Here is a 216,989-nt window from a genome sequence, read left to right on the forward strand (position 1 = left end):
TTAAAACAGCAGCAGATGCTGAAGAGTTCCTGGACTCGCTGGGGTCTTCTGGTTCGGTATAGGCCCAACGTCCTTCTTCTTCCTCTACCAAAAGGATGGAACATGATAGAAGAAGACACCGTGCCCGACGCCTCGGACTTGAGTAGTTCCTGATCTGACGGTTGGCCCCTCGTGTTTGGATCGGTGCTGGAATCAACATCGAGTTGGGACTTGCCGGGACTTGATAGCAATTGAAGTTCTCTTCATTACAGGTTTTTCTGTTTTTGACTTTATGGTATTTTCTTACCGGTATATTACCCTATTGTTATCGGGGACATATATTAATCTTGAATAATTGCGGTTATATTTTATCGGGAAGATGTGTGTGTATCAGTATGTATGTATGGTGTATGTGTACGTGTATATATATATATATATATATATATATATATATATATATATATATATATACACACACACATACATACACATACATGTGTGTGTATCAGTATGTATGTATGGTTCGCCACCATTTTCAATATGTTCTGGGATGGGATTTTGGGACTATGTTTTGTTATTTTCATTCTTGCTGGGGTGGGTGTGGGGGGGAGGAGGGGAGGAAGAGGACCTTGTGGGATCGTATACTGCTTTAGCTCCCTTTGTTATTGCTACTTTTTTTACACTTAGATTACTCATAGGATCTTTTGATTGCTGTTTTTTGATCTGTAAGTTTATTTTCGATACCCATGACTAGTTTGTCGTTGTTATCCTGGAATGTGCGGGGTCTGAACACTATGGAGCACCATTTGTGCCAAAACTATCGGGCCGTTAGTTTATCAATTTGTTTGTCAATTTGTGAATTTGTCAATTTGTTTGTCAATTTGTCAATTGGTCAATTTGTCCAGCAATTAGTCCATAAATTTGTCAATTCATACAGTAATTCATAAACATATTTGTTAATTCATCTAATAATTCATTAATTAATTTGTAAATTCATTAATACGAAAGGCTGTACGGACCTGCAAATTTCCAATCAACGAGACAAACTTCCCAACGACCAGACAAACTTCCAACTGTCAATCTAACACTGTGCAAAAAAAATGCAACCTTTATAGCCAATGGGAGCACACACTAATATTTTAATCAACGAAAATCCAGCCTCACTCAAAACTGCTGCAGCCAATAATATTTAGAAGGGCGTTTCAAAAGATATTCTATTTAACAAGATACTCGCCTCCTCTGATTTTCAATGGAGACTTCTGTCTCACTGCGCGCAAAGCATTGTGGTATATAGAGAGTTAGGCAAAACAATTCTATGGAGAGTCAATGCAGGCGTACAAAATGTTGCTGGTTTGCCATGTTAAAAAAATGCATAAAACGTTTGAAGTAGATTTCACATTTGCCCAAGGCCTTTTGAAGAAAACAGCAACATTAGCAAATTATGACAATACGTAGTTATTATGAAAAATGCTATTTTCTGAGCACAGTCCCGTTCGTTGGCGCATGCGCAGAAACATCGCTCTAAAGAAGCATATTGATTAAATCATTTAACAGTCCGGTAACACCGGTTACTTTAGAAATGCATAACATAAAATATTATCACGACACAGCAATATAGTACAGTAAGCAAACTACCGGCATTTTTTTTTTAACATGGCAAAAACCAGCAACATTTCGTACATCTGCATTAACTCTCTATATACCACAATGCTTTGCGCGGTTGTCTGGTTGTTTGGAAATGTGCAGGTCCATACAGCCCTTTCGTATTAATGAATTCACAAATTAATTAATGAATTATTAGATGAATTTACAAATATGTTTATGAATTACTGTATGAATTGACAAATTTATGGACTAAATCCTGGACAAATTAACAAACAAATTGACAAACAAATTGACAAATTCACGAATTGACAAACAAATTGACAAATAAATTGACAAACTAACGGCCCGATAGTTTTGGCACAAATGGCGCTCCATAGAACACACCTCATAAACGTATGATCTGTCTTGACTTACTGCATAGGAAAAGAGTTGATATTGCCATGTTTCAAGAAATGCATCTCATGCAGAAAGACATTCCTAGACTCGCAAATAGATATTACCATGTCATAGCTTCTTCATCCTCAGATAAAAAAAATAAGGGGGTTTTGATTGTTGGGCGGCGCAATCTGCAATTTACTCTTCTGGATTCGGGAAGTGACGTGGAGGACAGAATAACATATGTGAATACAATTGTTTCGGATAAAAAAATAGCTTTTGTTTCAGTTTATGCACCAGATTCTTTTGGTAAAGGTGTTTTTGATTTATTGACAAAACTAATGCTTGATCTGTCAGAGTTCCGATTGATTACCGGAGGCGATTTCAACGCTGTGTGGGAGCATGCTTTGAACAGGACTGGATTAGCAGAGGGGAGGGATCAGGGTTTAGCATCCACTGCACTACAGAGATTGGCATCTGATATAGGCGTTGTAGATTTATGGCGTGTAATGAACCCCTCAATCAAAGATTTTTCTTTCTTTTCCCCAAGACCTGAGTCATATTCGAGGATTGATTTTATTTTCGTAGCGAGGGATCTTTTTAAAGAAGTTCACAATATAGATTTGCTGCTGGTTTCTCTTTCAGATCACAGCTCACTGGTCTGTACAGCCACTCTTCCGGGCACTCTCACTCGGACCTCCAGATGGCGCTTTAACACCACTTTGCTGCAGAATGAGTCTTTTAGGTCAGAATTTGAAAGCCCAGCTATCAGAATTTTAAAATTTTAATAGAAATTCGGTTGATGATCTGCATGTGTTGTGAGATGCAGTTAAAGGATTTATCAGGAGTAGTACTACGTCATTTGCTTCTAACCTTAGTAAGTTGCTATTTAGTAGAATTAAGGAATTAGAAACCAAGCTGGCATTTCTAGAAAATACTTTACATTCTAATTTATCTGCTAACACTGCATTGGAACAGGATTTCATTAGAAAAGATCTTAATCTTTTACTCAGGCAGCGGGTTGAATTCCTTATTCATAGATCTAGGCAGCACTATTTCAACGACTCAAGACCTAGTCACCTTCTAGCCTTGAGACTCCGGGCTAACGAGCATTTCGCAAACATTGTATCTGTTAAATCTCCAAAGGGAGATATACTTTCAGACCCTGTACAAATAAATTCGGTATTTCGCTCTTTTTATTCCAAACTTTATAGTTCTGATATTACTCATGACAAAGACGAATGCATGCAGTTTCTTAAAAAGCTGCAATTGCCGTACCTTTCACCGGATGAAGCAGCTCTCCTTGGTACTCCAATATCTTTAGTAGAACTTAAAGACGTTGTTCAAGATATGAATAAGGGTAAATCCCCAGGATTCGATGGCATTCCTCCTGAATGTTTTCTGACTTTCTGGTCTCAGGTCTTCTTTTGCTTGATATGATGCATTCTGCAGTTGAGAAGGGCTTTTTCACTAGAGATGTTAATACTGCTATTGTCTCCCTACTATTAAAAAAAGATAAAGATCCCACTGCACGAGTTATCGTCCCCTTTCTTTAATAAATTGTGACGCAAAGATATATGCTAAGGTGCTTGCACACCGACTTCAGGCATAGATGATTCACCATGACTAGACTGGATTTATTTAAACTCGGTTGGCATCTGATAACGTTCGCCGCCTGCTTCATATTATTCATGCTGCAGTGGACATAAAGCCCCCATAAGTGTCATGGGTAGGGTGACAGCAATAACCAGTATACGAAAAGAACTTGAATATAAGTAGCCAACTACGCCACCTTGGGTTTCAGAAGGGCAAGGACCTTTGTGTTCAAGAAATCTTTTATTTATCCCTACACAGGTTCTTTTCGATTCCCGGGGTTCCGCACACACAACAACAGCAACAAGTTTAAAATTAATAAAACAAACTTTATTAATTCTCCACAGGGTTAGGTTCACTTTAAAAATCCACACACAAGGAAGCTCCCACTAAAACAAACAAAATACAAAGTCTAGAAATACTACTTGGAGCTACCCTCACAGCAAGTCCAACAAAGGAGCTAACCTCACAGCAAGTTCAACAAAGGAGACAAAGTGCAATAATAATGCAGTTCATAGTTAGTAATCCAGAATCCTGCAAAGGAATAAAAAAGATCAATGAGTCCAAAAAGGGGGGGGGGGGGGGGGGTTACGCTCCCCCCACCGTCCCTGCCTGAAATCGTCGTCCTCCAGGAGGCGCTACACCCACCTGTACTGTCCTCCAATCCGCCGCCGAATCTAGAGAGGGGAGATCAATCTGGAAAGGTCAAAAGTAGCTTTCAGGAAAGAGGAAATACAGGTAAGCAGGTTCACAATTCCTCCTAAATCCAGCAAAGCTGGTTACTTCCCTTTAGCTAGACTTGCACCCTTGCGTGTCTCCACCTCTTTGTCTCCCCAGCCCGGGTGGAACCCGCGTCGCCGCTGCTCTCTCCTGGACTCTGGAACCGGCAAGTATTGCCGTCGTCAACTGCCCCCAGTGGTGCCTCGGAACAATGCACACGGTAAGTAGCTGCTAGACTCCTCTCAGTTGTACACGTTTAATATATAATCGCACAATGAATGTAATCAGAATACTACCCCCCTTGCTTGTGTCTTTTCAGGTTCCCAGTACCGTATTGCCCCAACCGAGCCTGCTGCGTTCGTCCCGGTAAGTAGTCGACCACCACCACCACACAATACTATGTCACTATCTCTCTCCTTCCTCCTCCCGGGTGGCAGCCCCGTCCCACCGGTCCACAAATCTCGGAGAGCAGCATGAAAAGGGAACACACAAAACAACAAGGAGCCGCACAAAAAAAGAAAATACCGGGGCTACAGCGATATAGCCCGTGGTGCGGCCTCCAAATAGTTTTCACACTTGTATCCAATCAATAAAAATTCTGTTAAAAAAACAACCCTTTTTACATAAAACCATCAGCCTCTTCCTTCTTTGTAAGGTGCAGTATACAGACTAGGAAAGAGGTAATACAGCCAAAAAGAAACCAAAAAAACAATTGCGGCAAAGATAAACAAAACACAGTCCCAATCCAACCACAAAGAAACAAAGTCCCAAAACAAATGGCTGTATTACCTGTGCTCCGATGAAGTCCCAATATCCAAAGATGATGCAAAAGTTACAAAGCTCCCGTTTTTATTTTACACCGCCACTCTTAGATCCTTCTTCTTCCAAATACCATTTACTCAGAGAACCGTCCTTCCATGCCTCCAAGGCTCTCCCTGGTGCTTCCCCTTCCTGGTTCTCTAGCCACCCCTTTTATACAATCCCTTCCCCTTGCTCACCCAATCACTGGTCGTGCAGTATGCTTAAGGCGGGACCTACTCAACAGTGCTAGTGAAAGTGGAATGGGGTAGCACAGATAGAGCAAACAAAATAAAAACAAGGGTTTCAGTGCAGCAGATTCAACAAAACAGTGCACACAGTGAGAAACAAAAATTACAACACACAAACACCGCGGTTCGTCACCTGTGACATGCGCCGTGTTATCTCTGGATGCAGAGAAAGCTTTCAACAGCTTAGAATGGCAATATCTTTGGTCGGTTCTAAATCATATGGGTCTCGGGGAAAACTTCATAGGCATGATTAATGTCTTGTATGCTAATCCCACAGCGATGGTGCTGACAGGCAGTGAGTGTTCTCCCCAATTTAACATCTCCAGGGGAACCCGGCAAGGTTGCCCCCTCTCTCCTCTGCTGTTCGCCCTGTCACTCGAGCCGCTTGCTCAGGCTGTTGCCGGTTGATTATACTCCCATCACCACTAATAATACTCAACATCATATTGAGCTTTATGCAGATGACTTATTACTGTTTGTCGAAAATGTGTCTCAAGCACTTTCTTGCCTATTAACTATTTTTGATAACTTCAGTTTGCTATTGGGATATAAAATCAATTGGGCTAAATCGGCACTATTACCCCTGAATGGTGCAATGAGAAATATAATCTTGCCCTCGAACATATCGGCATACTTGCCAACATTTGGAAACTGTTCAGCTGGACGCTCATATCGGGGGGGGGGTCATACGCATCATACACATGGGAGGGGTCATACGCAAAAAACACTCATTATCATATAATAGACGTATCCCCCCTAACTCAACACCACACGACCATCATGACAGTAAACATAGACATAATGAAGCGTTCTTACCTTTGTATAAGTTAGTAATCAGCAGATGTGTCAGCCACACAAAGAACATAGTGTGTGGTTTTCATTAACTCTACTGTGCAGAATAATTTTTTTTCTATGGATAAATATTGGGACTTTCTTCCTATGCATCGGGACGCGGGACATTTGCTAGGAAATCGGGACTGTCCCGACCATATAAGGACTGTTGGCATGTATGTATCGGTGGTTCAGCACTTTAAATATCTTGGTGTAGAGTTCTACCCCTCCTTACACTCTATTGTAGTAACAAATTTCAATAATATTTTTAAAAAGGTGGAGACAGATTTAGATAGGTGGTCTCAACTTCCTAATTCATTTTAAGCAGGTATCTCTATAGTTAAAATGAATGTGCTCCCACGTATTAATTTTATCAGCTCACCCCCTATAGGATACTGGGATAAATTACACTTTAACTTCCAGATTTACATGGAAGGGTAACCGCCTGCGCATTAAATTCTCCACTTTCTAATGTGCATTTTAGGATTTACAATTTCAGTACAATTTGCCTGGTGTTTCTTTTTTTACCTCCGAGGTCATCATTGCGTGCCTATGGGGTGCCTTGGGGGGCAGTACTGTTAACACACCCACTCCAGAATATGTTACACACGGGGGGTAAAACTAAGGGACTGGTTTCCACAATTTATGTTTTTCTCTAAAGGCTTCTTATAAACCATTAAAAATTAACACAACTTGGAATAGGGATTTATCACCATCAGATACTGAAATTAATTGGGGTACTGCCTGGTCTAATATAGACTTTGCCTCCAGGATCCCTAATCACCAGATGATTCATTATCATTTCCTTCACAGACTATATCTGACCCCTCGTAAATGATTTCGAATGAAACTTGTCCCTACCCCTGTCTGTTTGCTTTGCTCTCAGGGTACCCATGGCACTTTCTTACATATGGTCTGGGAGTGCCCAGATGTAGCCAGTTTCTGGGAACAGGTCTCTACTGCTTTATCCACTATTTTGTCTATAGCTATTTCCTGTTCTCCTGCATTACTTCTGCTGAATGATGACTCATCCATTGACCTATCGTCACAGCAGAGGCGGATCTGGTTGGCAGGCCTTACCAGAACAAAAAAGATGATTGTATTGCGCTGACAGCCACCGCACTCTCTCCCCTATCGCCAATGGATCCTCTCTTACCTTGATGTTGTTCATATGGAGCTCTCCATGGCTCGGATCCATGGCGCCGGGGGGGAGAATGTTCTAGCCTGGAAATCAGCTGCTGATATCATAAAATCTATGTTGGAGGTACTGTGGGTGGGGGGTGGTTAGGGGGGTAGCTGTGGGTGGGTGGAAAATTGGAACTTAGGGTCTGTTTTATTGTAATGTGCTGTTTGTTCCAAAATAAAAATAATAATAAAAAATTGATAAAAAAAAAATAATTCATAAAGTACAGTTATGCTGTATTACCAGCATTTTTTCCTTCCTCCTTTTTTATGACTCCTAAAGGTAATCAAGCTTTTAAAATCCATTTTCTTCTTCTTCTTCTTCTTACCTCTTCTTGACACTGGCTATATTAGCACAGGTCCCTTTGGCTCTGTTTGTATTTTGAATTTGGAATATGCAGCTATTTCAAAGACAATGCAAAGTGGCTGCTGCTTCCTTCATCTGTTGCAGTTCAAACTTACTTCGGTGGTACGAAGTTCAAAATGCAGCAGTTTATTAAATAATGTTAATAAAGGAAATAGGGAACTGTGACGGGGTACTGCCCCGTCTTTATGATCATGGTTGGGACTGGCAGGGAGGGGGTTAAAATTCCTCCCTGCCAGGAAAACATGTGAGAATGTGGCTGGAGCCCTAATTGACTAATTAGCAATTATTGAATAATTGGGCTCCAGCCACAGGGAATAAAAGCCAGGGGAGAGGCCTTGGCTAGGAGGAGAGAGAGTTGAAGGAGAGATCTAGAAACAAGAGTGTGTTTGTATGTGTTGTTTTTCTGTTCCAGTGAAGGCAACGCCCAGCCTGGAAACCTTTTTTTTTGTAAGTTTTGCTTTTTGCTTTGTGTGTATTTTGTGTTTAAAACCGTTTTGTTTGGCCCTTGTGCCTATTTATTTTGTATTTTTGTTTATTAAAAACTTTATTTTTGAACTTTACACTGTCTCTGAGTCTCAAACCTCGGTCCATCCTGTCACATTTGGTGTCAGAAGAGGGAGAGCGCCACCTGGAGGCTCAGAGCAGTATTTTTATTTTTTTTTTCTTGAATTTTGGGAGTTTTTTTTTTTTTGGGGGGGGGAAAATGGGGAAGAGCAGACAGCGGCAAAGGCAGGAGAAGCAGCAGCCGAAGAAATGTAGGCTGCTGCAACAACAGCCACCCCAGCTGGAGGACCCAGCCAGTCTTTTCCCCTGGTGCTCCTGGTGCGGGAAGGAGGATCATCAGTGGAGGTCCTGTCCAGATGGGCTACCAGCTGACTGGTGTGGGTACTGTGAGGTGGATGGCCACAACTGGGCAGGATGTCCCCACAATCGGGACCAGGAGCAGCTGCAAACCCCGTCCTCGGCAGCCACCCCACCACTTCCAACATCACCGCCTTCACCACCATCCCAGGAAATATGGGACTGGTTGATGCACCCTGAGGCAGACCTCTCCCACGACCTCCCCATAGTTGTCAACACGCTGTGGCGTCGAGATGGGGGGAGGTGGGAAAAGTGGGAGGAACAGCATCACCCGGCGTCCTTCGCAGAGCTGGCCCTGATGGTCATTAATTACCTGGCGGTAGATATGGGAGACGCCCCAATCATTCCAATAAAGAAGGTGGAGCTGTCGTCCCGAGAGCCAGAGAGGGGTGAGCCATCGTCCCGAGAGCCAGAGAGGGATGAGCCATCGTCCCGAGAGCCAGAGAGGGGTGAGCCATCGTCCCGAGAGCCAGAGAGGGGTGAGCCGCTGTCCCGAGAGCCAGAAGGGGAGGAGCCGCTGTCCCGAGAGCCAGAAGGGGAGGAGCCGCTGTCCCGAGAGCCAGAAGGGGAGGAGCCGCTGTCCCGAGAGCCAGAAGGGGAGGAGCCGCTGTCCCGAGAGCCAGAGAGGGGTGAGCCGCCGTCCCAAGAGCCAGAAGGGGAGGAGCCGCTGTCCCGAGAGCCAGAAGGGGAGGAGCCGCTGTCCCGAGAGCCAGAAGGGGAGGAGCCGCTGTCCCGAGAGTCAGAGAGGGGTGAGCCGCCGTCCCGAGAGCCAGAAGGGGAGGAGCTGCCGTCCCGAGAGCCAGAAGGGGAGGAGCTGCCGTCCCGAGAGCCAGAAGGGGAGGAGCTGCCGTCCCGAGAGCCAGAAGGGGAGGAGCTGCTGTCCCGAGAGCCAGAGAGGGGTGAGCCGCCGTCCCGAGAGCCAGAAGGGGAGGAGCCGCCATCCCGAGAGCCAGAAGGGGAGGAGCTGCCGTCCCGAGAGCCAGAATGGGGGCCGCTGCCGTCGCCCAGAGAGGGGGAGCCGCTGCCTTCGCCCAGAGAGGGGGAGCCCGAATGTCCACAGCCCGAGAGGGAGGAGCCCGAACGTCCACAGCCCGAGAGGGAGGAGCCCGAACGTCCACAGCCCGAGAGGGAGGAGCCCGAACGTCCACAGCCCGAGAGGGAGGAGCCCGAACGTCCACAGCCCGAGGGGGAGGAGCCCGAGCGGGAGGAGTCGGTGCGTCCACGGCCCGAGAGGGAGGAGTCGGTGCGTCCACGGCCCGAGAGGGAGGAGTCGGTGCGTCCACGGCCCGAGCGGGAGGAGTCGGTGCGTCCACGGCCCGAGAAGGGGAAGCCCACAGGCCTAGGGCTGAAGGGACCTGTAGAGGGAGACGAGCTGCCGTTCCCGCCTCCGCCAGCAGAGGGAGACGAGCTGCCGTTCCCGCCTCCGCCAGCAGAGGGAGACGAGCTGCCGTTCCCGCCTCCGCCAGCAGAGGGAGACGAGCTGCCGTTCCCGCCTCCGCCAGCAGAGGGAGACGAGCCGCCGTTCCCGCCTCCGCCAGCAGAGGGAGCCGGGCCGCCGTTCCCGCCTCCGCCAGCAGAGGGAGCCGGGCCGCCGTTCCCGTCTCCGCCAGCAGAGGGAGCCGGGCCGCCGTTCCCGTCTCCGCCACCAGAGGGAGCCGGGCCGCCGTTCCCGCCTCCGCCACCAGAGGGAGCCGGGCCGCCGTTCCCGTCTCCGCCTTCCGAGGGTCCGCTGCTGCTGCCGTCGCCTCCCGAGGGTCCGCTGCTGCTGCCGTCGCCTCCCGAGGGTCCGCTGCTGCTGCCGTCGCCTCCCGAGGGTCCGCAGCTGCTGCCGTCGCCTGGGGTTGCCAGGGATCCTGCTTCGCATGGGGTCGCTACACTATGGCCGGAGCCCCACGGAGGGGAATTGCTGGCCATGAAGAGGGGGAGGGAGGTCAGGAGACCAGCTCCCCCAGCTGCACTTTCGCAGCAAGATGGTGTGTGGCCGGAGCCCCGGAAGAGGGAGCTGCTGGCCACGAAGAATTGGGTGGTGCCGGACGTCCCACCATGGCCACCCCCATGGACACTGTGCTTCCCCCTCTTCTGGGACTGAGACTGAGGGGGGAGGTGGCCATTTAGGCCATGTTGTGCTTGGCACAAGGGGGGGGATATGTGACGGGGTACTGCCCCGTCTTTATGATCATGGTTGGGACTGGCAGGGAGGGGGTTAAAATTCCTCCCTGCCAGGAAAACATGTGAGAATGTGGCTGGAGCCCTAATTGACTAATTAGCAATTATTGAATAATTGGGCTCCAGCCACAGGGAATAAAAGCCAGGGGAGAGGCCCTGGCTAGGAGGAGAGAGAGTTGAAGGAGAGATCTAGAAACAAGAGTGTGTTTGTATGTGTTGTTTTTCTGTTCCAGTGAAGGCAACGCCCAGCCTGGAAACCTTTTTTTTTGTAAGTTTTGCTTTTTGCTTTGTGTGTATTTTGTGTTTAAAACCATTTTGTTTGGCCCTTGTGCCTATTTATTTTGTATTTTTGTTTATTAAAAACTTTATTTTTGAACTTTACACTGTCTCTGAGTCTCAAACCTCGGTCCATCCTGTCACAGGAACTTATTTTAAATCACTGATTAGCACTTTCAGTGATTGGAGGACACACAAGACAAAAAACAAAAGAATGTTAAAAAGAGTGTGAACAACCTGTGTTCAAAAGACTTACTAAACTGGGTTTACTTTGAACCATCATAGTACTGGCAATTGTTCAGTTTGGATAAATAATGTTTGCCAGTCTAAGGTGGGGTTTCTTCGTACATTAAATACAGACAGTTTTGTCTAGATTATTTGCTTTATTCACTACACATGCAAAGTTTAACAAGAAAATGGCAGAAAGTATACAGACGTGCTCAAATTTGTTGGTACCCCTCCACAAAAAACAAAGAATGCACAATTTTCTCTGAAATAACTTGAAACTGACAAAAGTAATTGGCATTCACCATTGTTTATTCCATATTTAATAGAAATCAGACTTTGCTTTTGATTTTTTATTCAACATAATATTGTAAATAATAAAACAAATGAAAATGGCATGGACAAAAATGATGGGACCGCTAACCTAATATTTTGTTGCACAACCTTTAGAGGCAATCACTGCAATCAAACGTTTTCTGTAGCTCTCAATGAGACTTCTGCACCTGTTAACAGGTAGTTTGGCCCACTCTTCCTGAGCAAACTGCTCCAGCTGTCTCAGGTTTGATGGGTGCCTTCTCCAGACAGCAAGTTTCAACTCTTTCCATAGATGTTCGATAGGATTCAGATCAGGACTCATAGAAGGCCACTTCAGAATAGTCCAATGTTTTGTTCTTATCCATTCTTGGGTGCTTTTAGCTGTGTGTTTTGGGTCATTATCCTGTTGGAGGACCCATGACCTGCGACTGAGACAGAGCTTTCTGACACTGGGCAGTACGTTTCGCTCCAGAATGCCTTGATAGTCTTGAGATTTCATTGTGCCCTGCACAGATTCAAGGCACCCTGTGCCAGGCGCAGCAAAGCAGCCCCAAAACATAACCGAGCCTCCTCCATGTTTCACTGTAGGTATGGTGTTCTTTTCTTTGAAAGCTTCATTTTTTCGTCTGTGAACATAGAGCTGATGTGACTTGCCAAAAAGCTCCAGTTATGACTCATCTGTCCAAAGGACATTCTCCCAGAAGGATTATGGCTTGTCAATATGCAATTTAGCAAATTCCAGTCTGGCTTTTTTATGTTTTTCTGTCAAAAGTGGAGTCCTCCTGGGTCTTCTTCCATGGAGCCCACTTTCACTCAAAAAGCGACGGATGGTGCGATCAGAAACTGACGTACCTTCACCTTGGAGTTCAGCTTGTATCTCTTTGGCAGTTATCCTTGGTTCTTTTTCTACCATTCGCACTATCCTTCTGTTCAATCTGGGGTCGATTTTCCTCTTGCGGCCGTGCCCAGGGAGGTTGGCTACAGTTCCATGGACCTTAAACTTCTTAATAATATTTACAACTGTTGTCACAGGAACATCAAGCTGCTTGGAGATGGTCTTGTAGCCTTTACCTTTACCATGCTTGTCTATTATTTTCTTTCTGATCTCCTCAGACAACTCTCTCCTTTGCTTTCTCTGGTCCATGTTCAGTGTGGTGCACACAATGATACCAAACAGCACAGTGACTACTTTTCTCCATTTAAATAGGCTGAATGACTGATTACAAGATTGGAGACATGTGTGATACTAATTAAAGAAACTAATTAGTTTGAAATATCACTATGATCCAATTATTTATTATCTTTTCTAACGGGTACCAACAAATGTGTCCAGGCCATTTTAGACTATCTTTGTAGAATAAGCAATAATTCATCTCTTTTCACAGCTTCTTTGCTTTATTCTATGACATACCAAAGGCATGCAAGTATACATGATAAAATAGCTTTTAATTTCATCACTTTTCAGGAGGCATGAAGCATTATTCCAATAAGCTTTAAGGGTACCAACAAATTTGAGCACGTCTGTATCTGTATATTGCAAGATTTAAAGGAGTGCTGAGGAAGCTGTTGCTCTGCATGTTTTCAATGTATTGGGAGGAGTTTCCAGCACCACCCATTCATTTTTGGATAAACATGACTGTGAGAAACTGACTTTAATAGGTCCTGAAATACATAAAAAAAAACACACATACAATATACACATACATAAAAAAAAAATACCGGTACATATACATAGAGGATACAGCACATAATGTGTCTCAGTGATAAATCAGATTTTACACCACAAGAAAGGGGAGACCTGATCTAAACTAAAGATTGGCAGAGCCACTCATTTTCCTTATAAAAGTTCCCACAGTAAAAGCATAGCAAAGCATAGGTAAGCACTGTAAAGCACAGAGAGGTCTGGTAAAGTGCATACAATTAACACAAAAATACTAAAGGGAGGAATGTCTGATCGATACCAGCCAACTGTATTATTTTAAAGACTGTGGATGATAGAGCTTGGCAACTGCAGTGCGTGTTTGTTTGTCTGTTTGAAGAGATGTTGCTTATGGTTTAGATTGGATTAGTTTACGATTACTGCTAAAATATTTTCCATGATGTTCAGTTAGATAAGAATAATTAAACATTAAAGCAAGATTGGGGTCTTGACAATGGTAGTTAGGCATGTTTTTTTAATAGTAGTTCAGCAGGTCAGGTTACAATGCACGTAAATGGTGGGTTGCACACCATAGTGACTGGACTCTTTAAGTATTATTGATTTTATATAAAAGTCTCCCCACTAATGTCTTTTGATGCCCTAAATAGCAACACAAAACAATCTATTTTGAAATAGCCCTAAACATACTGTCAGCTCTTCTTCAGTTGCAGCTGTTTCGAAGGAGAAAATTGACCTTAAGGCCTTCCATAACCTTCTCCATCAAGGTTGTCAATGTCAATGTTTTACTGTTTGACAGCACAATTTACCATGTGCTGCTACTCACGCTGTGTCTAAATGTTTTACTACATTGTTTCTGTGCTCTGCATTTAAATGTCACCAACTTCAACTCTATGGCCCTTGACCTATATAAGGGTCATCCTTAGGTCATCACATGGCAATATTATGAATGAGCAAAATGGCAAAGGCCTCTGTAACATCCGCTTTTCCTGAGGCAAAGCAATTTCGAGACTGATCTGTTAACAAACGTCTTTGGATCAACAAAAATGAAGAATTCCCCTTTAGCAATGACAAAGACTGATTACCCAGGATGACCTTGGGTTACCTGACTTTAGCCAGCTATTTGGCTTTCTAAATGCATAGCTTCTTAAGTGCTGAAGCATGTCTAAGCTTCTGCTTGGCTAATATTTGCATTCACCTTGTTCTGAAAGCATCAAGAGAACCCTGCCATATCATTTTCATTTTATCACTCAGGTTCACCTTCTAGTTGACCTGTGTGTGCAGACACCCTGTATGTGTAATTAGTGTGATGTGTTGCTGTGTAAAGAAAGTTTAATTATTTTGTATTTAAGTCTGCCTAATACACATGTGGAATGTGGCTTGGTCTTGATTGCATAATTGTATATAAAGGGACCCAGATCCTTTGTTCAGGAGAGTTAGTTTAGGGGACAGGCTTAGAGCAGCAGGTTGTGCTCGCAGATTAGGCACCGAGATCGCACAGCTTGGGTGCTGTCTGATTTGTATTTGATTTGATGTGATTGTGTTTTGCATTTTACCAGCCTTGGCCACAATGCTACCCTTTCACAACTTTTTTGTGACAAAATAAGTCACACACCAAGTTAAGTGGCCTCCACCTGTGTTAAATTGTAGTGATTCACACGATTTCAGGATAAATAAAGCAGTTCCTGTAGATTCCCTCTGCCGAGTAGTGCATTTCAAAGCAAAGACTCAACCATGAGCACCAAGGCGCTTTCAAAAGAACTCTGGGACAAAGTTGTTGAAAGGCACAGATTAGGGGATGGGTATAAAAAAAAATATCAAAGGCCTTGAATATCCCTTGGAGCACGGTCAAGATGATTATTAAGAAGTGGAAGTTGTATGGCACCACCAAGACCCTGCCTAAATCAGGGAGTCCCTCCAAACTGGATGACCAAGCAAGAAGGAGACTGATCAGAGAGGCTACCAAGATGCCAATGGCAACTTTGCAAGAGGCTTTTATGGCCAAGACTGGTCAAAGTGTGCATGTGACAACAATATGCCAAGCACTCCACACATCTGGCCTGTATGGTAGGGTGGCAAGAAGAAAGCCATTACTCAAGAAAGCCCACCTTGCATCCCATTTGAAGTATGCAAAAAAAACAGGAGATTCTGTAGCCATGTGGCAAAAAAGTTTTGTGGTCTGACGAAACTAAAATTGAACTTTTTGGTCTAAATGCAAAGCGTTATGTTTGGAGCAAACCCAACACAGCGCATCACCCAAAGAACACCATCCCTACTGTGAAGCATGGTGATGGCAGCATCATTAGGGCAGCAGTGTGGAGTAGTGGTTAGGGCTCTGGACTCTTGACCGGAGGGTTGTGGGTTCAATCCCAGGTGGGGGACACTGCTGCTGTACCCTTGAGCAAGGTACTTTGCCTAGATTGCTCCAGTAAAAACCCAACTGTATAAATGGGTAATTGTATGTAAGTCGCCCTGGATAAGGGCGTCTGCTAAGAAATACATAATAATAATAATAATAATAATAATAATAATAATAATAATAATAATAATAATAATAATAATCATGTTATGGGGATCTTTCTCATCGGCAGGGACTGGGGCACTTGTCAGGATAGACGGGAAAATGAATGGAGCAAAGTACGGAGAAGTCCTTGAGGAAAACCTGCTGCCCTCTGCAAGAAAGCTGAAACTAGGACGGAAGTTCACCTTTCAGCATGACAACGACCCAAAGCACACAGCCAAAGCTACACTAAGGAACAAAAAGGTAAATCTCCTTGAGTGGCCCAGTCAGAGCCCCGACCTAAATCCAATCAAAAATTTGTGGCATGACTTGAAGATTGCTGTCCATCAACACTCCCCAAGGAACTTGACAAAGCTTGAACAGTTTTGTAAAGAAGAATGGTCAAATATTGCCAAATCTAGGTGTGCAAAGTTAGTAGAGACCTATCCCAACAGACACAGCTGTAATTGCTGCCAAAGGTACTTCCACCAAGTATTAACTCAGGGGGGTGGAGACTTATCCAATTATGATCTTTCAGTTTTGTATTTTTAATATATATATTTTTTTCTCAATAAAACTTTTTTCCCCTTAACAGTGTGGAGCATGGTGTGTAGATAAGTGGAAAAAAATCCTCATTTAAATGCATGAAACTATGAGGCACTGACACACAAAATGTGAAAAAAGTTCAAGGGGGTGTAGACTTTCTATGGGCACTGTATATATACCTACCAGCTGTCCTTGCATCTTGTTTCATGTTATTGGACACTGCTCGTCACTGATCTTTACTGACCTGCAGCGAATGCCACTCTCAGCTGCCCAGATTGTTAACTCATTAATCTCCACTGGAAACACAATCACGATCACAGGTCCAAAGTGAGCGCTCTCAGTGCTTGTGGTGAAGTACAATATATTACGTGCTATTGGTGAAAAACAAGTGCTGTGGTGATCCGGCTTTGTGCTGGCCCCTGGTAATAGCTCTGGATTTGTGTTTAACCTTCTAGTGCTATTTAACACAACAAACACAGACAGTTACTAAACAGAAAATACCAACAAAACACTCACAAACTCTTTATTTTATTTTGGGGATATCTCCCGGTCCTTCCAGTCTCCTCGTATCTCTGAAACACAAGTGAAGGAAAATATTTACAATTTTCCGGCACCTTTTATGCGATTATGCATGACCCCTTGGTAAACGATTGCCTGCAGCTGCTACCTCGTTTACCTTCCAGGTCAATACGTTCCTGCACCGGAGTCTTGTCTTTTCCAGGCTGATTGACTACCCGACCCAGGGAATGAACTGTCAGGCAAACCTGTCCAAAGCCTTTCCCTTTCGCTACTTAGTGCCCTCACAAGTCGAGAGGGAGATTTACAACCAGAACTCATTATATTTCCGTCACACCATTTAACCAAACCCGTTGCATCAGTTGCCATTTGTTTTCCTTATATGCACAAACATATGGTAAATATCAACTCAATTAGTGAATATTTGTGTGGAACATTTCTTAACATTGTTTGTATACATGTTTGGGGTTGGATCCATACTTAGAAAATGTGTTAAATCAAATCACAACTAGTAATAATCTTGACATTTGATCTCTTAATAGGACTTTTGGAAAGGGAACAACTGGTATACTGTATACTTTTCTGTGTAGGTCACAGCTGTGGCTACACATGTGTATCACCTGCATTGCATGAATTTATAGTTTTCATTAATCTAAGACTACACATCTGGTACTCTGTGACATAAGACATGAGTCGTGGAAGCAAATGCCAGGAAAAAGCATTGGAGGTCAATAAAATGAAAAGTAAAAGTGTGTCAGAATACCATAGGACATTATTATGATCATTATTATTTATTTGGCAGATGCCTTTATCCAAGGCGACTTACAATTGTTACAAGGCAATAAAAGGTTACAATGCAAAACAATATTTATATTCAGAATAGTTTACAGTAAAGGACATGATATAGGTTCCCTGAAAGAAGTGATTCAACACAGACAGATACACACAGGTAAAACATGGAACTGCACTGGTTAACGTCGTATATTAAAGACAATTGTCCTTATTTTAAATCAAGAATATTTAACTATAAAAACTAGTGTGAAACAACTCAGAAAAAACCTTTAACTGTTTCTGTTGAATAGAATATCCAGCATTTTGGTTTGTTATTGGTTAGGTTTGTATTGGGTCAATCACTTGCGAAGCACACAAGGGGTGGTTTAAAAGTGTTAATATGGGGACTGGACATGGGGCATCGATCAAGGGGGTGGGGCAGGAGTTTAGAATAGTATTATTATTATACTGAGGCAGGAATGTAAGATAGAGAAACATATGAGCAGGAAGAAGACCATGGTGTGAGTGTGAAGGGGCTCTCAGATTATACTTTTCCTTCATTTAAATGCCCAGGGTATGAGTCTCCAGGTGGACAGTGACTCCCTCACTGCTATCCTGATTTTATTGTGCACATCTGATCGAGTACCGGAGCCCTATACACAACAAAAGTCTACAAACTAAATTGCACATCATTTTTCTAGTTGTTTACCATAGTGAAATTGTGGCAAAACATTGTAAACATATGGTAACGTGTCTTGAATTACATTACTATAGTTCATAATTTGCCATTCTGAAGTATCATACGTTCCTTCAGTTTGGCTGGGTCTTTTGTTTGTATTTGTATCACACATATGTACATTCCTCAAAGGAATGAACTTGCATTTGTCAGTCTAATTGTCAGTAGTACTATTCATGGGTAGTGGGCACAAATGAAACACAGCCCAAATGTCACAAACCATAATCCACCTTGGCCATCAACAAAGGGAAAATAGTTATCACATTTTAGGCAACAGCATCCACAAATCAATCAACTGCATTATACTAGGAAGTGGAAAATATCAGATAATTTACTGATTCTCGGATCCAAAGAGAAGACGGTCCAAGTAGGGCAATCAGCAAGAGTGCACTCTGGAAGCTGGACCATCAGTCTCATGTGGCCCACATCTGCATGCATTTTCCAAATCACTAAACCTGCTGCCAGAAAGAATCCATCTTAAGCTTTCTAATTTAATAATTTGAGGCGTTTGGCATTGCCTCCAGACATGCGCACTTGCAGTGTTTCCACTTCGTTTAAGGTAATCCATCTTAAAAAAAAACAGTCATATCTTACCAATCTTGGTGATGATGGCGGTTTCAGAGCTTTCTGAGGGACAGCACTGCACTGTGTCACATCTAATGAAAATAAAATGGAACAAAAGATCTTGGGCTGAGAAAGGGGTTTCAATTAAATAAAAAACACAAACAACAAAATGTTTTATTTTCCATAGCTGTCTGGCCTTTCTCTGTTTCCTGAAAGAAATGATGCAAGCTATCTTGCACTGTTAGAACCAGGATCATGTCCATTGCAGGTGGATACATTACTGTCCCACCTCCCCTAACATGTGGCATTGATTATTGATTTGTAGAATATAGAGGGGATACAACAATGGAAGTCAAACATACATTGGGGACATATGGTCATAAATACTAAATTTTTGGGGTAATTAATATATGACATTTCACTTTAGCCGTAAATGAGTGAAAAAGAAAGCCATCATATAAAACTTTTTACCTGGTCTATTGAGTTTTCAGTTAAACAGAGGTTTATGCCAAAAACCATGTAGCTGTCAGAGACATAACCCCCCTGTTACCTTAAACACAAACAACCTTGTGTTTGCTGCAAAAAGCACATCAACACCATTCATATGTGAAATGGAGTTTCCTTGGCTGTGTCACAAAGCAAGACTTGAAGCCAGTTGTCCCAGACCTGTGCCAAAAGTTGAACTGTTTGCTATTAAGTGTTTTGCCATCTGACTTTTGAAAACATTCTTCTGGTTTAGTACACTCTTCGTAATAATAATAATAATAATAATAATAATAATAATAATAATAATAATAATTCCATTACAGGTTCCATTATTGAACTGTTGTTTAATAATTACTCTATTTAATTTCCCCTTTTTTACATAATCATTTGAAATCGTGACATTGTCTGTTTCCAGGATAAACTCAAAACTGTTGTTTGGTATGTTGTACAAGATAAAACTTAAAACACTGTTCGATTCCATAGCAATGTTATTGTTAATGCCACGATAACCCACAACCGAGGTTAGTCATCGCATGACTGGTGTGGTACCGGTACACTGTAAAATGTCAAGATCAGAGTGTGTCCCTTGCTTTAATGCGACCAGATCTTATTATGAATTATTGCTCTTTATACAACAATGTCAAAATATTCCCAATTTATGTTTTCTTAAAAAAGAAATCTTGATTCATTAATGTTTTAATAATGTTGAGAGGGTCTGGCCTTGAAGATACATTGTGGAGAATTGTAATTACTTTATTAAGTGCCCTGCAGTGTACAATATGAACTTACTTGAGGAACAAGGAAAAAGTCCCCATTGTTCTACAGTATAGATAGATGAACTGGTACTGTATCTGCTTACCATGTTTGTTTTGCTTTTGCTTGACGGTGGTTGCTTGTGTGTGTGTGACAGAAAGGGGGGAATGAAACTACCGTATAAACATAGCATATTTCAATCTCTAAGAACCACTGAGCTAGAGCACAACTGATTGCTGCTGTGATAACAGCCATATGCCTTATTGGCCACAGTACTGTGGTAAGAGACACTTTAATTATGTTATTCAGAAAAAAGACATTTGAAATGATCTGTTTATTTAATTATTTAATTGCATTTTAATTGTACAATTTATTGATACAACGTTCAGTAAATATTTTTATTTAACCCCCCCCCTCGATCTAGCACATAGTTCTCAAACTGGGGGGGGGGGGGGGGGGGGCGTTAGAAGGTTCCGGATTTTTTATTTATTACAGCATACATATTAACCAATACCGTATAACTGGTGGACAATTTATTTTGGCTTTATTGGCGGTTTTGATTGGCTTGCCAATAATACTTCCACCAATCAGAGGGTTGCATACAGTGCTTGTAGTGATCCCGCCCTCTGTCAGACTGGTATGCAGAACAGGTTAAAGAAACGCTGGACGAGGGAAAGAATGTGTCAGATGTCAAAGTGGATATGAGAATGGCAGTGATGAAGCCAGTTTGCTTGAAAACATTAAAGGTAGACCAGACATTTCCATCAATGGATTTTAAAAATCTGGAATTGATGTGATCAGAAACCCAGAGGCAGTGTAAACTGCCTGCTAGTGTAGTAGGACTGTTCTTTTTATGTTAAGCATTTTTGTGTTATTTATTTTACAAGGGTTTAATTAATTAAGACTTGTTAGAAAGTCTTTAACAAAATGGTTGATTGTTATTCACTTATTGTCGATAAAATAAATTAACGTTAAAATTAATTAGTTCTGCACCGTATAAAACTGAGCTGATTTTATCAGTGCTTGTTAGTCTATTAACCAGTTTGAAATGATTTCGAAGCAAATTAAAGCATTTTTGTTTCAGCTTTATTGCTAAAGATTTCACACTAGCTAAGTTTTAAAACTGAGAGATAGCAGACATATTTTATTAACATTTATTTGAATGTTTTTAGAATTAAAAGTATAAATGCAAAACTGTGTGGCAAATCCACTGAATTTAATATCAGCCACAATTTCCAGTTTTACGGTATATATTAATTTAAAACATTGAAAGATAAGCCTGTGTATTTTTAAAATATATTTTACACGTGTAAATTAATGATTGGTTTTAGCTAAATGCAGTAGTTGTATAGGAGTAGTTGTTAAAGTATAGTAATTAAAGGGTAACTCTGGTGTCCTGTGCAGCAGCATCTGAGATGAATGGCTATCAATTTGATAACAAACATGATTCAAATAAATTATATCATCACTATTCATTTAGAAAAAGCTAACTTGAGTGTTGTTCTCCTCCACTGACAAGGTGGCAGTATTTGAATGAAAGTTTACTTCTATTGAGGTGAAAGATAAATCTTGATTCCTGCAGTCTTTAGTTTGCAGCTTTTGGAAAAACGTCAGTTTTATTTCAAGTAGTACTTCATTGGATGGAATTTTATTTCTCTTTTTTAAATCAAAGATACATGAAAGATACGCTCAGGTAACCCTAGTCATTTTGTACACAGTTTAAGTGGAAAAATGGCAATGGAGGAAACCTTTTACCGTGCTAAAAAAAAGTCCCTGGCTTCTGTTCCTTGGGGGAAAAACTCATGTGATCCAAAACCTCCATGTGTGGCATTGACCTAATTATATTAACTGCTCATATAAGAACTGGAAAATCCAAAACTGGACACATTTTTCCATCTCAAAAAACAAAAACTGTGTGCTTTTGAATTGGTTTTTAGTGCTCAAGCCTCCTTGTTACAGTCTTGTGCTTATGACATTTTTTCCAGAGCTTCTTATACACCTGTTTCAAAACATGAGACTTGATAACAATAAACAATGTCAAACTATTTTATTTAACATCACCTTGGTAAAGAGCTCATGTGGTAGATATTAGTTGTTGCCTCTTCTAATTGCTGCCTCCTGTAATTGGTGTGTTTTCAAGTCTGTTCATGAAGACATGTGTTGTTTTTCTACTTTTATGAACAAAAAAAAAAACAGTTTGAAGGTTGTGACCTTGCCCTACTGTTATAGCTTACATGTGTGTTTTCTTTGTGGTTTCCCTATGCCTGTCTGAAAACTGTCTCACTGATCTTTATCCTGGCAAAGACAGTGGACAAGAAGCAATTAAAATGTTGAACTCTATGTGCAGCAAGACATAATTGTACAAGCCAGAACCATTATCTCCCAGTGTTGTAGTGACCCCAATCTTTCAGACTGTGTCGCAACAAAAAAGCTGAAAAAACAAACCTGCATTTCATTTGGTTTAGCGTCCCATGATCTTGGGAGTTTTGTAGCTGCAAGATGCTTTTAATATTACATTCTTTTTAGAACTTATTGGAGATGAAATTCAAGTGATTCGCAACATTCTTAGAATGATTTAAGCATAGTATCTAGCTGCGGTCAATTATATTTATGCCATTTGATACATGTCTGTTTGATTATTTGCTTGGGGTATTGCAAATAAAATAAACACCATACCAAAAGTGTTAATGGCAAATGAATTCTCCTTTCAGCCTTTTGCCAGATGTCTTTTCTAAGCTATAAGCCAGAATGTTTTGCATCATTTGTATTAAACTCAATCTTATTAAACTTTTACCAATGAGGTCAATATTAGCTCCACATATTCTACTTGCTAAACCTCCTCCACCTGCTTTGATGCTAACAGTAGGGATGGTTGGTGACGTATTTCCATTGGTACATTAATATCTCCTGCAGGGGATATAGTGGAGACGGTCGTACATACATGGAGGTGTCTCTCTCATCTGTTTGTCACACTTACATTTTAACTTGTACCTTCCACATACTGTAAATCAAGCATTTAAATACTGTACCATGATACTAACACCTCATTTGCTTACCTAATGAAAGCTAAGTCTTAAAAGTTTTTTTTTTATCCAATTTTTAATAAACTATGCATTGCAATTTTCTTATTTTATACTATTCTGTACATACTGTCATTATACATTATGGTCATCCACCTTTTTTTGTCATATTGATAACTGCGATTTTGAATTTACAGATGTGTTGGGGGATGTATGTTTCTGACATCTTGTTCTGTTTTGCCTCCACATTGCTTAGCACTCTTTGAACCACACTTACTGTAAACTTAATCTCCAGTCCATAATACCACCAGGCTGTAAGTACTGATAACAGAACAATTTCCCAGTGAAAAAAAAGATTACAGGGACCGACACTGAAGGTCACTGCAAAGCTACAAAATCTGTGTTTTGCCCTTTTCAGTAAAATAAATCTGTAGTCTAAAGTAAGCTGATCTGATATTGGATAACTTCCTCTGCGTCAATGTATAATATGACAGGAACACAATGACTGCTTTATTGTACTAGACTGGTGTATTTCTAAGCCTAAAGTAACAGCTGACTTTAATGTCATAATATCTCAAAAAGCAAACTGCAATGCAATGACATACTTATTTATATTTCAATGCATACCTTCTTCCAAATTGGTCCAATGAGTTCCTGAAAAGCTTGAACTAATCACTCTGGTAATTTTTTTTTTTTTTTTTTTTGTACTCAGGATAACACCAACTTTCTCTTTCTGTCTAGACAGGCATAAATATCTGTGGATCTCACTGGATAAAAATGTAACTGGCATACCTTCATACATACAGATAAATGAATTTCTGAAATGTGGGGGGCCTCATTTACAACAATATATGGCTTGGTAAACTAGTGTCTTCCAAAACAAAATTGTGAAATCTTTTTTTTTCTTTTCTTGTTTTAATGGGGCAGCAGTGTGGAGTAGTGGTTAGGGCTCTGGACTCTTGACCGGAGGGTTGTGGGTTCAATCCCCAGTGGGGGACACTGCTGTTGTACCCTTGAGCAAGGTACTTTACCTAGATTGCTCCAGTAAAAACCCAGCTGTATAAATGGGTAATTGTATGTAAAAAAAAAAATAATAATGTGATATCTGTATAATGTGAAATAATGTATAATGTGATATCTTGTAACAATTGTAAGTCGCCCTGGATAAGGGCGTCTGCTAAGAAATAAATAATAATAATAATGGAACCATTTTCTGTCAACAGTAAAATGTACTATATGTATTAAAATAGTGTTTTATTTTAATAGAAAACAAAATGTTGTATAACAAAAATCAGGAAATGCAAACAAATAATTAAATAAATATATGCAACAGATATAGTTTTTGAGATTTTTTTTTTTAATGGATCTTGGTTTTTATCAATTTATAATTGTTTTTCAATTAATACTTACCAGATACGTATTTAACAGAAAATAATGTTACCTGATTTTTTATTTATTTTTTTTACTGAAAATTGATGTTACCTGAAACCATTCATTTGTCCTCTTTCAGAGAGTTTCAATTGAAGTGCTCTCAGTAGACAACCATTTGTTCAGGTGTGCAGCTGGACTGGATTAATTATGAAACACAGTGAACCTGGCAAACACCTCCAATACTCCTTTGTTAATGCTGGCTGGCAGTGTCTAAGTACGTTACCTGGGGTTGAATACAAGAAATCAGAGTTCATTATTTTTTTATTTCAGGGTGCAAAGAGGACGTTGGGCTTCATAAATTGAGTACTTTAATATGAACATTTCTTTAGACAAATGTGAGCAACAGCTTACAGCGCATTCCAAATATTTTACCTGTATAGGTGTAGTAGCCATCTTAGTAGGCAGTTAATAAATAGGTAGGTTGTAAAAATATTTAGCACTGCGAAAAATATTCTTACTACTATTAAACTATGAAACCAAGCAAACAAACCAAAATTCTCTTCAAACTGAACTTAACTTTTATTTTCCTGGTGTGAAACAAGCCGAAGAATATCTGTAATTTTTTTATTATTATTATATGCAAATTATTTCTGACCATTTAAAATAATAGAACTCTACGATTAGGCTACATTCTGAATATGGCACTGCTATTCTTAGGGCAGCTTTTTATTGTAACACTTTCTTATATAAGCTTGACAAACGTTCTAACAGATTTTAAGATTCATTCTTTGCTGTGATTTCAACACTTATCGTTCTGATTTGTTACAGAAACTACTTTGTCTTTCTGTTAGAACCAGATGTGAGATATATGTGCTTTTGAAAGTGCTATGGGGCTTACTGCCCCCTACCTGACAGTTCTTAAACTTCTTATACAATCAGTTTGATGAACTTTTAGAAAAGCAAAAACAAAAAAAACATATACAAGCCAGTAATAATTGGACTACAGATTAATTGGACTTCATATTCTGAAAAGTGTCTCTCTATGATAGGACATTCCTATAGTATTTCCAATAGAATTATGCAATTTGGAACACTGATGTACAGAATATTCATGAGACTGTTTTTTACGGTATGCAACAGTATAGATTTTTTCCAGAATCTTTGGCAGTACTTTGGCAGTACAATTGACAATAAAGGTTGTGTTAACGTAAAAAATTAAAAATCAAATTTCTAGGTCTTTTCTCAGTACTTTACTCAAACTCTTTAAAAACTAATAATTGCTTCAATTATTCAAACTCAATCACTTCCTTTGGGCCTTGTTGGTTGTAGGGTGACCAGACATCCAGGCTTAAGCCCAGGACAGACAGGTGCGGTGCGGCACACGTAAGGTATTTTGCCGCTGGCATCGCTGCCATCGCTTTTATATGGGGTTGGACAGATCAGCAGGGGACGATACTGCTAAGACCTCCCCACACTAGAGGCGGTGCGATTTTTTAATTGGCGACAAGACACTTTCGCAGCGACATGACCACACACACCAGAAGTGACACAGAGGCGATGCGTCAGATTTGAAAACTGCCAGATCTATACAACTGTTCAAAATTGCTCTTGACAAAACTATGATCAAGATTTGTCAATATGATGTGGCAATAAATCAAACGCACCAGGCTTATCCAGTTCCTTCAAAATGGACTCCCATATATTATCTTTCAAATCTGTATCTTTATAATTGTGATGCCCTTTGTCATAAAGCTTGAGATATTATTGTTTCCTCCGTCATTTTGGTTACTAGTTCACCCTGCTGGACCATGTGCATTGAAGCTGTTCTCTAATTGCTCAATGTCCTAGTTGACGCGCTAGCTCCAGTGCCATCCTGGTGTCGCTCCTGTGCCACCCTCGCGTCGTCTGTGATATGAAAGATACTTACCAAAAGTATAGGTTCTATTCATTTTGAAGCATTGCTGCACAGTTCCGCTTGCAGCATCTGGTGGGTAGCAGCCGTTAGTCCCATGGTGACGCTCAAATCGAATCCAGTATAGTCGGTGGATTAACCAATCACAGACAAGTGGTAACAACACGTGCTTGGCAGGAAAATCATGAATTAAACTGTTGTCTACGGAGGTGTCCAAGCACCCAGAAGTGTTTGATCCCTCCCATATTTTATACACTATTGACATTGTTATTCTGTACTGCATCAGCCCAGTTTCTTTGAATCTCTGCCCAGCCAGGAAGAATGTCCATAGCCTTTATTTCTGTCTCCTAATATAAACCTGCACATTAATCTTTGATAACACTGGAAGCATTTTCAGTATGTAGTTTTAGCTGATCATATTAGGGGTGTCACCAAAAATACAAATGAAAAAAAAAACAACATGTTTGTACATCCTCTGCAATAAATATTCTAAGAGAGAGTCACATTTTAGTCTACTGATACAGATCAGCTGTACTGCTTTAATCAGTGTAGTTGATTTTATCCTATTTCTTTCAGAGCCTCTTTGATTTTAAAATCAAGGACTTCTTGAACATGACAGGCAGGCTTAATATAATGTACTTATTACCCTGAGAAGGTATTGAGTGCTTCACACATGAACTATATAATGTAGAGTCAAGGTGTTGACATTAAAATCATTTTTTGGCTTGTATCCTTAATGCCCTGGATGCTGGCAGTAACTTTAATCTTACTTGCCAAAGGTTCCAATGCCAGATTTAAAAAAAAGACGCCTGGAGTGGGGCAGCCCTGTCTTATTAGTACCGGAAATAACTGAACCTTTGTGCTTTCAGTACAAAAGGATACTACTCTATTTACCAAAATTAGGACCAAACCATAAATATTTACAGATTCAACCCAGTTAAAAGCAAAATTCCCATCTGTTTTACAAAAATAATCAAATTAGGCAATTTTCTTGTATTATCTGATGTGGGTTTAGATTTCATAGGACCTGCTTGATCACAACAATCCATTATTTTTTAAGTTTATTAATGAAATTGACCTATAGTCCTTGCCCTATTTCGGAATGAAACAGAGAAGGGTTTCCAGCAGTCATAGGGCAGGGAATTTTCAGACCACCGAACGACTTCACTGCATATTTCTCCAGAACAATTCTTTGAGATCTGGTATCCAACACACTTCATACTAGAGAAAAACAGCTGCCTTATAACAAGTTGTGTTGTGACTTTAAAAGTGGCTTTTAAAAGAACTGGTCCTGCTAAGAGTTATTAATATCCCTGATGTAAAAATTAAATAGGAAATGAGAATCAGCTGTCCTTCTGCCTATGCTGTTCCTTTGACTCACAGACCCACATTTGAGCAGAGGGCCCCTTGTAGGTAATTGAGAGTCCCATGGGCAACATTTTGAACTGTCGAACCCAAGCAGTTGGCTAGATTGACGACAAGTCAGAAACTTTGTGGTAAAAACAGTGTTAATTTACATTCTATGCCATCGGGCCAGATCATGGCATTAACACAGCAGCAGGTGGATGGAAAGTACTTGGTGGTCTCTCTGGACATGTCATCCAGGCACTTGAACCCTGCCAGTTGGCTGTTGTCAATTGGATTGACATCCAGGGATTGTGGTGGTCTTGAAAGATGCTTGAAATCTCTGCCAAGCTCCTCAGTCCATTCAAGCAGCATTGTTGGGTGGACATGATCACAAGTGCTGCTTAAGTAAACTACGGCATTAGTTGGGCCTTCCAGTCATCACGAGATCTACCAGGAAAACATGCCCCACCCTTGTAGCATGTGAACAAGCCTTGGCTGATTCCTACTCGTGTCGATGCAGACGTTCACCACATTTTTTGTCTTTATCTTTTTTCTTGCAGAAAACTAACGAGACGCACTTGATTTTGGCTTCAACCTGCTCTTCTAACGAAATTGTATTGTACAGCAGTTTACTACAGAACATTCCAATATTTATTCTAGAATACTGTACTGCCTTCAATTATAGTAACCATAGTAAATACTGACACACTACAGCATATGTAAATTTACAGCATTTTACTCATATTTGAATGCTGTTTATTAACTAGTTGGCCATTCTTTTTGTTTTGGAGTTTGAAGCCAGTCTGGGGATGAAATTTGCTGGGGTGCACTGGAGGCTGAAACAGATAGCACCTAATATACCTATAAGTCATTACCATGAGCATGTGTCTCCGAGCCAGTCCCTTGCATGGCCAATATTTTTTTTTTCAGCTATTAGTACTACTCAAGAACCATATCTGACTGTCTTACCTACCTTGATTTTGTTTTCTGTTACTGCAAGTACTGTAGATATTTCAATGTATACGTTTTGAAAAAAAAGCTGCCTGATTTACTGAAGATTATTGTCTCAAGGTTTAATAAAGCATTTTGTAATTTCAAACACCAATTTGTAATTTCAGTGTAAAGTATATAAAACATTTATACAACGTTTCCTTTTTTTTTTTTTTTTAAATAATGAACTTCATAATGCAATCTAGTTTTATAATACATTTTGGTCCTCCACAATTCCGACATGCAAATCTCTATGGCAATCCTGAAGACTGGGATCATCTTCTGGCAGAGGAGGGGGCTTTTATTCCTGGTCTGTCATTGCTGGATGAGACACCTTTTTACTGAGTGATTGATGATCATAAATTTTTCTAAACAAAAACAATAATGCTTTGAGATATTTGGCTTCACATTTGGTACACTACAGTCAAGTTCAGTTATGGCTATTGTATGGCAGCAAACCATCTGTAAAGCTACTGTTGCTGCCAGTTCAACACCTCATATCCTAAAAAAGAATTCAAGATGAATACTTCTTTCATAAAAGTTTTCAGAGGCATGATATATACTGTAGCATCCTGGAAAAAGTGTTGAGCAACCACTGCTGGTTTGAAGTGCTTCGGGTTGAAACATTTGATACTTATTTTTACCCTACTAAGACCACTTTTTCATTTATGCCTTAGATCTCCTCAAATCTGTGCAACCATTCGTGAAATATATGCAATGATTTTAATGAGTTACTATAACTGTCTTACAATAGTAGTGGTAACCTGAAAATGTTATTTATTTACTAGGAATGATAAACTACTAGGGTGGGACATTTATTGCCATGATTATTATTAACCCCATTTGGATAAAAATATGAAGTTAATGCTATATAGTAATATGGTGCTTGGTGGGAGAAGTGGGATTATATTATTATTTTTAACTCTGAGACACAGAGGCAGGAATTGTGAAAGTGACAGCGTTTGATGGACTGCGAATGGCCCTGTAGGAAAAAAAAAGAGAAACACCCAAGCTGTTTTAATTAAAAATTTTTTCCTACAGTTCTCTTCATTGGTTACGAATAGTTGGAAAGTTAAAGAAAAAATAAAACAAAACAACAGTGAGTAAGATACAGTACAGTCCCCAGTAAAGGCTGTGATCCTTCTAGTGGGGCTTAGTAACCAGCAAAATAACACCCTTGGAGTAGCACAGTGTTCCACTTAACAAGTTCCTTTTAACAAATGTCCTTTTATGGGAAGTCAACAAGAACATAAGTCCTGATATACAGAAGCCAACAGCATGACACTAGTACATTTCAAATGACACTGGCTTGTTTAAGTCTGTTACAATAACTAAAAGCCTCCCACAGAAAGAAGTGGGTGATCTATTAAACAAAACAAAACAAAAAAAAATTCCAAACCTAGCGAATTGCTGTTGTGAGTTGGTGGGGTGTGATGTCATATGTCTCCTCCCCTCTCTTTGTATAGCTTCTTGTTGGACCTGCTCTCTCTATCACTCAACAATCTTACTCAGTGAACTCAAGAGTGCTTAAGAAAGTTGCTACCTTCAAAGCATCAGTCATCCAGCGCAAGAACATGTTGCCAAGGCTGCTCCTTCTCCTCATCGCTGGGATTATTCTAGTGGGTTATGGGACTGCACAGAGACTACCAAGAGGCAAGTGAGAAATAAGTAATACAGGAAAAGTCAAGTTACTTTCAAAAGAGCAGCATAATCTATTATTACACTTTTACATGTGAAGTAGGCAGAAAAGCAGAAGACTAAAATATTGAATATTATTTTATTCAATGTTATTGTTTTGTTTTTTAAATTGCAGCAGTTCATTTTTGGATAAAATTAAACTGATTTCATTCCACGCAGTTTAGCATTTTAAATTAGTGTGCTGTGTGTATATAGTTAATTTGCTGCAACGGTAAGGAATTGCTGTTTTATGTAGTAATTAAAAAACACTTTCTTGGTTTTGGCACATAAAACTTTAGAATTGTTTGTACTGTACAGCCCACCCTGGGTGTCATATAATTAGTATTTTATCAAATTCCACTGGAACAGATTTACCAAAAAGCTAGACTAAAAGTAAATAAATAAATAGAACAGTATTTACATATATATATATATATATATATATATATATATATATATATATATATATATATATATATATATATATATATATATATATGTACACAGTGCTCACCCTTTATAACGCTATAGTGGGGAGCCATAGTTACAAGACCGTGCTATTTGTGTTCCGCCTTATAACAAGCATAAAAGGGCTACTGTAATGGCATTATGGAGCAAATGTGAGCCACAACCCTACTGTGTTATAACCGATTCTGCACTATAACGAGGCACGTTATAACGGGCGAGCACTGTATATACTAATAAAAGGTCTTGATTTGAGTTTACAATGGCTAGTTTTAACAATACAGAAAACAAGACATTTAAACTGAGATCAAAACATTTTATTTGCCAACGAGGCAAGATCGTTATTTTTTTAATGTTTTTTACTCTGCCATAAACCTTTTCTAAAACAAGATTATTATGTTTTAATTAATATTTGGGGGTAAAAAAGAAGAGATTACTAAACATTGAATTATATAATTTTGGAATAAGAAAAAAAAAAAAGCACTTTGAATTGCTAGTAAACATGCATTTTGCACTTCAAATGTGTTTATGTTTCTGTTGTGTAGAGCACGCTGGGATTTGACTCTGCTCAATGTCTTTTCTCGTGCTTAAAGCAGCTGTGCTGATAGCTCATAGAGGGGTGATTTGGGTTCTTTTAAGACTTGCCAGAAAGTCTTCTAAGCATGTAACGCTTTTTCATGGGAATTTCAATTCAATGTTTTATTCAAAACAATGTCTCTCTAGTGTCCATCTTGCTTGCAAAGTGCCAATAAACGGTATCTGCTGCCATTGTTATATAATGATTTTTGGATGCGTATTATAAAATCCAATGGTTTTCATTGAAAGTGCCAGTTGAACACTGCTATCACTATTAAATAACAGATCTGATCATAATGACAAGCGGGGGGTCATGTTGGTTCCTTGTAAAGTACAAACAGCTGTGGTGTTCCAGCTGCAGCTATTGAGAACATCAGTATGATGTTCCAGGATTATTCATTTACTGTCTTTTGAAACTTCATAATGGTAGCACACTAACCAAAACATTTCCAATGGCAATGCAGTGACTCTATGCTCAGCATTTCATTGTGCATCAGTGCAACTTTCTGTGCCATATGACACTTTAGCATGTTTTGCCACATGCACATGCTGTACATATACCATAACATTTTTCCTTGGCAAATTCAGTTTTATATGCATTTGATCCAATAGTTTTTAAAACCTTTCAAACTGGCATGAATGGGCAATTGTGTGCTGTAGCATGACTACCCCCAACCCCTAACCCCTAATAATTCAGTACTACTAGCAATATTAATTAGGTTCCCATTATGAAATTGCCCTAAATTCTGGTCCCTTTATTTTGTTATGTTGTTGAATAACAGTGATTCATGGTCCCCCTTGTAAAATACACTTAATAGGCTATATCTTTAGTTTTTCATATTGAAAAATACGCTTTTAAAAGGCATAGATTAATGTGGTTTCAAAACTAAAATTAGTAGAGTGACATATTGTCTACTTTGGGCAACAAGGTTCTGTATATGCCCAGATCCCACACATGGATCTAATTACTTACCAGCCCCTACAGTGGGGCCAATGCCATAAGTTAGCTGTAAACCTCTGGAATCAAAAGCCTGGTTAATTTATTTTTAAATATTTTTGCAAGCCGTTGCTTGGCATAGGTTTTGCTGACTTAAAATGTATATATTCCAACTCAGCAGTTTGGAAAAGCTAATCCAGTGTTTTATCTTTGTATTATGAATGCAGAGTGGCTGTCAGAATTGGGATTTAGACAGTGAATTGGGTGTGGCGGAAATTTTCAATTGTAAACTTCTCTCCTTTGGGAACCAAGCAAAAAACAAAACATTGGATGAAGTGTAGCTAGAGAAAACAGATTCAAGTCCAATATTTTTTCTCCCTGTTTGCATATGTTTACAATTGAACTGAAATTGGTACACTACTTCATACAAAAATGAGGATATAATTAATATAATAAAAGCATCATACCAATGCTGTACTAAAAGACCAACTTGAAGCCTTTTGCATTGTGTTTTTTCTTGTACAGTTTGGGCATTTACCAATATAACCTCCTTTCAGAAACAGAGATGCTAATGGAAAACTTGGTATTATTTAAAAGGCCCTCAGCGATCATTTAAATTATGCAGCACTCTAGGACTCGAAATATATAGGTTACTTCATAAAATATCAGCTCTAAAATCTCAATATCAAGTAATTTATATAAAAAATGGAAATTAAAAACACATGTTTTTTTTTTTGTTTGTTTTTTTCACCAACTGTAACCTACTTGCCATGGACAACAGCCCAGACATAGAAAGGAACATAGGACAAGCAAATTCAGAGAAATGTACTAGAGTAGAAAATAATTAAATCAGCTCTACCTGCCAGGCATTGTTTTAAGTTTAATAAATGTCTCCTGTCAATTCATATATGCATGGGTTAGATTCCAGTCCTACTTCAAATCAAGAAATATGTATACAGATATCGATGCTGGATGTGTTAAGAACATGACCTACATTTTCTATGTTAGTCTGTGTCTTTCCCTGTGTGTGTAAAATTGTGTGAGTAATAGTTTTCTAACCCTTTGCTACAATTCAAAATGTGTTATAAACCTTATAACAAACACTAAAGGCACAGGTGTACTTAAATGACCAATGTCAGTGTTTTATGTAAAAGGTTCCCAAGGGGAAGTCAGAATACTTAGCGAAGTGACTGTTGGGATACAGGGCAGATTAATGTGCTAGCAACTGGTGAGATCAGCATACCTTCAGCACATAAAATATAGTAAGCCTTTGAAAGGCTAATTTCTATATGCCATACTGTGGGTCCCTTAGGGTAGTGGTTCTCAACCTTTTTTTTCTTTGGAGACCCACCTTTGTATTTTTCAACTGAAGCTGTGACCCACCCAGTAAAAACAAAGCTATAAAGCCATTTTGAGAAAAGTAAAATACTTAATTTTATGTAGATATTATAAATAAATAAATAAACCGAACAGTACATTTTACAAATACTATAAAGTAATTAAATTGTAAGGTTTCTGCAACATGGTGTTATGGGTGAGATGCTAACTCTGAGGTCATCCCCCATATGAAGCTTGTTCCTGTATTTCATTTTGATTGCTGCCTGATGGAAAATCCCCTTTCAACTAAATATGCTGTTGTAAATGTCAACAAACGCTTGATGGCTTTCTGCGCAGCATTGGGATAGTCACATTTAACAAGGATCCAAAATTGCGACAGAGAAACCCCCACAAATTTCCTTTTCAAAGATCCGTCACAAGAAAGTTCTATGAGCTCGTTTTCACAGTCACTAGGAAGGTCAAGACTCTTGATCTCTGTAGTAAAAGGGTGTCAAATCCACTCAATATTTAACGTAAGATCGCCAGGGAAATACTCGTCAAATTGAACTGCAAGAGCAGAGAGGTGGTTTACAACTTCTGTTTTTACCTGACTGAAATCTTGGACTTCATGATCATCAAAAGTTTCAAACATATCATTACGTGCATCTGCAACCAGCTTCCCCCATAGTTTCAGCTTTTTATTTATTTATTTTTTTTATTTGTGATTTTGTTGTTGTGCTCAAAAATGTTACCTCCATGGCCTTACAGTGATACATTTAGTTGACTGAAGATAATTGCCAGGTAATCAAGTTTTGCAAGCCACTCTGTGTCAATAATAGTCTGCTAAATCAGACTTTGTATCCATTAAAAATGAATGCAGCTCTAAACGGAGCTCATACAGACGATGCAGCACTTTACCCCTTGACAGCCAACGAACTTCATGTGCCATCAAAGGTGGACGTGCTTGCTTCCCATTTCCCTGCACAGCACTTCGAAACAGCAAGCATTGAGGGGGGGTGCTTTTATAAAGTTAACACATGTTGTAGCCATCTGTAATACAACATGCAGTTCAGGGCTTAGTTTTTTTGATGCTAGGCGAAAACAATGGTGCCAAGAAGAATCTTTTGCTACTTGCAAAATCCGCTGAACAACCTGACTTTCTGTGGGGCAAGTACGGCAGCACCACTGGTAGCAATTCCCACACAGTTCTTTCATCCCCATGCGTTTCTACATGAAAGTGTTCAAAGCCTTGAAAATCTCCTCAGCTGTTGTTCTGCACTAAACAACAAATCCTCCTGTAAGTCACCAGTAACGTACATGCACAAGCAAAACATCTGTCAACTCGTCTATTTGAATGGCAAAAAACTTGCTCTCGTTCACTAGATTCACAAGTTGCTCTTTAATGTCTTTTGAAATTTCTGTTATCCTCCTGTGTACAGTATCATTCGATAGCGGGATACACTTAAGTTTCCTGGCAGCTGCTTCTCTGAACATTTCGGTACACATATCCAAAACAGCTGGTAATATCAACTCTTCGGCTATCGTGTGGGCTTTCTTACATTTAGTTGTATGCTGCGAAACTAGAAAGGAATCTTTCAAAGAACTTTGAGATACAGTAGAAGTGCAGCTAACCATATTTTTTTGTGTTTGTATCTGCTTCAATTTCCTTTCAAAGTAAGCCAAAGGTTTATCTTCATCACCCGGGTATAGCGTTTGTTGATGCCTCTTGAGTTTTGAAAGTTTCAAACTTTCATTGGCAAGCACACCCAATGACACACTGCAGTTTGGGTTCAGTTTCAGAACCGATATAAGTGAAGCCAAACTGAAGATATGATTTGTCGTATTTACTTTTAGGCCTACCACTTTTTATTTTCTTTTTCGCTATGGCTTCGGTTTCTGCTGGCCCTGTTACTGAATTTGATGCTGATGCAGCTTGGAAATGCATTTCAAAAAACGATCCATTTTTTTAAAATTCACTAATCTAATTAATTGTAATTATTTTTATTTTCTTTTGTTTTAGATACACTTAATTTAACTTTATTTCTTAACTATTCCTTATACCTTTTGCTTTTTACCACTTCAGCTTTCCAGATCCTAGCGCTCCTCGAGTCTTAACAGTTGCAAAAGCACTAATTTTCTTGTACTCAGCATAATTTCCGACTGCCTCGTTCTCAGTGTAAATTAAAATTATATTTGATTGGTGGTGCTCATTATTTTGCAAGCACACTATTCTGATTTACCGGAGTCAAATTACATAAGGTTAAAAAAAAAAAACCTTAACGTTGATGTTGAGACAGGGGAAAATGCTTGAACAGTAATTTTCATTATTTTGGGAAACTGGGCTTTGCGACCCACTTAGAAGCAGTCCGCGACCCACTGGTTGAGAAACAATGCCTTAGGGAAAGAGCCCTAGTATCACAGTACCACGGTAGGCGTGTTATGTGACCTCCCATGTAGTTTTGCTCCAATTGACAAATCTTCACATCAAGCTTCACAGAGACCACCAACTGCAGGTAACCCATGGCATCTTGGTTTCATTTAACTGCAAAACATTTTTTTTATTTGAATGTCAATTTCTTAGGGACCATACAGTGTGACTGCAAAAAAAGATATACAAGCCAAGAATTATCTCACATGATTACATGTTCCGATGTGTCAAAACTCAGACTGTTTGTCTTAAGAAAGCAATAGAAACCCTAAAAGAACGGTCGAAAAAAATCCAAAACAAACTAGAAATCTGGCAAGCAGATCTGTTGCTGTTTTCTTTTGGTCGAGCAGTCTTGGTCAATAGCCACTTTTTGGTAGCAAATCTGAAAAGACAACAAATGACTAGTATAAGAATTTGGGTGGTGACTGAATCAAAATGAAAATTGCAGGAAAGAAAAGCAGGAAACATTTATGGTGATATGCCTATTAAAGAAGTAAACCTTTATTTTTAGATGTCACGTTAGACTAGCTGCAAAAAAGAGGAATACTTACCAGAAAACAATATAATACAGTATTTCCAGAAAACTGTCATACTAGCAGGTAACTAAGCCACATTCATTATTTCATTCCTTGCTAGGTGCATTCTCTCTGGCATAGCTAGACTTCTCTGTGGTGGACAGGGCATGTTGTCTTTGAACTGCTTATAATCCATGTCAAGTGTGGCCACAAATCCTCTCTGTCGTTGCCTACATTGCCAACAAGGACAGAATTTAATTGTTCCAGTTTAATGCATTCTGAACCTTCTAGAAGTACATTTTGACACACAAAGACAAGTCCATTTGTTCTTCAAATTGTCATCTTTGTGTAGTGTTATGTAACAACAGGCTAAACTGCACCATTTTTTAGTGAATTGAAAACCAAACTGTTCATGTAACAACAATTGTAAGGCTCATTTGAGAATCCGACGCTGTGTCTAAACGGTTTGTAGAAGCTTAATGGTGCAAATTATTGAGTTATTAAAAGAATGCTTACCTTGTTCTTTGTGAAACTGAATAGAACATTTAATCTTTTCTTACACAGTGCTTCCTCATCTCCAACAGGTTATAGGAAACGTCTGTTGGGAGCCACAGATTTTTATTTAAAGACTGAGAGCGGACTTTGTTAATTTTGAAAAGTTTGTTGTTTTGGCAAAAGTTGCTTAAATAACAGGCGTTACTAGGGATCTTTATTATTTTTGTACTGTGTGTTGCAGAGATTGATATTATGCTTACTGGCAAGTTACTAAATATTCTGCTCTTGATCTGAAAATCATTGACGTCTGTGATTCGTTGTTAATGTAGAAGACCTGTGTAACATACGCAAAGGTCTGTTCCTCATGCTGTGCTTGGTTTGCTGTTAACCACTGGTGCTCTGTGGTGTTTTTAAAGGGTTTTACAAGCTGTTTAACAATGGTGATGGTTCTAGTCTCGATTTTGCCAGCACGGAGTCCTTCTCCTGTGAATTATAATTGACTGGGGTGATGATTTAATGGACACCCACTAAGAATGAAAACTCCTTCAATTGATCAGACGCTTTATCATGACTGAACTTGTGTCAGTTTCTTTCTTTTTTTTTCTTACAATTTAGGACTTGTATTAATTGTGTTATGCTGGAAATTGCTTCAAATTAAAAAGAAATAGAAATCCTTAAAGTATAAGCTTTCCCTTGATACTTCAGAGGTTCATTGTTTTTTAATGTGGGCTGCAGTGTGGAGTAGTGGTTAGGGCTCTGGACTCTTGACCGGAGAGATTGCTCCAGTAAAAACCCAACTGTACAAATGGGTAATTGTATGTAAAAATAATGTGATATCTTGTAACAATTGTAAGTCTCCCTGGATAAGGGCGTCTACTAAGAAATAAATAATGATAATGTTCTGTTTGGTAGTCACTAATTGATTCTACTGTGGCAAACTCTCAGTCTTTAATACATTGTCCTTCATTGTGGATTTTCTAATGCTATATTGGCTGTTAATCGTTGCCACTGCAAATTATGACAAATACAGTATCAGTTGCAACTTACCTAAACCAGTGCTACTAACTAAATATAAATGCCAGCAATTTCTTTTTTGTATGCAGTAGCTTCCGACTGGGAGAATATATATATTTTTTTATTCATTTAAAAATCGATTGAGCAGGTATAGCACAGTCTGAAACCATTTTTTTAAATGCATATAATCTAGTGCAACGGTTTTCAACCTGTGGTAAGCGTACCAGTGCTGGTACGTGACAGGCTGGTACCTGGTACACACCTGCAGGTGTTCTTTAAGACAAGATGATTCCCTTAATCGTAATGTGTCAATCTGTTTGTACCACTGAATCGAGGAGAAATGAGAAATTATGATGAGAGGTATTTGTTTCAGTTACTTTCAAAGATGGGTAACCAAAGTAATTGTGGTGTTGTTGATTGTGGTGAACTTGACACATAATTAGATAATGCCATCACATTTGCAGTGAGAAAAATGGTTTTAATGGGGTAGGTCTCTGTTTTACAACAACCATTTAAGATTGTACATGGTTACATGGCAAATCTTGTGTTCCCAGCTAGAAACACTGGTACTTGAGATGAAAAGGTTAAAAACTTCTGATCTGGTGGACAAAGTTTTTTTATTAAGTAAATGCCAAAAAGCATCCGTTAATGACAACACAAATATACTTTTAAAAGTAACAAGGGCACATGCACAACAATATTATGTAGGCAACATGTTAATGGTGCGCAGGGTTATGCATACTGTAAATGACTGATGCCAACAACTGTGCTATGGAAACTCAAGGGGGGTCAAACTGTCCCACCTCACATTTCTTTTTGTAATGTAGAGGATGGTTAATCCAAGGCACACTAAATAGCTCACAACATACATACACCATATACTGTACATGGAAATGTCAAACGGCTAGGTCTAAGAGCTATATTTTATGTTCTTTTGCTGAAGGGCATCTGGTTTTAGAGATATTTACCTGTTTTGTGTCTTGAAGTTTCTGCATTATGAATACAATACAATACAATAGTTTTTTTCTATAGCACCTTTCATAACAGAGTTATCACAAAGCGCTGAACATTGAAGAATAAGCCAAATCAAAAAGGTATGTTTTTAACCTACTTTTAAAAATCACAAGCGAGTCAGCCAAGCAAATGCTCTCAGGGAGCGAATTCCAGTCTGGGAGCGATTAGAAAAAAGCTCTTCCACCCTAGAGACAAGGCGGAAAAAAGGAACAGAGTAGAGCTGAGTTAGAGGAACAAAGAGAACGCCCCGGAGTGAACGGCTTCAGCAGCTCACCGATGTAATCAGGGCAGTTATGACCTTTGACCTTTCTGTAATGGATTCGGCTTGGTGGTGGATTCTTTCTGACCTTTCTGAATCCTGTGACATCTCAAAGTATTGCATCAAGCACGTGCCCACTCCAGTACCATAGGCCTTAATAATAGGGTTTCTTAATATTTTAGGAATTAACCCTTTCATGCAGGAAATATTGAAAATAGCTGATAAAATGTAGTTATGGACACATAATAAATATATTTTTCATTGATTTTTTTTCTATTGCTTCATATGGGAAATGGCATCCTCATATGAGGTCATCATGCATTTGCATCTTCCATATGTCCCCATATAAAGACTCGAATAGATTTTTTTTGTATCTGTCCGGATAATTTTCCATGCCCAACTGAGCTGAACTTCAATATTTTGTTTTCAGTGGGCTTGGTTTTTGGTAGTGTTGTAGAGCAGGGGTCCCCAAACTTTTTTTTACCTGAGGCCCACCTGTTCAGCTGCATTAGGCACTGCGGCCCATTATTCGCACTCCTTGGGAAAACATCAAATTAAAAACATTTTATATGTTTAAACCTGTAACATTACAAATAAACCTAATCTAAACTGTCCTTTATTCATTTTAATAAATATTGTGAAAACTGGAAATGACACAGAATTTTTTAAAAAAAATTTAGTAAATAAAATAAATTGCAAAAACTAACAAACGTTTTTATCAAACCTTTAAATTAGGTACCTTTGTATAATTGAAAATTTTAGAAATGCAGTTATTTTTCTTGGTCATCAAACAAGATCAAGTGCATGTCTCTTATTATTCCCATTCATAAATACCTGAACAGGAATCACTTTGTGTAAAACCAGTAGAATGTGCACAAGAACATAACTCTTAAATCCTCATTTCTCAACACTGTAACTAAAACGTCCAGCGCCTCAGGCTTAACTGTGGCGCACAAAAAATAGGAATGCGCACAACACAGAAGGAAACTAAAGCCCTGCATAAGTTACTTTTTTCGCCACTACTCTGTACAACCAAATACAACTTGCAAAATCACATTCATTTGGCTTGCAACATCCGCTCCCCCCCCCCCCCCCCAAAAAAAAAAAAAATCGATCTGCAACGAAATTTGAATCAATCCAAAAACGTTTTTTATTTAATTATTATTTTCCAACAAAACATATTGTAGCGTTATTTTAAGACGACTGTAAACGAGCCAGTAATCAATAAAATAGCAGTATATTCAAAAATGTTAATAAATCAATTACCGGTATGTAACAAGACATCAGTTTGATTATTAACTTGATTTAGTTAACATTTAAACATACATCAAAGTACTCAATATTTTAAATGTTAATAGCTACTTAGTGACAAAAACGTATTGTAGCGATCTGTGTATTGTTTGCGTACTGTATTCCCTCTTGTTTCTACTGTCTGCTGTTAATGCCGCTGTATTGTGTCCCTCTCCCCCCGTCTGTATTACCTGTAATTGCGGGATCGCTCTGTCCCTGTGGCTGTGCGAGCTATCCTGCACGCATGGTGCGCCCTGGTCCCTGTCATTGGCTGTTGATTGAGTGTGCCCATTGGTCCTAGTGTACGGCTGGGGACCAATGGGATAGCTGTTCGCTCTGGCACCCGATTAGCATAAAGGGGCGGGGCTAGGTTATAAAACGGGGCGTTGCACGCTCATGGTCGGTCGAGAGCAAGTGGTTAGAGCAGTGGACTGCGTATGGTGCTGAAAGATCCGAAATAAAGCTTTGAAAATGAAAGCAGCGTGTTGTCTCCTTCTGTTCTGTCTACTGCGCGAAACGCTACAGTATTCATCATAGGCATCAATTTAATTTTTAAATGAATGTTATAAAGTACAAACGTTAGTATGAAAACGTTTCTACAAAAGAAAAAAACCCATTCCAACACCTCAAAACTGAGACCACAGTACAAATGCATTCAGACTCCTGTAGCTGCCTTTTTTGTTCTTTATACTTTGCAAAACGTATTCTTCGGTAGCGGATTTGACATATTGTAATTTTACAAAATACTGGACACACTTTACATCTGCCTGCAGAGCGATCACATGACCTTAACACTGCCCTATTGTCAGAGCTCTCGCTTTAGATCCCACCTACAGGTAGGCATTATGTTAGCTCTGATTTGTGAATTTCTGCTTTGATTGACAGTCCGCCAATACTCCCTTGCTACACTTTATTTTTTCTAGTTACAGCTGCCACCGGCGCCTGCTTTTCGCTATTAATAGAAAAAAATACATAGAATGTCATTGCTCCCGCAGCCCACCCGGGACTGTGTCGCGACCCACAACCCCTTTTGTAGAGAACATCACAGTATTCAGATGTACTGTAGAGCTGTGGCTTTTTCCTCCCTCATCTTGTCTTGACTGTAATAAAAGAGAAATGAGAATCAAGCAAAGAAGTGGTGTTGTTGGTTGTGCAATGCATACATTCTCAAAATCTAAATAATATCTGTCATCTTAATTGCAATTTCCTGGACAACCATTTACCAGTAAATAAAGAAATATGGTTATTCATCATAATAATGTTTTCCCAACTGTACATAATAAGTATGCAATTGGACCGAGAAGTGACACAAAAAACCACATGAGGAAAGTGAGGGAAAAAAAGCCCAAGCATAATTGCTTTCATTAATAAATAATCACCATTTCCTCTTCCTGTCATTTAGTATTCTGCCTTTCAAATAAAAGTGTCCCTGAATGAATTATGTTGATTTAAGGGATTCAAGGTTTCAAAAGATGAATATGTTGTTGGAGGGTTTAGTACACCTACAATAGATAGTCAGTAGGTAGCTGTGTACTGCGTGGTACCTGATACAAAGGACTCAACTGAGATCTGTTTTGATTTTTGTTATTATACAGATATCAGTAATTATGTCTCCTCCACTTGTCAACTCAATTCACTACCCAAGAGGAACACTTTTTCATTCCATTTCATTGCAGAACTTTTTCCTTGAGCAGTCCAGAGTCTGGTTCCAATCAGGTCTTTGTTGTTTAATTGAACCTAGGGGGTGAAGGACCCGGATAGGAGAGCCACAAGTAAAAAGTACACTGATTTACTCTACACTGAACAGACTTGTGAAATGGTTATGATACAGCAAAACCGCATCCAACGGGTGCAGCATCTCATTATTGTGCTTATAATGTGTGCCCATCATATGTATTGTTTTTTTTGTTCGTTTTGTTTTGTGGTTCTGTTGAACTGTGAGGTGTTACAGTAGCTGGCAATTATCCTACCTAATGACCTGACTGGAAGAATATAACATCTAAAGCCACTGAGTTATTGTGGTGTTACTATTTCTATAAAAGTATGAATGGTTTGGTAGCTTTTCTGAAGTTTGTTTTGGTGTACAATACATCTCTAGATATGCTCCACAACAGTTCAATGAATCCTGTAAATGAAAGGGAAAAGGGATTTTGAGCATTTAGAAAGTCAAGCAAGCAGTTACACAACTAGGTGCAATGAGAGATTAAACAGGGACCTTGACTGAAGTATGGGGAATGGTCATATAAGGAATGGCCTGTTACACCAACAGCCAGCACAGCTGTCAGCTTGTTAATCGATTTCTTGTTGGGCTAATTAGCTCCAGCTTTACACTTCCAGATAACTCTATAGAAACTGACCTCTTTTTTGTTGAAGGCCCTCTGTGAATCATTTTCATAAAGCCAGATTTTCCACACTGAAGCCAAATCTTAAGACCTGTGGTTATTTTACTGGCCCGCATAGATGAGTGTGCTATATAAAACATGGACATTTAGTGGCCTGTTCAATGTACCTAAACAGTGGCAGATATAAGTACCACCATCATTCAAAAACATTACATTTTCCTTTCTTCTTTTCAGTCAAAAGACAAAATCTGAAGGTCCGGATCAATGCCACCGGCGACACTATTGTCCTCAAGTTTGTTCGCCCACGCCCTGACATGAAACTTGAAGGCTTCATCCTTGGATATGGAAGCAGCATGTTTTCCAAGCAGTACATTCAACTGCCCGAGAATGGAAAACCCTATGAAACTGAAGTTGGTAAGATACTAGAATTATTCATTTTTAGAGTGGACTGCAAATAGAATGCGTGCTGACTTACTAAAGCTAGTCAACTTTCATTTCTGTTTTGTTTGGCTGTTTGTTTGGGTGTTGTACTGCTTCCAATGTGATCTCACTATGCACCACAAGCAGCACCTATTGGTTTATATTTTTAAGGTTTCCATGAGTATGTCAGCCAAAACATGTGCCTGTCTACCTATGTATTTGTTTATTTATTCATTTGATTAATTTGATATTTTCAAATCTCTCGAAAGCACCCTCTAGTTATTGGTTTCTCATTTTTTAACATTAAAATAAGTATTTTGCCTTTATAAAATAGTACGTATATAACAGAGAAAAATAAACACTTTTGCCCCCTTATAGTTTTTAAGACCCGAGAGACGTCACTGACAGAAGTGGTAGAGAAGTTGAGTGATTGCCCTTCACCACTGCTGGGGATAACCATTGTGTCATTTGAAAAAGGGTTTAATAATGTAAAACAATGTATTCACAATGTTCCACCTGTGTTTCCTTTTACTTTCATTAGGGAATATGGATTAGCACCTACAATCGGTTGGAAAATGTACAACATCCCATAGCCCTTTCCAGTGTCTCTCTCTAATGCCTGCTGCAGGCAGGTGACATCAATTAATTTAACACAAATGATTACACCAGTGGCTGTGAGCACAGCCACACCCACACGTATTTCTCTGGCAGGGGCAGAAATTAACCCTATCCCTGCCAATAACTAACACTTTGCTTCAAGGCTGAGATCCACTCTGCCACAAACCATTGTGGCAGAGTGACAGACTGGACGTATGTAAGCTTAGGCATGAAATGGGCTGCAATGACAATGGGTTGACCACCAGGGGATAGTATCGGGTTACAGAACCTGAACTCCAGGATACATACCGGTACTGAGTGTTAGGATGATTGGTGTAATAATGACTTCATGATTGTTAATTGTTGGGAATTAGCCCCTGTTAAAAGCAGGGGAATCCTTGTAGCCAGGGTGGGGGTAGTGAAAGGTGTACTACAGCAGTGTTTCCAGTGTCTGCTGGTTTTCATTCCAACGCAGCGCTCAGTTGCTTAATTGAACCCTTCATTGAAATAATAAAGTGATTAACTGGACATTTTCCCGTTATTTTCAAGATCTTCATTTGTTGATACGGTTCAATTAAGCAATTGAGCGCTGCATTGGAATGAAAACCAGCAGATACAGTGTGCCGACAGTTACAGGGTTGGGAAACACTGTACTACAGAGGTGGAGAGGAGTTTGGTATGTTTAGAGAACTTGTACTGTGTGGAAATTTGCAACTGTGTGCTGTAAGTACGCATCTAGTGTTAAAACACTGAAATACAAGACAGTCAAACAGCTGAGCTGTACTCTCCGGTAGTTATGGAACATCTTCAAAAGTTTAGTTAGAATCTTCAAAGGAAGATAGACTTTTGTTTTGTTTTGTTTTGTTGTTACTTTTGTTATCGTGACAATAAATACACCTTTATTGCAATTCAGTGTCTCCAACCGTGCTTGTGTGTCTAGCAATCTTGCACCCTCTCTGCCATGCTACCACACCATGTAATTACATTGTAAAAAACTAGGTAATTACAGATGGTTCCCTTTCAAGTATGAAATGTACCATTACCTAATGGGTATTTACCTCCCAAAGACCTCGAAACCTGAATATTATGCGCCAAGCCTGTGGCGCAGTCATGCCCGCCCCAGAGGGTACAAAAGGACTGTATGCACAGATCTCAGCGCCATTTTTCTTTTTAAGACTGAACTGACAGGGGAGTCTGGTATCAGATAAGTGCTTGTTGCTTATGACTGTATAATGTTCGCAAATTATTATGTTTTACATAATTTATTAATTACGTGTATATCATGCACTGTTGTTTGTTACGTCCCACTGCGGCATTGTGCCCTGCGTGAAGCCAGCGTCTTGAGTTGCTCCTTCCCAAGGATCAAGCAACATAGGTCTAAATTAAAAGTCATGTTTTAAGTTAAAAGATGCTTATTTTCTGAACTGTAATTGTGTTATTACTGTTTTCTGTTGAAGACAAGCACGACAGATGCTCTTCCTGCCTGGGGCCAGAGCACGGCAAGTAGGCACTGACTAACCGCAGTTTCTGTGAGTTTTGTGAATCTTTCTGCAGAGCGTTTTGCGTTCCTTACACATGCTCAATGATCTTCCCCATCACCCTCTGGTAGAGAGGTGGCTCCATCCTTACCCCATGGCTCTGTGCCAATGGAGATCGGACGACGCACCTGGGAAAGTAGCCCATGCAGGAAGCTGTCTTAGCGGTCTTTCTCATCGTCCTCTGCCTCTCCTTCTTCTCCCCCAAGAAGAAGTGGCCATTCCAAGCGATCGGCGGACTCAGAGCAGATGTAGAAACTCTGGGCAGCTGTTTCTCACCAAGGAAATGTGCTCGCAGAGTTACTGCGTGAACGTTCAGCGCCGTCTGCCCCTTGCCTGTCCCCTTGGGTCCCAGGGGGCTACGAGCACAGATTGGCAACAGGATGACGTGGTGTTCATCACCGCCTGAGGAGTTTGGGCGAGCAGGAAGTGGGTGAACAGGAGCTGGTGTTCCCGTCAGGGACGTGGAGTCAAACAGCATATCGCCTGTGCACAGCTGGGCAACTATAATAGTATTCTGGTTGCCTATGTGTCCTATTTTCTCAGGTCCCTCTCTGACAGCCACAGGCAGGGCCGGATTAACCCATCCCTAGGCAAACATACACTTCTGGGCCTCTATCTTCTTATATTAATAGCAACAAATATACGATTATATATATGTATATATTAGCTTAACTCACACTCCACCAATTTGCAATTTTTTTTTAAGCTATTATACATGGTTTTGATCAGAAACGGTCAATTATGGTTATTAATTATGACGAAAATTTCACGCACTGCTCTGAACTGAACGACTGAGCGAATCTGCCAGACACAGCTCAGTTGAAGGCGGTGTGCTAAATACATTTCAAAATAAATTCGGAAAAACCTGAAGCCTACGTCAGATCCCATAGCAGAGCTTGATAATCACCTTTCCCGATTTACTGAATAAAAATACAACAGTTCAAATATGGAAAAGAGTACCATGTTGATTGTTATCCAATTAAAAAAAAACAAACATGATGCTTCTATATAGGAGGGTGCTCAAACTGTTGTCCACTAACTGTAGGTCCCCCATAGTCTACAAAAATATATGTTAAATAAACAAACACACTTGCACATTTTCGTTTAGTCACATCAGGGTTGCCAACCTTGTCATTTTTTTTTTTTACGGACATACAGATTTACAGTGGCCTTTTTTTTTTACTGACACTGTATTTTTTTTACTGACACTGTATTTTTTTACTGGCACCATTTAAAAAACAAATAGAAACAATAAATAAAAATACATTATAACTAGTCTAGTTTTGTGTACTTACATTTCTTTAGGTCTTATTTACTTCTTATGGACACATTTGCAGAGAGGATGAAGCTGGTGCTGTTTTTAACAGCAGTCTTGGTAGCCAGAATTCCATTCAGAATGTCTGGAGACAATTGATTTGTTACGTCTGTTTTTACAAGGTTCATCTGGAAAAAAAACTTGTTCTAATTCTGCAGTACTGTGTGACAAAGTCAACATATTAAAGGAAGCGTGGCTCTCTGCTAGGTATATACAAGAGCACAGTTTTGTGCTAGTTTTCATCAGCTGCCAGATCACGTCTAAGATCCATCACGTCAGTCTGTCACTTGTTATTTCATAAATTCCATCTAGGCTATCCAGCATATATCCAATAACAAAAAAACATTGCAAGTTGGACGATGTCTCCAGAGCTCGCTATGCTTTGTTTACTTACTTGGTTGAAGAACACGTAAACTAATTTCAGCACAGTGTTGTTAACTGGTATTCTTCTTTTGATACTTTTCATTGCCATCACATAAGGTGTAGGTGTATGTCATTCGAGATGACTGGCAAAGCCGCAAGCACTACAACATATACTATATTTATTCCGATTCAAAATAACTGACATTTTTTAAAAATGTATTTACGTTTTAGTGTTAAAATGTGACTATTTTTACTGACTGGCCTTAATGGACAGTTGGCAACCTTAAGCCAAAAGCAGTTTAACGTGGCTTGCTTCTTTCTCAATCGCCAATACAGCAAAGGCAGTGAGCTTTCCTTGCTTTACTGTTGATCGGAGGTGTTTTTTGACACGCTTTGTTAAAGAAAATGCTCTTTCTAATACCTCCCTTTGGCGCTTGCATTCTTCTTCTTCCCGTTTCTTGTGTTTATGTTTTGCTGCACATGAAAGAGACATTGTCTGCTGTATTCAAGAAAAATCAGACTTACTGATCGACTGACAGCAGAGTGCAGAGAATAGGTGTCTGTTTAGAGCTCTTTCAGCCCAACAGAGCGCTCATGGTAGTGATGTTCCAGACTTCTGGGCTTGATGGCAGAAGCTTCCCAGACCCTTTTATTGGGTCTCCTGTGCATGCACTCTCTGCAGGTCTTGTTCAACCTCCTATTGACAGTGTCTCGTCACTGTTTAATGGCACTCTCTTGGTGGAAACAACCTGCCCATCTACGCCTTGGTGTACCAGTGGGCAGTGTCACCAGTAGGGAGGTCATCACTACGGACGCATCCGGCCTGGGTTGTGGCCAAAACTCATTATTTATTTGTGGCCAAATCAGAATTATTTTGCAGGAAGTTCAAGGGAGACATGTGCTTGTCCATACAGACAACACAACAGACAGTGGTGGCTTACATCAACCACCAGCGCAGTCCAGTAGGGTTTTTGATGACTTGCAAAATTCCAGAGCAGCGTCCACACATTCCCAGTACAGTTACAAATGGGGCCTGCTTAATTTTTGCAGAAGCCAAGACAAATGTTACGCTCCATACCAATCCTGCCTTTTTGCTGAAGACTATCTCAGCATTTCATGTCAACCAGTCTGTGGAATTGGAGACATTCCATCCACCTCCTTTCCAGTCTGACAGAGAGAGAGAGACAGCTCCATACACTCTGCTTGGTTTGGGCCCTGGTGTACTGTGTTGACAGGATGAAAAGTTGGAGGCAGTCCGAACAATTTTTTGTCTGCTGTGGGGCGAAGTACCATGGTTAAGCCCTGTCTAAGCAGCAGATGTCCAAGTGGATAGCAGACACAGTCAGGACTGCCTATGAGCTGGCCAAATTGCCCCCTCCAGAAAAGCTCACTGCCCATTCCACCAGGATCATGGCAACTTCGTGGGCTTTATTCCAGGGTGCATCTGTAAAAGACATATGCAAGGCAGCGATGTAGGCTACTCCCCATACCTTCACCAGGTTCTACAGATTGAATGTCGTGGATCCTCAAAACCCTGGCTTTGGAACTAGATTGTTAAGGGCAGCTTCCAAGTCGACACTTACAACACAGGCATAGAGAGGAGTTTCTCCCTCAATTTTTTAGCCCTAGCTACTTGTTACTGGTGTTTGTAATGGTAACACACAAGGCAGCCTTCCGGATATTCGGCAAACTTGCGCTTGTGACGGCTTAAGTATACTCACCCATTAGGTAATGGTTACATTTTGTAAGCTCCAGTGTATTTTTTTAAATTACACTTATCCCCCTAGTAGTCTCAATGCAAAAGCAGTAACCATGTATAGTTCTTACTATGCTACGTGGGAAGTCAAAACTGGCAAGTGAAAGCTGCAAGCGTCTTACTACCATTAAAGGTCTGAAAGTATGACAAACGTACCTTCATAGATAGACTTTAGAGTGCTTGGATAATCCTAATAGTACTTCTTGAGTTGCTTGTATAGTGACGGTTAGGGTTATGTCATGTCAACCAACATTGTAAAATGTTTGGATTCTGGAATGGAAAATGACTGGGCCAGGGAACAGGAAATTGAAACGGTATAGTAATGTTGGCAGTAGTAGGTGGAGTCCAAAGCCATCAGTATGTCAGTATGCGTTGTTCCCTGCAAAAGTGGGGATGTAAACATAATTCAACCAAAACCAATGACATAGACAACACATTTAAACAATACTGCGGTGAACCAGGGATCAGCACGCTAAAACACAGCTCTTCAATCTGTTACAGATTTTGATTGCCTTATTCAATAAAATTCCACTTGCTGTGGTAGACCAACATTGGCAAAATAGTACAGTATGTACCACTAATCAACTGCAGTCAAATTTCTTCTAACCATAGAAAATCTGGTGGAAACATTATACACCTTTTGTGGCAATTTAAGAAGAGTGAACCCAGACATATATTGTGAGCTTTTTAGCCTGCTTTAAATTCAATATTTCCTGATTCATGATCAATCTGATTACAGTCATAGAATTTGGATCCAAAAAACACAATTTAGGTTATATATATATATATATATATATATATATATATATATATATATATACAGTATATACATACAGTGCCTTGCAAAAGTATTCAGACCCCTGACCAATTCTCTCATATTACTGAATTACAAATGGTACATTGAAATTTCGTTCTGTTTGATATGTTATTTTAAAACACTGAAACTCAAAATCAGTTATTGTAAGGTGACATTGGTTTTATGTTGGGAAATATTTTTAAGAAAAATAAAAAACTGAAATATCTTGCTTGCGTAAGTATTCAACCCCCGCACATTAATATTTGGTAGATCCACCTTTCGCTGCAATAACAGCTTTAAGTCTTTTGGGGTAAGTATGTACCAGCTTTGCACACAGTGTCGGAGTGATTTTGGTCCATTCTTCTTGGCAGATTTGCTCCAGGTTGTTCAAGTTGGTTGGACGACGCTTGTGGACCGCAATTTGCAAATAGTGCCACAGATTCTCAATGGGATTGAGATCAGGACTTTGACTGGGCCACTGTAGGACATTCACCGTTTTGTTCTTGAGCCACTCCAATGTTGCTTTGGCCTTGTGCTTGGGATGATTGTCCTGCTGAAAGGTAAATTTCCTCCCAAGCTTCAGTTTTTTAGCAAACTGAAGCAGGTTCTCTTGCAGTATTTCCCTGTATTTTGCTCCATCCATTCTTCCTTCAATTTTAACAAGATGCCCAGTTCCTGCTGATGAGAAGCATCCCCACAGCATGATGCTGCCACCACCATACTTCACTGTAGGGATGGTGTGTCTTGAGGCATGGGCAGTTTTAGGTTCGCTTTGAGTTTTGGCCAAAAAGCTCTATCGTGGTCTCATCTGACCACAAAACCTTTTCCCACATCGCAGCTGGGTCACTCTCATGCTTTCTGGTAAACTCCAGATGTGCTTTCAGATGGTACTTTTTGAGTAACGGCTTCTTTCTTGCCACCCTCCCATAAGGCCAGTGTTATGCAGAGCTCTTGATATGGTTGACTGGTGCACCATTACTCCACTCCCAGCCACTGAACTCTGTAGCTCCTTCAAAGTGATTGTTGACCTCTCTGTGGCTTCTCTCACAAGTCTCCTTCTTGTTTGAGCGCTGAGTTTTGAGGGACGGCCTTTTCTTGGCAGTGCCTGGGTGGTGTGATGCAGCTTCCACTTCCTGATTATTGATCCAACTGTGCTCACTGGGATGTCCAAACATTTGGATATTATTTTCTACCCTTTCCCTAATCTATACATTTGTATTACTTTATCTCTAACTTCTGTAGAATGCTCTTTGGTCTTCACTCCCAGCCACTGAACTCTGTAGCTCCTTCAAAGTGATTGTTGACCTCTCTGTGGCTTCTCTCACAAGTCTCCTTCTTGTTTGAGCGCTGAGTTTTGAGGGACGGCCTTTTCTTGGCAGTGCCTGGGTGGTGTGATGCAGCTTCCACTTCCTGATTATTGATCCAACTGTGCTCACTGGGATGTCCAAACATTTGGATATTATTTTGTACCCTTTCCCTAATCTATACATTTGTATTACTTTATCTCTAACTTCTGTAGAATGCTCTTTGGTCTTCATTTTCCTTCAGATTCACAGCCTAACCAATGATCCTTCAACAGTGGGGTTTTTATCCAGAAAATGTTACAGCAACTTTAATGGTTCACAGGTGGAGGCCAATGGTAAGGTAATTGTGTCCTCGTTAGGGCAATTTCTTTCATCGGTGTAAACTGGGCGCTTCCACAGCACAGGGGTTGAATACTTATGCAAGCAAGATATTTCAGTTTTTTATTTTTCTTAAAAATATTTCCCAACATAAAACCAATGTCACCTTACAATAATTGATTTTGAGTTTCAGTGTTTTAAAATAAAATATCAAACAGAACGAAATTTCAATGTACCATTTGTAATTCAGTAATATGAGAGAATATATATACTATCTGTTTACAGTATGTGCTCTTACTCATTTATCATCATTTGTTTACTCATGGATATTTGTAATGTTTGATACTGTTTCAGGGTGGAAATACTTGTGCACCCCAAGTGGTCATTTTTATACCGGCCTCCGGCTTGATCAAAGACTGTCCATTATGCTAGTGACTTTATTAAACATGTGAAATATTCATGAGTGCAGAAACAATAATATTGAATAATGGCACATATCCTGGGGCAATAAAAAGATAGCAACATGTGAATTCAGAGGGTGTAAAGTGTTCCTTTAAAGCAGAACTAAAAGGACTCAAACGGGGCTCCCGAGTGGCGCACCCAGTAAAGGCGCTCCGTGCGGAATGCAGGATGTGCCCTGTAGCCTGGAGATCGCAGGTTCGAATCCAGGCTATGTCACAGCCGACCGTGACCGGGAGTTCCTAGGGGGCGGCGCACAATTGGCTGAGCGCTGCCCGGGTGTGGAGGGCTTAGGTCGGCAGGGGAATCCACGGCTCACCACGCATCAGTGACCCCTGTGGTCGATTGGGCGCCTATGGTTCTGCAGTGGAGCCGCCAGATCTGTGTTGTCCTCCAGCACTATAGGTCTGGTGGCATTGCTATGGATCTGCAGTGCGAAAAATGATGGCTTGGCAGGAGCACGTTTCGGAGGACGCGTGTTCCAGTCGCCGTTTCCCAAGTCGGCGGAGGGAGGTTGCGAGTGGTGAGCCAAGGATACAGATAATAATTGGGCATACTAAATTGGGGAGAAAACTGGGGTAAAAAATTGGCGACGACTAAATTTATATAAAATAAAAAATAATAAAAAATAAAAAATAAAAAAATAAAAAAAAATAAAAGGACTCTGTGACAGGGTACTGCCCCGTCTTTATGATCATGGTTGGGACTGGCAGGGAGGGGGTTAAAATTCCTCCCTGCCAGGAAAACATGTGAGAATGTGGCTGGAGCCCTAATTGACTAATTAGCCATTATTGATTAATTGGGCTCCAGCCACAGGGAATAAAAGCCAGGGGAGAGGCCCTGGCTAGGAGAGAGAGTTGGTAGAGAGTTCTGGAAGGAGAAGAAGAGTGTTTTCTGTTTGTGCTGTGTTTTGATCCAGTGAAGGCAACGCCCAGCCTGGAAACTTTATTTGTAAGTTTCATTTTGTTTGTATTTTGTGTTTTGGACCTTTTTGTTTGGCCCTTGTGCTGATTTATTTTGTGTTTTTGTTTATTAAAAATCTTTATTTTGAACTTTATACTGTCTCTGAGTCTCAAACCTCGGTCAATCCTGTCACATTTGGTGTCAGAAAACGGGATAGCGCCACCTGGAGGCTCAGAGCAGTATTTTTTTTTTTTTCTTGAATTTTGGGAGTTATTTTTTTTGGTAAATGGGGAAGAAGAGCAGACAGCGGCAAAGGCAGGAGATGCAGCAGCCGAAGAAATGTAGGCTGCTGCAACAACAGCCACCCCAGCTGGAGGACCCAGCGAGCCTCTTCCCGTGGTGTTCCTGGTGCGGGAAGGAGGATCATCGGTGGAGGTCCTGTCCAGATGGGCTACCAGCTGACTGGTGTGGGTACTGTGAGGTGGATGGCCACAACTGGGCAGGATGCCCCCACAATCGGGACCAGGAGCAGCTGCAAACCCCGTCCTCGGCAGCCACCCCACCACTTCCTACATCACCGCCTTCACCACCATCCCAGGAAATATGGGACTGGTTGATGCACCCTGAGGCGGACCTCTTCCACGACCTCCCCATAGTTATCAACACGCTGTGGCGTCGAGATGGGGGGAGGTGGGAAAAGTGGGAGGAACAGCATCACCCGGCGTCCTTCGCAGAGCTGGCCCTGATGGTCGTTAATTACCTGGCGGTAGATATGGGAGACGCCCCAATCATTCCAATAAAGAAGGTGGAGCTGTCGTCCCGAGAGCCAGAGAGGGGTGAGCCATCATCCCGAGAGCCAGAGAGGGGTGAGCCATCGTCCCGAGAGCCAGAGAGGGGTGAGCCGTCGTCCCGAGAGCCAGAGAGGGGTGAGCTGTTGTCCCAAGAGCCAGAGAGGGGTGAGCTGTTGTCCCGAGAGCCAGAAGGGACGGAGCCGCTGTCCCGAGAGCCAGAAGGGGAGGAGCCGCTGTCCCGAGAGCCAGAAGGGGAGGAGCCGCTGTCCCGAGAGCCAGAAGGGGAGGAGCCGCTGTCCCGAGAGCCAGAAGGGGAGGAGCCGCTGTCCCCAGAGCCAGAAGGGGAGGAGCCGCTGTCCCGAGAGCCAGGAGGGGAGGAGCCGCTGTCCCGAGAGCCAGAAGGGATGGAGCCGTCATCCCGAGAGCCAGAGAGGGGTGAGCCGCCGTCCCGAGAGCCAGAATGGGGGCCGCTGCCGTCGCCCAGAGAGGGGGAGCCCGAACGTCCACAGCCCGAGAGGGAGGAGCCCGAACGTCCACAGCCCGAGAGGGAGGAGCCCGAACGTCCACAGCCCGAGAGGGAGGAGCCCGAACGTCCACAGCCCGAGAGGGAGGAGCCCGAACGTCCACAGCCCGAGAGGGAGGAGCCCGAACGTCCACAGCCCGAGAGGGAGGAGCCCGAACGTCCACAGCCCGAGAGGGAGGAGCCCGAGCGGGAGGAGTCGGTGCGTCCACGGCCCGAGCGGGAGGAGTCGGTGCGTCCACGGCCCGAGCGGGAGGAGTCGGTGCGTCCACGGCCCGAGCGGGAGGAGTCGGTGCGTCCACGGCCCGAGCGGGAGGAGTCGGTGCGTCCACGGCCCGAGAAGGGGAAGCCCACAGGCCCAGGGCTGAAGGGACCCGCAGGGGAAGAATATAGGCTGTTCCTACCTCCACCGCCAGCAGAGGGGGAACAGTCGGAGCTGTCTATCCCTCCACCGCCAGCAGAGGGGCAACAGTCGGAGCTGTCTATCCCTCCACCGCCAGCAGATGGGGAACAACCGGAGCTGTTTCTCCCTCCACCGCCAGCAGAGGGAGACGAGCTGCTGTTCCCGCCTCCGCCAGCAGAGGGAGACGAGCTGCTGTTCCCGCCTCCGCCAGCAGAGGGAGACGAGCTGCTGTTCCCGCCTCCGCCAGCAGAGGGAGACGAGTTGCCGTTCCCGCCTCCGCCAGCAGAGGGAGACGAGTTGCCGTTCCCGGCTCCGCCAGCAGAGGGAGACGAGCTGCTGTTCCCGCCTCCGCCAGCAGAGGGAGACGAGCTGCTGTTCCCGCCTCCGCCAGCAGAGGGAGACGAGCTGCTGTTCCCGCCTCCGCCACTAGAGGGAGAGGGGCCGCCATTCCCGCCTCCGCCAGCAGAGGGAGACGAGCCGCCGTTCCCGCCTCCGCCAGCAGAGGGAGACGAGCCGCCGTTCCCGCCTCCGCCAGCAGAGGGAGACGAGCCGCCGTTCCCGCCTCCGCCACCAGAGGGAGCCGGGCCGCCGTTCCCGCCTCCGCCACCAGAGGGAGCCGGGCCGCCGTTCCCGCCTCCGCCTCCCGAGGGTCCGCTGCTGCTGCCGTCGCCTCCCGAGGGTCCGCTGCTGCTGCCGTCGCCTCCCGAGGGTCCGCTGCTGCTGCCGTCGCCTCCCGAGGGTCCGCTGCTGCTGCCGTCGCCTCCCGAGGGTCCGCTGCTGCTGCCGTCGCCTCCTGAGGGTCTGCTGCTGCTGGCGTCGCCTGGGGTTGCCAGGGATCCTGCTTCGCCTGGGGTCGCTACACTATGGCTGGAGCCCCACGGAGGGGAGTTGCTGGCCATGAAGAGGGGGAGGGAGGTCAGGAGACCAGCTCCCCCAGCGGCACTTTCGCGGCAAGATAGTGTGTGGCCGGAGCCCCGGAAGAGGGAGCTGCTGGCCACGAAGAATTGGGTGGTGCCGGACGTCCCACCATGGCCACCCCCATGGACACTGTGCTTCCCCCTCTTCCGGGACTGAGACTGAGGGGGGAGGTGGCCATTTAGGCCATGTTGTGCTTGGCACAAGGGGGGGGATATGTGACGGGGTACTGCCCCGTCTTTATGATCATGGTTGGGACTGGCAGGGAGGGGGTTAAAATTCCTCCCTGCCAGGAAAACATGTGAGAATGTGGCTGGAGCCCTAATTGACTAATTAGCCATTATTGATTAATTGGGCTCCAGCCACAGGGAATAAAAGCCAGGGGAGAGGCCCTGGCTAGGAGAGAGAGTTGGTAGAGAGTTCTGGAAGGAGAAGAAGAGTGTTTTCTGTTTGTGCTGTGTTTTGATCCAGTGAAGGCAACGCCCAGCCTGGAAACTTTATTTGTAAGTTTCATTTTGTTTGTATTTTGTGTTTTGGACCTTTTTGTTTGGCCCTTGTGCTGATTTATTTTGTGTTTTTGTTTATTAAAAATCTTTATTTTGAACTTTATACTGTCTCTGAGTCTCAAACCTCGGTCCATCCTGTCACAGACTCAAACTCAAATAACCCAGAGAACATAATGTTTGCATAGCAGCCAAGTGGACAAATGTGCTTGGGTCTAATGAATCATAATTAGACATCTCTGGATCTAAGAGGAAGTTGTTGGTTAGAAGAACAAGTAGAGAGAAGCTCAAGAAGCCATGTCTAGCAGAGCGTCATGGTGGGGGTAGTAGACAGGTATGGGGTAGTATGGAATTGCAAGTCCAACCCTTGAGCAAGAGATCTTATCAGAATAGGCAGGACTCGGAATGCTGCATGCTACAAACATTTTTTTTTTTAGTGTGTCCAATTCTAATTTTGTACTGATTTTCTCCCAATTTGAAATGCCCAATCGATTTTCTCCTTACCGCGGCAATACCCCACATGGCTCAGGAGACCCGAAGATTCAGTGGGCGTCCTCCGATCCCACGACCAAGCTAGCTTCCTCTTTTCACCCAGGAACTGACCTCTGGAGGACAAAGGCCATCCCTGCAGGTGTCCGCCCCGAGCACACTGGCCAGCAGGGTTCGCTGTAGAGCGATGAGGAGAAACAGTCCCTGCTGATTTTACCTGGGCCAATGCGACGCTCCCTACGGAGTCCCCAGCGAAGACTGGCCTACTTCACACAGCCAGGACGCAAACCTGCACTGTATGACTCACCCTGCGCACCCACTACAAACACATTTTAACCAATCATGTTGTGCCACCATCTAGAATTTGGATTGGTAATTTTCTTTTCTGGCTCTGATGTGGTGTCTGTGTAGTATTTAACTTGTTCTAACACTATATTTAAGGCTATTTTCCAGAATATCTCCCAGGCGCATCAATGAAGATATGACTAAATAATAAGACATCTGCATTACCATACAACTGCATGAGTGACAATGAAATTCTCATTAAGATATTATTTATTTGAATCCTTTATATTATTCTGAGCCACTACCCTGACCTTAAAAGAACTGCAGAGGGGGCGACAGTAAAAGGAATTCATAAAAACAAATTGAGTATGGTTTTCTAATCTTCTTTTGTTTAGTTTACAGACTGGGTTACAACATCAGGGGTACAGTCAGGGGATTCCTGCAGGAATTTGAATGTGTTGCAAAATAGTTTCAGCACTTTCTTGTTTCTTTATTGCCAGAGAAACAATGAATTATGTTTGTATGAGGCAAACCTGACTGACATGGAAACTGGAGACCTTTCGCAGATTTTCTCCTGGCCTGGGTTTGTTGTTCTCCCCTGTCATAATGCAGCCAATCAAGTCCCAGTTTACTTCATTAATACTTGTTAAAGCTTGTGGGCCCATAGCAACACACAGGGCTTTATTTCTAAATCTTGTACTAATTACTTTCTTCTGTTGCATTCTCAGATGCCGAACCCAAGTACTTAATAGCTGTGCAGCCAATTCCAGACAATGATGTGAAAAAGCAGTGCACAGGTAAAAAGACATTGCTGTACCATCTAGCATTCCAAAGAGACACTATCCTTATGAAATGATGATCCTCCAAACCTTTATTGATGACTCTAACAGGGCGATGTTACAGATGTGGGTCACTGAATAATAATGGGTCAGACAAAGAGCACTGGGTGTTGACACGCCGCACAGGCACGCAGATTTAATAACAAAGGTGCTGCCAGCAATGGTAGCCCTAGTGTCAGATTTAACAAAGAAAACACAAGAAAACAAAGCTAAAAAATAAAAGTTTGCCACACAAAGCCAGTGCTAGTCTCACTAAAAGAGACGTCCTGATCCAGGAACCTACTACCTTGAAATCCTCCCTTAAACTAACCTATTGCTGTTGCTCCCGAAGTCTTGGCCTCCCAGCGACTCCGGGTCTTTATGACAGTCCTGGCTGGGCAGCGCCTTCAGAGGCACCATCTTGCAGTTGAGGGGTTCCGTAATAGTTATCCTGCAGAGCGGATACAAAGTTATCCTGCGGAGTAAACAAAGCGCCCCTCTGTGTGCAGTCACCTCGAGCTGTGGCGCACCCCCCAGCCAATCCGGACCTCCCTATCCTACATGCTCAATTAGTTGCCTAGCACCGTGTCTCCTGTAACTCGCCCCCGCTGCACACATCCGAGCAAGAACCGGTGACAGGGTCACATTGACCAAAACCAATTTAAGATACATATTATCAACAAAACAACCTTTTTTTTTTGCAGTTTGGTAATGCCCTAATTCAACAAGGGTATCATTGCGATTATACGTCACAGAAAATGCTGCACATATGATTTCCTGGTGATGCTGCCTCTGGGTGGTTACCAGAGATTAACAATCACTTTTTTTAGGTTGCAAGTTTGACACCCATTGACATGTGTGTTAGTATATTCTGACATTGCTCTTTTTTTATGAAGCACTGATTTGAAAATTCTATCAAGCTTAACCTTGCTTTTTGAAATCCCCATTCACACAGGTCAAGTCAACCTCCAAAAGCCACTCCACTTAATCATTGGAAGTGTGACCCCGAGCTCAGTCTTGCTGTCCTGGGGCACATTCCTTAAAACCCCCTTCGAGGGAAACATAATGAACGACTGTCTGGAAGATGGGTAAGAAGCATGTGCAAAACTCCATTTAAGAGTATGGGTTCAGGTACCACACAAATATGCACCAGTTCTTACATTGGCTGTACTATACGGTGGCTGATTCTCCACTACTAAGTGATGCTATACTGTACGTAATGATACAGAAAGCAGAGGACTTTTGTAACCCAGCCAAAAACATAAACAACACACTTTGAAATTCTTACCTCAAAAAGCTATCCAGCAATGAAACTGTATTTTGAAACACAATTTCTATATATAACTAATCATGATACAATCCACAACCAGGAAATGTAGTATTATCAGGGATGAGTAAGACAGTAAATCACATCAATGTTCTTGAAAAAAGGTCCTAATATATTGCATAATTGATGGCTCTTATACCATGAGGTAATTGGTTCCACTTGTGTAGGATTGCAAGTATCAAGTGCTCTGTCAGGATCTCTCAAGCCAAGTCTATTTAAATTTTAAAGAAACTGTAGAGGGGATACAGAGATTTGTTTAACACAACCACCAGGTTGAATTTCCCTAATAGGCCAACGCAGAGAGAGCTGTCCAGGGCAAACAGCATGTTTCTGTTATGATCCTGGTATATCCCTGTGGGCCACACAGTTGTTGTTTTTGATTCCTGCAAATCGACTGACAGGTTTGTGATTTAGAGTGCTGTTCCTTCACAGTTTTGGATAACTGAATGTGGAGAAATGTGCAGATATGTGAAATACAGTAGCTGTTCAAGATTGAAATGGCTCATGGTTAATTTCAGCACTTTGTTTTTGCTGGAGCGACCAGTGGACTGAAAACTTGCAAAAATACTGGTACTGCAGTACCTGCTGCCAGTTTTTTTCATCTATTTTCTTTTTGTTGCAGAGATAGTTAGTGTGACGTATTGACACTGACTAGCGTATGTACAATGCTGTGAGATTGCTCTTCAGCATTTAATGTTCCTCTGAGCCCCATGTAAGAACATAAGAACATAAGAGCGTTTACAAACGAGAGGAGGCCATTCAGCCCATCTTGAACGTTTGGTTGTTAGTAGCTTATTGATCCCAGAATCTCATCAAGCAGCTTCTTGAAGGATCCCAGGGTGTCAGCTTCAACAACATTACTGGGGAGTTGGTTTCAGACCCTCACAATTCTCTGTGTAAAAAAGTGCCTCCTATTTTCTGTTCTGAATGCCCCTTTATCTAATCTCCATTTGTGACCCCTGGTCCTTGTTTCTTTTTTCAGGTCAAAGAAGTCCCCTGGGTTGACATTGTCTATACCTTTTAGGATTTTGAATGTTTGAATCAGATCACCGCGTAGTCTTCTTTGTTCAAGACTGAATAGATTCAATTATTTTAGCCTGTCTGCATACGACATGCCTTTTAAACCCGGGATAATTCTGGTTGCTTTTCTTTGCACTCTTTCTAGAGCAGCAATATCCTTTTTGTAACGAGGTGACCAGAACTGAACACAATATTCTAGGTGAGGTCTTACTAATGCATTGTAGAGTTTTAACATTACTTCCCTTGATTTAAATTCAACACTTCTCACAATATATCCGAGCATCTTGTTAGCCTTTTTTATAGCTTCCCCACATTGTCTAGATGAAGACATTTCTGAGTCAACAGATCACAGCCTGTGGGGTGCTGTGAAATGTACTGTAGATGCCAGCTAGTTGGCTGTTTAGCTCTTGCTGTGTTTGTTTCAGATTCCTTCAATGCAGCCGAAGCGTTGTTAACATGATGGCGTCAGAAATTTTGTTACAGTACTGCACTTTATAACCCGCTCTGCAATACTTATTCATACATTTTGCATATTAATAATGTACAAAGTGTTAATCAAGCATTTATAAAGGACGCTGTGTGGATCAGGAACCCACCAGATGAAATGCTAGCAAAGCCCCTGTCCTGTAGTGGGGGTTGCTGTTTGTGACTCAAGTACAGTAGTATTCAAGTACAGTAGCCAAGTATTTTATGGGATACATCATTATTTACAGTGCCTTGCGAAAGTATTCGGTCCCCTTGAACTTTGCGACCTTTTGCCACATTTCAGGCTTCAAACATAAAGATATGAAACTGTAATTTTTTGTGAAGAATCAACAACAAGTGGGACACAATCATGAAGTGGAACGAAATTTATTGGATATTTCAAACTTTTTTAACAAATAAAAAACTGAAAAATTGGGCGTGCAAAATTATTCAGCCCCTTTACTTTCAGTGCAGCAAACTCTCTCCAGAAGTTCAGTGAGGATCTCTGAATGATCCAATGTTGACCTAAATGACTAATGATGATAAATAGAATCCACCTGTGTGTAATCAAGTCTCCGTATAAATGCACCTGCACTGTGATAGTCTCAGAGGTCCGTTTAAAGCGCAGAGAGCATCATGAAGAACAAGGAACACACCAGGCAGGTCCGAGATACTGTTGTGGAGAAGTTTAAAGCCGGATTTGGATACAAAAAGATTTCCCAAGCTTTAAACATCCCAAGGAGCACTGTGCAAGCGATAATATTGAAATGGAAGGAGTATCAGACCACTGCAAATCTACCAAGACCTGGCCGTCCCTCTAAACTTTCAGCTCATACAAGGAGAAGACTGATCAGAGATGCAGCCAAGAGGCCCATGATCACTCTGGATGAACTGCAGAGATCTACAGCTGAGGTGGGAGACTCTGTCCATAGGACAACAATCAGTCGTATACTGCACAAATCTGGCCTTTATGGAAGAGTGGCAAGAAGAAAGCCATTTCTTAAAGATATCCATAAAAAGTGTCGTTTACAGTTTGCCACAAGCCACCTGGGAGACACACCAAACATGTGGAAGAAGGTGCTCTGGTCAGATGAAACCAAAATCGAACTTTTTGGCAACAATGCAAAACGTTATGTTTGGCGTAAAAGCAACACAGCTCATCACCCTGAACACACCATCCCCACTGTCAAACATGGTGGTGGCAGCATCATGGTTTGGGCCTGCTTTTCTTCAGCAGGGACAGGGAAGATGGTTAAAATTGATGGGAAGATGGATGGAGCCAAATACAGGACCATTCTGGAAGAAAACCTGATGGAGTCTGCAAAAGACCTGAGACTGGGACGGAGATTTGTCTTCCAACAAGACAATGATCCAAAACATAAAGCAAAATCTACAATGGAATGGTTCACAAATAAACATATCCAGGTGTTAGAATGGCCAAGTCAAAGTCCAGACCTGAATCCAATCGAGAATCTGTGGAAAGAACTGAAAACTGCTGTTCACAAATGCTCTCCATCCAACCTCACTGAGCTCGAGCTGTTTTGCAAGGAGGAATGGGCAAAAATTTCAGTCTCTCGATGTGCAAAACTGATAGAGACATACCCCAAGCGACTTACAGCTGTAATCGCAGCAAAAGGTGGCGCTACAAAGTATTAACTTAAGGGGGCTGAATAATTTTGCACGCCCAATTTTTCAGTTATTTATTTGTTAAAAAAGTTTGAAATATCCAATAAATTTCGTTCCACTTCATGATTGTGTCCCACTTGTTGTTGATTCTTCACAAAAAATTACAGTTTCATATCTTTATGTTTGAAGCCTGAAATGTGGCAAAAGGTCGCAAAGTTCAAGGGGGCCGAATACTTTCGCAAGGCACTGTATGTTCCTGACAAATTACCAGTAAACACAAAGGTATTCATTACCCAATACATCTGGAGCAAGCATGATGTCTTGATTAGTCTTACATTAGATAAGCAATTCTTGTCAGATAATATGAGGAACTTGGGTCTGGAAGATAGTTGAGTCAATTCCTGGCATAACATACAGGTAACTGACTAACATTCCTCTTCCTCTTCAGTAAGAGTCCAAAGCACTCAGTAGACCTGCTTGATGGAAATCCAAAGCATAAGCAAGGGGACAAGAACTCAGTCAAATATATGGAAGAAAGTCTAAAACAAAAAACTTCAAATCAATTTGAAATTCAGTAGTGAAGCCTGATCTACGAATTTTTCTTGGCCAAAATATTTCAACACTAGTCAAACAGTTACTACACTAAAGAAAGTTGACATGTTGTTTGTTGGTGTTGCTTTATATTTTATTAAGGTGAACCTGGAGCTGAGATGTATGGGAGGTGAAAGTAACAAAAATTAAATAATGAATGACAATTCATTAAATGTTAAATTTAAGCAAGTATCGAATATTGAATTTTAGAATCAAATAATAAATACTAGCATTAAATATTAAATTCACGTATCAAATGTTAAAGTTTAACATCAAATGTTAAATTTGAACATCAAATAATAAATTCAACATTGAATATTAAATGCAAGTATATTGAATGTTAAATACTACTGTCGAATGTTAAATGCAACAGTCAAATGTTAAAAACTAGCATCAAACATGAAATATAAGCTTTATACATTCAATTTGCCTTTTATCCATTCGGAGTGCACTTTGTCATTCAATGTGGTTTTTATCCATTCGATGCATGCACTTACAAACTGCCAATCAATCTCGCGGCATGGTTTCTTTGTGATGTGTATAATCAGTTATAGTTTGTTTTCATTAAAAACATCTTTGACATGCGCAGCTAAAACACGTTTTAAATAATTAATACTTAATGTATTAACTGCGACCTGCCTGTTTACCTGTAATACCCCCTATATCAATCAGTCTCTTTGTGTGTGATAATGGGGCACAGGTAGACACTGTGGAAGTTTGACATTTCTAGGAGCCCCACTGCCTGAAATGCACAGGGGATGCCAAATAATACAGCCATAGTTGTTAGCTGTCTAATTTGGTATCCCCTGTGTTTCTCACTGTCAATACCAATCTTGTGTGTGTACTGTATGTAAAAGAAATATATAAACAAATACGGTATCTGTAAACAATAACGTTATATGTAATACATTATGCATTTCTAATATCATTTACACGACCCTATTCCAGACATAACAGCAAAAGCCACAGAGCAACAAGATTTGTGAAAACTTTCGTGATCATTTACTTTCAACTTTCAAGTTTTGAAAACCAAAAAATATATAAAAAATAGGCTACTTTGAAATCAACACAATCATTTATAAACAGGTAGGTGGCATAGTTAATACGTTAAGCATTAATTATTTAAAGGTTGTTTTAGCTGCGCATGTCAAAGACGTTTTAAATGAAAACAAACTATAACTGATTATACACATCACAAAGAAATCATGCCGTCCTGTCGAAAAAGTTAGTAAATGATTGCAAAATGTAGCCGATAACTGCTGCGCGTGCACATCACTCATATTTCACCTGACACGAGCAAAAGACGTGCCTGTGGGACGATCTCTTTTTACGCATGCGCAATGCGCCAGGGGATACAGGTTTCTGAGGGGGTACTGAATTGGTTACAACACCTGTTAACTCACGATGTAACTCAGAAATAATGGTATCATCACTGGTAATAGTTTCTAGCATATTTCTCGCTAGAATAGTTTTTTGTCGAGAGTAGTTCTGTAGCTGGGTCACTACGTCGGGCCTAGCAGCTCAGCCATGTGAACCTAATACAATAAAAACCGTTGTAAAAAACACAGCAAGGCTTAATAACGTTATTTAATATGCAACTTATTACACACAAAACAGGTAAAACAACAAGACCCTTTTTAATTTCAACAGACGGCACAAGACAGCTACCGTATTTAAGTTTGAAAATCAAAACCTCTCATTGGCTAAACAGGTTACCAGGTAACAAGGAGGAACTCTGATCTCCCTGATGTGGAAGGGGTGGGAATGGGCAGGGCGGATAGGTTTGCAAGTGCATGCATTGAATGGATAAAAACCACTTCGAATTACAAAGTGCACACCGAATGGATAAAAGGCACATTGAATGGATAAAGCGTACATCGAATGGATAAAAGGCACAATAAAGCTCATATTTAATGTTTGATGCTAGTTTTTAACATTCAATACATTGATTTAATATGTAATGCTAGTATTTATTATTTGATGCTAAAATTAAATATTTGATACTTGCTTAAATTTAACATTTAATGAATTGTCATTCATTATTTAATTTTTGTTACTTTCACCTCCCATATCTAGATGAGGTATGGCTATTTTTTTCCATAAACATACTTATTCCCAATCCCATCACTGCCTTTTTTGTTGGATTTTGATCCAGAAGTTCCCTTGCATGAGGTCATTGACATTTGTTTCACATTTCGCTGTATCTCGAGTGGTCTCTTCATGGTGTCTGACTGAACACCTGTAGTTGGTTTCCATAAATCTAAGGCAGTATGGTAATATTTATTTTCTTTTAAATGTTAAAACAGCAGTCTAATGCAGCCTAGCAGGTGTAACATTTCACTAGTTCTGAGAAATGTGTCTGAGGGGAATGCACAATATGGACAATGCTGAGTTTAATTTTAATATAAACTACCCTCCAACAACTGGTCCAATACTTGATGGACAGTGAAGCAGTGTGTAGCAGTGTTTAGTGTGAAATAGTGATAATGTTTGGAGTCTCTGTTCTTTTATTGGAAAATAAGTACAGTACTGTGCAAAAGTTTTAGGCAGGTGTAAAAAATGCTGTAAAGTAAGAATGCTTTCAAAAATAGACATGTTAATAGTTTATATTTATCAATTAACAAAATGTAAAGTGAGTGAACAGAAGAAAAATCTACATCAAATCAATATTTGGTGTGACCACCCTTTGCCTTCAAAACAGCATCAATTCTTCTAGGTACACTTGCACACAGTTTTTGAAGGAACTCGGCAGGTAGGTTGGCCCAAACATCCTGGAGAACTAACCACAGTTCTTCTGTGGATTTAGGCAGCCTCAGTTGCTTCTCTCTCTTCATGTATTCCCAGACAGACTCGATGATGTTGAGATCAGGGCTCTGTGGGGGCCATACCATCATTTCCAGGACTCCTTGTTCTTCTTTACGCTGAAGATAGTTTTTAATGACTTTCGCTGTATGTTTGGGGTCATTGTCATGCTGCAGAATAAATTTTATTATTATTATTATTATTTGTTTATTTAGCAGACGCCTTTATCCAAGGCGACTTCCAGAGACTAGGGTGTGTGAACTATGCATCAGCTGCAGAGTCACTTACAAATACGGCTCACCCGAAAGACGGAGCACAAGGAGGTTAAGTGACTTGCTCAGGGTCACACAATGAGTCAGTGGCTGAGGTGGGATTTGAACCGGGGACCTCCTGGTTACAAGCCCTTTTCTTTAACCACTGGACCACACTGCCTCCTCACCATTTGGGGCCAATCAGATGCCTCCCTGATGGTATTGCATGATGGATAAGTATCTGCCTGTACTACTCAGCATTGAGGAGACCATTAATTCTGACCAAATCCCCAACTCCATTTGCAGAAAGGCGAACAAACTGCCTTCTGCTACAGCCAAATATTTCAAATTTTGACTAATCAGTCCAGAGCACCTGCTGCCATTTTTCTGCACCCCAGTTCCTGTGTTTTCATGCATAGTTGAGTCGCTTGGCCTTGTTTCCACGTCAGAGGTATGGCTTTTTGGCCGCAAGTCTTCCATGAAGGCCACTTCTGACCAGACTTTTCCGGACAGTAGATGGGTGTACCAGGGTCCCACTGTTTTCTGCCAATTCTGAGCTGATGGCACTGCTGGACATTTTCCGATTGCGAAGGGAAGTAAGCATGATGTGTCTTTCATCTGCTGCAGTAAGTTTCCTTGGCCGACCACTGCGTCTACGGTCCTCAACGTTGCCCGTTTCTTTGTGCTTCTTCAAAAGAGCTTGGACAGTACATCTGGAAACCCCTGTCTGCCTTGTAATTTCTGCCTGGGAGAGACCTTGCTGATGCAGTATAAATACCTTGTGTCTTGTTGCTGTGCTCAGTCTTGCCATGGTGTATGACTTTTGACAGTAAACTGTCTTCAGCAACCTCACCTTGTTAGCTGAGTTTGGCTGTTCCTCACCCAGTTTTATTCCTCCTACACAGCTGTTTCTGTTTCAGTTAATGATTGTGTTTCAACCTACATATTGAATTGATGATCATTAGCACCTGTTTGGTATAATTGTTTAATCATACACCTGACTATATGCCTACAAAATCCCTGACTTTGTGCAAGTGTACCTAGAAGAATTGATGCTGTTTTGAAGGCAAAGGGTGGTCACACCAAATATTGATTTGATTTAGATTTTTCTTCTGTTCACTCACTTTGCATTTAGTTAATTGATAAATATAATCTAGTAACATGTCTATTTTTGAAAGCATTCTTACTTTACAGCATTTTTTCATACCTGCCGAAAACTTTTGCACAGTACTGTATATCTAAGCAAATAAAATACATCTAAATAAACAATCCTGTACAGTTTAAAGATTATTTGCAATTTGCAAGTAAAAAAGCTTTTGATTAGCTGACTGTTGGCTTTTTTTTTTCAATACAGTACACACATCTGTCTCACGGCTGAATTGTGAGACTCACGTTTCACCCTGTCTACACTCTAACGCTCGTAAAACTTTGCCATAACACATGCACGTTAAAAAATGAAACTCAGCCCAGAATGATCAAACTCTGCACAAGAATGGCTTTGCCTACGACACAGCAAAAACAATACATGCAAGAAGACTACACAATCCTACACTATCAATAATGTTAAAATTGTACTGTAGTAAGGTACATTTAAATCAGGTAACAAGTTTATTATCGGCACCTGCACCTGGACTTTGTTCATTACCTGTTAAGTGATACACAGAGTTGAGGCAATTGGTCAATTGTCTATTATTATGTATGACAAAATATGTTACCTACAGTACATGTACATTTCCAGTATCTAGAATACATGCTGTTTTTTGTGAGGTTGCACATTGTTGCTGTGAAATGTTGCTGTTTTTTAAAAATCAATTTAACTATAATTAGTAAAGGACAGGCTTTTTTTATACACTGGCGACGTCACATAATAGCATTCCTATAATCTCAAGCATTACAACTTGAGATCTCTGACAGTTTAACAGGTATAATGCCTAGTGCTGGCTTTATATCTGTGGAAGCCCTTTTTATTGGCAACTCTAGTCCAGAGCTGTAAGGAGCCATGTTACATGATACAACAGAAAGTGACTCATTTGCACACACATTCAGAGGGAATATACTGATTCATTGATTCCATTTTGGGGGGCTATCTGTCTTACTAAACACTTGGATAATTTTTCCTCCAAGGAATAGAAATCTGGCTAGGATCTGTACTTAGATCTCTGGTTCTTGGGTATCCAAATTGTTGAGAGCATGACTCACTGCAACAGATTCTGGAAAACAAAAAAAAGAGGGACGTGGCCTTGAACTAGAGCCTTTGTAAAAACCTGAAAAACACCATAAAAATATCAATGTCCTCTCCATATACATTCTTTATAACTCTCTGCTACTGCTCCCAAAACTGGTCTGCACCTGCAGGTAAGGAATGGAGAATCACACAGCTACATACAACATGTTCTCATGCTCTGAGAGTAATGGTGCACCCTGCCCTATTTATAAAGCTGTCTTGTGCTTGGCACAAGCATGAAACACAGCAAGCTGTGTTCTGCAATGTAATAGGTTTTATTGAGATTAAATACTGACATCAATCAAAGACAAAGCAGTCTTTAGCAAGCTTTTAGGATTTTGTTTCCATCTACAGTACGATGAGCTTAAAATAACGGCATTCTAAAATAACACTTTTACATCCTTTCCATTAAAGCAAATCACAGTTGGCATTTAAATGAGTCTACTGTAGTATGATGCAATGCATCCTGGGATTGGTAGTCATGGGGCAGTGTGGAACAACTAAACTTTAATTAATTAACAAAGGGAATCTATTTGTTTCATATAGACACTACACAGTGCGCTACAGAGAAAAAGAAAGAAACAAGAAATGGAACTACGAGAACTGCCCAATCAGTGACACCGTCATTGATAGGCTGAAGCCCAATACCAAGTATGAATTTGGAGTGAGAGCTTCAAAGGGCAAGCAAGATGGACTGTGGAGCAAACCTATTGTTCACCAGACAAATGCCGGATGTAGGTACCAAAAATGTTTTAAGAAAATGTAATATGCCTTCACTGTTTGTTGGTAACATAGATAATCAATTAAAATAGACATGTTATGTCATATTTACATGCCACAGTATATCAGTAAATATTAATAAAGATATGTTAATGTTTTAATTGGTTGGTAATTAATTTCCTATTCTCCTGCAGTTGGAAAGCACTATCACCATTCATGTGTCATTTGTTTTCTTGCCAAATCTAATTTATTCTTGAATGTTTACATTTTTAACAGCTCCAGACAAAATCAAAGGACAGATCGACAACCCTGGGAACAAGATCATTATAGATCAACTCAGGAAGCCTCAGGTCTGTATATATGACAGCTGCAATACTCAACTCAAAGACGTGCCTTTACAAACCAGACATAATTGTGCATTTCCAATTAAGGTAAACAGCACTATGCGGTTCCCTACTACATTGTGTTAAACTCCAGTCACCCTCAACCTCTCTCCTGTAAAAATAAAGCACATTAGTCCAATAAACCCGAGGTGCATGTTAGGACAGTATAGCATCTGTTTCTCGATTCTCAGAGACATCTCGAAAAACATTGTCCGCTGGAAAAGGGTCAAGAAAAGAGAACAGCTGTGTTATTTACTGCCATTCTCTGGATACTGAAATCTGTGTTTATTCCTCTACACACCAGATGGACACATTACAATTGCACATGCTTTCCTTTGAAAAACTGACAAAAAGGAAAGACTGAATGCTTATGTTGTTGGGTACTAATTGTTCTTTTAGAGGTAATGGTAACAGAATTGTATTTTTACTAGTTTGTAATGGTGTGGTGATAATTAATTCATGCATTTAATAAATTCACCTGACACAATGCAGACGTGCAGGCACAGTCCTCCTTCACGGCTTTACCATGGTAAATTTGGTAAAGCCATGCTTTTCCAATTGACTTTCAAGGCATTTACTATGTTTTACTGTGGTTGAGTTTTCTTCCTTTACTAGTCTTCACAACACTCTGCTATGCTTTTGCAATGGGTTACCACAGTACACTTTTATAAGAAAAGTGCAGCTGCAGACTAGTTTCAGTCAGAGGCCTGACCAACGTTAATGGGTTCTACAAAAACCATACTGAATTTTACTATTACAAAAACAAGTGTTCATGAATCTAACCAACTTTGAATATTGATGCTAATATACTGTATAATGATGTGTTTTATGGAACGTATGCTCACTCATCAGTAAGACTCATTTGAGTTTGGTAAGAAAGACTATCCTGTCATTTCATAGCAGCTTGCAAAGACCATATTGGCAAGATGGTGTGTGGTTTCCTTCAATTAAATATCAATGCGTCTGTGAATAGAAGACCCTATTTTTTAGACTATTATAACAGTAAAAGGAAAATAAGAAAAAAAACATGACCCTTTATTTTTGCATTATTTATTGATAATACATTATAGTCTAACTGTATCGATCTGCTGTGTTTCAATAACCTTTTTCTTCTTTTCAGTTGCCAGACATTACAGGGCTGAACAACAGAAAGACAATTCACCGAACTCGGAATCCCCCTCGGCTTGGTATGGGATTATTATTATTATTAGTTTTTGAAAAAACAAATAAATTCTGTATTTTCAAGTTATGAGGAAAGGCCAAGAACTGACAACACTTATGAGTAAAACTTTCTCTCAATGCATGAGTCATAAAAACATTGGCCAGCCCATTGCTGGGTTTTGCCTGTGGTGTTATGGAAATTGGATTTAATCCTATAAAGAGGGAAAGACCACCTCAACAAGAATATATTGTTACCCCTTCCCTAACGTACATTTCTCTCCTCCCCTCTCAACACTTTTTGTACTGCTGTCTTTCTCTTTCTGGGGCCACTGGGTCCCAATACCAGGCCTTGGTTCACCTCCAACAGCTGTGGCTCACTCTGCCATTTTCTAAGCACAGAGACACTTTTTTTTTAACAACAAAAGAAAACTATTGCGCTTCTTCATTCCCTTTCTGTTGTCTGTAACTGTATTATAAAACAGTCAATCAATTTTCTAATTTTGTGCACAAATGCAATGCAAATGGAGACTATTGATTGACTTATCAATTCGTTTTCCCCTCAATTAGTTTATAACAGGACAATCGACAGAAGGCCTCTTCAGCCTAAATCACCTGGACTTGCATCAAAGATATCTTTTGGTAATTGATTTCTTTTTTTTTTTTGTACTAATGTTTGGCTTCTGTTTTTTTTTCTTTTTTTTTGTAACTCCACAGTGTCCATGCTAATCTATATTACCTCCATGCAGCTGATGCAAGGCTGAATGTTAAGACTAGAACTTCTATAAACAAATTACACCTATATCAAAAATGACTTGCTGCTTTTGGTTATTAAGAGATATCTGTACATGAGTTGGGCAGTGGCTCTGAAATAGACATGCTCCCAATGATTTTATAGACCACTCAAATCGCTGCTTATTACACAAAGCGTACAGCAGAAGAGGAGTTCTGCACCCCATATTTGTCTTCAAATATTCTGTATATAATTCCTCCATGAACCCTCAAGTAGGCTTTACATTTTTTGTAGAATAATCTGCATATAGTCGATAGCTGTGTGATATTAGCCTTTAACCAGGAGAAACTGGTGAATGATAAATTACTGCCTGGAGATTGTACTTCCATATCAGATCCTGGCTCAGTCAAAGAATGGAGTGGAGGCAAGTGACTCTCCTTCTCATAGGAAGTTGCACTGAACAAAAAGGAATTTGTTCAGAACTTAATTTACCTTTAAAAGATAGCTTTTTACTATTCTATAATTATACTTTATTTATACTATACTGTATATACTTTATACGGTCTATAGAATGTTCATTTTATTATTGGAAAATAGCTTAAATTTGTTTTTAATATTGGTGTTTTATTTGAGTCACTATTGCAATTAGCCATACAGTTTCTAAAAATTCTTCCAGATAAATTTAGCTTTAATTTAACCTTTTGTTATTCTAAAAAATAGGCCAGTTTTTTATGCACTAATTAATGTGCCTGTTAAAGTTTCATTTGTGTCAATTAGGGATTACTATTCTAATTTTCAGTAGAATACAGGGTTCTAAACATTTAAAACTGCTGCACAGAAGAATTGAAATAGCAGGCAGTGCTGTGTACTCTGAGCATGTTGCAGTAAATTTCAAGGCACTGCTTCCCTCAGCCATTTTAACCTAAATTATTCTCTACAGTGCCAAGTGAAAAGCACCAGGACACGTCCCAACCTCAAACGTCCAATGTACCCGAGTGGTCACAGGTTACACTTGGTAATGAAGAAGTCTAAATATACTAAATCATAATATATATTTTGTGTGGCTTACATGCAGTTAGCCTACGCTGTGCTATAGGGACTGTGTTGCTTTTTGGCATCCATGTATGGAGACTGAATACATAGCTGTCACAGGCTGCTTGATATACTGCTAGCTGGCATGTTTGAGTCTGTACAGAGTCTGGAGACCTGAAGACGGAAATGGGGATGGTAAGAGGGTTGCTGTCAGGCTGATTTGACTGAACCAGGTAGTGGAAGTGAACCCGGAACTGTTTTTTGCCCACAGCAAGGTTTGTGCATGGTTTATTTTCTCTTGGTGCTGTGAACAGAATCACTTGACATCATGCACTTGAGCCAATCCAAGACATTGCCTGCTCATGCTACAAAGCGCTCATCCCTGCATTTCATTCAATATTATTACTGTACATGTGTGCTTACAAATCCAGCTTTATGTTCGTCCACATAAACATCTTTATATCTGTAGGAGCTGCGTGTGTTAAAACACCGAAAAGAACCACTTGTTGTAGCTTTTGTTTACCTACATGTGTTTATCTAAAACCTACCAACATATCTTGTTTCTCAGTAGTCCTTGAGCTTCTGGGCTTTATTTTTCCATAGTGTTGAGTTACAGTACATTTGTGTCCAGTCATACTGTACAAAATACCAATATACAGTATTTAGATCTAACCAATACACAGCTTCATTATTTTGTGTTTTTGTCTGTCTGAGTGCTGGAACATTTATGCACATGAGGTGTTTTGTTTGCGCTTTGGGCACTTTTTGCAAAGATTTTCATCCAGGCTGCATGATCAATGTACTGTACTGTATATGGTATGTTTGCATATTTGGAGGTCTAAATGTACAGCTTTTGTTTTACAGCTTAAACCAAGATTGTAAAGATATTCAGTGAGAATATCAAGTTGCATTTATCTTCTTGTGAGATTTTTTTTTACTAGAAATGACTGGACCAGATAAGACCATGATCATACATATGATTTTCAAACTTCAATGCTGTGTGGTACACCAAATGTAGAATAGCTAATATACACTACATTGTAGGGATGGCAATAATTGCATAGCAGTTTGAGGGTCTATAGAAGGCAAAGAATGGAGTAGAGGCTAAAGTGACACTTTTTTTTTTCATAACTGAACACACCTCTAATTTAAATAAGCTGTGTATGTACTATATATATGTATATGCGTGCCTTTTATTATTATTATCAAGTTGCATTTACCTTCTTTTATGTTGCATTTATCATCTTTCACTCTTTAGTATTTTTTTTAAGTAACATTTCATGATAGATACCATGTACTGTGGGTCACTCCAGCTGAATTTCTTTCTCATCCAGGCAAAGCGAATAATTTCCAATACACCACACCCTCGTCAGCAGATGCGACTTACTCCTTCCCCCATCAACGACCAGCTGAAACTCTGACTCCCTCAGTCAACCCAATTGCTTTCTCTTCTGTTCACGGTGAAAGAAATCAGGAACCCAAACCAACAAATGCACCTCAAAGACCAAAGATTTTTTTGGGTAATGGAGATGCTTCCTGCTTGGTTTTCTTTAAAGAATTAAAAAAAACATTAATAATGATATTCTCGATAAGTGGTATAGTTTAACTGGATTCATTGACTATGTGTGCTTATTATTTGCTCAGTTTCCTCTGTTTATCTGATGTTCTGTCAACATCTGTCACCAGCAATTGTAATTTGAGCTAATCAAGCAGACTTCAGTATTTATTTGGAAATGTCAAATAGATCCTCCTCCTTTTGTATTACATACTCTGTGAAGGTCTACCAAAATGTCTAGGCTTTGAGGAAGCCTCTTACCTGTACCTGTACTCTGGTAAACTGTAACGAGAACATGTAACATACCAGAATGTCCTCTTTATAGAGTACAAGTAAAATCAATATACTCCTAATCCTCAGACCTTCGTATTTCATGGCTACCTCAGGCATCTAAATCCTTTCCCTTACAGCTAATGGTGATGCACACCAAGGACATGTTATATCCAGGCCATCTAATGCAACCCAGAGACCAAAGACTTACTGGGGTAATGGAGATGTTTGTTGCTTCACTGCATTCTTTGCTTGAAAACATCATTAATCACATTTTTATTGTTCAGGCTTTAGGTCACGCACACCCGGCTCCACCGCTTTGAAGCTTTTTGGATTACAGAGTTGGTCCACAGTTCCTCTTTTGTGTCTTCTCAGCTTTCTGTCCATATTGCTATCATGTGGATTTCATACTGATTTTACAACAGTTGAAACCAATAGTGTAAGTGCCCTTTTGGGTTGTTAGTCTTGCAAGCCCTCTAAGTGGCATAAACAATAGACATTTAAAAATTAAGTACTTGCGGTAGTTTAGAACCTGTTAACTCTTGTTACTGCTCATCTGAGTTCTTAAGAAAATCCAGGATTTATCAAGTACTTCCATGGATGGATTTAACTAGAGACAGAGTTGGAAATTGGCAAAAGCAAAAAAATGTTTCATGTGATAGAATGTTCTGTAGTTTGGCTTCATCATACCTTCTGCTACTAAAGCTACAGCTTCTGTTAATTTTATATTCTGCCTCAGCTTCACGCTACCCTAGTCTTTCATGTGCTCTCAACCATTTGTCTTGTGTGACAAATGTTATTGAAAAGCTGAAGGGCTTGATATCCTTATTGGACTGAACCAAGGTTTTTATTATTATTGTAAGCTTAGTGGTTTAGCACTAAAGATGTTTCTTGACATTTAAAGATATATTGCAGTAGTTTAGACAAACAAAGTCTGTTCTGTACAAAATCTAGGAAGACTACTGTATTTCAGCCATTGTCATTACTGCATTCACAATTTAGTATGAACTTCAAAAGTAGTGTCACCTATAATCATCATTAGTACTCAAGTGAGCTTGACCGAGACAGTATTTCAATTTATAATCTCAGTCATAATTCATGTGAACTTTTGAAAGAGATCTTTAAACCTTTAAAGATATTGCATTTGTAGTGTATGGTTGTACCAGAAATTGTGCTGCAGGTTTTGAGAAAATTGTCAATCACGTTAGATGTAACATTTGAACTGTCATCCTTCTTATACTGTTAAATATTTATTTTTTTACATTTCTTTTTCTTCCTGATCCATGAACTGTATAACTAATGCATCCCTCCCTCCACACCAGACCTACAGCATCCCTCCCTCCACACCAGATCTTCACACCAGACCTTTACTGTATCTCTTGCTTAGAGAAACCCTGGCTACAGTGTACCTCCGACATCTAACTTTTTTCTTTACAGCTAATGGGGATGGACGTATTCTACCAAATGGTGAAAGACGTATTCTACCCAATGGTGAAGGACGTATTCTACCCAATGGTGAAAGACATATTCTACCCAATGGTGAAGGACGTATTCTACCCAATGGTGAAGGACGTATTCTACCCAATGGTGAAGGACGTATTCTACCCAATGGTGAAAGACATATTCTACCCAATGGTGAAGGACGTATTCTACCCAATGGTGAAAGACGTATTCTACCCAATGGTGAAGGACGTGTTCCACCCAATGGTGAAGGACGTATTCTACCCAATGGTGAAGGACGTATTCTACCCAATGGTGAAAGACGTATTCTACCCAATGGTGAAAGACATATTCTACCCAATGGTGAAGGGCGTATTCTACCTAATGGTGAAAGACGTATTCTACCCAATGGTGAAGGACGTATTCTACCAAAACCCTTTAATGCAACCCAGAGACACACACATTACTGGGGTAATGGAGATGTTTCATGCTTCATCATGTACATTGCTTGAAAAGCATTAGCAATCCCATTTTCATTGTTCTCCATGCCTTTCAAGCTTTTCTTGATTAGAGAGCTGATCCTGTGTTCTTCTTTTGATTGTCTTCTTTCTGTTTTTCATTGCTTCATATTGGAATAATGAAAGCCATCAGTGCAAATACATTCCATTCAAAGTCTTGCTGATGTTTATTTGTTTTCATTTTATAGTGTTAGCATTGAAGTTTCACCTAGTAAATAACATTTTTGTTAGTTGGTACTTCTAAAAAGTCGCTGTAGGTAAAGTAGCACCCTAATTAAAATCCCAAGGTAAATCACCAGTTTGCAGAAACCCTGCCTCCCTCAGACATCTAACTTTTTAATTACAGCTAATGGTGACGGACGTATTCCACCCTTTAATCCCAACCAAAGACCAAAGATTTACTGGGGTAAAAAAATATGTTTCTTCCTCCATCACTATCTTTGCCTGACAATATTATTAATGACATTTTTTTTGTTCTGGCTTTAGGTCACGCTCCACAGCTTTCAAGCTTGTTACATTACTGAGCTCGTCCAGTGCTCCTCTTTTTGATCTTCTCTGTTTACTATACTGCTATCATTCATCCGTGCAAGTCCAGTACTATGTATTCCCTGTCAAGTTTGCATCTAGATCTTGCTTTCCATATTGCTTTCATTCTTAGTTATTTCACACTGCAACAACTGAAGCCATCATGTAAGTACAAGTCAAAATAGTAGGACTTTCAAGGTACTTCAATAGATGGCTTCAGTTGTTGGACTGAAAGAATCGGATGTTTTGATAGCATGTTCTGTTGTGTTATCATTTCTGCTTTTAAAAGCATAACCTGGCTATTTTATTATTCTAATTCTGCTTTATACCACAGGTATATTCATGTGCTTCAACAATGTGTCTTGTCATGTAATGCCAGCTGGGGTTTTAAGCCTTGGCTACCTCACACTTTTTAATTTTTTTTACAGCAAATGGAGAAGGCCGTATTCTACCTAAATCCTCTAATACGACCCAAAGAGCAAAGATTCACGGGGGTAAACAAATGTTTCATGTTTACATCACGTTCATTGCTTGAAAACCACTATTAAAAAAAAGATTTTTTTTTTTATTGTTCTGGCTTTAGGTCATGCTCATACACTGTAGCTCCACCACTTTGAGGCTTGTGATGGTCCACTGCTTTTGCATCTGCTCAGTTTTTCATATTGCTGTCATGAACATTTCACAATGGAACTGTTCTAGACCATTAGTGCATGTACTTTATATGTCAATATTATTGTTATGCAAGTTAAAGGTACAAGACAATGCAATGTATATGACACAAGATCAAAACAGCAGGACTTAACAAGCTGTTAGATTGAGAGCTTCAGGATTCATGTTCTCATCCATAGCTATTAAACACTCAATAATGCTACATTTAGAAATACTAAAAGAAAAGAGATAGATTCAGTGACAAATGTTGAAACATTTCTGACTGAATTTATTACGTTTCTTTTAGCATTTCTAGATTCATGTTCTGTTGGAGTTTGGCTTCATCATCCATATTGCTACTGAAACCTTCACCTGTGTTTTGCATTGTGCTTCAGCTTTATACCACAATTCCATGTGCTGCCATCAATGTGCCTTTTGATGTGCACATACAGATGTTGGTTAAAAAGCTTGCTATTGGGATGATACCTGTTTTTCATTGTTTGCATGCAATGGAATTTTTCTTTTTAAATTGCTTAATAACAATATTGTAGACTTTCTTCCCTTTTCCCTTAAGCAAACGACTGAGAACAAAATATGGTTTTGATTTGTATAATTTCTCTGTTTCCAGCAAGGATCATGGATTTAATATCAATTTGACATAACTTCTATTTGCTGTATACTGTAGCTATTAATAGCACAATCGATGGTTAAGGGATTAATATTTGGTATTTTAGAATACTACTGCAGAATGATTGTGTCCAGATTACTGCAGTATTAGTAATAGTAGAATAAGCATTGCAGTACTTTTTTTTAAGGCATTAGAGATCTGTGAATCTTCGACCGAGAAGATATAATAGCCATTAAAGTTAAAGTACTGAATATGCAATTATTTATGTTTCTTCATTTGCAGTCATTCTCTTGAACTTGAACAATATTTTCAATGGATTCAATTCATGCTGTGTACATACTTTATATAAAGTACCAGCATGCTTTCAAACCTGATTTTTTCCCCTATTTTTTAATGATCCATTTTTTTCTGATGTCGGATTGTATGAATACAATGTTGTTCTCGTTTAAGAAGTTGGTCGCTGCTGGACCACTGCAGTAAAGGTTAACCTGTGTTTAAAAACTGGTACTGTGATTCAACTTGGAATAACATGGTCACCAATTTCTTTCTCATCCAGGTAAAGCATACCCCTTTAAAAACACCACATCTTTATCAGCTGCAGTGGTGCCACACACTTCTCCCAGAGCACTGCCAACCAGAAACATGCCTTCTTCAGTCAAACCGGCTGCTTTCCCTTCAGCTAATGGCGAAACACTTCAGGGGCAAGCTCAATCCAGGCCAACTAACACTTCTCAAAGAACAAAGAGTCTCTGGGGTAATGGAGTCGTTTTTTGCTCAAGTTTATTTGTGACTTCCAGCACTTTACAAAGCCCTTTTCATGGTCTGTCACTTTGTTTGTGAACAGAACTTATGTTGCTTGTGTGATTCTTGAAATGCAGATCTAATCTAGATCTAACTGGCTTGTTGCTTTATTACATTTTCCAAATGCAGTAATATCTGGGCAAGGGTGTGATGAGAAGTGTGAGCGGGTAACAAGCCAAGTTTACCCACATGGGCAATGTGGCTTGGACAGCATGGACTGAAGACACTTAGCTGTGTCCCACTTCACTGCTGTAAACATACTGGTCTTTGCTGATTTCAAGTCTGCCAGAACTTTGTCACACAGCTATTCGATGTGCTCACAAAGTTGTTTCTCATGCTTCAGATCACTTGTGATTTAAATGTTTGTGAGTTTTGCAATATCTATTTCACCAGTCAAATGATGCAGTAAATCATTATAAAATAGTATTTAAGTGTGGTAAAAAGCATAGCAAAAATATTGTAAAGCAGAAGCCAGTATGTAAAATCATAGACAAGCATAGTAATGCAAGGTAAATGCATATTATAGGCATGGTGGACAGTACATTTATTGTTTAAAGTTGTTTAGCATGTTCCAGTGTTTGGTGAGTGGTCAGATGTACTGTACATGTACAGTATGTGGTTATATAACATATTTTTAGAAGAAACTCAAAGGAAACATGACACCTTTGTAAAAAGTAATCTAATTAGGTGCCCTGCTAAAAATATGAGGTGTTTGAGCAAACTTGGAAATAACTTGTGACAAGTATGTCAAATATGGCCTTTCAAATTTCAACAACTACAAAGTTCAGTTCAAAGCCAATAAATTACAGTAAACTCTGTGAAGAGTCTTTTATAAACAGAGATCAAAAACATAGTGGGTTCTCTTACCTTATCTCAAGCAGCTTTGTATCCTGATCCCTGAGGTGGCTCTTGTTGACAGATTGAGAAAACCTGGTTTAGAGTGCTTGCAGCCCAGGTGCTATTGGACATTGTTGGTTGATTGCATTCCATTCAGAGTTTTCTGTTTGGGTTTAATGCCTAGTAATTTCAGGGTGCTTCCTTCTTGATAGTGTTGGCTCCATTGCAAATCTTTGCAAGTCCATTTAACATGAACTTTTACCAAAATAATATTGTTTTCTTTTAAAGGTTCCAGTGGTTGAGATCGCTGCTTTCAATTTCTTTTCCATCGAGTACTGTTTTTTACCCTCCCAAATAATCTAACTTGTATTTGGTCCCTTACATAAACTCTAACCATTTCAGTTATTTTTTTTCCACAGCACATGGTGATCACCACAAGGGAATCTCACAGTCAAAATCACACCATGTTCCTCAGTGGCCAAGGATTCAATTGGGTAATGGAGCTGCTTATTACACTCTGTTTCACTCTACCCTCAACTTGCTTTATAATTAACGTCATGTTCCATTTCAGACCCAAGTCACGCTGACCTTAAAGCACTGCTTCTCATTCATTTGTTTTCTGTTTTGTTTGTATTTTAGATGTGTCTGTATGTGTGCTTTGCTGCTTTTAAAGTAAAGTATGTATGTATGTATGTATGTATGTATACTCTATGTATGTGTGTGTATATACTATATGTCTATACAGTATGTACTATATGTGTGTATATATATTATAAAGAAAGAGGAACAAATGCTAAAGTATTCTTAGGTCTGTATCGTATTAGATTGTATTGTAATTAAAAATCCTAGGTTTATTTTAGTATACAATAATATACTGTCAATAACTACAGATTGGTTATCTCTAGCATCTGTAAGACAGTACTATGTAGTTTCTTGGATGTAATTTAGTAGGTTATAGATGTGACGGCTGCTGTGCTTACGACATTCTGGACCATTTTAAAATGCAGCTTTAATGTTACAGCTTTCTGCAAAACTGCAAATCTAAAGCATGGTATGAAAGCCAGCATTCTGTTTTAAGGAGCTGCAAATATAACAATATACTAGGATTGGACAAAAAAAAAAAAAAAGACAGTTGTAGCTCCACCACAGGAAGCCAGGGCGCCGCTGATATAAATTGTAATATAGGGGTATACACTGTGGTGGGTGTATACTTGAGCATTCTTCAATGACTGACACCTCTGTAGTGGTGGAAATATGCAGTGAAGTCTGTTCTCAATCATCCTTTTTGCATATCATGACTGAAATTGTAAAAGGATATATTACCAAACATATTGCAGGGAACATGTTGTATGCACAATTACGTATACACACAGTCATATGAGGGACAGCTACATATTGGTGGTGCGTCAGATCTTTGTCCAACCCTTTCTACGTATGTGCACCACAGGTTTTTATTTTGAGTTGCACAGCACAGGATTAATAGAAAGAAAGAAATATTATTATTTATTTCTTAGCTGATGCCCTTATCCAGGGTGACTTATAATTGTTACAAGATATCACAGTATTTTTACATACAATTATACATTTATACAGTTTTGTTTTTTTTACTGGAGCAATCTAGGTAACGTACGTTGCTCAAGGGTAAAGCAGCAATGTCCCCCACCTGGGATTGAACCCACAACCCTCTGGTCAAGAGTCTAGAGCCCTAACCACTACTCCACCCAATAAAAACACCCGTTGCTCCATAATTGTGTAAGTTGCAGTTTGGGAGTTTTGCAATGAGCTGTAACCTGAATCAGAGATGTAGCTCAAGATGTAAAACAATGGTACCAGTAATCCCGATAATCAGAATGTAAGCTGTGACATTGGCACTAAAGACTAAATAACATTTACTGTATCTCTTCTACCAACGATTATTTATTTTGACCAAAGAGATAAATAGCCAAAACATGAAAGCTACCAGAACTTAAAACTATTAGGATTGAGTGATGCTGTATAGAGATATCATCCATAACTATTAAACAATTAATAGTTCTAAATTTAGAAACACCTATGTTTCCTTTAGTATTTTTAAAACCGTTTGGGGACACCCCTCACCATACAAAAGGATTACTGAATGGATTGGGGTTCTGTGTGCATGGAACACACAATGATGTTGTTGAATGAGGCTGAAATGTCATACGCATCCAGCATGTGATGTGAAAGCCACAACCTACAGTTGGTAAGTTGGCTTTGGTTCATATCGTTCATGCTGATCCTGTTTGTATGTTCAACCGCTGCTCTGCAGACTTGTATGGGTTGTGGTTACTATCATGGTAACTGGAGGATGCTGTAGAGTATGTCATTTCTGTTGTCTTGCATTCTCATATGTACACAACTGTAAATATGGGTTAAAGATCAATTTTCTTAGGTTTACATTTGATTTTCCATCATAAACTGTAGCACAGACATTATAGTGAAAAGATTACATATAATTGCATGTTGTCCAAGGTTAAATACAAAATTAAATGGGGGAGTTAAACAAAAACCTGGATAAACCCTCCATAACCCTTTCACTTTAAATATTAGACACAGTGCTCCTACAGTGATAAGCTGAATGCAGTTTGAACTTGTATATTGGCATCACACACTGCACTGTCTGTGTATGTTGTTTTATTAGGAAACAATGTGCACTGTTCAAAGTGCCATTGAGTTATAAAGGTATATCTGATGCCATTGCATCCCAGCACTGTATGTTCTTTCTTTAATAACTACCTCATCTGTTGGACAGTTATGAGCAGTACAGGGCAGACCAGATGGCAGCCCATCAGATATTTGGTCCTCAACTTCTCTTACAGAAGACCCACTGTAACCAACCTGGAACCTGCCCAGGCTTCATGCATTCACAGCTGGCCCATGACCCTGAAAACAGCAGCAATATCAGACAACTAACCTCATACATATTCAAATACCTAGATTAGTTTAATTGAGAAAGCTAGGACCCATTTTCATCCTGGGGAAATGACTGTGCTACTGGCATGCACAAAGTAAGACTTTGTTGTATTAAGTTCTGAGAACTATTGGAGACATTTAGTTATTCTTTATAAACAAAAGATACAGTGGTGCTTTCTGTAGAAAATACAGCAAGTGGTTGTGTAAGAAGATCATGAGCTTAGATTTAACATTGAGTCGTGTGCCTTGGGAGACGAATATTTCAGATTCACTTTTCTAACTTAAATAAAACTGTCCCACATGCTACTGATGTAATGGGTGGCACCAATTTTCATTGAAACCACTGGCAAAACCACTGGCAAAAGTATTGCCAAGTAGAACCCATGAAATTGTAACCATTCCCTTTTAACAGCAGTGTTTTTCCTACAGCCAATGGAACACAATGGGAAGATAATGGACGCCAAGTCCATGATTATTATGAGTGGCCAGAGACAAAGCTGGGTAATGGTTTCACTATCAATGGCACGGCTATAGAAAAATGCTGTCTTATGCAGAGCTGTCCACAAAGGGCTGGCTGGTCAGTGTGTGTATGGCCACAGCAATGCACCATTATATTAAAGCCTGCATGAGCAGTAGGACGTGTTGTATGCTTTTTGACCACACAACACACTTCTTGAACATGGTGCATACAGAGAATAAGACACATTTAGTAAGTAAATGTTAATATTAAACATTGATTTTAAGTAATATTTAGTATATTAGTTTATATAATATAATATTTACTTCGTTTATTGTGTCTTTTTGATTTTATAAAGGTTAGCTGAGGTGTGAGGAGCATGGGACATACTTGGCCAATAACATTTTACTTTTTATATGTGGGGAAAAAAATTAAGTTTGTTGTAAAGCATACGCTAATGCAATAAATAGAGCAAATATCATAGATGTATTAGTTTATAATAATAATAATAATAATAATAATAATAATAATAATAATAATAATAATAATAATAATAATAATTGGTAATGATTTATGTATATTACAACATTTTTTATAAAATCAGAATAAAACATCAATCAAAGTTACAGAACTGGAAATTCTTGTCACATGAAAGGGTTTTTTAAAGTAAAAAGCCTGGAAAACAGCCTGCGTTGTTTTGCTTTTAGAGTTTTTTAAGACAGAAGCTTAATTTCTGCCTCGTTTCTCGTGGCTATGCACCTGGGCTTTGCAGTTGTATTTTTGCAGCAAGATTCTTCACTACTTAATGAAAGGTAGGCTTTGTGACATGTTTTTCAATGATGGGCTTACAAATACATATGTTTTTGTTGTGTACAGCACATAAGCATGCTTTTGGAGCTATTCCCTTTTCTGTTCAGTGACAGCCACTGCAAGCCTGCATTGCAAGTTTTTTCAGTTTACCAAATAAAAAAATCCATTATTCACCATCACTTTGTAGAAAAATAACACAAACGCTTTCTGCATGTTTGCAATACACATGAATTAGACCTACTGTATAGACATTTCATCCAAAAGTGTTGAATGTGAAAAAATTAAAGTATAACCATAATTACAGCTGATCAAATGCCAGTTGCCAAGAATATCTAATTTACCAAGAGATATGGTAATTACACTTGAATAAACAGGTGAAGTTAAAAACAAAATCAGACTATTAATGATTAATTAGAAAGATGTTCAGTAAGAGTTCATACTGTTCATACTGCTAACAATTCAAATTGGACACTATGTAAGATTCATAACATTTCCATAAAGGCTAAATAGCACTGTATACAACTATAAGTGCATTACACGTCACAATCCCTGATAATCATGAACATCGATATAACATTAACATGAGTATTCATTACATGTTGTTACAAACCAAAAGTACTATACTGTTATAGTGTTGTGAATACTTATATGCATTTTACATTATCATGCGGTATCATGCCCATGCTTATACAGTGTTAGCCTTTATAAAGGTGTTGTGAATATTAAATAGTGTCTAATTTAAAACAAAAAAGCTAAGTGGTAGTTAGTGGTTTCAAACACACTCTAAAAATTATGAGTTTATTAATTACAGTAGTTGATATTATTAGATAAATTCCAGTTACATTATTTTATGACTAAACACTTTTATTGCCTTTTAAAAAAAAGTATCGGCAAACAAATATCCATGGTAAACACATACAGTGTGCATGTTAGGAAGTCATTGGTTGTAATGATTTAGAGGGAAAACAACATTTCACACTGTACTGTACGTTTCCCACTGTACTGTTGTTGAATGCTAGTTTACCATTCCTTGGAACCTTACCAGTGACATGCTTGTAATGTGCTGTGTCTTGTACTAAGATTATCCTCAGATGGAGGTAGATCTGAAATCTTAAGCTGAGGGAACACAGTGCTACTTTGTGGCTTGGAACTTGGTTTCAGGATACTAGGTTTCAGGTCACTGCATGGCACACCAGGGGAGACTTTTTGGTTTGATACAGCAAAGTTGCCTCAAACTAAATATCCCAGCCTCCTGGAACCAGGTTTCAAGCCAAAAAGTGGTTTTGCGTCCCCTCAGCGTAACAGTATTCATATCACAACTCCCCAGTTGTGATCCTTTCAGTATCTGGTTCAGAATCATTACCCTTATTGATGACATTTGTTATCAAACTACAACATCTTGAGTTAGACTGCCACAGTTCACAAAATCTGTAGATGTAGCCTTAGGAGTTGAATAATAATAGATTTGTAAATTACAATAAATTACTTTTTGGTGAGATGGGGTCGTCTGCCACGATATGTAATGGATGTTGATAGATGGGTTCAAGAATTTTAAAATTGAAATTGCCTTTAGTGTTCCAATTTAAATAAATGCTGTACTTTTTTGTGTTTTATCTATTTTTTATTCAAGAGACATAACTTATCTTTTAAATTCTATGAAGAATAACATACAAAAAGTGGTCCAGCTAGTTTAATAGCTGTATGGTATCAAGTACAGTACATTTCTCAGCCACTCCGGAAGGCTTCCTATTGGAAAATTAAATACTTTCAATTTTCAGGTAGACTGTGCCCTACCAGAGACACAAGACAGATGAAAGGCGTATACAATAGAATTTAACACTTTTTTCCCTCACCAGTAACTTTTGCCACCTCCTTTATTGTGTACCCTTTAAGCAACCGGTACTGTAAACCACAGCTGGCTAGTCTGTACCAGTATGAAAATGGATACAATTTGTTTCATTATATCTTGAAGGAAGCACATTGAAACATAAGTACCCTGGAAAATGAATGAAACTCCCTGGACAGCAGTGTCACTTACTGTGCTGTGTAATCATTCATCCATTAATCTACCAAACTTGTTAATCATGTTAGGAAGACCACTTAAAATGAAGTGTCCTCTGTTTTGGTCTTTCAAATAGTACGTAAAGAAAGCTTTTTTCCCCCGGAAACACTCCGAAGTAACCTGGTACACTACCGCAAATAAAACAGACAAACCAAAAAAAAAACGAAGTAATGTGTTTTTTGTTTTTGTTTCTTTGTTTATTTGTTTCGCTAACAGCGTCTCCTCTGCAACGTTCCCCCTCTGACTCCAGCAGAAGGAGGCAGAACACAGTGGTTGGCAAGCCTGGAAACAGCGGTACAATAAACATTATATATTATATTATATTGTATTATTGTATAGTATATTTATTTGTCATGTGAAGCGCTTTGGGATGCCTTGCCATGAAAGGCGATATACAAAATAAATGTGATTGATTGATTATATGCAGTATATTCCCTTTAGAAAACATCCCTTCAGTGGGTTTGCAAAAAAGCCTTCATGAAAGCTTTTTATTTCCTCTGCAACGGGGATGTAGTCTAGGCACCCGTCTGACTGTCACACCTACATGTCCATATGATGGATATTCAGCTATGGGCAAAAGTTTTGCATCACACTATATAATGAAAAATGTTTAATAATGTTACATTGACATATTGAATTACATGCCGCTTTGTAGTTTTCCATATACTTTTGAAATCTAACATGATATACTGTATCACTAGTATGGCTTCTGAGATATCATTGTGTAGTTTCTTTGATTACATGATGTTAAATAAAAGATCAAAATGATGCTCATGTATTATTATTATTATTTTTTATTATGTCTCAATCCTAAAATTCTAGGTGATGCAAAACTTTTGGCCATAGCTGCATATGTTTTTTTTTTTTTTTTTTTTAACTTAGTATTTAGTGTCACTTAATATATAATATAGTGTAAAAAAAAAGATGGAAAAAGGTTATAAGTGCCAAAATCCTATTGTCATTCTCCAGTCAAGTTAACAGATGACCGCCAATTACCAGACAAGTCATCTGTTCTCAGGACGGTTTTGTCTTCAGTAACTGAAAAACCAGCAAAACAAGAAAGGAAACTGATGACAGCAGCGGATATAAGAATAAATGGTGAATAGATTTACTCACAAGTATCCTTTTTTCTTTTTGCACTGACCAATGATAACTAAGTTTCAACATGTTAAAATGTTTACTAAATAACTGTATTTCAGTGATCTGTAAATATGGAGTGCTTTTTTTTTTTTTAGTGCATCTGATAATGACGAATCCCTGAGCATCGTAAAATCTGTTGTGTGTATTGATTGCATGATATAAATTGGAGCTTTCCTGCAGTGGCATGCAGTGTTATTTATTTATTTGTTTTTAGCTTCTGAATCATTATAGGTTTGGTAATGTTTTGTGCTTAAGCCATCACAAGATATTATAAACTGAATTAAAAAAAAAAAAAAAATCTTATTATTATTATCGGATCACAGCAACAAGGATGGAACCTGCAGATAATTCTTCAGTCTTTAACCCAGCTCCTCTGTTGGAAATCGACTCCATGGGAAAGGAACGTTTCATTGGTAAGCTGAAATTAACATCTGCAGTCTGCATTAAACCCTAAAGTATTCGATACAAAAGTCCACGAATTCTGGAAACGCATTTTGTACAGATACTTATTAGCGCTGTATTCACGGGCGATGAGCTATTTTAGTTCTGTTCCTGGTTCTATAACTTGCCCGGTTGCTAATTAGTCTTGCTTGTTCTTGTTTTAGCTCCTCATGTGAAGTACATGATGAAGGAGCCAGACGATCCTTGTTCCATCACAGAGTCTCTCAGACACTTCCCTGAAGAGGAGGAAGCCTTGAATCAAGACATCACAGGCCCACCTAAGCACCCTCCCTCCAACTTGACCGTGGTGACCGTGGAGGGCTGCTCTTCCTTCGTCATCCTGGACTGGCAGAAAGCGGATAATGATTCTGCAACAGGTACTGTACGTGACAGTGTTTACATTTATCACTGGAAAATGGGAGCTGTCATCATCTATAGGCACTATAAATTCTGTAGGCATTATAAATTGAATTGAGACTGTCAGCCCCAGTTAGGACTGCCGGTTGGAAAAAAATTGGTCTCTCCAACTCACTGAAGTTGGATGATGCTACCGAATAAGTGGCCTACAATGTACTGGAAGAACAAAGTCGAGTAGACTGCACGGAGGACCTAGTTGTCATGGAAACATGTGAGGTCCTGTATTTATGAAATAGGGATTTAATGAAAAAAATATTAATAAAGATGTGTAGAAGCTTCAAATGTAGTGCAAATGAAATAAACTAATGAAATGTCCAGAGGGCATCAAATATAAATACAGAAGGCAAACATTGATATTGTCCTCTTGCCTTTTGTGTAGAATATGAAGTAATCTCCAAGTCAACAGGACCTGCAGGAAATGAGGAATCCGTAACGGTTACAAACCAGACCCACACAGCAGTGGAAAACCTGAAAGCAGACTCCAGGTAAACACAACCGAAGGTCAAGGCATGCTTTAGCATGCCCTATGAATGCATGGATGCACATATATAAAAATATATATATATATTCTCGTCCTAAAAAGCAAACTCTAGTTTCCTATAAATACTACTGTACATACTCAAGTATATTATAATATATATATACAGTATGTATATATATATATATATATATATATATATATATATATATATATATATATATATATATATATATATATACACACACACACATATATATATATATATATACATCATCTGAAAATTACACAGCAGGCAATTCCACCCAATTGACCATTGCAAATGTGTAACATTCACATTGATTGAGTTAAGATTTGCTTTGCAGAAATGCTGTATGCTGTAAGAAGCCAAAATAATCCTGTCTAATGTCACTGTATGTTTACTGTGTTTATTTATACATACAGTAATGTTAGGTCGGTGGATGCTGTTATTATCATTCCTTGTCAGGGTGCTTCCACCAATGAGTTTATTGTTCTCTGAAGGACCTTCTTCAATAACAAGTCTGATCTGGCTCTGTGGAGCAGTTAGTTAGCCTAAGCCAAGAATAAAGGGTAATATTACACTGCAACTGCTCTCAGAAGTGCCTTTAATGTCCAACAGTACATCAAAGCCACCTTACAAACTTCCATCATTTCCCTTCTAGAACAAAAAACTATTTATTGTAATTCCCCAAATCTGTCAAAAGTGTCTCCCTTAGTCATTTATGAAATATGTAGTTGCCTTGATTTATAGACACACTGTACGTCTGACATCAGAGTCCATTCAGTACTACTGGAATAAAATAAACCCTGGTAATCTGATTATAAAATAACCCTATCCTGGCCTGCACCATTAATTCCTTTTTTTTTTTTTTTAGAGGGAACTTAGCTATCTCAAGAAATGTGAGTTGCATGCTGGGTTGTGGGTACACTGACACCTTTAACGCTTGCAGTCTTCAGTTAAAGTAATTGATAAGTATGTGTTTTAAGTGCATGTAGTGGATGGGCACCCAGTATCATGCAACCAGTGAGAGCTAACTGTGTAAAGTCCATGAATGAACTGGCATTTCAGCCCACTGAATTCAAATGGAAAGGTAAGGGTTGGATGTGAACCACAAACCATGTTGTTCAAAGACAAACACTTTACCGTTCAACTGATGAGGAAAGGAAAGTGAACCCTTATAAAAAATGACCACATTTTTTTTTTTTTTTTTACAATTCTGTTTATTAATTTTGAGGTTTTCACACGTATACAAAATCAAATATAAAACCATTGCATATACATGGATCTATGCAGCACAATATATATATATATATATATATATATATATATATATATATATATATACAGTGGCTCTCAAAAGTATTCACCCCCCCTTGGACTTTTCCACAACATGGAATCAAAATTGATTTAATTAGGAGTTTTTGCCACTGATCAACACAAAAAAAGTCCATAATGTCAAATAAAATTTACAAATTGTTCTAAATTAATTACAAATACAAAACAGAACATAATTGATTGCATAAGTATTCACCCCCTTGAGTCAATATTTGGTAGAGGCACCTTTGGCAGCAATTACAGCCATGAGTCTATTTGGATAAGTCTCTACCAGCTTTGCACATCTGGACACTGCAATTTTTACCCATTCTTCTTTGCAAAATTGCTCAAGCTCCGTCAAGTTGGATGGGGACCTTTGGCGAACAGCAATTTTCAACTCTTTCCACATATTCTCAATAGGATTGAGGTCCTGGCATTGACTGGTCCACTCCAGGACATTGACCTTTTTGTTTTTAAGCCACTCCAGTGTGGCTTTGGCTGTATGTTTGGGGTCATTGTCCTGCTGGAAGATGAATCTTCTCCCAAGTCCCAGGTCTCTTGCAGACTTCAGCAGGTTTTCCTCCAGGATTTCTCTGTACTTTGCTGCATCCATTTTGCCCTCTATCTTCACAAGCTTTCCAGGCCCTGACGCAGAGAAGCATCCCCATAGCATGATGCTGCCACCACCATGCTTCAAGGTAGGGATGGTGTTCTCAGGATGATGTGCGGTGTTAGGCTTGAGCCAAACATAGCGCTTGGCGTTGAGGCCAAAAAGCTCTATTTTGGTCTCATCAGACCATAGAATCTTCTTCTTGGTCTCAGTCTCCCACATGCCTTCTGGCAAACTAGCTGAGATTTGATGTGAGTTTTTTTCAACAATGGCTTTCTTTTTGCCACTCTCCCATAAAGGCCAGTTTTGTGAAGCACCCGGGCTATTGTTGCCATATGCACAGTGTCTCCCAGCTCAGCCGTGGAAGACTGTGACTCCTTTAGAGTTGCCATAGGCCTCTTGGTGGCCTCCCTTACTAATGCCTTTCTTGCCCGGATACTCAGTTTTTGAGGATGGCCTGTTCTAGACAGATTCACAGTTGTGCCATATTCTCTCCATTTCTTAATAATGGACTTTACTGTGCTCCGGGGGGTATACAATACCTTGGAAATGTTCTTATATCCTACCCTTGATTGGTGCTTTTGAAGAACCTTATTCCGGATTTGTTTTGAATGTTCCTTTGTCTTCATGATGTAGTTTTTGTTAGGAAATGTACTAACCAACTGTGGGATCTCCCAGAGACAGGTGTATTTTACCTGAAATCATGTGAAACACCTTAAGTGCACATAGGTGGACTCCATTCAACTAATTATGTGACTTCTAAAGACAATTGGTTGCACCAGAGCTTATTTAGGTGTGTCATAGCAAAGGGGGTGAATACTTATGCAATCAATTATTTTCTGTTTTATATTTGTAATTAATTTAGAACAACTTTATGGACTTTTTTTGTGTTGATCAGTGGCAAAAACTCCTAATTAAATCCATTATGATTCCATGTTGTAACACAATAAAATGTGGAAAAGTCCAAGGGGGGTAAATACTTTTGAGAGCCACTGTATATAAATTATAACTAAATGAAAGGGAAAAAATAGAGAAAGAGAGAGAAAAGAGAGAAGAGACAGCAGTAGGGACAATAATAGGTGTGTCACGCTTAGCACCCAGAATGCCATGCAGAGAGAGAACAATGACCCCATTATTAATTGCATTATTTAGTGCACTAAATACTAAATGGTTGTAATTATTTCAAGATTTACAACAAAATACAGTAGAAGTCCTGTTTTCACAAATCTCGCCTGGTCTATCAATGCTTTTAAATGTTATAACCACACACACAACTTGTCTGATGAAGATACTTACTTAACACACAGAGACAAGTGGAACCCCTGGAGATGATAAGCTGTAATAATGTAATAATCTTTTGGTGCAATGCTTCATTCATGTTAAGTTATTCAAGGGTAGCACTCCAAGTGGAGTGCAGGTGCGCCCTATAGCCTAGAGGTCGCTGGTTCAAGTCCAGGCTATTCTATTGCCGACCGTTGACTGGAGCTCCCAGGGGGCGGCGCACAATTGACCGAGCGCCACCCGGGGTGGGCTTAGGTCGGCCAGGGTGTCCTCGGCTCACCACGCACCAGCGACCCCTGTAGTCTGGCCGGGTTCCCGTGGGCTTGCCTGTAACCTGCGTTGTCCTCCGACGCTGTAGTTCTGAGGTGGCTGCACGGTGAGTCTGCAGTGTGCTATTGGCACACGCTTCGGAGGACACCATGTGTTCGTCTTCTCCGCTCCCGAGTCAGCGTGGGGGTGGTAGCGGTGAGCTGAACCTAAAAATAATTGGATATGCCAAATTGGGAGAAAATAATAAAATAATTGGCGATTACTACATTTAAAAATGCAGCGTTGTCATAATGGGGGAGGCTGAAGAGCCTAATTGAATCTCCACACTTCGAATAAACAACAGTTTTTTTTCTGATGGCTTATGGAATTCACAGATGTTACCCTCCTTTTGACAATGAAGTAAGTGTAAAGTTACATTTAATTAATCATGTAGGGCTACAACTAAACGTGTGTGTGACACACGCCTTCTCCTTTGCCAAAGGAATCAAAATCCCCTTTTTTTAGTTTTTTTTTTTTTTTTGCAGTTTTCCTATGGAAAGTGAAAAAAAATAAAAAAAATAATAATTGTCAAAAAAATGTAATCCCTTTAATCCCCAGAAGTGAGTTTATTCTCCCGGTGGTATTTGCAGTTTTCAGAGGTCTGATGTCAACAACGCTCGGAGATTGAAGCCTGCTGGGGAGCATCTGCACTCTTGAGTTTTTTATGTGGCTAAATAAGGGGCAGCTTGGCAGAATATTAGAGGCACAATATATACTGGGGCTTCCTATGAACTGATGCTCCTGGCTCAGAGCCGATCACATCACACACGGATTAGCCATTAAGGGAGTGTCCTGTCCCTAATGGAGAAGACAGAAGAAACAGTGTCTTGTCTTGTATGTGAACACATAACGGTATACAGCATTTTCTGGTGCTGCATTAGAGATCAGTTTTTTTTTAATCAGTATTTTCTTGGTAAATCCTTTACAGGGTGTTTACTACTAATATGTATACAATGAGGGCCAAGTTAAAATGAAAACCTCCACGTTGGCTATTAAATCTCAGAGAAGGGCTACTAGAAGCGCTTCACAACAAAATATATTAAGCTCACTTTTATTGTATAGTTAATATATCCACCCTTGAATGTATTTGGGAATTGAGTAAACAATTAACCATTTTTGTATTCAATATTTTTTCATACTTCAGTGCCAGGTACATAATATCAGTAATGCAACCTCTTACATTAAAAGGATTAACAGGGTTATTTTTGGATTCTTTTCAGTTATGAGTTTACAGTACAACCCAAAAATGTACTTGGAGTGGGTCCACCCAGTGAAGTAGTGCCATTTAGCACAGAATCAGGTGAGCTACAGTTTACTAACAGCTTTGAAAAGCAAGTTCTGCAAACTCTATACTCCTAAAACAATACACCCTTTTATAATTGTTTTACTTTAAAGTCCTTTTTTCATCATTCTGAGTGGTTCTTATTGCGATTACTAAAATATTAAGTTTGATGCATTGTGTATACTCTTTATGAATAGCTTGGCTTTCATTTAACAGTCCCAGGCATTTGAAATGGTATTTTAGTCATAGAAAAAACACACTTTGGAAAAACATTTTTTGAATAAGCCTGAAGGTAAAACTTTGCAGATAGGGCCCTGTGAGTCGTACTCTTTCTGCAATAGCTCGCCAGCTCTTTTTAACTAACTAACCTGCTTGATTTTTTTGAGGATGCAACATCGACAATGGATAATTGCAAAGCATACAACATGGTTTATTTAGATTTCCAGAAAGCTTTTGACAAAGTCCTGCATAAAAGATTAATTCTCAAACTGAACGCAGTAGGGATTCAAGGAAATGCATGCACATGGATTAGGGAGTGGTTAACATGTAGAAAACAGAAAGTACTGATTAGAGGAGAAACCTCAAAATGGAGCGAGGTAACCAGTGGTGTACCACAGGGATCAGTATTAGGTCCTCTGCTATTCCTAATCTACATTAATAATTTAGATTCTGGTATAGTAAGCAAACTTGTTAAATTTGCAGACAACACAAAAATAGGAGGAGTGGCAAACACTGTTGCAGTAGCAAAGGTCATTCAAAATGATCTAGAAAGCATTCAGAACTGGGCAGACACATGGCAAATGACATTTAATAGAGAAAAGTGTAAAGTATTGCACGCAGGCATAAAAATGTGCATTATAAATATCATATGGGAGATACTGAAATTGAAGAAGGAATCTATGAAAAAGACCTAGGAGTTTATGTTGACTCGGAAATGTCTTCATCAAGACAATGTGGGGGAAGCTATAAAAAAGGCCAACAAGATGCTCGAATATATTGTGAGAAGTGTTGAATTTAAATCAAGGGAAGTAATGTTAAAACAATACATTAGTAAGACCTCACCTAGAAAATTGTGTTCAGTTCTGGTCACCTCATTACAAAAAGGATATTGCTGCTCTAGAAAGAGTGCAAAGAAGAGCAACCAGAATTATCCCGGTTTTAAAAGGCATGTCGTATGCAGACAGGCTAAAATAATTGAATCTATTCAGTCTTGAACAAAGAAGACTACGCAGTGATCTGATTCAACCATTCAAAATCCTAAAAGGTAATGACAGTGTCGACCCAGGGGACTTCTTTGACCTGAAAAACGAAACAAGGACCAGGGGTCACAAATGGAGATTAGATAAAGGGGCATTCAGAACAGAAAATAGGAGGCACTTTTTACACAGAGAATTGTGAGGGTCTGGAACCAACTCCCCAGTAATGTTATTGAATCTGACACCCTGTGATCCTTCAAGAAGCTGCTTGATGAGATTCTGGGATCAATAAGCTACTAACAACCAAACAAGCAAGATGGGCTGAATGGCTTCCTCTCGTTTGTAAACTTTCTTATGTTCTTATCTGACAACCACAAGTCAAGAGCTGCACCTGAACTCGGATTAACACAGAATGTGTCAAAAATGGAAAAATGAAACCTTGTTTTTGAGTAGTTGCAACAAAAACCCCTCAGAATATTGGAAACAGCACAAATAGGCAAGAGGACAGTAAAATAAACACAGACTGTAGTTTGCAGACATTTACTCACAAACACTTGAATCATTATGACCTTGTGTTTCAGTTTCATGAGACACTTTAAAAAGGTCAATTCTGTTCAGTTTATGTTATATGTGGCCTCCGATTTCGTCCACCATATCAGAAACTAAAGGAACGAGAACTGCAAGGGAATGTAGTCAGAAGCCTTGGCGGCAAAGGGATTGCAGTAGTGCAGAGGGAGAACATATATATATATATATATATATATATATATATATATATATATATCCATATATCAGATCCCAGGCTTGGATCAGAGTGAGGGTTATTATAATGCATGTTAGTTATATAAAAAACATTGTTTGTTTGTTTCATTTTAAAAACAAGAGTAACAGAAAATGTTTTTTTTTTCTGGCTCACAATTTGAGTTTGACAACCCTGTACTAGAAATATTTTAAATAAAACAAAAGAAAATCCTTGAAAAACAACTACAGTCATAGCTAAGCATCAAAACACAATGACTGTTGGAACAGTTACAGAGCCCTGTCAGTATCATATACAGTTTTGATATATCAGTAAGTTTTTGAATTTCTAGATTAATACCATATGAACTGCTTAGCACTGGGTTGTGATTATAAAGACCCAACAACACCATTGGAAGCAGCTGCAATAAAAGCATGTCTTCAGCTGAACAACTTCGTCTTATACTGATCTGTATTATTACTTAGATAAGAGATGTCACATCGTTTGGAATGAAAGAGCCATGTTAATGACCCGAGAGTTCTTAAACAGCCATAAGAAGCAGATCAAACTAACAAAGGAAGAAACTCACTTCAATATTTTTGTTCTCATTAAAGTAATTGCAGTTAACAAAGTAATGTAATAAATCTGAACCATGCACTTCCATTTGCTACGTTGGTCTCAAATGTGCAGTTTTGTAAGAAATACATTTTATAGCACACGTGTATTTTCATTTTAAAACATGGTATCTGGTACTACTTTAGGTTAAAGGAAGCTTTCAGTTTTCTATGCCTAGAGTTACCTGTATGCACTGGCACTTCCTGGGTTATTTCACCTCAGCCATGTCTTCTGGGTCAAAGCTTGTTACTAGCTGAAAGCATGGCAGTCACTGGGGGAAGCAACTGAGTGGTTATTTACAGGAAAGAAGCCAATAAAGTGGTAGGAAAAATGTGACCCTCCATGTGAAATGACCCAGAAAGTACAAGACAGTCTGAGTTAGAATATAACGATGTTTGGATTCCTGTATGTGATGCAGTGTTATTTTGTTATAGTATGTTACAGTAAAAGTCTGAATCTTGGCAAATCTCAAGATTTACTGGTAAATGTCAGCATTTACCAAGTGAACCGGTAAATGTTAGAAATAAACATGATAAAACTTTACTTTTGACATTTACCGATAAATCTCAAGAATAACTAAGTGCCTTTACCAATAGCCTTTGGTAAATCATAAGATTAACCGGTAAATGTCTGAAAAGCAAAATATTTCTTCATTTCTGACATTTACCACCTTACAATGTAAATGTTGACAGTTACCGGCAAAACTTAAGATTTACCCGATTCTGACTTCTTACTGCAACAAATAGACTATTGTCTATTTTATTTTTTTCAGATGCTATAAAAACATGATTCCTAACACAATCTTGATATTAAATTTGCTTTTTCCCCGAAACCTAACTGGATTTGTGATTTAATGTTTTTTGATGTATTTATTTTGTTCCTTTCAGCGGACCCCCGGGTTAGTGAATACATTTCAGGTGAGCCCTCAGTACTTTCTTTATTCAGGGGCCTCCCATCTCAGCATTTTTGTGAGATGAATTCATGGATAGTCTAATAATGTGCCCTGGCAAGAGAGGCAGTCTGCACAGGCTAAACACACCGTGAAATGTTCTTTTTACCTATGATTTCACTTCTTCCACACGGTACTGCTTACCTGATGCAGTGCCAGACAAAATATTGATGTAAAGAGAAGGGGCTGGGGGCTGGGGAAGGAGACTTTTATGGGGTGAAATAAATTGGTACTTGAAAAATGCACATCTTTTATTGCTCACTACTGTGTCTTAGACTGTTGCATGAAACAGCAGTCTAAGAAATCAAACTTCCATCTATGCTTTCCAAACCTCTGACCTATTTTAATGGCGTGAATCAGGATTTTGTCTGGTAACCCTTAACTACAGAAAAGCAGCTATAATTGAAGGAACTTCCTAAATGGTGAGGTGTTGAGTATATACGGTTACAAAAATAGTAAGATAAGAAGTATGTTTTTAGTATTCATTATTGTTTTACATAACATTGGGATCCTTTTATATACATTACCCTGTTGAAACTCTTGGCAAACATACTGTAGCAGTAGACCACAGTGGACTTGTACCAAATATTACACAGTGCTCCTGATACCGGACTGGTGTTGATGTGGTACCAGGGTCCTCCTATGGATAACTGTGCTAATTGCATTGTGATACTACTGATGTCTAAATATGAAAATGTTTCCATTGTGGTATAATTGGCTCATACTATTGTACCTGCCCTTGTGCCACAGTACTATTGTCCCTATGTTCAGAACCATTACATTGACATTGTAGCGACACTCAATTGTCATTGAAGGTCATCAGTTATTTCCTGTTATACGTAATAGTGCATACAACATGTTCAGTGTTTGTTCTGAACATTGGATCTGTTCCAAAACCAGACTGCATGTGGTAATTCAATCTCACAATTGAATCTTTTGAAAAGCCCATGTATGGTTAAGTTTCAAGTTTTTCAAAATGACATGTCATTAAAACAACAGAGGCTGTTTATTCAGAAGTAGAGATGATGAAAACATTGATGACCACAACATATATCAACAGTATGCACTGAATAGTATAGAATAAGAAATAGCAATAATTAGTTTGAAAATTGGGTAAGTGGTGGTTAAGACCTAGATGTCACTAGGTAAACACATGAGGTGTTGGTATCATGGTAAAGTATGGTAAAGTGACTGATTTTGAGTATGTGGAATAACTTACTTTCTAGGGAAAGATGCCATTTGGACAGAGTACCCATTCCAGTCGGACTCTTACTCTGAATGCAATGGGAAGCAGTTTGTTAAGAGGACGTGGTATCGCAAGTTTGTTGGTGTGCAGCTCTGTAACTCGTTAAGATATAAGATTTATCTCAGTGACACTCTTGCAGGTAAGGAGGAAATCATTTGTTACTTCATTGCACCTCAGTTTTAGTTTTTCAGAGGCAGTTGCACCTGTATGTCCTGCACAGGTGTTAAGCAGCAGAGGGTATGGTGTAGTGCCATCTTCTAGGTAGTTACCTTTAAACCCAATTAGATTTAGAAACAGAAAAATAATGATAATAATATAGCTCATCTCAAAGCAGGAACACTGTATTAGAAAATATTCAACATTGGTTACTGAAAAATGAGGGGTTTTTTTTTTCATTAAGCTGTTTGCATGCTTAACATTTACATTTAGCATATCGAGTCATGTGACATACATGATTAAGATAATGTAGGACCCATTCTTACTGTAGTGTTTGTAATGTAAAAGATCCGTAGGGTGTCTGATTTTTTCTGCATTCGGGTTAACCCCGAAAACTCCCTGAATAGGCACATACTGTATATGAATAAACACACGCGCAGTTGTCTGTGATTCAAATACAACAGAGCAGAACTGGCGCCGATAACGGTAAGCTGATTTATCTATTAGAAAAATGTGGCTTCTTAGTGTAATATATATATACTGTATATACAGACGTGCTCAAATTTGTTGGTACCCCTCCACAAAAAACAAAGAATGCACAATTTTCTCTGAAATAACTTGAAACTGACAAAAGTAATTGGCATCCACCATTGTTTATTCCATATTTAATAGAAATCAGACTTTGCTTTTGATTTTTTATTCAACATAATATTGTAAATAAGAAAACAAATGAAAATGGCATGGACAAAAATGATGGGACCGCTAACCTAATATTTAGTTGCACAACCTTTAGAGGCAATCACTGCACTCAAACGTTTTCTGTAGCTCTCAATGAGACTTCTGCACCTGTTAACAGGTAGTTTGGCCCACTCTTCCTGAGCAAACTTCTCCAGCTGTCTCAGGTTTGATGGGTGCCTTCTCCAGACTGCAAGTTTCAGCTCTTTCCATAGATGTTCGATAGGATTCAGATCAGGACTCATAGAAGGCCACTTCAGAATAGTCCAATGTTTTGTTCTTATCCATTCTTGGGTGCTTTTAGCTGTGTGTTTTGGGTCATTATCCTGTTGGAGGACCCATGACCTGCAACTGAGACAGAGCTTTCTGACACTGGGCAGTACGTTTCGCTCCAGAATGCCTTGATAGTCTTGAGATTTCATTGTGCCCTGCACAGATTCAAGGCACCCTGTGCCAGGCGCAGCGAAGCAGGCCCAAAACATAACCGAGCCTCCTCCATGTTTCACTGTAGGTATGGTGTTCTTTTCTTTGAAAGCTTCATTTTTTCGTCTGTGAACATAGAGCTGATGTGACTTGCCAAAAAGCTCCAGTTTTGACTCATCTGTGCAAAGGACATTCTCCTAGAAGGATTGTGGCTTGTCAATATGCATTTTAGCAAATTCTAGTCTGGCTTTTTTATGTTTTTCTTTCAAAAGTGGAGTCCTCCTGGGTCTTCTTCCATGGAGCCCACTTTCGCTCAAAAAGCGATGGATGGTGCAATCAGAAACTGACGTACCTTCACCTTGGAGTTCAGCTTGTATCTCTTTGGCAGTTATCCTTGGTTCTTTTTCTACCATTCGCACTATCCTTCTGTTCAATCTGGGGTCGATTTTCCTCTTGCAGCCGCGCCCAGGGAGGTTGGCTACAGTTCCATGGACCTTAAACTTCTTAATAATATTTGCAACTGTTGTCACAGGAACATCAAGCTGCTTGGAGCTGGTCTTGTAGCCTTTACCTTTACCATGCTTGTCTGTTATTTTCTTTCTGATCTCCTCAGACAACTCTCTCCTTTGCTTTCTCTGGTCCATGTTCAGTGTGGTGCACACAATGATACCAGTTACTACTTTTCTCCATTTAAATAGGCTGAATGACTGATTACAAGATTGGAGACATGTGTGATACTAATTAAAGAAACTAATTAGTTTGAAATATCACTATAATCCAATTATTTATTATCTTTTCTAAGGGGTACCAACAAATGTGTCCAGGCCATTTTAGACTATCTTTGTAGAATAAGCAATAATTCATCTCTTTTCACAGTTTCTTTGCTTTATTCTATGACATACCAAAGGCATGCAAGTATACATGATAAAATAGCTTTTAATTTCATCACTTTTCAGGAGGAATGAAGCATTATTTCAATGAGCTGTAAGGGTACCAACAAATTTGAGCACGTCTGTATATATCATATATTTTTAGATTTTTCAAAATTACAGCACTATAGCTTTAAGGTTTTTGCTTTTTTTGCACACTGTTCTTCCCAGTTGTTTGTTTTATGAGTGTGTGTTTAAGCCAAGAGCATTTAGATGTAACAGTTGATCGTTTCTCTTTGTAAAACAGCATGGAGTAAAGCTGTTTAGTTTTCCCGTATGTTCTGTGTGCAGTACTTGCAACTTCACTACAAAATAAAACTTGATTGGAATGGAGAAATGCCTCCATATACAGTATGTGTGTGTGAGAGAGAGATGTCGTCAAAAATTTGCATACCTAATGTGTGGAAATATACATACGTTGGGGATTTAAACTGTTGAAGACAACTTTGTTGTCAACACTTTGTGCTTAAGCATTTGTTTATTTCTTTCTAAATAAACCCAATTTCTACCCCAATATTTATTATTTCTGATTATATATATAAAAAACGGATTTTTTCATTAAATAATTATACCTGATTTTTAAAAAAAGCATTCACCCGAATTTGAAAAGAAATTTCACCCAAAAATCAGATGCCCTAAAGATCCATCACAACTTCTGCTGCTTTTTCAAATCATCACATTCCTCACCTTTTATCTCCTCAGGAACATTCTACAATATAGGGGACCAGACAGGTCATGGAGAAGACCACTGTCAGTTTGTGGATTCATTTTTAGATGGACGAACTGGACAGCAGTTCCCAAATGACCAGCTGCCACAAAGACAAGGTGAACCTGTGCAGATAATTATAAATCACATATCAGAAATCAATCAATCACAGTGGAGTATTTGCCAGAATTCTAGTACATCTTATCTTGTTTACAGATGCCACCCCTTGCATAGAACACCAAAAAACACATTCGTTAACTTTTGTAAAAAGGGATTATCCTATTATTTTCACTTTCTTAACACTTTTGTTTTTAATAAAAAGTCACACCCGCACACATTATTCAGGGATCGTGGCAGTTGATTCTGGACTGAACCATTTCACGACCAGGGGAAAGGGGGGATAAATGTTGTTGTGTTTTATATAAATAGAAATTAAAGCTATTCCTCAGTACAATCTTCATTTGTACTTCGAAGTCCTCTTGCTCAAACTGCACGAGATGATATCTCTTCTACAATGAGAGACTCACTGCACACCATGTGTTAACATGGAGTGTTCTCTTTCTTTTTCACCACCCTTTTCATCTGGATTTTAGTTTTTAAAAAATGTAAAAAAAATAATCAGTTAGGGTTACGTCATACATTTCTTGCTGTATGTATAAAATAGAAAACAATAATTACCAGTAAATATCTCTCCTGGCTCAAATGGTGCTCCATACACTATTAACAATGTTTTAACACATGTTTCTTATTTTTCATCAGCTCTGATTGGTTCCAGGATACCTAGATAACACTTTATTGTGTACTTTTCTGTATATGCCAGATAAGACTAGTGCCCCAAACATAATAGAAAACCCATATTTTTGGATCAATATTGTCAAAAACTAGTATGGTAAAGCTCCTCTTAAGATATGGTTGCATGCAAATATTTCAGTATCAAACAAGTTGGCATTTGACACATAGTCTGACAAGCTCTCCATGCCTGCTAAGGCAAATCTCCATTGACCAAAATTTGGGTTTTTCCATGCTTTCTGCTCGGCGTGGACACTTTTATTAGCACAGGGTCGTTCCCACTGATGCATCAACACACTAGTATTGGTCTGATACTATTGCTCTTGAATGTGTATTTGTTCATAGCGTTGTAATACAAAATATCAAAATGCCACCACTGTAATGTTGTTATACCATGGGTACATACCATTGTAGTTGTGCTTTTGCTAATAAATGCCAATGACTGCTTTTCCATTCCAGATTGGGTAAGGGTATGTGCATTGATTGTTTAAAATAGTGTGTAAAATGCAGCTAATCAACCTTAGAATGACAAATATAAAACAGGTTGGAAGAGTTTTCATTTTCTACATACCTGTAAATTATGATTTGATTTTTTCCACCCCCCAGGTTACTACAGAGCTATTAGGCAAGAACCAGTCACTTTTGGTGAAATAGGCGGCAAAGCACAGATTAACTACGTCCAATGGTACGAATGTGGAACGACAATACCAGGAAAGTGGTAGAACCAATGGAAGAGCAACTGAAAAGACTGAGGATGCGGGCAGAAGAAAGGGGAGGCATAAGGAAAGATGTCTCATGTATTTTTACAGCATTCCTGACATGTAGACCTTATTATGTATAAAATGTGTACAGGACCTCTCCATCAAGAATTTTATTGAGTATAATTGTAATATGTAATAGTTTAAGTTTGCTAACTGTATTTATCAAATGTGTCAAAGAAACTCAAACAAACAAACAAACAAAAAAAGGATTAATTCACAGAAATAGAAACAAATATTGGGAAGCTGGCTACCTAAACCTATTTTGATTACAATTTGTATATTATTATTTATCAGATAATGTTGTATTAAATGTTACTTCTGGTGGTTTATCAGATTTTAAGGGAATGGTTTAAGTTACAATGCTTTAGAGCAGGGGTCTCCAATCCTGGTCCTGGAGGGCCGGTGTCCCTCCTGGTTTTCTTATTAGAAGTTTAATTGGTCCCTCCAGGACCAGGCTTTGAGACCCCTGCTCTAGACTGCTGCAGAGTGAATGCATCTCAGCTGGACCCAGATATTTGCCCATTTTAATGTGTATTTTAACCCAGTAGTGGTAGTGGATTTCTGCCAATATAACACAAGAGATGGTTCCGGAGTATGAATTCATACAACATAAAAAGCACAATTTTGTTATAATGATTTGTGGTGATATATAGATATGTTTTTATACTATTATATAAGACTAAATATAGGAGTAGTCTTAATATTAACATATGGCTATGTATGTATGTGTATATATATATAATGTAATTTATCACATAGCATTACTTTTCCTACAGACAGTCTTGAGTAGTTCCATCCTTATTCATAACACTGCTGCTTGTTAGAAAGTTTAGGGGTTTTACCTTCCTTATAGATTCAACCCCACTCACCCGCACTGCACATAATTTACGAATCCTTTGTTCTATAAAACTCGTTAGAAGCTCTGTGCCTAATCGCTTTCCTCTGGATAAAGTACAAGTCTACAACGACAGCCTGAGGGGTCTACAATTGCAGTTTTCATAATTTAATGTATTTATATGTATATGGAGCCAGAAAGTAGGAAACATTCAACCTTAGATAAAACTTTCCCCTGAGCCTGTAAACCACCAGTTGCTACATTTTTATGTCCTGCTTTTGTAATCTCTTCCTTAAATCATAGAGCAATTATGGGTGTGGTATTTATATATTCTAGGTTGAGTTTACTGCATATAAGGATAATGTAAGTGAATATATATATATATATATATATATATATATATATATATAGATATATAGATATATATATATATATATACACACACACACACATATTACTTTCTGGGGTTTATGTTTTGTACAGATTTAAAACAAATAAAAAAAATAATTGTGAGTGATTGTAGTCAGTTATTAAACATACATACATTGTACACCATCACAACCTTTCCAACCAATCAGATCACTCTGTTGCCATAGGATATGTTTTTGACACACTACATAATTTCTGTATGAAATGGAACCAATTTAAGATTTAAGAAACATCCCATCACTACGGCAAGCGTGGAGACGAAGGCAGAAGAGAGCAAAGAAAAAAAGCAAAAGTCATTGTAATAGTGTCCGAGAAAAAAAGCAAAAGACATTGTAATAGTGTCCGAGAAAAAAAGCAAAAGACATTGTAATAGTGTCTGAGAAAAAAAGCAAAAGACATTGTAATAGTGTCTGAGAAAAAAAGCAAAAGACATTGTAATAGTGTCTGAGAAAAAAAGCAAAAGACATTGTAATAGTGTCCGAGAAAAAAAGCAAAAGACATTGTAATAGTGTCCGAGAAAAAAAGCAAAAGACATTGTAATAGTGTCTGAGAAAAAAAGCAAAAGACATTGTAATAGTGTCCGAGAAAAAAAGCAAAAGACAGATAACAACACGCTCCAAGGCATTTTTCTATAAAGTAATATATGATTTGTTTGTGAACTCAGAGGTAAGCATTCCACATTCTAAAATAAATATTAGAATACAGATACAAATGATTTCAAGACATTTACAGACATAAATGGGAGAAGACTAATGTTTTTATTAAAGTGGTACATTTGGTATGCACAGTAAAATGTTTTGGATGTTTTGAACAATTTCTCATGTTACTCATGTAAACAATATTGATTACTGAAAGTAATAAACCTTTACAGAAAGGTAAATTGCAGAGAAGATCCAGCTGCCTGAGATGCAGATTTTCACATACTCTAATCTTAGAAAAAATTAAAATATATATAAAAGGGCAATCTTCAAGGGTAATTGTCATCAAAAGTCATCTTTGATAAAGAGTTATCGTCGAAATGTTTGACAAATAATTTAACCTTAGTTTTAGTACTACTATTTGTCAATATGTAAACAGTGGCCATTGTCAGTGCTTTGTTTTGATCCACATTAAGACTATGCTCAGTGGCCATGATCAACTGTTTAACACACGTCACTAGTCCAGCGGTGTACTACTCTGGCCTTCAAGTGCCATTCCAGTCTGAGTTTTTGTTTCAATCAGGTCCAAAATAAGTGAATTAACCCTTAGTGAGTTAAATTAACTACTGCAATTTGGAACATACTTGGAAAAAAAGATCTAAACTGGATCTCAAGGACCAGAACTGTGCACCACTACATGAGTCATTGTGTGACCTATTAATCCATGTAACAAAAAAGTATGCTTTTCAATTGTTCTGTACAGACTAACAATACTGTCAGTTACACAGTATTAACTGTAACTCCCTTAAAGTCCATATCTCACATTGAAAATCATTTTTTGGCTTTGGGGTCGTACTTGGTTTACTTTCACAATGAGCAATAAATTAAATCTCCATGATCAATTTTAAGGCACTGAGGCCAGATTTATAAATGTTTTACGACCATAAAATGGGCGCTGAGGGTTATGAATTCTTGGAAGGGATTTATATAACACGCTCAATGGCATAAACATGCAATTAAGACGTGATTTTCGGGGGCAATATGTCTGTACGCTTTAGCCCTTTATGCATATGTAATTCTGTATATGCAAATGTAATTCTGGGGCATTTTTGAACGAAACCGCTAAAATTGGGAGGGGATTTTGCAAATGAGGTCTATTAAATATTCCGTCTAATTTATTAAAGCTGCCGGTAGCTGTGTGCCTCGTATTTGCGTGATTATTTTAAGAACTCTGAATAGCAGGCGTTAATTTGCCGCAGTCAGACAGTAGACTATATAAAAGGCAAGGTGATGTGGGAGAGTTGTCTGCAGCAAGAAGGAGACGTCGTTTTCAAGAACAAAGAAACATTTAATAACATTTTGCAAAGAGCACATTTTTTAACTCTTCTGATCAAGTCAGCTTGTAAATTACGGTTTATAATACCGGTACCGTATGTACAATTTTCAGTACATTATTTCATACCTTACATAAAAAAAAAAACAACAGAAAGTCTGCAAATAGAGAATACAGAATCCATATAAAAAAGGTTCTTAGAACCACCTAAAAAGGTCTCCCCCACAGTGGCAAAGCAAGGTTCTAACGAGAGCCTTGACTTCTAGAGTGTAGGCATTATTATAAGAACGGTGGAGGAGATTAAGAAAAGATGGAACGATATTCCGAGGTGCACTAAAGAAAAAGTCTCATATACATGTAATACAATGAGGGCTCATCCTCCACTGTTATTTTAGTAATCCCTACTGAATGTATTTTTTGTAATATGGCATTCTGGTATTTAACAATACTGGTTTAGGCAATATTGTTAAATTCGAGTGGAAAGAAAACGGTAAAAATAATTTTTAAAAAAGGACAGAGGGACAGATGACGCAGTTAGTTGGTAGCTAGAGCAAGTACAGTTTTTCGACCATATATATCATACAGATATGCTTTAAAATCATACATAGAGTAAGAAATACAGACAAACACAAGAAATATGAGAGTTGTAATTGCATAAGACTTTAAGAAGATATAAGTTGTAGTTAAGCTGAAGTGGTACATTTGTTTATTAAGAAGCCACCACACATTCCATATTTTATTCATTTGTCCTGGTGATGTATTCCGAGCTTGTAACACATCGTCATGTGTTACAAGTACTGCTTGTACCAAAATCTCCACTTCCATATTGGTAAATTAAAGTTTTCACTTTCGAGCATCCTCATCACCATGGCTAGTACCAGGCGGAGGTATTTGTGTGCCATTCATTTTCTTTTGGAATGTGTAGCCCACACACGCAGGGTTGACCCAAACCCACTATTTATTGTGAGAGGTGTGTAATTCTTCACCGCTAATTACGGTGAGGGGTATTTAAATTGGTTGATTGCTGAATCGCCTGCTTTACCTAGTCTTACAAAATAGGTGGTTATTTTGACGATGAGTACGTCTGTACTGAACAGGCAAATTATGTGGCTTTTTGTGGTCAGTTTTTCCCCTTCATAAATTTGGGTCTGAGACGTATAACTATCAGTAATTCTGGAAAATACAGACAACGCACCTATGATGCACGAAGTTGGTGTGACATCACTAGGGGAACACACACCAGGAACAGAGGAGAGCTATACAAGGCTTCAGACTGTTAAAGCGATCATTAGGAATTTCTCCGACGTTTTGAGTAGTCTGTATTACAGTAAGGACAGCAGGAGTGTGTTGTGTAATGAAAGAAATTGTGGGGAGAAAGAATAAGTGGTTTGAGGCCCGATTCTGAACTGTTTCGAACCTCCAGCAGGAGAAAATAACCACGCTGGCATAGGAATGCGAGCGACACGCCCCCTTGTCTGCAGGTCGGCAGTTCGAGGTATGACACAGGCCCGGTTTTGGGGATGGAACCACATAACAGTCTCCCGTTTGATTGGTCCTTGTCTGTCACAGGAATATGTCATCACATGAGTGGGAAAGCTTGCAGCCATTTTTAACATTGCGTATCTACTCAAGAACTAATCAGATGCTTATTAAATAATTCTCTTGATAATAATTTATTTTCAAATTGGGAATGGTTTATATTTAAAATAAGATGTATGTCAATTGAAATAGGAACTGATAGGAAAAAAAGCTTAATTATGACATTCAAAATGTCTCTGCAGAGTTAGTACAATTGGTGTCAAAATCGAATCTTTCAGACTTGGAAAAAAATATGGCCTTAGAGCTGCAATCCAAACTTGACCAGTATTATATGCAGTTGGTCGAGGGTGCATTTGTCAGATCCAGGGCCAGGTGGATTGAGAAGGGTTAAAAAATGCAAAATATTTTTTTTTAATTTGGAGAAGCGAAACATTCGAAAGAATAACATCACAAGTTTAATGGGTAATGGAAAAATAACTTGTGATTATACAGAGATCTCTGAACATGTCAGTAAATTCTATAGAAAGCTTTATACTTCCAATTTATCTAAAGACAGGTTATTTTTTCAGGGCTTAGAAAATGTAACTCACCCTATTGTGGTTGATTGTGATAAAGTATATTGCAATAAGGAGGTTGGGATGGAGGAAGTCTCTGCAGCAATAAAAAAAAACTTGCATGTGGTAAGTCATCTGGCCCTGATGGCCTTCCAATTGAATTTTATCAGTGTTTTCAGAATGAATTGGTTCCAGTTTTATGTAGATTATGTAACTTAATGGTTAGTAAATATGCATTACCCCCAACTATGAGACAAGACCTGATCTCATTGATACCCAAAGATGGTAAAGATGTACTGGTTTTAGATAATTGGCGACCTATTACACTCTTAAATTTAGATTATAAAATTATCACTTTAATTATGTCAAACAGATTGAAACACACCTTACCCTATTTAATAAATGAAGCTCACTAAGGTTTTGTCTCGGGCAGACATATCATTAATAATATCCGACTGGTTTTTGACATGTTGGATTATGAACATTTGATTTCTTCTGATGCTTATATTTTTTTCTTAGATTTTTATAAGGCTTTTGATTCTGTAGAGCATTATTTGTTATTTAAAACTTTGGAATATTTTCAGTTTGGTAACCAATTCATGAATTATATTAGGATTCTATACAAAGACAACAATAGCTCAGTTGGCCTTTCTAATGGTACGTCAACCAGATCTAATATAATAAGAGGTATCCGACAAGGCTGCCCTCTGTCCCCCTTTCTTTTTTGTTTTGGCTGTGGAGTTTCTAAGTCATGTATGCACAGTTTATCATTAAATGGATTGTGAATTCTTTTAAGAGTAACCCTTAGTACATGAATCAAAGTTAATGTATTTTTAACTCTCCCCAGAAAACATTATATTTTTTATGAAGAAACAGAAATAAAATGTAAAAAAAAGTATTTTTTATTACAATGAAGAAACTACATTGCACTGAAATAGATACATGAAAATTAATTTAAGCAGTCGTTTTCCTTTATTAAAGGCTAATATTAAAACACATTTTTGAGAAGGAACATGGTATTCCAAAAAAAGACATCTCATTTGCTTATGTAATGTCCATCAATATATTGTAGCGTTTCGGGTTCTTTTTGAGACAGAAATGAGACTGCAACCGTGAGTAGATTAAGGCTGTTTATTTTGACAATAATGAAATAATCACAAAATAAAATCATAATGTGAGGGAAAGGGGACTGGGAGTCGAAAGTGAAAATAAATGATTGTAGTAGTTTTTCTTTTACCCTATTGTTCCCAGTCTTCCCCCTCCCCCTCTTTTGCACCAAACCTTCACTCCAATTCCCCTCTATACACATCCACCCGCAACCCCTGCACGCACACACTACCATACAACCCCTGCACGCATACACCCACCATGCGACCCCTGCACGCACACACCACCATGCGACCCCTGCACGCACACACCACCATGCGACCCCCTATGCACACGCCACCATGCAATCCCTCCAAGCATACACCAACGCAGTCATTTTTCTTTATTAAAGGCTAATATTAAAATACATTTTTGAGAAGGAACATGGTATTCCAAAAAAAAGGACATCTCATTTGCTTATGTAATGTCCATCAATATATAGTCAAGTGTAGGGGTTTATCAGACCTTCTGGGTTTAAGAGACCAGTGCCCTTCAACAACTTCAAATAAATCTTATTGTATTGTATTAGTCAACTTTATTTATTCCTGACAGTTTATACTGTAGGCCAGGGGTTTTCAACCTATTTAAAAAAATAATAATAATCTGTATTTCTATGTTTGGTTTGTTGTACCATATATCTTGCAAATAGGTTTACCGTTTCCCATCCACTTCAATAATAAAGCATTGTTTATATTACAGGGCTAAGATGACTTGCATGGTCACGTACAGCTCTTCAGCTTCATTCATGAAATACACACTTATGCTTTCCCCGATTTAGTGAAATTAAATAGGCCTAACCTCCTTGTGAACTGCACGTAATTATTATTATTTCTTGGCAGACGCCCTTACCCAGTAATGTGCACATGAATATTACCTTAAAGATAAAACAGAAAATCGAAAGCTTACCTAAAAAAGCTGGATGAGTGGATTCATTCTTTTGAATTATGCATCAGAAATATTGAGCACGCAATGTGTTTGTACTGGTTTATAGTACTCTGATGTTATTGTTTTCATTAAGTCAGCAATATGAAAGCCGTGCTCATGTTTATTTTCTTTGGGTAGTTTTGGACCACAGAGTTTATCTGATAACGGTATATTGTATAATAATAATAATAATAATAATAATAATAATAATAATAATAATAATATCTGACATCTGAAAAAACAAATGCAGCACGAACAGACAGATTATGCGTAGTGGATAGCCTAGTAGTATACTGTATGTATATATATATATATATATATATATATATATATATATATATATATATATATATATATACAGTGCCTTGCAAAAGTATTCAGACCCCTGACCAATTCTCTTATATTACTGAATTACAAATGGTACATTGAAATTTCGTTCTGTTTGATATTTTATTTTAAAACACTGAAACTGAAAATCAATTATTGTAAGGTGACATTGGTTTATGTTGGGAAATATTTTTAAGAAAAACAAAAAACTGAAATATCTTTCTTGCATAAGTATTCAACCCCCACACATTAATATTGGGTAGAGCCACCTTTCGCTGCAATAACAGCTTTAAGTCTTTTGGGGTAAGTATGTACCAGCTTTGCACACAGTGTCGGAATGATTTTGGTCCATTCTTCTTGGCAGATTTGCTCCAGGTTGTTCAGGTTGGTTGGACGACGCTTGTGGACCGCAATTTGCAAATAGTGCCACAGATTCTCAATGGGATTGAGAGCAGGACTTTGACTGGGCCACTGTAGGACATTCACCGTTTTGTTCTTGAGCCACTCCAATGTTGCTTTGGCCTTGTGCTTGGGATCATTGTCCTGCTGAAAGGTGAATTTTCTCCCAAGCTTCAGTTTTTTAGCGGACTGAAGCAGGTTCTCTTGCAGTATTTCCCTGTATTTTGCTCCATCCATTCTTCCTTCAATTTTAACAAGATGCCCAGTCCCTGCTGATGAGAAGCATCCCCACAGCATGATGCTGCCACCACCATACTTCACTGTAGGGATGGTGTGTCTTGAGGCATGGGCAGTGTTAGGTTTGCGCCACACATAACGCTTTGAGTTTTGGCCAAAAAGCTCTATCGTGGTCTCATCTGACCACAAAACTTTTTCCCACATCGCAGCTGGGTCAATCTCATGCTTTCTTCAAACTCCAGATGTGCTTTCAGATGGTACTTTTTGAGTAACGGCTTCTTTCTTGCCACCCTCCCATACAGGCCAGTGTTATGCAGAGCTCTTGATATGGTTGACTGGTGCACCATTACTCCACTCCCAGCCACTGAACTCTGTAGCTCCTTCAAAGTGATTGTTGGCCTCTCTCACAAGTCTCCTTCTTGTTTGAGCGCTGAGTTTTGAGGAACAGCCTTTTCTTGGCAGTGCCTGGGTGGAGTGATGCAGCTTCCACTTCCTGATTATTGATCCAACTGTGCTCACTGGGATATCCAAACACTTGGATATTATTTTGTACCCTTTCCCTAATCTATGCATTTGTATTACCTTATCTCTAACTTCTGTAGAATGCTCTTTGGTCCTTCAGATTCACAGCCTGACCAATGATCCTTCAACAATGGGGTTTTTATCCAGAAAATGTGACAGCAACTTTAATGGTTCACAGGTGGAGGCCAATGGTAAGGTAATTGTGTCCTTGTTAGGGCAATTTCTTTCATCTTTGTAAACTGGGAGCTTCCACAGCACAGGGGTTGAATACTTATGCAAGCAAGATATTTCAGTTTTTTATTTTTCTTAAAAATATTTCCCAACATAAAACCAATGTCACCTTACAATAATTGTTTTGAGTTTCAGTGTTTTAAAATAAAATATCAAACAGAACAAAATTTCAATGTACCATTTGTAATTCAGTAAAATGAGAGAATTGGTCAGGGGTCTGAATACTTTTGCAAGGCACTATATATATATATATATATATATATATATATATAGATTCTTGACCGGAGGGTTGTGGGTTCAATCCCAGGTTGGAGACACTGCTGCTGTACCCTTGAGCAAGGTACTTTACCTAGATTGCTCCAGTAAAAACCCAACTGTATAAATGGGGAATTGTATGTAAAAATAATGTGATATCTTTTAACAATTGTAAGTCACCCAGGATAAGGGCGTCTGCTAAGAAATAAATAATAATATATTTTAGAACACTATTACAGTGTAGTTTAATAAAATGTAATCAGATTGTAATGTGAAATAGGTGACATATGGACTTTAAATTCAACAAACAAAATCATAAGTCAGTATTAGTGTCTCCACTTTTCATTAACAAATTAACTTGATTTGTGTAATCAGTATTTATAAAAAAAAAAAAAACTCATACCATAATCATTTTGTATGTCTTGTGAGTCGCTTTTACTGGCAATTATATATTTCATTGAAATACTTAAATCTAAAACTTTATTTAGCAACAATTATTCTTGCAGAATAAGCAGAAAGACTTTGAATATTATAACTAACCTAACATACCTTCGGAGGGAGATATACTTTATGGAGCCAGTAACCTATATTATGTTCATGATTTGGCATGAGGAAGGATCCGAAAACAGCCGGGGTTGAAGGAAAATATGTGGGGGAACATAGCTGCCTGTATATTAATTTTATATAAATTATATATATATATATATATATATATATATATATATATATATATATATATATATATATATATATACACACTACCGGTCAAAAGTTTTAGAACACCCCCATTTTTCCAGTTTTTATTGAAATTTAAGCAGTTCAAGTCCAGTGAATAACCTGAAATGGTACAAAGGTAAGCGGTAAACTGCCAGAGGTTAAAAAAAAAGTTTAGGTTACCAAAAACTGAAAAATAATGTACATTTCAGAGTTATACAAAAAGGACTTTTTCAGGTAACAAGTAATGGATTAACAACTTACAGCTGTTCTGCAGCAATGGAAGTGAATTAAGCCCTGAAAGTTGATGCTAACAAATCTGGGTAGTGTCTGGGTGGTATGATGCATCTTTCACTTCTTAATGATGGACTTCACTGTGCTGAGAGGGATAATCAGCGCCTTTGACATTTTCTTGTACCCTTCTCCTGCTCTGTGCCTCTCTACCACTTTATCCCTGACTTGTTTCGAAAGCTCCTTGGTCTTCATGGTTGCTTTGTTGGATCACTATGTGAGATGCAGCTTGAAAGTCTTTATATACCTGAGGGAAATTATCTACAAGTTAAACCACTTTGTGTACACACAGGCTGAAACCATTTCACTAATTTTGTGACCTTTCAAACAAATCATTTGCACCTGAGCTGATTTAGGGCTGCAGTAGCAAAGGGGTTGAATACTTATGCAACTGAGATTAATCTGTTTTTCTCTGTAAATCTTACTTATTTATATTCTATATGCATTTTTTAACTTTATCAATGTGGAGTAGTTTGTGTGGATTCTACATGTAAAATCTAATTTGAAAATGTCGTTGAGTACGCTCAGGTCCCAACAAAATGTGAAAACTTTGCAGGGGCGTGAATACTTCTGCAAACCACTGAATGAATGAATGAATGAATGAATGAATGAATATATATATATATATATATATATATATATATATATATATATATATATATATATATACACACACACACACACACACACACACACACACACACACACAGTACTGTGCAAAAGTTTTAGGCAGGTGTGAAAAAATGCTGTAAAATAAGAATGCTTTCAAAAATAGACATGTTAATAGTTTATATTTATCAATTAACAAAATGCAAAGTGAGTGAACAGAAGAAAAATCTACATCAAATCAATATTTGGTGTGACCACCCTTTGCCTTCAAAACAGCATCAATTCTTCTAGGTACACTTGCACACAGTTTTTGAAGGAACTCGGCAGGTAGGTTGGCCCAAACATCTTGGAGAACTAACCACAGCCTCAGTTGCTTCTCTCTCTTCATGTAATCCCAGACAGACTCGATGATGTTGAGATCAGGGCTCTGTGGGGGCCATACCATCACTTCCAGGACTCCTTGTTCTTCTTTACGCTGTAGTTCTTAATGACTTTCGCTGTATGTTTGGGGTCGTTGTCATGCTGCAGAATAAATTTGGGGCCAATCAGATGCCTCCCTGATGGTATTGCATGATGGATAAGTATCTGCCTGTACTTCTCAGCATTGAGGAGACCATTAATTCTGACCAAATCCCCAACTCCATTTGCAGAAATGCAGCCCCAAACTTGCAAGGAACCTCCACCATGCTTCACTGTTGCCTGCAGACACTCATTCGTGTACCGCTCTCCAGCCCTTCGGCGAACAAACTGCCTTCTGCTACTGCCAAATATTTCAAATTTTCAAATATTTCAAAGGTGCTCTGGACTCATCAGTCCAGAGCACCTGCTGCCATTTTTCTGCACCCCAGTTCCTGTGTTTTCGTGCATAGTTGAGTCGCTTGGCCTTGTTTCCACGTCGGAGGTATGGCTTTTTGGCCGCAAGTCTTCCATGAAGGCCACTTCTGACCAGACTTCTCCGGACAGTAGATGGGTGTACCAGGGTCCCACTGTTTTCTGCCAATTCTGAGCTGATGGCACTGCTGGACATCTTCCGATTGCGAAGGGAAGTAAGCATGATGTGTCTTTCATCTGCTGCAGTAAGTTTCCTTGGCCGACCACTGCGTCTACGGTCCTCAACGTTGCCCGTTTCTTTGTGCTTCTTCAAAAGAGCTTGGACAGTACATCTGGAAACCCCTTTCTGCCTTGAAATTTCTGCCTGGGAGAGACCTTGCTGATGCAGTATAACTACCTTGTGTCTTGTTGCTGTGCTCAGTCTTGCCATGGTGTATGACTTTTGACAGTAAACTGTCTTCAGCAACCTCACCTTGTTAGCTAAGTTTGACTGTTCCTCACCCAGTTTTATTCCTCCTACACAGCTGTTTCTGTTAATGATTGTGTTTCAACCTACATATTGAATTGATGATCATTAGCACCTGTTTGGTATAATTGTTTAATCATACACCTGACTATATGCGTACAAAATCCCTGACTTTGTGCAAGTGTACCTAGAAGAATTGATGCTGTTTTGAAGGCAAAGGGTGGTCACACCAAATATGGATTTGATTTAGATTTTTCTTCTGTTCACTCACTTTGCATTTAGTTAATTGATAAATATAATCTATTAACATGTCTATTTTTGAAAGCATTATTACTTTACAGCACTTTTTCACACCTGCCTAAAACTTTTGCACAGTAGTGTATATACACACAGTACCAGTCCAAAGTTTGAGTACACCCGCTTGAAACCAGGTTTTTCATGATTATCTATGCTTTTACCTGTATAAACTTGTCTATAAACACTTAATATTTCATTATATGATACATGTACTTACATAAGCTGATAATCATAAGTGAATTGCATTCAAAAATTTTATTTTTAAATGAAAATGTAAATCTTGTCAATTTCAATGAAATGGTCACCCAAAGCAAGGGGATTTCAGTCTGAAGCCCAAGTCAGTTAAAAGTCTGAAATGTGTATAACACGGTGTTAGAACACTGGCCTAAGTATAAAAGTGTCTTTGTTAGATGTTCTCCGAGTTAACTAGCATGTTACCTGATTAACCTTTTGTCACCAATTATTGTTAACAGGGGAAGGTCCATGATTACTATAAATATAGGTAGCATAGGCACACCTTTGTCATTCCTGAATGTAAGGGAGAAGAAAATGGCAAAATACGCTCAGTTAAGCAAAGAAAAGAGACAGTCTGTAATTACTTTAAGAAATGAAGGTCAATCTTTAAGACAAATCGCAAGACCTTTGCAAGTGCATGTAACTGCTGTGGCCGAGACCATCAAACGATTTAAAGAAACTGGCACTCATGAGGACCGAACAAGGTCAGGCAGGCCAAGGGTGACCTCAGAACAGAGAACAAGTTCATTCGAGTCACAAGTCTGCGAAACCGGCGATTAACTGCCCCAAGTTCAGCTAAATGCTACTAGAAGTACAGATGTTTCACATCAACTGTTCAGAGGAGATTGCGTGAAGCTGGCCTAACTGGAAGAATTGCTGCAAAGAAACCATTGTTAAGAGTGCAGAATAAGAGGAAGAGACTTGCCTGGGCCAAAAAACACAGAAACTGGATGTTTGAGGAGTGGAAGTCGGTCTTATGGACCGATGAGTCAAAATTTGAGATATTTGGGTCCAACCGCTGAGTATTTGTAAGACGCAGAGAGGGTGAGTGCATGAGTTCTGCATGTGTGGTTCCCACTGTCAAGCATGGAGGAGGCAGTGTCGTGGTCTGGGGTTGCTTTGCTGGTGACAGAGTTGGTGATCTTTACCAAGTCCATGGCAAGCTCAACCAGCATGGCTATCATAGCATACTTCAGAGGCATGCCATTCCATCAGGATTACGGCTAGTTGGGCAGTCCTTCATTCTTCAGCAAGATAATGACCCGAAACTCACCTCTAAGTTGTGCAAGAACTATCTGGCGAAGAAGGAAAGTGAAGGACACATCAATCTAATGACCTGGCCTGCCCAGTCTCCAGACCTCAATCCCACAGAACTTGTATGGGACGAACTGGACAGAAGAGTCAAAGCAAAGCTTCCCACAAGTGCCCTACATCTTTGGGAATTGCTGCAGAAGAGTTGGGAAGACATGTCGGGTGATTTCCTGCTGAAACTTGTTAACCGAATGCCTTGTGTTTGTGAGGCTGTTATTAAGTCAAAGGGTGGCTATTTTGAGGAGTCCAAGATTTAGAGACAATTTTCAAATTTCTTGAACATTGCTTTGATACTCATTATGTTTTGTTTTGTATATTGTAACATGTGTTTTCATTTTTAAGTATTTACAGAAACGTATATGATGTAAAACATTGCCAATTATGAAAAAAACCTAGTTTCCAGCAAGTGTACTCAAACTTTTGACTGGTACTGTGTGTGTGTGTGTGTATATATATATATATATATATATATATATATATATATATATATATATATTATATATACACACACACACACACATATATATACATATATACTTGTTACAGGTTACAATAACAGGAAGTGATGAATGTTAAATGGTACATTTTACAGTGTGGCATTGACAGGTTTATTAATATGCATAGGGCCTATACCCTGGATGCTAGGTATTTATAAAGATTGGTGATTCTCCACAGTTGTATAAAGTATGAAAGCAAAGTTATAGATAATATACCAAGTCAAAGTAAAATGTGTCTGTAGAAAACCTTTGAAAACCAAAATGTGATCTGAATATGGGCTTAGACTTTGTAGCGGTTTTCCCTCACTTACCAATTACATCTTTGGCGGCGAATAACTTTTAACAAAAAGGATGAAAATAAAAACAAGACAAGAGATATGAGGCAAGTGATTATCCAACCTGGGAATCAAGATTTTAGTAAGTGAAGTAAAAATTGTCATGTTTAAAAACAAAACTTAAAACAAAGGGATGGATCTCATTACCTTTATTAGCTTTCCAAGAAAACAATTTTTACAGACACATAAATGTCCCTCCAGCATGGGATCATGAAATCAGCAGTCTGGTATTAGTAAAAACTAAGTCAAAAAAAAAAAAAAAAGAAAAAGAAATCCATGATCTAATCTTCAAGCTAACTAGTTAATATCCATCAGACAAGTCAGGCTACAACTCCCATTATTGATTTTAGCATATATCTAAGTAGTGTTCCAAAAAACTGGTTTTGTATTTACTTATTTATTTATTTTATGATGCCAATACATTTCAAAACAACAACAAAATAAACCCTATTTGGTCTTCCCATTAGCAGAAACAATGTGTACTTTGTATGTTTTTATTTATGTATTTATTTGAATTTGAAAGCAACATTTGCGCCACTTTTTTCAGTTTATCCAAAAAACAATGTATATTGTTGCTTGATTACTGTATCAGGATGGAAAGGATTACTTGAGCAGCTCTATAGGAGGAGGGGTCTTACCGGTAGCCAGGGCCTGGCTGGGTGTAGCCCTGTCCGAATGTGGGGCGATTGCGTGCATAGGGATTTGCGCTGCTGGGTGGGGGGGTCACTGTGCTACCTGGAGGTGGTGTGAAGCCTGGTCGGGGCTGGTAACCTCCGCCTGGCTGGTTGGGGGCCATCCCTGGCTGGGAGGCTGGGGGCATGTTGTAGTTAGCAGGCTGAGAGGCTTGTGTGGTGTAGTTCTGTGGAGGGAAGGAGCCGGCTGGATACTGCTGTGGCGCTTGGGGCTGCCCTGCAAAGCCAGGGGCCGGGGCAGCAGCCTGGGATGTTGGCGGGTTGTAGCCTTGGAACGGCTGCTGCTGCTGGGGCGTCTGCTGAGGGCCTGCCTGCTGAGTGTAACCTGCTGCAAAACATAATGAAAGAAACAACCTGAATGAAATCCATTACCAGAAGACTTACAGTAACCATCACATTAAGAGAGATCATACTAAAGAGCAGGAGTGGAACTCTCCAAGCTAATAGCACTGTCAAACAGACTGCCAATTCAAACAGTGAAACATTTTATTATTGTTTTTTTTTTTTTTTTGTGTGTTTCGGATTTTAAAAATATACATTTAAACTCTTCGTTTATCAAATCAGAACACAAGCGTACAGTACATTTTTGCTCCCAAAATAAAAAACATTAGGTCTGTTCTGGGTTTTACTGACCAGAGTACTGCATTCCATACTGCTGCTGAGGCTGTGGCTGGGCCTGGGGCTGCTGGGGAGCATAGCCACCCTGCTGCTGGTACTGCTGGTACATCTGACCTGTTATATATACAATGAGTTAGTTGTGTCTAGACAAGGCTATTTAATCTTACATGTTTTTTGGAACAATCCTAAAAATCCTAAAATTGAAAATGTTTTATTAGAAGATGCATGCAATATTGGTATTCCTCTTATGCTCTATCATCTTGGCTGTGAGTTTTAGTTTAGTTTGGATAAGGAAATTGGTAACACTGACACATTAAAAAAAAAAAAAATCTATAATGCACCAATAGATATAACAATGCACAAATAAATGTGTTTTATCTTATACATGATACTGTACGAATATACTTTAGGAAACCTTGCAATTACTATATAACAAAAGGAGCTTGACACTAAAAAATGTGTGATTAAAACTATATTGCAATACACTTAAATCTTTTTACTAATTCTAAAAACCTTTCGATAGCCAGAACTAATCAACATCTGCATCCAGATTCTAAGTGCTTTAGTCAAATCGCTCGTGATTTTACTACATCGTAAAAACAGAACTTAGTTTTCATCTTTTCCATTAAAAGTGCCAGTGACCCAATAAAGGGGCCCTCCACTGCATCACAGCCAGGGTTATACTGTATAGTAGGGGGCCAGCCAGCCAGCCATGCCTCCAAAACATTTGGTATGTCGGCATAAAAAATAACACAATCATCATTTATAGTTCTTATAAAAGTTTGTATGGTTTTGACTTTGTTGTTATTATTATTAAATTAATGTGGTAAAAATGTAAAGCTGTACTTACAAAACTCACGGAATCAAGAAATACAAAGTTTCACATATAACAAATCTGGTATTTTATCTAAGGGGAGAGTTCTGCAGGGGAACATGATTCCAGGGCAACTTTTTTATATCCAGAACACAAATCAACTAATAAAACAGTTGAAGCCAAATCATCATCATCATCATCTAAATAATTCTACAAACAGATCCTGAAAGCTGAGGCACTGGGATGTCCAGCCTGTCAAAATATTAAAAAACACACTTAAGATTTCAAGGCTATTTACATTTTTTGAAGTTTCTAAATAGGACTTAATTTACATTTAAGTCACAGACATCCATAGAAGGTAAAAATCCCCAAAGAAAACCCTTTGAAAATGATGTGCGTCTGAGCTATATTTAAAAGCAGATGTCAACTAGTCGAGCAAGTTTTGTAAGCTCCAAATTGAATACAAGTTTTAAATGTGCAAAACTTGTGGTTTTTGATGAGGTTGTTTTTACATTTTGAATAAAAATATTACAAATAATATAAAGTTCAGAAATGACTGATCCCCCTTTATTACACTGCTGTCTAAATCCACAGATTCTCTGGGACACACATGGAGGCCATACTGCTGGAGCTGTGAATTTGTTATTGAAACACGTTTTGTTTATTTTAAAACCAAATGATGCACATTTTCCACTGGAGCAAAAATTATGAAACTTCATCCTTTGCAACCATTGTAACTTATGTGCCACCACAGACATGAAGCAGGATTTCTTTAGCCCTTTGCGGTCCATTTGTTAATCGCGCGTCAGGCACGCCAGGTCTAATTAATTTTCACACGCAAAGTTAATTTTATACGCGCTGTATAAACGTTTTTTTTTTCACAGTCAAACGGGTTTAAATGGCCCTGCATATCAACAAAGCACTCACTAGGCATCTCCAGCCCCGCCCCACCCTTTTGTTTGCTATAGCGTTCAGCTATGTAAGAAATAAATAATAATAATAATAATAGTCGTACATACCGATCGATCATCTCCAGATCACTCGTTTTATCACCAAACTCCTCAATAATGCGATCCAAGTCATTATTTTATTACTATAACATCTGAAAAAAGCTCTGCAAATGTCCATGATAGTCTCAGTGCGCTGACGCACTTAGCCAGCTTGTTTACTATGAACGCCCATTATCTGATACCTGATACCATGTATGACTATTCATGAAATACGCCTTTTTTTTTTTTTTTTTTTTTCCGACTTGTCTCGGCTCCTGTCGCTACCACTCGGCAATTGAATGGTTTTCTCGGCTTTTTCCGGAGAAAAAACGACTAAACACCCATTTATTGCGTTGCTATAATGATGTCGGACCCAGTCCGACAAAGGACCTGTGAGGAATAATTGCAATGTCGGACCCAGTCCGACAATGGACCGCAAAGGGTTAATCCTCTCCCAGCTTCCCATCGTTCCTGCTGTATTCAGCCAGACACCTCCCCTCTCAGCAGCAACAACTGGGAATCCCTGCCACAAAAATCTTCAAAGAAATTATTAGGGATTTCCTCCTGGCCATTACTCATCTATAGGCTTGCTACTATTAGATTTTTATTTTTTTGCCAAAATCAACGATTAATATCGACATTTATTTTTGAAAGAATTTACCGTTTATTTTTTTATCTTTATTTTTCAATTCAAGCAGAGCATGGGTGAAATCGACCTTTATGCTTAACCCCCCCCCCCCAACTTTTTATGCCATTGAGAAATTATTTAGCAAAGCCCCTTAATCATATTCAACATGCAACAAAACCATGGTTAACAACATTCTAATTGAAATAACGTTTGGTCACAGCTGAGCTATACCTACACAAATTAAATTGTCTCAAATAAACCATAGAAAACGCAGCATATAAAGTGTATTGCACAGACTTATAGCATACATTTACAAGTAAAAAATAATATGCACAGAACAAAACATTAGATAGTTGAACGGAACTAACTTGCACTTATTATTCTCCTGCTTAAGCACAGCTGGACTCACTGGAGGCAAGGCAGACTGGCCCGCTTCATCCTGCCGCAGAGATCAGGGTATTGTGCACAATACTCATTAAGTGTTTTCATCTTGCACCCCATTTTCAAATCAAACTAGTAACTGTCACCGTATATACCTATAATAGCAAAAGCTTACCTACACCTTAACCTGCTAATTTCAAAGTAGGCGCTTTGAATGACAGGCGCTGTAGCTGGCAAGAGAGTGCACAGTCGGTCTTTGATGGACAGTCATTTAAACGAATGAGACCATTCTAGCACTGCTTCAGCCAATGAGATCTGTCAGAACAGGATGAAATGGCCGACGGTGAAACTACACTATCCTATTAAGGAACCACTAACTTGACTGACAGCGACCCCTAGCCATTCAGAGCGGAACGGAGACGGGACAGACAGCAAAAACTACACAGACTACAGGTGATTTCTTAAATTATTATTTTTGGTAAGAAAAAAAACACAGCTTTACTGATTAAAATCGAAAAGTAGCAAGCCTACTCATTATTATTTATTTATTTATTAGCAGACGCCGTTATCCAGGGCGACTTACAACTGTTACAAGATATATTTATTTTTTTACTCATCAAATCATGACAGCAAGAGCAACAAGAGAAAAAAGAAACAGCATTGCTGGTGTCCAGGGTTTCCAAAACAAATGTACTAGTTAGGGCAGCAGTGTGGCGTAGTGGTTAGGGCTCTGGACTCTTGACCGGAGGGTTGTGGGTTCAATCCCTGGTAGGGGACACTGCTGCTGTACCCTTGAGCAAGGTACTTTACCTAAAATTGCGCCAGTAAAAACCCAACTGTATAAATGGGTAATTGTATGTAAAAATAATGTGATATCTTGTAACAATTGTAAGTCGCCCTGGATAAGGGCATCTGCTAAGAAATAAATAATAATAATAATAATACTAGTTACACAAATCCTAACCAAAACACAGCAAGACATTTCAGACTGCCTTCTTTTTATTCTTTGCTTTTAACTACTATGTGTTTTCTAAACCAGTGGAAATAAATACATCATGCTAGATGCTGTGCAGCGTGCAGAGGCTTAACATAAAAAAGACAAAACACCATTATATTCCGTTGATAGAATACTTATGCCCAACTTGGGAAATCACGAAAAGCATAGCAAAAACTGTATGAAAAGACGATTGAACTTGACCCAGAGAACTTCAGAGCTGCACAGAGTATACATCCAGTAACTTATGGCAGCCTTCTAGGCAGGTCCAGACGGAATACACGGCTGCGTATTTTTGATGAAAATGCACGGAATTCATTGAAGACTGCGGAAAATATAAAATCTAAAAAATGTAGATTTCATTGGATTCAAATGATGTGTGAAATAAATTATTGCCTAGTGTCACAATGCACAAGTTAAGAAAAAAACCTACTAACCCAGCCATGCACTGCATAGATCTTAAAAAAAGTAATTCATGCAAATTAACTACATCCGGATTCATATTGAGTTTGTTGCTATGGAAGCTGTATTTCCGGTCAGCCATGGAAACGATACGGCTGTGATTTGCTTTAAAATACAGAGACGGTACTAAATAATACAGACAGTAGCCTACTAGTGAATGTTACTGAGTGAACTTGAAATACTAGTACTAGTATAGTATACGGTAATTCATATTGATATTGAATAATTCATACATTTTCAATAACAATTCAGCATAATGAATAATTTTGCCGAGTCGTTATTTTTATTTAAAACACCGAAATGCTGAACTCCTGTAGAAATACAAAACAAAACCGTGATGAAGCCAAAAAAAACACCACGTTTCAACCAAAATCACAGCACGGGATCGTGCTGAACAATTTCCTCTTGATTTTTAAGAGGATGGGGGAATGCTTTTTTGTATATTCTTTCAACACTCCGTTGATTATGTACGGAAGCAGACAGTCTCTGAACACCTACAATCCCAAAGGCACATCAACAGAAAACAAGCAAAAAATAATGCAGGTAAGAATATTCAATATATTATAGTATTACATTTGATTCTGTTTTGCACTGTAGACATGGATAGGAGATCGTGTTTAAGTTTAAGTTTTGTGAACTAACTTATCTAACAGCAAAAACAAAAAAAATCATGAATCAGCTATGTCCATTTTCAAGTGTTCAGATTGCACAAGTACGTTTGGGATACCGGTACTGTCAATATACATTTCTATAGGTCAGGCATAAATTATATGAATCTAGTAGGCACCTACAGTAAGCTGCTGTATGAAAACATTGAATGATGTTTTGAGTTGTCCATTATACTAAATTAAATATTAAGTAAGTTGTTTACATTTAGTTAAACATGCAAAGTGTATTTATTTTTTATTCTACTTGATATTGTTTTTAATGGTTTTAGCTAATATTGTTTTTTTTTTGTGGGAGCTTCAAAAAGTGTGGGGAAACTATTATTATTATTAATGCTCGTGTGTCCCTGGCATATTAAAATAAAGTATTTAGACAGATAGCTATGTATGTATAATATATATTCAAAACCATTTAGTACTGAAGCATATTTTAATACTGTTTGTTTCATGAGACTAACTGTACCTGTATTGGATTTTCTAGGTCAATCAAAAATTCAGACGCTGGCATCGTGTTGGGGAAAAACACCTTCAGCCATAGAAAGAAAGGAATTCACTCTGGACTTTGTAAAAACTCTGGTTGAAGCAGATGTTCCACTAGAAAAAGCACCCAAATTTGCAGAATTCTTGAAAAAACATGCAGAACAAGGGGGCACAGTTCCTGCACCTTCCCATTTACAGACTGACTATCTTCCAGAACTATTTCCACAATAAATTCAGGACATAAAGGATGCTGTTAATGGCAAAGACTTGTATGTAATTCTTGATGAAACTACAGATGCTTGTGGTAGATGTACTCTAGCTATTTTGCTTCAGCCCACTGGTGAGCGCCCTTTGTTAGCAAATTTGGCATTTTTGGACAAAGTAAATTTCATCAGTGTCCCAGGCCTTGATTCGTTGTTTAAGTGAAAATTTTACTGATTTCAGTAAAGTGTGGGTTGTTGTTTCAGATTCGGCAAGATGCATGAAGAAGGCATACAATGATATTTTAAAGGGCCTTTTACCAAATTCACAACATTTACGTGTTTTGCCCACCTTTTAAACCTTGTGTTATAGGTGTTTACAGAAGTGTTTGGTGAATTGAACTCCGTGTTCACTTGTTAAGAAGGTGTTCTGTCAGTCACCACAGCGACACCACCAACTCAAACAGTTCATGGAAGAACACAACATGACACCATTCCTACCTGTGTATGCTGTACAAACACGATGGTGTTCCTGGATCAATGCTGTTGAGTATCTTGCAGATCACAATAGTATTGACTGACTTCATCTGCACTTTAACTAATTCCTCTGCAAGGTGTGTACAGAATATTAAGGATCTTTTAAAAAACAAAAGATCTCCTGAAGGTACAAGCTACCTTTGTAGTAGAACACAGTAAAGACGTTGTCCAGCTTTTAAAGTCTCTGGAAGCAGCAAGTTTCCCAACAGCACATATAATTTTCCAGAAACTAGAAGATTTGAAAATGTTTTTTGAATACTGCCAGTCTGCTAGGGACAGTGATTGGCACCCCCAAACTACTACATTGCTCAGTGATTTGCCAGAATTTGAAAGCCAGCGTTGTGTAGAAGTCTTTCAGTCTGCCGTGACAGAATGTTCTCTAAAGCTACAGAATGTTCTTGTGAAACATCCAAGCCTGCATGTCTTTGATGCTATCCAAATTCTAAACCCAGCTTATGTTCTTGGAGCGAGTAAAGAAATAAGCACATATGTGCCTGCTATACCCATTCTGAAAAATATTTCAGGAGAAGAATGGCACAGATATGTCACCTTAACTACTACTGCTAATACTACTCAAGGTGTCTAGAGCTGAAGACTGATGGACTGCACAAAAGGAGACTTCCAACATTGACACCAATTGCTTTGGTGTATCTGTGGCTTCCTACTACATCAGTCAATGTAGAGCGACTTTTTTCACACTACCACTGTATAATGAGAGAGAATAGAAGAAGTTTTACAGAACAGAATGTGAAAATGATGCTGAGACTGAAATTCAACAGCATTTAATAAGTGTAGTACTATAAAGGGGAAGAGTGGATGATTTTGCGAGGTCTTATTTGTGTACATTTGGTTTGATAAAGTAGTTCAGTTTTTCTTCTCAGCTGTAAAATGTAATTTAAATAATTCAGACTGCTCATTTTTTTTACAGAGCATAATAAACAGCAAAATTACGGTATGTTTAGTGCTCTTTTTATCTATTTAATCAAATGTATTAATTTCCGCAGATTTTAGGTAAAATGGTCCGCAGAATTTGGAAATATTCCCAGCAGATTCCGTCTGGGCCTACTTATAGGTCACATGTCAAAGTGAAGGGCGCTGTTAGAGTCTGATTAAGGAATATCTGAAATGGTTTATGAGGCATTAGTGGTTGAAGTGGTGGCGGGTCTACCATTAGCTCCCTGGATGGATAAATAATAAAAAAAAAATAGAACATGCATTACTGCAAGCAGGTCCGCTCCCTAATACGAGTTAACTACAAAAAGCAACAGATCCTTATACAGAAAGACTAATATGAGCTTATAGACCAATTTCAGCAGTTAACATTGTTCTATCAGATGACAAGTGAGCTGGCGCACCTTCAAGAACCATATTAGAAATAAGAAAATATTTTGCTATTAAATTATCCTGCTGGCCCACATCTCCTTTGCCGCTCAGAAGGTTAAATATGGAACCGCATATTTTTAATGCTCACCTCATGGAAAACGGTAAGGGATCTGTCACCAGTTAATTGCTCAGACCAATAACGGCAAGCCAGACAAAAAATAACATGGCTTGTAATGTTGGAGCAAGCAAGACTGAAATAAAACAAGTGGTGCTATTTCAGCTTTGGGGGAGACATATTTTATATGTGATACTGAAAATCCTATCCGGTAGTACTAAATAGTACTAAAAACAACTGTTCATAATAACATTACAGAAATGCAAACCACCAGCAATACTTTTTATATAATTTGATCTCTTTAATCTCAGCTGTTTATTAAAATAGTTGCTGGGGGGGAAATAAGTATATACCATAAACTTATGTTAGTTGTTACGTTAGTTATTTGCATTGTCGTTTTTTTTTTTTTATCTAGAAAGTCTTAATTTGTAGACCAGCTTGTTAACCTCAATTGAAGGACTTTGTGTCAGTATCTCTTTCACCTGCAAACCAGATGCATGTCAGTGAGCTTTTCCTGAGGAAACATTTAGAAATAAATAAAGAAAGAAAGAACGAAAGAAAGAACGAAAGATGTCTTGATTTCCAAAAGACACATTATTAAATCCGTGCTGGACCAAGATCATACACAACAGAATCATGTATTATTTATTTTTTAGTCTCTTTCCAAAAATCCAACATTTTTAGGTTTTGATTGTTTAAACAGACCAATATCTAATCGTTTTAACAGCAAACTCACATATGAAGTGCTTTTAATTTCTTGCTGTCAATTTATGTTTCATAGTCAGAGGAACAAAAAGGAGATACTAACATTAAAAGAATCTGGAAGCAAACTACAGTTTCTAATCATGGCTCTTTCTAACTTATTAACCAATAGCTTCATCGTTGTCATTTTTGACTGGATCAAACCCCTAGCAATGCAGACTCAGTCTTAAGGCACATGCTCCTAGTAATTTTTCCATTAACTATATAGTATTACCTGGTGTTTCTAATTGGGGAGGAGTGTGTGATTTTATCCCAGGCAGTGTGCTTATTTTGAGTACTTAATTTGTAATTTGTAAATTTGAATCAGGGTGGGTTAACTTGATTAGAGCAGTTTGCATTTGAATTGGTCTCCACACAGCTCCTGCAGTTGTGTGATCCCATCAAAGTGTGTGAAACTATTGTCTCCAGAGCAGTTAGCAGCTAGTTCCCTTGCTAAGTGAAGGGAGTTATTTAAGAGTGGGCATCTGGTAATTAGTTCAGTCTTCAGGGAACCAGGGAGAGAGGCAGATAGATAAGTTCCTGCTTTTTGTAATTGTAACTACTACATTTGGTGACATTGTAAGGTGGTGTTTGAATTGGCTGAGTTTGTGTGTGATTAGTACCAGGTGAGTGGCTAAATTGATTAGCAGTTGATTTTGCTATTTGATTGGTTTCCACACAGTTTAGTTGGTTCTTTTGCCAAGCAGGGGTAACAACATTTATTCAAGCAGCTTATTTTAGCGCCAGCACGAAGCGCCAGCCAACTGAAGAGCCTCAACAAAAGAGCCGGGAGTCTAGCTGTGGGAGTCCAGCGAGGGGAGGCCTGCGCCGAGACGCTTTTGGAATAGATCTGAACCTACCAGCGCTCTGGAAGAAGCCATCTACTAGTCAGGTCTGTATCCTCCACCCCACTGCGCCTTTTGTCTTGCTTGTCCTGCTATGACTGTCTCTCACATCCCTGTTCTGTCCTCCCGTCCTCGTCCTCTGCCCTCCCTCCGCTACTGCTCCTCCAACCCCTCTAACCTCATTTCTCTGCCTCTCCCCCCCTCCCGCACACTCTCTGGTGCACTCTGGAACTGTCACTCTTCTGCTAACAAAGCTGATTTCATCTCTGCCTTTGCCTCCCACCTCTCACTCGATTTCCTTGCTCTCACTGAAACCTGGCTGTCCCCTGATAACACTGTTACTCCTGCTGCCCTGTCCTCTCTCTACGTCCTGTCCCATACCCCGCGTCTCACCGGACGGGGAGGTGGGACGGGTCTTCTCCTCTCTCCCTCCTTACTCTTTTCTGTCCCCTCTGATCTCACCTCCCTCTCTGTCACTACCTTTGAATTTCATGCAGTCCAACTAACCTCTCCCTGTCAACTCCTGCTCATTGTTTTGTACCGCCCCCCTGGGCCTCTCACTCACTTTCTGGATGAACTCGACTATCTACTCTCCTCCCTCCCCTCTCTGTCTACCCCGACTGTCCTGTTGGGTGACTTCAACATCCATCTCTCCAACCCCAGCCACTCTGCTGGATTCCTCCCTCTCCTTCACTCCTTCGACTTCTGTCTCTCTCCGTCCCCTCCTACCCACAAAGCTGGCCGTCAACTGGACCTCACCTTCTCCAGGGCCTGCTGCCCCTCCACCCTCTCTGTCACCCCCCTGGACCTCTCTGATCACTATTTCATCTCTTTTTCTCTGTCTCTCCCCCCTCTCCCTGCTCCTCCTACCCCCACTGTCACCTCTCGCCGTAACCTCCGCTCTCTCTCCCCCTCTGTCCTTGCCTCCACTGCTCTCTCTCACCTCCCTCCTATCGACTCCTTTTCACAACTCTCCGTAGACTCTGCTACCTCCACCCTCTTCTCCTCACTCACCTCCTCCCTCGACTCCCTCTGTCCCCTCACCTCCCGACCCGCTCGCCCCTCCCCTCCCCATCCCTGGCTCTCCTCTGTGCTCCGCTCGGCAAGAATCACACTGCGATCTGCTGAAAAGAAATGGAAGAGAACCAAACTCCCTGCTGCCCTAGACCTTTACCGCACTCTTCTCTCCTCCTTCTCCTCTACTCTCTCCTCTGCTAAATGTGCTTATTTCCAATCTGTAATCCAAGCCTCCACTAACAACCCACGTAAACTATTCTCTACCTTCTCCTCCCTCCTAAACCCTCCCCCCCCTCCTCCTCCCTCCTCTATCTCCCCTGACGACTTTGCCTCCTTCTTCTCTTCTAAAATCTCAGATATCCGCAAACTCTTTAACACCTCTCCCTCCCCCGCACCCCCTCCTGCTCCAACCCCTACACCCACTACATCCCCTACTAACTCGCCCTCCCTCTCCACCTTCTTGCCCCTCTCAGACTCTGACCTCTCCTCCCTGCTCCAGGGTCACAAACCCACCACGTGTGCCTTGGACCCCCTCCCCACTCACCTCTTTCAAGCTGCTGCTCCTGCTCTACTCCCCTTCATCTCCTCCCTCCTCAACACCTCTCTACTTTCTGGCATCTTCCCCTCTGCCTTCAAAAAAGCCTCTATCACTCCCCTCCTCAAAAAACCTACCCTCGACCCCACCTCCCTCCAGAGCTACCGTCCTGTCTCCCTCCTACCCTTCCTCTCCAAAACCCTCGAGCGGACTGTACACCGCCAGCTCTCTGCTTTCCTGTCCAACCACTCTCTGCTTGACCCTCTCCAATCTGGCTTCCGCTCTGCTCACTCCACTGAAACCGCCCTTCTCTCTGTCACCAACTCACTTAAGTGTGCCCGAGCTGCCTCTCTCTCCTCTGTCCTAATTCTCCTCGACCTCTCTGCTGCCTTTGACACTGTTGATCACTCTATTCTACTATCATCTCTTGCTGACCTGGGGATCTCTGGCACTGCTCTGGCCTGGTTCTCCTCCTACCTCTCCAACCGCACTTACCAGGTAACCTGGCGTGGAGCAACCTCCACACCTCACCCTCTCTTGACTGGAGTCCCCCAAGGGTCAGTCTTGGGTCCTCTCCTGTTCTCTCTCTACACCCGCTCCCTGGGCCCCCTCATCGCATCCTATGGTTTCTCATACCATTTCTATGCTGATGATGCTCAGATTTTCCTCTCCTTCCCCACCTCTGACTCCACCATCTCCTCCCGTATCTCTACCTGTCTGTCTGCTATTTCCTCCTGGATGCACTCGCATCACCTCAAACTCAACCTCTCTAAATCTGACCTCCTTTTCTTTCCCTCCTCCTCCCCCTCCTCTGATCTCTCTATCTCTGTTCCTCTGGAATCTACCACACTCTCTCCCTCTTCCTCAGCTAAAAACCTTGGAGTCACCCTGGACCCCTGCCTCTCTTATTCCCAGCACATCTCCACTCTGGCACGCACTTGCAGATTCTTCCTGAGCAACATCCGAAGAATCCGACCCTTCCTCACCAACTATGCTACCCAGCTCCTGGTCCAGGCCCTGGTACTCTCCCGCCTAGACTACTGCAACTCCCTCCTGGCTGGCCTCCCTGCGTCCGCCACCCGTCCGCTCCAGCTCATCCAGAACTCTGCTGCTCGCCTGGTGTTCTCTCTACCTCGCTTCGCCCACGCTACTCCACTACTCCGCTCGCTCCACTGGCTCCCGATCACCGCTCGCATCCAGTTCAAGACTCTTGTACTAGCCTACAGATGCCTTGATCAGACTGCACCCAGCTACCTCCAGACCCTCATCTCTCCCTACACCCCCACTCGACCTCTCCGCTCCGCCTGCACTAGAAGACTGGCTCTACCTCCGCTACGCTCCCCTGCCTCCCGAGCCCGCTCCTTCTCCACCCTTGCTCCGCAGTGGTGGAACGACCTTCCTACAGATGTCAGGACTGCCCAGTCCCTGACCACATTCCGGCGCCTCCTTAAGACTCACCTCTTCAAACAGCACCTGTAGAACTCCTCTGTTGTATCCTGGGACACTATCACCCTTCATTTAAATATGCTTTATTTTGCTCTTATCTGCCCCCTATTTTACTGCATTTAATCCTGTACCTCAGAATATTGTAATCTCCCAAGTGTTTAATCTGTAGTATTTTGTACTTAATCATATCCTGATGTAACTATCACTACTTAATCATATCCTGATGTAACTTTCACTATTATCTGCTGTATTATTGAATTGTGGTTTGTCACACTTGAGAATTATTGTATTTCTTGTTCTTATTGTATGACTTATATTGTAACACTTGAATGTATTTGTATTTGCTTGCGATTGTAAGTCGCCCTGGATAAGGGCGTCTGCTAAGAAATAAATAATAATAATAATAATAATAATAAAACAAGAACTCTGGAATGGTAGATAGATTGACTCTAGTCTCTAAAAACAACTGCCTCACCCTTGTCAGCTAGGGTCTTGTTTCAGTCTTGTTAATACGTTGCAATCACAGCCAACCGATTTACACATTGTTGTGTTTTAAGTGCAGATGCATATACAGTAAAGATAAAAATATGTACATTCACCGGAGAGTTTATTATCCTAATTTTAAATGTATTGCCATGGCTGGGGATCTACAGTATGCCATCTACATACTTGTTCTATAAAAGCAATGGTGTGCCAATGAGCTCTGACATTTAAAAAGCTTGCATCGTCAGTGTCACTTTTGATTAAATCGGTTTCCTACAACTACTGTCAAAATGTATCTGTCACAATAAAAATAAAGGTTTGTCGTTGCTACACGTGTTCCTCTGTGAAACATAATGGTGTATATCATGATGATAATTTGAATGACAAATGATATTGCTATGAAAATACACTTAATTGTTTAAATGGCAGAATAAAGGATGATTTTATCCGTTATACTTGGGGCTACTGATTTGGGGTTTTAACTGATAAAAATCAATAAAAAAACACCCCCGATACAAGAAAAAAGAAATCGTGTATAGCCATTAAACACCGGAAAACACCGGAAACTTCGCAGTGACTTCACCCCTTTCGCTTTAAAAAAGAAAAATAAACTCTTTTTTCCTAGTGCAGCTGGGCAATGTCCCGCCTTCCTGACTTATCTATCATTGATTCGTTCTGAATACTTAAAAACCCACCCCAGCTACTGAGTGGCAGCAAATTCCTACATTTCTATTGGAGACTCTGCTTGTGACATTCAAAACAAGATTACACTTAGGAATGGAGGCTTCTTTGCGGGATTTAAAGCTGTATTACAGTTAAGAGACGGAGGATTTAAAACAGAATATTTTTGAAAAGTAACCAAAAACAATAATTTCACACAGTATATAAAAAGCAAAAGCCCCGAAAAAAAAGTATTTACATAAAACTCAAATAGCTAAAAATAAAGCACCGAAAAAATGAAATTAATAAGAACAGAAGCCCAAGTTCTACTGTTCTCCCAGCATGCAAACTGGTACAACAATTTACAAAATTCAGTAAAATAAATCAAGGAATATCTGTTCAAGATAGCATACAGGCTACATCCAACACGACCCTGGAAGAGTACCCATACAAAACACATCTGTGAACTTAAAATACAAATGTCAGAATATTCACGAAAGAGTACTCTTGCTGTGTTTAATGATCACTTTGGAAAGCCACTTATAAATCTACTACACATTTTAGTTATCTTTCTTACAATATAATGTGTCATATTAGTGTCGTGTTCTTTTACTATACAGTGCTATTAAAAATAGAACAGTGTAAAATTGTAATTTATATACACCCCAAAATTCAAAGCTATTCCATGCTGTACAACCTCCCCCTGCTATTTTTCTTTTTTTTTTTTTTAGACTGAAATCCTACATGTACTCTATATATTAATTGTTTCCAACAATTGTCTCGTTACCTGTGCTACATATACCACCATTAAGTGTTTTCTGAATTTTACAATGTATTACATTTACTGTTTTCTTTTCCTGGCCAATTCTTTTCAAAATAAACCCCAAGTGCTCACATAAGCCAAACACATTAGCTTAAATTTACAAGTTGTTACTGGATTTTCCGGAAACCATAAAATCCTCAAGTGAAGGAAACATACACACAGGGTAGCTGTTGTTTTACAACTGTACTGGAAAAGATTGCACAGCATGAGCAAAGAAAGATATACAGACTTTTTAGCACAATGTGCACGCACGCCAAAACAAGAGTTGTAACAAGCATTTTAGACATCATGTTTTCTGTTCATCCTAAACAGTCCTCCTTATTCAACTTCAACAGTTATACCAAAGACACTTGCTGAAACACTAAGGTTTTGATTCAATTTTCCAATTGAAACGGGTTAAATTCTGCTCAGCTGGCTTAGCTGGTTGTCACCATGTTTTCTCTCATATCACTGCGCCGCTCTGCTTCTGGTGTGAATGGACCATTTTAAAACAGTTTATATTTAATCTAGAAATTCAGCAAGGTCGTACATAACATCACCTTACCCAGCAATCCTTAAACTGCAGATTATGCCTAAATATGGTCTTGAATTATAACTGTGTATTGCACTCACTGTTTAAGATCATGTATGCTGGAGATAATAGAAACAAGATAATGAAATGTGATGAACGTTTGGTATGAATTTTCCTGGCACTTCAATTTCCGGGCTATAACTGTGGGTTCACTGGAATGAACAGATTTTTTTATTTATTTACTTTTTTTTTTTTTTAAGAGAGTCTTCCTTAGAGGCCCAATGCAAAGCTTATTTATTTGTATTCATAAACGTGTACAGAAGAGACTGACGAGACACAGATTATAAAAAAAAAAAAACAACACCACAATCTTATTTAGTGATTTAGTTAGTTTACCAAGGCCCTGTCCGTATTAGCACAACAACATTTGAGAACCAAGCTCAAAACCATGTTACCTGAAATCTAGCCCAACCCGGTTAGAGTGTCCAGATTCGAGTTATGAAACTGGGATAGTTTAACTGGTTGTTGTTGAAACATACTGTATTGTGGGTTAGTGGAAGATGATATCCCAGCAACCCTTTGCAATTTGGAAGGAAACACATGATTTTCTCTGTCGAGGATGCTGTTTTGTCCCTGTTGGCTAGGAATTTAAAGTTTAAATTTCGAAGCCAAGGGTGGCTGCATCAAGAATGCAGTGTCTCCGATGGCTGCACAATGGCTATGTGGTGCGTCTGCTTTAAACACAAATGGTATACATGCAGCATCACACAGCTGCTTCGATCAACCATTTTATACTCAATTTGTTGAGTCTGCCCACAACAAGCACTACTGAACTGAATGCTAAAAGCGACAATCCAACAAGTAACGTTGTTGGTCTCATACAACCTGAAGCAGTATGGGACTGCAACGCAAAGCAGTATGGCATTTTGGAGGATACTATAACCAAGCTCGAACACACTTCACTTCCAGATTACAGGTCAACCAGGTTAACTAACCCGATTTTACCCGACTAAAAAGTCACATAACCCAATATGCCCTGTTAGATTTTGCCTGAGGAGTTTCATTACACTGAAAAAATGACGTTGTCAGCTATAAAGGTTTATGGGAAAGTGCCGAAGGTGGATTTGTAAATTCATACTCCACAGCTCCTACCATATGGATGCTTTCACTAGCTAAAAACACAATCGCTTGTGGCATACACTGCAAGGGGTTTTCAAAGGATGGTCTTTGTTGTTTAGACACTGAGTTTGCCCGCTTGTTCTCTAAACAGTTAAGGGCCACTACATAAAACACTTATTTATTGCAAATACCAAAACAAGACTTAATAAAAAGGCATTCACTTAAAAAAGTTTGTATTAAAGACATTGGATACAGTAAATGTAAATTGTGCTACACAATGTTTTAAACCCTGCCTCAAAATGGCTCTCAGAAATCATGCCTAACTTCCAAGCACTGTACATCTGGTACACTAGAGTGTAACCACTGATCTGTCCCCCCTGCAACACCCTTCACCCAGTGAGGACATCATTTCCATATTATATTACCTTTATGGCAGGCTTTGTTACCTTTCAGACTGACCAAGACACCTTCAGAAGTTCCAACAGCTGCCTTTTATGTCACAACATGCAATAAGCAATCAAATGTCACTATACATTTGCCTTGTCCACTTCAGTTAATACAATATTCTCTCATAAGCAGTTTATAATAATGTACAGTAGCAATGTGTAATATAAGAACAGTAAATGCTAATCTAGAATTGTATTTACATTAAATATTTAACCAGGAACATACACTGGAGCAGATTATGATAAATGTATTCAGGAATGTTGAAAGACCTACAAAATAATGTCAACTTGTGTTAGAGAAAGCAATCATTTAGAAACCCTCCCTTTACAATTTTTCCCGTGTCAAACTTTTGGGCTTTGTTTTTTTAGAAAAGCTGTTTTAAAAAAAAAAAAAAAAAAACACACAACACACCACACGACACGTTGCTTCCATTGATTGTAGGAACACGTGCATGGTAATCCCTAGGCACCATAGGAATTCACAAGAAGCCATATGACGCTTTCCAGCAAAGACTATAATGGAATATGTGGCGATTCCTCAGAATCAGCAGGCAACATCTGGCTTTAAAAAAAAGCATTACATCATTTTCTTTTTGAGTACAAGAACAGTGTAAATCATTTGCATTTGTTTTAAATGTATGCTAGCCCATTACGAACACTACCCTCTCTCACACCCTTTCATGTTGCAATTAAATGTCAAATTTCAGAAGACATGCAACAAGCTCGTACATGTACACCAAGAATAACCCCACTGAGTTACACATTCCCTCAGCAGCAAATGCTTATTTTCAGTGATAGATAATAGATATTTTATTTTTGGCAATTCAGACAATGCACTGGTACAATGATTACATTTATGTTTTTATCAGCTACCACCACTGGCTACTGCTGCTTAAAGCAATGCAAATGCCATAACATTGTATCTTTGTTTAGCATTCTCTGGAAGTTAAGATCTTTTGGATAGAAAACACATTCACATACAACAACCAACAATACATGATAAAAAAATAAATAAAATAAAATAAATGAAAGGACCAAACTGCTGCTTACTCTTACACCAAATGGTACACTGCCACTTGGTGATCCTTTGTTTTTTTCTTTGAATTGCATGGCATTAAAAACGTGTTTTCAGAAAAAAGACCATGCGATTTTATTTTGCATTAGAGTGACTATTTGCAACTTAATTCACTGTTAAAGGTTTTAATATCTGCTGTCATTTGTCTTGCAAGTAATACTCTATAGGAAAAGCCTTCCATTTATTTCCATATTCATTCTAATCAGTGGTGTAGTCAAACAGGAACGGCGTTCTGGTACTTTTTTCAATAGGCAGAACCTTGACTTAAGAGTTAACTTAAGAATCAATTTAAGCAATCTCTTTTCAGTGTGGAAATCAAAATAGCCTTTTTGTACCATACCATTGAAAAGGCATTAGGAACCAGATACCCTACGTGCCACTACTGATGGTACACAAATTGGAGTCTCCGATAACCGGCACATATTTTAAATGTTTGCAGAGTCAAGTCACACACACCTCCTGATTCCTGTACGATTCAGTCAGTCGTCCTTGTGATGCAATGAAGAGAACATTAGGAACTTCTATTACAAACTACAGTACTAAAGTTTAATATGGCTAAAAATGCTGATAAAGTAGCCAAATTGTGTTTTTTAAAGCAGCCAAAAACCACACTTACGTTAAGATTTAATATATACAAAAGCATAAATAAGTGCTACACATTTATTTAAAAAAATAAAATAAAATAAATAAATAAATAAATAAATAAAAACAAACAAACAAACAAACAAACAAACAAACAAACACCACAGTAATGTTATAAACTATGTATTTATCTGCTTTGCTTGTTTCTCACAATTTACAGTACCAGAACCGCTGTTTTTTTTTTAGTCTGATGAGATCAAATGCGGGAGGTCCAGAAAAAAACATTTATTCAGAATGTCGTGTAAAATTAAATTGTCCAGAACTGTCAGTGGATACATTCTGTAACAATAAATTGAAAAACAATTGTAATTATACAGTTCTGAAACTGGTGACGTATAAAAAATTACAGCGATTGTGTGATTCCTAATTTTATTGGATGCAGAGCTCCAGAAAAAAGACAGGGGGAGGACGTGATATACTATACAGGACGTTCTGGTGGTGTATTTTGCGCTGGTGATGACCTCAAATCGAAAGGAACAGAAAAAAACACATGCATGATGAAAATAACCAAACCACCAAAGACAGTATTTACCCACAAGATGCTTCAAAACAAGACAAATTTGGCTGGAAAACCGCTAATCTGGCAGCATTGACTGGGGGAGCAGCCTACAAAAAAAGTTGCATGCGAGACACATGCATTACCTATTAAATGTTACCTCAAGCTCATGAATAACTAAAACAGAAATTTGTATCATTTTTGTTTAAGAAATCTATTTTGTTGGCATTCCAGTACTTTTTTATTTAGGACTACACCACTGATTCTAACTACGCCCATTGGAAAGGGTAACATTAAGGCCCTGTCCACACTATGCTTTTAAACCATATTAGTTGCCTTTAAAATGGCTAAATACGGTTAGCGTCTACACTATGCAGCGTTTAATACTGTACTCAAGAGCACCTCAGGGGGCAGTCTTGAGTCCAGTTCTAAATTAGATCACATCAGATAGTGTGGTTTATCAGAAGTGTGGATGCTGTAATACCGAATCCTCCAACATCCCAAAGTGATTTCTGATATGTTTTGGCGCATGGACATTAAATACAGTACTCAGAAGAGGCGCCTGAAGGAGCTGAAAAATTACTATCAATACTGCTGTGCCATTTTTAGGTTTATGTTGTAAAATGGTTAATCATGCAGCAGTGTGGCCATATTTATGGCATGTTGACGGAGTCTATGCAAAGCTTGCCTATGGCGAGACCATTGCTGCCTTCTCCATCGTGGATACCTTGTGTTTTTAAGAAACAAACCCATAATGTTCATGCTAAGCAGTGCTAGGTCTTCCGTGGGCATGGGTTCCATATTTGCAAGGCTGTAAACAGTGCATGGCAGGATACTATCGTAGTAAGTCCCACAGTACATTGCACTGCTAGGAACTGTAACCAAACTACTGCAATAGTGTTTGTGTGCATTAAGCCCGACTAAATATGAATCGATACTTTAGTATGGACACTTTGAGCGGGACTCGAGATGTGGACAGGGCCTTAGTTGAATAGTGCCTTTTTAGATTGGGTTTTATATTTGTGTTTAAAGTTGTCTCACAGTTACATTTCTTGGTAAATGTAAACCAAGAAAATTTAAATACTTAACTGTAATGAATCACCTCAAAATTAAAACAAACACACTTTAAGGGAATTCAATCCTGAGTGAATACTGCAAAGCCAAGAAAACTTCTAGCCATTATACATTTTCCTTTCTCTCTTTCCAGGGTTTATGACTTGCCAAATTGCTTTTACAGCTCAGGCCAAAGGAAAGATACTCTAAAGAGGAGATGACAGTATTCCAGTGCTCAATATTGCAGTCTGCTAGTGATTTATACTAGACATTCTAAAATAAACGCAAAAATCCAAAAAGCAACTTTAGGGCCAAATTAGTTACCCTGTACTTGCTTGCCTTTATACCAACCTATGCATTTTTACTCACAGCTCTGTGTTAACTATTATGCCATATTTCTGAGATTTATATGTGTTGTATAATAATTTGAAATTGGATTAGCACATATCCAAAGTACAAACTGAGCAGGAACTATTTTTAAAAAGCAATAAATACCAGATGTTCATTAGAACAAATAGTAATATCATTTAAAAAAAGTATGGTTTTTCAATTCAACCAGCAACAATGCCAATAAATAATTAGTTTGAAAGTAAAACAGGACTAATAATGTTATATTTCCTTTTAATCAGACAGCACACTTGTGTGATGCATTGACACAGTAGCATTGATTCCCAGTTGTAAAAATCCATGCAAACTGAATTTAGATTCATATTAGCTAAGCATAGTAATTTAACTAATTTTCCCATCGAGAATAATTATAGAATGGGCAGTTATTTTACATTTTATTTATTGTACCAGTTCTGACTATTGCATGGATTCAGACTAATTTCAACAGTAATTGGTGCCCCTTTATTGTAATCTGAAAATGTTAAATCTCAAGATCTACAATACCAGAATGCCACACTATGGTAGAACATAATTTAAAAGTAACAATTAACATTGCCTGTAAACTGTTGTGCTAAATTAATAAGTTGCATTTTATGAGCTTTACTACAGTAACTCCAATGCGGAAAAGTTGTGTTTGGTCCTTAGATACAATGTATCTATTTTTACTTTAAACTACTACTAAAAAATGGTTTTCATGTTGCTGATTTATGACAAAGTGTTGCATGGCACTCAATAAGAAATAGAAGCAATTTCTTAAGCATTTCAACACTAAAAAATGCTAACTAATCAAAAAGTACAACTAATCAAGTTGTACTAGCTTGTTTAAACTGTACATTGCAAACTAGTTAACTGGGCAAGACTTGGTTCAGGGGCTGTAATATTTTCCAGATTATAGAACCTCCACGACAGCCTTTGTTACCATCCAGACCGACCAAAAAGGGAAGGAGATACTCTCAGAAGTTCCAACAGCTGCCTTTTTACGTCACAACATTCAATAACAATAAAAGGTCACTATGCATTTGGCTCGTCTACTTCAGTTAGAAATACAGATTGTTTAACTACATTAGGGGTTGACTACAATTATTATCAATTACAGCAAACATACACAGCGTGCTCTTTTTCAATACCAACCCCCAAAAGCACACACACAAATGCTGGCCTCAGAAGCAGACCCTAGGTTTCAATATGGAACTACTATATCCTATATTGTACACAAACATGCAAGCATTACAGAATTTGGTTCAAAATTTGATAACAATCTTTCTCTCTCTATGGCTCGCAAGAGGATCATAATCTGTAATTTAATTGGCTCATGGGTTTTCAAAGCTGGACAAACTGTGAAAAAAACAAAAACAATTCCTATATTGAACACTCTCTGTGCATGGAAAGCAGGTACTACTTAGCTCTAAATATTTTTCATAGCATTCCATCTCCTGAGAGAGACACAATATGATTGTACTCTTGTAAGAAACGGAGTAGATTTTCTAATCCCAGAAGTGGTTGAAAAGTACTGTATTTAGCATACTGCATATTTCTATCTTTAAAACTAAACAAAAAAAATGTACATATATTATTTACAGTGCCTTGTAAAGGTATTCAGACCACTGACCAATTCTCTCATATTACTGAATTATAAATGGTACATTGAAATTTCGTTCTGTTTGATATTTTATTTTAAAACACTGAAGCTCAAAATCAATTATTGTAAGGTGACATTGGTTTTATGTTGGGAAATATTTAAGAAAAATAAAAAACTGAAATATCTTGCTTGCACAAGTATTCAACCCGTGCTGTGGAAGCTCCCAGTTTACACCGATGAAAGAAATTGCCCTAATGAGGACACAATTACCTTACCATTGGCCTCCACCTGTGAACCATTAAAGTTGCTGTCACATTTTCTGGATAAAAACCCCACTGCTGAAGGATCATTGGTCAGGTTGTGAATCTGAAGGAAAATTAAGACCAAAGAGCATTCTACAGAAGGTAGAGATAAAGTAACACAAATACATAGATTAGGGAAAGGTACAAAATAATATCCAAGTGTTTGGATATCCCAGTGAGCACAGTTGGATCAATAATCAGGAAGTGGAAGCTGCATCACACCACCCAAGCACTGCCAAGAAAAGGCTGTCCCTCAAAACTCAGCGCTCAAACAAGGAGACTTGTGAGAGAAGCCAGAGAGGCCAACAATCACTTTGAAGGAGTGTCACAAAGACGGCCAGAGTGGGTGGCGTCAGACCAGAAAGGAATACACAGACAGAGACGGTGGTGATGATGAGCCGAGTGCAATGGTGGCACTCAGCGTTTATTAACAAATAAAAGGTTTTAAACGGTACACAAAACAGGACACGGCACTATACGCCAAAGTAAAAAGACAAACAAAACGCACTAAACACAAACGGTGCACGGAGACAAACAAACACGGTGAGTACACACACTTATCTTTACTTTTAATGATTTTAACTCTCCTCTCTCTCTCTCTCTCTCTCTCCCGTTCTCCTCTTCCGAACACCTAAACCACGAGTGACTAAAAATGTGCCCATTTATACTGTTGTGCTGGGATTCAATTACTAATTAATTATTCACTTGAATCCCAGCACGTGAATTAATTCTGTGCAACCCCGTGCTCACATATTACATTTAACCAGCACGTGAAGTGATTTGTGCCCTCCTCGTGCCTAAATACAAATCTACACTTTTTAAATACACGTGAAACACAGAACCGTTTATATCCCGTGTACCAATCTATACACCAACATTACCATACGCACCATACATACAACACATAACACACAAAATACACACAGGGGCGGGCACTTTGCCACAAGGAGCTACAGAGTTCAGTGGCTGGGAGTGGAGTAATGGTGCACCCGTCAACCATATCAGGAGCTCTGCATAACACTGGCCTGTATGGGAGGGTGGCAAGAAAGAAGCCGTTACTCAAAAAGTACCATCTGAAAGCATGTCTGGAGTTTGCCAGAAAGCATAAGAGTGACCCAGCTGCGATGTGGGAAAAGGTTTTGTGGTCAGATGAGACCAAGATAGAGCTTTTTGGCCAAAACTCAAAGCGCTATGTGTGGCGCAAACCTAACACTGCCCATGCCTCAAGACACACCATCCCTACAGTGAAGTATGGTGGTGGCAGCATCATGCTGTGGGGATGCTTCTCATCAGCAGGGACTGGGCATCTTGTTAAAATTGAAGGAAGAATGGATGGAGCAAAATACAGGGAAATACTGCAAGAGAACCTGCTTCAGTCCGCTAAAAAACTGAAGCTTGGAAGGAAATTCACCTTTCAGCAGGACAATGCTCCCAAGCACAAGGCCAAAGCAACATTGGAGTGGCTCAAGAACAAAAAGGTGAATGTCCTACAGTGGCCCAGTCAAAGTCCTGATCTCAATCCCATTGAGAATCTGTGGCACGATTTGAAAATTGCAGTCCACAAGCGTCGTCCAACCAACCTGAACAACCTGGAGCAAATCTGCCAAGAAGAATGGACCAAAATCACTCCGACACTGTGTGCAAAGCTGGTACGTACTTACCCCAAAAGACTTAAAGCTGTTATTGCAGCGAAAGGTGGCTCTACCAAATATTAATGTGTGGGGGTTGAATACTTATGCAAGCAAGATATTTCAGTTTTTTATTTTTCTTAAAAATATTTCCCAACATAAACCAATGTCACCTTACAATAATTGATTTTGAGTTTCAGTGTTTTAAAATAAAATATCAAACAGAACGAAATTTCAATGTACCATTTGTAATTCAGTAATATGAGAAAATTGGTCAGGGGTCTGAATACTTTTGCAAGGCACTATATTTATTAGAATATAACAAATTCTAATACATACAAGCCCATATTTCTGATTACATTCCAAATATGACTTGCATGCAGCACCTTGTGCTTTTGAGAACCGTAGCAGTTACTATATACGTTTTGGTCTTTTTCAATGAAAAATGGCTGTATTTTCATCAATGTCCGAGTACTCTATGGCTTTCATTATTATTGAGGTCTCACATATACAGTTTTGAAAGAACAAAATGTTATTGCAAATATGAATTTTCATTTTAAAACAGGATATCGGATACTATACATACTAGGTTAAAAGAAATCTAGTTACAAGCCATGCTTATAGGCGGTCTTGCACTTCCTGGGTCATTTCCCCTGGAAAGTGATTTCCATTACATGAGAGTAGATGTCAAAACTTCATGCTGATTTGAACTTGGCTCTCACCAAGATAAACACCAACTAAGACATAGCTTCACAGTAAACTAATATGATCCATATGTGTCTCCATCCATTTGCGCTTCCTTCCATACGATGATGTAGTTATCCTTCTGCCTGGTGTTGATGGCTGAAGTGTAATGCTGGCTCCAGGGATCAGCTTATTGCCTCCCTAGCGCATCAGCACACAACCATAGTGCGGTCTCTCCAGCGCATCAGCATGACAACCGTCTGGACTCAGCTAAGTAGAGTACATCTCTGGGGTCTTGAAGTGGGCACCTTCCATCCTCGGTATTTCGTCGACTAGCCCACGACACCTCAAGAGGGCTCGACGGCGATGCTGGCGTCCCAGCATCACCCTCCTCCGTCCCCCACTCAACTCAGCCCAGCTTACTTACGCGTACATCAGCGTTTCTTTCTTTCTATTGTGCTTGAGATCCCCAGCCAGAATCTTTCCATCTCAACCACAGCCAGTTGCTGCTCCTCTCTGCTGCTTCAGATAAGTTCTTCACTGTGCGAAGCAACTCTTGGCCACTGAATCCGACGTCTCTGAGAAACCGGGTTGTAGAGTGTGCCACAAATCCTCGACAACCCACCTCCACTGGATAAACCCGGACTCTCTATCCTTGCTGTTCCGCTTCAGTGGCTAGTTGAGCATACCACAGTTTCTTCCTCTCATACGTCTCATCTACAGCATCCTCCCATGGCACTGTTAACTCTACCAGGTGAACAAGGCGTGCTGATCCAGACCACAAGACAATATCTGGTCGAAGGTTAGTGGTGGCAATCTCAGGTGAAAAAATAAGCCGTTGACCAACATCTGCCAGCATTTTCCAGTCTCTAGCAGCTTCCAGTTGTCCTGGGCGAGAATTTGTTTTAACACCTTTTCTTGGTGGTTGCTCTCCTGGGCGGAGGAATGTTGTCTTTTGTGTGTAATGTTTTGATGGAACAGGTGGCAACTTATTGGTCATGTTACGCTTGTCTTCCAATGCTAAGGCCAAACATCGCAGCACCTGGTCATGGTGCCAAGTAAACCGTCCTTGGCTAAAGAGCCATCTTACATCCTGTCAAAATGTGCCTTAATGTTGCAGGTGATGAACACAAAGGACATGAGGGATCCTCTCCTACCCAGAGGTTTAGGTTCTGTGGTGATGGGAGATCATCATATGTTGACCTGATAAGGAAACTGATCCTGCTCTGTTCCATTGACCATAGGTCTTGCCAGCCAATCTTGCGTTGTTCCATACTCTCCCATCTCATCCATTCTCCCTGCTTGGCCTGGGAAATGGCCTTTATACACCTCATCCTCTCCTCCTGCTTTTGCACCTCGTTGACTACCAGCTTCCTCCGTTGAGCTGGGGCTGCCTTGTGCCATGTAGGAGGAGCTAAACTGAGACCAAGACCCCCTCTTCCATGCTGAACTTGCCCCATGATATCACCAATTCGAAGGGCAGCCTTTGCATCCACGACAGCTTTCTTTGCCGCCCACTTTCTTCCAGTTTTCAACACAGGTGCTACCTCCCTTACGCATTTGTCGCGTGACTCTACTAATGTCATTTCCAGTTGGACCTTGGCGCACTTAAAATCCTCGGTTAGTGCGGTGACAGGCAGCTGCAGTATTCCTTTACCATAAAGTCCCACTCTGATGAGGCAGCGTGGAACTCACAACCATTTCCTGATGTGTGAACTGATTAAAGCTTCCAGCTTCTCTACTGTTGTCAAAGAAACCTCGTACACAGTCAGTGGCCACAGCAACCTCGGCAGTAGACCAAACTGAAAGCACCAGAGTTTTAGTTTGCCTGGTAAAGCGCTGCTGTCTATGCTCTTCAAACCTTCCACTGCTTGTAGTCTAACCTCTCCCACACGAACTGTGTCCTTTAGATCCTCATCGTGCCATCTCCCAAGACTCTTCACTGGCTTCTCAGACACTGTTGGTATTGCCTCACCATTAATGAAGAACGTTTTATCTACTACTTTACCTTTAATTATAGAGATGCTCCTTGATTTAGTGGGCTTAAATTGCATTCGTGCCCATTCAATGTTATTAGTTAATTTGCTCAATAACCGATTAATGCAGGCTACTGTTGTAGTCATGGTTGTCATGTCATCCATGTATGCTCGAATTGGTGGTAGTCACATTCCAGAAGCCAAGCGCTCTCCTCCCACTACCCATTTTGATGCCCTAATGATTACTTCCATTACTGCCATTATTCCAACTTCTAGGCATTGCCATGTAGTGCTGAATTCTGAAGTTGAAAAACTAAATTGCAAATCTCCAAAGTAGGCTTCCACTAAATTTGCTATTGTCATTGGTACACTGAAAAAATCAAATGCTGCCCAAAGAAGTTCATCTGGCACGGAACCATATGCATTAGCCAAATCCAGGAATGTCACGTGGAGCTCCTTCCTCTCCTTTTTAGCCGATTGAATTTGTTGCCAGATCACATTGATGTTCTAAGCATCCTGGGAAACCTGGAATGCCCGCTTTTTGTATTGAAGTGTCAATGAAGCAGTTCTTTAATAGGTAAGTTGACAATCTCTGAGCAATAATGCTGAAGAAAATCTTGCCTTCTATGTTTATTAGAGAAATAGGGCAAAACTGACTGATGCGTGTAAAATTTTTTCTTTAGGTATAAAGACTCCACCTGCTCGGCGCCATGCTCTTGGTACAACCTGTTTTTCCCATGCCACTTTCATCAATTTCCACAGGATTCGAAGAACTCCTGAAGCACTCTTGTACACTCTGTATGGAACTCCATTAGGACCTGGAGATGATGAAGCCCTTGCTTTTTTCACAGCTTGCTCTACTTCTTTCCACTTAGGTGCACAGTCCTCCATTTGGTATTCTGGTGGATTGATAGGTGGGATGTCTGACGGAATTGACATAGGTTCCTGCCTTTTTGAATCTATGTGTTTCCTCCAAATATCTCTCCAGCTCAAACTTCTCACTGGTGAATAAATTCTTTACAAATTTGAATGGGTCTTTATAAAAGTTAGTTCTCGCACGCTCCTCCTTTTTGTAGCGCTTCTGTAAGTGCTCAGCTCTGCGCAATGTTGCAAGCTTATCTTTTATGACCCTTTGTAAGAGATTGAGTCCCTCCTTCTGACTTTGTTCTGCTCTTCTCCATTGCTTCCTCAGCTGTCTCCTTTCTCTAACTAAGCGTTCAATCTCCTGCTGCCTTCTAGACTTTCCAGGAATAGTTTGTACTTTTTCCTTCCTTTTTTCAACTCCAAACCTCTCGCTTCCATATGCATAGATGATGTCCCCAAATTTATCCAGTTTCTTTTCAACTGTTCCACTTAACCTTTCCAATGCAAAGCAGAGATCTGTGTTTACTGTGTCCCATGCAGTTTTCTCACAAGCTCTTGGCCATTTAACTCCAGGCTTGTGCCCGTTGAGGTTCTTTTCTCTCTTATGCTGGTTTGTCTGACCCCACCTCTTCACTGGCTACTATCCAGTCAATAATCAATGAGCTGCTTTCCCGATTGACTGACATGTTTTCAGCGAGTAACATGACTTGCTGAGGGGAAATAACCCAGGAAGTGCAAGTGCAAACTGATAACCAAAGAATAAGGCATAGTAACTGACAGCTGCCTTTAACTCAGTAGTACCAGATATCATATTTTAAAAATGAAATACATGTGCAATAACATGCATACCCTTTACAACTGCACATTTGTGACATGTGGCTAATGTAAGTGCAAAATGGTACATTTATGGAATCATTTTTGTTAACTACAATTACTTTAAAAGTTAAATCACACCGACTTAATTATCTACTGCTGTGTACACTGGAGGATGTTAGAGGTTAAAATCTTTTCCAGGAGTACAGTTCCAGCAAAGTGAAAAATCGGGAAGTTAATACAAAATGATTGTATATCAAAACAGCTAACAGGTAAGACAAAAAATTGCAAAACAATACGAGTGCTCTTGGTTAGTTTGACCATGACAGGTTCAATATTAAAATAATATTGTAAGACTGCTTGAATAGTACTCAATAACTGCTTGAGGGAAATTTTATTTTGGTTTTATGTAATTAACATGTGTAATTAATTAAACATTTGTATTGCGTTTAAAAAAAAGGGTGATCAATGAAGCAAATGGCGGAGAATGTCTGGTCATGAAAAAAACACCTGGGGCACAACTGAGACAGTGGAAAGATGACATAAGGAACTGGACTGGTCAGTGCTCCAATGACACTGCCAAATGGCACAGAGAGACACTCTGGTTAACACAGGATGGCTGAGAACTTTTTAATTCTACCACACACACAACCTGGGCAAGGGACCAGTGCCACGGAAACTATTACCTCATGGACAAAAAGGTCCAAATTCAAAATTATGCAGTATAGTTCAGCTGGCCCTCATGTTGCAGTACCAAACACAACTTCTGTGAGCTCTACCATGATTCCTACTATTGCACTGTAAATTTTGCATGAAGAATGAGTGGCTTCAGGCTTAGCTTACATTTTTAGTGAGTGTGGAAAGGCGCACAATATTCACAAAACATTTTCAGTAGTGCGAATCTTTAGTGGGTAGATGTGCAGACATGCATACATATGGTTACAATACAGTGCCGAATGAAGTCATGGAACCACCATTTGAGAAAATATCAAGTAGCAAGATTAATTTAAAATTAGAAGTACTTGTTTAAAGGATCAGCAGGTAACCTAGGGAGTGACTTAATGGCTAAGTAAGTCACAGTACAAATATCTTATTAGAGACACTGTCCAAAAGACAATACTTTTTAGAGTGTTCCTGGTTATTCATTTCCATGCTGATAATATGGAAATACACCCCCTTGTATGTTAAGAGGTCTCAACTTCATTCTTTTGATTGATAATATTGCAACTGGCCTGTTAACATTTATGACCGTAAATTGCAACTCCTCCGCATCCTCATGCTCCAATGACTACGCCGACTCCTGTCAATTAAGCAGAAATCATTTGTTCCATCCCCTTCTCCTGTGCTCATTAAGTGTCCTTTAGCTTACATTCCCCTGCGGTGCCAAACAGACCACATTGTGTGATTATAGTAGGAACTCAGGTTTCCTGCACTATGCACATGGCTAGAAAGCAAGCACTGAAACAAAGAACTCATTGTTCTTATTCATAGCCAAAAATCTTATAAACAGCCAGGGTTAGAATTTATTATTATTATTTTTTTTAATAAATAACGACAGCAGGTGAATAACATCATTCTTGTCCAAAAAACCCACAGTGAAATCCAGACTCCTGAGACACAGTACATGGTTTGACCCAGATATATTGCATCTAGTAATAATTTGCTGTCTTAGAGAATAGTTTTTTTGTAAAACAAATACACTTAACAATAACAAAATCAGCCCACATTTAGTTTTTAAACACAAAAGCAAAATGTGGTTCATGACTTGGGTTGAAGATATTGATAACGCGTGAGGGTCTAAACCGCATTTTTTCAGTCAATATTTAGACAAAGTTTATTGTTATAGGTTACCTGTATTTTAAAGGTGAACTAAGGTGGAATAGAACTCTGATTCCTTGAATTAAAATTACTAAGCAAACCACACAGATAAAGTACAAGTTTTAAATCAAAATAAAATTAAACATAGCACAGTACAATACAACGTGGTGAATGCACTGTTACATGTAATATGAAAATAAGGAGGAAAAAAAAAAAAAAAGTGTTCACATGTGTAACTCGAATTACACAGATCTGCAACAAACTAATCTGAGAAGGCAGCCCAACGTAGTCTCTAACTTCACAGGACTAACGTATTCCACTTAATGTGAACTTTTTTGTGACCACATGGGTCTAGTTTAGTATGCTGCAATCAGCACTACTTGATCTAGTTTAACTGATGATCCCACTGAGTTACTCAATTTTTGGTATCCTGCAATTGAGATCATCAGTGGTACTAACGTTAATTCAAGCAAGTGGATCACATTCACTTAATCCTACTGTTGGGTCAATCAAGTGGACTCATTTAGGAATGCTCCAACTGACAATAGATTTTTTAAGAAACAAAAAATGCAAAATAGAATTTATGTACAAATAGAATTTATGTACAGGGTGGAATAATCAGAATGATATAATGTCTGTAAAAGAATAAAACTATGAACACTAGCCATATTGTCATTTGTGCTGGAATATATTTATATACATTATTATATCAAGGGTAAATCTCCCCTTGTGGAATACAAGACCTATTAAAATGTTTTTAAAGTACTAGAATGTATAGTAACTCACAGTATGCCATTATAAATTGAAATACAGTACTTTGCCGCTTTTTAAATAAATGTACCTTTGTCCTGGAAAATCAGCTTTGTTAATTCCACTTCTGGTATTTATTAAAACAAAAACTTCATCCAAGGCCCAACATTTTACTCATAACGCTCTTGTGATGAGTGCTTCATGGCCACAGTGATTGCTAGGGAACAGGTGCAATGGCAACATTAGCGTTTTAAAATCCTACAGATAATACTCAGCTCTGGAAACTATAAAATTGTTGAAACCAACATTTCCTTTTGCACTAAATCAACAAGACGGATTTCAGAGCAATGTGTTGAAAACATAGGTATCCTGTTCCTTTGTTTTAACCAGGAATTATAAATGTATTTTTATAACTGCATTGTTCCTCAAATCAAACCTACTATTCAGTGTAGAAATCCCAGAAGTGGGTGAAAGAACTGCAAAAAACAATTAGATTTTGTTTGCCATCAACACATGCTGGGAGAGGCGGGTATGGTTAGTTAACTACTGACTGGAAAGAGAATATACTTTTCTTGGAACTAAGTTCAATTATTAATAGTTTAGATTTTAAACATACAATAGTTCCCTCAGTGATTTCTGTTGCAAATTGCATTTAGTATTACATTTATGTAAAACAATTATGGATGAATTTGTCCTCATCTATGGTACTGTTCCTTAATGAGTTTATGCACATGCAAATTGTATATAGGATAATTAAAACAATATATCTTCTGTTTGTTTATAAAAAAATTGCATGACATAACTTCGTGATGATGACAATCAATCATCTTGGGAAAGCAAAGATATCCTTTTGGGTATCATAATTTTCCCTGGCACACTCATTAAAGAGTTCTGCACAGAGACATTCTTCCAGTGTTGGTTCTGTGACATTATTAAATAAATCAGGAATGTATAGATTGATTAGAGCTTAGAACTAGCATTCACAAGCAGTATTATTGGTATGTGATGCCCTGTACCAAATCAAATCTGGGATCTATTACTGAATGTTAACGACAGTATGCCCATCTTGCTCAAACCCACTTAGACCAATTTAGCAGCTACACGCAATTGCCTCAAGTAAATGTCTCTGCACAATCAAACACAGGAACACAAAATTGAATCATACATATGCGTCCAAAATATTACAAAAAACAAGATAATTTCCAGAAAGACATCTCAAGATTTAATCTCATTTTAAGGGGAATTACGGAAATGCTAAAATGCTATTCCAGATGACCAATGGCTTATGTGCTGAAACATAATATATAAAAAGGGCACCAATGCAGAGTGCTAAAATAAAGTGAATAGACCATTAGGATTTTTAAAAAAAAAATTTTTACACACACTTGACTGGACTGAGATTAAATATTTGATACATAGTGGTATCAACAACCAGGTAAAATATTGTCAAGTAATCTCAAGAATAAGAATATACACTATTCCTAATGGTACATAAATGATGTTAGCCTAAGGAACAATAACATGTAGCCTATCCATTACCTACCGCTCCCAGGAGTCGGGTCACATTTATGGGAAGGATTCAGGATTACATTTAGTAAAGGGCTGAAGACTACTGACCTTCCATCTGTGCTGCTGGGGGCTGCACTCCAGCATAGGGCGGCTGCTGTGGCTGGATCCCAGGCTGGTGGGGAGCGGAAGACGACGAAGCGATGCTGTCAGGTGTGCCAGACCGCTCCTCCGCTGGAGCACTAGGAGGGCCTGGGAAACAATGAAGGCAAGTGTGATTTACAAAGTGCAGACCCTAGTCTGGCATCCTAGAAACCTTAATAATGTTTAATAATATGTCTGGAGCTGAACTGGCAAAGCCTTCCCCGTCTGCAGTGTAGATCACAAAAATGAGCTAAGGTAATAAGACTAGAAATTGTTCCTACATTTGCAAAGTGTTGGACAGTTTGTACTCTATAATAACCAGGACTCCACATTGCCTGATGGTACTACAAAAGGTATTATGCTTTACACATTGGGAAAGATCCCAACTAAGACTGCAGTGGTTTCTGCATCAAGAGGACTGGAAACTCCCTCTGGAAGTTTAGTGTATATACTCGACACACAGTATATACTTGCAATTTATTTCACTCATCATTAGAATGGACTGACAATTGATACATGTTTCATTTTTCTCTCAACTGTCTGTATTCTTGCAAGGTCACATACAGTACAACTCAAGTTGGGCTTTCATTGGCAAAATGAGTTTTTACCTGTATGCTGCTTGAGGTTAAGGCTGAGTCTTTGCACATGCAGAGAAAGTGTTAATTTTCACTTGATCAAAATAAGGTGCACAGATGTTCTGTAAATGTTGAAATTTAAATTAATAAGATGATATTTTTATAGAGCAAACAAAGGTGTGGCACTGGATCATGATTACAGACCCCAGGCAGATCTGCTGGCAATAGTTTTAGCACCCAAGGTAGGCTTTGTTCTTATAGAAAAATGTTTCATGGCAATTTTCAACAAAGGAAACAAGAGAGGGAAAGTGGAGCCACGTGGAATATTTTACCAGTGTTCAGCCCCTGACATATTGTAAGAACATTTTTAAAAAATGTATATCCCCAGATCTACTATACTAGTACTGGCACTCTTTGATAACTTGAGCATAAATAAGAGAGTCACATTTCACAAAATCAAGCAGAGAGTAAAGAATGAAAAGTAGACTTTTACCCGAGACTTGGTCCTCTGTCAGCCCAAACGAGGAAATTACATTTTTGCTAATTTCATCTTGATTTTTCAGGGGGTCAAAAGCAGACATGCTAGCGGCACTAACTGGGACTGGCTGTTTGATGGTGGAGTCAGGAGGCACCGACTTCCCTTCCCTCCCATCTACTGCCTCTGAAATAGAGAAAATATGGACATTTAATGAACATTCAGAGGTTGGAAAACAAAACAAAATAAATGTGCCTTGAATATGTTATGAATGTAAACACACTTAAAATCATTGTACTGGTCAACCCGGGAACGAAACTTCAAAGGTAAACTAAAAAAAACATGAGTGAAAAGGAATTCACAATTTCCATACTTGCAGCATAGGCAGGTGTTATTAAACAACAAATACACCTGTAAAGCAGTGGGGTGCTTTTATAATGAATATTATCCAGCATGCTCCCAGGGGCAGTAATAAGCAGGCATTTTTAACTCTTTAACAGAGATAATTATCCACCAAGACCAAGAAGTCTATTTTCTAGTGGTGTTGCACCTGCAACACCACTAGAATTCTTGAACCTTTTGTTACTGTTGCAGAAAAAATAGATAATGTTTTTTCCAACTTAAAAAACAGATGTCGTATCTATTTGTACAACTACATACACTGGGGCAGTCACTGCAAATAATGTGAACATGAATCTTCATAAAAAATCTGTTTAACATGAGTCTTTGTTTTCAAGCTTTAAAAACAAGCAGATGTTTCCACATTTTAACAGATCTAGAGGTGCTATTGAATTGATCATGCACCAGTTTATATATTCCACATAAACGACCATCTGTGTTTTAAGGTTCGTTGTCAAGAGTAATATACAGTAAATTATACAGAGCAAACAAACAGCAGTAGAGACACATTTTAACTTTTTAAATCTGCAGGTCTGAAAAGATAACTCCACTCAATACACTTTACTGTCGCTGACAAGGTAAAATCTGTTCAATAGGGACTTTACTGAACATTACTTGGAAATTCTGGAGAATGCCGATCTTCCAGTCATGCTGTATTTTTAGCCCAAGATGACAGATTCTTACAGTGATAATGGACCAGGCTCCCCGGGTGAAACATTTGAAGAGAATGATACCATGCTCCTCCATTACTGAACTATTATTATATATTATTATTATTTATTTCTTAGCAGACACCCTTATCCAGGGCAACTTACTATGCACCAAAACTGCAGTTTGGTTCAGGCTGCTCAAACCGTGCAAAATGATTTCATTATAATAAACATACTACAGATGTATTAACTTATATAAATAAAAAAAACAAGATTATTTTATATATATTATGTGTATATATATATATATATATATATATATATATATATATATATATAGAGAGAGAGAGAGAGAGAGAGAGAGAGAGAGAGAGAGAGAGAGAGAGAGAGAGAGAGAGAGAGAGAGAGAGAGAGAGAGAGAGAGAGAGAGAGAGAGAGAGAGAGAGAGAGAGAGAGAGAGAGATATATTATATAGAGATATATATATATATTATATAGATATATATATATATATATATATATATATATATATATATATATATATATTATATAGATATAGATATATATATTTATATATATATATATATATATATATATATATATATATATATATATATATATGCACACACACACACACACACACACACACACAGTGCTGTGAAAGTATTTGCCCCCTGTCTGATTTTCTGCATTTTTGCATATTTTTGACACTGAATGTTATCAGATCTTCAACCAAAACCTAATATTAGATAAAGGGACCCTGTGTGAACAAATAACACAAAAATTTGATACATAATTCATTTATTTATTAAAAAGTTATGCAACACCCAATGCCCCTGTGAGAAAAAGTAAATCGCCCCCTTAGACTCAATAACTGGTTACGCCACCTTTAGCAGCAATAACTGCAACCAAACACTTCCTGTAGTTATTGATTAGTCTCTCACAGCGCCGTGGAGGAATTGCTTCAACTCAGTGACATTTGTGGGTTTTCGATCATGAACTGCTCGTTTCAGGTCCTGCCACAACATCTCAATGGGGTTTAGGTCTGGACTTTGACTAGGCCATTCCAAAACTTTACATTTCTTGTTCTTCAGCCATTCTGATGTAGACTTCCTTGTGTGTTTCGGATCATTGTCTTGCTGCATGACCCAGCTGCACTTCAGCTCATGGACGGATGGCCTGACATTCTCCTGTAGAATTCTCTGACACAGAGCAGAATTCATGGTTCCTTTAACCCTTTGTGGTCCTATGTCGGACCTGGTCCGACATTGCAATTATTCCTATCAGGTCCAATGTCGGACCCTGTCCAACATCATCAAAAAGATGGAAAAAACAGGTTTTTAGTTGTTTTTTCTCTGGAAAAAGCAGAGAAAACCATTCAATGGCTGAGTGGGAGCGACAGGAGCCGAGACAAGCCGGAAAAAAAAAAAAAAAAATTTTAGGGTGTATCTCATGATTAGTCATACTTGCCCCAGGCATCAGATAGGGGCGGTCATAAGGTAACAAGCTGGCTGGTACTGCATCAGAGCTCAGAGAATATCACAGACATTTGCAGAGCTTTTTTGAGATGTTATAGTAATAAAATAATTAACTGCGCGTGTGAAAATAAATTGGACCTGACGCGCACTTAATAAATTGACTGCAAAGGGTCAATGATGGCAAGGCGTCCAGGTCCTGATGCAGCAAAGCATCCCCAAACCATGACACTACCACCACCATGCTTGACCGTTGGTATGAGGTTCTTACTGTGGAATGCAGTGTTTGGTTTTCGCCAGACATAACGGGGCTCAGGTCGGCCAAAAAGTTCCACTTTTGACTCATCTGTATGCACTACTTTGAAGAGGTATGTGAAAAATAAAGCGAACAAGGGGTGGCGCGGGGCTGGAGATGCAGTATTGATTGTCCTGTTGATATGCACTGCCTTTTAAACCTGTTTTACTGTGAAAAAAAAAAAAAAACTTCAACAGCGCATCTAAAATAAACTGCGCGTGTGAAAATAAATTGGACCCGACCTGCCCGAGACGCGCTGAATAAATGGACCGCTAAGGGTTGTCCAATGGGAGAATCAAAGCTCTGCCCCTTGTTATACAGGTGTCCAATCATGAGTGAGCAGAGGCAGGAGATAAACCTGAAGGTATTCTCTGTTTCTGTTGAAGGTCTTGGGAGTTTAACCAATGGGAATGTCAGAGATATGCCCTGGTTTTGCAGCTGTCCAATCATTAGTGAGCAGAGGTGGGACATAAACATGCTAGGGTTATAGACCGTTATTGAGAACTTCAAAGTAATATTTCAAATTACTTTTTACAAATTAAATGTCATCCGACAACGTAGTCGATTTGGTTACAATTTTCAAGAAGAACGTTCTCAGAAAAAAATATTAAAAAGGTATCGATGGCTTACCAACAGCTGTCAATTAAAAAAAAAAAAAAAAACTTTTGAAAGTCTTTTGTACAGTACAGAAAGGTGATATGGAACAGCACTGGCTACAGCAATCGAGGATATCTAACGAAGTCAGCACAAAAACATAAACATTCCCAAAATCACTAGCGAGCCAAAACACTTGATTGATTCTGTTGTTTACCTTGGCAAGAAAGAACTGGCTTTTCAGAAGGCACTATGAAGTCACCAATTCCTCAAACAGAGGTTATTATGTTGAATTACTTTCTCCGATTACTATATCTCTTGTAGATCAGGTTGACCACATCGGATTGGGGTTAATACATTTTTAGAACCCCAAAATCTTTGTGTTTGGGGTGGGGTTGTCTTGCAAATGACCCCATCGCGATGCAGAAAATGCTCTTAATCTGAACCCGATCTGAAGGTCATCCGAAAACACAACCTTACTCAAGCAGGGAGCAGCAACGTCAAAGTATGCGTCAGTCTTCCAATTAAAGCTACAGTACCAAATTAGCTGCACAGTACACAAGAGTACCATCATTTATTCTGTATTCAGAATAAAATAACACATCAAATAGCATATTTAATAACACATCAATAGCATAACAACATAAATATTCTACATTTGTTTAATTGTAACAAATAATAACATTAATAAAATAATCAGAATAGTTCAGAGGCTCCAGATAGCTGCTGCTGCAAGAATACTGACAAGTTCAAAATGAACTGAACATATTACATCTGTCTTGGAAACTTTGCATTGAAAACCTTTCAAATAAAGGGTTATTTTTAAGATTCTTTTGTTGACCTTCAAGGCTGTCCGCCGGAACAGTCCCTAAATATTTAAAAAAATCGGACTTGCTGCATCCCTACATCCCGAGGCACCAGCTGCGCTCTTCAAGCTCAGAGCTGCTGGCTGTTCCCTTGACCAGGTGTGTCACTCTGGGAGGTTGGAGTTTCTCCACTAGTCAGACTACAGAGAGGCTACGTTACAATATATATACCGAGCATAAAAAAAAAAACTTCACTATTATAACACATTAATTTTCGGAAAAAAAAAAGGTATATAAAATGGACAGACAAAATGTTTTTGGTTTCTTTTTACTCACTCAATCATCCATCCTTGACCATGACACGCTTGAGTGACTATGATTGAAGCACATGCACTTAATCACCTAATTATTGAGACAGATGATTGGACATTGGATAACGTGCGATTTCAGCTGTTGAATTGTAATCTTGAATAAAAGCAATAAAGAAAATCACAGGGAAAAAAAACAAATATGCCTCGTCTGTCAAGAGAGCAGCGCCTTCGGGCATCGGCATGTTGGAGGCTGGACTAGGGCAGCGTACTATGGCTCGCCATCTTGGGTGCTCACAGCCAGCAATTTCAAATCTGGCAAGACAGTATAACCAGACACACTCTGTTAATGACAGGCCACGAACTGGGAGACCAAGAGTCACAACACCTGCCCAAGATCGACAGATCATTTTGCAGCATCTTCGTGATGTCAATTGTTAATCAGCACAATAAAAAGTCACTGCACCTGCTCTAAAACTTTGTCATTTTTCGATCATATCTAGTGAATTATATCCAAATATAAGTGATAAGTTTCTTCTGATGCTCAGTATCATTCATTATATATATATATATATATATATATATATATATATATATATTAGGGCTGTCAATTAATCTCAGTTATCTTCTGCGATTAACGCGTAAATGTTTTTAGAGATTAATTATTTTAACGCGCGTTAAATGCATTGCTGTGTCTTGAGCCTTTCAGCACACCGTACTTCAATCCCGGCCGCAACAACATTGTATTGAGTGCGAGTGCAGTTATTGTTTAACTAAAAAGTTAGTCACTGAACCGCTTAATGGAGCAAAGCACTAAAAAGGAATGGGATTTTATTTTTTATTTTTTTTGACGGCTCACTGGACAGAAAGACGCTTACTTCGATACTGTCAAAGTGAGTTCCAGTATCACACACGAGTACATCTAGTCTGCTGCGTGCTGAACACGCCTTCATGTCTCAGAATACACTAGCAGCTCTTCTGCTACAGACAATAACAACAACAAATTAAACCCACCAGTTTCCACAGAAATGCAGGATCGCTGCAAGCCCATATCAAGCTAAGTATGATAATACTTTTTTTTTTGTTTGTTTTTTTTGTTTGAGTTAGGCTGTGTTGCTCCTTTTTTTTTGCGCGTAGTATGTAAAGCCTAACAATTGTTAGTTTGCAATTTTGGGATATGATAGGTTTTTTTTATGTTCTCTTCAGAATTAACAGTTAATTTCCTATAAGTGCTTACTATAGCAGCATATTTATAATTTTATTTAAAAAAATAAATAATTTATTTCAGTTCACAATCACATTTAAAAATAGATATCCTATGTATGATGTTTTCTGATCTCTGTATGCTGCTGATCAAGCTTGAACCGCACATTTTATTGTGTTGGTTGTATTTGTAATTTTCTTTTAATTATTGTCCCTAGTAAATTTTGGTGGTGGTCTCAATGGGTAAATTTCCTGGTTAAATAAATACATAAATAATTGTTATTTACAGTTAAGGATAATAAAAAAAATAGCATCAGTAATAAAACAAATTTAAATTAGATGGATGTAGTTATTGTACAATTTAGATGAACTAAGATTAATTTTTTTGAATCGTGAGATTAAATAGAGATTAATTTTTTTAATCGCTTGACAGCCCTAATTTTTTTTATATATATCTATATATATATATATCTATATCTATATATATATATCTATATCTATATCTATATCTATATCTATATATATATATATATATATATATATATATATAATTAGACACACGCACACACACTTTTTAATCTTTAGAACTTTGTCACATGTTGACATTGACCAGCATACAAGCTGTACTGGAATTTTGACAATCCTTTAACAGTGATTGATTGACTCATACATGATTTATTGTTCAACTCAAAGCTCTGGAAAGAGTAGGTAACATTAATTATCTGTGGTTTTATTTTTTGCAATAAAATCACAAATACTCAGAAATGTCACGGGCATCATATACAGTGTATTTGCCTTGTTTTGTTCAGTCCCTATAGGACTGCAGCTCCCAGACAAATGTAGGCATGCTTCTTTCTTTCTTATTTATCTATTACACCGTTGAGGCACAGACTACTTTATTTTAAATCAACATGACTTCCACAAGCGGCAACATACAGCACAGTACGTTAAGAATTACTCTCTTGTGTACCTGGGAGCTGCACAAAAGATGATAAAGCAACTATTACAATGCTTTGAGTATATTCTTTGTCAGCAAGGGACCATTTAAAACAACAAGGAGACAATCAGAATTTCTTCCAGGATTTGCCTGCATGTGTTTTCGACCCAAGACTGGGTAAAATATTAGCTGGTTCCACCATGCGAGTGCATTCCCTTCAGTGCTGTTAAAACCGTTCACTTTGGGGCTGCATAAAAATCACAGCTGTGAAAATGTTCCATTTCTTTAAAGAAAAAAAAATCTAAAAAAAGTACAAATAAGGAGGTATCTTTTTCTAATGTATTTATTATTCTGAAATCTAGAAACTCCTGCCAGAGCTCTGCAGCTAAGGAACTGATATTTTCTGCAAATGTCATCAACGGCTCGTTTAACCAAATGAAATACCAACCTAAAATTGGCAAACACTTTTTAACCTGCTATGTGCGTGGCCGCACAACACAGTTAAATCAAACAGCTTATCAAGGGAGATTTGATTATCTGTCCTTACTGGAGGAAAACAGCAGTTCTGAAATCTCACTAGGCAGGAGACTTACAGGGTAAAGACAGATGTATGATGACTAGGTTGCAATAAAAGGTTCAAACCAGTTTTATGTACATTATGTGGTCTTGGTATGGCACCCCACATTTAACCACTATGTTTTGAAGACTTTAATCTTAGGGTAACCCTAAATGACAATCAGCTGAATTTCAGATGTGGAACATAATACCCATTCTGATGTATGTGCACCACCATAGCAGTGTGATACAATGTTTTTTAAACAGGCCACTAAACCCAGTATTAAATCATCTTGAAGAAATCTTGAAATACATCCCTGTATTAGCTTATAGTGATTGATTTTTTTATTTATTTGATTTATTTTGGCTTGCATAGGTCTGCAATGACTCTGACAAAAACAGCTTGATGTAACATTACACTCCAGTAAAAAGTGTGTAATCTAAGCCTTAGGACTGAAGGTACCGACCTTTACCATTAGGATTTCTGTGTCCATTAAAATATACTTTCATGAAACAACAGTTTTGTATGTGATAACTGTGCTCGTACGTGATACTAACACAGTGGTGAATGGATTCCCTTTAAAGTTTTTAGCAATTAATAGCATAAAGCACAAGCAGGTAGCATTAACTATAATTAGCCTATTTATAGTTACTTGAAAAAAATACTGAGCATCCCCAGACCACCTGCAAAATGCAATTCTTTCAAGAAAATAACCTTAAATGAAAAAGTTACTTTTCCACTGTAAATTATTAGAAGCTTAGCAAATGCAGTCCTTTCAGAATTCTTCACTTACCGTTCTCTGTAATGCTGGCAGAGAGTCCTGGCTCTACAGGCGGCTCTAAGCTGTCAAGCAGACGGTTCACTTTGTTTCGAAGTTCGATCAGCTCTCGTCGAAGGTACTTCACCTGATTAGACTCCAGTGGCCTTGGCTGTCCATTCACTGTTAGAACACAAGGAAAATATGAACAGCTTGTAAACATATTACAGAAAGAAAAGGCCTTAACACCTTCAAATGCAGTGTTGATAATGATGCTAAACACTACTGTAAGGTTCAATTTCCACTGGTGGGGAAGTTTACACTGCAGCTGCAATGTACCCATACGATACCTTTTTTGTAGGAAAGTAGCTTCCAGTGCTGTTATGCTCTAAATGATTTGAACAATTGAATCAAGGTACCAGGATAACCTCTTCACATAAAGATACAGAAAGATAAACAAACATCAGTTTTCAATTAAAGACAATTGTTGGGATTAATAGGAAGGTGCTTAACCTGGCCAGCAATGACAGAGCACGATCCCAAAGGAAACCTGAAACACTGTAGTTTTCACATGCATATCACTCGTCTGACTCCACTGATTGGTCAAGTGAATAATAAATGTACTGTATAAAATGTCATTCTTTCAGTGATTTCAAATTATTATGACCCCCTCCCACCAAATATGTCTGCAACAATTCTAGAAGTAGTAACATGACCTACATTCAAATCGATACCATGAAGACACTTTTGCTTTAAAATTCTAAAATAAATGCTATAGTTTAGGACAATAAGCAGGTTTAGCAGTTCATGCATCAATCCCATGATTACCGTATTCATTTGAATTTATGATGCACTTTTTAAAACCAGTTCGAGTACAGTGTAGTGATGTGTGTATTTAAAAAAAAATCGCCACACCAGCTAATCAGGACCTCCCAATCAGCTCGGCTCCAAGCAAATCTTTTTGTTTACCACAGCAGCAGCGCAGCTGAATCAGCAACAGGGTCCTCCCTGTGACAAAGTGTTATTAGCTTCCTGAGGAATTCGGAGAGCTTTTACAATTTCAGGTTTCTTGATCTACTCCTCCTACTATATCCTACTGTAAATACAAATTGTTTTAATCCTAAATCTCATATTGTATTCTAGTAGTATGTGCACTTACTGCAAACTATACTGTATTTAAATATTGTTTTTGCACTGTAACCTGTGGTGGAAGAAGAAGTAGAAGTAGAAGAAATAAATAATGTAGGCTCTGTCACACAGCACTATAGATAAATGCAGCTGGACCACCAAAGTCATTTTGTAAGCAATGCCACACAAAGTCATTCGATATCAGCATGTAGTGGCTACTGCTTATCTATAGCAATGTGTTTGAAATATCTGCATGTTTCAAATGAAAAGGACAAATTCAAAAACCAAAAAGGGCAACCAGTGAAAATACTGATGCTGAAAAGGCAATACATTTTTTTTTGGGTCACCTCTACTTTAAAAATGATGTCTAGTAGCACGCCTGCCTCCAGCATAATGACTCGCACTAACCAGTTATACAGTCCATGAACGCCAAATACAAAGGCTTTGTTACACCAGTATTATGTTAATGTCTCATTTAGAACATTTTGATTGTCAGGGGCAGGACTTGAGCAACATGCACTTGCTTTAAGCTGATGTGGGATAACTTCATTCAGCCAACAGCTCCCCCAATTGCAGCTGTAAGATTAGTCAAACTTCCCAAAACAGAATACATTTAATCCATAACAAGCTCACTCCCCACTAGGTCTGGCAAGCGTGCAAGGCACTGAATGTAACACTGCCAGTTTTTTTTTTTTAATGTTTAACTTAAATTTATACATAGGTGCTTGTATGCATTTAAATGAAAAACAATTACATTTTACATTATATTCATTAAAAAAATCTACAGCACATTATTTTTCTGTTCGAGCCCAAGACTATTTAAAACGATTTTATTGGTAGTGTGATGGGCAATCTCTGGTAGCTAACTGGGCTTGGTAGCGAGTACCTTAGCTTTTCTCCAGGGATAAAATCTGTGTCTCTTGGTACAGTGGTACAGTCACTTCTGTAAATTGTGCATTATGAGGAATAAGAGTGTACCAAATACTAAGAAATAAAACAAAACAGAAGGAAACCTGTCAAATTGTGACAACTGCAAAACCCTTAATATTGCATCACCCTTCATTTGGAATCTAAAGATTATTAGGTCAGTGTTAATTGAGGTCCTGGCAGTAAGATTTAAATTAAAATCTAATTCAGCAGTTCAGATGATACAAATCAGATGATATAATGATGCAAATTTCTATTTGCTATGGTAAGAAAAAAGTCTAAACACACGTGACCACATGGATATTTTCAAGGTTCGAGTTTGTTTCATAGCCACTCCATTGCATACATATTTATAAACAGTGGTAACAACCCCCCTTCCCATGTTTTACAAAAACACTATTTATGGTCCAAGGGGCATTAACAAGGTCAGATCTGACATAAAAACAGTGTAGATTATTCTATTAATGCACACATATGGTAATTCCTGGGACTGGTTGATTTAGATAAACAAACACTGATCACTGAGAGCAACGCTACACCTGTCTACCAAATGTTCTTTTGGAAACCAAATGCTTATGAAAACAGTACTCGCACGTTTGGTCATCATCACAACTGTTCCATGAAACTGGGGTGTGGCAGGGTGGTAGCCCTGCACAGGGAATTAAAGTTTTGTTTGCGTTTTGTATTAATAATTGTCACTTCCTACACACAGCTTGGGTGCTCAGCAAGGAAGCACTGACAGACAAATGATTGACAGGGAGTCCCCGATTGCCTGGAGGGGCATATCCTGAGGAGCTCCAGACCATAAAGGGAGGTTGCACTGAACACTTGCTCTCCTCCTCCTAAATCGCCTTCACAGCATGTCTGCTGCGTGCATCCCGGTGTGGCTGAAAGAACCAGCATTCGGCTCAAGAGAGTTATCAGTGACGGCGTCACCTAGCCTGAAACCTGAGAGCGAAATAAAACAAGACTGTGGACAGCAACAAGAATTCAGCGTGTGTGTCACTCGGGGATCATCAGGATTGAGATCGCTGGGTGCGTGAACCAGAACTTGTATTTGTAGCAGGGCGAGTTTATGGGATCAGGTTACTGATCCCCAATAGTATAGCGACGGTGCAGTTCAGACTTAACAGCAGGAGCCTCCTTATAGTGGAGATAGCGCCCGAGCTTGGCCACCTGTTTTTCATAGCGAGCGAGCATAGAATGTTATGTTCAAATGGCGCCTAACCCTGAAAGAAACAGTTGGCAACCATTTTAGTCGCAGTCTGGAGCACTGTTGACTGTGCATTTACTTTGGCATCTAGCTAAATCATTTCAGGGTATGCAACTGCTACTACACCATATGGCAGTATATCAGAACTAGAGCCCTGTGTTTTTCACAAATACAAAATAACAAAATAAAACAAAATGCAACATATAAAACGAAAAATCATTATAAAGCAATGTGGCGGGACGCCCTGCCCCTATGCGCATTTTTGTGTTTTATGTTGTAGGTGGTGTGTTATTGTTTGTGTGTATAAATTGGGCTATGTAACACATGCCAGCAAGTTAGGCACTGCTTTGTTTACGCGAGACATTTCAGAATAACGTGCTTCCCTATTTTCTGTCCCATGAGATTACGACTCGCTCTACAGCGGCATAATGCTTTTTTGACCCAGATGGCTTTCCATAGTGTCTCATCGGGTAGCGACACAGCCATGTGTTGTACAGGGTGTGTAGCAGTCACAGACGAGCAGGGTTGCACCTTGGCTGTGTGATCTTGCCCGTCTTTGGGAACCTCACATTGGCTTTCGTTCCTGTTAGGGAGGCAAAATTGGCAAGAATTGATTCTCCTCATCATGCTTTTCCTGCATGGGCATAGAGACTTTGGATCGGAGGACAGCCACTGACCTTTAGCTCTCTTGACCTGTTGTGGAGAATTGCTGCAGTGAGTAACTAAGTGTAACTGGACATTCTCAGTTAGGGAGAAAAATTGGTCTGATCAAACCTTTCGAGCAGTGATCCTTCACTGAAGCTGCATCTTTCTATGACTAATAAGCTCTATGGGGACACAAAGTTTGCTTAATGTTGCATATAATGTAAATCAACAATTTTGGAACGCAGAGATTGGTAAAGCTGCAGGTTTCAGTGCCAGAAACGCAGCTCACTCACCAGAGGAGATTAAGATTTGTGGCAAGCCTCAATCTCATACCATTTTTATTTAAATTTCACAATTAGCAGATATATACAGGGTTGCTCAGGAAGAGTATGATATTACAAATTTGGCAGGGATGTCCTTTGTTTTTTTCATCCTGAAGTGTGCGCAGGTTCATGAATTCCCAACCACACGAAAGCTGAGCAGACACGATGCACACACGGTCATAAAGACAGCACGTGCTGCTCCCTTTTTAAGACAGGAACTGTGTATAGTGCTTGGGACTCTACTTTTAAAACTTTCTCACTGCCTTTTTCTAATATAAGAAGAAACAGTTACTTGATCATAATTGATAACAGAGCATATATACTTGACAGTGCATGAAATTACATCACCTGCCTTATGGAAAAGGGAGAGATTCTTGTAACAAAGTGAATGTAAAACTGACTGAACTAATCCAAAGCAGATTATTTTCACCCTGTTTAAAATACAAGTTTATACACAATACACATTACAAATTATGGCAGGTGGCTTTTGGTTTTACATTTTAATACAAAATATTTTCTAAATGTAGCTTAATTTAATTATTTAAAAAGTATTCCATGACATGGACAAAGAAGTCCCAGGTTTCCCAGAATCTTTGTAATATGACCAAGTCTACCTGTGTGACCTAAGCAGAGTCTGAAGGATAGACCAATGAAAGCAAGCCTCTTAACAACTTTTTGTTGAACTATCCTGTGAACACACACGTTATTTGAAATTGTACGAATGTCATCTTTGAAAGTAATTCTATATTTTACAGTTTGTCCTGCCAAAACATTTCAGTCTTTAATCTTGTGTGCTACGGACGTAACTGGTACGTTAAAAAAAATCGCTTCCCCAGTGCATTGGAAGTACATGGTACGTCCAATTGAAATACATGGTTAAAAAAAATAATAAAAAAAATGGATTGCCGTTTTTTCACTCTGGGTCGCTCATTGAGGAGTTATTACATAACATTCAGTCGTTGGCTTTAATTTCAAATTTCACCGACAAAATATATTTGATGTGATGCAGTTGTTAAATGTAATTTACAGCCTATTTGAACGCAAGGGGTGGCTATCTTTGGCTTGTACTGCGAAACATCCCGAATGAATTTAAAACAGTCTGTGTGTCTTTCATTTTCTTTTCAATGTGGATTGATTAAAAAAAAATTAGCTGTTTTATCAACCTGTGTTTCATGAAATTAGCAGTAACATCTGCCTAATACTGTATTTTACTAGTTTTGCTTATATGACGGTAGAGGAAGATACTTCCTGCTCCTGGCTGTCATCACATGACACCATTGTAACGTATCAAGTGTGTGGGAGGTCCGGCAGTTATTTTTTTTCCCATTTGTCCCATGGTGTAAACTCAGCGATCACAGGCTTTTTAAAAAAAAAAAAAACACATTTGTAACCATTTGTTTTTGCTATATAGTTACTGTGCATGAAACTTTGTGTATCAGACTTGTGTCTGGTTTAGTTGGTGTTGGAGAGAAACTAGTCTAGTGAGTTTGATCATCTATTTGACATTTTTCTAAGAACATTATTTTTGTGATCCCTCTCTTTATTACTTTATAATTTTTATTTGATCTTCATTTTTCTACCGTTCCCAAAAAAACTTTTTTTTTACTTTTATTCATCATCAGATTTTGTTTCCAGGTCATTTGATTTTTTCCTTTTTTTTCTTGCTTTTGTTTTTGGAAATAACGATTTTGATTAAAATTTATTAAATACAATTATAAATAAATACTGTTCAAATTTTTTTTTCCTTTCCCAACAATTTGAAATGATTTTAAGTTTTCATTTGCTTCATTTGCTAAATATATATATATATATCCTAAGAGTCAGACTCAGAGAGAGATTTTGTGCCGGATGACTCTGGTAGTGAATATGTACCGAGTGGCTCTTCCTCCAATGACAAATCCAGCAGTAGTGAGGAAGAGGAGCCAATGGACATTGAGCTTGAGCCCCTACCAGAACAGGGACTGTAGGTCCTGGACCAAGGGGTGGTGGATTTCAGCCACTCTACGATTGGACCCCCCCTAACAACATCCAGCCTCAAATTCCACCTTTTTCTGGACTGACCCCAGTTGACTTCTTCCAGTTGTTCATCACTGAGGACTTTGAGTATTTGGCTATTCAGACCAATTTGTATGCCCAGCAATACATGGCACAATATGGGGAAAATCTGGGGAATTATTCTAGGGTGCGCAAATCTGTCCCCACTAATCTAATTGAAATGAAAAAGTTCTGGGGTTTATCCCTTCTTATGGGACTGGTGAATAAACCTAGAATTGATTTATAGTGGTCCACTGACCTGTTCACGCTTGCCCAATTTTCCCTGCCACCATGAGCGGGGACAGGTTCCAATTAATTTTTACACGAGAATGACAATTCTAATGCTGTCCTGAGGGACCATCCTGAATTTGACAGACTCTTCAAATTGCGTTCCCTTCTCGATCACCTACAGAATAAATTTGAAGAGACATATTCACCTGGCAAAAACGTATCTGTGGATGAGGCCCTCTTATTCAAGGGGAGGCTCATTTTTAAACAGTATATTCCCATGAAACGTGCCCGTTATGGGATTAAACTGGACAAACTGTGTGAGAGCTCAAATGGGTACACTCATCGGTTCAGAGTGTACACAGGGAAGGACTCTCAGATTGAGCCACCTGGCTGCCCCCCATGGTTGCAGACCACTGAGAATTGTATGGAATATGGTTTTTCCCCTCCTAAATTTGGACTACCATTTGTATGTAGACAACCTCTACACAGGAATCCCTCTGTTTAAGGTTTTGTACACATCCCAAACAATGGCTTGTGGCACAATATGACCAAACCAGAAGGGATTTCCCTGTCAATTGGTATCCAAGAAACAGAGGTGTGGTGAAACCAGTGCTCTGAAGAACTGCTGGCAATGAAATTATATATATATATTATATATATATATATATATATATATATATATATATATATATATATATATATATATATATATATATATATATATATATATAATTTGCCAGGTGTACCTGAAAAACAACAGAGTAATTTGTTGTAAGCCAGGAGAGTCCCAAATTCAAAAAATGCCTGTAGCAGAGAAGGGGTTAAAGTCACAACCATATTAGAAGACATACGCTAACAGTAAATGGGCTAAAATATGTGAACAGAAAGAGACGACAAGTGCCAAAACCTAATCATGTCTACGAGGGGGTAGAGACCTCCCATATTAGTTTTGTACAGAGAACACAACCCACACTTCATAATAGTAAAACTTACAAAATACTATTTGGTCCTGAATCAGCCACTTGCTACAAAGAAACATTTTGTTAATCAACTATCTAGGCTACTCCAATTTTAAAACAACTTTTTCAAATTATTATTGTGTTATTTTTCTTAAGATGGTGCAATTTTAAAATAGTTAATTGATCATCTGGAAGACTTTTCTATTTTCAGTCAAGCAGTGTATGTGAAGACAAAAACAAACAGAATAAACACATGGGCAGTTTATTCTTCCATAGAAACATCTGGCTATTGTAACTCTATGGATGTGATGTGGTCCAAAGCCAAAATCTAATGATTGTGACACTGAGCAGAATCCACCTCATCTGGAATAAATTAATTTGTCCCACAAGCTTCAAATTGCCACAGCAACTATGCTTAAAATGTTTTGTTCTATTGTATACCACAAAAATAGATGGCTTCATATGTTTATAGGAATAGCATGCACTACTGTAAAACAAGATGATTATTTTTTTAAACTTAATTTCACTAATGGCCTTCAAGGTCAATTTTTGCTGCAATAAATGTTTGCGCTTTTTCTTTTAAATGTACGGCACGTATAAATAATATATTTCACGGCACATTAATTTTGTGGCATATCTTGGATTCGAACCAGCGATCTCCATGCTATAGGGTGCATCCTGCACTCCGGGTGGAGTGCCTTTACCAGATGCGCCACTCAGGAGCGTCTCTTAAATCTTGTAAAAATTAGCATCTTTAAAATAACAAATTAAATACAACAAACTTTGATTAACAGAAACCAAGTATTTCAGTAACAGAATCTCAGACTAAAATATTTGAGCAGTTAAAAAAAAAAAAAACCAAACACACACAAAAGAAAGTGATTTCTATTATTTCTAATTGTTCTATTGAAATATATATTAAAGTACAGATTCAGCTTTATAATAAAACAACAAAGTATTACATAATATGGATAAAATGAAAAATAACATGCAAAAACTAATTTCATACTTTGACAAAAGTATTTGGGCACCTTTACATTAGTATTTTCTGTGCCCACCCTTTGCTTCCTTTAACGCTTAGTCATTTTTTGTATTTTGAAACAAGTTCCTGGCATCTTTCCTGTGATTTTTGCCCATTCTTCAACACATACAGCTTTGAGTTCTACAATCAACTTTGGTTTCCTTTTTTCAACAGCAGCCTTCAAGTCAATCCACAACATCTCAATGGGATTAAAGTCTGGGGACTGAGATGGCTAATCCATAACAGAATGCTTAGGGTCATTATCCTGCTGGAATACAAACTTCCGTCCAATAAGTCTTCTAGCGTTGGGTAACAAAACGAGAGTGCAAAATGTCATGATATTTTGCAGTATTCATTGATCCGTCTAGAATACAAAGGTCGCCAGTGCCTGATGAAGAAAAACAAGCCCATACCATCACACAACCTCCACCATGTTGAACACTGGGCATGATGAACTTTTCTTTAAACTCTTCTTCTCTCTTCCTTCCTCCTTGGATTTGTCTGACCATACAATTTGAAAACTCCAAATTGCTTTCTTTTGTATATTGTTTTTAACAAAGGTTTGCATCTTGGTTTTCGCCCATGGACATTCATCTTGTTAAGGTATCGTTGAATTGTTCGCTCGGGAATTTCTTGACCGTCTTTTCTTAATTCTTGAGTCAAATCTTTTGCAGGAATCCAAGGATTTTTCTGGGCTGCTCAAACGATTCTTCCAGATTTTGCAAAAACCTTTCTTGGTCTTGGTGGCAAAGTGGCTGATTGTGTACAGGTGCAGGAGTGATGCAGTGCGCAATGAACAAACAGAGAATTGTAATCCAGTGGGAAACTGATTTTTAATGATTATAATCCTGGCCTGGTGACCAAACAATAACTCCAGGCAATACACAACAATTGTACTGCAGTGGAATAAAATAAACGGGTTACAGTCCCAAATAATAAATACACGTATCTGTCACACAATGTACAAAACATGGTCACCAGTCCTGGGTGTGTACTGTAGTGCTCGTGGTGGATGATACAGTTTATTTCGTGACAGTGGTGGAGTGCTGTTCCGGCTTTGTGCTGGCCCAAGGCGACAGCTCCAGAATCGTGTTAGCTGTTAACCACAAACCAAGCGAAGGAACAGATTGCGATTCTCCGCCCCCTTTTATGCTTTCACACATGACCCCTTGGTAAACGAGTGCAACCGCCTCTCCTATCTGCAGCTGCCACGTCGTTTCCCTTCTGGGTCAATGCGTTCTTGCAACTGAGTCTCGCCTTCATCCAGACTGGCCAACTTCCCGACCTGGGGAAAGAACTCTCAGACCAGCCCGTCCAAAGAACTCTGTTCTCACTGCTTAGCGCCCTCACAGGTCGGGAGGGAGATTTACAACCAAAACTCACTGTATTTCTGTCACAGTCTCCCACACGCTGCTTTTCGGTAAACCGAGTCTTTCTGCAATTTTTCTGGTAGTTTCTTTTTTGTTTAGTTGTATCATTGCCATTTTGAGATCACTGTTGTACTCTTTAGTTTTAACCATTTTGGTTGCTTTTTATCACAATTTTACAATTTATTTTTCAGCACTTGATTATGCATTTAATTATTCTATAATTTATCATCAGGTGTTGTTTTTTAATCATGATAATAATAAACGAGCAGAATGTTATTTTTTTGCACACATTTTGAATGTTGTGCAGATTTAATGCAAGTCAAAATACTCAATCATATATAACTGCACCATTCATGTATCAAGCACGTTTATAATTTACTCTGTAAAACTGCTACATAAATAGCAGCGACATTGGAGGGAAAAAACTGTTTTCCAATACAGATTCTACAGAGTAAAAGGTTTCCCTGTGATGTTTAATGTCGTCATACCCTAATTTGTGTGTTGCAAAGTTTTCGTCTTACTCTCATGAAGTATACTCGCTAGATGATTTTCCATTACATGTTTTTCATACACTCGCTAGTCTACCAAGTAAACACACTAAAACATGTCAGCCCCTATTCCTTTCGTAAAGTAGCTGTGCGATTTGTAAAAGTACCTTAGTTTCTTGCTGTTATGGATCCCCGTATAGAAACCACCATTAAAATGATTCACAGAGACAGTGGCAGCAAAGACTAGCCCTGCTGCAACTGTAATTATAATTGAACCCAGGTCTGATATACACAAGCTGTAATTGACCCATAGGGTCCATTAAATTGGTTTACTGTAAAAGTCGTTTTATAGGTCGCACAGGCGTCAAAGTCGCTCCCCCCTTTTTGAGACTTCAATTTTGTGTTTAAAATACTTTTTTTACAATTTATATTTTTTCCTACATGCGCAACACCGATAAATAAAGAAAGATACACAGGTTTAGTTTTGAAATAACCCTTGTTTGCAACATTTTACTACATTAATTTTACGGTGTTGTTTTTCGTTTTTAGTTAAACTGCTAGAAACTAATCAATTTTTCAAAATTTTAAAAGTAATAATTAATCATGCATAAAATCAAGTTATACATCCCACATCACATCTGTATTAACCTACAGAGTGAACTTGTCATGCCAGTAACAAGTCGAACAAAACCGTTTTCTATACAGTTGTTTGGGCGAATGTTCTTGTGTGCAGAAGTTTTAGCTTTTAAAGTTGTTAAAGTTGGATGGAAAAAGGGCTATTGATAGAAGTAGGTTTAAAATATATTTCTAAAAATGACTTTAAAAAGTCTACAACAGTCAACATCTGCTTGAATATGTATTTTTAAACCAAATTGCCAAGAGATCTCCTTGTGTTCAAACCCAATCAATAAAGCCAAAATAATAGAATGGGGATAAGTTATTCACATTTACTAGATCTGTTTTTAAACTAAAATTAAGCTACCAGAGTTCTACCTTCTGTCCTGGAGTCATTGAATATCCCTCAATAGCCAAGCCAAGTAGTCTTGATATGCTACATTAGTTACTGACTATTGCCTTGATCCTAAATGTTACCAATCAAAGCAATTGGATTAGTGTCCATGTTTCTCTAACAGTGTTTTAATCACAAGTAGTAACAGAAAGTTAAGTGACCTTCCATAATGCAGAATGGCTTTATACTGCCAGCAATGCAGCAATTGCTTTGGGTGCCCTTATAAATTGCAGCAACATCCCTCAAAATGTACGTCTATTCACAGCCATTATGGTCGCAGTGCCCTTTCAGCTTCACTAGAGAGAAGCCTGCATTAGGAAGCATTTGGATCCAAACAATAACATGATTACGTTGCACCAATTCCATACACAACACCCGTGTCAACATTTATGAATGTGCGATGACATCGGTCTGTAAAGGAAAAAAAAAGCTGGCATATCACGTTTTACACTGAAGCGCGAGAGGGAAGATACAATCTAATCGAACACAAATGCCTGGAAGTCCACAGGTGCTGTATTAACACCAGTAGAATATGGTGACCAGAGGTTCATGCAGCAGTTGTGATGGTGACCAAATGTGTGGGAGTAGGCTACATTAGCTTAAAATGAAACGCTGCATTCCAAAAAATTACAAGAACAAAATACAAAGGCATAAACAGAATGCCCTGAAAACTTAGGAAAATGATTATAATGAGGGGCTGAAACGCAGCAAAAGGCCAATTAAACAAAAGAAAAAAAAGGAAGTGAAAAGGCTACTGTATCAAACTGTTGAGTTAACATGAACAGATTATCATTTGTTGTTGCATCTTTAGCAGCGCATCTATCATCGATGTATTCGGTTACAAAGAAGCAGGCACAGTAATTTAAGACGTTACTGTAATGAAACTCGGTAAATGTAGAGCTAGTGTTGTACTAAAGTAGGGTCAGCTGCTGCAGGGAAAACTGAGTTTATTTCTCAAACAGACCATTAAGAACAGTGACAGCAGAGCTCATATTTGGGACTGTAATTAATGTGTATTAAAAAAAAAAAACATTTAGCGAATTAATGAAATTCACTGTGTTGTATTTAACATTGTAAATAACAGAACGAAGTCGCTGAAACATTGAAACAAATGGTTACATGTACAGTAAATAACATAACAGCAGTCTGTTTACATGCTCTCAGGCTGACTACTGCAATGAGCATGCGAATTGCAGTGTGTCATTTCCATACAACTGTACACGATTAAAAGGTGCTGTCTTCAATTCTCTACACAACACTTGCAAAATACCTCAAATATAAAATGCAGAGTCATCAACTGCATAGATTACCTATTCAATAGAATAAGGCAACAAACAACCGAGTACTAACAAAAGTTATTGTTTTAGTATCACTTTAGTGTCTTAACAAATTGTTATATTTTAAGCAGTTGAACATGGTAGCAACCAACTTGCTCTTAAAGTGGCACCCAACAATTGGATTTGGCAACCAATTTTTTTTTTTGGCATTTTCTGAATAAATAAATAAATAGTTATTATTAAAGTTTAACTGTGTTGTTTCTTTCTGTAGCCAATAATTAGCTTTATATATATAAACAAAATTACACAACATCCTACACTTTGACCTTGACTTAAGTTTAGGTGCCCTCTACAAATTTAATGAACTGAAGGCCATTTTGGCCTTGCCCTTTTTGTTGCCAGTTTAGAGCCCTGTAATATATAGATCCATGCAAGTCCACATGACCCTGAGTTGAAGTCCTAAACTGCAGCCACAGAACTGTGTAAAGGCATCAAACCCCTTACGAGCAGCATTTCATTATAATAACTGGTGAGCATTTCTTTTCAATGGGCTCATCCAGTTGATATGCCCCGTAATTACCAGCCAGTTATTACAGGAAACATGCATTTATTAACACCAGCAACAGTGAGTGACCCAAGCATGAGCTGTCAAACTGAAAGGAATTCCAACCGTAACTCACATTGCAATTGCGGTTTTCTCTCCACTGTCTCACATAATGCAAAACCTGTTTGTTTGAAATGCTGTTCAGGTTATCAAAGATGTTACTATTTTAAATACAATTCTTCATGCAGTTCACTCTTGGTCTAACAATTCACTGACATAGACTTGGTAGAATAACCCCCCCCCCCCCCCCCAACAAGCAACGGAGAACCTTGGAACTCTGGCAGGACAAAATCGCTCACCAGAGATTAGAAAAAATACATGCATTACTCTATATATATAGTCAGATCAAGGACCTGTCAATTCCTATTGAAATCAGTTTGTGAGAAATTTAAAAAAGCACTTAAGCTGTGACTTATTAATTACAATTTGTTGACAAATAATGTGCAGTTATATTACTAATCTGTAAAATATTTTCATATTCACATAATACAGTGGATTCTATTTATATCAAGTTCTCTGGGATGACTCAAATAAATAATTATTAAAAAGCACCTAAATGTGAGTATGCTATTTTTTAAAATAATTGTATTGTCACCTCCAAAAAAAAAAAAAAGACTCCTGCAAATGTCACCGATATGCTTGTAAAAGTAGTAATTATACAACTTAATTTAAAAAGGATTAATTGACAACTGGTGGATAGGGGATTCATGACTTCTCTGTTTCAGTGAAGTTGGAGCTCCCTCATGTGGCATATCTGCAGATAAATGTGGACACATCTTTTTCAGACATTCAATAACTTACCAAATAGAGTTAGCTTCAGTATCCTGCTGCACTGAATAGCAAAGGAAAGGTCTGAGCTATCAAAAATTGTAATGAGGTCATCGTCTGAAAAACAAAAACGGAACAAAAAATACATTTGTTTAATCTTAAATATTATTTTTGTATTTATTTTAATCACCTTTAACTTACTAAATAAGTAGCTCCTGGTTTTGCTGGAAATAAATACATTATAAAATTATATCATTTATCATTATAAATTCATTTTGATTTTATACGGCTGGTTCCACAGACCCGGATTAGAGCTAATCTTGGACTACCTAAATTTAGGAAAGAATCCGACTTAAGATTGTCTTTTGTCTTACAAAATGGAATACCTTTGGGACACTGTGATAAAGAGAGAAAGGATCAATGCTGTAAATCTCCCTCCCAACTAGAAAGGGTGCTGTGTAAAGGTGAGGGTATGCTGCCTCCTAGATCTGCCACCTCGATGGTAGGTGGAAACCGGAAGGTGACCATATTAGGAGGGGCGCGTAGCTGCAAGTACTCAGGACGATTCCATTGCAGTCAGCTGCGGGGCAGCCCTCTATTGGAGAAACCATGGCGACACGTTGACTGCAGGGAGGAGTTTGCTGGGTACAAAGGGGAAGCAGCTACGTCAGTACCTACCTTTGCGCCGAGAGAATGAGCCACCAGCCGGAGCTGTTCTCGTTTTTATTTTGTGTTACATTCTGTGTTTGTGTCTTTACAGCGGAGAAGTTGGAGTGAGGCGCTGCAGCCACTGAGCCAGCACAATCCCTGGAGCACTTCCCTCACAGCACGGCACCAATCACTCACCACAATCCCTGGAATATCATAGCACAGTTTTCGTGCACGGAGGATCGTGGATTAGGAGTGTTTTCTTTTGTTATTTTGGTTATTTTGTTTTTGGACTTTATTAATAAATCACAGACATTTTGGGAGAATCTGGTTTGGACATTGTAATTATTGTACCACGTCACTCGCATCCTGTCACAGACACCTCCACCCATCAGAATGACGAGAGACGTGTTCACACAAAAAGCACAACGACAATAATAAGACACAGGAGGTAACTGTAGTAAACATTTGTGCAGTCTAAACTGATGATAATCCCCTGAATTAGTCTTAAGAAAATTAGTTCATCTGTTTTGTACCAATTGCAGTAAATATAGCTCACAGATAAACATCAAGAAAGGGAGTAACCTCACTTTTTAGGAAGCATTAGACTGAAAGTCTGCTCATTAGACTTTTGCTATGGTTAGCAGCAAAAGTACCTGGATTAGCTTAAAGAAAAGACCATTTACATAAAGCGCAAAACCTATTGACTAAATATCTTTCCTGATTGTATCGCTCATTTCATATCTTTAGTAAAAACAAATATCAACCCTGAAAGCAACTGTCTAAATAATATTGAATGACCTTTTGTTGTCACAAACAAATGTATTTTTCATGTATATTGTAGCTATTAAAACATATGCTGCATTAATCCTGGACAGTGTTTCTTGCTACTCTGTGTGCATTAAATATAGTATTTGTTCATTAAAATAAATAAATAAATAAATAAATGAATGAATGAAAAAAAATAATAATAATTAAGTTATTAACTATTTTGTTGTAAATAAAGAGTCTGACTAAAGTGTGATTTAGGACAAATGTAAAGCAGTCACTAATGATTATTTTACCTTACACATCATTCATGATTATGTACCATACATTATTTTTACAATTACCCTAAATACCATAAATCACTTACTTTTTTTGGCCAACTCACATTATGACACCTGTTAACTGTGGAACAAGTTTGAGGCTTAATGTAAAAACTCATATCTGATAAGTGGCATTAAATTATGCCTGACTGACTAGGTCAGTGTTTCTCAACAGAGGCGGTACCGCCCCCCATGGGGCATTCTGAAGCCAAAGGGGGCGTTTACATCCAAGAGGGCAGGAGTGGGGCGTTTTAGCTAAAAAGAAAAAAAAAAAAAAAAAAAATGGGTCGTTGTGTTTTCTTATTTAAAATTAAGGAAACTTATTTCAAAATGTTGATTAACTACTGACACACAATGTGCCAGTGATGGACTCACTGACTTGTGCACTATAAGATCATGTACACAACAAGTCAGAAATGTTTGCTGCTGCGCAACAACGTCACTGCCATTTGTGCTATCCGGTTTGTCACGCAAATGTAATATGGTCCAATCAGAACGAAGCAGCCGATCCATTTATGCCTGTTGCCATGACATGCCTGAATTTCACAGTTTATTCTTATTGTTATCTAGTGATGTGCATTTGAGGAGATTTTTGGAATCGGTTCCGAACAGGGTATTTCGATTCTGGTTCCAAAATTATTTAGAAACACGTCCGTATGTCAATAAGGGCTCAAATTCGCGAGCTGTGGGTCGCCAGGGGCGACCAAAATTGGTCTCAGTGATCAAATATTAATTTGCATTCACCATTGGCAACTGTGGGAGTGGGCAGGTCAGATACAAAATAAGTTAGTTATAGTATTAGTTTCGCGGATATATATATTTTTTTTTTCCCCCCCACATAACATTATTAGCACTATTTTTATTTTATTTTTTTCAAAAAGTTTACCTCAGTATTTCACGTGTTTTTTTCTGAATCCCATGCATGGTTAGACCATGCTCAGGCTTTGGTTCAGTATCCCAGTGGTGCAGTAAACAGCATGTAAGAAAAAATGTTCTTAATTTACATGTATGTACCTTAAAAATGGTCCTGGTTTGTCAACTGTTTATTTTTAACTAGCCTACATGTTAAACAATCAAACTATCTTTTTTTTTTTTTTTTTTAAATACATATTATTTCAGTGGGTGTTCGTTGTGTAGATTTCAGTAGACCCTTACTTACTGCATTTAGTACTACGTCTTAAAATGTATTCGTGAAAGTAATATAATTTGACATCTGGTAGCCAACGTGTTGTTGCTAATCATGCTGTTTGTTCAGCCTTCATTCTGTTCATAAAGTTTATTCAAAGTCTGCTGTTGTATGATGAACTACTGAAATCAAGCTGCTCAATGTCAGCATCCGTTTCTTTTATTTTTACACCTTGTCATTAAAATAATGGCATAGAGTAGCTGCTATTGCCACTGATTGCAAACACTTAGTTTTTTGTTTCATGAAGCATATTGACAGCGTTCATAGGATGTGTACAAAAACAGAGATTTACTTTCAGAAAAAGGTAAAATTACACAAGCGAATCCATACTATATTTATATTTTTCGGGCAGATTGATTTGTAACAGTGATTAAACAAGAATATATTCAGGCTGGCTTTACAGTGGATTAAGGCACGTGTGTTGACCAAGGGGGGTGTCAAACAGGGACGTCACTATATAGTATTTACCTGGTTTTTTTTTTTAAAACCAAAATTTTAAAAGCTAGGAGCCAGATGCCCATAAGGATTTTAGCCAACTTTGAGCCCTGTCAATGTGCAAGCAGAAGTTCCGACAATATTGTGCAATCTCTGAAATCGCCCTGTATAATTAACAAAAAAAGTTAACAAAATAATCAATAATCTCCAATTTGCACAGTAACAGTTTTATTACAACAGCAAAAGTGTGCTTGTATATGAACCTTGTTAATTGCAAAATTCACAAAGCTTACAATTAAAAAAATCTTTAACCACATGGTTTGTGCAAACAGGTCAGTGTATGTTAGGATCCCAAGCCAAAATCTGTAAAATATTTTGCAGACCTTTTTTTTTTTTTTCTAATTGTGAACGTGTCAATTATAGTTATCAAATGTATTTTTGACAGAAATTAATGTTTTAATAATCAGTTTTACTAAAAACATAATAGTACTCACTGCAAACAGATCCCTGATATTTGTATTCAGTTCGTCGGTTCCAAAGCAGGAACCGGGTACCCGATTTCAAAGGAACCGGTTCACATATCTCTATTGCGATCCACAGCATGGCGCAAACAAAGAAGATATGTTGACAATATTCCATAACAGTAAGCATTTTATGCAAGTATCTACATGTTAATTAAACCAGTGACTGGGGTTTTATTATTTTTGTTTTATGAATTATTTCTCTGCAATTCTCAGAACTAGTGGAATTAAATGTAATTAACAATTGATGTTAAACGGCATAGTTAATCGGAAATAATTCTTATTTTTTTATTTTTTGTAGCAAGGGGGCGATGACTTAGCTCAACTGATCCTTAGGGGGCGTTGTTACAAAAAAGGTTGAGAAACACTGAACTAGGTTGATGGTGAGAGCATTTTTCAATAAGGTTCTCATGCTAAATAGCGATTCCAGACAGTACTCGATTACTAACGGTGTTTCCAATTGGCTATAAGCAAGTTAGACATGTGAGCCCCCTACTGTAGGTCCTTACTGAATGAATGATTGATTGAATGATCTGGACGATCATGGGGGACAAACTACCCTACATACAAAATGCAGAATAAACTCTGTACAAAAACTATCAAATAAAAGGAGATGCTGATTAGGAGCTTGTAGCTGGTAAACACACACAAGCTGCTTGTTCTATTAACACAGCAGGCAGGCTGCTACACACAGAGTGTCAGGTTCCCTATTAAAACCAATCCTGTTATTTATACAATCACAACACTTGTATTAACAATAAATAAATAAGCACAGATGCCCGCCTCCTTATGTGCATGGCCCCAGCCCTGCTACACATGGGTTGTAACCTATAATTGACATCTAACTTGCGTGTTACCAACATTCGTCGTACATGCCCAGTTTAATGGATCTGATCAGACACAAATAGGAACAGTAAATTATAAGTAATCCGTGTCAAAACTTTTTGAAACTTGACGTACAATTAACAGGTTTCGCTCTGTATATATTTATGTATTGTTTATTGTGATCAAAAAAATACCTTCATCTTTGTATTTGATGGTGACCTCGTCATTGCTCTGCAGCTTTCCTCTGAAAACCCTCTGCATCATCAGCACCAGCTCATCGTATGTGATGTCCTCATTGTGGATGGGGATGCGGCGAATGTCATCCCCTAACTGAGCCTTAATAATCAGTTTCCCACTCAGGTCCAGCTGCCCATTCATGGTGCTCACAATTTAGGTTGCCTGCACACTTAAGCACAAAAACACACTGAATTGAAAAGAGTTGCACTGAGGATCCTACAGACAGAAACTTCTAAACTATATTTTATAAAATGTAGGACCATGTACTCTACCTGTGTCTAAGCCTTCATTTAGTTTACGATACAAACACTATGACTTACTAAATCCTGTACTGCCTTTAACACAGTAATCCACAAGTCACAGTCCAAAGATTAGAAGTAAGGGATGAGTTGGCACTTGAGCAGCAAACACAAGGCTTCCACTGATAGAGGCAGCATTGTTGAAGAGTAGACTTAAAATAGGAAAAGAGGTCCCCCAAATAGCTTACCTTAGAGGACTGTTCAAGAGTAGGTAGTCTTGTTGGTTAAGTGGGTGGTGTGAAAAGGATGGGGGGGGGGGGGGGGGGGGCTGAATGGGGGAAAGCTCTCCAGAATTTGATCCATTTGAGATGGAATGACCCTATATACCTCAGTTTAGAGACTGGTGTAAGAAACACATACCGTTATTTACTGGACATTTGTTCAGGACGGCAGACACTTGAATGACATACTGTACTTGACAACTGTATGCATGTGACAAAAAAGGGCCTGCAGTTTGATGGAGAGAAGAATGCATGCTCTTCTGTTAGCTATCACAGTGTAGAACAAAGCACACACTGTGTATCTCAGATCAAGAAAGGGGCTCACAAAACATCAACTTGTTGACATGTAAAGATTTTGCATATGGGCAAACAGAGATATGATTATACTTTGGCATCTGTAGCTCTAAATACAGGAAGACACTGACTTTTATTAAACGGTATTAGTATTTAGATGTCCTGCTTTCTATCAATTCTATATTTAAAAAAATGTTTTTTAAAGTATGGCCCTTTATTATTTTCAATTGAAAGTGAACATGTATTACTTAATAATGCAATCATTTCTATTGAGCTATTACTTGACTTCATACATGAGATGGATTATGGAGGAAAGGATTTGATTAAGAAAAAGGCATAATTTACAGTTTTTTAAACAAAATTACATTAATTACATAAACACTGTATCTGTGGACTAATGGATTGTATATGCAATGTACTGGTCCAGGATTTAGTGTGTTATTCTAGAGATGCCAGCTTCCCTCGTTTTTTTTTTTTTTTTTAATTGAGAGTTCGTTATCCAGAGTCAGAATACTTTACATTAAAGATAAATAAAGTCTAAAAAATAAAAAATATGAACAGATTGTATAAGGCAATCCCAACAAATACTATACATTTCTAAATCAGTACTGAGATATGTTTTGTTTGCAACTGGGAAGGTTGTTGTTAGATGAAAGCCAAATGCATAACTTCAATAACCTAAACAGTGCACCCGTCCTTTTTGAAGACCCGTCCTTTCTATTCAAGACGCATTCGTATATTTATTAGGTATTGAACATGTACGGTATAAAATACTTTAATGGTCGCATTTAATGAGTATTGTGATCATTAAACAACACTATGACTGTTATTCAACAAGGCTCTCCCAAACTAAGTCCAAATGAAAAGCTAAGTCCTATTTTGTGTTACTCAAGACAGAGCAACAGGCCCTGCGCGACATTACGTCATCACAGGATGTGTGCATCTGCCAAATAGTCAACCACATAGTAAACGTAGAGGGCAAATGACGCAAGAGGAAAAATTAACTTCCTGCCAAATAGTGTCCTATGCGTTTATTTTGATCACCGGCAACACCAAAACCCTAAAATGTTATTGTGAATGACAACTGTATAGGATACATATTTCTTACATCAAATTAAACACACAACAACAAAAGCCAAAATGTATTTACAATCAATATTATGTACACGTGCATATCGTTAAACAACAACCAAAATGATAAAACAGCAGCGGCACTCTCAATGAAAGAATTACCGGCCTTGTTAATGGTTTTTTTTTTTTTTTTTTTTTTTCCCTAATCTTTCTTTCAAATAAATAAATAAGTCAATACACGTTCACACCTGTGTCTGCGTTCGTAGGTTGTTTCTTTCCTGGATTAGATGATGATGTTTAGGGTCTCAATTTCCAATTTCTCAGTTCTGACCAGGAAATCTCTTCCAGTCAAACTGGACGTGGCAAATAAAAACGCCACGCAGCCGCACTAAACACAAGCTAGCTTCGGGCAGTGGGAGAACTGAGTCGCTAAACTGTGCCACGCCCTATATGCAGACATGAGTAAACGAGTTTCTCAGCATTTGTCACTGTGCATACTTTGCACTGATTTCAATGGATGCTGTGTTTTATTGGCAGATAAAGAGTAAGGTCTGACAGTTTTATTCTATGTAACTGTAATGCAAAGCTGACTGAAGATTTTCAAAGGTGTTTATTTTCACTGTTATTTTGGACATTCCATATGATGTGTCATGAAAGATCCCAAGCAGAGACATGTCTACAAAATCTAGTATTTTGGGTTTGTTATAAAAAAATAAAAAAAAATAAAAAAAATAATGATGGTATAGAAACTGCGAACAAACATGGATTCAAAGCATTTTACAGTTACTGTATTGGATGTGCTGGAACACACACACACACACACATATTATGTCTCAATGGCTACCTGTATGACATCCTGCAACTAATGATCCAAGTGGTGTACAATTAAATTAAGGGGAGCAGTTACAGTAGCTAAGAAGGCATCATAAACATACAAACAACAGCAATAATAATTCTAACAATGAAATACATATATTGCAAGATACTTGCCCCTTGTTTATTTGTTCATTTATTTGTTCAACCAATCCCAAAATATATACATATTTTGAAATGGACACGTTCACATATATTCTGATATTTTAAATTTAAAATGCAATGATTAAGCAATATAACATACAGTAGAACAGCTTCTGCCCTCCTTACAGACAACATGTAAAGCTTTATCAATCAGCAAGTAAGTATGACTGCAGGAGGTTTTTTCAGTTTGTATTATGACCAATGCATGGAAGGTGTGCAGTTTGAAGAGAGAGGGAAAGGAAATACTGTAAGAACATGATGCTGCATTATTATACTGCTGACCAGGGTACAGAAATGAATCTTCAATGGTGCTTCTACTCCATGTCAAGAGATTCCATTCCCTGGTCCCTGCTGGTCTGTACAGTATTATTATAACAAATGGTGGTTTGAACCAGGACTAAACCTGTGTAGAGCAAATTGGACTTTTTACTGAACTTGCTTCTCTGCCAAAGTAAAACACAGGCAAGCAGTTCTGGATATAATTAAAAATGAAAAGAATACCTAACAATAAATCATTGCAATCATTGCATAACAGAAATACAAACTGGAGCATTTACATCAAGTGCAGCCTCAAAGAAATGTATTTTTAAAAATGTCTTAATTCAGAAAACAAATGTTTCAGCTTTCTCTGTTGTGCAGTGTAGTAATTCAGAAAGGAGATGCCACCAATGGAATGAAATGGCCCATGGCCTTGCCCATTGGAACTCGTTAGCCGCTCTTATGCTGGCAAAACTATGATGAATGAAGTATATGAATTAGATGAATGTCTAATGCCAGCGGGCAGGACAAGTGGCACTTGAGGGCTGCCTTCCCCTATAGACAAGGCACACTACAAGGTGGAGGCAGGGGAAGGACGGGGACCAAGCAACCAAACCAGAAAGACCATGGATAAAAAGGGATGTATATATATATATATATATATATATATATATATATATATATATATATATATATATATATATATATATATATATATATGGTTTGATCATTACATATCTGATTAAGGGGTGTATTCTCCTTTCAGAAAAACAATGAAATACATTATTTGGATGTCAAATGGGGATCTAGTGCATTGCACACAGGATGCTGTTCTTAATATACAAACTTCCCTTTCCAAATGGAATGCCGTACATGACATTTATAGCTAATATTGAATGTATATCCATTTTCTGGTATGTTGTGGTTTCATTTCACTCTTCTGATCTCCAAGCAGGAGGAGAAAGACAGAACGCTCTCTAAGGGCCAGATTCCAAAAGCATTAGTGTGTTTGCAAGTGCACTGTAGCCCTGTACACTTATAACCAAAATGATTAAGAACATGTTTCTTAAAAATGAAATGGAATGTTACCAAGAAGGAAAAAACTAGACCATAAAGCTCAAGCGATAGGGGGTTCAGGGAGAGTGTTGACTATAAAAGACATCATCTGCCTTTTAAACTGTTAAAAAAAGTCTCAGGGCAGACAGCTGAATAAAAAGCTATTTTTTAAGATTTAACCACCACACACACCAAACAGTAGCAGTCGAGTGACATGACAATGCGAGGCCCCCGCTGCATGTTTCCAGAGCCTTAGGAAGGCTAAACTGTGGAAGTGAAAGTGAAAGTGGTAGAGGAAAGGCCCTCAAGCTGCTTGTAGCTTTCACTGACGTGATCTTGCCGTTTCCTTTTTATCACAAATGTCTTTGAATGCAGGTGAAGTTCAGGTGGCGAGATTGAGCTAATGATGGTTGTCATCTTCTTTTGGAAGGCTGAATCTCGAGCCGTGAACAAAATGAAAATCTGAAGCCCCTGTTGACAGGAGAAATGAAAAGAAAAAAAAAAGTTTACCAACATTTTGTATTTCAAATATAAAGACACCGTTTTTCAACCATGACTAGTAAATACTCAACAGTGCTGTATTTAGAAACACTAAAAAGAAACAAATTCAATGGCAAATGTTTTGACCAGATTATTATTTTTTTTAATGGCAAAGAGTTTCTTTTAGTATTTCTAAACAACAACAAAAGCAGTTTGTAGAGTTGAGGTTTTGGTACTGTGGTGGGGGGGGGGGGGGGGGGTTCTGAGAAAACACATTGACTAGACTCATGTACATCTGGACGGCATACAGCGACATCCAGGCAAAGGTTCCCAGCAGAAAGTAGTGCAGCAGGGCAGTAACAGCTGTGCAACTGCCCTTGTCAGGCAGAGGGAGCAGGTCTGAGGACAGTAAGATGTTCTCGCTGCTGTTGGATCTCCCGGACACTTCATCGCCATTGGGGTTGCCAATCCCAGTGATAAAGAGAATGTTAACAATCAACATGCACAAGCATATGCTAACCCGTGGCATTGTGGATCTTGCCTTACGAGACTTCCTGAGAAAGAAAGAAATGCATATTCTACTACATAAAGAAATAGCTCTGTTTAACAGCATGATTTAAACTAACGTTTTGATGAGTTCAATATTTCATAACTTGTACAGAACATAAGAACATAATAAAGTTTACAAATGAGTGGAGGCCATTCGGCCCATCTTGCTCGTTTGGTTGTTAGTAGCTTATTGATCCCAGAATCTCATCAAGCAGCTTCTTGAAGGATCCTAGGGTGAGGTCTTACTGATGCATTGTAAAGTTTTAACATTATTTCCCTTAATTTAAATTCAACACTTTTCACAATATATCTGAGCATCTTGTTGGCCTTTTTTATAGCTTCCCCACATTGTCTAGATGAAGATATTTCTGAGTCAACATAAATTGATAAGGACTCAGAACAGAAGTGGCTCTTCTTGTCCTCCCTGTTCTCCTTGTTGCAGAAGAAAATGGAGCACTGTGGATCTGCATAGATTTAGGGACTGAGACGTAGTTCATTTGTTTCCCCATGCTTTTTTAACTGACTGTTTAATTACCGCCACAGGGGTTTATCAAGCCAAGTCTGGATAAAATAAAACAGAAATTTGGGAAGTTAGCACAGCTTAGTGGTCAGGCTGACTTCCCATCTGACAAAAAGAAACTGGCATTTAAAAAAAGAGCATAAATATATAGAGATGTGATATCTGCAAAAGGGGCCAAGATATAGAAAAAAGGTTTTATAGTTTTTATTCAAGTGAACCCTTCTAACATTCTGATATCTTTGTACATGTTTTTGGTGAGATATCACAGAGGGACAGACAAAAATAAATATGTACACTGTTTATATTGTAGCCTTTCTATACTGATTGAAAAATCATATATAAAGATATATAAAGTTATAAAACAGAGCAGTATTACAAAGAGAATTGCAGTATGGAAACAGTATATTAGTTGAGAATGAATCCTTACAAGTGTTGCCTAATCTGGAGGATATCAATCTAATATCAAAGGATGTTTACTTTGTATCTCATCTAAATACCGTACTGTACCTACTTAATAAGGCTTGGTCTTTGCAGTTGTACTTGATTCAGCAGCAGTTGGTCAGTGACCATACTGCCCCCTACAGGCTATAGAACTCACATACCAAGCAGTTTGTGGCTCACACCTCTCATTGGAGTAGCCAGAAAAGCCAAAGAGGATCCTGTTGAAGCTGAGGACCTCAGTGGAGTTGTCCGTGCTGCTCTCACAGAAGTATGCTGTGGGAAAGCGTGAACAACAAGCTTGTATGTATTTCGGTAATTTTATATTTGTAATTGGTTGGTTACTAATATTACAACTTGATAAATCTATTATATGTTTGACAGGATAATAATAATAATAATAATACTAATAATACTAATAATAATAATAATAATAATAATAATAATAAAGTACTAAGGTACTAAAACAAGGCTCCCACTCACACGACTAAACATTTAACTCAAGATTTTAACTAACTGAAGTTGTTGAGATTTGTGAACTAGAGAACTTAGAGAAAATGACACCCTTAGTATTTACAATCAGGTTAGCATGTATTTACAATTATTATTATTATTATTTGTTATATCAGAGGATCTGAAACCACTTAGAATATGTGTACATTAATGTACTGAGATGTACTGTTTACCATTCTGTCACTTATCTCCTTGCCACTCGTTTGGTCAAATGCAGACCCCATTCTGGCACGTTCCATTGTTCAAACAGGTCCAGTTTCGAGCCAGACCTCCTCCCTTCTAGGGGCTTGTGAACACTTTGATGTCCGACCCCATACAGACCTCTGTCCTTGCGCAAAAATTGGATGCTTTATGCACAAAGCGCGCAATTCGCCTTGTAGAACCACCATGTCAACAGGAGGGTTTTTACTCAAGGTATTTTCTGGTACCAACGCAGGACGGAGGGCTCCATCCCATTTTGGATCTCAAGAGGCCTGAACATATTTTCGAGGGAGAGGAAGTTCAAGATGCGAACTACTACATTCTCCAGTCCATCCAGCCGGGTGACTGGTTTGTGACCATGGCCCTCTGGGACGCGTACTTCCACATCTCGATACGTCCTGGCCACAGAAAGTACCTCCGCTTTGCCTTTCCGGGCAGCGTGTACGAATTCTGTGTTCTGCCCTTCGGTCTGTCTCTGGCTCCCAGGACTTTCTCCAAGTGCATGGACGCAGTTCTGGCACCCCTGCAGCTGCAGGGGGTCAGGGTCCTCAATTACTTGGACTACTGGCTCATCTGTGGCCAGTCACGGGAGCAAGCCGTGTCTCACACGGCTCTAGTGATGGAGCATCTTACCCGACTGGGGCTCACACTCAATCAGGAGAAGAACTCCCTGCAGCCGACACAAGTGACAGTTTTCCTGGGGATCTGGCTGGATTCCTGCTCCATGCTCGCTTCCCTGTCGGCTGACAGGGTAAGTGCATTGCAAGCCTGCCTGTCCCTGCTTCATCTCAGACAGTCAGTGCGCCCTTGCAGGCATGACTCAATGCCCAAGTAGTTCACCCAGCCCGAGACAGACACAGAGGGCTGACAGTGTCTTGGTAATGCTGGCTTACCCTGCGCTGGTGGAAGAATCCTCGCTACCTCAGCGAAGGAGTAACTATGGGTGTATGTAGCAGGGCGGTAGAAAGCCCTGCTGTATAAATATAGTGTTTATTTATTTATAGAATGGGGTACCACTCCGCCCCTGTGCAGTTTATTATTTTCTATTTGTTGTGTTGTATTTATGATTATTTATGATTATTGTTGGGAAGCCCCATCCACAGTAATTTAAAAACCTTGTGCAGAAGGTGACCATCTCCCAAGTTTAATTAGTTGTGTAATTGTTGCTAATCGGGAGATGGTCACCTGTATATAAACCTGCAGCTCTCTACCCTAGGGTGGGGTGAGGAGGAATGAGAGCGAGCGAGGAGCGAGAGAGAAATTTAACATAGAAAAAATATACAGGATCAGTGATGGCATTTGCCCAGCCTGACCTGTATTAGCTGTTCATTTTGTGTTCGAGACTTGTTTTTGTTTACCTTTTTATTTTTGTTCTGTAAGCAGTGTTTTCTATTTAAACCTTTTATTTATTTTTGTTATTGAAATAAACGGCGTACGCTGGTGTTAGTTTTTCTGTTCCTGCATCTAGCCTGACGTCACCACTTAGCCACCCTGTCACAGTGTAATATGTCGGAAGAAGGTGCTGACCACGGACGCCTCCAACCTCAGTTGGGGGGCGGTTTGGAGCGGCAGGGGGACCCGTGAGGTCTGGACTGGCAGGTGGCAGTCCGCCCACATCAATGCGCTGGAACTGAGGGCAGTGCACCTGGCTCTGCACCATTTTCAATCGGTGCTGCAGGGCAGCCATGTACTAGTGTGCACGGACAATACCACTGTCCTGGCATATGTCAATCGCCATGGGGGCTACGGTCCCCGGGGTTGCACCAAGCGGCGTTCCAGTTGCTCATCTGGGCACAACTGCTTTTTCTGTCCCTCAGGGCAGTCAACCTACCAGAGGTTTCGAACCAGGCAACAGACCTGCTGTCGAGGGAGGCGCCTCGGCACGCAGAATGGTGCCTGCATCCTCAGGTGATAGCCATGACTTAGCACAGGTTCGGCAGCGCAACAGTCGACCTGCTTGCCTCAGAGGAGTCAAGGAGTCACACATTACCCTCTATGGTTCTCGATTCAGAGAGGCGGTGGCCACAGCTGGCCTCAGGGCTTGCTGTATGCCTTCCCCCCTCTAGCGCTGATCCTGTCCTTCCTGGAGAAGGTACGGAACGAGGGCGCGAGGGTCCTCCTGGTTGCGCCACGTTGGCCCAGGAGGATATGGTTTGCCACTCTGAGTCAGCTCATTCAGGGACAGCCGTGGCAGATCCCACTATGCAGGGACGTTCTCAGTCAGGCTTAGTGCCCTCGGACTCTCAGGCTCCGTTATAGCCACACTGCAGAATGCTAGAGCCTCTTCAACGAGGTCTCAGTATTCTCAGAAAAGGAGGATTTTCCAGGAGTGGTGTTTGGTAAGAGACTGTGAACGTGTGGGTTGTAGTGCGTGGTGAATTGGTGATGCAGGTGCTCCAGACAAGGACAAAACACACAGTTCACGGTTCAAGTTCCTTTTATTTCCTTGACCATAAATTAAATAATAAAGCTGGCTCTACCCAGCAATGTGTATTGCCAGCATTAAACGGGGTTAAATAATAAAGCTGGCTGTACCCAGCAATGGGTATTGCCAGCGCCCAAAACAAGGGGTTGCAGTCCCGAAATAATAATCTCAAAACACAACACAAACACAGACACGTCTCCGGACAGTGAGTGCTCGGGTGCAGGTGCGGTGCTGGAAACAGTGATGCCGGTTAAGTGCAGGTGCGGTGAAGTCCGGGTGAATCGATGGCCTCAGGCTGCAGCTCCCAGATCCGTCTAATCAGTCTGACAAAGACAAAACACACACCGCAAAACAAACAAAACACTTAACGCTCCTTCAAGACAGTCCTCGTTTCCTCCCATCAACCACAACAAAGGAACCGATTATGGCGTCACGTACCCCTAAAGTACCCTCAGCCCCGCCCCCTCCGATAGCTAGTTCAATCACGTCTCCTCCAATTCATGAATGAAACTTTGCTTACCGTACTAGGGCGGAGACTCCTGGTACCGTGACGCCATCCCTTTCCTGAATGGCCGGCTTCCGACTGCCCCCGGAATGAACTGCCGAAACATTCAGTACAGGGCATGCAATTCCTGCTGTACAGTGCTCTCACAGGTCGAGAGGGAGATTGTTGATTCAGATTTATTCGCTCTTTGTCAGAGAACTAATAGTTAATACACTCTGCCCTGTCAGGGCGCTGAGGTGTTACATTGATAGGTCTCAATCATGGCAACAGACAACCCAGTTATTTGTGTGTTATGGGTCGCGTACTCAAGGTCAGGCACTTTCCAAGCAGCATTTGTGTCGCATTGGATAGTGGATACGATCCGGCTGTCTTATAAGCTGGCTAACTTACCCTCTCCAAGTGATGTTATAGCTCACTCCACTAGAGGGACTATGACATATTGGGCAGTGGCAGTGTTTCATGGGGTATCCCTACCTGACATACGTAACGTTGTGGCATGGACCACACTGCATACATTTATAAGGTTTTACCAACTGAATGTGACTACTTCAGCGACGCCTTCTGTGGGGTCCAGAGTTCTTCAGGCAGCTTGCCCTCTTGTGCAGCAGTTTTCCAGTTAGGCTCGCGCCAGGGCAAGGCTTGTGGCTGATTTGGCTCACTGCGACAGCTTGGGTATACATTTCCCAACTCGTAATGGTTGACATTTCGAGATTGAAAGGGAACGTTAGGTTACTTACCATAACCCTGGTTCCCTGAAAAAGAAATGTCAACCATTAAATTTGCGAGGTCGCTAGCTTGCCTTCATTGCCATAAGGAATCAAATGGTGAAGGTTGCTGTGTGAAGTAGCGTCTTGTTCCAGAATGCAACTGACACGTGGTCACACCGGGCCTATCAGGCAGCTTTTTAAATATGTGCTCTGGTCATGTGACACGAGAGTCACTTCCCAACTCGTAATGGTTGACATTTCTTTTTCAGGGAACAAGGGTTACAGTAAGTAACCTAATGTTACACAGCGCTACCTCAAAAAACAAAGCGAACGAGACAAGGTACGGTAATGTAAAAATTAACCGTTAAACAGTTTTAGATGCTGTGATGCATTTTTTTTGAATCTGTGATCTTCAGTTGCTTTTGTGCATTTTCATTTGCACGTGAACTGTGACATTAGGGCCTTTTCAAGAACTATAAATTGTTTTAATTCTGGTGTTATTTTTAAATATTTTGCTAAATTGCATTGCCTTTTACGTTTTATGCAGTTCTGTGCACGGATAACATTTTGATTTCATTTTGCTGTTGGGTCGTTAATGGGGAATTTTACATACTGCTACAATACATACCGGATTTAAAAGTATGTACTGTATTACAGTTCATGTGTCCAGTCGTCTCTTTTGGCAAGCGATATTTTCAGAATCATATCATTCTGAATTAAAATACTACTTCTGTTGAAAATATAGTACTGTACCAACAAAACCAACTACAGTACATCTAAATGGAGGTCTACTTATTTTAAAACACAGCCCTTTCAGCTATGTATTTTTTGTGTTCCCTGAAAAAACGGAAAAGTGTTTGTCTTTTACTACTGTGTTATTCCCCTAACTCTTGCACCAACACATTTAAATTAAAGAATTAACGTCTCCCTGTACAGTTCCTCAAACCCAAGTCACTTAATGACAGGTAAGAGTTTACAGCAAAGCAACTTAAAACAATAAAATATATTAAAATGTAATACATCTGATTTGTGTTCATGAAATAATTTATTTGGCAAATTAAGTGAACTGTAGAAGATGCTCTAAATCAGTTAATTCAATAGACACCAATTATGACGGTCATTATTATGTTTTTATTTAAGTATTTTTCCCCAGAACGATTACAGATGTGGTTCAAACAGCCTTCTTTCTGGTGTCAAGACCATCACATTGTGGATCTAGCCTACATTACTGAGGCATAGGATATTCAAATTAAACTAAAAAGGTTGTCCAAAATGATTTTTACTTTTAAATACAATGACAGTACTCAATAAGATTTCACAAAATGAGTTGGTCATAAAACACTGTCCCAGTTTGCAAGTCTGTCAACTTTGAGTGACAAGACAACAACTACGTTAAAATACACACCGATGTTTCTCCTGGTCTGTAAAGCAGCAGCCTGAAGAAGGTGGATAGTTGTAGTCCAAGCTAGAGCTCAGTTTGATCATTCTTTATGGTCCAGCTACATGCTTCCATAAGGACAGCCCCACCAAGCAGTTCCACTTTCAGAATACACATCAATCCCAGAAAAACTGGAGTCTGTGTGTGTGTGCTGCCTTTGTGGCTTTCTTGCAAAAAGATAAATACATAGTGTTTAGTGGAGGAAGGGGAGCCAACTGATCTGCTGTATACAACAGTTTAAAAAAAAAATCTGTTAATTCAGCTCAAACAATAATAATTTAAAAAAAGTAATGCGAGTAGATCCTTTTTGATTTCTTTATTTCTTCTTTTTCTCTTGGGTGGAGGTAAACCAGGAGTCCAGCAGCTGCTTGTTGTAGTAGAGCGTCCAAGCATGGATCTGCACTGCAATCACCATCGCCAGATACATGACAGAGACGGCCGAGAAGCCGAAGATGAAGCGGTAGGCCTTGCCGTGCCGGTAGAGCTGCTGGGCCACAGGGAACATCTCCATGCCTCCGTAGATCAGTGGAGCGATGCTGAAGAGCCCGGCACTGATCATCGAGATCACCAGGTAGCTGATGTTGTTTCGGGGAAGGGACATAAAGCTGAACACGGTGGGAATGGCACTCAAGAGGTAAGGGTACTCCCACTGGTACGGCGAGGCCACCACATCGTGAGAAACCAGCTTCAAGTAGCTCACGGTCACCTGAGTTGCAACCAGGAGCCAGAGGAGCACGTGGGCATAGTTCAGCTTACGGATCTCAGACTTCAGTGTCACACTGCACGAGGAAACACAACGGGGTGACTTAAATACAATATAAACAGCATGGTCGGAAAGGTTCTGAAGATGGGGGTGAAAAATCTGCAGAATAAACATGTTCTCCACAATATACTGCCAATATAACAGGTACTTTTGTGACTGTTCCTTTAACATCATAATTTGTACTGTCCTTTCATCTAGGAACAAAGTAGGCTTTTTTATTTTATTAAGAATGTCCTGTTGCACAAGACGTTAATAAAATAAATAAAAGAAAAATAAAAACTAAAGAAACATTGTTGCAAGAATTTATTATAAATTATTATTTTTTTATATATATATAGCCATAGTTCTAAAAACCTTTAAGCTTTTCAATGTGTTTATAAGATCATAAGAAGCTGTGCTGTACCTCATTTGGTAGTGGGAGGCTACCCTCTCACGGTGCTGGAAGTCACTGCCATTTGTTCCTGCTTCCCGGGGACCAGCACGTGAAGCCATGATCAGAAACTACTCGCTTTAAAACCTTTAACAAATAGAGACACTTATAAGCTCATGCTGACAACCCACACCATAATTGTAAAATGTAATCAGTGAAACAAACACAGTATTTAAAAAAAACAATTGGCTTTTTTTGTATTGCTTTGTAAGTTACCGGTGACCAACGGTGTAATTAAACAGAACAACCCTGCACTAGCTGTGTACACCAACATTTGTTGTTTTTTTGTTCAGTTAGAGATGTGACATTTTTTACCTCTTATCTTTAATTGTCGTTTGCAGCTGTTCTAAATTCCATACAATTCCGTATAGGTGTAATAATCACATGTGATGTGATCTTTGACTGTGCTGGCTCCACCTGCTCTATACCACAGTATAATATTGCCATGTTTAAGTGCCTGCTGATGTACAGCACTCCCTGTGGACGGAATAAAGTCCTTATTGATGTAAGCATTCCGAGGTTAAAAGGTACTTTGAAAAATGATTATTAAACCTAAAACCTTGAAACTATTTATCCCCATTATAGTTATCAAGGTTTTCTATGAAATAAACATAACCACAGTAGCTTCCAGCACCATGGTACCCATTCTGACACTGGCTTAATTAAACCATACATGCTCATCTAGAAAAATGGCTGGGGTGTCAAATTCCACATTATAGTAACTAATCTCGATAATACTTGCTATTTCATATCAAGGACTTGCAATGCAATTTATCAAAAACAATTACAGTGGCAAAAAACAACGTCCCAGTCATGTTTATGTGTAGAGTCGTACATTTAAAAAGTGTGGTTATTTATTTATTTTAGAACTCACAGGCCAGTCCTCAAAATTGAGTATTGCCTATTCATCTCGACATAACGGTCTGTATTAAGTTGAGGGCTATATTGTGTAGACATATGCTACTGGTGTTCAGTGAAGCAGTATTCACGTACTTCAGATATATAGACAACGGTGTCTGAATTACTAGTATATTTAGTTAACTTGGTTCAATTAATAAAATAATCACCTGTTTGACTATAATAACTAATTTGAATGCACTAAAAAAATGTATCTTTATCCATGGCTTGTTAGCAATACACAACTATTGTGTATTATAATATGTCACTTTGTATATAACACTGTACAGAACACTGCAAACCTTAATGTATGATATTCACCCATCCCCCATTCTCCAAGAACACGCCATGAATCTTTTCTCGTCAGAATCTGCAAGCATTATTTCGACATTAATTCGTTATAATGATTAATTGGACTTATGCTTACCTTAATTTGGGTAATGTAATTTTGAAAAATAAGTTGTGCGAGCAAGGAAAAAGAAAAACCAAGCTTAGGAAAAACCTCCAAAAACCTGAAGCACAATCGTCCAAGCAGTGTAGATATTTTTTTTTTACTAAGCATGCGCAGCTCAGGAAACGCAAGCGTTTCGATACGGCAGGCGCGGATTGGATCAAACGCCTGACGAACCTATGGATGCACGTTAGGGACTGTCTACAAAATATCTACTGGTAAATAAGACCAAAGATATTAGGGACCTTCTGACATTTTTTTTTTTAAAGCGTTTGTATGGGACCTTGTAAATGTAAAGCGCCACCTTTTCATAACATGACTCTGTAAACTCCTTTTAGTTTAGTGAGCATTTTGACAAAAAGCTAACAGTGTTAAACGTTTGGGTTACCATAACTCCATGTACACTGGGACAGTAAGGTCAGTTCAGGCTTTTTAACTCACACCCCAATGCATTCTGGTAAGTGTAGTCCTGCTGTGAAAGGTACCTGAGACAGGTAAAACATACCAGATGCATTGCAATGTGAGTTGAAAAGCCTGAACTAACTGTCCTGGTGTACACAAAAGTACCATATCACATTGCTGATTCTTTAGGCAAGGTATTTATATTGTGAAACATTCACAACAACAAAACTAAATCAAGTATGGTACATCAATTTAAAGGGTAACCATGATTTTTTTTAAGTACATATCTCAAGTCAGTAGACTATTCCAACCTGCAGTAAAATGGATATTTAGAAACCCTACATGCTTGATTTTGACAAAGAAATTGGCACAGCAACAATACTGTATTTGTTGATATGCAGCCTCCAAAGGAGGATCTCCAGACGATCTATATAGAATGCTCTGTTTTGTACATGAGCTGAATTTAAAACACACACAACCATTATATTTGGAATCAAACTGTAGTAACAGCAATTATCACTAGATGGGGGAAAAGCTTTTTTCAACAGAATTTACTTGACCAGAATTTACCTGACTTTTTTGAGAACCTTTGTTCAAATGGTGGATTTGATTTTTTTCGTTCAATCAGCAAACAGAAGCAGATCCCCTTGCTGCCAAGTAGCTTTGACAGGTGGATGTAATGATAACACTTGTGTTATGAATTGCTGGCTCTTTATTAAAACAGTTATTATTGTGTGCAACCATTACCCCTACCATTCATTATGTCTTTTTTACTTTAATTCAGGGTTTACACATTTTTCAAGCCCAGCAGAATCAATAAACAAAAGCTAAACTTTACAACTTTAAAAAAAAACATTTTCAATTTTAGCCTCAATTACATAAAATCAAGAATCTTATCTATCTGAATGCAGTGTTACTGCAGTACTTAATTAAATAAATTAACTCAATGAAAGAAAATTATGTTTTACCATCAGTCTCAAATAATAAATATTTAGATACACGTTTAGTAAAGAATATATTTATCATAAGTATTAATACCCATTCAGTGAAACATTTTGCTTGTATTACCTTCAAATTTAATCAGATCTTCTCGATAACTTGTCATGGTATATACAAGCTTTTTGCCAGTGTTTGAGTGGTAAATGAAGTAAATCATTACCACTCTACTCAACAGATCCAAAGTTTCCACACCTCAATATTAGAAGACCATCTTCTTTTCACTTGACTCTCCAAACTGAATCTGCAATGCTTAAAACTGCACTTTAATACAATAACATTGCTGTTTCCACAACAGTGTTTAAATACGTTTTTGCATGCTACCCAGAGGAATAACATTGAGGGCAATGGAAGTGTCAATACTTATGGTAATGTAATCGTATTGTGCTCCGATACTAATCAACCATTTCAAAATACTACAGCACAGTATTCAAACATTTGTGGCTCCAGGAGTATCTACAGGCAACCTGAACACATCTAACACTTGCATGCCTAAATAGATCAATCTTTCTTCAGGATGCTCCTGGAATCTTTTCCCTTTTCCTTTTACCTGTAACATAGGCGCCAACTTCGTAAGTGCTTCAGGGCTCAAGCACCCATGGGGAAAAATAAGCGGGAGCTTAGCACCCACTATGGAGGGTGATCAGTGCCAAAACTACGATGCACTTCTGCAATGGTATTCTGCTTGCTGATCATGATTATGATCATGGTATTCTGCTTGCTGATTATGATCATGCACATGGTATTCTGCTTGCTGATCATGATTATGATCAAGGTATTCTGCTTGCTGATTATGATCATGCACATAGTATTCTGCTTGCTGATTATTATCATGCACATGGTATTCTGCTTGCTGATTATGATCATGCACATGGTATTCTGCTTGCTGATTTATGATCATGCACGTGGTATTCTGCTTGCTGATCATGATCATGCACATGGTATTCTGCTTGCTGATTATGATCATGCACATGGTATTCTGCTTGCTGATCATGATCATGCACGTGGTATTCTGCTTGCTGATTATGATCATGCACATGGCATTCTGCTTGCTGATTATGATTATGCACATGGTATTCTGCACTGGTATTCTGCTTGCGGATCAGTAACATGAAGACCGTATTCGTTTACCAGGGTTGCCATGGAAACTGTGGACCCACAATTCTCCTGGTGCATCGCTCACGTTACAGATGGCGGATAGACCTGAATTAAAGCAAGTTCGAGTTTTTTTTTCGAGTTTTAATACTCGATCACATGTGCTCATAACATAGACGATGCATGATACAATTTAGCTATAGATAACCATCTTTTAATGATTTGAGAGAGTATAGTGACCACATCTGTCACTGTTTTTTTTGTTTTTGAACAATAACAAAAAATAAGCGGAAAAATAAGCGGGGGCTTAGCACCCAAAACTCAGCAGAAAAATATCCCAATATCCAGTTGTGACATAGTGTCCCGGGCAAGGCTGGTCTGCACCCTTGAAATATGAGACTTAGAAACAGTGGTTTAAACGCTTCCTTGCGCGCTTTTATTATTTACAAGACAAACAAAACACAGGAACAACATAAATGGTTTCAACAAACCACTACAGGACCCAAGCTATGGCTATCTCGGTACCTTCTCGTTTGTGTGTGTTTGTTGTTGTTGTTTGTTTGTTTGTTTGTTTGTTTGTTTGTTTTTGTTTTTGTTTTTTCCTGTTCAGGCTGGTCAAAGTGCCTTCACCAACCATCTCCTACCAAACAGACATTTCCTTTATTCTTTTTTATAGGGTGTGGCCAGGGGTAATTGACATAAATAATTCAATTCCCACCTGGCCACATTCCACACTTTAATTAATTTAATGGCGAGAGTGCTGCAGCAATTCCTCAACCGCGGGTCCAAAGTAATGGTCAGGAATATACGTCGCCTGCATTGCGCACTGAGATCAGAATATCAAGGGCTATGCGTGCGCCGCGGTACTGCAGCACCGGGGAGGCCGCTACGCAAAGTGCTTCCCCTGACCTGATCAAGTGGTTGCAAGCCACTTTGGATCCCTGCTAATAGGCAGCCTGGGCGTTTACAGTGCCTCTACCAGTTTAACAGCATTAGTACTTCAATACAGTAATACAAATGGTTATTATATGCTTAGCCTTCAGGCTATAAAATGCAAAAAGCTAACGCGCCTACCGCTATGTTCTAGAACAGTCAATATGTCACTCTCAACAGCTAAAATATAAATCATACCTTACAGCAATGCATCAATATAAAAGAGATATTAAATTCAAATATATGCTTACCTTCCAGTATATGGAAGAGTAGTGTAGGATATATGAAAAATATGAACTGTCTTCAAAAGGCAGAGACTTGTGAATATGAGCAATCAGTTTTTCAGAGATCCTCAGAGCATGGACCACACAACTTGTAGTTAGCAAGTCAAGCGATACTTGACTGGGGTTTTACCTAGGTTTTTATAGGATTTTCCCTCCATTGAATACATCAGGAGTCCCAATTAAATCTGATCATCAATCTGCCTTGACAGTTCTTATCTTTGAGTTAATTATACATTCTACAAGGATCCAGTCATCTCTTTTTGAAAACTAATTGGAGTTGCTCAACAACCTTCAAAATGAATTGGATATAACTTCTTTCCTAAAATATTGGAACATGATCTCATTGCTTCTCTTTTTTCAACACCTCCTTTTTCTAAAAAGTCAGGTGAATCACAGTTTATAGGATCCTTGCTATAATAACTCACAATACAATACAAGTTTATATGTGTAGTAAAAGAGATGCTATTATATATATATATATATATATATATATATATATATATATATATATATATATATATATATATAAACATCATCTTTCTGTGTGATTATATTAACCTGAGTCTAATATATTCCCTCTGAGCAACATATCTCATCACCTTTTCAGTTTAGTTTACTTTTATATACATGTATGTTAACAAAGTGTGGAACAAAAAGACTGTAGAGGTTTATGACAAGCCTTTGAATAAGCATACAGTGGTTAGTTCAGTTATTTCCATTTAAATTTAAGCTATGGTAAAACATGTTAAATATAATAGCCTTATATTAACTTGTACCATGCTTGGACTAAAACTGACCTCTCTCTGTTTCTAAAAGTTGCCTGCACAAGCAGGTTTCCACACACCTTGTTTACTTGCCAAGCCTAGTGCTTTAATTAATATGAAACTCCACTGTAAGCACGTTTCCAAATTCACCGCATGAAGTCTTTTCTGGCTCGCAAACATTATCACAATTAAAATCACTGCCCATCTGATAAGGATTGATACTGTAGATGACTTTTCTATTTTAATCAAATGCTCATTCGGCTGCCAAGTGTTCATTCATTTCTATGATATCATGAAGAGAGTTCATTTTGAAAGACCTTAGATTCAAAACTGCTGATGACCAGTGAATCTCACTTTTAAGAGCCAACACCAAATCCTGCTTTGAGGTGCCAAAGACCAAGCCTTATCTTTTGAAGGTCTAATGCCCTTCCAGAATTATACTGTGTGTCTGAGACAAACATTTAATTATTTCACTTTTAAACTCTACAGTTTTCCTGTAAATAAATACCTCTGTGTATTACTGCAGTAAAACCTTTATATGATAAACATTTATATTCTTTAGTTTAATTGATTATCTCAAAGGTAGGGTGGTAGGGTGGCACAGTGGCGTAGTGGTTAGCGCTGCTGCCTCACAGCACCAGGGTCCTAGGTTCAAATCTGGCCTAGGGTACTGTCTGTGTGGAGTTTGCATGTTCTCCCCATGTTCGTGTGGGTTTTCTCTGGGTACTCCAGTTTCCTCCCACAGTCCAAAGACATGCTGTCCAGGTTGATTGGTCACTCTAAATTGCCCTGAGTGTGTGTATGTTGTGCCCTGCAATGTGCTGGCGTTCTGTCCAGGGTGTAGTCTCGCCTTGCACCCTGTGTATGTCGGGTTAGGCTCCAGCTCACCGCAACCCTGTAAAGGAGTAAGCGGTTAATGATAATGGATGGATGGATTATCTCAAATGTGTCTTAACAATATCTTTACAATATTGTCAACGCCATGCTTCTATTATAATAAACTTTTAATATGTTCTTTCAACAGTTTAACTTTAAATGGCATTATAAGATGTATTTATAATTAAGTTACTTCAGTATAACAGTTGCTCCTAGAAATTGTAATATTATTTTAGTCCATTGATAAATCTTTTAAGCTTTTAATGGACGGTCCAGTTATTTATATAGTATCTTAATATATTAGAATGTCATAGTGTTATAGTGACTGAACTTAGTCTGACTGTCTTCACTGTTCGTACAAAATCCAGTTAAAGCAGGTTTTAAGACAACCTCTGCTTTTTGCCAATTTTAGGGTTGATTAATATGAAACTATCGTCAGCAATTTCCAATACTCATTATTTCAAACCAATATCTAACTTAACATATTAACACGCCCTATGCTTTCATGTTCTAATTAATTTCTGTTATATATAGAAAATGATTATTGAAATATAAACTCCTATCTTCTGTTATCAGAAAGGTATTTTGTTCGTTAATATTAACAAGATCACTCATTATAGAGAGGATCTTGGCTTTTAAATCGCTGACCATCAAAAATCCCCGCTACATTGGCCAAAACCAATGAGCCATTTTCAACACTGCTTTTACTACAGGCAGGTAAGGATGAGGTTACAAATCGGTTCACTGTATATGTAAAGTTTCAGTTTATACTTTAAATGACTGTATAACTTTCAGCAGTCCAGTCTGACCTTCAATGCAATGAACTCCCTCTCACAGGCCTTACACAGATCTGCTAATAATATTTTCTACTGATTTTATATTCTTTAAAACACATTACAGTCATTACAATATTTGTTGCAGTTTCACAAATGTTCAATTTGTTTCCCAAAGATCAGCCTGCTTCCAGTAGCTGGGTCAGTTTCTGCTCTCAGTGAGTCAGTTTCTGCTCACAGGTGTGGGTGACAGTCTTTAAAAGCCTGGTACCTGCAAAAACTTAAATCTTGTTGGCTGGGCTCCCATCTCTACATTCTCATTCCCACCCAAAAACAAAAACATTTTGACAACTGTTTTAGGGGTTAGGCACAGGATAAGACACTGGTGCTATGTACTGGAGTACTAAGTACCGAGGTGTACCGGGCACGGGGACACTGAGGAAGTGCACGGGAGTGTTATGTGTACCGGGGCTATGCACGGAGGTGCTATGCACCGGGTTAATCCAGATGAATGCACAGGGCACCGAGTATGGGATACCAAGCATGGGGCACCGAGCATTGGGCATCGAGGGTGCTATGCACAGCAGTGTTATGTGTTCCGGGGCTATACACAGTGATAGAATGCATGGGGGTGCTGAGTGTACCGGGGCTACACACGGGAGTAATGCACGGGGCACGGAGTACCGATGGATGTACGGGGTACTATGCACGGGAGTGCTATGTATCACCGAAAAAGGCCCAAAATGCTATGCACTGGGTTAATGTGCTATAAGCTGTCGAGCCGGAACTACGAGGCTCAGCACACTAAAACAACTGTAGCCGGTCTGAAGACAGGAACAGTATTTTTTTGGAAAAACCCCAAAACAAAAACACAACTCGGTTTGGCACAACTCGCGAACGCGGACCAAAAACCAAGACACAAAACAATTTGTGGAGAACAAAATCCAAAATGGACAAGGCTGGAAACAGCCGTGTGATTTAGACTATAAGAGAAACTACCGTCGCTTCCAAGAAGGAATAGCAAGGTACTTTTATACCAAAACAGTCTCCGAAGAGAAAGAGATTCTCATGAAGCAAGTGAAGACATGTCTGCTCAGGTTGGAGTGAGGAATCAAATGGCGAAGGTTGCTGTGTGATGTAGCGTCTTGTTCCAGAATACAACAGACACGTGGTCACACCGGGCCTATCAGGCAGCTTTTTAAATATGTGCTCAGGTCATGTGACACACAAGGGTCATTTCCCAACCCGACATTTTGAGATTGAAAGGGAACCAATGTTATCTTTCACCAATCAAATCATAGAGTGCCTAAATAAAGTTTGGAGTCAACACGTCTGTTGCGTCTTGCATCCCAGATATAATAGATTTAGTTACATTGTTTACCATCAGCAGTTTAAGTATGATTTAATTGCACAAGATTCCAGATGAGCTGATAATATTTCTTCAGTCAAAGAAGCAAGCACATTAATTTAAGAGCACTGTTACCAATAGGTGAAACAGTCTGTAGCATGAGTTTTGTACTAAAGCAAGGTCAGCTGTTGCAGGGAAAACAAAGTTTATTTCTCAAACTGACCATTTAAAAAATGGTAAAGTGCTAGGTGTTTGTTTTGTTTATTTTGGTTTGTGAATTAAAAATAGCGCGTCAGTGCTTAAACCTCAATTTCCTGTGTCCTGGGTCTATTTTTAAAGGGGCAACGAACCCGAGTGGGTGCAGTTCTTTTACAATATATATATATATATATATATATATATATATATATATATATATATATATATATATATATATCATTGAGCATGGGGCACCGAGGGTGCTATACACAGCAGTACAATGCATGGGGGTGGTGTACCGGGGCTACACACGGGAGTAATAAAGCAAAGGGTGTGCTTATAGATGGTAAATACGTCAGGGCCTGAATTACACATATCATCCACCTATAAAAGGGCTGGGTCACAGCAAGGAAAGGAGAGGAGTACAAGGTGTTTAAGAGAGAGAGAGAGAGAGAGAGAGAGAGAGAGAGAGAGAGAGAGAGAGAGAGAGAGAGAGAGAGAGAGAGAGAGAGAGAGAGAGAGAGAGAGAGAGAGAGAGAGAGAGAGAGAGAGAGAGAGAGAGAGAGAGAGAGAGAGAAAGTGCTGGTGATTTAAAACAAAAAAGGAAAAAAAGAAGACTAAAATTCTGTGTTAGACTTGGACTGTTTTGACCACCCTCCTGGCAGATTAACCTGGATTGTATGAGAACCTGAACTGTGTTTGAACCCTATATTGATTATCACCTAAGGCTTTGGATTGTCCAATAAAAATACAGGCACTGCCCTGTTAAATCAAACTGACAGTCTTGTGGTTACTGTTGATCTGGAAGAGGAGTGGGAAGAGAGTAAAAATATACTACAGTTGAGTGTATTTGTTACTATGTATATATATATATATATATATATATATATATATATATATATATATATATATATATATATATATTACAATGGTTAGTGGAATTAAGAGACTCTGGCCTGATAATGAGGTGCTAATTGACTGACAGAGAAAAATAAGTTGTCTTGTTTATTTTAGCTTGCTACTGTCATTAACTGTCTGTATACAGCGAAAGAGATACCTCCATGACTACCTTTCTTTGAGCTATACCACATGATATGACCTATACCATTTCACAGGATGCTGTTTGCCTATTTCTTTCTCCTTGTGTACACTTTACCAAAGTTTAGTTACAAGATTACCATGCGCATTTGGAGAGTATATAAAAGAAGCATTCATCAGCAGCTCAGAGTGTTTGTTGAATGATCTTCCAAACAAAGACTGAATATTGTCACAAATCAAAGAAATACAAGTCTCTACAAGAACTGTCGTGCGGCGTGTTAGTGAAATGGTAGAAAATGTTATTGAGCAGCGAATGACAGCATTAAAAGACACATGTTTTTAGTGTTGCACTTGATGAGAGCACCCATAAAAATGACGTTCCACGTGACGTATTGCAAGATATTCTACAGATGGAATACGAGAAGGACTGTGTTGCCTGAAACCACTTGCATTTGCCTGAAGCTGTATCCAGTGCTTTGCACACTGTAGTTATATTATTAAACAAACTATATGAAATAAATTATCATGGAAGAAATTGTTAGTGTTTTTGTTCAAGAAAGAAGACATACATATTCTTTCCTATAGGTTATGACGGTGAAGTTGGTTGTACAGAGAGGTATACAAAAGCAAGATATCGGTCATATAAGTGAGCGATTCAGGGAATACAACTCAGGAAGAGGACCTCCAGCCCTGCCTTGAGAGAACACTCTGGTGTACAGGTAGGTCTGATCAGTCTAACGCTGTTATTATATATAGTCTGACTCGTATTTTTTGTATAAATAAATATTTGCAATAATTGTCTATTGTCTATAATCATGTAATGATGGAATTAGTGTGTGGAAGGGTGGTGGGCAATTCACTGACACACAAGAGACAAAACTTTATTTGTAATGCCGCTCAGGAAGGGTTAGGTCGGCCAGGATTGCAGTCCCAAATAATACTAATATCCATCCCACAATATACTAACACGGTGACCAGTCCTGGGTGCGTGCTCATGGTGGGTGATACAGTTTATTTCGTGACAGTGGTGAAGTGCTGTTCCGACTTTGTGCTGGCCCAAGGCGACAGCTCCGGAATCGTGTTAGCTGTCTGGTGATTCACAAACAAGACAATTACTAACAGACAGAACAAACAAACAAAAAACACTCACGATACTGTTACAGTCCTTTGGGGTATCTAACCGTCCTACTAGGTTTAAAAACCACAAACCAAGCGAAGGAACCGATTACGATTCTCCGTCCCCCTTATATGCTGTCACGCATGACCCCTTGGTAAATGAATGCAGCTGCCTTTACAATCTGCGGCTGCTACATTGTTTCCCTTCCGGGTCAATACGTTCTTGCAACAAAGTCTTGCCTTCTTCCAGACTGACCGACTTCCCGACACGGGGAAAGAACTGTCAGGCCAGCCCATCCAAAGAACTCGGTCCTCGCTGCTTAGCACCCTCACAGGTCGGGAGGGAGATTTACAACCAAGATAAATTATATTTCTGTCACGGATTGCCCCTGCTGTGTCAGCTTGTGGTAATGATGACTGGTGCAGTGCAAAAAGAGTATAAATGTCCAGGCTGCCGTTTCCCAATAATAACGATATTTATTTACAATTCAACAGAAAGTTCCAAAAAGTAATCCAAACAAGAAATAATAATAAGCCCACCTACCAATCGATGGTATTGGGGCCAAATAACAAAAAGGTTCAAAGTCCAAAAGTAAACAAAAAGACACGCCGTTAGCCACAATCCTCCATGCACGAAAACTGTGCTCTTTTCCTCCGGGGATCGTGGTGCGTGCGCTGTGCGGTGTTGTGCTGTGTGGTGAGGGGCGTGCTCTAGGATGAATGCCGGCTCTCTGGCTACAGCCTCCCGTCCTCCTGCTCCTCTACAAAAACACAAACAGACACGTAACACTCAGGGATACAAAACACTAGCTCCGGCTGGTCGTTTCTACTTTCTCAGCGCAAGGGGAGGTTTTGACGTAGCTGCTTCCCCTTTGTACCCAGCAAACTCCTCCCTGCAGTCAACGTGTCGCCAAGGTTTCTCCAATAGAGGGCTGCCCCGCAGCTGACTGCAATGGAATCGTCCTGAGTACTTGCAGCTACGCGCCCCTCCTAATATGGTCACCTTCCGGTTTACACCTACCACCGAGGTGGCAGATCTAGGAGGCAGCATACCTTCCCCCTTACATAGCGCCCTTTCTAATCGGGAGGGAGATTTACAGCATCGATCCTTTCTCTCTCTATCACACAGCTCCACCCACATGGCGGATTTATTCAATACATGGCTAATCACAGGAATCATACTCAATATTGGAAACTGGAGATATTGGTAACTATCACGTCCACGATTTTGTGGTTGTTTTCTAGACAGTGCAGATTCATATTAGCACCTAAAGGTTCTGCAGAGCCTTATTGAGCTGGGGTTTTCAACCTGTGGGTCGGGACCCATGCTCAGGTGGGTCACCAAAATGTTTGAACAGTCGGATAAAAAAAAAATGTATTAGCATTACATATTTTGGCAACGCTAGACCCTGCATTTTTTTACTTACCTCGAGCAAGGAGGGAGGAGCTTGCACAATGACTCACTGCTGCACTGACGCACAATACTGTCATGCGCTGTCCGATCAATCTCCTGGGGCCGGTTGTACTGAAGGGATCCGATCCTGGATCCAGGCTCTGGTGTTGCTCCTGTGGTGTATTGGGTTGTACTAAACGGACCAGCGCTGATTCTGAACTGAGTTTCGGCTCAAAATCCGATCCTACTAAAATCTTGCTTTAGAGCAGGATCAGTTGGATCAGAGCTTAAAAGACAAGAGCGTATTTTGTGATTGGCAAAAGTCTCTTTGGGTTTACTACGTATAGCGTGCTGCAATCCTTTCGTTTTGCTTCAAATAAATGCACTGTGTAATGCAAGATATAGTAATCTGAAACAAGATAGCCTTTCTTTTTTGTATGCACAGACAGTATATATTAGCATCACGTCCTGTTGCAGATTAGGCTTATTATAATATTAATTTTCACAAAAAAAAAAAAAAAAAACACTTTGGTACAACACATGTTGTTAAACAAGCCAAATATGTATGTGTCAAAATATGTAACCAGTTCTAAAGAAAGATCTTGCTTCATATTTTTTAACTTTCTGTTTTTTGGCCAGCACTAGAAAAAACTGAAAATAAATAAATAAATACAAATGATACAGTATGTCTATATGTAGGAATTGTTTTGTTCTGTTGACCCTAATACACAAATAAATCAAAGAGATTTTCATAACAAAATGACTACTGGTAAGTATTGTGTTGAATGTGTCTTTGATTTGACTCCACTGACGTCTGTGTTATGATACAAACGTATAAATTAGGGCATTCTGCGACCTATGCGTCTTTGCTTGCTTGACAAAAGCCTGGAGTTAAATGGCCAAGAGCTTGTGAGAAAATTGCATGGGACACAGTAAACACAGATCTCTGCTTTGCATTGGAAAAGTTATCATAACACAGACGTCAGTGGAGTCAAATCAAAGAATTGACTGACGATTCAAACAAAAACATTATATTAAATACTATGAATATATTAGCATTTCCACCCCCATTTCTTCCAATCAGTATGATCCACCCTACTATCACACACCTTCAACACACCTCCTGGTAAGAGGGGAAACTCACCCAAATCTATCACATTCTATAGTGCCTCACATTTAAACATTTTTAGCAATTTAAGCATTTTACAGCTTAACGTAATCTGTTAGAAACAGATTTCTAACAGATGTGGTGTTCTGTTTTCACACTGTGTCTCCACTACTCCACACATCTTGATTAAACACCTGCTAACTTTAGCTCTCTGCCCAGACGCCAAGATACGAGAGACTGCAAATGTTTAGTTTTTTAGAGAGATGGGAAAATTGCAGAGTCTTGCTTAAGAACACAAGAGTACAATTTGAGCCACATCTCGTAGTTTACCAGTGATGCTGAAGCAATCTCATCGTGTCTTGTCTAGCAATCATTCTTTTCAATTGTTTACGCTGATATTTCCACCACATACACTGCCCCAAGTTCCACAGTACAAGTAGCCCTAGAGCCCCAATGGTAATGAGGAATATCCAATCCCAGAAGTTATTTCCCATCGCTACTCCCGACCAGCCATACCTCTTTAGTACTGTGGCTTTCAGGTTTGCGAGATCGACTTCAACCTTTGCTTTAAGCAATTTCTCTTCTGCTTGTTGCAAGGCCAGCCTAACCAGCTTATGTACCTGTGAGAACACGACAGAGCACGATTCCAAATACGTGTCATCCCACCAAGCTGAGATTTCAAATTCCTCTGCTTCAGGCTCAGGTATATACACATCACCTATCTGGGCCAGGGGGAGTTTGACATGTAAGTTCATCATCCTTCATTTCAGTATAATTACTCATTATGCATCACTGGAATTTCCCTAATTGTATTGCTTTTTCCCATTCTTCTATGGCAGAGATTTCCAATTCAGTAATATTACGATTAATAGGGGTAATTTCAGAACATTGACATACCACAACTATTGGTTTCATAACAGCATGCTCTATGCATCATATCACTATGGAGACATTAAACATCTCCATAGTGAGACATTAAACCTTCCTGTTTCAGCTTGGGTGCAGTTGCTAAGATGTTAACCACATTCTTCTTGGCTGAATGCCCAGAAACATGTTTCCTGCATGCGAGCTAACTACACTGTTTTACTCATCATGTGCAGAGAGAGAGACTTGACTTGATTATTAATACACTCCAAACTGTTGTTCTTGAATTACTATGCTAATGTTTTAACTAATTTCACACAGATATTCCATCAAACTGTGCAAACTGTGCTGTCCCATTGTCCCTCAGAGGCATTATCACAGTTCATGATCAAGTAGGTGCAGTTTGCAGTACGTCAGTAGGAGTAATCTTGTGTTGCCCCATGTGTGTCATACTGTAAATGTGGCAGTGAGTCAGTTCTCCAAGTCTGTCCCCAGGACACTGCAGAGTTATGCTCCCCCCTATCTGGACATACCTGGGCTCTGGATATTAGTCTTGTTTAGGCAATTTCCATATTTTTATCAGAGCAAAACCTTGACTGTCCTTGTGCTTGCTGGAACTGCAGTTGTACATACTGACCACGTTGGATGCACTAGGTCTTAGTTGTTTGGGGGGTCCCATATGGTCTCCGTTTTCCTGTAAAGAGAATGACCAGGTGTAGTATACACTGTTATGCAGTTCTATACTGTGCATTTCTGTTTAGGAAACTCATTCTCCCTTTCTGCTTTTTCTATTGTTTTACATATGTTACATTGATTGCAACTTCGGAAACTGTCCCTTATCACAGTTTCAATTATTTACCTTTCAATGTTGTTCTTACAATTAATTTTAAACCAAAATGTTATCTTAATTTCAGGCATATTCAATTACCAATTCAAGACTGTTCATTTCATTGCAGTCTTTATTTAAGTCCAGTTTGACATTAATTGTGTTGGGTTTTAATTACTGCTGTTTGTTTTCAGTTTACCCAGACTACCAGAAGACATTCTTCTCCCTTATTTATAAATTGCTGTGTTCTTCTAACATGGCTATAGTTCTTGCGCATCCGCCCGGAGCTCCAGGGATGATGCAGTGTTTCGGATTGGTCTATAGGAGCATTCCCCTATATTTGCACCATTCCATCACACTGTACAGATAGTTGACTTCGAATTACATTTTTTCATTTTATCTTTATACCTTTTGTGTCTGTCCAATTACTACAACACAGCTTACAACATTTGTTTTGGTTAATTTTACTTTTTAACCTAGTTTTGCCCCAGGCCTGGTTTCACTACATCACGTGATTATTTCGCAACATGTTTTGTGCATCAATTTTAAATGCAAAATAACTCAAAAATGCCAAAATTCAAAAATGCCAAGGCTTTGTATTACTTGTGGTATTATGTTACATTATACCGATGCACACAAAAATGTGAAATATTGTAATTACTTTGTCTATATTATATCAAAATGAATTTGGCAGAATATGTTCGCGCTCCCCCATTTGGTCAATGGCCAAGGAGACATTTGAACATCTTTATTCTTTTAATTTATTCCACAAGGAGTCATTATTGGACTCCATATATTGGAGATTTTAAATTTGATTCTATTCCTTTCCATTTTTAGGTATTGACATTGTCTTTTGTATTTATGTTTCTTTCTCGACAGTGGTTAATTGAGATAGGTCTTTGCCTTTTCCAGAAAACATATTTTCTACTTGAGTTTTTTTTAGTTCTTAATTTTCTTTCTGCTAGCATTATTGTCAATAGAGTGGCAGTTTTTATTCTATTTTTTTTTACATATAATTTTACTGCCTGATTCCTGCCTGATTTGTTTTCATTAGCGCTTGTTCAGAATATGGTGGTATACTGGCCATTTTTACGGCAAACTGTAAAGCTCAAATATATAGAATAAAATGCAGAACAACAACTAGAGATTAAATATTAGTTGACTTCAGCACCCAGCACAGATTGACTGCACTTATTGCAACTTAAAAGCTGTATCCTGCCAGTCAGCTAGCAGTGGCTCATCTAATCTAGACACTCCATACATAAAATATTGTAGCGATCTCGGTTAACGCAGGCAGGCGCATCACACAGGGCAAGGCAATCTACACACAGACGGAGGGCGGGCGGGTGCGAACCCGGGATCTCTAGCACTAAAGCATAGCGCCGATACCGCTGTACAAAAGAGCCGGGTATATCAGGTTTATGTCTTTGTGTGTGATTATGTCACCTACCAGCCCTTCCAGCTGAAAAGCTGATTCATCGAGCAATTATTGTGCTGCTGAAAAATGTGGGTCACCTAAAACAACACAGGCAGGAACAAAACAATTGATATTGAACGTCCACTCAGTGGGTTGTCTGTTTCTTAATGTCCTTGCTTACCTAATGAGTAAGTAATTTACAGTATTTGTTACATTACTATTTTTGACAGATCATATTGGCACTCACTTTTAAAATGATAGACTTTGTGTATGCATCATCAGAACAAAACATGTAAATAGTTGTTATGGCATTACCATATTGGAATATAAACCTGTATTTCTGGATTACAAACAACTATCCAAACTTTACTGCATCAGAAAATTTGTAGCACTGACATAATAGTGAGTAAAGAAATGTTTATTTTTCCATATTCATTGCTGAAGTTGTCTTATCTGCTTTATATAATGCCATCTTATCAATCCTTATGTCTACTGTACATTATTGTAATGTTTGTAATTTATCGTCTTTGAAAAGATTTCACTTTGTCACTGTCAGTGGTCTGCTGTTCTGTGACAGTCTGTGGCCTGTGATCAGACAAAATATGACGAATGTGTATTATAGGCCATAAATGACAATCACTAAACTGTATGATCTAATTACAGAGTACAGATACTGAAGCGTATATTATTGGCAATCAAACACATTACAATTATGGAATTTACACTCACCATGCAGTGTGATCCGCCACAGATTTTGGAGGGTCCACAACTCTATTTCTTGTCGATCCCCATTTAGTTGCTGCCTCTTTTGATCAGTGGGATCCCACTGCCTCGCCGGCGGTTCAGAAATGTAGGGTTGTGGCACCTGTTCCCTAAATTTAATTGGGTCTTCAAATTCATCTTCTATGTTTTCAGTGGCAGTCGCCATGTGTGTTTACCTTTTCGTACGTAAATTCCGTTTTTATTCCGGCCAGCACAATTTTTGAGTCATATCTTTTGTTGTTTATTAATATTTAACTGCATAAAAACAATTCTTTCTGCATCATTGTCACGTCAGAGGCTGTATATATGGCTAACGTTTGGTTACATACCATAATCCTGGTTCCCTGAAAGAGAAGACGACCACCAATTACATTATGTATGGGATATGCCTGTCCATTGGGTAGGTATTGCTGAGCTTGGGATTGCTTGGGATGTAGGTGGAATGCATTGAGCCACGCTTGTAGCGGACGCATGCGAAGTAGACCCAGCTGAATGGCCGATATGGCTGCGGCCATCAGACCCAACAGCTTCTGGCACAATAGGAGGGTGACCTGCGATCCCTGTCGAAACTGGGGGAGGCAACCCTGGATAGCTGCTACTCTGTCGTCCGACAGGTATGCGCACATCGTACTGGAGTCCAGCCGGAGCCCCAAGTAAGTTGTGCACTTCACCGGTGTAAGCCGACTCTTTGCATCGTTGATGGTGAGGCCCAGCCTTGCCAGATGCTCTGTCACGACCGCCGTGTGGGCCACTGCTACCTCTCATGTCTGGGAACAGATCAACCAGTTGTCGAGATAGTTTATTACTCTGATCCCCTGCAGCCGTAAGGGGGCCAGGATAGCATCCACGCACTTTGAAATCATACAAGGAGGTAGGGAGAGGCCAAATGGCAGCACAGTGAACTCGTAAAGGCAAAGCGGAGGTACTTCCTGTGCTCTGGACGAATGGGAATGTGAAAGTATGCATCCCGTAAGTCAATGTGGCCACCTGCCAGGACGCCTCGCGTTCCCAGTGGGATCTGTGCAGGATCCTCCACGGCTGGCCCAAAGGTATGTCCCGGGGATATAGGAGCGTCTAGCAGCGCAGCCTTATCTGCACCCTGGCTTGCGACAACCACAGCTGTCTGCGAGCCACAATCAAGCTAGCCAGGCTCGCCCTTGGAGACCACTGATCCCACTCTGATCTCCCCTGGGGGAGGGAGGGTATGGTTGTTGGGGCTGTATAGGAGCTGGCACTGCGGCAGGAGCTGCAGGTGCCTGTTTGGGCAAAAATTCCAGGACCTGGGCCATCTGGGCTTTGAGGTCCATAATGTCCCTCGCCTGCTTCGAACGCTTCACCCTTCTCACCTGCAGAGATGGGGAGTGACTACGGGAGGCCTGCACGTCGTGGATGTCCAGCAGGGGATCCTGGGACAGTTCATGGAGGAGGTGCTCCAGGGCTTCAAGAGCCGCCGACGGTCTGGCCACCAAGGACGCAGAACTTACCCTCGTGGCCCTCTCCAACCTTTTCTCCCTTACCCGGGGCTGAAAAGCCGCACAGATACTGCAGGCCACCTTCCTCTCAAGGGCCAAGGTTGCATGTTGGACGCCCAAGCACCGCGCACAGAGGGTATGTCTATCCTCCTGCGGGATCTTTGCCTTGCAGGCCGTACAGGGGTGGAACCCCGACTTGCCCGACGTCAGTTCAGTGTACTGCATCGGCTGTGCACCGAACACCGTTTGCACTGGTTGCAACCTGCGCTCAAGCACCGATTATATAGTGCAGCACCGTGCATTCATACACTAGCGCTGTAGTGGAGGGCACCGAACACCGTGCACCATGTGTATCAAGCAACGTGCGCATCGAGTACCGAGAGCACTATGTGCACCACGTACCGTGCGGCACCGTGCGTCCGTGCACTAATGCTGATGCAATCAGCACTGAGCACAGTGAGCACCGCGTGCATCGAGTACCGAGAGCACTATGTGCACTGTCTACCAAGTGGCACTGTGTCCCTGCACTGACGCTGTAGCGCTGGGCACCGTGTGCCGTGTGCAATGAGCACCGTGCGAACCGAGATACTGAAGTACCAAGGGTTATGCATGCACCGAGGTACCGAAGCACCGGGGGGCAGCTATGCAACGGTGCCTACCCTAACCGCGTGGTCACACACCTGGTCAGTGTGTAGCATGCACCAGGGAGACACAAGGGCCGAAGCTGCGGCGGGCGAGTTGAAGTCAGACAGCAAAAACACGGTAGAAACAGATGGGGGAGAACACTCTGTTATTTGTTTACAAGGCCCAACTCACCGAAGTGGATGGCCTACACAGCCTGCAAGGTCTACTTTACAGTGGGATGAAGCAACAGAGCCTGGTGGAGGAATATGCGGCTGGATGGCTGTAGTAACAACCACTCTGCAGCTATCCACAGCATGACCTTGAAAACAGGGCTGTGCGGTCTATCAAGAGGGGACGTGCAGCGGCAGCCAAACAACAAAGCCCACTCCAGCTGCCAGACGGCGGCTGGGGGAATCACTTGACAGCGGGGATGCGGCATGGCCTAGCCCCGTGGAGGAACAGTATTCTCCCAAGAAAGAAAAAGACAATCAATCATGGGGTGACTGCACAGGCAGTCGCTCACACACGACAGACAGTAAAAAGCAGAGCAGCCTACAAGTGAGGAGGCTGCTGAAAGACAGAAGAAGAAGAGACTCGAATTAAAAGTATGTGATTCCAGGAAAGCGGCAAGCCGGCTTTCAGCACGAATACAAGGGAAATACAACACGATTCAGAAGCTCTTTTCTATCAACATGCTCAGCTAGACAGAGGTCTTACCGTATCGTCTTGAGTAGGAAAAAGAGGAATGGCTTCCTCAGGATGACAGTTTTAATCCCTCAGTCAAACCAGTGGGGATTTCTACATGGTATTTTTGTCAGTGTACAAATTGTTTCCTGTATAACTCTCCTTTAATTTTGTTTCGTCTATACTCCGCTAGTTCCTGGTTATAACGACGAAGCCTGCTGTATTTATTATGGCAGCATGCCGATCAATATGGATTTTAAATGTGCTTTCTTAACATCAGCACCTTCGAGAACTTCGGGAAAGTTGTTGTTGGATAAAGAATAGGTAAACTTTCTTTTGATTTGGACCGTTGACTTTCAGTAGTTTACAGTAGTTAGGGGACATCAGACTTCTGTTTATTTTTGTGAAGAGATTAGTCTGTGTCGAAAGCAAACTAGATCCCCGCTTGTACTGTCTTTGTATATTATTATACTTATTATTATTGTGGTCATATGAGAAATATCCTATGGATCTTTTAGTGCAATTTACTTATCGCTGTACAGCACAGTTCGTGCTTCTTGTTTGTTGTTTATGCATGCATGTCATGTACATAAGTTTTGAAAAGGCAACATCTTTAAAAGTCTTTTGTTTCATTAATTTACAACTGGGTCTTTTTCTGTTTATCAAACTTTTTTTTTTGTTCAAAATTGTATTTATATATAACAACGGTATTAGTTGCATTAATGGGGAAACCAATAAAAAAAAAATTGCAGTCAACATAAGGTTATGTTGAGAAGGCTTATTGTGTAAATATATATATACAGAAGTACAGTATGTAGGAGAGAGATATAAAATAATGCCTATTAAACATAAGAAATAAAGTAAATAATGCAATAGTTAAACACTTTACAGTAGAGGAACATAACATGAATGACCTAAGTTACCATTTGTAGTTTTAGACGAAATAAAATTAGATGATGTACAATTGTGGTCGAGCAGCTGTTGAGTGGCGTGTGTGGTGACGTCACGGACCAGGAAGTACCAGAAACAAAACAATGGATGGGCGGGTGAAGCTGAACGCTACTGCGCTCAGCGTATTTATTAAATAATAAAACAAAAGATTTAAACAAACAAAACACAAAACAAAAAGGCGCGTTGGCCAAACAAATAGAAACAAATAAGCGTGCTGGTTTTAGCACCAGCACGATACTTAGCAGTTGTTTTTTAAATGTAGTTTCTCTCTCCTCACTCTCTCCGCTCCCCGCACATTCCTCTGTACACTCTCCCCGCAGCACGGACAGCTGCAGGTTCTTTGTGACAGAAATATAATGAGTTCTGGTGATAAATCTTCCTCCCGACCTGTGAGGGCGCTAAAGAACGGGAGGAGAAGTATCTGGAAGGGCTGGCCTGACAGTTCGTTTCCGGGACCGGGAAGTGGGTCAGCCTGGAAGGAAGCGAGACTCTGTTGTAAGACCGTATTGATTTGACAGGTAAACGAGGGGCAGCTGCAAGTAATAAGGCAGCTGCAACCGTTTACCTAGATATCATGCGGGATTACATATAGGGGCCAGGGTAACGCTGTTCTTTTCCTTCGTTTTGGGTAAAGCTCGAGAGAGAGAAGGACTGAGAGAGGAGCTCTCAATAATAATAAAAAAGGACTGGTGACCATGTGTTCATTTTTGTTCGGGACTGTGCCCTGTTTTGTTATCCCCGTGCTTTACACATTGGTGTGTATAGCCGGGGGTTTATTAGTTGACGGTCACCAGACCTGGATTATAAATAAAGCACTTTTTTCCCACTGTATACCGTTGTCTGCCTGTCACTCCTGCATCGCATCACCGCTACACCTGTTCCCCTTCACTAGCCACTTTGCCACATTCTTATACTCTGGCCGAGGGTTTAACTAGCTGTTAATTATCTTATTACCCCTCAGCCACAGTCTGCACGAGTTTAGTAAGGATGCGTGACTGACAGCTAGTTAAATAAATCAGTAGCTGATCAGCCACGCATCCTCACAAGATTTTTAAAATATAAAAACAATAACAAGTACACAGCGCTTTTATCGTCACGAACACATGAATAGATTTAAATAGAAATAGGTGTGTGTAGTTTCATGGCATCAACCACCATGACAAATGCATGTTAAAAATACCAAAACGTTAGGAAGTTCTTTTGAGCAAAAGCTTGCTTGTTAGTACACAGCAATCTTACATTTTAGTTTCGGCTGTGCATTTTAAGTGACTTGAAACAGTGCTGAATGACATCATGTTAAAAAAATAGAGGTGATGTCAGTTGACAACTTTGTTTGGTAGCAGTGCAGCCTACTTCACTATGTACAACCAAGCAGTGGAACTTGTTGAACCACCTTATGCTGGAACAAGCTGGAATGAACTGGAATGGAGAAAGTTACACAACCTTGAGAAGGGAGAGGTGTTCTGTTTATTATTTTTATTTTATTATTTTATTTGTCTTTTGTTGTTCATTGTGCAAGTGCTTTGGCAAAACATAATTAAAGCCTTTTTTGAATTTGAGAAACTTCTATATTTTAAACAGTAAAAATAATACTAAAAAAGAAAAACATCCCCTCAGCTGATTCTGTATATCATTCACATGCTTTTGATACCCATTATGTAATTCGCAACATACAATTCCAGTGGTTCAATGAAGCATTAAGGCACGACAGGTCGGTTGACATGATGTAACCCACACACTTAAGGAGTTAAGGCACAATGGGTACAATTCTCAGAAGGTTTATTCTTATTCACACTAGCATTTTTATACCAGTATCATTGCAGAAAAGTACCGAAACAGCTGTCCAGACTGGTGTTCTTATTGGTGTCGTACCGATATATTCTATTCCGAAAAACAAATTGTTCAAGTGTGAACAGGGCTTATATGCATCTACAGAGTGCTTATTAATATAATTATCCAAACATTCTCAAAAATCTGATGGGATAATTTACAAAAAACCTCTGGTTAAATCACACAGAGAAAATGCATTGTTTAACAATTGTCTTCTAAAGGTATTATTATTATTATTATTTATTTCTTAGCAGACGCCCTTATCCAGGGCGACTTACAATTGTTACAAGATATCACATTATACATTATTTTACATTGTACAGATATCACATTATTTTACATACAATTACCCATTTATACAGTTGGGTTTTTACTGGAGCAATCTAGGTAAAGTACCTTGCTCAAGGGTACAACAGCAGTGTCCCCCACTGGGGATTGAACCCACAACCCTCCGGTCAAGAGTCCAGAGCCCTAACCACTACTCCACACTGCTGCCCGTACAGTAAGTAGGGCAGCAGTGTGGTATGTACAGTAAGAAGCCCCACCACTGTGAACACCACTACTCGTTTGGGGCATTCCGTAATAATGCTTAGGGTCTGATGTGTATGATGATGGAAGGACACACAGATGTGGCACCTCCATATACTCCCACATTACTCCTACTGTAATACAGTAAGTTGTAAGAAGCCATTGTCTTTACAGTAGCATGTTTCTACAGAACTGGATAAGGGATTTTCTAGGTAAATGAGAAGTGTGATATGCAGTACAGACATTCAGTCTCCATACACCCCCTGGGATGATAATAGTCAAGTACTGTAATCATACTGTACTTGTTAAGTTACTTTGAACAAATACTCTTTAGCAGTATCTTAGTCCTTAAGGACAGCAACAAATAAGAATACAAATAGTGGAAAATCATTGCATTTTCACTGGGTTTAGACATGCTGTAGTACCTCCTGATATTAGAAACCCAAAACAACTCTTTCTCCACATCGTCTGGCTTCTTTCGGGGGAGACTTTGTTGTAAGTGACTCTGTCTTTTACACTTCTTAGCAGACGCCCTTATCCAGGGCGACTTACAGTCGTAAACAAAAATATATTTCAAGAATCACAGTACAAGTAATAATACAATTAAGAGCAAGATAAAAAATACAATGACTTTGGTTCTAGCAAGTACAAGTATATGACAAAATACGATTCAATAACAGAGCAGATAATTGTCAGTGATAGTTACATCAGGACATCATTAAATACAATATACTACAGATTAAATAACACTTGTGACAGATTACAGTACTCTAAAGTACAGGATTAAATGCAGTAAAATAGGGGGCAGATAAGAGCAAGTAAAGCGCATTTAAGGAAGAGTGATAAGTGTCCAGAGGGAAAAAAGAGGAGTTCTACAGGTGCTGTCTGAAGAGGTGAGTCTTGAGGAGGCGCCGGAAGGTGGTCAGGGACTGGGAAGTCCTGACATCTGTAGGAAGGTCATTCCACCACTGCGGGGCGAGGGTGGAGAAGGAGCGGGCTCTGGAGGCAGGGGAGCGTAGAAGAGGTAGAGCCAGTCTTCTAGTGCAGGAGGAGCGGAGAGGTCGAGTGGGGGTGTAGGGAGAGATGAGGGTCTGGAGGTAGCTGGGCGCAGTCTGGTCAAGGCACCTGTAGGCTAGTACAAGAGTCTTGAACTGGATGCGAGCGGTGATCGGGAGCCAGTAGAGTAAGCGGAGCAGTGGAGTTGCGTGGGAGAGGCAAGGCAGAGAGAACACCAGGCGAGCAGCGGAGTTCTGGATGAGCTGGAGCGGACGGGTGGCGGACGCAGGGAGGCCAGCCAGGAGGGAGTTGCAGTAGTCTAGGCGGGAGAGTACCAGGGCCTGGACTAGGAGCAGGGTGGCGTAGTTGGTGAGGAAGGGTCGGATTCTTCATATGTTGCTCAGGAAGAATCGGCAAGTGCATGCCAGAGTGGAGATGTGCTGGCAATAAGAGAGGCAGGGGTCCAGGGTGACTCTGAGATTCTTAGCTAAGGAGGAGGGAGAGAGTGTGGTAGATTCCAGAGGAAAGGAGATAGAGAGATTAGAGGAGGGCGAGGAGGAGGAGGGAAAGAAGAGGAGGTCAGATTTAGAGAGGTTGAGTTTGAGGTGATGCGAGTGCATCCAGGAGGAGATAGCAGACAAACAGGTAGAGATACGGGAGGGGATGGTGGAGTCAGAGGTGGGGAAGGAGATGAAAATCTGAGCATCATCAGCATAGAAATGGTATGAGAAACCATAGGATGCGATGAGGGGGCCCAGGGAGCGGGTGTAGAGAGAGAACAGGAGAGGACCCAAGACTGACCCTTGGGGGACTCCTGTTGAGAGAGGGCGAGGTGTGGAGGTTGCTCCATGCCAGGTTACCTGGTAAGAGCGGTTGGAGTGGTAGGAGGAGAACCAGGCCAGAGCAGTGCCAGAGATTCCCAGGTCAGCGAGAGAGGATAGTAGAATAGAGTGATCGACAGTGTCAAAGGCAGCAGAGAGGTCGAGGAGAATTAGGACAGAGGAGAGAGAGGCAGCTCAGGCAGTTTCGTGAGTTGGTGACAGACAGGAGGGCGGTTTCAGTGTAGTGAGCAGAGCGGAAGCCAGATTGGAGAGGGTCGAGCAGAGAGTGGTTGGACAGGAAAGCAGAGAGCTGGCGGTGTACAGCCCGCTCGAGGGTTTTGGAGAGGAAGGGTAGGAGGAGACAAGACGGTAGCTCTGGAGGGAGGTGGGGTCGAGGGTAGGTTTTTTGAGGAGGGGAGTGATAGAGACTTGTTTGAAGGCAGAGGGAAAGAGTCCAGAAAGGAGAGAGGTGTTGAGAAGGGAGGAGATGAAGGGAAGTAGAGCAGGAGCAGCAGCTTGAAAGAGGT

At 39.3% G+C, this 216,989-nt stretch overlaps 3 protein-coding genes and 1 long non-coding RNA gene across 23 annotated transcripts; 1 reads left to right on the forward strand and 3 right to left on the reverse strand.

The window, feature by feature from the left end:
* The first annotated feature begins 30,199 nt into the window (after positions 1 to 30,199).
* Positions 30,200 to 104,623, forward strand: LOC117405859 (target of Nesh-SH3-like). Of its 19 annotated transcripts, XM_034009277.3 has the most exons (26): positions 30,200 to 30,366; positions 43,277 to 43,456; positions 57,446 to 57,514; positions 58,491 to 58,623; positions 68,388 to 68,575; positions 68,838 to 68,911; positions 70,065 to 70,131; positions 70,673 to 70,744; positions 71,776 to 71,850; positions 73,202 to 73,387; positions 73,833 to 73,907; positions 75,130 to 75,603; positions 75,997 to 76,056; positions 76,604 to 76,669; positions 78,008 to 78,205; positions 79,509 to 79,583; positions 85,566 to 85,643; positions 86,319 to 86,447; positions 86,813 to 86,902; positions 87,095 to 87,307; positions 87,727 to 87,832; positions 92,582 to 92,661; positions 96,081 to 96,110; positions 97,369 to 97,527; positions 100,334 to 100,456; positions 101,733 to 104,623. In XM_034009277.3, exons 1-26 carry the CDS (start codon positions 30,288 to 30,290, stop codon positions 101,846 to 101,848), a joined length of 3,195 nt encoding a protein of 1,064 aa, XP_033865168.2. In that variant the 5' UTR covers positions 30,200 to 30,287; the 3' UTR covers positions 101,849 to 104,623. The 19 variants fall into 19 exon arrangements, with proteins under 19 accessions (XP_033865168.2, XP_033865174.2, XP_033865173.2 ...); XM_034009283.3 differs by lacking the exon at positions 86,813 to 86,902; XM_034009282.3 differs by lacking the exon at positions 79,509 to 79,583.
* Positions 36,069 to 41,085, reverse strand: LOC131737912 (uncharacterized). The gene is made up of 3 exons (XR_009329479.1): positions 40,892 to 41,085; positions 39,249 to 39,336; positions 36,069 to 36,495 (listed from the first exon to the last, which is right to left on the reverse strand). It is a non-coding gene; the product is annotated as an uncharacterized LOC131737912 (long non-coding RNA).
* Positions 104,624 to 116,756: 12,133 nt separating the features above from the next.
* Positions 116,757 to 180,143, reverse strand: LOC117405173 (protein TFG-like). 2 transcript variants are annotated; one of them, XM_034008012.3, is made up of 8 exons: positions 179,964 to 180,143; positions 177,788 to 177,999; positions 172,924 to 173,007; positions 158,930 to 159,076; positions 150,932 to 151,099; positions 149,831 to 149,971; positions 117,948 to 118,046; positions 116,757 to 117,639 (listed from the first exon to the last, which is right to left on the reverse strand). In XM_034008012.3, exons 2-8 carry the CDS (start codon positions 177,969 to 177,971, stop codon positions 117,257 to 117,259), a joined length of 1,206 nt encoding a protein of 401 aa, XP_033863903.1. In that variant the 5' UTR covers positions 177,972 to 177,999; positions 179,964 to 180,143; the 3' UTR covers positions 116,757 to 117,256. The 2 variants fall into 2 exon arrangements, with proteins under 2 accessions (XP_033863903.1, XP_033863902.1); XM_034008011.3 differs by having other exon boundaries at positions 116,757 to 117,642; positions 179,964 to 180,142.
* Positions 180,144 to 189,492: 9,349 nt separating this feature from the next.
* LOC117406139 (protein jagunal homolog 1-B-like) lies at positions 189,493 to 192,529 on the reverse strand. The gene is made up of 3 exons (XM_034009980.3): positions 192,340 to 192,529; positions 190,989 to 191,102; positions 189,493 to 190,601 (listed from the first exon to the last, which is right to left on the reverse strand). Exons 2-3 carry the CDS (start codon positions 191,075 to 191,077, stop codon positions 190,139 to 190,141), a joined length of 552 nt encoding a protein of 183 aa, XP_033865871.2. The 5' UTR covers positions 191,078 to 191,102; positions 192,340 to 192,529; the 3' UTR covers positions 189,493 to 190,138.
* Positions 192,530 to 216,989: the final 24,460 nt, after the last annotated feature.

Source organism: Acipenser ruthenus, chromosome 9 (genome assembly GCF_902713425.1).
Source record: "Acipenser ruthenus chromosome 9, fAciRut3.2 maternal haplotype, whole genome shotgun sequence".
Classification (NCBI taxonomy): domain Eukaryota; kingdom Metazoa; phylum Chordata; class Actinopteri; order Acipenseriformes; family Acipenseridae; genus Acipenser; species Acipenser ruthenus.

Coding starts and splice junctions, on each gene's coding strand:
- LOC117405859 (XM_034009277.3), top strand. CDS start 30,288: ATGTTGCCAAGGCTGCTCCTTCTCCTCATCGCTGGGATTATTCTAGTG. Junction 85,644..86,318: donor TGGCAAGCCTGGAAACAGCG/GTACAATAAACA, acceptor GTCATTCTCCAG/TCAAGTTAACAGATGACCGC. Junction 100,457..101,732: donor CCAGCTGCCACAAAGACAAG/GTGAACCTGTGC, acceptor TCCACCCCCCAG/GTTACTACAGAGCTATTAGG.
- LOC117405173 (XM_034008011.3), bottom strand. CDS start 177,971: ATGAATGGGCAGCTGGACCTGAGTGGGAAACTGATTATTAAGGCTCAG. Junction 149,972..150,931: donor GACAGAGGACCAAGTCTCGG/GTAAAAGTCTAC, acceptor ATTGTTTCCCAG/GCCCTCCTAGTGCTCCAGCG. Junction 117,643..117,947: donor GTATGGAATGCAGTACTCTG/GTCAGTAAAACC, acceptor TATGTTTTGCAG/CAGGTTACACTCAGCAGGCA.
- LOC117406139 (XM_034009980.3), bottom strand. CDS start 191,077: ATGGCTTCACGTGCTGGTCCCCGGGAAGCAGGAACAAATGGCAGTGAC. Junction 190,602..190,988: donor GCCTCCCACTACCAAATGAG/GTACAGCACAGC, acceptor TTCCTCGTGCAG/TGTGACACTGAAGTCTGAGA.